The sequence below is a fragment of the Archocentrus centrarchus genome, chromosome 11, assembly GCF_007364275.1.
Source record: "Archocentrus centrarchus isolate MPI-CPG fArcCen1 chromosome 11, fArcCen1, whole genome shotgun sequence".
Taxonomy (NCBI): Eukaryota; Metazoa; Chordata; class Actinopteri; order Cichliformes; family Cichlidae; genus Archocentrus; species Archocentrus centrarchus.
The window spans coordinates 21816623-22104980 of record NC_044356.1 but is presented as its reverse complement, the minus strand read 5'-3'; the positions used below and the strand labels follow the sequence as shown (position 1 = coordinate 22104980).

Sequence of the window (288358 nt, the reverse complement as noted above, 5' to 3'; positions counted from 1 at the left end):
GACGTAAGGATCCAAACAGGAAGGCGTGCAAGGCGCGCGCTCTCCCGAGCAACAGGCGCGCGCCTCCCGTTCCTGCAAGAATTACACGTTCAAGGCTGCCATCTACCGACGGAAAAGCGCAATGGCGAAGTTAGCGTACGCCCTCTTTGGTATAATACTTGTCAATATTATATTATTGTAAGAAACCGCTTATAAGAATGCTGTATGATTTTTTCTAACCTCACCCCATATAAAAGGAAAAAGAATCATTGTTATAGTCCTACAATTATGTTGCCTACTAGCTGATCACTTGACAATATGTTGTGTTTTGGAGTCTATGAAATTCATACTCACATTGTGAATCATAAAAATCCCTTAGTTAAAATACATTCAGCGAAAGGGGGTGTTTAAAAGCTTACCATGGGTATTTTTTCATGACTGTATGATTTAGCTTTAGACTGGCTTGCTGCAAGGTATGAGGTTTGATCCTAGAAACTCGATAATTAAACAAAAAAAAAAAAAAATCCTCTCAGCTATAAGATCTGCATATAGGTGAGCAGTGAGGAGATTTACATTCTGGTATAATAACATAGCTGATAAACTGAAATTGAACTAATATTCCTATAACATGATTATATCTGTAATTTTATACCATTTACAAGTCATGGACGAGCCATAAAAGGTGCCTACTAAATAAGAATATGCATACAGTACAAGTACATACAAGAGAAGAGAAGGAGCAGCAGGAAAGGAAGAAACAGAAGGCTGTTTTATTAGACCGGTTTTATTGCTCTCACTCAGGTCTCTTATCCTGACTTTAACAGGGCTAAAGGCAAAAGGTTTTAAGTGTGCGTGCATGCGTGTGTGTGTGTGTGTGAGAGAGAGAGAGAGAGAGAGAGAGAGAGAGAGAGAGAGAGAGAGAGAGAGAAAGAAAGAAGGGAGCAGAGAGGGTGGGGGTTATTGCCCATTACTGATGGTTGTACATGTAGGCCAAGGCCACATTGTGTTGGACTGAGCTGGACACAGTAATTTTGGCCAAAGATTGTGTTACTGTCTACTTAATGCAGTAAGAGGTGGGCAGCCACAGTTTAATCTGTGCTGGTAGTATTTCATCTTGCATCGAAAGATTTAACTATTATCTGTAATTTACTCTTAATGTTGTGTAAAGCACTTTCTGACTTTAAATCAAAATGGAAGACCAGAAGATTGAACATTTCACAGTGAACAGAGAAGCAGGGTTAGGGTTGTCACTGCCTTCTTCTGAGCTCAGAAAATATTTGACACGGGCTTTTCCTCATGCTCCAGAATCACAATATTTACACACATTTTTAACAGAATAACATTAATGTAACTGTCACATACTTGGTTTTGTGTCTTGAGGAGTTCGTTCATTGTTCTCCCGGCCAGCAGCTCACACACACACACTCTATAACGTTTCTTGAGAGACTCCCGGGTGGCCTGAGATGCATCTTGTGTTGGAATATTTATATAATTTGTTTATAATTCAGCCAAACAATTACCTCTTCCTTGTTATTTAAGCCATATGAAAATCTTTGATGATAGGGGATCTGAAAATCGGCACATTGTTTCATCCTGATATCACAATGCAGTAATGAAGGTTATGTAAGCAGGGAGTGCTGCGTTGGGCTCTGTGTGGCCATTGGTGACTGCTGAGTTATAACGCCCTGTGATAGTAAAACCTTATCTTTTATCTCGCATTTTAATGGTTTCTAAGTCTTCAGTTTTAAAAATTTACATTCGGGTTTGAGCAGGTCAGTCCTTTTGCTATATTTTCTCTGAATATTCCCACTTGTATGAGGTCAAAGTGCATAGAGAACACAGAAAAATATTTTTGCCCAGAGCCTGGTGAAATAGACTTGTTAATTCTTATGGAAAAAAATGTCGTACTTTTTTTCTTTTTTTTTTTTGCTTTGAGCCTTTTCTCACATCTGTGGCTTTGAAACTAGCTAAACAGCCTGCATCCTTGAGTTTAAAACTGAAAGGTCATATGATGTATTTCTATCATAAGTTAAAACTAAATGAGAAGTAAAATGTCAATTAATAATGACACTGATAAAATAAGATAAAACAGACATAAGGGCAACAAGTGTGCTTTAATAAGATATGGCATAAAAACAAAGTGGGCAGATAATGAGCTGTGGTATAAGCCAATGCCGATGGGGTAAAGGGAAAAGATGAAACTGATTTTTCAGTGTCCCTATAGCGGAGGATGTAACTGTTCTCCATCTCGACCTCTAGATGGCAGTAGAAGACAGCCAGTGGCTGCAGGACTCATCAATCTGGCAGGAAAGTGTGTGTTGCGGTCAAAGTGCCTCACGCATTAATTGTGCCTTAACGTCACTTTTAGGTTCCTAGAACCTAAACTTGGTAATAACATTTAGAACTACAAATAAGCAAGTCAGATTAGACTACACTGCGACAGCCAAGATAAAATGGTGATTAGAGCTGTGTTAATAGGCATGCATCAGTGCACGCTGATAGCCTATAGCCAGCCTTATCATCAACACAGACACACACACACACGCTCCCCCACACAGGATGTACTGTAGCCAATATAAAATGTCACACACAAAGGTGCTCTGAAGCCAGTCTCTGAAGTGTATAAAGTGTTTACTTGGAGTAAATGGACCTCGTTGGTTCGGTGATGAAATTAGGCTGCGAGGGCCAGCTTGTGTATCAATTCATATCTGTCTCGCTTTGTGTTCTAAATTGATTCCATCTAATTCTATTACAAGCTGCTAAACCTGCATCCGTGATCATTTACACATAAAACTATAATTGACAATCTTCTTAGCTGTCGTCATATTAGGGCGGATTAAATGCAACGTGCAGGCGCGAATCGGCCGGGCTATAATTAATATGAACTGTTTACGGCGTCGACGGGGCCGTGTTGGTTAATGGTGTTGTTTATTGTGTTGCAGGAGCCCCGCGTTTCCGGTGCATCAATCCTCGTGTCAGTGGCTGGGCCTCGGTGTCGCCGAGGAGTGATGGTCGTGCGGTGATTATAACGGAATAAAAGGACGTAATGAAGTGCTTTCCGCCCCGTTATTCTCGTGCGCCCGGCTGCTGTCAGCCACCTCCACGTTGCTTTGATGCTCCACTCCTCCTCCCCCCTCTCCATCTCTCCATCATTTCCCTGTGTGCCACAGCCGGCTGCCTGTTTTCTCTGTTGAAGTATTTTTTTTTTCTTTGCAAGGGTCATATCGGCTAAAAAATCGTTTGCATATTGACAGGGGCCAGTACTGCTGTGTGTACATCTATTTAGTATTAATGCGCGTTCTGTTACTATGAAATGTCTGTGCATTTGTGCACATATATTTCCTTTGTGTTATGCGTGCACGAGTAAGAGAGGGAGAAAGGGAGAGAGACTAATGGAACAGGTTGGTAGTGATTAATTGAAGAAATAGAGAGTTGATTGTAGTAATTAAACAAAACAAGGTAAAGCAAACGACTGGGCCGCCATCTGGGCCCGCAGGCTTAGAGCGCATGCATTTACCCACTGCCAAGCACACCATTTATTTACCCATATAAAGATGCTAGGGGACCGGCTGGGGCTCACTGTGCTTGTTTGTGCATATGTGTACATAAGCAGATTTGTCACAGACAAAGAGAATTGTATTCATCATAAAGCAATGTGTAGCTTATATGGCGTGCGCAAACTAATGTTTTGTTTTTAACTTACTTGGTCTCTCAGATGAGAATGTTGGATGTGCCTGTTTGGGCAACTGTGCGTGCGTGCGTGTGTGTGTGTGTGTGTGTGTGTGTGTGTGTGTGTGTGTGTGTGTGTGTGTGTGTGTGTGTGTGTTTCAACATATTTGCATCTGTGATGGTAAAGACATCCATCCCGTGTCACTCTGTTGATCATCTTTTCTGCTCTGGTGGATAAACAACGCAAACAAGTGATGCAGCGATGGAAAGTGAATGTGCAGAGGTGCATATCAGAGACGCTGATGGGACCAGATTAATTAACACACACACACGCATATACACATCCAAATACAGGCATAGGCCTGAGTTTACACGCATAGCCGTACAATTTCAAATGCAAATATAAACCCACGCAGACGTCTACTCACACACATTCACTGGTTCTCTGTTATTTTTGAAGCCAGTCAACCATCAGCTAAATCTGGTCTCTTCATTTTGCCGAGCGCTTCACAGAGAAAGCTGTGAGGAGTGGTGTGCGCATATGAAATTGCTTACATTATATGCTGCAATGTTTTTCCAATGGGCTGGAACATATTAAGCTGAAAATGAATAGCAGGTCTTCTCGACACCGTGTTGCGCGGTGGCTAAGCCTTCACTTCCCCTTCTCCGAGTGCTCCATCATGACGACAGCTGTCACTTTTATAGTTTGCCTATGTGTCTGTGTGTGCGCATATACTGTGTTTGCGCCATATGTTTGAATGGATCTGCATGTATGTGTATATTTATGTGAGCGTCTGTGCCTGCGTGCAGTGGCCCTCCATAATGGGTCATATGTTGAGACAAAGGATCGCATCTGCCTGACTCCTGCTGGAAGGCAAGTCGTGCATATCTATTTGCTCTGGCGCCAGTCGTACAAATCAGGAAGATGTTCAAATAATGCGCACACAGCTGATTATCATAAATATGGCATCTTTTATATATCCCAGCAGGTATGTATTATATGTAACCGAGCATGTGCGTGTGTATGGGTTCATCTGTGATCTACGTGTTCACATATGCATATTTATTCCCGTGTATGCATGATGTGTGTGTGTGTGTGTGTGTCAGACGGTGGCTCATTGGTATGCTGAGTGTCTCCGGTTCCCCTGTGGTGCTGGGTGGGATAGGAAGCATCTGTCACCTCTGCAGAGATCCAGCATGCTGCCGACTTAACCCTTAAATCGCTGCTTCACCTGAGGGCTGCTATAAAAGAGAAAGAGTGAGAAGGAGAGGACGAGAGATAGCGGGGGAGAGACAGAGAGAGCTCTATTGGTAGAGCCACCCGTGTGGGTGTGTCTCCTGCCAGGATTTTTGCCTTGATTGATAAATTTAAGGGAGGAGCAAAAGCAGACAGGCTGCCCCAGCAGGAGGAGGAGCCTCGTCTCTGCTGTAACCAAACACCTTGACAGCCAATTGGACAACCAAGAAAATTGCTGACATATGACTCTGTGTCTTCTACTAATTCTTTTTTTCTTTTTTTTGTGCTAGCCTGCAGGTGTGTGTGGTAGTATTTAGAGAAAAACAGGTGGCAACAAAGAAATAAAAAGTTTTTGGCCTTGAAAAACTAAGTTTAGATAAGTTTGTGTTCATGCTCATGAAACCATTTTCATGATCCACTTACTGAACTATCAAAGAAATAAAAGCAAAGGTTCTCATTATCAATGGCTGCAATCTTTGCATGCTTACAGTCAGCTATGAGGTCCCTGAGGTCTAGACCTGATAACCTTTTAGAGCTAAAAATAACATTTTGGTAAAAATAAATAAATCAGGTCATGCTAAAGACTTTTTTTTAGTATCCACTCAGTTTTTAATGCTGAGAGAGGGAGTTAGCCCAAGTGCAGCACTTTCACAAATCTCTCTAAATACCAACGTGTCTGCTGTCCAACGTGTCTGAGATGCTGCCGTTCTTGTGTGCCTTTCAGCAGTTCTGGATTTTGCTTAGTGCGCCTTTAATTCCTGCAAACTGTTCCAAATTTTGAAAAGTTTATCCTCTGACAGAAACAGAAGCAGAGCAAGGTTAAATAAAAGTGAATGGAGCGACATAGCTCATGTCAGAAGCTTTCTGTTCCCACAAAGGTTTGCACTGGCAAGAAATTGGTCAGTGGTGCACATTTGTGGATCGAAGCCAAAGAATTTGTGACCTTAAGAATAAAATGCTTCTAAAATCAGACATTTTGACTTTTCTTAACACTTGTTATTGCTGTTTTTCTGACTTTGTGCCCTATTGCACAGATGGCCGTAAGGTCAAGGCTATATGTAACATTTTAAAAAGAAAGAAATGTAGGAAACATGGAGAGTGTGCGTCTACTTGAGTTTTAATGCAGAGTGCATTTGTGTGTGAATGAGTATGTCCTCTGGGTGTCATTGAGCTGTGGTATAAATCAGCTGGGTGTGTGAGCGTCGAGCTGCAGTAAATTAGCCAGGTTTTAATTGTGTCTGTTATAGATGACTATAATTAGTCAAGGCTCTTCCTCAGCCTCCACTGCCCTGACATAATCATCTTCTAGCCAAACTGCACATCCTTTCGTAGCTTCATTTCTTCATTCTTCATTTCTCTGTAGCCTGGAGGGACAGGAGGATCTTCTCCTCCTCCTCCTAGGGTCCCCCCTGTCTGATAGCTTCTCCTAGAAACCCACCAGAGAAAAGCCCCCCTCTCCTTCTCTCCACTCTTGGTGTGATGTGGCTGAATGTAGTTGTGTTTGTTTGTGGTGGCTGCTTCTGGGCTAGAATTTAGAAATGAGATCATCAGAGCTTCACCTGCACTCACGCTGTTATTCAAACTAAACAGCCCCACATTAATTTAGTTTTTATAACACAATATTCAAGTTAATCTTAACTTTACGGTCTGCAGGAAAGCAATACTCGCTCAGATACTCGCCTTTGCTGGTAGCATTCTGTGGTGACCGCCTACGGAAAAACCTGCTTATCTGTGACTCAGATGTTTCATAGCTATTTTGATTGTTGCAGGTTTTTCATGTATCAAGAAATGCAATCTTTTGTTTTTTTCTTTAAGAAAATGGGCTATGCTGTTCCATCATGTGGAAATGAAGTCTGTGATTGCTTCCTCTGTTTATGATGCAGAATCTCTGCTCTTCAAAAATGGTAAATGGGTAGATTAAAGGAAAAAAGAAAAAACATTATACAGTATCTTAAGGGGTCATTAAGCTCAAATTGTCTAACAGCATGGAGTTGGGGGGTATTTTTTGTAACTTTTATAAATCTGACAATCCAACAAGGAAACAAACTTTATGCCAGTGATAGGACGGATGCAACAAGTGCAAGACTACAAGCGATTTTGAGGGGAGATAACCTGAGCGTGTCCGCACTTACTGCATCTCGCTCGTTTAGGCTCTTCACTCTGATTTTGAGCATTGCCTTTTTTGTCTTCAGATGCGCTTCAAGCAAACACCAGCATTTAGTAGAAAAGCTTTCATCCATATTAGTGTAGATTCTCTAAATCTCTTGAAGTCTGTTGCAGAAATTAATGCTTTCCTCCAAATGATATTTAGTCACTTGGCGTCACTGTTTAATACATTGGTTCAATATTGGTGTCTCAGAGGGCAATGTGATTCACATAATTTTCTTACTCCTTAATCTATTCAGTGATCCCTGATATTTGTGACATTTGTCCTGTCTGTGCAAGATTGCCCTTTAATTTGACACATTTCAGCAGCTTCACTGTAGCTCTCTGAGCTGTTGTTTGCATAATACGCTCATGATTTTTTTAAAGTATGTGTCAACAATGGTGTGAAAGAAATTCATTTTGAGTGTTTATGAAAATGACCAGTAACAGCTGATACAGTCATGCAATTGCACTGGGACATCCAACTGAGGACTCTGAACATGCAAGTCCAGCGCAGAAATCACAACCTCTGCTTGATAATCTGTAATGCACCTAATCACCGACAGGTGTGAGTGACAGAGGGGCTGGACCAAGGGGACCTGACATAGCTGATGGCCTTTACCTGATAAGGCAGGACAAAACTGAAAAATGTAGCATGCACTGATTAGGCTTGTGTTCGATTCCTCCGAGTGATGATTCATCAGTGTCGACCAGCGACCGTTTACCAGGTTCTCGGGTGTCAGTGTGGTCACATTGCTGCCGGGACCTCGCCAATCTCTGTCACACAGAATCACCGTCTGAGAGAGCAGGAGCTCACCCCTGCCCTGTTCAAAACACACACACACACACACACAACAAAGCCCTGCCTCTTATCAAAGCAACAAACATGATAAACTGCGTACACTAACCCAGCTTGTACACATATAGACCACACAAAGGTTCAGCTGAAATTGGCCACACGTGCGCAAACACAAACATAGGCACACACACTAGTCTATTCTGAGATATGACCCCCCCGCCTCCCCCCGCCATGAAGTGCCTTGGTCACCCATCAGGACCACTTTGTCAAGGCACAGGTAACCGTGACGACTCTAATCCCTCGGCAATCGGCCGGCCATTCATCACTGCAGAGGGAAGGCGCACGAGGGGAGAGGTAGAGAGAGAAGGAAAGAAGGAGGAAAGGGAGGGAGAGAAGAGGGGTGGGTGTCACAGACAGGGGCAATGGTGCAGACAAATGGCCCCCAAAATTCAGTATTAATCAACAACTGATTTGCTGCCCCTTTAAAGCCAATACCACTTAAAGACGAGAGACATGGAGGGAGGGAAGAGATGCATGTGAGCTAGAAAACAGAGACAAAACAAGAGAAGAAAAAGATGAAAAAAAAATGAAGGAATGAGGGAGAGATAGAGCGAAAGAGTGCCCAAAGAAACAGGAAAGCACCTTATTGGAGTCTACTGTTGCATTACGTGTTAGGGTGTGACATAGTAAAATGCTGTGTAAGGTGCTACACACACACACACACACACACACACACACACACACACACACACACTCACACTCAGTAGCCCCCTGTTGATTTGTCACTGGACTTGATCAATAGCTGTGATGGAAACAGAATCAGCTCAGATGGATTAAACGTCCCAGTGGCTCTGACGTTATTTTCCCATTAAGAGAAGGCTAATCATTACACACACACAAGCCGACACACACACACACACACACACACACACACACACACACACACACACACACACACACACACACACACACACACACACACACACACACACACACACAGAAACTGAAGCACACACATATGCAAACCTCTTACTGCATTGTGCAGTTTTACATCATTTTAAGCTAAGTCATTCTTATGTTACCAATGTAAGAATGACTTTACATACACACATACATCATCACACTGTCCATTATAAAACTGAGTAAAGCGCTAAGACTACGACCACACTGATCTGAGCTGGTTCCCCTCAACAACAAACACTATGGTGTTGAAAAAAATAACCCACTTATCATTTTAATTGTCAAGGAACACATTTGTTTACACACACACACACACACACACATATATATATATATATATATATATATATAATGTACAATAATATATGTAATATATGACTATTATATGTGATATAATGAGTTTTTGGCAGCAAAAAATTCAAACCACACAGCAAAATATCACTAGCCTTTTTGTGGCTGGGGTCATCCCAGACACTTTGTTGTACTTTCATCAAGAACACTGTAAAGCTGCTGTGTCATATTAGCCTGGCAATAGCTTTGCTGTTAACGACAGGGCTGCAAATTATTATAAGTCAACTAGTGTAAATTTGTCCTTTCTAGTTACAGTAGTGTGTAGTGTTTGTTAATGATCTGAAGGCAGTTGTGACCAGAGTCACCAAGAACACCTTTGGTAACACTCTATGCTGTAATGGATTGAAATCCTACAGCTCCCCCAAGGTATCCCTGCTCAAGAAGGCAGTAAACATCTAAGTGATTCAGAGAAGGCTTGGGAGAAAGTGCTGTGGTCAGATGATACCAAAATCGAGCTCTTTGGCATCAACTCGATCCTCTGTGTTAGGAGGAAGAAAAATGCTGAGTATGACCCAAGGAACATCATCCCCACAGTCAAGCATAGAGGTGGAAACATTTTGCTTTGGGGCTGTTTTTCTGCTAAGGGTACAAGACGACTTCATTGCACTGAATGTATCGTAAAATCTTGGATGAGAACCTCCTTCTCTCAGCCAGGACACTGAAAAATGAATCATGGATGGGTCTTCCAGCATGACAATGACCCAAAAGATACCGCCACTCCATGACCGCAATGTGTTTCTTCTTTAGCTGCACCTTTGTTGCCCTGGCGGTATCAAAGGTGCAGCTAAAGAAGAAACACATTGCGGTCATGGAGTGGCTTAGCCAGTCTCCAAACCTCAATCTGTGGAAGGAGATGAAGCTTGAGTTGCCAAGCACAGCCAAGAAATCTAAAGGATTTAGAGAGTTTTTGTAAAGAGGAGTGGGCTGAAATCCCTCCTGAGATGTTGACCAACTACAAGAAATGTCTTACCACTGTGCGTGCCGACTAGAGTTTATCCGCCAAGTACTAAATCATCTTTCAAATACTTATTTCATTTAATGACATGCAAATCAATTAATAACTTTCATTTAATGTGCTTTTTCTGGATTTTTGGTTGATATTCTGTCACTCTCCATTAAAATGAAACTAACATAAAAATTACAGACTGTTCATTTCTTTGTAAGTGAGCAAACTTACAAATTCAGCAGGAGATTGAATCATTATTTCTCCCACTGTAAAGCTAAATGGTGGAAGGTCTGACAAATTCAATAGCATATAGGAGAAGTGGGAGAAATATAGATTAGTAAGACAACAGGACTACAACTCTGTACAACCCTGTGTACTATCTATATCATTGTAACCCCCCCCCCCCCCCTTTTTTTTGTTTGTTCTGTTTTGTTCTGTTTGTTGTTGGTTGGTTGTAAATATGATTTTACTTTCCTTTTTGTATAATCAAAATTTGGAAAATTAAAATATATTTTGAAAAAAAATGGTGGCAGGCCTGTCCTAATTCTATTTTATTTCTTTTTTTTTACATTTTTAATTGAATTTCTGATCAATTGAAATACATGTGTGAATACTGCAGATGCTGCCAGTACATAAGATTTTAAAATAAGAGATATTCATCATGTGAATGATGGGATTCAAACTATGTTTGTGAAACATGAAAGTCATTTAGTCACTACTGTCACTACTTACTGCACTACTGTCTGAGGTGCCATGGCAGAATCAGACAAAATAAAGTGAAGCAAAAGTGTGTGTATTTACTTGAGTACCCTATAACACCGTTACACCTCAGTCAATGCTAACTTGTTCCAGGGGTTTTGCAGAGGCACTTACTTTCCAAAGCACAAGGAAAACATGTAGGAATATCACTCAGAGAAGCAAACTCAGATCTTTTAAAAACAATGGCAGTCACACTGGCATCAAATCACACAACATGGAAAATTCTGCTAATGCTAAGTAGCCTGCTATCGTCCCTCCTCAAACGGACAGTTTGAATTGCTCTTCGTCAGACCTGCAAGTTTCTCAGCAAACAGCTGAACAGAGAATAAAAAACAAATGAAATCACTGTAACATACGGATCTTTTGTCTGAGTATTGCGCTCCTCAGGATACAGACAGTTTCTGCCATTTGCAGGGTTTGCGTTGTGGTTGCCATGCTATATAGTCTGACCAAACTGAATCTAGATCAGCAAAGCAAGTCAAAAATGCTGCCTGATATCCCAGTGTCAAACCTTATATTACCCGATGCCTTCGCATAAGCTCCTAAGAGCCACATTGCCATACAGAGTGCATTACCATGCAGACCTCATTTGAGATAACCAAGTAATTATTTTTAAAAAATTAAATATATTATTCCTAGCAAAATGAAACCATATAAACACCTAAACTGTGACATTGCTTTGTGGGATATTTATACTGATATAGTGCCAGGGCTTGCATACTCTAATATTCTCTGTAATAAGTTCATATTAGGTTTCAGGCAAAATAAAAAACACAAAACTCAAATATATTTTTAATTTACTAAATACTGTATTATATAGAATTTCAGACACAGTGTAAGGGTTCTGACCCATTCCCATCCAAAATGGAAAAATGTATGAGTCAAATCACTATTCAGTTGTCTGCATCTCACTTAAGTATTGAACACAGAATTCACTTGAATGTCAGTTTTTGTATTTCTTTGCAAAACAGCCATTTTCACAGTTGTCTGTTCTTACGTGAAGCACACAGCAGGAAATGGTCCGCTTGAGACTTGTTTGCACTTCTTGAAATAGGGAAGGGAGGTGAGGTGCCATATAAGAGCCAGCAGACATGACACCCTCTGGCTAGCAAAAAATTCACCAAAAGACTAGCTTTGCTACTCACCCGCAGCACTGGCACTGGCAGTTTAAAGACCAGCTAAAGTCTCATTCAGACACTGCATGTGTTCTCACATGCACCAGGTGGTGCCTGTGAAAAGTGCATGTGTGAAACCTGGTTAGGTGTCACTGGAAACAATTTCTATGTAAATAAAGACAACCTTTCATGTCATTTTAACCTTTCATTAATGCATGCATAATGCGCACTAACTGCAAAGGCCACAGAGAAACAAGCAACATCCAACTTTGGATGCAAATCCATATTAGTGCAATAAACATATCAGTGTTGATTTTAATCAGTTTGGAATTAAGAAAATTACAGAATTTGTCTAAAGCTTAAAGAAATTCCCATAACAAATTTAGTTAACCATATATAGCTCTGCCAAAGAACGTGGTTTAGAAATGAATTAAGCTCAAGACAGTAAATACCGTACTGTACATAAGCAAGGACGCTGAGGTGATATGATACATTATCCAAAGAGTGATGCGGGAAAGAACATGAGGCAGGAGTGCAGAGAGAAAGAGGAGAGTGATAGCTCTGCAGGGAAGAAGCGTGAGACCATCTGCTGCTGGCTACCTGCTGTTCCCCCTCTCCCTCTCTCTCTCCCCGCTCACCTTCCAGCTCCTTTCTCCCAATTTCCCCTGCAGTCTATGAAGGCATTCAGTCAGTTAGTGTCAGAGAGCCGGCGTACGCACACTGGGGACTCCACACACAAGCACACACCACAAAACAAAAGCAAGCAAGCAAGACGGTTTCAGTTAATTTGTGAAATTATATATATATATATATATATATATATATATTTGTTATAATGTCCATCCTCTGCATGCTCATTGGTACAGTTACTCCTTTACCCCTCAACACACTTGCCTCTTTTTCTCTGTGTCTCTTTGTCACTAATCATGCAAACATGACACACATACACAGAGATACAGCAAACACATACACACAGGCGCACACACAGTGTGAGAGGGTCTCTCTAATGGATTCTGAAGATTCCAATTTCCCCTCTGCCACCAAAGACAGAAAACCCTCTGAGCTCAATTACCCCTGTCTCACACACACCAGACAAGACTACAAGCACATACACATGAACACACACTTGGACACATCATCGGTTGTAATCATAGACACACACACACACATTTCCCTGCACAGCTTAAACCACTGTGACATGTTGAGAATCACACAATCCAAATCACACACAGTCAAACTGAGCAGAGTATTAGTCTAAGGTTGATTTTATGTGATAGCAGATAACAGGATGAGGGAGGGGAAGAAAAATCGTGGGGTCGCTGGGAGGTGAAGCGTGGGGAAGAGGTCAGGACACACAAAAAGAAGATGGCTCGATAGAAGATGGCAAGATGGGAGGATAGGCTCTAGTGAAAGAGGCAGAGAGAAATATGGGAGCAAGCAAAACTGCAAAGCCAAAGAAAGATGTGAAGGAGATATAAGAGCAGAGTGGAAGGGAGGTGCAGGCCTCTGGCTTTTACAGAATCCACTCTTCCAGAAACCTTATTAAATTCTACAATTAGCTGAACGTCTCAGGCTATAAATAGGTTCACTTTTCCCATTCCAATGATGTCAGTCAGCAGGCCAGGCTTCGACTGGGGGGGAAACAAAACAATTTAAATTATAGCGAGGCTCTCTCTTTGTCTGGCCACCCTTTTAACGGGATAATTACTAGTCTATTCATCCGCGCTCAGCCAGGGCGATATATCACCTCAGTGCGCAGCAGCCCCACTTTCCGTGATAAACGTCCTTTACTGAGGAGAAGGGAAGGTGGGAGGGGGGGTAGCTGAGGGTTAACGTGTGCCCGTTGATATCAGTTTACTGTCTGCTGCTCGCTTCCACCAAAAGCCTTGTCCGCTAGACTGAATAGCCTCCTGTCAGAATCTGGAGAGCACCAGAAGCACTGCACCTTAGTTTCCCGGAGTGACACCGACACCTTCCCATGAGGCCTTGCAACGAGGAAATGAACGAGAGAGCGAATGAAAGGGAAAGAGAGGGAGCGAAAGACATCTATTATTCAGCACGGGCCCGACCCCTGCATACGCGCGCCATTAAAAATAGGAAATCCATAGCGGAGACAAATGGCTTCTAAATGAAGCGCTACAGGAGGAGAGCGGAGATAGGGACCCCTGTCACATGCGCTTTAATTGTCTCCCGGGGCGATAAGAGGATTTATCAAATTCATCGTGCCAGTAAGGGCTGTTAGGCCTACGACGAGCAGTTGAAGAAACAGCGCAGCACGTGTTTGTTCGTTCAAAGATATGTGCCAAGAGATGGGAGCGGTGAGCAATTAGAGTGATCATAAATTGTGCCAAGCTGAAACAACTCTAGTGCCAATTGACTGTTACGGTTAAATAAAACCCAATGGATAGGCTCGTTCGTAAAATAAAATAAAAAAAAAAAAATCGTGAAGGGCTATAAAAGGCATTGTTTAAAGTTTCTGCGTAAACAGCAAGCTGTGATTGAAATGCATATTCACAGTAGGTGTGTGATTACTTGGTAGGAAGTCCAACTGAAATCTGCTGTTTGTCGTGTTAGGAAAAGCATCATCCCCAGCAAACATATCATCATCTTCCAAGCAGCCTTAGCCTTAAAACGCCATACAAAGGGGCTGTTTGACCTATTTGAGGTCACAAGGGCTACTCCTCCAAAGAGCGGCTGGGAGCGATGTATTTGAAATTTGCTGCTGCTGCAAGATGGCAGAAAAACAGAGGACTGGCCAAAGGCAAACATATGAGTTAAGCTCTATTCCTTTAGTTATAAATGAACCATAATTATGAAGTTGGATTGTTTACTAACCCAAAAGACAATACCAAAGGAAAACATTGACATCCTAACATGATCAGTTGCCCTTGATAAATGCTTTGGACTCAACCATATAAAATAAGTTGTGGAGTTAAGGCCATGAATGCAATAAAAACACATAAATTAGCCATATATCTCAGAGTGACAGTATTTGGATTGAGCCAGTACTGTGTATACTATCCTGCTACAGTAAATACTGACAATCAATAAGCAGGCTAAATTAGTAATGTACTGTAGTGTGTTTACTCCAGATTCACTTTATTCAATTATCAAGTATTTATGTAGCACCAAATCAAAACAACAGTCACCTCAAGGTGTTTTACACTGTAAGGTAAAGACCCTACAGTACTCTGGAGAAAACCTCAACAATCAAATGGCCCCCGATGAGCAAGCAGTTTGTGACGGTGGGAAGGAAAAACTCTCTTTTAACAGGAAGAAACCTTCAGCAGAAACAGGCTCAGGGAGGGGCAGCCACCCACCGCGACCGGTTGGGGGTGAGGGGAAAGAAAAGAGAAAATGAGCACAGTACAAAATACAGACTAAGGGAGAGAGGGGATAAAATTCATAATTTTCTGCTTATAGCTACAGAGCCCAGCTGTATAAGGAAATTAAATAAATGTTTATGGTCCAGCTATAGGCATGGGATAGAGTGCCAAAGACAGGTGTGGGGTTTAAAACTAAAACTTTGTTGCTTCTGGTGTTTTCATGGAATTTGTTGACTAAAAATACTGAATAATGCCATGACTGGCATGCTAATCAGCAAAACTATCCTAAGTATTTGAAAGCAAATCCATTATAAACCAAACATTTTGTTATGTGTGTTTTGGGTTTCTGTACAAATAAATTAGTCGTGCCGTCGACGTCCAGGATTTCTCTGTGTACTGAACAAAGTGTCATCTGCTGTGCTGACACATTTTGGAGGAAACAGCAGTTACCCAAGTTTAATTTGTGCTCTTTTTGTTTCCACTTTGAAGAAATGATGGTCTGTGCTGGTAGAAAGAGGCATATATGTGACAGTATTTTGTTTTCCTGAAACTCACAGAGGCATGCAGCATGCATGGTTTTGTTGTTGAGACGTTATAAATGACCCCATTAAAATTAATGACAAAAGTAATTAGAATTTAATTTAAAAAAGAGCACTTTTTACGACTGCTGCAATTAATCTCTACTTATGTTTCAACTGACCCTAGCTGTGTGGAGATTATAACAATGTGCCCCTCTGCTTCAGATACCAGTGCACTGCTCTTTTGAGATTACATGCTTTGAACCAGATAGATATGCACACTAAGTATCGAATCTGAAGTCTCTGGGCAAAATAATAGTGAATTAATGGGGTAATAAACCAAATGTTTTTCAGCAATCACTGCTCTCATTTAGAAAGGAATTTGGGAGGCAATTACTTCTCTCAAATGTGTTCATGACAGTTATGGTCACCAATTGAGGCAAAGAGGGACAGTAAGAGAGCAGGAGAGAAAAATGGATCGACAGAGACCAAAGAAGTGTTATATATAAGTGGAAATGTAAATGAAGACATTAAAACGCGTTTAGCTTTGTATCCCAGAAAGATTGAATAAGTGAGCGTCTGCATGTGAGTGTGTGTTCTGTCTCTTGTGATGGATGAACGACAGTCGGCATGGCAGCTCATCTCCTCTCAGGTGGCCGGGTGACAGAGAGAGATGTTACAGCGCAGAGACAGTACAGCCGTCACATTGGCAGGCAGGTGTCAGGCACACACACACACACACGCTGAAACACACATTTACAATGCGTGCAGCACCTGCAGCCGACATCAAGATCCCCCTCCGCTCTTCCTAGCTTTCACCTGACTCCCATTTCAGAACCCTGCCACCTCTGTCCACCACCTCTGTTTACCCGTCTCTTGCACCCCCTCCCCTTAGTCCATGTTCCTTGTAAGTGAGCTGTCTCTTTGTGGGCGGCGGCCTCCTCATCTTCTTCGTTGCCTCAGACCAGAGCCTGTCAAATGCTCACCCCCCCCCACACACACACACACTCCCAATATTTCCCATCCAATCAATGGGTGCACCATGAATATTTCACCCACCTCAGGCAGGCGTGAGGGAAGCAGGAGGAGGAGTGTCCCGGTCGCCTGGGGGGGTGGACGATGGGCAAATAGAGTAAAGGATTTGGGGGAGGGGGGGGGGGGGGGGGGGGGGGGGGGGGGGGGGGGGGGGATATGCTCTCAGGGCGCCAGTGTGGTGGAGAGATGGGACTTCTCTTCCTGAGTCAGACAGGGCCAATAACTCATTAAAGAGAGAGAGATGTAGAGGTGAAGATGGGGCAGACAGGAAGTGAGAAGGAAAGGGACGAGAGGAAAGCTCCTCATCACAAAAGGATGGAGATTGCGTCTCTTATGTGTCTACTTTTGCCTTTCTCAATCCTCTTTTCCTCTGTGCCTTTCCTGCTCAACTCGCCTTTTTTTTTTTTAAACCAGGCAAACACATATACACACACACGCGCGCGCACACACCTCTTTCCCTCGGCAACTCCCTCTAACCCCTCTCCTCCTCCAGCTCCCCCTCCTCCTATCCTCCCTCCTTCCATCTGTCTTTCTTGCTGCAGTGCCCATGCTGCCAGGCAGTATAAATCACATCTCTGGGCTTGGCTGCAATGGGCCTGAAAATAAAAAGGCATAAAAGTGTCGGGATGAGCTACGGGCTGGGGGGGGAGAATTCCTTTATGATGGGTCTAAATCCTCCTCCCACCCCGCTTCCAACCCTGGTGCGCACACACATACACACAGACACATACAAACACACACAGATTGCTTGTAGACACGTGCACATGCTCAACATACAGTGGTGCTCTGAAATTATCCCCCCCAAACAGCAGCCGTTTGGTTCCTTCTCTCTTTTTCTCCCTCTAACTCTCACAGACACCTGTACAACCCCCTCAAACACACATAGGCTCTGCCACATATCATATTAAGCCCTTTGTTTGCAGTGAACAGAATTGAGACGTCTTCTCTCCACGCTCTGTCTTTAAAGGGACAGTCTGACTAAAACTAGCCTGTGTTGATGTAACCCTGTCTCTGTCATGTGCCCTTGCTCACAATTTTCCGTAAGCATTTGCAGTTACCCTGGAGATGAATTGTACATTTTTTATTTATTTTTTTTACCTTGCAAGAGCAGAAAACGTTAAAGGACAATGGCGATGTCATCTACAACCTTGTCCTGCTTCATTACAGTTGATTCAAATGCACAGAGGCAGGGTGAGAGAGGAGCTGCGATCCTTTTAACCTTTAATGTAGTTTAATTCGTGTGACCACAAATGAAGATGAAGATCAAAATATCAGATATCTATTGGGGGGAAAAAAATACGCCATCTCACATTGCTGATGGTAAAAGGATAATACCCCAGCAGAATGAGCCTTTTGTATTATGGGGCCATCAAATGTTGAATATTCTTCACAAAATTTGGATAAATGTAGCTCATACAAAGTTTTTTTTTATTTATTTTTTTTTTAGTATTAATGAGGGGTGAATTCATTGGTTGTTGAGAGTGGATATGCACCAAATCCCAAAAATGCTCTTTAAGGTCCAAGATGGATTTTTTTTTTCAAAGGTTTTCACCTGGATTATAGCACAAAGGAGAGCCACTTCACTGTGCATAATGGTAATTGTGGACAATTTATGATCTCTCCAGTCTCCATCTATGTATCGTTCTGAGTAAATAAACCAATAAAAAAATGATTGAGGTGGCCCAGAACATATTGAAATGAACCTGCTGGCAGAGATGCATTGTTAAGGTTGTCTAAATGATTATGGGAATGAAGATGGAGGTGAGTGAAAGCACCGTGAATGGGAAACTCCATCACCTGCTAAAATTAACCTATAGCTCAGAGTTTTCCTTTAATCTACGTCCTGATGTGCACTTTGTCAATTCTATTAGATCACGCTGTGTGTGGTATGAGCATACATGCATACACATACATAGAGTGATGATGATAATGGTGAGCACCTCCCTAGGTGAAGCCTATTCGGTCACAGTGGGAGCCATCTCAGACCTAATTATGCTTGGTTTGGCGTTTTAACTGTATTGATCAAAACACTGAAACAAACGAGAAATGCTTATCAAGCTGGAAAAGAAGAGCCCTCAGGAGTTGGTGCGCGTGTGTGTGCGCACCACAGGAGTGACTGAGAGTGATGGCATAGGTCTGAAAGGTAGTGAGATATTGGTGGTTATAAAAAATTGCAATTCTGAGCTTTTGAGTTATTAATTACAGCCTCCCCTCCTCCTTTTTTTTCTTACCAGGGATTAGAAATACTGCCACACACAGCCACATATTTCTATATGCTCACATACACAGGCCGCAGGAAATACACACACAAAATTATGCACACACTCCCTCGCGCAAATTAGCTCATCCATACCAACACTAATCATACAATACCCTGCTCTGATGAGCAAGCTCTCGTCGACCTTGGAACTCTCTGGAAAGACAATGTGAGGGGAACCATGCTGCGAACGGGCGGAGGTGGGGGGTGGTGGGAGCTGATAAGATGGAGGGAGGGATGGAGAGAGGGAGACAATAGAGAGGAGGGAGGGAAGGAAAAAAAAAGAAAGTGAGCATAAGTGGAGCTGTTCAGTATAGGGCAGGAGGGCAGTGCTCCCTCCCTCCTCTCCATCTCAGCTCATCTTGAATGCAAATGTGGTTTCTATACGGTTCCTTTGTGCTGCTTCTAACTGCTCCAGAGAGAAGCAATTACAACTGCTCCATTCACTCAGAGATAGAAAGACACGCATGGATAGAGAAGGGTAATTAATAAAGAGATAGGAGGGATGAAGGAGGAGTAAAGGAGGTGATCACGTTTTACCTGAGGAGGATCTTCATATTGATTGCAAAGGCAGCTTTGCTATTGACACACACAAACACTAAAGCTGACCTGGTGCATAATTACTCCATGAAAGGTCAAAGGTGAGAGGCCATTAGCATCTGAAGTGTGTGTAATACAATATTACACAGAGTCAATATGCTACACTTATCTCACTGGTGTTACTCTCCCAGTCAGTGCTTTAAAGATTGGGACCTGCAGGATTTACTGAATCAAAGGAACTCCATCCAGATATGACATCACCCTCCATTCCTCTCTCTTTTGCAGTGCCAGTCTTGTATCCCATTGCAGTCACAGTGGCCAAGCAGTGCTGCAAGGTATGGTGGGAGTTTTTATGGCAGTCATTTGGGCTGCTAATATGTCATCTCCATTAGCCGACTTTTAACACTCCCAGATAGATGGCCCTGTGACATTTATCTGCGCATGGATCGTATTTTAGCCGGTAAATGGCTGGCAATGTGCAGACTGTGTGCACAACGAGTGTGTGCGTGTGTGTGTGTGTGTGTGTGTATGCAATCAAGAGAGAGAGAGAGAGAGAGATGCATTGACTTTTAATGATGCTCTATGCATTAGCACTTCAGAGGTAATAATTACAAATACAATGCAAGTCATAGCCTTTGACCCCCGCAGCACAAATTCAGAGAAACCAGATACGAAGGCCAGTCAGATCCAGACCTTCTTCCCCAACAGACAACTGAGAAAATAAAGGGAAATGAAGAGGGAGTGAAAGGGATGAATGATGGAAAGACAAGATGGGTGCAAAAACAAGCGAAAGGGGCACACTGAGAGCTTTGCGGGCTAATTGCTCATATAGATTTTGCCATTGTTGGCTTTTGTACGGTCAAAGAGGTGAAGCAATTCCCTACGGTGGCTTCAGGTGAAAGTCCAAATGAGCTAATAATTTAGAGTCATAAAATAATACTAATATTGACCACGTATATTGAAAAGCACTAGAAAGATTTGTACCATAAAATAGCTGTAAATATGATATACATCCGTGTCATTTAACTTGTCACATACAGCGGAACCTTTTCCCCTTAAGCATAAAAGTACCACCCCCTAAGCTGCACCAGAAAGCTAAGAGCATGTTCAGTGTCATTTTATGTGTTGCCTACAGGAGCCTGGTCACCTGTCCAAAGGCACTGAAGTTGACTAATGTGACAGAAAATTAACAATTAAAAATATCACACGGGCCCAGAGCCATTGGAACGTGGACCGTTCACAACTCAGTGGACACCCTAATTGCTTTGAAATACAATTGGGTTTGGGCTTTGTTTGGTGTTTTGGAGGTATGAAGCGCATCACTGCACACTGGAAATTGAGTTATAAATTACCAAGCTGAAATAGACATGTACCATGAATACTCAATATCCAAATGCTAGATGTTTTTGCCTAGAAAAAAAAAAAAAAAAAAGGCAGATGTGTGCATGTACACTCAGATAAAACAAGATGCCACCGCTTGCGGTTGCATTTCATTTTGTCAGAAAATTGACCAGCTTTAAACCAAACAGTGTCTGTGTATGTGTCCCGCTGTATGCTTGTCATGGAGTACGCTGATAAGGTCAACCTTAACAGCAAACAGAGATGGAGAGCTCCAATCACAAACCACTGGGACTTGGAAAATGACAGAGGATGAGGAAAGGAGAAAATGTTCATTCATCCACAGCTTTCCCACCAGTGTATTCTCTGCGCGTGTGTTTTCAGACACGCCACTGTGCCTCTGTGTATGTCTGTGTTTGCCGTATGAAAACAGCTCAGTGGCATGTGTGTGAAGTCATTGACAGCTTCATTATGGCTTGTGCGCACAGGGAGACGGCACCATCCAGGAGAAGGAGAGGACAGAGACATAGGACAGGCTAGGCTTAATGTTGGGCTGGCTGTGCATGAGTCCAGTGGTTGGCTGGTGGAGGTGGTGGGCAGCTGCTGTCTCCTTTAATGAGCCTTTCCTTCTTTCATGAGCTTTCAATTTACAGAGCTGTCCAGCACTCCTGCATAGCCAACCACACACCCACATTCCTCTTGCACACATACACAGTTTGAAGCTGTCTTTTTCCTTTCAAGTGATTCCCGAGAGCAATCTAATAGTTAAATTAATTTGCCATCTACCTTTAATTAGACCATCTCACCTGGGAACACTGACACGCGGTTGAAACGTGACCGATGCTGAGCCTCGTCTTCATGCCTGACACGGAAGACACTTTAAGTAAAACACGCATATTTCTTTGTAATCTCTTGGCTACAGTTTTGACATATGGTGAACAAACATTATGAAAATGGGCCTTAGTTTTATGCAGTTCTGCTTAGTAAGTGTACACAGTTTGCTAAGGTTTAAGGTTTTTCCCTATCCTGGGAGGCACAGCTATGATAACAGTGTACACACATGTACATTACAATTTAACCAGTGCCATTAGATGTTTGAAATTGTTCAGGTACCAAGAAAAAGGAGTCATGTTTTAAAGCCCTGTGCAACTTGTTGATGAATTCTGAGTAAAGAAAACTGTATGCTACAGTTTGCTCCAAAAATACCAAGAGTTCATACTATGTACACTTAATTCAGACCCTCTGGTGCACTCGCTTATCAGCAGTGTTCCTTCATCCCACTCCACTATTACTCAAGTTCTGGGTGGTATGATGTCTACACTCCCTCTACTGGACTGTTCAAACAATACAGGACTGGTGTACTGAACTCAAGGAGATAAGTGACAAGTCACAAAACAAACATGTATATGAAGTAGGAGCCAACACTTTAAATTTTCCACAGAGTTAAAGAATATAGCATGCAAACTTCTTTTTTTTTTTTTTAAAAAAAAGGCCATTTATTTATTCACTGACAAGTCATAAAAATGTTCTGAAATGTTAAAAAAAAAAAAAAAAAAAAAAAAAAAAAAAAAAGTATGCAAGACAACTCTTGCCAACCTTGGTACATTTTAGTGCAGTGATTAAAAAAAAAGTGCACATCAAAAATTAAGAATTTGGCATTACAGTTGTTTCTATACATTTTTTAAAACATGAAAAATCTTTTTAAGTACATGCTACTTAAATATTTAAAGGGACCATTTGCAGAGAACATGAAGCAAATTAATTTCAAAAGGAATGTGGATGTTAACAAAAGTTTAAAAAAAAAAAAAAGCCCTTTGAGGTAAAGAATAGCAGGAGCTCTGAAGTATCAAACAATGCACAGATGACCTATACATCCACAAAAAAGGAAGAGGAGAAAAGGTGCAGTGCCACTTATTTCCATTAATACTCCATGAGTGGGCTTGTGTTCTCTGAACAACCAAACGATTCAGGATCGCCATCAGGGGACTGGAAGAAGAGGGGGCTTCCTTTCCCAGGAGTGTCAAGACTCACTCCCAAGCCTGATGATGAAGTGCTGGTTAAAGAGAAAAAACACTCAAAGGTCAGTTCAGTTTTAACCCAACTGTTAATAAAGTAAGCTATAGTACATTTTTTATAATGTCTTACCTTTCACAGTCAGAGTCAGATGAAATCTTCTCTTCTGATCTACTGATGTTAGAACCTCTTGAATGCTGTATGGCTTCAGCTACTGTGTACCTGGTCTTACCAAGAGCACACTTCTCAATCTTTGTGATGGTAAGGTCTGACTGGAGGAACAGATGGAGCCGACTATCAGATAACAACAAGGGTGTGTGAAGAACACTAGAGAAGAAAGGATATTATAGGATGAGACCATTTCAGTAAAATGTAGATTAAAAAGTTTCCAACAGTGATGGGGACGTCTAACTTTACTCTTGCTTCCAGAAATATTTAACAACCTTTGGGAGTATAACGTGAGGAGTATAACAGACCTCACTAGGAGGCAATTTTAAACACTGAACTGCACAAACTGCTTCAGCTACAGAGCTACTCACATTTCTAAAAACTTCTGCAAGCCCTTCATCCTCTGGATGACTTGCTCTGTGTTCTTTAGACTGAAGAAAGGGTTCCAGGGTGGCAATTTAGGCAGTTCTCTGGTAACAGATACAAATAACAAATTTGAACTTGCTGGGTTCTCCATTTACAACACAGATTAGTCATATCAAAAGGAAAATATACATACATTATGAAAGCATTCTGCTCCAGACAGTGACGCAACCAAACAAACTCACTGTAGCGCCGCCTCACAGAAGACGTCTTTTTTCTAAAACACATGCAATTGGTCTGTGAAGAGAAAGTTGTTCATTAAACTCATTACACAAGCTTAAAGACTAGATGAACCAAAGAGAAAAATCTTTATTTCCAAGCAGCACGTACATGTAAACTGATCTCATAGTCGACGTGTGTGTGCCAGAGGTCATCTTTATGGAGCCTTGGATCCCGAACGCAAACTCTAATGAACTCCTGCAAAATTCAAGACCCGGGCTCCATTACTTCAAAAATAAAAATGTAAATATGGGTGCAAAATGAAAATATAAGATAATTCCACTGCTTGGACATCAAAAGAGCAAAAACTAGACAAGATAAACGGTCAAGGATACAGGATTTAAAGAATCTTAGCAAACTTACAGTATCTGAAAAACTGTCCAGAATAGTGTCCATGCTGGATACAAAAAAAAACCTGCATGAGAAACAAATATGATCTCTTTCACCTTATAAATGTCTGATTTTAGCACAAAAACAGCCTTTCTTGGCCTCTCAGATTTAGGCGGGTGACAGAGAGAGAGACACACACACACACACACACACACACACACACACACACGTGTGCCATTTTACAAAGCAAAGATTCAGTTAGCAATTAAGCCTTGATGGATTTAACAGTGCAAACAGAACAGATTTGGGATAAAGTGGGCCATGGGGCAAAGGTGGAGGATTGAGCTTATTGTGAGGCAAATCTTGGCTCTGAACACACTAAACGTGAGCACAGAGCAAAACATGCTTCTCAACAAACCACTAAACAAAAAGAAGCAATTACTAAATCATCATCATGGATTGTACAACACTTGAAAATGAATCATAGGCAGAAGTACTACAAAATAGTTCCCCTCACATGGCAGACACATTAAGCATCATGCTGAATCATCTGTCCAGGAACAAATAAATGAAACAAGTCTGACCAGAGATAAAAGCCAACAAGTTTTCAAAACAAAGTAATCAGGCCACATTCATGAGACCCAGAACTATACTCCATGCTCTGCAGATCATCCCATGAGCCAACACAGACTAATTTATTTCAATTTACCATGTTCTGAGTTGTCTATGCGTTCTGTGGCCGTTGTTAATCTATGGCAGCAGTCCTGTAGCTACAATAATTCAACAGGTCCTACACCTGAAGTGGGCTCAACAGGATGCTGTAGGTGAAACTTGCATTTTTCCCCAGCTACCAGGAGTGACATAATACAGTCATTGTACTTTGATTCAGGCTATAGTTACACACACGTAATGCTCTAAACCACTTATGAGAATACAGTATTATGTAATTTCCTAACTGCTATCTGGGATCATATAAGAGCACATAAACAATGATAAACACCAGCAGAACCAGTGGAAGGGACTCTTTTTTTGGATTAGCCTGAAATAGCTTTTTGATGTAACAATGATAAAATTAAGTAACTACATATAAACATATGTAAAAACAGCTATTTCCTACTGCCCTGAAAAAGCCTCTGCAAACTAGGTACAAAATGACCTCTTGCAATCGAAAAGGAAACAAACAAACAAACAAACAAAAAAAGGAAGAGGGGGGGATGCCTGATTTGGGCTCTAGTTTGACCCTACCTTTCCCTTCTTCACCTCCAGTGAAATGATTCCGTGTGTGAACAACCTTGAAGCTTGAAGCCCTTTTCCTGGACTGAACTAACACGAACACTGTTGCTACTAATTTCTCACTGCTAAGCACGACCTCCTTATCTGACTCAATCAGGCCACGCAGTTATAAAATATACCATAATAAGAAGAAAAGAAAAAAAAAAAGTTTTTTTTTTCTTTTTTTTAATTATTTGTCTAAATCAGGGCGAGCGAAAAAGATCAAGAATCTCAGTTGAGAGAAACAAGTTGTGCGTGTTTTCTCTGCGCATCTGTCCCCTATTAACCGGAATCAGATTAAATGGTGTCACCTGGTGGGAGGAGCCCAACCATGCAGCGAAGGTAACGGCAACCCCAAATAAAATCATAAAGTCATATAGCTACTGTTGTTTACAGGAGATGAGAGAAAGGGGGGGGGGGAATGAAATGTACAACGGAATTTTCAAAGAGGCACTTTTTAAGGTGCCCAAGTACCACAGTCAAATTAAAAAAAAAAAAAAAGAAAGAAAAAAAATCACAATTAAACTTTTAAGCTTCTCTTTTTAGCGATCAAATTGTTCATTCTGTGTTGTTTTATATATATATATAGGCATAGTTTCTTAGGGGAGGACATGCCTAGGAAGCATAGGAGTCTACCATTTAAGACTCTGATGAATCTTATTTGAAATTTTCTTTTTTTACAATCAGTATCAAACCACAATAGCTCTGTATCTTGGCTGTGCGGAGAACAGATTTAAATCAAAGTTAACGTATTTTAGTTGTTCATGGCTGCTCCACCGTGACTCCAATTCTAGCCCATGGCATACATACAGTCGGCTGCTTGCAGTGGTAATTTTGATTAAGTGTGAAGTCAAAGCAATCTTACCAAATCCAGTTGATGTCTGTTCCTGAATTCTGACCAGTCCAGGAGTGGATCTAAACTAGTGCGAAATGACCTTAGGTGAACACTCCATACACCATAGGTTGGGCGGTAATTTGCGTATAGACATCTCTTTATCTTGTGTCAACAGAGACTTTCATTTGTTGCTATTAGAGTTCAGACTGTTACAAAACAGCACCATTTACTTCTAATTAAGTGGAATTCAAAAACCAGATGAAAAAAGCTAAAACTGTATGATGTAAACTATAGACACCCATCATTTGTTAGACAGACCATAGTTCACACCTCGATAACGTGGTCAAGGATGTGCCTTTTTCACTGATTTTTTAAAAAAAAAGTATATTCCTTTCACACAAATTGTGGCACTTACATTTCATTTTCATTATGAAATGGAGCTTATTTGTTGTGGATCTGTGGTGTTGTGGATCCAAGCAGTTAACACATAAGACATGACTGTGCTGCATTGATTGGACATTTGATTTAATCAAGATTTCTCAAGTTAAATAAATAAAAAATCCAGGCAAACATTTGCTACACGACAGAAATAAGCATTAACAATGGGCCAAATCCTTTCAGGAAACTTCTCACTATTTGTTAAAGTGTGCGTAACAGAACATAAACACACCTTTCCAGAAAAAAAAGGCTATCTACAGTGACATTATGAGTTGTTTCATTTCAAAGAAACATCCATAAATCTATAATGCATGAAAGTCCAAAGTCCATCTCCCATGGTCTAATGCCAGTCCTGCATTTAAAGGGTCAAACTACAAGTCAACCACAGTTTAATTTGTGATATGTACACGAATACATTATATTGCCAAAAGTATTTGCTCATCTGCCTTCACATGCACATGAACTTGAGTCACATCCCATTCTTAATCCGTAGGGTTTAATATGATGTTGGCCCACCCTTTGCAGCTATAACAGCTTCAGCTCTGCTGGGAAGGCTTTCAACAAGGTTTAGGAATGTTTATAGGAATTTTTTTGTCCATTCTTCCAGAAACGCATTTGTGATGTCAGACACTGATGTTGGATGAGAAGGCCTGGCTCACAGTCTCTGCTCTAATTCATCCCAGTTGTGTTCTATCGGGTTGAGGTCAGGACTCTGCGCAGGCCAGTCAAGTTCTTCTACACCAAACTCGCTCATCCATGTCTTTATCAGCCTTCCTTTGTGGACTGGTGCTCAGTCGTGTTGGAACAGGAAAGGGCCATCCCCAAACTGTTCCCACAAAGTTGGGAACATGAAATTGTCCAAAATGTCTTGGTTTGCTGAAGCATTAAGAGTTTCTTTCACTGGAACTAAGGGGCAGAGCCCAACTCCTGAAAAACAACCCCACACCCTAATCCCCCCTCAACCAAACTTGGTACAATGCAGTCAGAAAAATACCGTTCTCCCAGCAACTGCCAAACCCAGATTGTCAGATGGAGAAACTTTACACTTGGCAAAATGCACAGCCTGATGCTCTGCATTGTGCTTGGTGATGTAAGGCTTGGACGCAGCTGCTCAGCCATGGAAATCCATTCCATGAAGCTCTCTACACACTGTTCTTGAACTAATTTGAGGGCCACATGAAGTTTGGAGGTCTGCAGTGATTGACTGCAGAAAGTTGGTGACCTCTGCGCCTCAGCATCCGCTGTCCCCACTCTGTGATTTTATGTGGCGGAGTTGCTTATGTTCTCAGTTGCTTCCACTTTGTTATACCACTAACAGATGACTGGAATATTTAGTAGTGAGGAAATGTCATGACTGGAATTGTTGCACAGGTGGCATCCTATCACAGTACCAAGCTGAAATTCACTGAGCTCCTGAGAGCGACCCATTCTTTTACAAATGTTTGTAGCAGTCTGCATGCCTAGGTGCTTGATTTTATAGATGTGGCTATGGAATTGATTGGAATACCTGAATTGAATGATTTGGATGGGTGAGTGAATACATTTGGCAATATAGTGTACCATAAAATGAAAGAATTAATGAATCTAAACTGAAGAAACTAAAAACTTTGCCCAGGAAACATTCATTAGGAACATAAAGAAATCCTAATCATAAACTATGTTTTAAATAGAACTCTGAAAGAATAAAAACAATAACTTTTAGTAAAATCTGTATTTGCATTTGAACCCACAAAAACTCACCAAAAATCTGGCATAATAAAACGTTTATTAGAACAACAAACAATATTTAAAGACAGTATACAAAAAGTATTTATGGAACAAAACATTACCACTACTGGAGAAAAAGAAAACACGAGCACAAAGGTGGCAGAGTGAGTAAAGCCATTTGGAACTTAAAAAAAATTTTAAACAGATGAATGTGGTAGTGGGTTCTATCAATAGTCCTTTTTCAGCTGTGCACTCATTTCCAGGCTGCATCTGAACATGTTAGCTTCATGTCTAAATGATCACCTCATCAAAATCAAGTAACATTAACTTCCTTTTTTGTGCATCTCTTGAGTTGCAAAGCTAACTAGTTAATGCCCTAAACTGCAATATTATGTATAAATTGACATTTAACCTCAACTTTAATTACAACAACATTCCCGGTGGATTTTTACTATTCACAATCCAGAAGGGAAGTGTCTCTAGACCTGTGTGGCAGGAGCAGTGCACAGCTCTATCAGCAACACACAGAAGCAGAGCCTACACTGTTAATAAAAAAAAAAAAAACAAAACAAAAAAAAAAAAATCAAAACTGCAGTTACACCTCACCCTCACATGCACAAGTCTTTTGAATGTATGGCTAAATTGTGCATACTACAGGGCTGTTCTTCACTATCTTGGATATGTCTAAATTAAGCCATTAGGAAAATAAGAGTGATCCATGTCTGAATAATAGGTCGCTGTTACTGAACAGACTGCTGAAGCCAGCACTGTTGCACATCTTCTGTCTGAAAAGGGGCTAAAGAGATCACTCCATCATAACGATAGAAGGTTTCTTTCCTTTTAAATCATAATGCCATCACGTGCTCTCACGATCGGCTAAGCTTATATGTACAACAGAGTTCTCCATGACTGCCATGCAAGTGTTGAAACATTCAAAACAAGGAGAAAAAAAAATAAAATAAAAAAGACTAACTTTGCTAAACCTAGAAGGCAAGTCAGGAGAAAACCCAGTCCTGAGGAAAAGGTTAAGGTGATGCAGGGGTCTGCAAAAAAGAACTACTGTGCTTCATCCTCTGGACAGGAATGCCATGTCAGTCTCTCCTCATAAAAGGATATGACCACCTGAGGGCAGCGAGTGTTGGCCTCACGGGCTGGGACCAAATCTGCCTCATCTGAGTCTTTCCTAAAAAAGGCATACGGGAGAAAACATTAAACCAACTATTTTAAGTTTCTGTTAAGTACATTAACGTAAGGTTATAAGTTAAGTGGAGGGAAACACAGAGGCAGATATAACCTGATCATCTACCTGGACACTGACAGTTTCATAACTAATTCTTTATACTATATAGCAGGGATCCTCAAATCCAGGCCTCGAGGTCCGATGTCCTGCAGGTTTTAGATGTGTCCCTGATCCAACACACCTGATTCAAATGGCTGAATTACCTCCTCAGTACGAAGTCAAGTTCTCCAGAGTCCTGCTAATGACTTCTATATTTGACTCAGGTGTGTTGGCTCAGGGACAACTAAAACCTGCAGGACACTGGACCTCGAGGCCTGGATTTGAGGATCCCTGCTCTATAAATTTACATTTTGTTAACAATGAGAAGCAACTAAAGCACAGGCTTTAAGCTTTAATTCAAAGCATTGAACAAAAATATCAAATGAAACATAAAGGAAGTCCCCATTTTTAAGAGCTTACATGTCATCAAATTTTCAATTAAAAAAAAAAAAAAAAAAAAAAAAAAAAAGTCCAAATTTGCAGTTTCTTTGCCAGAAACTGCCACCCGAATTCTGAAAGCCCTGGATGTCAAAGCACGTGTTTCCTCCTTCATGGTGGTCTGTCAAGGCTGTCAGCTTTTAAAATGCACAGTGATCCAAGTCAATGCACTCTATTGCACCTCCTTCACTTTAGATTTACCTTGGTTGCTTTTGCAGTATTTTAGGATCATTATCCATTTGTACTGTGAAGGACCAGCAACACTCTATACTTCTGAATTAATTTACCGTTTTCCATCATATCAAACAAACACTAGTGACCCACTGGTATATCCATTCCATTAAACTTCCTCCATTCCTGTGTTTTACAGACTTTGTAAGTTTTGGATTATGACCTTTTCACTTGATTGGATGTTTTATAAACTCTATTTTCTTTACCATGGAAAGGATCCTGTGATCTCCCATCACTGTTTTCTGTGGAAATCTAGGCCATTTATGGCACTTAACTACAATGCCTTCAAATGGCCTTCTTTACTTACATTAATAAGTCTTTTGTCTACATATTGTAGGTTGCCTGCAAAAGCTTAAAAATGCAAATGCCAAAATTTCAGACCTTTTACATGCTCAATGAAGAAATAAGGAAACAGTCCACATCCAATACGGTGCTTCTGAGTCAATTCACTAACTACCTTCTCCTGTTAGAAAAAGGGGCTCCTTATTAAAAGAGATGTAATTCCTAAAGTCTCTAACTTTGATGTGAATACCCTCAAATTAAAGCAGAGCCTGAACGTAAAGCCCATATTTCCTTAATTTTATATAACTAGATTAACAAACTCGTACTGTGTGAACCACCACTCTTTTTTTTTCTATATTTAGCTTTCAAAGAGCCAGACTTCCTTAGAGATCAGGCTGTGTTGAAGAATAAAGGTGGTCATAAAAAAATGACCATCAAGCTTGTTAGAATTGTACAAACTATTTTGCCCCATATACTGTATTTCCAAATACGTGTGCACACGTTTCAATAAATCACTGCACACATTTCTTATTTTCCTAAATATAGAGTGGCTCAAGACTTTTGCATAGTACTGTAAAACAGTAAAGAAATAGTGAGTGCCAAATACATAGGAACCTAACTGTACATTTTATTTATTTATGGTGGATGACAAAGCCAAAAAAAAAAAATAAACTAAATGAATATAATGATCAGAACAATTGCATGTACAACCTACGCAAAAACAAGAGCTGTTGGGGCAAAGAATTATTTCCCTTTGTAACTCACCATTTCATCAAGAACATCAACTCCCCACTGCTGTCTGTTGCACCTATGATTCGTTCTGGTTCAAGGTTCCTAGCGAAACCGCGTGGTTTCTCAGCCTGTATGTGGTAACAGAACATATCGGGAGAAGAAGAAAAAAGAAAAAAGCATTAATATTCTGTTATTTCTATTTTTTTTTTAATCCTTGCACATTCTAGCATCAGAATCAGAATCTGCTGCATTGCAAAAGAATGGTCTTTGATTTAATCATAATTCAATATTAGGTTTGTCATATACACTATTATTCAAGTATAATGAAATACAGTTAAATGCTTATGTACCAATTCAGCTGAGCATAAATAGAAGGAAGACACAAAGAGATACATTATAAGTAGATGTATTCATATTCACTTTTTTTGGTTGACATTATGTGCCTTTTTCTGATTTTCCTCTGAATGGCCCTCATGTTAAGCTTGACGGTGATAAATTTAAGTGGTACCTTTTCTCTCAAGGCTATGCTAGTTGGAAAAACATGTGAAACCGCAAAGGAACTGACCACATCTTTCTTCTTAGATTCTGTCTCTGGCTCTTCTGTGGAGGCCTTCCTCTTAACAGGAGCAGGTTTCTCCTTAACATTCTTCTGAGACTCCAAAAACGCTGAAATCAGCTCAGGGCAATCCAGGTTCTCCTCTGGCTCCCAAGTATTGTCAGCGCTAAATGAGCAGAAAGAGATTCAACATTCAACATTCGCATCTCATCACTTAACACTGATTTCCTTTTGGATGCAAATACTAGTTTTAACTATAGCTTGTATGAACAATAGCACCTCCTTCATGCAACCACAATGACTTCAAACAAAAGTATAGCACAACCCCATACCAGGGAAGCACTTCCAGCTCAGCAGGGGGGGTCCCAGGCAACTCACTCTGTAAATCCTTTCCACTTCAGGTAGAACTCCACTTTCCCATTCACAACACGCTGGTCCAGCACTTTCTCCACAACGAATTCTTCAGGCTCCTCCTGCGTCTCCTGTGTATCCTTCCTACTCTTGGTGTTCTGTTTCTTGCCCATTTTGTGCTCTAAAATAAATAAATAGAAAAGAACAACAGCTTCACATTTATGTCCTCCTAATATCCACATTAAGGATAGGCCGCAGGCCCCAAATCCCCCACAAACACCTGGGTCGTAAACAATTTACGCGTGACGACTGTTATGTGCCCACTAAGGTATTCAAACTAAGCAACCCTGACACACGAATAGCCACCAAAGGAAAGTAGATACGCAGCGTTAGCTAGCCTAGCGGTGAACCGCTAAAATATTCAAAGATAGCCAAATCTGAACGTTATGAGGATTAGCTCACATGCTAACTGTAGCCGGCCTTTACGCCTTACGGAAATTCAACTTCACTTTTATTGTGCCACCTGCAATGCGGCGTGAATTAAAATAGTTACGTAGCCACTACGAATGTTAACTTAACTTGCGCTAACAGCAAAGTCGTCAAGTTTAATGCAACGCTCGACATTACAAAAACGCGTAATGTTAAAATCGTTCAAATCGAGGATACAGCTAGAACATAAGTAACAGACTCGGTATTTTTGCTTCAACGCTTGGCCGTTGAAGCAAAAATACCGCAATTGTGCTTAACAGAGCGGCTATCTCAATCTCTACAATCTGCAGAGCGCCCAGGTGATCAAACAACTGGTTAGCATAAACTGTTATTTCGTTACAGCAAACCAATCAAATCTGACGTGCCTGTTGATAACGCAGCGTTTTAAATAAGCCGGTATCTGTATACATACCCTAAAACAACAGGAATCGCTTCAGTAGGGCTCCTTTTCCACGCGGTCAGTTGATTCTTTATGTCTTATCTGTAGCACTGTGGCTCAGTAGGACAGGCGCCAAAAGGTACTTGTGCGCATACTTGTGCGCTGTCTACGGAAGCCCGGAAGGAAGGCGTTCTTCACTCCCCTGCGCACATCGCTGATTGGATACCTTTGTCCTTCAAAACCTGCAGTCCAGCACATGAAGCGCAAAGGCTGCATCTGCTGCTGTTTTCAGACTGCGTAATTTTCTTCCAGAATGCGTTTCCGTACGAGTGGTTTCAAAATCAAGATCACTCAAAAGTGTTTGAATAGATTTTTTGTTTTATTTAAAAAAAAAAAAAAATTTCTGCAAGAGCAACTCAAATTTTGTAAGCAAAAGCACACTTAAAAAAAATCACAACAGAATCAAACACAGTTAACTTCAGCAACAGCAAATATTTACGAAAATGAAAGTTATACAAAGGGCAAAGAAAAGTTCATGCCAAACAAGAACAAACACACAAAGAAAGAAAAAGAAAACTTAAAGCCACACGACCTACTTTACAGACTTCTCTCCATTTCACTCCCTCAGCTGACCCTATTAGGCAGCATAACCAAGAATAGGATGGCAACCTCTATTAATACGTCAACTCTCAAATAATCTCAAATGGAAACATCCAAACAACATTCAAACTTAAAAAATGAGTCAGTACTTTTTTATTTACCATTTTTAGCAGTTAGTTAAATAGGGGTGACTTTGATAACGAAGGATCTGTATTAAACAAGTGCACTTTAGGGCAATTTTAATTTTAGCCACAAATAAAAACTGGTGCCTGAGGTAGAATCTCATTTTTCCCAAAAATTCCAAAGTACTTGGAAAAAGAAAAAAAACGGGAGGAGGGGGGGTGTTAAGTCAAAGTGTGCTTCAAATTATCATTATTCAGCTACTTTATGCATCTTCCTTGAGTTTTCTCACTCAGGCGACTATATGATAAAATGCCAACTTTTAATATCAGTTGATTCTACTCTCAGATAACCTTTAATATAAATATATATTTAAAAAAAAAACTTTCAAACAGCATTCAGACCTCTTAAATAAGGTTGGTGATTGTATTTTTCCATTTCAGAAACTGAATCTTTTGTCTGATGATGGTCACATTTATAATGGATTTGTAGTTTCTGAGTGCACTTTAAAAAAAAAAAAAAAAAGCATGTTTAAATTTGGCCAGAATTAAGAAAAACTAAACCATGAGGTAGAATAATCTTGCTAAAAAGCTCTAAAACACTTCAAATGAAGGGGGGGAGGTCAAGTCAAATTATGGTTGAATTCTTATGTAAGGACATTTTCATTGTGATTATATGCACTTATGTAACACGTACATACATAATAACCAAAACACTTTTCAAATGCAAATTAAGGCCAAGTCTTTTTAATCATTGGTATACTGTACCTCATCAAAACATGTAATTGTTTACTTTTTATAACCTCAGTTTAATTGTTTTACTCAAACAGTGCATGCCCTCCAATACTGGAAACAAATCAGTAAGCTCTGGGCTGGTAATAATCCAACACTCTTATCGCTTTGAGCAAAGGTTACCATTTTGGGGAAGAGAAAAAAAGAACAAAAAAAAAAAAACTTACCGTCCTTAACAGTTCTATGATGCCTATAAGCATTTCAGGGACCTAAGAAACTTTAATAAATACAACCTTTAACCTTGTTCTTATACCAAGTAGGGAAACACCAGAGACAAGATTGCAGGTGAACAAACAGAATCCTCCTCTTACAGCTCTATCCAGTCTGTAAATGTCACAATACTGACATGTTGGCTTTTAGACATGAGTGGTTGCCTACAGTTGTCTGTTAAAATGATAGACTATTGACTTTAATGCTAACAGGCACAAGGACTGCTAGCATTACCAGCAGCTTAGCTGTTCCCTTAAACTACCCCATCAGCCATGTCCACTTTTAACAAGAAGAGAATGTCCAGTGTGTGATCTACATTTTTCCCATAATGTATTTACATTTTTTTTTTTTTTTTTATTTACTTATTTTCTGAGTGTCTTTTCTTTTTGAGATTTTAGGCTCCCACGTGAATCAAGAAACACTTTTACAAAAGAGGAGATCCCAAAACCAGAGTCAGGCAATTAAGTTTCGTAATATCCAAAAACCTAAAAGCTCAAGTCTCAGTGGGAAATGCTGCATCATTGCTTTTTTTCCTTCTTTCTCTTGTCTGTTTTGTTGCCAGATGTGGAGACAGCAGGTCGTCTTACAGGCTGAACTACAACCCTCCCATTAGCCCCGCACTGCAGGGTGAATCTGTCTGGGTTCAGGGGTTGTCCTGATTCATCCCTCAGCCGAGCCAGGATGTCTCTGGTCAGCTGCCTTATCTGGTGGCCCACAGCACCCATTGTCTTGGCTGTAAGCTGTTTCTCCCTCAGTAGTTTGTCTCTCTGAACTTGCAGCCTTTCCACCTCCTCTTGGAGCCCTGTGATAGCATCTAATTTGCGCTTGCGGCAGTTCTGGGCTGCCAACTTATTCTTACCACGTCTGCGGATGTCCCTCAGGAGGGTCACCTGTTCTGGAGAAAAGCCGTGACCATCAAGAACTTCCAGGAACTCTTCCACAGGCATGTTTACAATCTGCAGGACAGAGAATGGCAGGCACATAGCACGGGCACGCAACTCATCACGACTCATTTCCTGTTCTTCCAACCGGAGCCCATCGTCATCGCTGAGGGGCTCCTCTTTGATGTTTTTGCAGGGCAGTGTTACTGATGGCTGGTTGAAGAAAGTGGCAGATGAGTAGCTGTGGTCATGCCACACACTCTCAGTAGGTGACCATGTTGTGGTGTAGTCCATGATGCCTTTTGAGGGGACTGAGTCTACTTCACTGCTGTAGCCTGTAGCTCCACACTCATCCTCACAGTATGAACTTGATGATGAAGACATCTCAGATGAGCCTGGAGAAGGTGAGGAGTTAATGACTGCATTATTGCATATAACAGACAATTTCTTTGCTTCACAAAACACATCTATTAAGATGTGTAACTCTTGCAAGTATAGAGAGTGATTAGAACCAACCTGGAGACACTGGACCTCCAGAGCTGCTCTCCAAAGAGAGACCAGAGTCTGACTCCATGTCCTCAAGGACCTGTGGGTCTATGCTGTCCAGACAGTCCATCAGTTGGCTGCCAATTGTGTCCAGACCTTCCAAACCAAGCTGATTGATCTGGTCAAACACTGCCTCATCCAGGCAGTCACCCAGTGCACTATGTGATGACACATTTCCAGTTAAATTGCATACTGAAGCAAAGGGGAGTGCAGCAAGGCCCAGAGCCATTCCCGGTGAAGCATCTGAGTTTAAAGAGCCTGTGGATTCCATTCGAAAGAGGGCCCTTTGTTGTTGGGTCAAGGTCCTGGACTCACTTCTATCAGACGCCAACCCAAACACTCCAGCACTGGTCAGCATAGCATCATGCAGACTGACGTCCCGGCTGATGGCGCTGGTGATGTCAGCGTCAAGATCTGACAGCTGCTCAGTAACAAGGGGGTCCAAGTCCTATATTTTAGAGAGAGATATTAGTCACACTTTATTCTCCATAGCATAAACAATAGTCAGATCAACATGGCACACTAAGACTCTACTCTGACATACATGGATCTAAATCTAAAATAATGACATTTTATATAGGGCTTCATTTAATGAACATGAACCAGAAACATACATCAAGGTCTGCAACAGAGAGCAAATTATTCCAATGCTGGTCAATATCAATGGTAGGAGGGTGTTGGTGTGCTGGACTGGACAATGCAGTAATGCCTTCCAGCAGACTCTGAAATAGACAATACACAGAAAATATAAAGTAAATTTTGAAAAAGTATAAGTGGTTGCCAGTCTCCAATCACAGCAAAGTAAGTGATGAAAAAATGAACAAGAAAAATTATATTCAAGTCCTCTGTATAGCTTGTTACTACAAGGATCTGAAAAACAAAGCTTTTTCCTGTGAGACAGTAATTATTGTGCTTAAACATCCCTAATCATGTGGTGCTACTAAAACAGCATTGTCATCAGAATGGGGCAATTTCAGTAAAGATTTAATGTCAGGCCTTGATTTTCTAGTTAAAGCACTATAACAAGACTAAAATTGATGCCAACATTATACATGCATCATTACAGATGGACAAACACTGTTATGTATCCTCTCAAAGGAATGCAGCAGCATTACTGTTATTAAAATAAATGAAACAGTGCCAACAGTACCTCTCGTTCCAGTGTGGAACTGAGAGCCAGCTGAGAGATTGGAGCAGGTTCCTCCTCCTCTTTAACTTTAACATCTTCCTCCTAACAGGGCAAAAAAAAAAAAAAAAAAAATCAGGGAATTCCGGTTAGAAAAGAACAGTACAGTACAGTTATGGTAAATAGACTAGTTCTTATATAGCGCTTTTCTGCTCTAGTTAGCGCTTAGTTGTCAGTTGTACAGAATACTCTGCAAAGGTTCAATGGTGGAAAACAGCTTATTTGTTAGTAAAGGCCTCCAATCATTATTACATTTCTAGTTCTAGTTCACTGATTCCAATCCAACCATTATAGACAGATGGAAAGCTTAAGAGTATGACTCTTCTGTCATGACACAATTCCCTTATGAGGGAGATTGGGTTTGTTTTACAAAGCAGTTGTTGTAAAAGGTTATTTACCCTCAGAGGTCACCTGATAAACCTACAGTAATGCAGGTAACCAGCTGTCAAAGCTAGAAAATTATTGATATCTCTACATAAAGTTACATTCTTTTTCATGCTTAAATAATAAAAGCAGATGGACTCTCATTTGTTATAAAAGAAGGAAGTTTGTTGCAATAATTTTCACACAAAGACTAGAGCCAAATTAATGACAAAAAGTACAGCAGCCTAGTTTTACTCAAGGTCTGTCTGAGCTTGTCGGCTTCTACTGGGGCAGCTTTTCCTGTTTGAACTGGTCCTACTAAATGAACCAGTTATTGATAATAACTTAAATATCACAACTGCGGTCAGCTCCTACAGATGATGTATTCTCACAAACTAAGACATTTTGCCAAACAGTTAAGTTAAGAACAACAGATGAGTCACATTATACAAGTAAACAACAATAGGAGGAGCATTACTTCTGTATGGATAATTGCTTTTGTGTAAGCAAACAGGGTGGGGATCTGAGTCTCACTTCTCCACCCCTCAAAGCCCACAGCTGGTGGCTGAGTCAGGAGAAAAGGAATACAGTTACACAACTGGCAATATGAACTGGCTTCAAGACATAACATCCACCAAGCAGCTCTTTCTGCCATGATCTAGAAAGACTACATTACTGAGAGGATTGAATATAAAGGTTGTAATTATTTGCTGTCAAAAACTACAGATGTTGGTGTTGTCTGTTAAAGTTAATTCTGTAGTTACTAATCCCAGACTGTTTAATGTGACAAGTGCCACAGTGAGGAATGACAAGTGCAGCAGACAGATGTATGCTGCATTTATATGACGCTTGATGGTCAAGTTAATGAGCTTTATATTTAAGTTACCGACTAAAGCGGTTTGGTCAGTTATCCAAGTTAACAAATTGTCATGATGGATGTAAATGCCATAATCTGAGGAAGCATTACTGGATTGTGATTTGTGACAGGAGCCTGGCAGAGCCGGACAAAACGAAAATAAATGTGCATTCCGGCTTTTATCAGCAGATTTTTATTTATTTGCTTCCTGGTTTACCAGGAAATACTGCAGTAAAAAATGCTACTTGTTGGATGACACATCTTTGCAGGATAAGGGTTAGTGATCCTAGTTAGCTTGTAATAGCTAACTAGCACAACTATTGCCGAAGTTTTACCTGTTTGTCACCTCAGTTAGTCAAGTATTTTAGCGGGCCAGCCGGCCTTCCTAGTTATACGTTGCACTGTAGCTTAATTAGAAACAAAGTCTGTTTAACTTTATGACATATTATACAAGCACTTGCCTCTTTAAGAAACCCGCAGGCTCCAGCGCCACAAGGCCCTGGCCCGAGTTCAGTGTTTGCCTGGCACACTGCTGGGCCACGGACAGGCAGGTGTTCACTGACATCCCTGGATTCATCCCCAGGGCTTTCTAACCCCGAGCTGGAGTCAGTGCTGTTGCTGGTTGAAGGCCCGCATTCAGGCTTGTCAGTTGCAGGTACCTGATGCACCAGCCATGCGTTCAACTGCGTGTGGAACCGCGGCGAACCAAGGGTCCTCACCTCGTCTAGCAGCCGGCGACTTGCAAAAAAATAGTCCAACTCGGGACATTTTGGGTGTACACCATATCCGTCAAGAGTGTCTCTCAAAATATGAAATGGTGTCTGGATGTAGGCTGAGCTAGGACCCAAGTTTATCTCTGTCAAAGGCGTATAATAGCCGCTCAAGTAGCTGTCGATATCCACACGAACTCCAATCAAACTGAGTAAGATAGTTAACTGAATGAGGCTTTCTGTAAAGTATTTTTTAGCGATCTGCATTTTCTAAATACTTGCGGAACTGTAGATAATTGTGAAATCCTGACCCAACAGTTCCTCTTTCCCGAAGGGACAAAGGGAAAGCCTAACAAAAGAGCACGCCTTCCCCTGTCAGACAAAGAGGACCGCCTGTACCGGCGAAATCACTAAATAGCTATGCTAGCTGTTAGCAATTAGCTTTATTTACCGGTGCTGTAACGCAAACATAACAAACTGTTTGTTCTTCAACACCTTGCAGCGGATACGTTTTTCATAAGCAACACCTACTTATCACAGCCCTCCTGACGATGAAAATTAAACAGAAAATGAAACATGGAGACCTTCCTGCTGTCACCGTGCTGCTACAGGGGGAACTTTGTTTAAGAATTTGCATAGCTCATGCTGACTGGACCAAAGCGCTCGCCACAACAAAATCTAATTGGTCGACACACCTGTCGGCCATGTTTTGGACCAATAAGAAAAATGGATCATTGTTTCTCCACATGCAGCCTCCACCCCGATACTGACTACAAATATTGTTTGCACGAAAAATAATCTAACTTCAGAAACTTTAAGTACTGCTCTATGTAGGTTTTTATTGTAATATATAAAACTTCATTGATCCAGAGGGGATTTCTCAGAAGTAAGGCGGGGCTGCATTTCCTTTATGTCTGTGCTACTGGCCTACATTTGCTCCCTTTTCCAGCCTACTGGTAAATGCCTGAATTACACTTTCAATTTGATTTTAGGTCCTCGTGTCTCAACTCCCCAACGAAGAGGAATGCCAACGGCGAAATCCTTTACAACATAGTACCCACTGGGCATCTAAAACAACTGAGTTTATACTTTATTCATGATAAGCGCTGGAAGGTGTCCCACATTCACTCCGGGTGCTTTTACTTTAGACTATTGCCTTGTGACCTATTATATAATATATCGATTAAAAAAAGACTACTCTGTTTCACAAGATACGTTTTGCCCACTTTTCTCGTTGCAAAAAACAACCTCTGCTTTTATGTAAGAAAACGAATGCATGGTTTTATACATGTAGTTGTGGCACATACACTGTGGCATTCCTTCCTTCACTGAGGAAGCAATTCTAAATTGGGCAATACTCATGACATTAGATTGCAAAAGGACATTTATGTCATTTAATTGATGGCCTTGGGCTTTCTCATATTTCTGAAAGTCTGTCACTCTACATCCCAGCTCGCTCTCTTAGATCCTACGCTTCCAAATTGTTAGCTATCCAAAACTCCTCACAGAAAAAAACTGGAGATGTAGCTTTCCTACTTTATACCCACAAACTCTGAAACAGCCTACTTCAAAATATTAGGGAAGCAAATGCTACAGGTAATTTCAAGATACTCTTAAAAAAAAAATACACCATTTTAATCTGGCATTTAACTAGTGCTTCCACTTAATAATAATGATACCACTATAGGACTGTACCTGCAGATGACATTTGGTAAACTGACCATTTGGTAAGACAGACCATATGCATATCTCCATCAATAACAACTGGCCTTCTTCTAAGTTTGTTTCTCAAAGTTTTCATTTTGTTTGCTTGATTGTTTCTCTGTTTGTGTTTCGCAGGATTTTATTATTTATTTTTATTGATGTATTATTTGTGTGATTGTGTGTATATGTATGTATGTATGCATTTCTGATGGGTTGCTTGTTTGTATAAATGCTTTAACATGTAAGTGACCTCATTTCCTAATATGTTTTCACGCCTCAAACCTCTAAATTGGGCTATACAAATAAGATAAACTGAATTACAATTGAAATTTGAAACTTCTGTGCCAACACATTATTAGACATGATAATCCTGCACATGATAAAGTACGTTTTCACCTCAGATGAATGTGTTGCAGTTCACGCTGATGTTCCTGGTGATCTAAGTCAGCTGTATCTTTCATTTGGCTGTGTAGCCACTACTATGCTAGTGATATTATAAGATGCCGTCTCTCAGATCTATCTGAATAAGTTCAGTCTGGCCTGATGTTTCCTGTTAATTCATAATAATGGCTTCACACATTAATGTTCATGTATGTTCTCATCATCCCAAATCTTGTGAAACAACACAAAGCAAACTCTCGTCTACTTTTTGAGGTCTTCCCCTTGCAAATGTAAGACCAACGCCTGATATACAGTAAATTTCTAGTGGAATGGAGATTTTTAAAAAAAGTTGTTGTACTTATTTGTGGTATGTTTGTGTGTGCTCAGTTTGTTTTTTAAACATTATAATCTTAACTCACAATGAGAATCACGTCTACAAATCAACCGATAAAGGTTAGAAAATACTTCAATAAGACAGTAAAATAAGAGCTGATTTAATCATGCTTGATACTCTCAGACATCCAGGCTCACTGTCTGGCTGATGTTTACCATGTTTGCTGATTACTGCTTATCCAAGGCCTATGGCAGCTTATGTCAGTGGTGTGATTAGAGATAGCCTTAAGTTCAGTTAAAGGAACAGAAAAGAAAAGGCAAGCACTGGCTACATGTTTGTAATGATTTATTGAGGAGGAAATAGTATATGTAGCCTCGTATATGGGGGCAAAACATTTCTTTATTAAATAAAAACTAAAAATACCACAAAGTAGCGTGAAACTTGCATAAGTATGGCAAAAGTGAAACCTGAAAGTGTTGCTTGTTTCTGTTTGGTACAATATTATCCCAGAAAAAAGTACCTAAAAAAGCCATTCCCTCTGACTGTAGTGAAGAATAATTTAAGGCATTTCTTTAAGCAGACACAAATATCAGACAATTTGTAGAGTGATCAGACCTCAGCAATTTGAGGCAAAGAATTTTATTTATTTATTTTTTTGGGGGGGGGGTCATTATGAATACTGAGTAGTAGTCCTACAGTTCTGGCATCAATCATGTGAATATGATGCATTTTACTGGAATACATTTTTTCACAACTCTCTTGCCAAATATAATAAACATACATGTAAACTAAAGTTTTATTTATTTATTTTGGTCTTGTGTGACAGTCCTTCTTATTCTCATTTTCTAATAACTGCTATTTTTGTCTGAAACTGAGATATTTTAGCTACACTCAGTCAAAATGTAGGACGTCTGTCCGGGCCTTTGGTGCGGGACAAGTGATAAAAATGCTGTGCAGTCCCATCCATCCTCTGGTTCACTTACGACCCCTGGTGTCTAACAGTGGTAATAAACAACCAGCGTGTAATAGTGTTTTTAATGTGCTTTAAAGCTTAAGAACACAATAATTGATACTAATGATTTATATATTTTGCAGAGTTCGGCTGTGTAGACCTGCAAACCTATTTAGGAAGACAAGTTAAATTAAACTGAAAGTGACACTTTATAAAGTTGGTTGTTCCTTTTGTATTAATTGACGTCAGCTGGTAAAATTATGATACACCAACCAATTCTTTTTCTAGGGAGTTTTGTATTGCTGTATTTATTTTATTATTTCATTTATTATTGTATTTCCTTAATTGACGTGACCTTCAAAGTGGCATGTGCAGCTATAATATACAATAATGTTACTAACAGTACACTATAAGTAATACTAGCTACAGTATGCTGTTGATGAATCAGGCTGTATAACACCTTCCCCTGAGTCTCGACAGTGTAGTACAGCATAAAGACCAATAGACAGCTGTAATTTAATAAATGTGGGCGCTGTAGTAGCCTAATTGAGTTTTCTGTGGAATGAAAATCCCACTGTAAGCCTTTTTGCAAATCTCCCCTGGACAGACGTTTTTATGTGGCCCTGCATCACAAAGAAGTCTACAAAATGGTATTCTCTAACAAGCCTCGTTCGACACCAAAGCACCAAGTTCAACACGCATTGCCTGTCAGCTGGGCTCTCCCAGCAGCAGACAGTCGAGCCCCCCTGCAGAACAGACACAAATCTAGCAGACAAGTCGAGCGCGATGGTGGGCTTATCTGAAAACTGGCAACATCAAACTTCCTTGAGGATGCAGCTGCAACATTGTTACAGGATCTACTTCAATAATATAACAGTCACAAAGTATAGTCTAAACATCATTGTCCAAAAAAAAAAAAAAAAAAAAGCCCCTTAAGGTGACATTTGCGGTCCATCTCATGCCAGATCGGATCGACTTGGCGGCCACTTCAGAATCTAAACGCTCCAAATCGGATATCTCTGAAGAAGCTGTGGAGGGTATAATCTCCTCCGATTGATCTGACGCCAGCGTGCAGTCACTTGATTAATCCGCAAGTATTTTCATAACGATGTGAAACACATTTAAATCAACTTTGTGAAGTTCTGACAGATTTATTGGGGCAGAGCTCTTAAATCACCACCACATGTTCCTTCGAGGATGACGCTGATTGGTGGAATTAAACATGATCTGTGGGATATTTGTGCGCGTGCGCACGATTTAGCCCACGCAAAGACTCATGGGAAACGTGAGGCAGCTCGCGGTGATTTCAGCGGACTACTTTGTTTTTCTTTTCTGCGTGTCACAGGAGGAATTACAGTTGTTATTAATTATTTTGTAATTGTTGAACTGTGACCTTTGGCCAGGTTTTAGTTTATGCAGAGGGCAGGCCACGTGAATCTCAAATTACATTTTAACCTTTAAAAAGAGTTGATTTTATTTAAAAACAGAAATAAAAATAACATAAAATGAAAAAAATTAAGAAAAAACTTTTTACTGTCTATGAAACGCGTGTGAGCAGTATTGTAGGCTATTTAAGCATGAACTATATTGGTAATCTGATTACATAGCCTAAGAGATTGATTGAAAAGTTTTAAAACAGACAGGTCAGTACTGTAAAACATTCCTGTATAATTTTAATACGTTTGCATGACTGGTTTTGTATGAGATTTTTTTCATATTAATATTTGTAAAATGTTTTTCCTATTTTTAAAAAAAATATATTTTTTCAATTAAAAAACACGTCATCTGCAAATAATTGAAAAGCATACTATTATAGACAATAGAATATTTTTACAATAAGCATTTTTCTCCAACTTAATGTGATAAGCAAATTAAATATCCTTTATATAATAATTTTTCCTGATTTTGTATATATTTTTTTAAATTGATAATTATTTTTAAGAATGTCAAATAGCAGATAACTATGCGCCTAATTAACGTAACGTAATTAACATATTTTAGCTTTTTTGTTATAATGACATATCTCAGTAATGATTTACTATGATTAAATAAAGTCTAAATGACCACAGTTCAACAATGTAAACGTGAGTGCTTAAACATATATTTTCTTAATAATAAAAAATGTCATATTTATTATTTGAGCCGCTTCTGGAAGGTGTCTTTTATGTGTCCGTGCTCATGCAGATGCGTGTGTGTGTGTGTGTGTGTGTGTGTGTGTGTGTGTGTGTGTGTGTGTGTGTGTGTGTGTGTGTGTGTGTGTGTGTGTGTCACTGGATGGTCTCAGCAGCGGAGGTCTGCTCTCCAGAGAGCAAAACAACCGACTGGCCGCTCTCTGCCTGCCGAGCTGTTTCCTGCTTGATTGACATCCACGTTCAGCCACTCAAATAAAAGAACCAATATCCCGCTTTCCTATTGGTTCAGCGCTCCAAATCCTGCAGTTCTCCTTAGCCAATCAAAAAGCTTAAAACACTTCGGAAATTATGATAGCAATTCTGGCAGACTCTGTGGCGCCCCGCAGCGGGGACATATGGAAGCAATTTCACATCAGTCTGTTCTCTGTAAATTAAGTTGTAATAATGAAAAATGCATTGCTCTCTCCGGGTCTTTATTTCTTTCCCTTTTCAATACAGGTTTTGTTTTAATGCTGCTGGACTGAGCCCTCTTTTCTACGTTAAGTGTCCCACTGGTATGCAAAAAACACTGACTGCTTACGCGCCCCTTAATGGTGTTTAGGCTTTCTTCCAGCAGTATAATAATCTCCTATTCACATTATTGTAGAGCTGCCACAGGTCATTGCCACACTTATCTGTGTATGACACAATAATTCTCAGTGTTTATTGCTACTTGCGTTAATTCTGATTTAGTTTAGAGCTGTTGGTTTGTTTAAAGTAAGAAAGAAAATTCCGACGCATTGTTGACCACGCGAGGGCGCTGCAGTCCATATTTTGTCCACACCTGGCCAGCGGGTAATTTACTTCTCACTGTGTTCACTAACTAAAATATTGCATAAGGCTTTCTCTTATTTAATAGAACAGACAAGTAATTATGATCACTTTACACTTAACTTTCAATTCAAAATGATCAACACTGCTTTAACTACAGTCAAAATTCAGATCTCTTCCTTGCGCTCTCCTCCTTCGTCCTTCCCATTCTCTCCAGAGTCCAGAGGCTGAGGGGCCAGCAGTGGGGCGAGGCACTGACAGTTTTTTTTTCAGCATGAGAAGCAGTTGTGGATTTGATGTCAAAGACAGAGATGGCTGCTTTGATAAAGTTAGTCTGGCTCAGTGAGATTGGCATCCTTCTCCTTGGAAAAGAAAACAGAAAGGCCCTACATAAACAGAGCAAAATGGCCCTGGCCGAGCATAAAAACAGCCCTCTGTGATGTGACCTGGAAAATCTGGAGCGATATCAGCTCAGCTGTGTGTTGCACAAACTCAAAATGTACCTGCATGTGCAGTGCTACCAAAGATTCGAAAAAGGATCTTTCAACTGTAGCATTAAATAAGAAACTTTATGGGGTAAAGTTTTTATTATTAATACATCGTGCATGTGCGAGCATACAGGATGTGTGTATTTTCAGGCCTATTGTGCATCTCTGTCTTTTTCAGTGGCTGAAGGAAACTGCCGCCCCGTGTCAGTTCTGTTCCTGTAGCTATTGTGTCTGATTCACTAATGGACTTCTCTCACCCTGTCTCCTTTTCCTCTCTCTTTCTTCCCATCCTTTTCTTCCATATCATATTCATGTATTCCCCCCGGGGCTGATTAAAAGGCTTTCTAGCTGGGGTGCAGGGAGAAGAGATGCAGGGGGGGTAGTGGAGAAGAGTGGTCCTTATTACCCCATATGTCTGGACAGGAGAGTGTGGAGTGGAGGTCCTCTTCCAGTTAATCAATAGAGATACCGTCGTTTTACAGTCTGTGTCTCTCTTTCTTTCTCTCTCTCTCTTTCCCTGTCTCCTCTTCTCTCCACCCTCTGACTCCCCCATTAGAGATAATGTGTCTGCTATTGATACTGTAAGGTCTGGGAACTGTGACAGAAATACAATTCTGCTCTGGAAGGCCGAGTTCCACGTCAAAACTCTGCGGTCAACAAAGCAACCTGAGTCATCGACTTGGTGTTTAACCTGGTTGACTGTGTGTTACATCCTTTGATTGCTGGCCATTCATTATGGGATTCGCCACTGAATCAGTTTAACACTCCATCTTCTTCAGTATCTTTGGTAATTACTGATAAAATATGAAGGCAATTAAAGTGTATAGAAACTCCCCCCGGTTTGCTAACAATCAGTGTAATTAATGTAATGTAATTATTTTGACTTTGTTGGGACTTTTTCGCTGCAAGGTAGCAAAAAATACATACAATTATTTACCAAGAAACACGTGTGCAAACTCATTTTTCTTGATATGATTGATTTTTAGAGCCACAGACTCATTTTTTTCATATTTGTGTTTTTACTTGGTTAAAACATACCAGTGGGCTTCAGTAAAAGATGACTGGTAGGTTTCAAAAAAAGGGAAGCATGTCTTTTTATTGTTAATCCTTCAACTGTTTTAGGTGCTTTATACTAATTTGCTTTATTTACAAAAAAAGGGGTGCATAGGTAAAGATCCTATCTTTCATAGTCATTTTAATTCAAGTTAATACTGAGTATTAAGTCGGTTTAAACGCAGCAAAATCATCAGTTTGGACCGACAATTTCAGTGCATTACAGCAGAGAAGGTCAAAGTGCAAGATGTTTCAAGCACAAAGAAAAAAACAAGAATACTGGCTGATCCATGGCTGAGAGGTCTCAGAATTCAAAACTGTGCATGAAAATAATTCTCTAGAGAATCAATTAGCTCGCTAGACAAGACTGACTGGAACAGACCATTGTTTACTAGAATGGGGTTGTATCTCTGTCTCCCGCAGCTCCCCGAGGGTCGTGTGGGTATGGCTGTGCGCAGCCCCAGGGCTTCAGATGGAGAGCCAGAATCTTCTGAGAGATGCCAGGGTTCGCAGTGGGGAGAATGACCTCTAACCTCTCAGACTCTGTAACCCCTGGGGTCATAGATCTGGGGGCTAGTGCAACGGGGAAAGGTTGTAATTGATGTTGGGGGGGAGGGGGGTGGCTGCAGGGGTTGCTGGAAGCAGAGTGGGTGGGAGGGATGGAGGGGAAACCTGAGGCCCCAGTGAGAGGTGGGAGTGTGAGAGCTGATGAAGGCTCTGGTCTGTGTCCACGGGTCTATGGTGCTGGTCTGGAGAGCATGGGAGGGAGAGGCTGAGATGATAGCAGACCAGAGAGTCAACTGTCCAAACCACAGGCAAATCTTACTAGTTGGACTGACTGCTTAACTAAAGGGAATGAGGGAGAAAATCATTTTATTATTCAACAATATTATTCTATGCATTGGACCAGTTGTATTGGACCAGTTGTATTTGGCACACACACTCTGAGGCAGTTTGTCATGATTTAAGTATACAAGGCCTAGCAAAGACTAAATAACCTGAGGGGTTTCCACTTTCTGCCACATTCTGCTGCAATCATCTAATGTGCAGCTGCACTCTCTTAAGCCTCCTTTCACCGAGAGTTTTGCCAAACAAGTATTACTGTTTTGATAACACTGATTTGTCCATATACAGCCATGCAGCTAAATCTGTCTACCCTTTTGAGGTAGATGTCAAATAATTGGAGTCTTTGCTGTGTTTTGGCAGAAAGTCACAGTTGCTCTTTCTTTAGCTGAAGGTCAAAGGTCAAGCTGAATTGCTGGGATCTGGAGAGAAGGGGAGGACGAAGGAGCCAATGGCTGACAGATGTTTACAGAGGCCTGGCTGCACTTCTGTGACCATAAGAAGGGAGTAGGATTTCGTGCCCGTGCTGTACCTAACCGCTGCCACCAAAACCCCAGTCCACCGCATCCCAGCTGGAAGGGACATTTGGTGAATGCTCATTTTTCGCTGCGATGAAAACAGTGATCTCCCTTGTCAGCCGTTTTTTTGCTTTTACCCTATTAAGATAGCCAGTTCTATCTCGCCAGGGATTCAGGCCCAGTAACTTGTGTGTGGGCCCCCTATACCATCCATCCCATCAATTTCTACCCACCCGTGCAAGGACTGGTTCCCTGACTGCCTCCTTTTCACAGGATTCCTCAGTGCTCCTTTTTCTAACGGGCTGCTCTCGAGTTACTGGCAACACGGCGCAGATCGTGTCAAAGTTGTTATTTTAGAGTGGGGAGAGGGAAAATGTGTACAATGTTTGTGAGAGATTCAGAGTTTCCTGTCCACATCATGGCACTCTTGAGGATTCTAGTCCTGTCACGGTGTCAAACATAAACATGTCCTCCTGTAACTATAAACACACGGTCAGAGAAAATAATTTGGAAGTGCGATGGTAAAGGCAACTAATCGACTGTGTGCTTTGGGTTGCTAGTCATCCTTAAATATTGTGGAAGAATCCATAATTCCCACACTCCTCTGAGATCGAAACTTTTACAGCTCCCATTCCGGCCATTTGTTGTTGTTTTTTTCTGCTTTTACTCTATAATCCTTCACCTCTGATGACACGTTTTCCAATGTTTTGTTTTTTTTTTCTTGGATATTCATTGGAACACACTCAGCTACATTTTGATGAATTCACGTAACCTTAAATCGACCGGGAGTTACATGGAGCATATGAAGCAGCATTTAGCGAGCGCAGGTATTAATGATAATGACGACCCCCGATTTTCCATGCTTGACTAGGAGAAAACAGTTGGTGTTATAAGGGAAAAACAATTTGGCTCACAAACCAAGATCCACGCTCCAAGACCGCTGCTTCATTAGGCCACTGAGACAGTATAGTTTGCACTTTCCAATCTCTGCATTTCAGGACGGAAAATAGCAAAATAAACACCCAAACAAAACCTCGCTGGAAAATATAACCACAACCCTGTCTGTAGGAAGCCAGGTCAGCTTAATCCAGTGCTTTCATTGCTAGTTTGTGTTGTGCATTCAAAACTGATTTTAGTTTCTTCTCCAGGAGATGGTAAAAAACAGGACCCCACAGGATACGCTGTAAAATGAAATGAAGCGGAAAGAACCCTTTCCACTTCCATAGAAAGTGATGAAACCTGTGATGAAAACTAAATTGTACTAAACACCTGGAAATGATTGAAGTGGATTAAAAAAAAAAGGAATGGTGTCGGAGAATTTGGAGGAAAAATAAATTAAATAAACTGAGACAAAACTTCAAACGTATTCATTTGCAGCTGCTACACGATAGGCTACAAAAGCACACCCCTCCTCTCTTGTTTAAAGCAACTGATCCCCATAGCTAATATCCATGATGGAGCACTCTCTGTGTCTCTTTGGCCTTCATGAGTGACACCATTGTCAGAGGGGGAGGCAGGACGTGTTTGTGGTGCGGACATGGTGCTGGTTTCACAGAGCTGTGACCGGCAGAGTGTAACGCTGATGAAGACTTCATCGTATCTGCAGGGTTTATGATGGGGAAGCTGAGACAGCGGCCCCTGTCCTTCACACATCTCTCAACCCCACAACACTATCTCTCAACCTTCTTCTTCTCCCTCAGTTTCTTGTCCATCTGCTATAATTCACTTAGCTGCACATGGCCTGCACACCACTGCTCAAACTGAGTCATTTGTACTGCTTTCATTACAGTTTTAATGATGTAACTGATATCTGAAGGCTTTTTTTTTTTTTGTCAATTCAAAATCACTACTGCATGCATACATTAACTGCAAGCATACACAGAGCACACATACATTCACAACACTCACACTCCCATATATGCATTTCATGGAGCATATTTCAGCCTGTCTTTGTTTGTGAATAGTAATGGAGGAGCTCCTAAAGGGAGATGGAGGGCGAATAAATGGAGGATTTTCAGCTTGTTAAACGGGGCATTAGAGGGCTTGTGACTGGGAGTTGTAGGCTATAAAACTGAACAGTTCGGCGGCATTCATGTTTTAGTGCATTGGCTCATGGGCTGACAGCTTTGCTGTCATGGTGTCGTTGTGGGCCATGTCTCAGGGCATGCTTTCCGCTGCTTATTTGGCACAGGGGCACTTTGAGGACACACCGGAGGCAGATTTAGGGACAGACCAAGCCCCACATGTAGCCTAGGTCCCCTCCACTGATCCAAGTGAAATAAAACAGTGAATGGAGGAGGAATGTAAAACATTTATTTCACTCTTGCAGTTCATTAATGCCTTGGAGACTGCGTGTCTCAGTTTGTCTTGTGTTTTTATTTATCTCGATGCTGTCCCTGGTTTGAGGCTTTCAAACCAGATGTAAGGCTAATTGGGTTAGCGTTAGATATGATTTACCACTGAGGTTTCTGAGAAACAAGCAGACATGTGTTTGAAATCTTCACATCTAAGTTCTGTACAAATGCAGAGGCATACATGTTGATCCTTCATGCAGGCACACACACACATTTGTTATACTTCTCTGTGCCTGGATGTAATTTTAGAGAGCTTAAATGATCTAGGCAGGCATAATGATGTCCGCATGCTGACATATTTTCATATTTTCAGTGAAGTATTCCTCTTGTCTGTTCTCCGTATAGCACCGAGCCATCTGGAATAACAATATCACTTTGAGCTGCAGATCCAAGGAGGAAAAACAGATGAGGCAAAGAAAAGAAATGAAGAAAAGAGCAGAAACCCCTGTACAAATGGCTCACTTCTCTTTGCTTGCATTTGTGGTTGAACATTTCATTCCCACTCAACAGTTCTCACAAGAAATAATCAGTTTTGTCTGTGTTGTATTTTTTTTTTTTTTTTACACACTCTAGAAATCAGCACCGTAGGAGTACAAATTTAAAACTATCGTCTTGATTTTAGATGGCAGAAAGTAAAAGCAACATATCAGCAGCAAGTAGTCCTTTTGTGAGACGTAACTGCGAGCAACCATTCTGAGCGCTCTAAGCATTCATGCAAGGCACTCCAGGAATCTGTGGACTGTCATGGTGTATGAGCAGCCTCCTGGTTGCTTTTGCCAATGGACCAAACTGTCAACAGGGAAGAAATCACAGAGGCGAGGATATTCAGCAGAGCGAGCTGTTCTCGTCAAAGAGTATCTGCATGCCTCCATTTAATCGGTGCTAACTAAAGATCAGCGGGGTTGTCCAAAGATCAGTTATTATCTGCAGGTTAAATGGAGAGGTAAACTATGACCTTTAATCAGTCAAAAAGATTACCAAACATTTAAAGGAACAAATCTTTTTATAAAGGCTTTCTGGCTGGAATTTATATTTAAGATTTATGACAACACAGTGAACCTGACAGAGATAATAAACTCATGCCCTGAGTTGACTCAGTCCCTAAAATGTCACCCAGACATGTTATTCTTTAATCTGCGTTGCCTTCAGTGTGCCTCCTTTGATTTTCTTCCACAGCCTCTAAAAATGTTGCCTTTTGACCCCAATATAGAAAACCAGCCACAAGCCGGAGAGTAATTTGCCCTCAGACAGTACAAGCGAGGAAAGAAAGGGATTTCCTCTTTGAGATGATACAGTCATCTGTCATAATAGCTGTCACAGTGATACAGTTCAGCAGTTCCTATTCTCTGTTTGCTGTGTCTGTGCAGCATGCCTGCCTTTGTGAACACAAGTCTAATCTCATGAAATGGAACTGCTACCATCCTTCAAGTATAAGAATCCTCCAAAATGTAAAGCAACCATTATTAAAAATATTTAAATTAAACACATATTAAAATATTATATATTTTAGTACAATAGTATTATCAGAAAGTAATAATAAACTAAATCTGTGTCCTGCATATGATTTGATTGGATTCGAATATTTAAGGTTTAATTTGTGTAGAATTTAATTCATTTATCTGTCTAGTAACTACATTTATAAAATAAAAGTCAAGAAGAATGTATATTATCTGATAATTACTGAGTAAATATATTTATTTTAACTTAACTTAAGGATTTTCTGGGAGTGATCAGACCTCCGGCTGTACCGTTATCTCCTTGCCCGACCTCTGTGTAAGTATTTTGGTTTGGGACGCCATTTGTGCCCTTCGAACAGCGCAGTAACGAACACTCATCTTTACTGAAATGTAAGAGCCCTGCAGTTCCATGCACAGTCACCTGGATGAGTCACCTCAATGCTCTCAGAGTCATTTTGGAAAGTCTGCCGTTTCTGGGAGCATTCAGTATTGTTTCAAGTCTTCACCAGTTGTAGATAATGTCTCTCACTGCAAATCTGCGAAGTCCCAGAGTCTCAGAAAAAATAGCAACCTTTCACCCTCTGCCTCATTCCTTCTTGGATATCTTTTGATTTCTGGCACAGTGTGCTACTCATGAGATGTCACAGCTTACCTCATGCTTTTTGGTTTGATTGAACGTGGTTGGTAGTAATCAGGTCTGGCTGTGTCAAATCCAATGCTGTTTGGGTTTTTTGATTTATTAAATAAAGGGAGGGAGAGATTTCTACGCAGTCACACGTGCTAGGCTATAGTCATTTATAGCTTTTTATTTAGTTTTTAATCAGGTTCCCTTGGGTTCATATTAGATCTGACACAATTTAGTATTAGATACACACAAAAATAGAAGATATCAGGGTGGGATGAAAATCTTACTCGCATGGCTGTAAGTGTAAGTTATATAATAAATTGTAAGCAGTACTTTGGTGTTACACAGCTGGAGCTCATTTTAACTGCCTTTAAAGGTTTGTGAAGTTTTATCTATAACAATAAATCATATTTAATAGGCTGATATATTATTTTTATACTTTTTTTTTTACCAGTCAGGTATTTGTACCTGTAAAATACATGTGCAACACTAAATAAAGCATAATAAAACAAAATACTGCAATATTTTCAAATTGTTGCAAAAAAATAATTTTCTAAAGTACCTTAAATGCACTTAGGTGCAGCTTTTAGCCTGTTTTCACAAGATGTGGCTCTGTTTCAAATTCAGGTCCCATGACAATCCAACACAATGTTATCATGCGCAATAACTATGAACCTGAAAATCAAGCAGCTAAACTGAATTCATTCATTACTTCTCATTTATTTACACCTGTGCTTTTACTACAGGGACATGTCAAATATCCTTTGAAAAAAAAAATGAAGTTGTGCCTAATGCAAACTGGACAATATAGTTAGACATGAGGTCTAGTGTTTTAACACATGCACAATCATGAGAACACAGTGATTCCAAATCAGACCCTGATTTTTTTTTTGTTTTTTTCCCACAGAACACGAGCAAGAGTAAAACATAAGTTCACATCTTGCTACTTTATTTACCAGAAGTGCTGCTTTGTGCTGTGTAAACCAATAGAAATGGACAAAGTAAATCATACACACACAAGAGCCAGAAGTGTTTTCCAGCTGACAGCCACTTCATCACTATTTACAAGATGGGCCTTTGTCTCCTTTGTTTTAGTGACCATGTTAAATTAGCTCTAAACAGATGGGTGCTGTCTTGTTGCCAAGACATCTCTGTGCAAGCTATGTGTGTGTCCCATGTATGTGCGTGCGTGCGTGCGTGCACGTGCCAAGGTAAACAAGACAGAGTCTGTTCGTGTACTGAGCTTCATCTATGCTGTGTGTGTTTATGTGTGTGCCTAATTGCAGCACAAATCTGCCTTTCCTGCCTATGAACATATGTGTGTGTTCCAGTGCACAGATGCCACAGGGTCCTTACCCTGCCAGTAACAAGGACTTTTGGGGTGCAAATTTGAGGGGAGGACAGGCAGAGGATTGGCAAGGCCATGAGGCACAATCCACAGGGAGTCAAGCTGTGACTGCGTACACTGAGGCACGCAGTTGTATGTGTGCTTTTAGGCAGCAAAAGGTGTTCCTATGATATTTCCAATTTGAATTTTGAAATGCAACATGTGTTTTTTGTCATACACACGCAGTTTTTGTATCCATGTTCCAAACCTGATCTTGGATGATGTCATGTGCAGCTGCTGCGTGGCTGACAGACAGTTTCCGCACCACAACATGGGGCCCTATGGTCTCCTTGTCAGGCCGATTGACAGGTGAATGACACCAATGAGAGCCAGCCGTCCCTCCCCCTAGGAGCCAGGCACTGAGTGACAGCCAGTAAACAGCCAGAAAGAGTTTCTCTGAACCTGAAAGTAATCTCTTTAACTGGCTCTCTTTTTTCTTTTTCTGCACTGCGCTTCACTCTTTCTCCGTCTTCTTGGCCTCCCTTTCCTTTGCCCCACTTTGGCTTTCTCCAGTCTTCTCAGCCTCTTTTCAAAGAAGTCTCTCTCTTTTACACTCTCTGTGGATATTTTTCGCTTCCACTGAGGGCCTCTGTCTTGTTTCACTGTCTCTCCTCCTCCCCTCTCTTTCTCCCTTTCACTCTGTCTGTCACTGCTCTGTGCTGCTTTCTCTCACTTTGTCACTGAGTGTTAAGGAGCTGCTTGACTGCCTCTCAGTTGTGCCTCTCACTCAAAACTGGGATGAAAAGTGTTTTTAAACTAAGTCTAAATAGGCAGTGAACTGTATGAGAAGGAGCTCAGTTTGTGTACTTGTAAGTGTTTGTGTATGCGTGAGAAAGACAGACTGGGTGGTATTCCTCATGTCAAACTGTTTATTTGTGGGCATAAACTCTCTCTTCTCTTCTCTTCTCTTCTCTTCTCTTTCTCTTCTCTTCTCTTCTCTTCTCTTCTCTTCTCTTCCTTCTCTTCTCTTCTCTCTTCTCTTCTCTTCCTCTTCTCTTCTCTTTCTCTTCTCTTCCTCTCTCTTCTCTTCTCTTCTCTTCTCTTCTCTTCTCTTCGCAGAGATTGTCCAGTGAGATTTTATTGGAGCTTCACATTTTGAAAACATTACATGGGTGGATTACTTTGATGCTCAGTTTGAAGTTTTACTTTAGGAAGTCCTCCAGTGAGTATCTCCACCCTTACCCTCTGGACCTCAGCTCTCCTCTACATGCCCTTATCTCCCAGCAGACCCGCGGTGAGCCCACCCAAGTGCCTTTCTGCCTGGCATTTTGCCCGAGGCTCACACTCCCATCTGGCCCCATAGCGTCAGGCCCATTGCCCCAGCCCCCTTTGCACCAGTTGACCCCTCACCTCTTGACCCACTGTCCCACGCTCCCTCTGGCTTCTTTGCCACCTCAGCCAACCTCAACCACCCACACAGGCCTTCAGACTTTTAAAACACACAGAGAAAACTAAAGAAAGTTTGTTTTACACATGTGCAGGGTATATCCTCATGCCTTGCCTTCATATTATGGGTGTATATATAAATTATATATATATGTGTTTGCATTATTGGAGAGCTGTAAGAGGCTTGTTAAATCCGTTTCCCCTCTCTATCTAGCTACTCTCGTCCTCATTTCTGCCTCCCAACCTCTTTATCACAGCATGTTTCTGTCTTATTTATCCATCACATCTATTCAATCCATCTGCACCTGCATGGCATCTCACTTGCTCAGTCAGTCAATCTCCTTGCCTTGTGAGTGTTGATGCTGTCTCCTAGTAAATCTCTCGCTGTCTGTTTCTGTCTTCTTCTTTGTTGTTTTGCTCTGTGTGCCTTCCTTTTGCCTCATGAGAAGCTCTTAAGGGTCTTTGTTGCGAGCTCGAGTCACTTCCATGGTGACCAGCATTGACTGACAGCTCTTAAAGAGGTCTCTTCATTGCAGGGGCCAGGGAAGGCATGAAGGAATGTGTATGCGTGTATGTAAAATAGATTTGTTTGTGGCTGCATTTTGCATCTGAGCATGTGCAAATCTGCATGTGTGAGCACTTTCTGCTCACCAGTGTCCATCCTCTTTTGGCTCCATTTTTCTTGCACAAGGGTTACTGCGATGTTTATCTTATAAAAATAAACTGGAACAGAGTCGGTCTAATCCATGCAATCAGCACTGAGCCCTCTATGGTTCTATGGGTCTGTTTGTTTATCCTCCAAGTTTCCTTTGAACCCTCGTCCCCAAACACACACAAATATATATGAACTTATATAACCCAAACGAGAGAGCCACAGAACAGACATGCAGAAAAAAGAAATCTGATTAATCTCAAAACAGTAAGCACGCAAAACACCCCTCAATTTATCTGATGATGGGATTTGTCCAAAGTTACAGTTACAGTGTGTCACCATGTAGCTTTTGTGGCTAAGGTTATTTCAGTCACACTCGGCCATCATCCAAAGAGAAAACCCTGCAGGCACTATCTTGGAAATCTGACTAAGTCAAACAGAAGGAAGCTTTTATGTGAGCATTTTGTAGCAATTATTTCAGTCTTCGAAACGCTCAGAACAGCAAAAGACTATGCCCCGCACTTTATGCACTTTATCTTGGCTGCCCTCATTTTTCTATGTCAGCCATTAAAGCCAAATATCTGAGCGGTGATTTTAATCAAAATGATAACATCAAGTGCTTTTTGGAATGGAAAACAGAGCTGTTGAAATGAAAGGCTGCACTATAACTGCCTTAAGTGGACTGAATGATAATAAGAGGCATGACAGGACACGGTCAGAGGTTGACCTTTTAACTGACAGGAACACTGAGGCTTGATGGACAAAAGCGATGGACATGTGGGGATCAAGAATTTCGATTTGTGTTTAGGACCTGTTTCATTTTCCATGTTTCTCCAGCTCTGTGCTGTGTCTTAAAGATGGAAATATGTGTCCATACACCTCATATCAACCCAAGTTAAACATCAACACTATGGCAGTCTGAAACTCAAGGCCATACAACAACACAAGCCATAGACATTCCATAGCACCCAGAGAGAGGGCTTGAACTATTGCAAAAACATTCACATACAGGGAAACCCCAGGAAATACAGAAATATGGCATTTGATATTTTAAAGAACATTACTTTAGGAGTAATTGGAAATAAAATCAAGTCTTTGCTTTCTCTGACTTGAAGCTTGCAAACCGCATTACCAAAATACCCAACTGCTGAATGAGAAGATTGTTTTGCGGCAAATGGCTGACAATCAACGTGGTCGTATGTCTTAGAAAAGCAGCAGGGAAAACCATCTTGAACTGGCAGAGGTTACAGCACACAGCACATGTGGTCATTCATTTCAGTGTTTCGGTTTTCAGCGGGAACCTCCATAATTTAGGAGTAATGGAGGAGAGAACGCAGATGGGCAAGCAAGCAAGCAAGCGAGAAATGTAGTCCGGTGTACTTTATATTTTAGGACTGCCCTTGTTATCACAAAACCTTTTTGAAGTTGGACGGCATTCTTTGAAAAATATATAACAAAAAAACGGAGATGGAGTGGGAGACCAAAGAAGAAAAAGATGAGTGTCACAGTTTTTTGAAAGTGACAGCCTGCTGCCCCATCTCGCTGTGCTATCAATCTCTGGGGCATTCTAATTATCCATAATTAGTTATAATTGGATTTAATTGGCTTTGATTGGCTGTAATTGGGCTGATGGGCTAATCTGATTCGAGATCAGAGGACTTGGGGTCCTGTGTGGTTTGCCAGTGAGTATTCTTTTGCCCCTTCACTGAACCAAGATGTACACATCAAACAGATTTGTTTGTAACACAGCTGATTGCTACCGGTCATCGCCAAGTGTTTTGGGAATTGACCTACACAAGCTTATGCTGTTAGCTACTAATCTTGGGGAGTTCATAGAAAATTTATATAGGAAACAAAATAAATTCCCGGGTGTGTGTATACATCTTACTTGTAAGTGCATTCATGCATCCAAACACTAACAAATACCCTCACGAGACAGCCTTGGAGAGAAACTGAAAGGGTGTGAGAAGGAAGGCGAGATCATAAGTAAATAGTAATGCAATACAGCACTAATTTGAATCACATTTTCCTGCCCAGAGCTGCTGAATACCTAATTGTGCATGATGCTGTCCAGAAGTCATGTTGAATTATAATTTCCTGAACAAAAAGCGAAAAGTGACTCTGCAGCATTTTGATTTGTTCTGATGAGGGACTTTGAGAGGAGGAGAGAGGAGGGAGGAGATGTGTTTGTGTTGGAGTGAAAAATCCCCCCTGCCCTCTTTTTTCGTTCTTGCCTTCACTGTCTTTTGTTCCTGATCTCGGTCTACCCGGTGGCTTGACAGGCAGATGGAAGCGATTATACTGTAATAATAAACCATGTGAGGAAACCATGGAAGAGATGAAGGGATGACAGAGAAGAAGGAGGAGGAGAAAAGGGAGATCTTCAGAGCGCTCACGGGCCAGCACACGTGTCGATCGGGCCTGAGGATCAGCGCCTGTGCTCATTTCCATCACCTTGACGGCTCAGACCTACATCGAACCACCAGGAAAGACATCAGGAATGCTGTCTTATTCCCAAGATATGCATCTCCTTTAGCACAGATGTGAGATATATGATCACACTTTGATTAGACTTGATTTAGCGTGTAAATGTTTCACACTTTGATGACTTGTCCTGAAAGATGAATTCTCTTATCTTTGAAGCAAGAAATTCACATCCTTTCCTTCCATGCTCTCATTCTCATTGACAGTTCCTGTATTTTTTCTTCAGTTTTATGCAGTTATCCGGCTCTGACAGTAGCCCTGTCTCTTGCTCTGTCTCTCCTCAGTCAATGTGTGTTTAACATCTGCCCTGCAGGCCTGTACCTCTTGCACCCTTTCAGCACCCATTGAATCTCCATAGTGCCCTACCACTGCACCAAAAACACCCCGTATCAACTGCAACTCAACTGCCATTCCTGTTCTGCATGGCATCTCTTTTAAACACAGACCAGCCCTCAGTTAATACAACTTGTCAGCCATCACAGGGAGCCCAGCGCGCTGGTTAAATGTCAAACCTTGACCGCAGGACAGATCTGGAAAAAACCTGAAGCACCTGCACGAAATAAAGGGGTGTATAATGTTGGCATCAAATGGTGAAAAAGTCTTTGTTAGAAATGGTTAGAGCTTGGGGGGACGGAGGTTGAGCGGGTTAATGTGCAGAGTGTGCTTACGCATGAATGTCAGCATATGTGTGCATGCATGAGGGGCAGCTGGTGTGCGGATGAGGGAGAGCGCCGTCATCCAGAGGCAAACCCCCTCCCCTGCACATCTCACCCTCCCCCTCACCTATAACCTCTCACCCCTCACCCTAACAGCAGCATAATACGTCTGTTGAAGTAGGCAAGGTTGCTTTCTGCTCACATCAGCATACTCTCTGTCCTCCACATTGCCTTTGGAAGCAATGTCTGTGATGGGTGGGTAGTTAGTATATCTTTTTTTTGTCTTTTTTCCATGGTTGCTGCAAGACCACAGATAGCCGCCGTTTACATGGGTTGTGGAATCTGCTTTGTAATCATACTAAGTGCTACAAGGTGTGTTTATCAGTGGTGTTCAGAAGTGGCCATGTGTGTCAATTCTAAAAAAAAAAAAAACAGAAAAAAAGAGTCTATGTGAAAAAATTTGGATTTGCCAAAATGGTGAATAAACCTAGGCTACCATGTGTTGGGTTCTTATAAAAGATAAAATCAGCTTTGGCTGTTTGTGGTGAAGGGCACAGATTGCATAAACAACTGAGCTGATGATAAAAAATTTGCTTTGTGTCATAACTGACTCTTCCTCCAAAAGAGGAGATTCATCAGAAAAATGGCTAAAAAAAACACAAAAAGATTTTTTTATATACGTTGTCTGAAATACAGTGAATGCATTACAGTATTAGCTGTACTATTTACGCATCGACACTTCACATGGACTTTCTACCTGGGAGCTTGCGGGTTAAAGAGTGGATAATGTCTGTTCAGACTGCATCTGACATTTGAGTTGGCAAATGCATCTCTGCTGTATATATCCTAGAGAAGTTCAGGACTGCAGTGCATGTGTGAAAACAGCCACAGAAAAGGCTGAGATATAATAACAATTTCAATTTCAATTCAATTTTATTTATGCTGCACCAACTCACGACAACAGTCACCTCAGGGCACTTTGGAAACCCCAACAATCAGATGACCTCCCATGAGCAAGCACTTGGTGACAGTGGGAAGGAAAAACTTTCTTTTAACAGGAAGAAGCCTCTGGCAGAACCAGGCTCATAGAGGGGCAGCCCTTTGCCACAACCAGTTGGGGCTAAATGTGTATAATGGAGTACTTTCCTTTGTGTATTAACTTTGTCATTTAAAATAACCTGTTTTACCAGGTTGTGAAATAAATTTCCACATGGACACAATAACATTGAAGCAGGGTGGATAATAGCTACACCAATCAACAAAAGTAGCTGTCCTTATTGGCTTCGACTTCCAGGTTCAGAGAGTCATAACAGTCATCACAGTAAAACAGTAATGATTTCACCCAATAGTCCTGTCATGTTTCAACAGGCTGTTTATTAAAAACCCTCAGCCAGCCAGCAACCACACTCTCTCTACACTCTCAGCTACGGTGCCCAGAAACCCTCTCCCACAGCACAACCGTCACCTCCAATCTCTGTCTTTTTCCCTGTTTTCATGCTACAGCTTGTACTTTCCCTCCTGCTGTCCCTGTGGTGGTTTCCTAAGTATGACATCATCACTCAGTGCCTGGGTGAGGGCTCAGTGATCCATGATGGTCTTCAGCATCATGGCTTCACCTAAGTTTGACTTGTTTTAAAAAAGAACATTTTTAGAAAATTTTATGCAGGGGCGTTGAGTCACGGACTGCAATCGGTGTGTATTTCTGTCACATCCATCAGCAAGACATCCAGGACTGGGCTCAAAACAAACACACTCAAGACCAAACCTCCCATTCAAGAGTTCACAGTAACTGGATTTTGGTATGGCTAAAGACAAGAATGGTTTTCCTTTTCCTCAGCTGAATAGCTGTCCGACTGGCACTAGGTCCACACCAAGGCCAGCTGCACAGTGTCAGACAAGCACTTCCAGGAAAAAGGTTTCCTTCCGGTTATGGCAGGGCCTCAACTGATTAAAGAGCAGGGAAATAAGGCACACCTGAAAGACACAGCAGCTAATCAGATAGGAGTCATGGACACCAACACACACACAAGCAAGTTCACACAGAGGAAAAGTTAACACGTCCACACACGCTGACAGCACTGGGAAAGAAACATGTCATCAGCAGAAACATACATCAAGCACAGAGCCTTTAATCAAGACGGGTGCTTCTTGAGCCAAATGTGTGTCAGAAAATGGTGTGTGTGTGTGTGTGTGTGTGTGTGTGTGTGGCTGACTGTTCAGCTGAACTTGATTTCCCAATGCCTGCTGCTCTGGATACCACAAAACATAGCACTGCCTCCATTGTCTGCCTCCCAAGGAATTTCCAACCTCTCCCATTGCTTGATTAGCAGTTCATCCAATCGCGTGATCCTTGCTTGACTGTCAGTTTCCCCATGTGGAGAAAAACACATGTTGTTGTAACTATACATGACCCTGAATTACAGAACTTTGGAACAGCGTGTTGTATCATTTCAACCCCCCCCCCCCCCCCCCCCCCCCCCACTCCCCACACATATGTTGAACTACATGGGAAAATCACTGAATTTGAAGAAGTGTAAAGGAAAACAGTGTTTTCAATTGCACATTCAACGTGATGCATGACCAAGAATACAGTACACACGGGCCTGCACGCCCACATTTATGAAGCTGCTATCGACTACTTAGCAACTGTGTTAATTTAGATGCAAGTGTTAAAGACTGGATTAAGACAACAGAAACAGCTTCAAATCATGTCTGCTCAGCTCTGTCATTTCTTCACATTTCTCTATTTTAAAGGCTTTTCTCTCTCTTCCCTAATTGCGATTTACCTCTTCTTTTCAACTCTCAATCGCTCTATCCCGCCAACCATCTGGTGCCCCTTCCCCACTGAGCTGAGTTCACTACTAACAACCCACAGCTGGGCTCACACAAGTGCACACACACACACACTTAGATCCACATCCATTTATTCTAAAGTTAGTAAAGATGGCCAGCAGCAAGTGATTCCCAAGTCTATCTCTTAAATGTTTAGCTTAGGAAACAGGATGGCCCGAGGGTTGGGGTGGCACAGGGTAATGTTGTCCCAATGTTACTTAGGGCTTGTTGGGGTTGATCGCTGGCAGATGCTGTTTGTGTAATGGCAGAAGGTCAGAGCAGGGTAAACCAGCGGCAACGGGAGAGCTGCAGATCTGCAGAATGTAGAATAGACTTTGCCACAGAACACAGAGCAGGTCTCTTCAGTCATGAGCTGAGATCCAAACCCCGGTTCCTTCGCCTGTCAGGACCTGAGGCCTGGACACTGTCAGCTTCTGAAGGCACACACACACACACACATACACACACACATAAACAGAAAGTGTAATTTAGCTGACTGAGTCCTTGTTTGAGGCCTTTCGCACCTCTTAGAGCCATTTCCCTGTATCCAAATCTAACGTGTCATGAGGCTAGAGGATTAATTGTTAATCTTAACAGCAGTCATTATCTGGAATAATTTTAAATTCTTTCAGTCTCACCCTGCCAGCACATGTGGTCCGTCTGTTTGACTGCTGAGGAGATCCAGAACACTTTCTTCCTCCCCAGCTTCACCCATTTTCTTACACTCACATTTTTTTTCCTTTCTTTTTTGTCTTTCTTTAGGACTCTGTCTCCCTCCTCTTGCTTCCTGGAGCTAATTTTCAGAATGATTTCATGGCCGCAGAATGTCCTAATTGCGGAGAGCTGGTCTCCTTCGCTGCGGGGCTACTTTTTAGGCCTAGTAATTCAGCGTGTGTGCGTGTCTGTTTCGCCGTGTTTGTGTGTCTGCAGAAAAGGAGGGAAACTGGGTTCTGGGGTGGGTCACAGAGTTTTAAGGCAGGGGTACCTGTCATTTTGATGGACGTCGGAGGGACCTGACTGCCCTTGCGCCCCTGACCTCCTCCTCCAGCTCTCCAACACGCCAACATCTCACTCTGTCAGACAGTTAAACCCAGGTGGGGGAGGGGTGGTGGTGAGAGTGTGTAAGTGGTGCCAAAATGCAACATAGAACAGGGGCTCCTTTATAGAAAACCGCCCTTAAACTTCGCTCATAATGTCAGTGCCATAAACTAACAGTGGGCTTGTTCTGCATGTTTTGGACAATGTTCTGAATTCCCACTTGATAAAATCAAATAAGAAGTCCAACTATTATCTTCTGTTTGTAATTATGTCATTTAGAGGCAAGTCTAAGTATTCACTTCACTTTTTCCAATCTCTCAGTTTGAAGGTAATGAGTTCTGTCTCACAGCTTATGCAGTGGAGTACGTGTTCGTACGTGTTTGTTCATGTGTGTGTACTCCGTGTTACACGCCATTATTTACAGACGCTCTTTCTAATTTCACACTTCACACGCTTTCTGTCATCGTCTGGAAATAGAAAAATGAAAAAAACAGGCGGCAGCAGTTGATGAAAGTGAAATTGAAAAATGAAACGAAGTCAGGTCGCAGGGAAGGAGAGAGCGCTGTCGATGGTTTAGCCCCCGGACGCGTGATGGAAACCAATCACCGTGGAAACAGCACAAATCAGCAGACCGCATCAAACCTCTCACAAACACACTCCACACACTCACACACACACACACGCAGGGTGTGCATATACGTTCACACGTATACAGGAACAGTAACCTCAGTATAGCTTTTCCTGAGATCTGTACAGTTAAATGAACACGATGGGTTTCCCCAGCTGCTCAGGGGTTCCCATTAAACATCCACAGTCAATCTGACACAGATGCATGCACAAACATGAAACCAGCACACCGCATCAACCGCTCCACTGTAGGCCTTGCATGTATCTCCCTATGTGCTTTTTGCTGGCTGCCTGTTCTCTTTCTCAACCTCAAATCTGCTTGGATTACTTTCCAACTTTTGCTTTTCCGATTCTGTCTGTCCTTCTGTTTCTCCTTTCGTACCCAACATTTCCCTGTCAAATGGTTGTAGCAAGGACTAGCGGCCTGGTGGTTGAGGTCCGGTAAGGGGGGGTGTAGGCTGTCCAGGCCTGTGCCTGACAGGAGCGGAGCTGCCTTTACAGTGTCCAAAGGGGCCGAGCCGTCACTCCTGATTAACCCTCGTGCTGCACAGAGCCCTGAAGTCAGAGATCTCTGGAAGCCATTATTCAGCCAGTCAGTAAGTACCCTGTCCTCTCTTCTCACCCTTCCAACTCCCCCCTTCCCTTCAACTTAATCACTCACAGCTGAGGAGGTTGAGATAGGAGAGCCAGGAGGTGGAGTCACACCTTAATCAGCAACAAGTGCGATTGATTCCTTTTGTGTGGCTTTTCATTCCCACTGGTAAGAGAACACACACACACACACACACACACACACTGACACACAGCCACTCACAACAAGGCATTTGCCCCCCCAAAGGTGAACTGCCATGTTCTGTGAGAGTAAAACCTGCCTCACCGAAACAGGAAATGAAGGAGTAGACACAAATACTGGCTGCCTTCTGTCACTGTGAGTACCAGCCTAAACACACTCTCACATTCACAGTATGTCCACCTTCACCTGGAGCTTGTTAAGACTCAGACTGTTGGACCAGCTTGTCTTTGTCAGAACTCTGATGTCGCATATGAGATGATGGCTAGGACATTTTCGCGCGTGTGTGTGTGCGCGCGCATGTTTGTATGGACTGGCAGCAAGGACACTGAGCAATGGTGACACGTCAGCCCCGGGCCCCCATGTTTTCCCACTATCCTTTTCTTCTTCAAGTCACTACCCGTGATGCCTGCTGGGTGGGCAGAAAGTCAGAGCGAGAAACTTAAGCCTTCATGAAACATATACTAATCAGCCACATGGTGACTAACAAATTCACGGTTAATAAGGATCAGCACAAAAAAAAAAAAAAAAAAAAAGAAAAAAGACCACTTGCCTGCCAGGCAAAAAAATGCAGGGGAAGCTGTATTTAGCCATTACCGGAGCTTAATACGTCTCTCCTGTGATTAACGATAAAACAGCTTTTAGAGCTGCTTTTTGATGCATGAAAGCTGCCCTACCAACATTAAAACAGCAGCGTGAGTCATTTCTGTAAGTGGTGTTTGCTTTCCTTCTTCATCAGTAGCAGAAGTGAAACTAGTCTAAGAACCACAAAGTCTAAACACGAGGCTGTTGGAGTGGTTGGGTGGAACAGAGTAGAGGTTTCTGGCATTCCTTTATCTTCTTCCAAGATGGATGGAAGACAGGATAAACTCTGAAGTGGTAAAAAGCTCCAATAACAGATGAGATACAGTATATAGAACAACTTTATTTCTTGACCAACTTGTTTCAGCTTGTGGGATAACCATGATGAAGCCCACATGCCAAAATGAAGCTGTTCTATGTACTTGGAGATGTTGGGCCAGCAATGAACAGTGGTATATAACACAGGAGATTGCTGTTCATTATAACAAATTTCCCTGTCAAACTACAGTGAAACACTGGCAGACAGATTTGCTAGCATTAAATTACTCTTTAACAGTGAAAATATTACATTGCTGTGTAGAATAGAGACTTAGCAGCACCACACTATCAGCTGTTTGGTCACGATTATACTGTTTTTCTTGGTGTTCCTTCTGTTATTTCCACAAACAGGTCATTACTCTAAAATGTCTATAAAAACACCATCGCTCATGCCGAATAATCAGCATGTCTTCTCATCTTTTTTGAGCTAATTATCAGCTTTTGTTGTGTTTCCTTTGCTCCTTGAGCTGTACTGCTATGGCAGCATATACTGTATTCAACATATTAGCAACCGCGCTGAAGATGAATGTGGCTGAAGATGATTAATCACTACACGAGTCCCTGTCAAGGTGGACCATTACTAGTTAAACTTCAACATTGTTCTCCGACACAAAAACACAGGAAACCACCTCACTGTCATGATCCAGTAGTGAGGCAGGCAGGAAGTGGACCTAAAATGCAGAACGCAGAGGCAGAAGTAAACTCAAAACACAGCTTTTATTGCTAGCAGGTAACAGGCAGTAGCTAAACTTAAGAACATGGACACTTCAGGCTAGCAGGAGACACAGTAGGGAACTAACTACCATGAGGGACAATGCGACAGAGACCTGAACTAGACACAGACAATATATACACACGAGGTTACGAGAGGAGAGTGGGAACATCTAGGGAGAACAGGTATATAGGATAACACTAACGAGACAAAGGAAGCAAAACTAAACACAAAGCACATAGGACAAGGGACTGTCAAAATAAAACAGGAAGCAACCAAACATGATAACGCAGAAGACCTTTAGAAGAACTGGCACACAAAGGGAATCTAAACATGACTAAATGGAAACCTGAATACACAGGAAACAATGGGAAGTCAAACTAAACACAAGACGCGGACCAAGACAGACATGGGAAGACAACAACAACAACAACAGGGACCAGGAGGTCAATAACAATAATGATAACTAATAACTGAACAAGAAACTATAATGAATAAAGAATCAAAACCAACTGCGAACAGGGAACATAACAGAAGAACTCAATGAAAACAGACCCTAAAAGAACTTAAACACAAAACGCCGGGCACACAGCCCAGGACCATGACACTCGCACATCCACAACAGCCAAAATCTAAACACGACACGAGTAAAATCATCACAGCACTGCTTTACATTCCCATGAGTCATGTGCAAGAGGTCTTACTGCTGATAATCGGAGCAGATGACTCTTCAGCGTTGTTGTCTTTTATGGCTACATGTGAATTTCTTTATGTCGACTGTAGTTGTAGAGGGACCTGACACAAGTTTTGGGTAGATGCCAAAAAACAAACAAAAACAAAGTGAGATTCAAGTTTGCCAGCTGATGAAATAAAAAGTTTTATTGCACTGTAATATTGTACAGTAGCAGTAGTAGTATTCTTAATGTGTGTGAGTGGGTCAAAAATCCTCTACAATGATGTGAGAAACTGATAAAGTCACAAAGAAAATTATTATTACAAATTATTCCTGCTAAACATGGTTCTACAAGTGTTTGAATCTCTGGGTGTACTTAGTTATTCACAGGAATGGAAAGAGACACACTGTAACTACAAGATGGTTGCTGATTGGCTAGCCTTGTTCTTAGAAGGACTTTGTATTAGTTCCCTACTCTCAGCATATTTTTTTCTGGCTGTGACCATGAAGGTCCCTTGATGATTCCTTGACGTGTTTTTTTTTTTTTTTTAATTGGTGAAAAATGTGCCCTAGCCTTACCAAAGTAGCATATTTCTTCCAAAGACTGCTTTCTAAACTTTATTCCCAGTGAGTGCCAATTGGAAAACAGGGAGAGGGAAAGGGTGGTTTGAGAGGCAGCAGGAATCAAACTGGAAATTTTGCAGGTATTTTGGGCCATTCACAATCACCTGATACCCAGAGAAGTCAAAAAACCAAAGCCAAGCCCAAAAGCCATGTAAAGGCTTTGAAAGGTACCAGTGATGGTGTCCTATCTATATATAGCGGTGTGAGATCAGAAAAAGATCACATGTGTCACTGCTTTCTTTCTTAAACACCCAGCAGGAAGAAGGTTGGGGGGAGGGTGATTGTGGATCAGGAACTAAAAAGAAGGAACTATATATGATGATGGATCAGATTTCCCTCTCTTCTCTACCTCTCATCTTCTGCTGTCCCTTTTCCTTTGATGTTTGAAGTGCTGAGCCCAGGTGCAGAGAGAAAGATGCATTTAACTGCATATGTGAGAAGGAGAGGCAGCCACAGAGAGACAGAGAGGTGAATGAAAACATTCCTCACCTGTCGTGGACCTGAGCATGGTTCAACTGACAGCTTATAAAGTGTGACCACTAATCCATTTGTTGCTCTTTGGGGGAATGGTTCAGCACTCAAAGAGGCAGGAAGACGGAAGGAGAAGGAAGGAGGGGGTGGACATGAGAAGAGGAGGTTACAGAGATAGCAGAGCAGATGAAGGAATACTGTTTTTCTCCCACTTCCAATCATTTACAAATTATGATTGCATCACCCACTTTTATGTGTTACACTTTAGTACCTGGTCGCATCTGAATCAACCTAGGTTCTATATTGATCTGTAATATCCCCTAGAAACCTCTGTCAAAACCCATATTATCCACCATTGCCAACATGACACAGGGAAATGTGTGCAACTTTTTTTTCCAGTGTAGTAATAAAGGGTTGTTAACTGAAACCAGCATGTTTTATGGGAATAGATTTTTGAATAAAGGTGTGCTTTTTCTTGTGAACTAAAAGAATCAATGTGTTGTATTTCATTTTACACACCTACATTTCACATGATGCATGCTTTTGTACAAGCCTGGAAAATCAACTTAAAGGTTATATATGGTGACAAATTGAAACTAATAAAAACTGCTCTCTCCCTTTCTCTCTGGGGGTTGCCGGGCAGACAAGGTCCTTGGCTGCCATGGGACTCACTGGCCAATTAGTGCAGAATTTGAGCGCTGTAACGAGCCTGGGAGGAATAAGGGGAGCTTGATTACAACACCTAAACCTTCCTGTCACCCCCAGCCAGCAGCCCAAATGTCTCACTGACAGCCAAGTCACAGCTGGGGATGCTGGTGTAAAATAACACATCCCACACAGCTCTCTCTGTTCGGCACAATTTGTGAATGAACAGGCCTTGATGTGGAAACAGGGTAGCCATTTATCTGATTTCTTTCAAGCATTGTTTGAATTTATTACAATGCTATGATGAAGACTTTAAATGTATCTTTCAGAACAAGAGACTTTTTGAGAGAACTCCAGCCAGAGAGTGGGAGCGAGAGAAATACACAAATCATAAGTGCCTGGTTTTTCCTACATGCCTGCTCGTGCTCAGGCCTTCATTTGGAATTCATGGCGTAAAAACCATAATAAACCATGAGAATGAATCATTCAACAGGCCTGATTTGCTTGGCCAAACTTAGGCTTGGAGTTTATTTGTCTCTGTTGACATGAATGGCAAGGAAAGGGCTGGATTCAGTCATCCCTGATAGAACAGAATTCAAGAAAGCGTAGGACACCTGTAGCTTGGTTCATAGATTGGGTTGTCCGCTAATTTCATCCCTGGCCCCTCCACATGCCAGTATGCCCTTGGGCAAGACAGTGAGCACCAAGCTGCTCTGGGTAATAGGCCCACTGCCTGATAATTGGTGTATGTAATGTCCTTCCTTGAACAGCTAAGGTTAAAAAGCACTATATATGCCACAGTTTAGGACATTTACTATTTTTTCTTTTGGAAACAACACTGGAAAGATTTGCACATAGCCTGTTTCCATTCGGGAATGTTTCAAATCAACATCACATATTTCATAAAGTCTGCATTTGTTTCTGAATACTTAGAGATCACACCATAGAAACAAAATGAAAAAGATAAACTAGCACCTCATGCTAATTAGGGAAGCTAAAAGTAGGGTGTCCCAGATTCTCAGAGCTTAGCTACTAATAGCTCACACAACTGTGTGAGCTGGACAAGAACCAAACCCCTGAAAAATCTAGGAAAAGCTCCACCAGCTCACTGGGGAACACTATGCCCTCAAAACGACTCGACCTGGCCACCTCAGATGTCATCATGTTCCACTGTAATCCCGGTGTGATACCGGCACCAAAGGATTCTGTTGATGCCAATATTATCCTCAGTGTCAACTCATATCTGCTGTCAGCCTGCTCCTAATGCACAGTGACAGGAGCCCTGCTGTGAGGACCCCACTCTGTCTTCTGATCGGGCATCCAGATGGACAGCTCAGCAGCAGGAGGGGACCTGATATCAGTGTCAGCAATCAGATCTCACCCTCTGAGAGCTTGTTTATATATGTGTGTGTGTGTGTGTGTGTGTGTGTGTGTGTGTGTGTGTGTGTGTGTGTGTGTGTGTGTGTGTGTGTGGGAGAGAGAGAGTGCACAGTGCCAAGTGATTGTTAGGAGCATATGTGCTGATGGCAGCCCGAGTGTGTGTTGAAATGAAGATTAATGAATAAGAGACCTGAATAAGTGTGCATGGACGAGACTGAAGGGTTAGCGGACGTGTGTCAAACAGTCTACAAACTTGAGCTTGTGTCTACCTTGCGGATGTGTATTGGCTGGTTGTAAGTGTGTGGTTACACACACAGATGCAGGTTATACTGCATCTTTTCACCACCTCCTATCCCACAGCTGTGAAGTGCAGATTGACATGAGAGAAACTCACAAAGCTTCATATTAGCCACATGATTCAACAAGTCCAAAGTCTCCTCTTCTTTTTGTGTGTGTGTGTGTGTGTGTGTGTGTGTGTGTGTGTGTGTGTGTGTGTGTGTGTGTGTGTGTGTGTGTGTGTGTGTGTGTGTGTGTGTGTGTGCACCAACACAGGAAGGCAAAAGTGGAAAATAAGAGATGATTTTTTTTTCTGCACTTGTGCATTCATTAACAATTCCAACATCAGATTCACCGACTAAGAAGCGAAACATCTCAGCTCAGACACATCTATCAACAGGGCGAAAGAAAAAAAAAATATCTTCGGGAAAATATGATGGGTGTAGCTCCAACTGTAATGTACACCTTGCGAAGAATGACTCAGTAGAGGCACCAAAATAAAATTACAGCCAAGCTGATTTGTGCAGTGTCTTTGGCAGATGTTAAGCAAACAGTAAATCAAAATCGTGCTTCATGATCCCAGAAGGAAGCAAAATGCTCCTACAAGGCCAGGGAGCATAAACTGTAAAGTGAGCAGTAAAACTTTATCTCTCCCACAAAAGTTTTGCTGGTACAGAAGTAGAGTTTGTACCATTTAATAGGGAATAGCAACAAACAACAGCACAATGTTTTTGGATAGGCTACTGCATGACCAGTGTTATTTTACTGCCACTACTACTTTTGACCTCTAACATAGAAATTTTGCTGCAGCTGTTGGTTTTTGTTATGGGGATTAAATGCAATGAGTCATCCAACCTAAATGACTATATAAGTCACTTGTTCCTATTGGGTATATTATAAAAGAATAAAAACTAGCTGGCAGCCAGAGATATGTATTTCTGTTGGAGAAAGATAAATAACTGCCCCATTAATAATAATAATAATAATAATAATAATAATAATAATAATAATAATAATAATAATGCATTACTCTTATATAGCGCTTTTCTAGACACCCAAAGACACTTTACAGTTTCATCATACTTGGTGGTGGTAAGCTACTAATGTAGCCACAGCTGCCCTGGGGCAGTCTGACACAGGCATTGCTGCCAATTTGCGCCTACAGCCCCTCCGACCACCACCAAACACACAACCATATTCACACTTGGGCAATGTGGGTTAAGTGTCTTGCCCAGGGACACAATGACAGCATGCGCTCAGACGGGGACTCAAACCAGCAACTCTCTGGTTGGAAGGTGAGCACCTGCCCGCTGCCCCACTGCCAGCTCGTTAATCCTGTGACTGTGTTTTGGTAAAGATTTGGTTAGGTTTAGAAACAAAAACAACCTCCTTTGGTCTTCATAATGTTCACATTATGGTTTATATTCATATTCATACTTTGTCAAGGTTAAACGATATTTGTCATCTAGGTAACAGGGTTTTGGGTAAATGGCCCTTTGAGGCCGGCTACAAAAGTGAGTCACTCCCCATGTTAAAATGGCCAATTTACAGCCTGGTGATATTAAACTGGTTTTATCTCTGTAAGTAAGTCCCTTCTTAACAACTGCATGTGATCATAGACAGTAAAAAATATGATGTGGCTTCTGGCTTCAGAAAATGAAGCCAATGCAGAAGCACCTTAAACCTGCATTCTATCCAAAGGCCACCAGATGGCAATAGCTGTGGTTGCAAAAGGATTTCCAGTCATATAGAAGTCTATGGGAAAACTGCTTTCTGATTTGACCTCTGCAAACGCTGAGTTTATGGGCTCAATCATTAGTTTTGGGTCACTCTGAATGAAAACATAGCCAAGTTTGAAAATTTGGCTAAACTAAGAGTGCAGCTTGCTAACAAACCTATCTAGAGTGTTAGCATTGCATGACAACTACCCAGGTCTAGTCTATTGTCCAAATATGGTCACTTCCAGCTTCAAAAAGGCAACATCAACAGATGGCATCAGGATGGCTACACCTATCTTCCTTATGCTTCCTATAATCCATGCACCTCTCTATATAGAGGCTAAAAAACATCACCATCATTTTACTCAAAACAGTAAGTAATTTTGCTTTATTGGGAACAACTTCTTATTCATGCAATTATCCACTCAACGAGTCAAGAGGCAGCAGTGTAATGCATAAAATCTTGCAGATGAAAGTCAAAAGCTTCATTTAATGTTTAGATCACATATGAGAATGCTGGAAAGGATGGAAAACCAAACCAAAGACCTGGGTGGCGGAATAGTGCTGCGTGTAATGTTTTCTGGGCATAATCAGTTTGATGAGCAAAATCTTCAGCGTAATAAAGCCAAATATTTCCAACATCTTTCAGATAAATCTCACTTTCATCAGGGTTTAAATTTTACTTTTTTTTTTTTTTTCCAGACCATTTTATTTTTTTTTTCACTACAAAGTTTGTTGTGAATTGTGATGATTCAAAATCCCAGAAAATGACTTCACATGTTGGACGAGATGAAGTGGATGAAGCTCTGCTGGGACTGCCAGTAATACTGAATCTGCTGCTTTTTTTTAATCATAACTGTGAGTACTTTTGAAATTTAAATATTCACAAGTGTTGACAGTCACAAGGAAAGATAAAAGTACTGCTTGATGCCTGGCTTGTGTGCCGTAAATGTTCACTGCAATGATTAATATTACAGCCTCTACAAGACAGTTTGTCTCGTATGACAAAAGACAGTAAACCAAGACATCAGCAGAAACAAATGGCCAGCTCTGGGGACATAAATAGTAAGATGTCAACACTCACAGTAAGACTCTGACAAAAGCCTTATGAAGCCACGCAACATAATTATGAAGTACAGATGTACAAGTCAAACTTCCCCACCCTGTTCCTCAGTTCCTTGGGTGTATATTTTGGGTGGGGAGTGTGTGTGTGCCTCTAAGAGCTCTAAGAGCTGTGTTTATTCTCTTGTCTTGCCTTTCAACTGGAGCATTGATAGATGTGACAAGGCAAGGCAAAGGGAGAGGGAATCTACTCTTTTCAGCTGGCTCTATTGCAAAGAAGCAAGGGAATGCAACCCCCCCATCCCATCTTGCCTTTTTGCCCGTTCAGCCAAGCAGAAGAAATCGGAAGTCTACTCTTCAACAGAAAGCCGGGACTAGTTTGGATACTGCTTCTCAATTACTCTAGTAGCTTTCAACACTTCAGGCTTCAGGATGAGCCATAAAAAATGTATTAGAATGAATCACTTTCAGCTCACTTTTAGCCCTAACTAGTCAGATTTGGTGTTCAGCGTCACCATTACTTACCTGCTGGCCATGATGTCTTCCTCCTCCTTGAATCCAGCAAATAATCTACTACTTTTCCCCCTTTTCTTCCCTTTTTTGCATCTCTGTGGCTCTGACTGTCAGTCTCACCATTTATTCCAGCAACATCTTTAATTTTTCTTGTCACTTAAATCATCCATCCATTGGACAATCCCTCTTTCAACCAACACTCTCAGTGTATCCCTCACTCATTCACCTGTCCATTCTGTCTTTTGTGTATTGTGACATTATTGCGGCTGCTGCTGTGATTTAGACTTGTCTCTGCTGAAATGCGTTGACAGGTTTGAAGTAGGAAAACTTCCAGTCGGCAATGCGCTCACCTGCTTTCACGCAGATAAGACCAAACGCACCTGTGTGCCGCAAAAACACACACATATAGAAATATGCTGTTTCCCATGACCTGCGTAGCTGTTGTTTTCATATTACATGCCAGGTGTGCTACTGCTGTTGTGGAGAGAGAGTTTCAACGTCAACAGGCTGTGTAACCTCTGTGAAGTGAACCACTAACTGGGTGAGGTAAATTAATAGGGAGAATAAATTTGCTATGTTTGTGTGAGTGAGTTTATGTTGGCATGTGTATAAGAGGCTGTGTTTGTGTGTGTGTCAGTCTATACATTGGTTTGACAGCGGGGTTAGAAGCCAGGGGCCTCTCTCGAATTCTCTCCTTTTAGCGAATGAGTGAAATACGGGCCTGGTTGTCAAGGTGACAGCCTTTCACCACGCACACATACAAACACACACCCACAGACACATGTCCCTCTCTTTCTCACCAACTGTATTTCTTTGTCCAGAACACTAGCTAACAAAATTCTTCTTCTGCCTCCATGCCTGTATATCTTCTTGGCAAGTTCATACTTGGCAAGAGCGCACTGTGCACACAGATCAACTTGCCTCGTGCTCAGGCAAGTTTCAGCACTCAGAGTCCTTGGATTGTGTTTGGATCCGCTGGTGCGAAGCAACCATTGGGTGCAGTTTTGCCACTCATCCAGGTGAGGGCCAGGTGCTGAGAGATGAGGGAGCAAAGTGAGAAATCACACTGAAAGGGGAGAAGAAAAGGAATATGGGAAGTGACAGATTATCATTCTTTATTCTAATGTTTTGTTGTTCAGTCATTTGTACGTATCCATCTCAATCCGCTCAGCTATTTGTCAATCACTTTCCCTGCATTGGTGCTCTTTATCTCTGGTTTCCTTAGTTTGTCTGTTTGACAGCTGGGAGGTCTTCCACCATGCCATACCTGTCAAAGCCTGTCAAAGACCTCTTTCTGCCTTGCAGGTACACACACACACACACACACACACACACACACACACACACACACACACACACACACACACATGCACACCCAGAAATAAAGCGATGGAGAGAGAGGGGGGAAGACTTTTTATGGATGAACGTGCATGTGCAATAGATGAGCTTTTGGAAAATATAGAGGAATAATTTAACAGTCACAATCCTTCTAAAAAGCAGGATTCGGGAAAAGCAGAGACAGTAAGCCATTTATGGTTCTCAGTCTGTCTGTGGAGCCTTCCTGCTTTTACTACAAATTAAATATATTCTCCAAATTCAATGCTATTAGCTTGTAGATTCAATATGTTCCAATAACTGTCATCACAATGGCTGTTTACAGCCGCTTGTTGGCTACATCTCTGCTCTCCTGCTTTTAGCTCGCTCCCAAATGGGAGTTTATTGTAGAATTGCAGGTTGATTTCTTCTCGTTAGAATGCGTCCATGCTGAATCAGAGATGCTCTAACCAGCAGAAATAAATGTCCAGATTTATAATCACTGATGCAAGTCCCACGCACATGATCTAAAACACAGGCATGCTTCAAACAAGATGTCACATCACCACCAATTAAACAAAGTCAAACATCCACATCTAGAACCTCTTTGTGAACTTTCTTTCTCTGTTAAACTGCATCAAGCATCAAACTGACAGAAATCTATGTAATTAGTAGCTCTGGATAGGGAGGGGTTATAAAATAAAAATTACACAGCATGTTTGTAAATGTATGTATTTCACAGATCACACGTCTTGTGTACACCTAACCTAAATCGCGGGGGTGAGCTGGGTGAGCTGTGCCTTTGGGATTCAACTGACTAAGAGACTCCTTCATTAATCTGAGGCTTCTGACAACTATCTGTCGGCAGCTGAGGGGGGACTTCCACAATTTCTGTCTCTGGCTGTGTTTGAGAACAAAACCCCTCATTAACGCAAGGCATAAATTTTGACACGGGATCTATCATCAGTGCCTGTCTTGACGTCTCACGGCTGACTCAGGTGTTTCCCAGTCTGAATTTGAGCTATATGCTCAAAAATGAAAGGCAGGCAGTTACACAATTGCATGCATGCACGCTTCTGCCTAAGTACACAATCCTCACTAAATGACTTTAGACTTAACCCATCTGTGCAGTGTGTAAACCATCCATGGCAGTAAAGAATGGATAAACAACAAAAGCTTTCAGCTGAAGGTGTTGACAATGAGATAATAGAATCTGGAAAAAATAACTGCTGACAGGTTGTCATTGTGTCTGATACAGTTTAACAATTGCTGGTGATGACAGGTTGGTGTAGAGCTACAAGTTTAGCTAGGGCTGGCTAGTTATGCCTTGTGACCTTGGCAGTAAAGCATATAAAAATGCAGACTGATGACGAGAATCTGTAAAGCTTAAACTCTTTTTTGCTATCGCTGTTTATTCATTTTTTTGTGACTTGTGGCTTGAGGGCAACGCAACAAGCTGCACACATAATATTACATTTCACTCGCTTATGTACTTTGTATATTTAGCAGGCATTTTGTTGTTTCTCTTTAGCTGCTAAACAAACTTGTCTTTCTGCCAAGTTCACTTACAGTCAAAATTACAGGGCGTAAAATAAAAAATAAAGATGCTCCATAAAGAACTGGCAGTTCTCTGTGATCTCATGCGTTGTCAACAGCACATGGTGATAATGATACTGATTAGAGCAACTGTTCAACACAGAAGCAATTGAGTCAGACTTTAAATTCCAGTGATGTGGCTGAACTGTATCAAACCACCAGCTTAGTCTGTGTTCTTGGGGATGAAACTGTCACAGTTGTTCTCTCATTACAGAAATAATACTTATTGGGGGCCTGCCTTGCTAAAAGATGGGCAGTATGTGCACTGATGGATCTTATTATCAATGCACATACTGCCCATCTTTTAGCAAGGCAGGTATATATATATGTGTGTGTGTGTGTGTGTGTGTGTGTGTGTGTGTGTGTGTGTGTGTGTGTGTGTGTGTGTGTGTGTGTGTGTGTGTGTGTGTGTGTGTGTGTGTGTTGCTGTGTGGATTTCCTTCCATGTGGGTTCAATTGCACATCCCAAACTTAGACACTAGTTCTGCTCTCTCTTGCCAACGGCTTTGCTGTCATGCTATGGCGTGACATGACTTCATTTCTTGAATATTCCCCATGCCATAGCACAGACTGGTGATTACTACAGGGAGAGATCTGTAGCTCCATAAATCTCCAGCACTCATGTGCTCAAACAATGCTAGATGAAGTTTGCAAAGTAGTTACATAGGCTTTCTCCTGTCACTGTCTCTCTATTTTTCCCTCATGCCTTTCTTTGTTCATTTTCCACTCTGTGATGAATGACTGCTGTTATGCGGCAGCGTGTGTGCATCTGTGCTTGCATGTTAAATCTATAGATGTTTGCATACATGTGCGCTTCTTTTCTGCCCTGCTCTCTCCCGCTGTTGTAACAGTTGCTCAGCTTTCACCGTTGTTGCTCAGAAAATCATCACACGTGTTCTCCTTCCCAGTGTAGGTAGGCCCACACAGCCCCGCACGCCCAGTTCCTTCACCACCTCCATTGTTTTGGCTTATGTTGTAAAGCAGCTCATCTTCATTCATATTTTCATGCCTCAGTTATAATATTATGCTGATTTCTGACTACCGTCCTGCTGTATTTTATAACTCCATGGGGTCTTGGTGGAGCAGGAGGTCCCATCTCCCACTCACTCTCACCAAGAGCAGATGGCCCTGGCTGGGCTGGACTGCGTGAATGAGCCCCTATTGTCTTTGGATGTAGCGTAGCCGCCTAGCCCAGATGGCTTTTGTACCTTTTGTGTCTATGCTGACTTTCTGGAGAGTAAGACAGTGTGCGTTGTCTGCTCCCGTGGGTGGTAGCCCACTGCTCGCTTTCATTAGATTCATTCACTCTCTGTTTCTTTGTCTCTCGTGCTCTTGTTTTCAAGCGTGTCAATTCATTTCAAGTCAGATGTGTTTTATTGGCATGAAGTTGAAATAAGATTACTGCCAAAGCAAAATACACATATAAATATATGACACTAGTAGATGCCATATAAAGCCAGAAGTATGTAGACAGTCAAATTAATTAAAATCTTCAATACTACACCAATATTTAACAATTAAGCATGTCTTTCCAAAACTAGGATTTCTAATCATCCTAAATGCTCATTTTTAGCTTGGGCAATGAAATCTAATAATAGAGTGTGGCTTGGTGTTGGTGTTCCTGTTTATTCTGGACTTGGATGGGTTGGGACTAAGATCATAGCAGTATGCAGTCCAGTAACAACAACAACAAGCACAGAAAACTACTCTTGTGAGTCCTGTTCTCCGCGTGTGGAATCACTGATGAGCTGCCTTCTCTAAACAAAAAGTAGGTGTAAATACACTGATATCTAACACATCGTTGCATGCTGTAGCACTGTAACGTTTCATAATTGGAGTTAAGGGATTTGTCCCAAGCCATATGCAAGAATAGGAGCCCAAGACCAAAAATGCTCAAAAGCATGCAGATAAATGTGTCTGTATAATTTGATGTCACATTCAGATCAGATCAGCCTGAGCTAAAGAGCCATATGCCTGCAGCTTTTTAGACCTTACTGCATGAGCTTTAGCCACAGATCTAGTTTCCTCAGTTTTCATGTAGACACACTTGGTGGCATGAGTTCAGTTTATACTTGCTTAGGGTACGACAATGTAACAGTTTTATTCACTGTTTAACATGTTGTTTGCTCTTTGTTTGGAACCTACAGCACTTCTCCAACCCTACACAACATGTTGCTTTGTTTAAGGGCTTCAGTGGAATTCTGTATTTGTGGTGTCTGTGGTTTGTCCTTCTGTTTAAAGCTGCACTTTTTCCCATGCTCAGGCTTAAAACCGCACTCATACACTCATACACACACGCACGCACGCACGTGCACACACACACACACACACACACACATACAGATCTGACCTAGTTGCTGTAGTTTGACAGTTTAGTTGATGAACGCTCTATGTATGTGCATGTGTGTGTAGTGTATCTGTCATCTTCACCAAACCGCAAAAAGTCACATCAGCGCACCACTTCTTTTCTCTACTCATTCCCATCTGATGGCTAATTTACTGTTTAAATCAAATCAAATGTCTAATGAAGCTACACATCTATGCTAACACACACCTCAGATGACCCTAACATGCATACACACTGCTGTTAGCGTGCACTGATCTCATCTTAGGGAGGCATCGTGAGTTCCTTCATGCCCGAAGGGGCCTCTGCAGCATGATGCTGATGCTTCAGAGCACTGACTAAATCCCCTGCCAGAGAGAGTCAGCCTGTCTGCCTGGCAGGCTGGCACTTCAGCAGAATGTATTTACAGCAACCTCTGGAAGAAAAGGATCTGATTACAGAAAGGAATATATACAACTCATCAATCAGCAGGGAGGCAGGGAGGGAGAGAGACAACAAGGGGCAGACAGAGAGAGAGGAGGAGGTGTGTGGTTCAGTGTTGGGGTTTTACTGGTGCTCTTAAACCTTCACACAGACATACATAAAAGTGCACACACATAGACATTCATGCAGTTTTTTTTTTTTATTTTCTTACTTTTTTTTCTGGCAGGGGATGTGGGTCCAGAGAGCAGTCTGGTGTTTCAGTTTCAATCTCCCTCTCTGCCCAGATCAAATACACGAGACGGCAACTAAAGATGATGTCACTATCCCACAGCTGTCCCTACCACTCAGTGCTACACTCACACACTATACGCGTGCGTGCGTGCGTGCGTGTGTGTGTGCGAGAGAAACGCTCCACTGAGGTCAAATCTCTCTCTGTCTCTCGCTCTTTAATTCTGTCTTCTTTCAGGACTTTGGCGATCCTACACACCATGTTAAAAGCCATGGCCTGGATCAAGTTCCCTCTATGTGGATATGAGACACACACACACACACACATACACCGTCTACTCCGATTGTGGCTGCCGGGAATGGCATGGGGGAAGAGTGGGAAAGGGAGGGGAGATGAGGGAAAGTGGGGAAGCTGTTACAGCTGGCCTATCAAAAGCAATCAGAGGATAACAATATTTTATTCACACAAAAAAACCCACAAGTAGAAGTGATCATGTGCATGCAGCGTGGAAATGGAGAGAAAGTCAATACGGACAGTATCGTACTTCAGTGTCATTTTGAAGTATAAGTTACTCATTCATTCATTCTTTTGTCAAACTCAATCCTGATCTCAGTATTTTTCAGTAATTTTCTTACTTTAAAAAAAAAGTTTCATTTGAAAGAGGGTATATAAAATCATGACAAATTACACAAGATTTAAATATATCTATTCTTATAAATGGGTTAACTACACCATAATGTAGCCACAATGTGACAGCTGGTATTGAATTCAGCTTCTGAGTCTGTGCGTGTGTGTATGTGGACAGACTTTGTCAATGCACTAATGTTGTGACTGTGAAAGACACAGCTGCAAAACTTTACAGGCTTGTAGTTCGGTTAAAAATGAAGGCTGAGTTCATAGATGAGTGTGTGGTCCACGAGTAAAGCGTAAAGGACCCTGGAAGGAGTCGAGCCAAAGGAGCACTGGCCCTCTGTTCTTTAACCCATGTCCCAAATTCCTTTTAATGTGAAAATGCTTGAGGTCCAAGAATGCATCGACCTCGTGGCCCTGTTGCAAGACTGCTTCGATTTAAATATGTTACAAATAAAACTAGATTTATTCTTCAGTTTTCCGTGGACTTAGTGTAGCTTATGTGTTTAAAGTGATGAACAGGGCATTACTATGCAATGAGTTCTGTCCTGGCAATGTCACTGTCACGGGATTCCTCACAGAGGTGATGAAGAAAATAAAGTTAAAGTTTGATGCATATGGGAGAAATTTGCTTCTCTGGCATGTGCTTATTATTGTGACCCAAACCATGATCTTTCCCTAAATCTAACAATGTTGTTTGGATGCCTAAAATTCACATACGAAGGAAAAAAGAAAGGTTTAGTTTCTCTGCATAGTCTCTGCACCGCTTTAAGTTATGCTCTCTCTGTCATGTCCCACTACTGCATTCAGAACAAATGGATAAACACAGCCTTGTGCAGCCTTCAGACTTGTCCTCTAAAAGGTTTAAAATAGAGAGAATTTGTTTTAAAGCCCTGTTAACACGTTTTTCTTTTTAAATCTCTCTGGGTTGGGCTGTAACGGTGGTTCTCAAACTGTGGGGTGGGCCCTTTGGGTTTCACATAGAGTCAGGTAATTAAGTAAAATATGATTTTTGAAGGGGCGGGCAAGAATGATGCTATTGTACTGAACTTAAATTCACCAAAAATCAACTTGGATTATATTTTTATTACTAATGATTGGGGGAAAATGAGATGTGGGATGTGAACTTTTGCTCCTGGAGAGAGGCCAGCCAGAAAAAGCTGAGAAGCCCTGAACTATACGGGTGACTCATACAATACGGACGATCGGCCAGCATGTAATTACTTGGATGATGTTCAGCACTTCACAGACATACAATGTATTTATTTTCTGATGTAACTTTTGTAACAGGATATAACCACTGAAAATGATTCCTTCTTATATTTAACCAGTACTATTAACATATGCTCATGTTTTCCAAGACAGTGTAACAGTATCAATAAAAAAAACAACAAAAAAAAAAATCAAACAAGCGCACACCAAGTGAAAGGGATTACATGAAGCTGTACACTCTTAGAGAAACGCAGCACTTAATAGAGCATTAACTACTCTTAATTTATGGGGGTTAACATGTCAGAGGTGGAGAACTTCCTGGAAGTGAAACATGAGCGCTCGTACTGTAACTGTGCTCATCTAAGTGCATGCACTTCAGCACTTGCATTGAGGCCTTCTTCTGAATGGAGGAGCTGATTTAATTAAGAGGTTTTTTATGTTTTTTCCACCACTATGACAAATGCAGACATGCACTAAACTAAAGTAAAGAAAAACAGTTTCACAATTGGAGTCATATAATTTCACAGTGTACCAAAGGAAACCTGTGGTAAGTGAAGTGCAAACTCAGCATTTGTTGTTTCACTATTGGGAGCTCATAATGTGCAAATTAGGTGAAGAATACAAGCGATTTCACCAGATTAGGTCCTTATGCAGCACTGTATGAGGCCCGTGTCTGTTTTTAAATAAGCCGTTTTCTCTGACCTGCAGGGAGTTGGCAGTTAAACAGAGGGGAAAAAAAGCTCATACTTTAAAAAGAGATATTTGCTTGAAATCAGATTTATTTTTGCCTTTCTTGTTTTCCTTCTCCTGTAAAACCCAACAAAAAGCGAGCAGTAAATCAGTCAAGGCAGCACATGCTTCCTATCGCTGACTTTGTATGCAAAAGTTTTCAATTTGTGATAATCCTGAACAGTCATGTCTCTATTATTATGGTTGCACTGGGAATTCTTAGAAAACTATTTTAACTTGCATCTGCCGTTTTTTTTTTTTTTTTTGGTTTTTTTTCCACGTGGCAAATTGAAAGTGACTTTGAAGAGACTGAAAATATGCATGTTTGAAGCAAAAAACGAATCAGATTTTTGCGTGTTCAGAAATGCGCTGTGCCTGCCTCATTTGCTTCAGGCTCTGAGCAGGGTTCAGCTGCATCTTGGGGAGGGGTTGGAGGTCACGGTGTAGCTCCCTGCGTGGGTGTCTTTTAACCATTTGACCTCCTCTGACCTGGTGAGCAGCAGCCGAACTGGCCGTCCAACTGGGAGCAGGGAGAAGGCCCAGAGGTCAGGAGAAACACTCAGAGAAGAAGCCGTTTCTCAGCCGCGTTCTCAAACTTGAGCTTCTTTTCCTCTCGTATTTCAGTTCCTCACTTTTCTCACTTAAAACTGAAATACTGCTTACATGCCTAAGCCTTAATTAGGCAATAAGAATGAAGTGGGGGAAAAGAGGGATTGTTTTCTTTAAGACACCCGTGGTTTTGGTATTTATTCACCAAGCTTTAAAGAGGTTTCCAAGGCCCAAGGATAATGAAAGTCACTCAACAGATAAACGACTGTGTAAACATTCGAATGGAGTAAAAGCAAGAAAGCAAAAAAGTGACAGGAATTGTTGCTTTTTTTTTTTTTTTACGTGCAGAACAGCAGGTATTTCAAATCTTTGCTGAGCATTAATATCTAATCATCAGACAAACGTTGTTCTCACATCTCTATTTCTCTCCTCACCAGGTTTTTGCTTCTGTTTTTGCATTTTATTACAGAACCTCAATCACTCATCTCCACCACCATCCATGCGGTATTTAGCTTTTACACTGGGGGTTTGTCTCATATCTTATAAGACAAACCAAAGTTGTGGCAGATTTTTTTTTTCAGCCAAGCCTATGCATTTTACACACTCTCACACACGCTCTCTACCACGGGCCCCTTTTTCTTCCCCTCATCATTCCCATCCTCCAGCTCCTCTCTCTCTCTCTCTCATCAAGGGTCATTTGCTCAGCTTCCTGCCCGCCTGTCTTCACTTTTCCTCTCCTTCTCTTATTGGTGGGTTTCTACTAGGCTACGATTGGTTTGCATTGTCAGCGCCTCCCCTTCTTGACAGTCATTAAAACACCTCCCCCTTTTATGGGACATTCCCTCTTTCCATTAGGGCAGCCTTCCCCCCTCTGACTCTCCGCCTCTCCTGTAAGTGCTCCTCCTCCTCCTCCTCCTCTACAAACTGAGAAGAAGAGTGTAAGAGTGCCACCTGGTGGAAAGCGCCTTTTGCTCTGAACATCGCCCTGCTTAAAAACTCAACGCACCGCGCTAAATGCAGTATAAAATGTCTTTCTTTTACAAGGATACCAAAAAAAAAAAAAAAAAAGAGTTGTTAAAAAACAATAATCAAGTAAATAGTTAAATGAAAAGGTGTAAAATCAGAAAAAAAACCCAAATCAAACATGAAGTAAACTGAGCAGAAACAAACAACGTTTTGCATTTCAAATAAGATGCAGCCAAAAAACAAACAAACAAAAAAAACAGCATAACAAAACGATACTTGTTATATGTGATGACAACTTAAGAGATCAGGAACTTATTTAATTTATGAGAGTAAACAAAGGCTAAAAAACTGACACATTTTCAGCTTCACCAGAACTCTCAACACCTGATCACTTCCCTTTAAAAAAAATCTGTCCTGTGTTATATTATATTAGATGCTTCACAGGGAGCATGCTTTTTGGATTCATTCGAATATGAAATACGTACACTGGTTGCAACCCATTTTATATTACATGAGTGTCACAGATTTTAAAAATCCAAATCAGATGGTTGTGAGTCAGTTAGAACCTGCACGTGTATTCAGGACCCACAGCCTAAATATTCAAAATGTGAGATTTACAGGAACTAAGATGTGCACTAGTTTTAGGCACTTGTTTTTTAGGGTTATGATCCAAAATAAACCACAGCTAAAATTTAGCTGGAGGGGCTATCTTAGTCTATGGAAGACTATGAACTACTTTAAATGATTAAATTAAAGGTAATTTGTGCAATCTACCCCACATTTTTTTCCCTCTAAACCAGAGATGCAAAACACACAATCTCTTAAAGCAGTAAATTACTATTGCTGGATTGTTCCACAATATTCTACATTAAAGGCATTGTAAAATTGCTCTCAATTTTCTCTGGAGACTGCAGGCTAGTCATCATCTGCTCTATTAGTGGATGTTTCTTTAAATAGCTTATATGTAAACTAGAGGAAATGGACATTTTGGGGAATTGTGACCACATGTGATCATCTTTGTCTAACTAAAATTAAAGGAGCATTTTGAAAACACATCAGATCTCAATGGGGAAAAAAAAAATCATGCTGTATATCTACACTGATATGGACTGAAATGATGTGTTAGGAATGAAAGGATGTCACATTGTTGAATGGAAATGACAAGTAGCAACCTACAGAGGGCTGTATGCATGTCTGACAACATCGGGGCATCAGGTCACACTCTGTTTCTGACTGTTTGGTCAGAGAGTGGCCTGCTGGAGGTCTTTTTGTAGGGCTCTGGCAGTGCTCATCCTGTTCCTCCTTGCACAAAGAAGCAGATACCGGTCCTGCTGATGGGTTAAGGACCTTCTACGACTCTGTCCAGCTCTCCTAGCGTAACTGCCTGTCTCCTGGAATCTCCTCCTTGCTCTGGAGACTGTGCTGGGAGACACAGCAAACCCTCTGGCAACGGCACATATCGATGTGCCATACTGGAGGAGTTGGCCTACTTGGGTATTACATGATTACCTCATGATTACCTCATGCTACCAGTAGTGACATTGACCCTAGCCAAATGCAAAACTAATTAAAAAAAAATGTCAGGAGGGAAAAAATGTCAGGAGGGAAAAAATGTCAGCGGTCTCCACCTGTAAAGCTATTCCTGTTTTGGGGCTTGTGTCATTGTTGCCCCTCTAGTGCACCTGTTGTTAGTTTCACTAACACCAAAGCTGCTGAAAGTGTTTAGCAGTCTCCTCTGCTACTTAACTGACCAGATCAATATCCCAGAGATTTAAATAACTTCATGCTATACTCTGATTAAAAAGTGTTCCTCTAATCTAATTTTTTTTTTAGAAGTATATTTTCTTTAGCCAAAGTTGGACACACTTTATTCCTCTGTGCTCCAGATCTCTATTGTTCTTCAAAAGCTACTCAAACACTTGAATGTGGCAAATAATGACATTAACTGACATTTTAAAATGGAATAGATGGGGAAACATGGGGTAGTTATTGGGGTTAGTCATTCATTATTGTGTCCTGGGATTTTCTCAATAGAGGCATTGCAGTCAAATTCTGCCTATGTAAAAGGTTGAATAATTTATTATAAAACTGTATCTTGCTGTGGTAAGACATATTTCCAAATGTTTTCATGGACATTGTGTGACAGACATCTGTCTGCCCTGCATCTGTTTGTCTTCCTGTGCATTATAATGCTGTAACTTCACAGAAATTGATCTGATCATTGATAACAACATACCTCCTCACGAGGGATTGATGAATGTGTCTCCTTGCTGAGTGTACAGGCATGTGGAGTGTTGTGATGATGACCCGGCTGATGTCTAAGTGCGGGGGGAGATAAAACTCGACATAAATCAGCCCAACAGGGTGATAACAGCACACTCCTACAAATCACATCTGAGGGTGTCCCTATCCTCGGGAGGAATTCTGGGACGTTTGCCAAATCTCAGACAGGCACTGCGAGAGACAACCAAGGATCGGGGGTCTCATTGTTGTCCCTTTCCTGTTCTGTTTCTATTCCATGCGCTTTTCTGTCTGTCTGTATTTGTTTTATTCAATGCACTATTTGCCAAAAGACTCTGGGTGGTTAGACAAGGAGGGGTGTGTGTTTAATTTCTCCTAGTTTTTGGGATTAGTTGGACATGTTAACAGAGAGAAAGTAATTTTTAGAAGCGTGTGTCCTGATATAGCAACAGTAGGTTTATTTTACAGCATAACACAATAATGTCACTATTGTTGAATAGGGTGCAAAATACTTTCTTGATAAGAATAAAGCAAAAGATGTTGAAAAGCCAAAATATGAGGATGCACGATCTCAGGAGTTACTGTACACTGAAAAGAATTTGATCATTTCCCCATCAAGGGTACATAACAAGAAAAGTCTCAAGGGATGAATCGCTACATTGCCTAAAGGAAACTTTTGAAAATCAAAGTTCATTGCTGCACCTCCAAATGCAAGTTAAAACTCTATCAAGACAAAATATAAAGAGAAAAAGTCAAGATCCAGAAAACCTGCCACTAAGTTGTGGGCTTGAGCATATTTTTGCAATTAGACCAATCAGAATAGGATTTTTTATTTATTTATTTTTTTTTAGGAATTCATCCTCAAGCATCCTCTGGGCTAAACTGCAAAGAAAGCATCTAGTTTGTTATCAGTGCTCAGGTCAAAAGTCACTCACAGTGATGATATGGTGGGATGTTACTCACATGGCATCAGCAACTTACACATCTGTGAAGGCACCATTAATGCTGAAAAATAAATACAGGTTTTGGAGCAAGATATGCTACCATCAACACGGCATATTCTTTTTATTGGAAGGCTTTGCTTATTTCAGCAAGACACTGCCAAACTACATTCATGAATTCCAACAGCATGCCTCCAAAGTAAAAGAACCGGCATGTTATCCTGGTCTGTCTATAATCCAGAATATTAAAATTGCTTGTGAGGTATTCATATGAATGGGTGAGTGTGTCCAAACCTTTGACTGGTACTGTGCAAGTAATTATAAACACGGGTGCAATATTTATCAAGAAAAACTTATTTCTGGAGGGCTGATGTGGTTTGAATCAAGCTTGGGCTGTATTTCTATCAAGTAAACAGCATCTGTTTTCAAGTATGCAGAGACAGAGAGGAGGGGAAGGGGGCCCAAAAGCACGTAAATGAAAAGATGAAAAGGCTGCAGGGGTGGCGAGGGATGAACATTAAAAACATTAAGAAGAGAGAATTACAGTGGCAGCGAACAAGGTCTTCAAGGGAGTGCTGGGGGGGAGCTCAGCAAAAGAACAAAGGGAGAGCTTGAGGTATAGTGAAGCTTTCTGCGGATAGGACTCTAGATAAGTATCCGACACATGATCATAAATCTCAAACCCCTTAGTCTGCAAGCTGAGGCCAGGGTCAGAGAGGGAAAGCACAAGGGTGGGAGGGGAGGAGAGATGGTAATACAGAAAAAAAGACTGAAACAATAGCCATAAAGAAAAAACACATTTTTTATTCTGAGTCACTAAAGCCAGATGTGATTTGGATGCTTTTCCTCTGAGGTACTCTAACCGCTGTGGTTGGTCTGCGCTCAGAGGTGCGACTGGACACGGCAACATGGGAAAACGGCAACAATGACAGGTTTGTGCTCAAATGAAAGTTACCTGCGGGTTGTCATCATAACCTGCTGCCTTTCAACGGGCATTCCTCACATTCTGCTTGCACAGACAGCTCCAATGAGTCATTTGTGCGTCTAAAAATGCTAATCACACTTTCAGAAACAGGAATGATGAGTGAGCCCAACCTATGCTGCAAATATTTGTCACAGCTGAACAGTCCAACGGTTGCTAGATACAGAGAGAGAGGAGGAAAAAAACGCCCCCCCCCCCCTTGAGTCCTCTTGATTTCTCATTGACGAGTGCAGACCTCTCGTCAGGTTTGTCTCAAGCATAACAATAATTTCTGTTGTATGCACTATTTATCATTATAATACATCAATGTATTGTCCATATAGCTCTTAATTACATACATCTGGCTTCACACAGCATAACAAAAATACTGGATCACATGATAAGAGGGGTTATCTGAACTGTTGTCTGAGCCAGAGGCCACAGTCATCATCATTGCTTCACAGCCTTCTTACTGATGTTGCAATTTCATGAAAAATATTTGCACATTCTGAGTTTGATGGCAGCAAAAGGTCTCAAAATTTGGAATGGGGGTACAAAAGGCTGGAAAAAGTAAATGGTACTAAAAAGAAACAGCTGGAGGAACATTTTGCAACTAATTAAGTTACTTGGCAACAGGCCAATAACACAAGTGGCTGTAAAAAGAACACCTTAGAGAGGCAGAGTCTGGGCAGAGGTTCACCAACCTGCAAAAAACTGAGTCTACAAATTATGGAGCAATTTCACAATAATGTTCATCAGCAAAAAATTGTGAAGACTATGAATATCTCATTATACATAATGTATAATTCTCAGATTCTCTGAGTCTTTTGATGATATTGTGAGAAGAGAAATCTCTGTGTGCAAGGGACGAATCCAAAAATCAATATTGGTTGCATGTGATGTTCAGGCCCTCATGCCCAGGATTGTTGAGGAGCTAGTATCCTCCATCAGACAAGAATGGAACCAGCAGCTGGTCTCTTCAGTTCCCAGACGTTTACTGACTGTATTTAAAGGGGATGCTACACCGTGATAAACATGTTGCCATTTTTTGAGACTTGTACATTTTATCACTTTAAACATTTGATATGTTTTGTATGTTCTACATGAATAAAATGAGATCTGCAAATCATTGTGTTTTATTTACATTTTACACAGCATCCTAACTTTTTTTTTTTTTTTTTTGGAATTGGGGTTGTAAATGGGTTTAGCATTGCTGTGCTTTACGGACAGCACGGTGGCGTAGTGGTTAGCACTGCTGCCTCACAGTTAGAATACCATCTGGAAGGCCTGGGTTCGATTCCACCTTGGCCCAGGCCTCTCCCTCTCTCTGTGTGGAGTTTGCATGTTCTCCCCGTGTACTCCGGGTACTCCGGTTTCCTCCCACATTCCAAAGACATGCACTTACTGGGGTTAGGTTAATTGGCTAATCTAAATTGCCCATAGGTGTGAATGAGAGCATGAATGTGAGTGTGAAAGGTCGTCTGTCCCTCTGTGTTAGCCCTGCAACAGGCTGGCGACCTGTTCAGGGTGTACCCTGCCTCTCGCCCTATGACAGCTGGGATAGGCTCCAGCCCCCCTGCGACCCTTAACAGGATGTGCGGAAGCGAATGGATGGATGGATTGCTGTGCTTTATTTCCGTTGCATCAAATTGGGCAGAGCTGCATTTAGACACATTTTTTTTGATTACACTATGATAAGGGACTTTTTTTTATTATTTTGGCCTATTAGAGATCAAAGTTTGGTGCATGTGACCATGAACTAAAACACATCTTGGAAGAAACTACAAACCTCTGTAAATGAATCAGGCCATTTGGTATCTCTGTTGAACACCTGTTTTTTGCTTCCTCTGAAGTTCCGGCTTTAAAAAACAGAACAAAAAAAAACAAAACACAAAAGACAACATGGGGGCTGGTTCATTCAGCAGCCTAATTAGAACATACATACCTCTTCAAATAGATCCTTCAGACATGGATAATTAGTAGAGTCAGGAATTTGCTCCTGTTAAATTAGGCTGACAGTGTATGCGCATGTGTTTGAGTGTCTTCATCACACACCACCAGTGACGCGTGCTTTCAGGGACCTTTAATATCTGCAGGCACTGTGGTCAACATGCGTCCTCAGGCTGTGGTGAGATATGACTGTTAATATGCTGGTAACGGTGATACTGTCTGCGCTCCTGCTGCGGGGTCTTGGAGGGTCTGATCTACAGGTCTTTGGGAAAGCAGTCCACAGCGGTAAAACCTTGCTCAGCAGCAGTGATGGCACACATTCTGCAAGGAAACAGCCACACCAAGAGGTAAGAAACTTTGAATTGAACTGCTTAACTCCCCCTCTGTTTTAATGGCTGAAACTATTAGACCCATAACTTATTAGTAAATAAGCAAAAAAAAAAAAAAGTTTTGTGAATTGATTACCGTAATCATTTCAGGAATTTGTTAAAATGTAAAAATGTCAATCTCCAATTGCTGGAGTTTAAATATGTGACCATGCACTGATTTTATCTGATTTATGTGATAATCTAATGAACAGCTGAGCAGATCAAACAGTCAATTCAAATATATGATCTTGGGCTCACTAAAATGAGCCTATACAGGTGCTGTTCACATTTTAAATTACAAACTTTTGTCTAAAAGTTATGTGATTTGAAAGTCTATCAACAAAACCTAAGGCTGGATCTAATTATTGCTTTCAATATGTTCCTATAAACTGAAAAATAGAAGAAATGTGAAAGAAATGATCAAAAACATCTCCTTGAGTCACAGGTGAATCAGCAAAGGTTTTGCTTGCAAAACAACTAAAACAGTGTGTAATATGTAAAATATCTGATGTGATCTTTTGTTTCCAGGCTAAAAGTAAAATCCACAGGAGTTTGGATCTTGAGAGCTTCAACGTGCACGTGGCCCCCACCGCCAGCAAATTCAGCCACCCAACCATTGTCAGGTTCTACCCGCCCACGGTCAAACCCCTCCACCTGCACGCCAACATGCCGCTGCGCTTTGGGAGGGAGAGCGATCCTGATGATGAAAGGACACCAAACTCATCTCCCAACCTGCCACAGAGGTTTGGAAGATCCCGGGAGGTGACTCGAGTGTGTGCAGAGTGCCCGAGTGTCCGAAGAGCACCGAACCAAGTGCTGCCTCAAAGATTTGGGAGGAATAGTCCTTACTGGAGGCTTCTGAGGACTGTGGCCAGTGAACAGTTATTAAACACTGGTTTGCACTGGTAGGTAAATCATGCCCTTAATGACGTTATCGTGTAGCTTCAGCCTCAAGTTCACATATCATTCCTGGGGAGGGAGGGATGGGTGTCCCAGCATGCATTTGCAAACAGTGTGTTTTCTTCCTACAGGGCAGAAGACTTTGATTTAACAACCAGCTCAGAGGAAGAAGTGGAGCTGGAAGAAAAAAATAGAAAAGAATGACATAGTTGGCAGGAGTCTGTAAATATCAAATGTGTTTTTGTTGTATAGACAAATGCTTAAAGTGAAATATATATATATATATATATATAAACTGCCTCTTTAAATAAAGTACACATATTGTGATGGAAAGCACTTTGGATGCATTTTTGTATTTCATACTGAGTCACACAAATTTTTCTCTTAAATCTCCCTTGACAGATGGCCTAAAGCCAGTTTATGAGCAGTTTAAACCTCAATGCTGCAGTCACGCACTGTTCAGTCCTGATCTGTAGAAGTGTCGGTACGCTGTGCCACCGGGAAGCAAAATGACATACTCAAAGATAAATAACCTGTGATGATGGTCCGTCCCCCAGCTAAATGTTTTAATTATCCCACATGGCAGGATTTTGAATGTTTTTCGTCAGTTTTGTTTTTCAGTATTTCTTTGGAAAAGTCATTTTATTTTAGAATTATTTTTAACCTTGAAGTTTTGCGCGAGCACTATGTTAACTATTAAAAACTAAGCAGAACCAAACCTGTTTCCTACTGTCAATGCAGCAACATCTTCATGTGAACGTTCATTTCGGGGATTAGCCACTAGAGGGAGACCAACACACAGTCAATGTGGCCTCTGGGATAGTTCCAAAAACCAATATGTCACTGTTTTCATAATCGCTCCACTGAGTCAAACAAGTCTAATAATAATAATAATAATAATAATAATAATATTTTGATTATTAATTTCATAAAATAAATATGATTTTGTTGTTGGTCTGTTGGTGTTTGATATAAGAACGCAGGGCAGTGATCATACAAAACAGCACACACAAAGACACACAGAGGTGCCCACAAGCTAAAATTTCTTATATTGTTTTCTCAGTACTGTATATTCTATATTACAGGTGCTATCACTTTTTCAGATAAAACACTTTGTATTAAAAATATATTCACACCTTTCCTGGCTCATTGGAATGATTGAAATAGTGGCACTGAGTTCAGACTGAGGAAAAATATCTAAGTGGCAAACTTTGTGTGTTGGTCTCCCTCTATTGGCCAATCACTGTACTGAATGTCATGGATATTGGTTGCTGTGTTGACAGTGTTTCACTGGGTGTAAGATGGGTTAAAACTTGAGTGGTAGTTATTTTAATCTGTGGCACAAGACTCAGTCCCAGTCCTGCTTATAGTATCCACATATCCCAACATGGTATATTCTGAATCCCTGCTCTGACTTTTGAAAGGTCTCTATATGAAAATAGATATGATGCTTCTTGTTCTTCGTCTTTTTAAGGTAAGACCATAGTGTGTGTTGCAGGGTGGGTGTCACCTTGCGAAGCCAAAAGAACTCTCTTCATTTCAGTGATTTCACAGCCACGCACACACGAGCACACAACTCATCACGGTAGGACACTGAAGTGAAAATGACATATTTGACCTTCGTCAATACTAAACCAACTGATTTCACAGACACTACAGCTCCAGCATACCTCGCCTACCTTTATTCAACTCGACTCCACCGCTCCCATCATAAATTTGAGATCTTACTGTGTTGAGCTTCAAAATATCACAATTAGTAAGCTGAAGCTGACACTGAGCAACAAGAACGGTATAAAAAGTTTGACTTTGAAAAGGGTGAGACGACTTCTGTGCAGAGGCATTTCAACTACACAGTACCCTATCGGCAGGATTTCCTTCTTGTTAGTTAGTTGGTTTGTTTGTTTTGGGGATAACTGTTTCTTTTTAGATGGCAGCAATCTTTTCCCAGCAAGGTTTATTAGCAAAAGCAAGTTAGTCTTCCTGCTCTGTAACAAACTTTTCTTTTGAACTTGTTTTTGCACATTTTTGTTCTCAGAACATCTTGACCCAGATTTTATAACTTGTGTATTAACAGTCCAGAAGTTTGAGGGTGACTTGTTGCCTTTGGGCTACATTTTTGTGTAGCAGGTGTATTTCTCCCATGAGAAAGTCGATCAGAATCAATCAATCCTCCCAAAACTACTTCTTCTTCTTCTTTCAGTTGCTCCCTTTAGGGGTCGACACCAATGGATCATCTGCCTCCATCTCACCCTATCCATAGCATTCTTCTCTGTCACACCAACCCACTGCATGTCCTCCTTCCCTACATCCATGGATCTTCTCTGCGGGCTTCCTCTTTTCCTCCTGCCTGGCAGCTCCATCTTCAACATCTTCCCAGAACACAAACTTTTATAATCTTAAAAATCTGCATTTTAATTCAATTCAATATTGTGTCAGTGTTTCTGCTGTACTCTTTAAGAAAAGGTACACTTCCTACACCTGACAGCCAGAGCAGCAGGTCTGAACAGGCAGCACAGCAGCCAGAATTCTTCTCTGATTCATGGCTCTGCTCTGACATGAAGTGTTACAATGTAAAAACAGTCATCACATATGTGAGAAAGCAGAATTGTGAAGACAAGATATTAAAAAAAAAAAAAAAACTCACTACATGAGTTTAGTTGTGTCTTCCAGGCACATTCCAGGCACCAAGATGATCTTCAGTGACTTCAGAAAGAAAAAAAGGGAGAAATGATATAGCCTATTTAAAGGAAGCCACCTCTGAATAACACTGGAGAAAGACACAATGCACTGCACAGCTGTGGGTAAAACAAAGTGTTCTCTTGATGTCTATGTTGGTTCAAATTTGAGTTTGTATTTCACAAGTTTAAAAGTTCATATCACTAAAATTTATTACGGCACAACTCAGGCTCCACTACAGCTGTTTTTAATCATCATCGTGAGTCAGTTCCAGAAACTTCCCAGTCGGGGCCTCTGTAAGAGCTTATTTTTGGATTTTTTATTCTTTTATAGCCACTTAAGAAGCACATAAACTGTTGTTGATCACTGTTTGTGTAGAACTTTGTTTTTCTGTTATTTAGCATTAAGTGTTTTCTGTTTACATGTGTCAAATTTTTTGGACTTTGTGTACGACATTTTGTCAGATAAACCCACTGACACCACTTTTAGAGAAAATTACTTCACCAGAGACTCCGATTGATAACTGATAAAGTTTTATTCACACTCGGAGTAGAAAGCTCGGGGCAGTCCCATCGACCTCTCTCATTTATATGTGGTTTCACGTGATCATTAAGTCCACACGTGGATTGGGAAGACATCTTCCTGCATGCCCTTCTTCTGTGAATTGTTGTCTTCATTTCTTTCTCTTTTTTTTTGCATTTTTGGCCACAGTGGCTTTTATAGGCAGTAGAGAGAGACAGGAAATGGGGGAAAGCTACAGGGGAAGACTCGCAGGCAAGCTGGCGACGGGCCGGGACTCGAACCCAGCAACGCGGCATATGTATGTGGTCCCCGGCTTCACCACTAAGCCACCCAGGCGCCCCGTCGTCTTCATTTCTTGGCAGCTCACAATTGTAGAGATGAAGTTCACATGCTGCTGGCTCCTCTGGTACCAGTTGGTCTTTCTTCACAATTGTGTGCGAAGCTGTAATAAAAACACTGAAAGAAGCAGTCAGTTATCTGTTGGGCTGCCAAGCCCAGCCATAGCTTTCCTTATATCCATTCGATTCTAACAAGTTTTTAATGCCTGTTAGAATACGATACTTTTTAAATCAATAGATGGCATGGATCGAAGTGAAGTTAAAACCCACGTTCAATCATCTGGTTTTAAGGTTACAGACAAACAGTGGGCAGACTGGAGAGCATAAACCAGCTAACTTTCTTCGGCAGGTTTAGTTCGCAGCTCTCTGCTGCCTCCTCCATCATACACCTTGGCCTCCACATACCTTCATTGTCTTTCTTCCCTCAAGTGAACTCTGTGGGCCAAACCCACCCCTGCTTGACTCTGACATCTGCCCTGGTTTGGAGACAGCTGGAGGAGCTACACCAGAGCAAAGCTGCAGGCCACAGTGGTGTCAGTGCCAAGCTTCTGAGGGCCTGTGCCAGTCTTGTGTCTGTGATCTTGAGTCACATTTACAACCTAAGAGAAGATGCCGGTATTACAGAAAACATCCTGTCTGGTTCCGCTGCCAAAGAACTCAACAACATTATCAACCAGGTGTCCTGAGAAGACTACTCCTGGCTCACCTAAGCCCACGAAAATATCTCTTGATCCTCCGCAGTTTGAATACACTGTGTCGTCTCCATTCCTGTTCAACTTGTTCACCTCAGACTTTGAGTACAATTCCGGGTCATTCCACCTATTGAAATACTCTGATGGTTCTGCAGTAGCTGGATGTGTACATGAGGAAGGAGGAGGCGTACAGAGCCCTAATGGATGAGTGCAAATAACATGGCAAGTGCCAGTTGTTGTTCCTGTTGCTGTTCCACATGTGTTTGTCCTGCAATAGGCATAAGTGATGAAAGTGGAAGAAGGTCCACCTTTGCTGTCTCAGAGGTTAGAAGAAGCCGCTCCCTCAATCTCAGGCCTAAAGAGAAGCAGGGAAGAGGACTGACAGGTAAGCACCAAGAGACAGAGGGGAAGTTATGAAGAAAACCCAGAGGAATATGCACCCTCAACCTCAGGCCACAGCTTCCTCACAACTAGGGATGGCAAGGAAAGATACAGAGTCGGTGCCTTCAGCATCAACACTCCACTCGTTTATAAACCAGAGAAATTGGGAGAGGATTTTGGTGTCCCCAATGTGGGATGAAGATGATGGTGAATCTGACTAGGGCTGCAGGACTGGAAAACTTTTAAATCTTTGCATTTGGCAAGGTTGGGTAGGTAGCATCTAGTGCCAGGGCCTATTTGTACATATTTGGGACTTGGATTTTTTTTCTTTGCAATCTTTGAGCTACAGCTTTCACGTTTGGCAGGTCTGGTGAAGTGCAAGGTTGTTTACTCATGTGTCTGGGTGGCTAAGCAGCAACATAGTTAACTACTTAAAAAAGATGGTTGTATTATATCTTTTTACATTGATGCTCCTTTTGAACTACAGTTCCAACATGCCTCTCATGCACAGCGCTGACCTAAACCTCATTTTAAAATGTTGATAAGAGAAGCTGGATGCTCTTCTGTTGAAACTGCAGTTGGAGCTAGAAGGTTAAGTTAAAACCCACCAACCAACCTGCCATTATCACAAACAGGCTTAATGAATCAGCTGCTCATGAAACCTTCATAATGGAAAGTGAAGTTAGGTAATACTGTATGTATTATTTTCTCTGCAACGGACAAAAGTATCCAGCAGAAGGCGCCATTACTCTAATAAAGAGTACACCACTAAGGACGCAGAACGTGCCAGGCCAGTGCAGGCAAGCGCAAACTTAAATTGCGTTACACAGCCAGCTGTCCTGAACTCGATCCAGATGACACAACAGTTAATGGTCCCGCGATCCACACCCGCTAGAACTGAGCTGCCACCGCTGTGTTGGCTCCACTCAGTGGCCTCTCTCTGATGGGCATTGAGCCCCGGGAGAAAACGAGCCTCGGCGCTGCAATTGTGTTATTATTGACCGGCGGTGAAGAAGCGGGTCGATAAGTAGATCAGATTTATTGACTTTCCGGATTTGCTACACAAATGTCAGAGAAGCCACAGTCTTCGGGACTGCACAGCGCGCATCTCATTTAGACGAAAGGAGCGCCAGACTGCGTGGCTACAAGTGCGCAATTTCAAGTAGAAGGTAAGGAGATCGTGCGAATTAAAGCCATGGATGCAGATGACATTTATTAGCAGTTTAAAGCTGTTGGGTTGTTTCAACAGGGTGTGCTATTTAATTAATAAGGCTGCAAGATGAAGTGAGTACCAGTGAAGATATGGAATGACACGTGAGCCTTTTTCAGCATCCTTATGCAGCTCCACCCCACCCACCCCTTTTTCCGCCTCTACTATTATTGACCTGCATTTGGCCACATGTAATCTGAGCGTATTAAAATAGTTTGTGTGAATGAATCTTACTATTGTGGACAAGTGAGTGGCCTCCTCTCGGTCTAATTCTGGCACAGGGGGGGAAGGTGTTGATGCACGGCTGGAATTACAGCGGTGGTTGCATCTGCTGCAGTGTGGAGCTGCAACAAGTTTATTATGCTGGAAGGAGGAGGGGGGGGGGCTTTAGTGGACTGAAGTGATGAAATGGTGACACCTTCAAGAGGGAATAAAGAAAAGTGACAGGTGCCAACTGCAGCATTAAGCTCTGGGAACAGATATAGTGTGCCAGTGTGTGTGATCGGTTTCCTTGTGTGTTTCAGGGAAAGTAAACCAGCAGCATGGACCTGGTGAATATTGCAGTGTCCTTTCACATCCTTCTATGTCCTGCATGGGCCTTATCTCATCACTCCTATATGAGCAGCATCCTCTCAGCCCGCTCAGGTAAGCTGTCCAACTGTGTGAGCACTTATATATTTCACTATATGTGATGCATGCTACTCTCTCTTCTCCTCTCAGCCTTCAGGTTCCTGAGTGAGCCGATGAGGTTTGACCCCTGTTGTCTCATGTCACCTCCTCCACCACCGCTCTTCCCTCCTCCGCCTCAGCTTTGGAAGAGGGGCAGCCCTGTATGTCTTCACAAACACCCACACACACACCTGCTTCCCTAATGCACCCTCCCCTACTTGCTTGATGTAGGCCACTGATTAGAAAAAAAAAATGTCTCTGATTATTTTTTTTACTGATCGAATGAAGGACAGCATCAGCCTGTTGGAGCCAGGTGTTTCTGAAGGAGAGGTGCAGAAAAAACCAAAGCCTGTGATACCAGGATGTTCACCTGGACCTCCAGGACCTCCAGGTCCACGTGGCCCAGAGGTAAGACTTTACTTAAAAAATAAATAAACTACTGCACGTCACCCTCCAAAAGCAGTTCAGAATGATTTAATCACAGAGCATCCATCTGACAGTGCAAGCAGGTGGCTGTAGCCATTTTAAGACTGCAGATGGATGTATTGTTAAACAAGCGTGAACCTTTTTAGTATCGATTTTTCTGCAAATGTACCGTGCTCATTATGGCATTTGTGAGATTTATATAAATTTTTCAGGGTCATAGTGGATTGCCCGGCATAAGAGGACCAAAGGGAGAGAAGGTGTGTGGTTTTTTTTTTTTTTTTTTTTTTTGGGGGGGGGAGTATGTCTCTAATGCAGTTTTCTGTAGAAACATTTGTGTGTGTCCTTGTGTTCTTGTGTGCTCTGACGAGCACTGATTCTTCTGCCCCTCCATTTGTCCTCCTCCAGGGAGAAATTGGACGTCCAGGGTTAAAGGTGAGCTGCTTCTCCTCTCCTGCACGTCATGCACTCTTCATCTCACTCTCTGGTCCATCTTACATGTCCTTGGTATAATGGGATCAGGATTTCTCCCACCCTCTGCCTCTGTGATGTGATTTGTCTATTGATGTGCTCAGAATATCCTCTGCAGCTGCTAAATGGGTCATGCTGCATTAGTCTCAGAAGCTGCCCCACAGCAAACTGTGATCACATCCCGAGTTGTCTCCCATTATCTTTACACTCCTCACCTTGCTGTTTTTTTCCCCCTCTTCTTTTCTTCTCCTCTGCTTCGTCTTCCTCTCACTCTCTTCCCTTTTTCTTGGCCTGGCTCCAGTAGTCCGCGTACCAAACTCTAGTCCTGCTGATCCAGCCTCTCCAGCACTCTACTTCTGCACTTTAATCTCCCTAAGTGCCTTTGCTCTTCATGATAAATCACTCCACACACACAGCAGGTCCACAGTGTCTCTACGGGCTGCAGTTTTAATGAAAGGCAGCTAAATGAAAGCATATCGCTAGCGTGGCAGCAGCTCCGCGATGCTTGTCCAGGTGTCACGGAGATGTGAGGCTGTTGTGTAACATTTTTGGCATTAGAGCTTTTATTCCTGTCCACTAATTAGCAGCACTGAGTAGCACTGCTGAGGCTTTGCTCATTTGTTTTCTGAAACTCTTTAAGCTTTGCAAACCATGCAATTAGTGCCGCTTAAAACAACAAGGCAAAAATCAGACTCTTAATGCCAAAAACAAATTTCAGTTTGCTGCAAAATTGTTCATGCAGTTTGGAGCAGAACACCAGCTTTTTGACCTTCACATCACTTTTAATGAAGCAGGAACAGAAATGTTACTGGTACTGATGGATTGTTTGTTTTTGTTTATTTTTTTAATTTTTTTTAGGGTCGGACTGGAGCTCCAGGCCTGCCAGGCAAACAAGGACTTCCAGGATGGCCTGGCCCACAGGGACCCAAGGCAAGTGTTAGGGCTCTGCACAAACACATTTTTGGGTATGTTTTTTTTTTATCACTCCTAATGTAGAAAGCCATACAATTATATTTTTTTCTAAGGGTGAGAAGGGTGATCCAGGACTCATGGGCTTACCAGGACTGAGGGGACCACCTGGAACAAAGGTCAGTGACATCTTTACAAGACCACATCTTTGACTTTTATTGAACTTTGTCTGCCTGAGCTATTCTTGCTTCCCTTACTCTGTCTTTTCAGGGTTTGCGTGGTCACAAAGGAGAGAAGGTGAGTTCCACATCACGTGTTCTGTACTAACTGCTGTTACTAAAAAGTGTTACATTCCACATTTTATCTTACTCCCCTCTTGCCATTTCTTTTTAAAAAGGGAACTCGTGGTGATCCCGGCCCAGCAGGCCCAAAAGGCGATAAGGTTTGATACATTTATCTTTTTTGGTTGTTGTTGTTGTTGAAGATCCTGATCATTTTGGACAGGGTCCTGTTACATTCGGCCCTTTTATGTTCGGCTGCGACACTGAGCACCCAAACTCCTGCTGTGTTTTCTTTAAATACTGGTTAAAAAAAGTTCATGTGACACTACATTTCAGTCCTTTACTTACTTTGTCTGTTTCAGAGCCAGAATAAATTAGCATTAAGTATGTCATAGGTATGCGCTATAATAAAATCTATATTCTCACATCAAGCTCCCATTCTGTCTCTGATTAGGGTTCCATCGGTTTGCCTGGGATGCTTGGACAGAAGGCAAGTGTAATTAAAGACTTAAGAGGTTTAAAGGTTTGATTTTATGCAGGTGTTCCTTAACTTTGTTTCTCTCAAAGGGTGAGAAAGGGCCAAAGGGAGAGTCAGGAGCTCCAGGGAAGAGAGGACCGACTGGACGTCCAGGGAAGAGAGGCAAACAGGTGCAATAAGTGCACAAGTTTGTTTGGCTTCCTCTTAAGTATATTATTTGATCTGTGTTTATAAGTTACATGTTGACATCAGATAGCTCACATTTTGGAGAATATAAACCCACAGGTGATGTGGGGTCTATTGCCTCACACACACACACACACACACACACACACACACACACACACACACACACACACACACACACACACACACACACACACACACACACTCTCTTTCCCATTGATTAGCATTATTTTGCACAGTTGATTTGTAATCTCTCTTCAGTGTGTATTTTCTAATATGCAGATCTTCCATCATTTGCACAGGGCATGAAGGGCCAGACTGGGTCCGCTGGAGTCATGGGCCCTCCTGGACCTCCAGGTCCTAACGGCCACCCTGGGCCACCTGGTCCTCCTGCCTCAGGTAAAGTAGCTCACAGACATAACACAGTCAGAAGAAATCAGCCACAAGTTATTGCACAGCATCATACTGGCCATGTGTGTGTCATCCAAGTTAATGTTTTTTTTAAACTTTGTGTTTCTTATAGGTCTCTATTTAGTAGGGGAAAAGGGGGAGAAGGGTCTTCCTGGTCCACCAGGACGCTGTAACTGTGACGTGGCTCTTGGACCAAATAATGCCCCTTTTGGAAGTTACACACAACGGCCGGGCACCAATAAAGTCACAGCAGTAAGACCACATCCTGTCACAATACTGTCATTCAATATTTAAATCAATTTGCTTTCACTGATCTTCGTGTGTGTGTGTGTGTGTGTGTGTGTGTGTGCACGCGTGCATGCATGCGTGCAGATATTTGTGGTAAACAGTGAGGAAGAGATGGGCCGTCTGCAACTAGACAATGCAATAGCATTCAGGAAGGATCAGAGGATGCTCTATTTTAAAGATAAAGATGGATGGAAGCCTATACAGGTAATATCAATCAAAGTATTTGCAACACTGAGCAGACGCAAACCAACTCTATGTACCGATGAAGAGTCAGCGCATATCCTTATCGTCACCTTGTTAAAATAACGGCCTAAGTCATTTTTTAATGAAATTTCTATTTTTCCTAGAGTTTTTTGTCTTTTTTGAAAACCCTTAAAAAAAAAAGACTTAGGCCATTATTTTAACAAGGTGAAGTTATGATTCTTCTAGCCCTTCCAGCCATTTCAGTCCACTGAGAAAGTCCCAGACAGAGTTGGCGTGTGCGGGGATGGAAAAGTGCAAGCCCAGCATGGAGAGGAGTGTGATGATGGAAACCAGATTGTCACCGATTCTTGTCTCAGTGAGTTGTGTGGTTCTTTTGTTAACTTGCCCCCCTGCAGAAATAGCCTGTATAGATTGAAAACTGGTATAATGAAAGAAGTTGATTTGAATGAGCAGATGTCCCTCTTTGCAATATCCAGCATATGTGAATTGAGACCAAAGTGTTTTTTGTTTATCTCTATTTAAAAAAAAAGTCTCAAACTACAAAGTAGATTGGCTTTGGTGCTGATGAGATCCCCTGCAGAGCATAACTGTAGTACACCACAGAGTCTGAGCCCACATGGCATAGGATGAAAGCTAGTAAGCACTGTGAAACCTTTCCTTGATCTTTCATTAATCTCAACCCTCTCTTTTTTCCTGCCATCCTCTCCCTACTCTCTGCTTCTGTTCAATTAAATTAGCAAGAAAATGCTGTATTGGCATCACTGAAGCAGACTGCAGTGCCAAAGAAATTAGTAATGTCTTCTCTCTCCCTTTCCTCCTTTGCCTTCTGCTGCCTCTCCTCACCTCCTTTCCTTTGTGACAGACTGTAAGTGGGCCTACTGTGGAGATGGCTACAGGCACGAAGGCATAGAGGAGTGTGATGGAAAGGACTTTGGTTACCAGACCTGCAAGTCTTATCTTCCCGGGTATGTTTACAGAGCACTCTCAGAACATAAATGCAGTGTCTGTTCATTTGGGGACACTTTGCTACATTTAGACACAGACCAGAGAACTCAAGATTTTTACATAGTATTAGATTCTTCGCCCTTACAGTGTAGTAATTAGCATTAGAGTGCAGTACCACTACCTACCATGTTGGAGTGTCAACAGTATAGTTATTAGCACTGGTTTAATTTGCACATATTGTTATAGTGAATTTTAAATTTGAAGCAATATTTTGCGGGCCGCACGGTGGTGCAAAAGTTACCACTGTTGCCTGACAGCAAGACAGTCTTGGGTTTGAGGCGGTCCACCAGCTGGCTGGGGCCTTAGTGTGTGGAGTTTGTTTGTTCTCCCCATGTCTGTGTGGGTTTTCTCTGGGTTTCTCTTCCTCCCACAGTCCAAAGACATGCACTAATTGGGGTTAGGTTAATTGGTGATTCTAAATTGCCCATGGGTGTGAATGGGAGAGTGGAGACAGGGTACACCCTGGACAGGCTGGCGACCTATCCAGGGTGTACCCTGCCTCACGCAGGGTAAATAATGTACGCTGTTACCATCAATTGCACTTGTTACAAACCGGTTTTCATGTCTTCTGCAGGTCTTTTGGGCATCTCAGATGCACTGACTCGTGCCTCATTGATTCTACTGGCTGCAAGTACTTCACCTGAATTCAGAGGTTTGAAAACAGCCTCAGCAGATCTTCGCAAATTCTCTTTAGGATCATTGTGATCAAAGGGATTGTACTTCAGATTTCAACTGAAGTCTCACCACTTAAAAAAAATAATAACTTACAGACTGAGAAAGAGTAGTTAAGGGAAGCTCTTGTGCCTGTTCTGAGCCACGAAAGGTCATGGGAGGTGTAATCTTTAACAGACCTCAGAGAACGGCTCTTTGCTAGTGTCACTTCATCGGCTGCAGCACTGTTATGGACACTGGAACTGGGGGAAACATTTTAATGATTTAATGTTTGTGTCATAGAAAATAGTTGTGTATGACTTGCTGACTGTTAATGCAGAAATAAGCTGTGCTATAAAGCACTTTTTAATATGAAAAAGAGGCAGTGATATTATAGATATATGTACTGTAGTATACAAATCAGGGGTATGTAAGTATGTCTATTCATGTGCAATATAATACAAAAAATGCAGTATATTCGTGAAGTTCAATGTTGTTATATTGCATGTAAAATTTTTATTTATTTAGTTATTTATTTTTAGTGCATGACATACTGCTTTAACCATTGCTGTAAATGTACAAGCCAAAGTGTGGCCTTTTACAAACGAATGTTCAAATGACTCAGATGGAAGAGATGGAAAATTAATGTCATATTTTTGCAACAATGGCAAAAAAAAAAGAGTAAAATTTTTGATTATTGCAGCAGCATGTGGATTATACATCAAATGAATCCAAAAATGAATTCAGTAAATTGTAATTAGAAGATAATCTGCCTGCATGACTGTACACTTCATGAAGCGCTGTACACTAATAAAGATTCATTCAGTTGGCGCCAAAGGAAAGTTGTGAGGGGCGTGTCTGTGGGTGGAGCTGCTGAAAAAAATCAGCCAATCAGAGGAAAACTTCCTGCAGCAACTTGAGTAATGGAGCGTCTCTGCCACGTAGAGGACCAGCTGCACGCTTTTATGCTGCTGCATGTTTGCTAGAAACTTTTTAGCTGTTCATTCGTCCTGCTGTTTCCTCTGAAAGTTGACGGTGTCAGCATGCTGCTGGTTGTGCTGAGCTGGCTCTGCGCCTTCGTGCTGGTGTCTGTCAGCAGCGGGGGAAAGCTGCCTGAAGCTGAGGTGACCATAGAAGTTCTGCACAGACCCTTCCTCTGTCACCGAAAGTCTAAGTATGGAGACATTCTGCTGGTGCATCATGAAGGATACTTTGAGAATGGGACCATGTTTTTCTCCAGGTTTGTTTCATGACTGACGCGAGGCTTATAACACTCAAATATTATTATGCCATTGTCAAATAAGCTATGAAGGAGTAGACATTCAGAGACATTCTCTGTCTCCAGTCTAGTTTCATAAACCGCTTTTATAGATTTGAAATGTATGTATCAGCCAGCTTTGGTTTTGTGGCTTTAGGTTTTAGAACAGCATCAGTCTGATTAAGGAGTCTGTAATAATCCTTATTTGTCTTATGATATGATTTCGTGCAGCCTCCTGTTCATCCAGTGTTTAAGACAAGCTGTTTTAGCTCTTCTCTCTTAAAGCCACCTGTTTTCTGATTGGCTGCCCATCTCAAATTTAAGGTTTCAACACTGGGTGGGTTGGAGAAGGAGATTCCTCCTCTTTAATAAATACTTTATTTATTCCATAAATGGGAAATAAAAAATATAATGTCATCTGGCAGATGCCTCTCTGCCTTATTCAGGTTCAAAAGCAGGTGACTCCTACCAAACCGCGCCCCATAATCATTCACTAGTTCTCTGTACTCCTGCTCCTGGCCATCACCTATACATCCATCACTGCAGAATCATCAGAGTATTTCTGTAGGTGGTATGACCCGGAGTTATACTGAAAGTCTGACATGTACAACATGAACAGGAAGACTGGAGACAGCACAGTCCCCTGTGGAGCTCCTCTACTGCACATCATCAAATCAGACAAACAGTCTCACACTCTGGAGCCTCTCTGTGAGGTAGTCGATAATCCATAAGATGGCAATCATGTACTGACATTTCCTGTAGCTTCTGAATCATGTTAAATGCACTTGAGAAATCAAAGAAGGTGATCCTCACAGTGCAGCAGGTAGATGACTGCATCATCGATTCCCAGATTTGTTATGTATGCAAAGTGCCGAGGGTCAAGATGTTTTCACCTGTGGTCTCAGGTGTGCCGAGACTTGTCTCACTGATAAATTAATCACATCCGATATGATGTGCTCGATAATTGTTAAGCTCCAGTGAAGGAGAAGGGCAAAAATCACTGCAGGTAAAGCGGGTGTGTGGTGAAGGAGGAGCCATCAGAGTGCCCTCTGCTTCACCCTTAGATCATGCTGCACGCTCCTCAGTTCTGACAATGAAGGCTTTCTTCTTTTTATTAAGCAGGGCTTTCAGGTCCCCAGTGATCTGAGGATTATTGTTCTTAAAGCCGCATATTCCGTGATGGAGCCGGTCAAAATGTTACTGTCCTCTCAATGGGGTTCATTAGTGGGGAGTCATAATCTTTGACATCACATAGAGCCTGTAATAGAAAAAAACTGCCTGAATGGAGCATTTAGAGCAGTCTGCAGCCTGAGTTTTTAGCTCATGGACTGACATCATTATTTGAAACTTTGACCATGTTTTATGCGTAAGTTTTTGTCTTTGAATGACATCTGTGGAACCTTCTCATAATCTGTTTGTCTCCAGATCTCTAACTTCTCACTATTTCTGCGTTTTTTGTTTGTTCACCAGTCGAGTTGAGGGTGACAAGCAGCCAATCTGGTTCACTCTGGGCATCAGAGAAGCAATCAAAGGCTGGGATAAAGGCCTGCAAAACATGTGCTCTGGAGAGAAGAGAAAACTTGTCATACCTCCAGCACTGGCCTACGGGAAGGAAGGAAAAGGTACAGAAGCTTCATCGATATCTAAGACGTTTCACTGCATGCTTTATGACGCAGTCTTCCTAGTGTCTCCAGTTGTCAAAATGTGACATTGTTATGCACACACCTTATTATACTTGTCTTTCTTGTTCTGAATGGCTTTTTAGGACTCCTACACTGAATGAAGGTTCCATTCAGTGACGTTAGTCCACTTTTTCTCTACATGGAGCATGTGACCAATACTGTGCTTTTTTTTCTCTGGTAAGCACAAACCACCCTAACCCATAACATCTGTCTTTTCTGTTCTTAACTAACCTTTCCAGTGGCAACAGACCCTGGAATGACTTGATAGCACTCACAACAAAAGTTTCTGTTTCTAATTAACATTTGCCAACTGTGTTCTTCATACTGAGCCATGCTTACAGGAACGTTTGGCAATATCCAGCTTCCGTTTGAACTGACTTCTTGACCTGTTACTCTCCCATTGTCTCTGTTTAGGTAAGATTCCACCTGAAAGCACACTTACCTTTGTCATCGAGGTACTAGAGATCAGAAATGGACCCAGGTCACATGAGTCCTTCCAGGAAATGGACCTCAATGATGACTGGAAGCTCTCCAAGCATGAGGTGAAGACAACCATTGGGGGGAAAAAAAAAACCCGTCAAACATATGAAGTTACATAGATCAGTTACCTATACCTTCTAGCATGGCTTTTAAGCCTTCATAATTAAACATCGAAGCTCTTATAGTGTGTCACATAATGGCTGGAAAATGTCCTTCTGGACTTTATTTTTCTTTATTCAAAGGGGGGGAAAAGTGTTTTTATCAGTTATGTTTGTATCTCAGTCACACTCAGTCCTCCTGTTCTTTTTTTTTTTTGTGTGTGTGTGTGTGTCTGCCAGGTGAAAGAGTATCTGAGGAAGGAGTTTGAGCGTCACGGCTACCCTCCCAATGACACTCTACATGAGAACATGGTGGAGGATATCTTTGCCAAAGAGGATGAGAACAAGGACGGTTTTATATCATCCAGAGAGTTCACTTACAAACACGATGAACTGTAAAGTCCCACAAAGCGCTCGCTTGTGCTTCATGGCGGAAACACTTGTCAGAGACTCTTTGAGGTTATTTTTTGACTGTTTCTGCTTTGTGTGGAACTGTAAACCATCCTGTGTGAAGCTGTGTGTGGTTTAAGTGTAGAGCTAAGGAGTTGAAGCAGATTGTTTTATTTTTTTGTTTCCTTATAAAACGCTGCTTTGGGACCATTGTCAATAAAGTTTTCCTAACTTTAAACCCTTAAAACACTGCAGCACATTTTGCATTAAAGACATCAGGCCAGGGTTAAAAGGGTCCGCACTGATTCCATGTTGATTATCATCTTTTTTTTAGACAGTATGTCCACTGTTTGCAGTCACAATGCATCCTTTTGTTAGATGATGTCAGAAGATAACTGTTACTAAATTTGCCTCTGAAACCCTCTTCCGAAGGAAATCAGATTTGTGCAGTTTAGTGTTTGTAGATCCAATCTGATCCCTTCATCTTGAAGGGAAAACTGGGTGTGTCTGTGGGGTTAATGACAAACAGACCTGTGACTTTGTTTTGGAAAAGTTCTGGAGGGACAGAACTCAATCCTGTTCAATCCTTCCACAAAGGTCCCAGTTTTTCGAGGTAGCCCCTTGGGGAAAATTGATTGCCCACCCATGTAAATAACACCTTTTTCGTGATTGAAGTGCTCCCAGTAAAACAGCAAACACAATAATGAGGCTGTAGAACAGGTACACTTCCAGCTGTGTTTCACAAGTCAAAATATTTGTGAGAAAGCTGTCGGTGCTCAAACAATCTATCGTTCATCTCTTGGATCTGTGATTTGTTCCCCCACCCATCACCTTTTTCTGACATTTACAAAAATATACATATTTTTAGGCAAACGTGTGGCGACTGAATGAATGTTTAGCTTTACCTGTTACTTTAACAGTGTTTTGAGATCTTACAAGAGTTTGACAAAACACTTTAGGCTGTCCTGTTTCTGCAGCTTTTGGGCTTGTGTGAATGCATCAGGAGACTGAACTCAAAAAGCAAAGGACTAATGTTTAAGGAAGATACATTTATTAGTTTTTACTTTCAAAACAGTCCAGTGGCTGTGTAAAGTTTTAAGTCGCTTTGGTTTATTTGTTGATGACAGATTGAACCAGCAGGTGGCGCTGTCTTCCCGTGTGTTAGTGTTGGTTAATACATGAGGGAGAGAAAATGGTACACCTAGTTGCCTAATTACCTCCACAAGGCAAAGAGCTGAGACTGAGGTATGTTTGCTTGTCTATAGCAACACAGTGGTAGTTACTGCAGTAACAAAAAAAAGCCTGCTTGAATGCAAATTTGTACAAGTGTATAGAGGCAATGTGTAACATATTACAAACTGTGTCAACAGTCATGTTATGGTTAATGGAAAACGCTGTTCTTGTAGCCTGTGTAGAGAGTCTGTATGCAGCTTATGAGCATGAGTAGGGCGAGCCCTTCTCCTCCTCTCACACATACAAAACATTCCACACTTGAAAAGGTCAGAGGTCACATAGAATAAGATGGGTCCCTGTTTGACAGTTGCATATGCACAACCACACACAAAGCCTCTATCCACGCAAGTCCATGGTAGTGTCATTATGATCATGAGCAGTCATAAGAAGGAGAAGGAATACTGAGATTTTTCTTTTTGCTGTGTGTCAGGGTGCTGAGATCCTGACTCATCGGAGGTGTGTCCTGATCCCTGGGGGGTTGGGGTTCACTGTACAAGCACAAGGAGGAAGAAAAATAGCAAACTCAAAAGATGAGACCAAAGTGCTGTGAAAAGCTGAGGAGTAATGAGTGTGCTTTGTGGCTACCTCTGTTTTCTTTGCTGGGGTAGATCCGTGGAAAAGGCTTGAATTCGTCGGGTGGGGGTAAGTCTTCTACTGGGTGGAACTGGAACTTTGATTCAAAGTCATCCGCTGGAGTAAAGATCAAATTAGAAGCTCCTATCTTGTTTCCATTCCCTTATGCCCCAGCTGAGCATCAAAAACTAACTTTCAAAGTACTCACATTTAAAATAATAAAAACAAAAACTCATTTAATATGTTAAATCCTGTAATTTTTTAAAATGCCCGTCTTACCTAAGCTGTGAAGATGTCCATTCCTGAGACTGGATGGGGGCAGGGGAGGAGGAGGAGGAGGAGGAATGCGGGTAGACAACTCTGTGGTGGGAGACCGGGCAGGAGGAGCTGGAGGAGGAGCCAGCCGACCCACACCTGTTAATAAGAAGAGTAGGACATCAGCAGAAGAACAACATTTATGATAAAAACAGAAAATATAATCATATGGATTGATCTAACTCTAACTCAGACCGTGGCCATATCTGAAGTTTTCTCTGAGATAAAGCAGTTACACAACACATACTTCTACTTTTAATAATTATCTGTAACAGCTGCAAGTTTCCAACCTATTGGTTGAAAGTTTCTGATACAGAACAACAGCACAGCTAAAAATGACTAGAAATATTTCTAACTTGGAAATATATATCGCCTAGAAATATATAAACTGAAAGACGCTGAATTGTATAGAAGTCTGACCCCAAAAAATGACCCCACTACTCACCTGATTTGACCTCAGTAAACACTTTCCTAATAAGTTCATGACCTTAAGCTTGAGTTTCAGTGGTTGCTCATTTTGTAACTCACAGTCCCATTTAGAGTAAAGTATGACCAGGTATGATTTATGGCTCTCTTGTGATTCACAAATCGGTACCGTATGATTGTGTAGCACCCCTTGGTTTCTCGGGTCCCCCCCCAGTCATCAAGTCCAGTTTTAAAAAAAAAACAGATGGTATTGGTGAAATGTGTGAAGACTGAGGCTTCACAACAATACTTCACTAACCAGTCGGTGAGCTCACAGCAGCTACAACCACCTTTTATAAACTATGACTGGGCCCTTTTTTAGGCCACTTCCTTAGTTGAAACTGTTCACGCTGGCTCTATTTATGTGAGTGAATATTATGTGAGTGAATATTTTCTCACATAACCAGAGAAAAGATCTTCCAAAGACATGAAGGAAGCATTTTTTTACATCCTGTGGTCCACCTACCTGCACTCCTGGGCACAGCTGGTGGCCGTCTAGTGGGAGCGTTGCAAGGGTATGAGGGAGGCAGAGTGCGCATGGCTGGGGAGGGCACTGGAGCCACCTTGGGTGGTGGTGGAGGTAGGGTGGTCGGGCAGCTTGGTGTAAAGGAAGCTGGGAGAGGGGGAGGAGGAGGTGGTGGAGGAGGAGGAGGTCCCAGAGGGCTGTCACGAAGAATGGGGAACCTTGAAGTTTCAGGGTAGACTACAGGTGAAGGTGGAGAGTAGAAACACCCTGAGGAACGGTCCCCTGGGACAGCTGATAGAGGCTGGACAGTTGGTGGTGGTGGAGGAGGAGGAGAGGGCTGGGTGACAGATGTGTGTTGTGAGTGCTGGACGGGGAGCCAAGTGGGCTTGGTAGACTGGTGTGGAGGGGGAGGGGGAGGGCAGGAGGGAAGAGGGGGGGGCTTGTTACCTGGCCGGTCCTGGGAGCCATGAAGTGGGAGAGGAGCAGAGGGAGGGACAGGTGGAGGGGGAGTGGAAGCAGGGAAAGAAAGTGGGTGCTTGCTGCTGTAAGAAGGGGAGGGAGGAGCAGAGACCGAGGGGGCGAGCAGGCGGTTGATGGAAATTTGGAGCTCCGCTTTCCTGTCGGGTTCAGCAAGGCTGCTGGAGTCGGACGATGAAGGAGGGTTCCACAGCGGCTTCAGGGAGACCGATGAGCTCGATCGAGACACTTAAACATTAAAACAAACCCACACAAAGGGGTTATTTTGAAGGCAAAAAGGTTATTGTGACTATGAATGGGTAAGTGTGTCCAAACATTTGACTGGTACTGTGTAGATATGCATGAAAATATGTCATTTTGCACCAACCTTGGGTTTTGCCTGCTAAGTCTCTTTGTCCTATAGGCCTGAGTGTGGGGAACCCTGCAGCAAATAGCCCACTCAAAGACGGTCCCACAGGTGCCATCCCACCTGATGAGGCCTGAGGAGCACCAGCATTTCCAGCTACATCTCCAGTGCTAGCCTTGGAATCTGGGGAATACCATATGCACACATTCATTACAGAAATAACAGCAGTCAAAAAAAAAGGGGGGGGGGGGGCTCTTTTAATGCAATATTTGTTTTAAGCTCATTATAACAAACCAGCATGAAGCAACTCTTAATGAAAATTTTAACAACTTTAAATTTCATGTACCCAGGAGAAACATCACACATTTTTTACACACTTTCTAAAAACATTATGAAATTCATTAAACTTAATGTATAATATGTAGAAAATCAATTGATCTGTGCTATAATAAGAATTTATTATATGCCTTTCCTACTGTGTCAATTCAATTCAGTGTTATTTATATCGCAACAAACAGTCACTTCAAGGTACATAATATTGTAAAGTAAAGACCCTACAATAATACAGAGAATACCCAACAGTCAAAACAACCCCCTATGAGCAAGCACTTGGCGACAGTGGGAAGGAAAAACTCCCTTTTAACAGGAAGAACCAGGTTCAGAGAGGGGGAGTCATCTGCTGCTACTGGTTGGGTCAGATGTGTCAGTGTATATAGCAGCTGTCTGTCTGTTCTTCCTGCATCTTTATCAGCTATAGGGCATTCCTTCCTGTCCTGTGTGTGTTTAAATATAACAACAACACCCCCACAGACCCCGAGTCTTCTCCCCTTCCTTGTCTTCTTTTATATGTCAAGTGTTTCACGATAACACATAACACTGGCATAATTCAAACTGTAGACACACACTATAGGAAGCGCCCATTCAAGTATGAGAGTGGCCAAGTCAGCCCTACAATAAAGGGAGTAACATTTATCCAACACACACTGAGTGTGTCTGTGTAGGTGCATGCTAGAGGACAGCAAGGCTGTGGGACTTACTACTGACGACAGGGGCGCTGCGGTCATTGACCTGCGTGACTTTCCTGAGCTTGGTTCCTTTCTGGATGTCAGCCAACAGGGCATTCCTTCCACCTCCTCCACCACCTCCTCCTACTCCTCCACAAAATTGCAGCTTGGGAGGCTCTAATGGACACTGTCCAAGAAGAAAAACAGAGCTTTGAAATTCAAAAACATCACCTTGGATTAAAAAATAAATAAATAAACACAAGTTTCTGACATTATACACTGTACACTTAAAAACAGTGACACTTTAAGCATTAATTAACTGAACTGTTAGTATGCAGCTGAGGTGAGGCTATTATGCAAAGGTTTTGAGGTGTAACAAGAGGGAGAAAGTATGTAAACAAGAAAAAGAGTAAGAGTGGAGAGGATCATTTTTGTTCACGCAGACAGAAGTAACTGCTGTATCCAGAATCTACTGAGCCATGTCTTTGCCTCGTTCACTGGCTGCAGCAGCTCACTTAACAAGAGGACACTGTGAGCCTGCTGTGGTAACATAACACTCTTTTGCTACTGAGAATCTGCTGTCTGTGTGTGTGTGTGTGTGTGTGTGTGTGCGCTAGCTCAATCAATAATGCAAATGAGCTCCAGATGGTTGACGATCAGCAAGAAGGACACAATGAATGTTTACAATTGCCTAAGAGACAGTTGGAGATTAAAGAAATAAGAAAAGTATTATACCTGTGGCAGGGGGGCACTAGGTGGTGGTGGAGGTGGCGGGGCCACTGGCGGAGGAGGAGGGGGTGGTGCCGGCATGCCTCGACCTCAAATACCTGTTGAAGACAAAGCGCACTTCTATTGCTGGAAACAAAGTTTCCACCCTCGATGGAGTGCTTCGAGGTTTTTGTGGCAGAAGTGGCTACTGTGTAACGGGGCCCATTCAATGACCTCTCACCCTCTTCCCTGAACAGGAAGAGCTTTCCCCACCATACAGCACAAAACAGGAAACAGCAAGCACTCCATCCTCTCCAGAGAAATCTGACACATCTCCTCTGGCCCTGCTCCTCTTCTTCCCACAATGCCCCATGGCAGACTACTTTGGGCAAGAACAATGGCGAGTGTTGTGTGAACAGTAGTGGACCCTTACCCTTTATTCAGTTCAGTGTCCAAAGGCATTTACTGCAGTAACTTCATGGAAAAGAAATTTAGGAAAGTGCAGAAAAACAGGGTGCAAACACATTGTTCTATTTTTTTATGTTTTTTAGATTATTCTGAACATACAGTACCAGTCAAAAGTTTGGACACACTGTATAACTGTGTAAAGGAAGTCTTCAAGCGCAAGTGGTTCAGTAATCAAAGCCCCACTAAATGTCCACTACAACAACGTTCCAGAAACAGCTTGTGTTCAGAGTCATGTCACATCTCTCAACTTCTACAGCTAGTAAATGGTCCACAGTGACCGTCGCTGACATGTCCACCCACCATCTTGACATCATGCATTTTTAATAAGTTGTCTGCCGTGGCTGACGGGCTGAAAACAGCCTGAGGTTTGTACACATTCGGCTCCCTGTGGAATCTGCACATGCTGCTTCTTAGCAATCTAATAAAGCACACAACAGAACCTGTTTTTGCTGAACGCATCTGTCTTGTCAACTGCATTGGAGGAAGATAACTAAGTACAATGACTGAAGTATACTAATATATTTATAATATACTATTTGAGTATTAAAATTTTAGGCAGTTACAAGTTTCCATACCCTTTCCATCCACTGATTTCCACATGGGGTAATTAATTAAGAAACTGAGGGATTGGGTGTTTCTGGAGGGGTGAAGAAAATTTGCTTACTCCTTAATCTATTTTAAATCCTCTTGTATTAGACAAGATGGCACTGTAAACATATGATGACCTCACAGAATGATTCCTTGTTGTGTATTAACAACTAAACAGCATAGAAAGTCTGCTGCAGTTACCTTAAAATGCAACATACACATTTATCTGACCGTAAAATATCCAGAGACATCAGATATGATATTAAAAACACTAACAGGAAACATTTTACTACACAATAAGTACTTACAATTACAATTAGTACATACCTTTATTTGAGAAAGTTTCTTAATGAGGGACTTTTTGAAATGTAAGTAAAGGATCTCAATACAGCAACTGTTTTTGTGCGTGTGTGTGTGTGTGTGTGTGTGCAGTTCATGCTTCCTCTCTCTGCAGCCCGCAGGCTGTCCTCAGTTGCTATTTCTATCTTCATAACTGTGTCAAGCAGCCTCTGTGACACTGCCAGTTTAGCTGTCCGAAGGGGCAAAGCTGGACACTGGTTAGCTGAGCTCTTGCAGAACAGGTGGGACAGCGAGTGAGGTGAGTGCACCTCTCACAGCAGTGAAAATCAAACTATAGTTGGGTTCTAAGATTTTTCTTTGACCCCAGGTTTAGCTTGATCTTCCTGAGAACGAAGATCTGATGTGACAGCTGCTGCAGTATAAACAGGAAGGTTCACACATTTATTTATTGATTCATTATTTTACTTTTTTAAAAAACTTTTTTGTAAAAGATATGCAAAACGCTGCAGTTCCTTATTTATCGTAACGGTAGGACTTTATTCCATATTTTATTTGTCCCATATTCCATATCTTTAAAAATACCAACCATGGAACAGTTGAATTTATTTATTTATTTACTTTAATACTCACTTACCCATAAAATTAAAACTTTGTCGTTTAAAGTAGCAGTAAAGACTGGAGCTCAAATACATCTATATGCAACTGACGCCAACAAACACTGGGTGCCCCTGAAGCTCAAGGAGCTCGAACAAATGCAGGTCATCTGCTGTGAACAGTCCTATCTGAACTTGTATTTTTCAGTATTTCGTTGCAAAGTTTTATAGGAATAAAAACATCAGCCCCTCATATGCAAAAGTGCAATAATTAAGAAATTACCATACCTTAAAAGATGTCAGAACTTCACCTGTTTGCAGAGAGAGCTTCAGCCTGATGCGTAGCACAGTGCCCTCTTCATAGCGGTACAGTTGTGAGAAAGTTCCCAAGTTATTTTTAGTCGAATGAGGACACTTCTTATCAAACGCCCGGGTTGTCAACAGCTGAACGTTGTGGCGCTCCTGCAAATATCTCCCCAAAAAAAGTTCCACAAACTTTTATTTTTGCTTTATTTCTGTGTCCAAAGCGGAGACGCTGAAGACATTACAGCACAATAGCTCTGGCTGTTTGCGGTTTATTCCCTTGGGACCGCGCAGAGCCAGAGGCGCACAGAGCGAAGCCACGCCTCACCGCTCCACAGTCAGCGAGACAGAGAGACCACAGATAGGTGTCACTGTGATCGTGCCAAGAAACTTTCCCTCTCACTGAATTACATCCATGGAACAAAATAAACATTATGTATGTGCAACGGTGGGCTCTGGCTGCGCGGTAAAGACGTCCGTATTACCTTTACCCCCCCCCCCCCCCCCCCCCCCCAAAAAAAAAAAACAAAACAAAAAAAAAACTACGATATGTTTTAAAATTTATATCTTCCTACCTTCTATCGGTAGTACATTTCTGCCCCTTGTGTTGAAGATATGACATTACAAGTCGTCTTTATTCATTTATGCACGTTCAACCTAAAACTTATTGCGCTTTAATTATAGAGCAGCTGTGAGATACCATCAATGAATGTGAACATTCTAATTTGATTTCACTGAAAAATGTAGATTAATTATAACCACTGACATACACAAACACACACACCTTAAACAGTGACAAAAGAATGCAGTGACACTGGCACACTCCTCCCTTTAACTGCATGTGATTCACCCCTGGGCTTAACATCACACACTAAATATAATTGGCAGAAATCCCTGTGATTGTTTTTTTTTTGGTTTGGGTTTTTTTTTTTAGACAATGTGATGAGGGCACACCAGGTGATAGGTCTCTCAACACTGCTGCCACTTTTTTTGTAACTCAAGCTTCCTTATTCATTGTTCGGATGTACTTTTTCATGATTAAAGTTGTCTTAATGGGGACAAAGAAGCAAATTTCACTGTGTGGGCGAAGCCATTGATGAACTTGGATTTGCAAAGCACACAGACACACACTGACTGGCTGTGGCAGACGTCAGATTTATTTCTCACATTATGCCTTCATGTAAGTGTTCACAACAATGCAGAAGCCCTAAAAAAAAAAAAAAAAAAAAAGGAATCTACATCACTTCCTTGTCCACATCTCATTCAGCTGGACATTAATGCATTAACTACTCATTTCATTAGCAGTAGCTTTGCTTAAGGCTTTATGCACTGTGCCAATTTTAATCCTTCATTAAAATATTTTATACATTTTGCTGGCTTGTATTGTATAGCTGACTGACGACTGCTCACAAACAATTTCTCTTTTGTTCACGCACATAATTGAAGCATTTACACCTTCATAAACACCCTACTAACCCTTGTAAAATGCATTGTAAAATTTTTGTCACTTATCCTTCATTATTAGGCCTATATTATTATTATTAATAATAATAATAATAATAATAATAATATTATTATTATTATATATTATCCTTATTACACACAAAAAATGTAAACATCTTATGAGCAGTATCTCTCTGAAGCATATCACACACGTTAAGCACTGAAAGAAAATGGCATTCGAGGGTCGTGTGTTTTAAGGGGATAGTATAGGATAATAATCACACTGGGCTCATGAGCACTGTTTTGCTGACAAAAACAATGTAATCCATTTGCCAGTTGCTACACTGATTTTGTTGCTGCTTTGTTTTGTTGCTTTTCTGGCAAAGTCCATGAACAAAATGTCCAAAAATCATTTCTGTCATATTCTTTCAGTATCAAGCTAAAACTTGAATGCTCATCAGCTTCATCATCACCATCATACAAAAACCAAATTCGGCAAACTTCCTGGGATGCCTTGTGAGAGTGAAACATCTTCATAGACCTCGATCTTTCCTTCTCCTTCTTTTCAAGCATCTCTGTGAAGCAGTCGTTGATCTGCCTCCTTTTCCTTCCTTCCGTCCTTCCTCCCGTCACCGTCTGTCCTCTCTCCCTGATGCCACATTCACTCTCTCTTTCGCCTCTTCTGGAAGAGTTGAACGGATCTTCTTCTTTTCTTTGAATCGACCTGAGCGTGATATCTTCATGTTCCTGCGACAAGTCTGCTCATTGAACACCGAGTCCATCTGGGAGTCATCGAAGGTCTCATTGCTGAGAAAGCTGGAGCTTTTGTTGGACTCCTGCTGAGAGGTCTTGGAAGGTGCAGGGGGGTTCTTTGGTCGTGCAAAAGGATCAAAGTCTGGACCAATGGAGGAACCACTCCTTATCTTTGGCAAGAATGCTTTCCACCATGGCGCCCTCTCCGTCATCTTTGACTGCAGGGATGGAGGGACCTGTAACAAGGAACATATCCTATAATTAATTAATTAATCTGCTTTTAAGAAATTCTCATATTTTCCAGTCTTTGGTCTTTGATGTAATTCCATTTGAAAGGTCACTTTCTCTACTTTTTTTTATGAACTCTTTAAATCCAAATCATTCTTTCAAAAATAGTAATATTTGTCAAAGCAAAAAAAAAAAAAAAAAAAAGAAAAGAAAGAAAAATAATTACTTTCATTTGTTTAGAATTCTTGCTCCTCTACATTATCCTACTCATCCTCATAATCACTACAAATGCTATGTTTGTTTTAATGTCGTAAACTTTAACTACATTTTGGCTATCCAGATTTAACCGTGCGCACATTTTACATGGGTGAGACAGTGTTTTACCAGTTAATCCTATGAATAACCAGTGTAACCATATTTAGCCTCTCTGTAAAACTGGTTTAATGAGTCTGGGAACTTTAGTGCAAACCCAAACCGTGATTCACACGAGAACAATACGCAAAAAGCTTTCAGAAACACTTATCCTACCTGTGTTGCAAGAGGTGGTGCGGGCACTTAAAACGACCCCAGTAAAAGTGTAAGTGTCAGGCTTTTAATCTTGCTGAGCTATTTGTCCACAGCTTTCGGTGTTCTCTTCTTCAGTGGTACAACAATTGGAGCAGCAGTGACAACAACACTTTAAAGAGTCGTAGAAGTATCCATATTACGCACGAACCAGGTATCCTGTCTCCTCACATTTCCCAGCACCAAAACCTTTTATTTATTTTCTGTTGCTCTTATCGAACATTTCTACTCTACTCTTCGGCAGTTCCTGATCAAGCAAAACAAATGAAGAGGCACTTTTATAAGGAGACGCTTGCACCAAACCAGCAGGTTTCCGCCTCCGAAACTTTGATGAAGGAACACCTGTCCTCCATCCTGATTGGATGACTGCTTTGTGACTGTCACGTGAACAGCGCTCGGATTAATACATTGAAATGGTAGGCGGGGTGTGTGGTTGCGTGGCAACATGCCCCATGGGAGCGTGCACCCTCCTGTAAAAAAGAGACCAAAAAAAAAAAACCCGAAAAAAAAGTCCTTTGTCACTTCGACCCAACCCAAGCCAGAGAGCCAAATTATGATTCAGTGTTTGGACGGCCTGTTGTTTAAGCTTTGGCTTGTCGTGCAAAGGAGAGGAATGGGGTAGTGAGACGTTTATTCAAAGCGTTAATAGTCCAATTATATATATATATATATATATATATATATATATATATATATATATATATATATATATATATATATATATATATATATATATATATATATATATATATATATATATATATATATATGACAGCGTGAATGTGTGTGTGAAAGGTTGTCTGTATCTGTGTTGGCCCTGCAACAGGCTGGCGACCTGTTTAGCCTATCCCAGCCTGACAGCTGGGATAGGCTCCAGCCCCCCCATATATATATATATATATATATATATATATATATATATATATATATATATATATATATATATATATATATATATATATATATATATATCAACTTGATATCCATCCATGCCATAGGGTGAGAGACAGGGTACACTACACCCCGGACAGGTCGCCAGTCTGTCACAGGGCTAACACAGACCACACACCTCTGTACAATTTAGGATCACGAGTTAACTTAACCTCACTGACTGACTGCATGTCTTTGGACTGTGGGAGGCAGCTGGAGAACATGCAATATCCACACTGAAAGGTCCTCCATCCTGATTGGATGACTTAGCACTGCACCTTCAGCAGTGCTAACCACCATAGTACAGTGCTGCCCTGTCAGTTATATATTAAACAAAATATACACATTGTTGTGAGAACAGCTGTAATATAGAGAAAAAACATCCAGAATTTCAAAGTATTAGCCTGCAGGAGAATCGATTAAAAAATTGAATAAGAGGAAGAAAATGGAGGGGTGGCTGGATTTTCCTTATAATGGATCTGTAGTGTGACTACATTTACCCATGTAAAGGATCTTCTGCATACTTTTCCCACCAGTGGATTGTTTGTGAATGTATCTCTGTCCTTCAGATGTAGCCCAGAGCCCCCAAATCCCCACCTATCTCTTACCTCTCCTCAAAAATCAGAACACAACATTGAAGGGTTTTCTTGAAACTGAGTGAAAAATAAAGGTACATAATTACCAAAAAAAAAAAAAAATCTTTAGGTGCATCTCCATAATTGGATTAGCCAGTGGGTGAGCAAGCAAGACCAAAAAATTGACACACAAACCTTTTGCTTCTGAAAGCAGTTTCTCTGACCCTGGAATCCCAGACTAAATGGTTTCTGAGTGGCTTGGTGCCAACAGGGGAGAACCGGTCTGAGCTGAGGAACACAGAAACAGAGAGGAGAGAGGAATCAGGGAATCCTTTCTGTCTCACTCCTCTAAAACAAGGCTGAAAGTTGCTTTTATGACAATGGGAATGTGGGCAGTTTCTCTTTGTGTCTCTTTCTGTTTCAGTCAGTGTCCTGCATAAATGGGAGACTCCCTCTCCTCCTCTCCTCCCATCTCCCGTCCGGGCCGAAACTCTCCAGAGTTATTTCCTCTTTCTGCCACACACACAAAGCTGGTTGTGTTTGTATTTTATTGTTCCTGTGCTAACACAGGGGGGGAGGGATGTACATACAGTCACACATTTTTACCCACATAAAACGCATCCAAATCTTAGTAACCCTGCATATCAACATTTTGGGCTTAAATAAATTAATAAATTAATAAATTGACTGTTTTTCTCAACAGAAGCATGAAGCCTTTATGTTTCATGTTTTGTGAGACCACTTGCTTTTATAAAGCAATTGCTCCCACTTATGATGCTAGAAACATGTAATTTTGGCCATATTTGCAATATTTCAACTTATTAAGATAATGGACATGCTATTATGATATTTTAGAATATCTTCTTTCAGTCTTCCTGTCGAGCTTTCTCTCCTGTATCTCTTAATCTGCCCTCTTCTCCCTAACGCTGCAGGCAGTCTTACTGAATGTTGATAATTAACTTCAACCACACCAGATAAAGAAAGCATCCATGCAGGTGTTTTTACACAGAGATCTGCAAAATAAAGTTTACAGATTAGCCCCTACAGCCCAGGAACACTGAGCTGATTAATCAGGGTGAAAGTAAATAAAGAGTATTTGTCCCTTGAAACAGTAAAGCATGTGGAGAATGTGATTAGAAAACTAAATGGTGCAGCTGCAAGACACTGAAAGAATGACTAGTCAGGCATTCCCTTCATCTGTATCTGTTCCTGTCTTGGTTGACTTTCTGCCATCAAAGACAACATGAACGCTTTTTTTTTTTTTACTTTGACAGTCACACAGTCATGAGAAAGCTGCAGCCATGCACAGGGATGGAACATTTTTAGCCCCTTTAGGAAAGCAGTTTATGTATTCTAAAATATCAATATTATATATTTTTGACCTGTCAAATATATAAGTATTTTAAATGGTTTTAATTACTCTATGTCTTTTTAATGTAAATGAGTCTAGTACTTGAAGTTGAGGGTTCTTTTACTTTTGCCACTGACAGGAAGTAATCTACCGTCAGCAACATAATGTCCTAAATCTATATATAGACGCAATGACTCTTTAGTAGATTATGACAGATTAAGGCACAATGTACTTGCCAAAGTTACAAGCCTATACGTAAACAATTACACTTACTCACATGCACACACAGTTCGACTTACGTGTGTTGCTGTCTACGCTTGTGTTTTCATATGCGATGACGCTGGTGTGTTTGCATCACACCTTGTGCGTACGAGTGTGATTTGATAAACCTGAAAATCTCTTCTAGTCATTGTGCGGTATTGAACAACTGGTTGAACCAAGGTGTGCTTAACATGGGAACGAGAGCAAGAAGGCAGCCAGTTGGACTGGTAGAGTCAGCTAGAAAATGAAAAAGAAAACATCAGAGGAAGCGATACTGTATCTAAGGATAGTTAGAATATGAACGCAGGTCTGTGGTACCGGCGTGCAGATAACAGGAACCCGTCTGAGATCTAAAAGATACAGGTTTCCTCAGCGATAAATTCTGGGTCACAACTCAAAGATTTTATGGCTCAAATTGCATTAGGAATTGAACTTTCAAAACTAGTAACAGTTGTCTATTCTGGTTAATGTGGGCAGGGCAAGCTGAGTTAGGATTTGCATTGTGTCTTTTTAATTAGACAGTTTGCATTGTTAGGATGTTTTTGGTCAGTGCCCTTTGGAACTATGAGTAAAACAGTGAGAAACTAACCTTAAGTTCACCTGTGATTAGCAGCAGTATGAGAATCTCGAGGAATGCAGAAAGGAATCTAACAGTTCCTGGCCATTTTCTTTTTATTTGATGCGTTTCTGTTTCATGTTATTCCAGTCACAGGTATGCAAACAAAAGAACACAGATACACTATATTGCCAAAAGGATTCGCTCGTCTGACTTCACACGCATATGAACTTGAGTGACATCCCCAATATTCTTAATCCGTAGGGTATAATATGGTATATAACAGCTTCAACTCTTTTGGGAATATTTGACCAATTTTCCAGAAGTTAATTTGTGTTCCCACAAAGTTGGGAGCATGAAATATGCTAAAGCATTAAGAGTTCCTTTCAGTGGAGCTATGGGGCCAACACCACTGCTCTAGAGTCCAGTGGTAATGTGCTTTACACTTTCAGTTCAATTCAATTTCATTTTATAGCACCTAAATCACAACAAACAGTCACCTCAAGGCACTTTATATTGTAAGATAAAGACCATACAATGATTATAGATAAAACCCAACAGTCAGAACGACCCCCTATGAGCAAGCACTTGGCGACAGTGGGAAGGAAAAACTCCCTTTTAACAGGAAGAACTTCCAGCAGAACCAGGCTCATGCAGGGGCAGTCAAATGCGACGACTGGTAGGGGGTGAGGGGAGATAGACAGGACAAAAGACATGCCGTGGAAAAAATCCAAAGACTACTAATAATGATTGATTAAACACAGAGATGAGTCCACTATCAGAGGCCATAAGAAGATCATTTGTAACCTTCACGAATGCTGTTCCTGTACTGTGATGAATTCTGAAACCTGACTGAAACTCTTCAAATAAACCGTTCCTCTGCAGATGATCAGTTAGCTGTTTTACAACTACTCTTTCAAGAAGAGAAAGGGAAGGTTCGAGACTGGTCTGCAATTAGCTACGTCAGCTGTTTGAGTAATGGCTTTTTTACTGCCACCTTAAAGGTCTGTGCCTATTAAAGACAGACTGATTATATTTAAGACTGAAACATTAATTAATGGTAGGACTTCTTTTAGCAGTTTTGTAGGAATGGGGTCTAATAGACACACTGATGGTTTGGTGGAAGTAATGAAGTTAACTCAGAAAGATCAATCAGGGTGCCGGGGTGGCTCAGTGGTTGTGCAGGTAACCATATTCATATGCCACATTGCAGTGCAGGCAGCGCAGGTTTGAGTCCCGACCTGTCGCCTATTTCCTGCGTGTCTTCCCCTGTATCTCTCCTCCTGACTTCCTGTCACTCTCTACTGCTAATAATGTGGCCAAAAAAGAGAAAGATCAATCAGAGAGAAGGAGCCTAAATAAATTTCACAACAGGACTCGTTGCGCTGGTGGCATCCTATCACGGGACCACACTGGAATTCACTGAGGTCCTGAGAGTGACCCATTCTTTCACAGATGTTTGTAGAAGCAGTCTGCATGCCTCTATGCTTGGTTTGATACACCTGTGGCCATGGAAGTGAATTTAACAGCTGAATTCAATGATTTGGATGGGTGAGTGAATAATTTAGGCAATATAATGCACCTATAACTGTACTGGTCCTAACTATGAGGACCTTACATTGATTACAAAACTCTTGGCCTTAATTTACAACCATATGCAAAATCTTAAACTGGTCTAATTCTACCAAATCAACAAATTAAGACACCTAAACCTACGCTGTAGAGACTTCACCTTAGGATCTTTGCATTATGTTCCTGATGATACAATACCTCCTGGCAATAACAATAACAACAACAACAACAACAACAACAACAAAAGAATCACAAAGAGCAGCACCAAGTAATCAACATCCAGCAACTTTCTTTGAAAGAGGTTTCAAATTTCTTTTTTCATTTTTTCCAACTGGCTCTGTATATTAATGTAAAATGTAACAGAAAGCAACAGGTTTGGTGGGACGGCCATGCATGGTGATACCCAGCACTTCTCCTCCCTTAAGCTATAACATTAATACTGTCACTGTCACATTTGAAAAACTGTTGAATGTATCCAATATATTTCCAAACTGCAGTTTTTTGGTTTTTTTTTTTTTATGTTGCTTTAACCATTTGTACAGCCATTAATTCACTGAAGGACACCCATGATGTAATGTATTTGGATTTATGTAGCACTTTTCTCTCTTCAAAGCACTTTAGACTACAAGCCACATTTTTTTCGTTTTCATACAGTGCTTTATCTTCCTCACATCCATGGCCAGTTTAGAATTGCCAATAAACTTAAGTGTCTTTGAGCCAGAGTACCCAAAGGAAAACCATGCAGGGAGAACATGACTTGGAACCAGGAGCCTTCTTGCTAACCAGTGTACCATTGTGCTGTCCGAGTGACAAAACCAACTCATTTTAAAATTATGTTAATTGGCACTTTGTTACTAGGAACCTGTTGCAAAAACCCATAATTAGTTTCAATTTCTTTAGTTGAATCTATGAAAAATGCCAAAGATAATGCAGTTTGACAGGCATGAAATAGCATTTTGCACCAACAAGGTGATTCCCAAAGAGCTATTAGCTGAAAACGTGGTACAGTTCAGCATGATGTGCAGTGTGTCCTTTGTTAGCTTTAGGAAACAAGATAAGTGGCAGGCATGAAAAACTATCTAGAGCAGATGAACAGTATCTCAAAGCTATGCCATTAAGAAATAGGGATAAATCCAGCAAAGACCTGACACAGAACCCAAAAGATGCATCTGGACCTTCAGTTTAGCCATCTAATGTTCACTGAAACCTCATCAGAAATGGTGTCAGTGGAAGGATTGCTGTAAAGAATTCATTCTTAAGGAAGGGAACCAGGGAGAAAAGGCTGAGGTATGCTAAACTACACAAGAACTGGGCTGAAAATCAGTGGCAACAGGTCTGATGGAGAGATTAATTCAAATTTGAAATTTCTGGTTCAAATCATCATCAGTAAATATAGAGGATGAGAGGAGAGAGGTGCAACAGTGAGTATCTACAGAGTTTAAATTTATCTTTCAATAAATCACTACACTACTACTACTACTACTACTACACTATCTTATATTTTCCTAATAAAATATAAAGAAATGAGGCGTGCCTCAAGACTCAAGATTATACAACCCCCTTTATCCTCCACATCAAAAAATATGAAAACAATTATGAAAAAAAGCATGTAATGGTAAGCATGTAACATTCAAACAAACAAACAAGCAGGACTTTATTTTAAGCACCAAGCTCTAAAAACATCACCCCAGTATCATCCCAAGTAAGCAGCAAAACCAGTAAAAATCTGGTGTTGCAGTATTCAATGTGATGATTGACCACAAGATGGAGCCAGAATTATTTCTGTATTACCTGTTATCCACGCATTAATAAGTAAAGATAAACAGAGTAGCCACATGAGACAAAAAAATGTATATAAAAAAAAAAGACAGTGGAGATTGCCCTCATTAATAAGGCATTTTGTTGAATTTTAACTGACATTTTAAAAAAATATTTTTTTTTAATTTAAAGAGTATTTAATCTTTTAATTGCTATTAAAAATAGGTTATATACACTGTCTGACTGTCAAATCCTTTATGGTACCTATGCCGGCGAAGGTAAAACCTTGGTGAAGAAGTTACAATTAACATAATGAGACCACAATAAGATGTGGTCATTTTAAATTGTCACAAAACTTTGCTCATCTATTGACGTCTCATGGATTAATATTGCGTGTTTTGGAGTATGTGGCGAGCACAGTTGTTTTTAAAGTAGGAATGCAGGTTCTGGTCTACAGGCGCTTGACGCCAGTCACCAAGAGGGGGCGCTACTGCAACAAATCCAGGCACGTCGTGTAGCAGAAGAAGTCGCTTGTAACGTCATGTAATCATAAGACCACCAAGGTTATCTCGAAGGTACAGGAGACAAATATCAACATCGTTTGACAGAAGCAGCGTTTTGCCTTATTTAGGTAAGAAAAATAAATGAGAATGTTGTCTCAAGTAATACATTTTACCGGCATTTACTCGCTAGTAGCTGCTTTAGCTAGCCGTCTAACCACACCATCAGCCGCATGATGGAGGAGGAGGTCACATCACTCCACTCCACTGGAAATAAGCAGACTTATTTTAATATACGGAGCTGCATATTAATTTGAAAAGAAACAAAGATGGATGTATACACTGCTAATATGTGATGCTAAGCGTACGTTACAACTTCCGGCTCTGACAGCTAACTCAAGATGTTTTCTGCTGTTTTCTGACGTGAACGCAGGTCGCGATGAGCGTCCCCTGTTTCCTGTCCGCCGCTGCCCGGAGCTTCAGTTTGCCGTGCCCTACAGCCGGTCTGCTCAGGTACAGGGTGCTGGGCCCCGGTTCTACCAGGAGGTGAGTTTGGACTGCACCGGTTCTTTCACTGCTGTGTCAGAGACATGAGGCGAAGAAGAGTCTTAATGGATTAGTTGCACATATTTTCATCCCCCATCTCCCCTCCACTTGCATTAGGACAGCAGCAGAAAGTCAGAGCCCATGTAGTCAAATTTAAACACCTGAATTTTAAACTATCCATAGACCTAAAGAACAAACTGGAGAATGGTAGATCACACCTTTTGTTATCGTGTTTTCCATCTCCTCTTCGTGATCTGCTGTTTTCAGATCACTTCTGTAAGTCCCATTATGACCGCTGCCACTGTGAACTCTGATTTAACCGGGGCTCTTGAACATGTGCAGAGAGCAAATACCAGCTTCTGATAAAGGCTTTCCTGACTTTGATGTGGAGGATCACTGCAGGAAGTAAGAGTGGGGTCTCTAGCTACGACTAAGCAGCTTTCAAGGATTCCTTATTGGCATTCACATCACATCTGCATGCAGTGGAATGGAATTCTGTCCTCAGGTGTGCCCTAGTAATAGTTATGACAGTTTTTCAAGTACAGTACCAGTCAAAGGTTTGGACCCACTTACCCATACATATGAATGGGTGGGTGTCTGACCATTCTGACGTCCACAATCAAAAGTCCATGTGAGGAGTGGGGCGCACGCTCATGAATTCAGTCCCAGGTTGATGCAGTCAACTCAGAGTTCTGCTGTAAGGTCTGAAGACATCTAAGGGAGAACATTAAGCTACAAACAGCTCAAATTCGCTGATGTGGCGATATACGCATTGAAAACAACTGAATTTTTTTTTTTCACCATAAAAACACAATTAGCACTCACCACCCGCTCCATTCACCAGAGTTCCATGCTGTGATGTTGCCCACTTTACCACTGTAACATCAAGTTGAAGGATCACAGTTTTGATACACTGGTGCGAATCCAGCACGCATTTCATAGGTATAGGACAAGTGCAGGGGGGCAGAATTGGACTTTTAGGAAGTGATCTATATTTAATAGGTACAGTGAAAGCTGCTAACTATTTAACAAAGTTACCAGTCTTTTTTTCTTTCTTTCTTTTTTTTTTAAAAACACATCCACTTTGAGAAGATATTAATATAAAACCTCAGCAGTACTGGGAATCTAATGTATCTAGTTTCTATTGTCCAGTTCCTCTAACATTTCAGTCATATCGCCAAAAAAAAACTTCAAGAATTATATTTTTGACCTTTTAGTAAACACAAAAGAGCTTTAGTGACATTAAAATATCTGCGATGAAGCTCAGGATTCAACCTGAGGATGGTTGCTGTGACTTTCTGTGCTACAGTTCACCTGCCTGAGGTGTATAAATGTACAGCGTATGACCTGCGTTAGGTCTGGGCTGATCATGAATCTGTGCCGGGAATAAATGATAGTCAGGAATAATTATTAAAAATCCTGCCATTGTGCTAAATGTGTAAGTACATGCAACTCTTAGGTTGCAGGTATAACCCTAATCAAACCAGCATTTGTTAACTTATGAAAAAACAAATACGAGAAGAAAAGATATAGCCAGAGGTGGCAAAAGTACTGACATTCTATACTTAAGTAGAAGTACAAGTACTTGTGTTAAAAAATACTTTGGTAAAAGTCGAAGTACTGGTTCAACTTCTTTACTTAAGTAAAAGTAAAAAAGTACAGGCTCTGAAATGTACTCAAAGTAAGAAAGTAAAAGTAGCTCTCTGGAGGACGTTTCTACCAACTATTTTTCTGTAAAGCTAACTGAACCTCATTATATATTATTGTAATAATATAAAATAATACATGAGAATACAAATGTTATTCCAATCTAAAATTTAATCCTAATGAATGCACTCAGCTTGAATCTGTTATGTAGGAGCCAAGCTGTGAAAGGGAATTTAAACACAGCTCTATGCTTAGTCCTCTCCTGTACACCCTCTTCACCTACGACTGCATCCCCTCCCAAAGCAACACCTCCATCGTCAAGTTTGCTGACGACACCACCGTCATTGGGCTGATTACTGGGGGAGAGGAAGCAGCTTACAGGGAAGAGGTGGCCCAGCTGGTGTCCTGGTGCCAGGAAAATAATCTCTCCTTAAATACAGAGAAGACTAAGGAGATGATTATTGACCCGAGGAAGAGAAGAGACCAGCATGCTCCATTATTCATCAACGGGACTCAGGTGGAGAGAGTGAAGACTTTCAAATTCCTTGGCACCCACATCAGTGAAGACCTCACCTGGACCTACAACACAACACAGACTGTCAAGAAAGCTCAGCAGAGACTCTTCTTCTTAAGGAAACTGAGTAAATTCGGATTATCCCCTAAGCTCCTCAGCAACTTTTACAGATGCACTGTGGAGAGCATCCTGACAAACTCCATCACGGTGTGGTATGGAAACTGCATCAGTCAGGACAGGAAGGCTCTCCAGCGTGTCATCAAAACAGCACAATTCATCTGTGGAGCTGCCTTCCCATCACTACAGGACACTTATAATACCCGGGTAATAAAGAGGGCACACAACATCATCAAGGACCGTACCCACCCACAGCACACACTGTTCACACTCCTGCCGTCTGGCAGACGTTACAGGAGTGTAAAAGCAAGAACAACCAGACTAAAAAACAGTTTCTATCCACAGGCCATCAGGCTACTGAACCACTGACTGATTACCAAACTGTGATTACCTGCCTTTCTTTCATCTGTATATATCTGTATATATTGGACTTGCTTTATTATTTATTTATTTTTATTTTCTACTTTTACTTTCCTAATATACTAGTTCTTAAATTTTATTTTAACTTAGTTGCTTATTTCAATTGTTTGTAAAGCAGTCGCAAGTAAGAATTTCATTGCTCAGCATAACCACAGTGTTTTGCGGTGTACATGACAATAAACTTCTTGAATCTTGAATCTTTTCAGTGTCCTCCATAGAGGGTGACTGTGCCTCCACCTAAACACAAACATGAGGATACTCAGGGGTTACAGTGGGATTCAGAAGGTGGAGGAACCCTAAGATCAGCTGTAGTGGCTCTGCATGGGGAGAAGAATCACAACTTTCTATTGTGAGCTCCAGTAAATGATGTTGGTGTGCAGGCTGTGATCAGCTGACCTGCTGCTCTGAGGCTTACTGCTCTGTGTGGATGAACTGAATTCACAAAGATGTAACCCAGTATTTCACAGCTGTCTGAGCTGATCTCCATCCCCTACACTGACAGCATACAGGCTGCAGAAATGTTGGATTCAGTGAATGAATCTCAGCATCAGCAGCTTTGATTCAAACTCATCTCTGCTGCGCTGATGTAACCTGTAACTGTGACCATGAACACAGCCTCTGTGCACCAACAAAGAGCTTTACTGTAAATACAGTACAAGCTGACCTGTTTATTATGTGCTAAACTGCAGTATTTTCATGCAATCTTTGAATAACACAAAGTCAGCATACTTCACTTTGTTTTGCTCTCCCTGGAAATACAGCAGCTCTTCTTTTAGCTAGCAGACACACTGTGTGACAAACTGCACACACTTTGTGTGTTTGCTGATATTTGTTGAGCATTTAGAAACGTTGCATTTACCCTCCACACGTTACTCCCTTTATGCTTGCTCCTCTTCAGTAGCGCTTGCTAAGCTGTTTATGTCCCATGAGCTCAACTCACACACTCGGTCCGGCTCGCTGTGACCCCTGATTGTAGCGCTATAAATGAGACATAAATTATATGGGTTTGCATATTTAATCCTTTGTATGCGATAAGTGACGGAGGATACGCCAGTATGATTGCCTCCTTTTAGGCTCAGATCGTTTGATGTTTGATGGAAATGCAAACTTTTCTCAGATGTGTTAAAAAGTAACGAGTCTGTTTTGAAAATGTAAGAAGTAGAAAGTACAGATACTTATGTAAAAATGTAGGGAGTAGAAGTAAAAAGTAGTCAGAAAAATAAATACTCAGGTAAAGTACAGCTACCTGAAAAATGTACTTAAGTACAGTAACGAAGTATTTGTACTTCGTTACTTCCCACCTCTGGATACAGCTTGCTTAACCACCAGAAAAAATTATACATACCTGTCAGTAACACATCCATGTAGACACATGCAGTAATCCAAACACTGTAAACTATAGAGAAAATTGTATTAAAAATAATAAATATCTGATATAAGAAAAAAATACTGTATCTTACTCTGTATTAGCAGGGTGTAGTAGTACACACTAATGATCCTGCTGCTGTAAGTAATCCTATGAATCTGCAGGCATTTAATAAACTCAGGGGAAAGACAGCAGTATGCAACAAGCACAACTTCAGCTCCTGTTTTGTTAAACCCAGACTGCATTCATTACTCGTGACTGTCATTAATAAATCTGTGTGCACATTGTGGTAGCTGGCAGCAGGGCTGTTGCAAACCACAGAGAGATGAAGCAGGGGGGCACCATAATTCATTTTAGCATTTATGTTGCTTATAATTGTCTGACGGTGCCTAATGTGCTTCTTCTTGAATTTATGATTATTTTTGATCGATGCTAATTAGCCTGTTTTGATGCCCCCTCCTGCACTTTGTGCCCTACTCGCAGCGCAGTGTGCGAGTTGCAGTGGTTCAAGGGGTTAGTGAGAAAATGTGTTTGTTTTTTTTGTTTGTTTTTTTTTTTTATGTGGATGAACTGGATCCTTAACTTTATGGTTCGCTGTTGATAGTGGGGGCAAATTCCACTTGCGTTTTTACTTTTTTTTTTTTCTTGTTTGCGGTGGTGGGATTACACATGTCTGCTCTGTTGTTCTTCGCTCCATGACACAGTATTTCCTCATTCAGACTGTTTCCCTTTTAGTAGAAGAAATATGTCCTCCAAAAGGCAAATGGACCACCTAGAGAGAACAGCGAACAACTACAGACAAAATGTAAGTCTGTAGTCTGTAGCTGAGGACTTGAATCTGGATGGTGTCTGTTAACTGTGCCACACTATCATCAACTGTTTGTCTCAAGATTATTAACCCACTACCGAACTCTTCTCTGTGTGTCTTTAACTGGCTGTACAACTTAGACTCTGTATCCAGCTCAGGTATGTGGAATCACAAACGAGTCCGAGACAGTAAAAAGACTGAGGATAGCCGTCCATCCAGACTTCACCTTCAAAGCAGGGCAGTGGTGAGTAGACTCTCATTAGATTTTCCCCCACATCAGGCTAACTAACTTGTAACCTGTCTAACCAGGCTTGTGCTTACATCAGATGACTGGTATAGTCCCTAAAAATAAATAAATAACAGAAGGTAGAACTGAAATCAGCATTTTTCACATCAAACTACTATGCACACAATACGAGGGTTATTGTGCACTTTTCAGAAACTTGTGTCTGTTTGTACCCAAGTGAGAATAGTCACATATCATCTAGTCTGCCATTTAAACTTGTCTGTTTGTACCCAAGTGAGAATAGTCACATATCATCTAGTCTGCCATTTAAACCCACCACCATGAACCCCCCGCCCCCTTCAGCTCTACAGCTCTTTTTGTTTCACGCAGAGATGCTCTTTACTTCATGGTGTCAGTTAAAAGCATGTGCCTCAGTGGTGGAAGGTACCAGAGTGGGTTATAAATATAAAAGAGAGGGTACATTAAAGCTCACAAAAAAGGGGCATTTCACACAGGATGTGGCCCGTCTTCCATACAGAGTAGAGTGCCTCTTACTCCAATCAGAGGCGACAATGATGATGATAAAATAGTGTTTAAAAGTCTAATAGTAAAATGCAAATAAAAGAGATGAGTGCTGCAGAAAATTGTTAATCTGGTGATTTATCACACAGAGCGGTAAAATAAACATTTTAATTCAAATTAATTATTTTATTGCGGAGTGTGCGTTTTGTGCTGCTGCACATTAGAGCGTTGTAACTTTAAACTGGATATATATTTAACGATTAAAGGTTCACTGTCCCACAGCCTAATAAAGGAGTGGTGTAAATTGCTTTAGTTTGTCTCCAGATCAAAGTGAAATTAATATTATTGATTGAACAGGTACTGGCATCAGTACCTGGTGTGTTTCCTGTGCTGTAGTAGCTGCAGATCCAGCAATGGAAAAGAGACTTGGCAGCAAGTATCATCAAGTATAAAAACATTTTCTGCATCACCAGCTGAATAAGTTTATTTCAAATATAAAAAAAAAAAAAAAAAAAATCTGTCAGGGGTAAATATAAACAAAATAAAATAGGATACCCAATATAGTGTTACTTGATTATATAAAAGCAACTCTCTTTCCTGTCTAATGAATTGCAATAGTCATCTTCATTTTAAATAACCTGCCAACGGCCCATATACACATACATATACATTCATAACTATACATATACAATTATATGTATATTCATACATTCATCTACACCTATGCATACATGTACCCATTGATTCACTCATACAATCACTTACCTGCGATGCATACTACGTAATCTTTATGCCGTTTAAAAAATAATCCTATTTAGACTATATATTTAGGTATATACTTTTACATATACTTGTATATTCACATGTATATATAATATATATCTGCCTTCACATATGTATATCAGCATCCATATATCAACATTTGTGTACCATATATACCATTTGGTATATGTGGTGTTGGGACATCCAACATCAGTAATCTTGTGTTCGCCTCTTCTTTAATGTAACTGCTTGCATTGCAGACTGATGTGCGGATAGTGATATTAAGAAGTGTTACTGGGCTCATCCTACTAAGATTTCCATGCTGACTTTTACAGAAATATACACACAAACCAATCTACACAGGTCTTGATATTTGACGGGGCATAAACGGCATTATTGGCTCAAGTCATAAGAGTGCTTGTCCCTGCTGTGCTATATGACTGAAGGAAAGTAGCCACGTTGGCTTTTCCATCGCAGGTACAAATAGCATTGTTGGCTGCTGAAACTGGGTCCTTATAGCATCTGTCAGTTTATAACCACCAAGGACAACAAAAGGCACCAGTGCTGCGTCTCTATCAACATGACTAAGGACTGCAGCCTGATAATGTGGGCCAGAGATTTTGCTTTCAGTTGTAAATTATAGTGCTGTATATGGCAAACATATCCATTAACACACAAAGGTCTGTTCTCTTTCTAAAGAAGTTGGAAATAACTGAATTAAAACTAGTGGATACACTCACATCTTCTTTGATTTCTAACTGCAGTAGACAATAAATTAAATAGAATGTTTTTAGAAAGTAATTTCAAGTATATTTGGTCCAGGACTAAAATTTCAGCTAATAGTATTTCTGTTTTCTTCACAGTGCCATTAGACGCTGAATGTAGTAACAGCACTTACAGCCTCCTTAATCAATCATTTTGATTTGGCTAACTTCAGTCATTTAATCTCTGTAGTGCCAATAATCACCACATGGGGGCAGGGTTGTGTCAGATTCATCTTCCCCGAAGCACTTCTTGCAAAACATGCAGTAAATCTGAGCTATAGTCCCCAAATCGGTCAGTACCATCAACCAGAGGAAGGAGCAGACCCTTTTAATCATTTACAGCCTTGTGTCAGACGAGGATAAACCAAAATAGATGGATTCATGTGGGGAGCTGTTTATCGTCCTTGGGTTCGCTCGTGTGCTGGCAGTTCTGACTTGAGACATTGGTTTACTTTTTGACTGATTCATAACACGAGGAGCTGTTTATCTTTTAGTCTGACTTGAAGAGACTTTTACAACAGCAGGTTAGGCACTTCTTCGAAGAAAGCAGACCCCCCCACCCCCACCCCCCGCTTTTGTTTTTTTAAATTCCCTGAATCCCAGTCTGTCAGTCAGTGTTGCCATTGTTAATTAGTGTAGCGTGCGCATTCAGTATGTACATGAGCCCATACTGTTGGTGGGCGGTGGTGAGAAATAAAACTGGCAGCCAGTTGCCCTGCAGCGACTGATAATGAATGTAAATAGATGGAAATTCTTGACTTGCAGTGTTTTTTAACCACTTAACTGGCGGCTAAAAAAAACAAAAAACGCCTGAAAAAGCATACCCAAATTAAATCAGCTGCTGTTCCTGAACTCTTTGGAGTACACACAAAAGTTTAGTGTCTTTGCGAAGCAGACAACCTATATTTTTCATTTATGTAGTCAAAAGCACTGTAACTGTAATGAGTTTGTAGCTATTAAGTTTGGAACACAGAAAAAGTAGACAATTTTTGCCTCGCCTAGATTTTTCCTGATTGTTATCATGTAACTACACACTGAATATAGAAGGTAACGACTGGAAAATACATTGGAGCTGTAGAATGAAGTCTTTTTGTCGTGCATTTCGAATTTCATCAAGATAGCACAAAAGCCTATTGTTTTGTAAAGGTTTTTGTGCATTGATGCCCTGGCGTGCTCTCTCATGTGCCATTTGGATAGTCCAAGTGCCGCATCTAAGCCCCCTTTGACATGCAAATTTTAAAGGGCTGTAACTCCTCAATGCTTCAACATACAGTCATCAATGAGGGCTCTAATCAAAGATACTGTCCTGAGGAATCCTGTACTACACACAAAATTACTGAATAAATCATAAATAAAGCCATATTAATCCAATAAAATATGAATGACACTATTGTACATTGTAAAAAAAAAAATAGTCACAAAACAAATCACCATTTCTGTAAATGCTATTTTATTTTTCAGAGTAATGTAAAAAAAAAAAACACAGCACAGCAAACTGCAACTATTTACAATTATTCTGCTCTACCCCCACCCCCCCTCACATGGAATTTTCAATGTGCCACTGGTTATAGCAGTCTCTGTTTGGGACAAAGCACAATGGCTTGTCACATGTGGTGCACTGGCCCTTCTGGCCTGTGCTGTAACAGGCATTAGATCCTCTTCATCAGATGAAGAAGCCTCTTCCACCATCTTCTCTTGGCTGGCTGCCACTCATGATCAGAGGTTCCCCTAATTTGTAAAAGAAGGAAAATGTCAGGCCTTCATGCACCAAAAACCCAGTCATTTTTCAGTGATTCCCTTACACACACAAATAAATACATTGTATATCAAAAAAAGTTACAGTAAATGCAGACAGTGCATACACACATAAAATAAAAACCACACAATCCTCCCAGTAGTCCTTGTCTGATACAAAATGTACAACCTCCTCCCATACAATAACGCCCCCCCCCCACTGGTAAAACTTTAGACACTTACTGGTCATCTCCATCGGAAAACAAATCTTCTTCTGATGTTGGATCATCAGTTGAACCCAAAAAGTCTGATGCTGAAACGTCGCTCTCTCTCCGTGTGAGCAATTCCACAACCTCCTGAGCGCTGAACTTGGTCTTGCCGGCGGCCCGCTGTGCCATTTCGCAAAACTCCAAAACAACGATGCGATCACGACGAATCTCAAATGAAGCTCTGAGACGTTGTCCACCTCACCTTGCCCTTTTATCGGGTGATGCTGACGTAATAGAGAAGCCCGCGAAACCCCCAATCGATACTTACAGTACACCTTTCCCTACCCCCAAACACCTGGCACATTTCAATACGTAAATCACACCACTATACAGCGCCCACGCAAACACACAATATAAGTGGCGCCACAGCGGCGCACGGTTATATTTTCTGTGTAATGGTGCATGCCAAGCTCAGCATTACATACATATTTACATCAGAACGGCATATAATACGAGGACGAGCTGAGAATAAAAACTTACCTTCTGCCTTCTGAGTAACAGGTGTTCATTTGCAGCGATAAAACTGGTCAAATCAGCGACGACATTCTCTAATACAAAATAATCCACTCTCGTGAGTCATTTAGTCACTTCGTTGAATAAATGTAGTCTGTTTTTGATGCATTCTGACAATCCATTGCCGAGAGAAAACATTGTAAATACTGTTTATGCACGTCAGCGCATAGACTCCTACTTCCTGTTTGGTTTACGCATGGAGGACGCAGCAAATACGCACTGAATACGCAGGGAGTTTATGCCTTCATGTGAAAACACACCCCATAGTGCCATATACCCACGTGTCGGGAATTTTATTGGCTATCCATCTGTGGTTTTAGATTTCAGGTTAGAGTTGACCAATAAGAACGATTGGAGAACATTTGGGGGCATGTCCTTAAATGTCACATGACGCTCTCTGGATATTATTGGCTCTGGAAAATCCATTTCATAACATGATTGGCTAAATGAGGTGTCAATCGAATTCTGAGGGTCTAGTCTGTCATATAAAAGCATCGTGAGGGCGAACGGCAGCGTTACTGTGACGCTATGAGGCTTCAAAGTCGGAAATCGCTACAGAGGGCCCGTGGGCGGGCCCTTGCCAGTTAACAGGTTAAGAAAAAAGGGACTGTTTAGTTGTTCATCTCCAGGTGGGAGAGGAGGAAGAGAAGGAGGAGGTGGCTGGAACATATGTGCATGATTTCACAGCAGATCCATATTTATGATGCCTCTGAGGGTCTCTCTGGTTTAACAGTAGGTCATTGTGTTGGTGGAACATTAGCCCAGCTGTTTAGCGCTGCGTTTTCCACTGTGACTGCTCTATTGTTCTTATTGATTGACAGATGTGACTGTGTGTAAAAAAAGAGATGCTATACTTTGAATAAACTAAGCGCCTTTACATCTGGTTCTGTTTTGTTGTCCTTGATTTCCACAAGAGGTTTTCTTCTATGTTGATCACAGAAAGTGACAGTATTCTCAGTGGTTTATATTCATTATGATTTTAGCATTTCTTATTCCTTGTTCTTACTTGGCCATTTGCAAGTCACTAAGGCTTATATCACCATTGGCCAACTCATTGTCAGCATCCCCTCCCCTGAGTCACATGGTGCACATGTGAAATCATTCTTGACTCAAGTTCAAACATCAATAAATGTAATTTATCAATGAACTGAATGATTAAACAGTGTTTTGCTGTTGTGTGTGTGTGTGTGTGTGTGTGCAGGGTGGATGTCTTTATCCCTGATGTGGAGAAAACTGGAGGTTTCTCCATGTGCTCCAGCCCAGGTTTGCTGCAGAGGGAAGGAGTTGTTGAACTGGCTGTCAAGTACACCAAACACCCACCAGCACACTGGGTCCACACTGTGGTGAGTAGCATAGTCGCATCCTTTGTGATAGGCAGAGATCCAGCTTTATAGGACAGTGTTTGGAAAGCAGTATTATTAAACAGAAGAAAGAGCAAAGTGCTGCTGTGCTTTTGGGTGAGAGGCTGAAAAAAAGGTAAAAATCCTCATGTAGACGAATAGCTGAGGTGTTATAGCTTTGAAATGAACTTTGCGACATAATCATATGAGTGTTAAATAGAGCAAGATGTTTTTACGGTTTGTTTGATGTTTGTGTGTCAGGGGGTGATGCATCCATGCGTCCCTGAACATATGGAAGTTGTCACTGGACGCATTTTGGAACTAGAAGTTCACCCCAGAAAATGTCCAATAAATTCTAAGTGGCAGACGTGTGTTTTTCAACCTTCCAAAACCACAAAAACGTCCGCACCATTCTAGACGAATGCATTTTGCCTAGGCTTACATAGGAAAACGTCCATCTCTGAAAACAATTCATCCATCAGCTGACAACGCCAGTCGTATAACATGTAGTGTATTACCCACTGCATTTAGACAACACCCTATAATGTCAGGTCACCTTCTACCCACTGGAAAAACCCAAACCTCAAATCCAGGAAGTAGTTCATGTATGTAGGTACATAACATTATCAGGATGTCTGGCCTGGAAGCAAGGCTGTTTTCGTATCAGGTTTGACTGTAGTAGGAAAAATGGCAACCAAACCAGACGGGATTTTTGCCTTTGGATTTCAAGGAAAGTGGACTTGAAATCAAGGTTTGTACACTTTCCGTAGGCCCTTCCTCAGCCCGTGGCTTAAAATCGAGGAATTATTCAGTTACTACGTATTTAAAAAAAAAAAAAAAAAAAATCTAAGCTAAAATAATGCAACTTCATTTCCTTCCCCAACACTCCCAGCCAAAGCCTCCCCCTAAGTCACAAGCATTTCCAGACACTCAGTAGTGGCCTAGGACCTCCCTCTGTCTGAGTCCCATTGCCACATAGCAAGTTTGAACTGGAATTTCAGGGTACAGGCAAACATGTATGCACTCAGTGTTGAATATACTGTTTCTGTACATGAATAGTTGTCTGTGCATTTGAATGGAAGTTAGGACAGCGTACTCAACTGATCTTTTTTCGTGCTTCAGATGAAAACACCCAGGGGTCCGTGGAATAAATCACAGAAGGAGATTAAGTGGTGACCTCTCACTAACAGTCAAACACTGTTATAACAACCTTCTGGGGCCCGAGGTTTTTCTGTTATAACCAACACAAAACAGTACAGTTACACACATGTTAACTAGTGCTTCAAAATCATGTTCTGTCTAATTTTTTTGCTATAAGACGAATTGTTATTCACATCAGTGTTTGCATTATTTTAACAAGACGGTGAGCTCTGTCTCACTCTGCACCCTGCCAGTTATGCCTAGCCATGGTTGTTGCTAAGTTGTGAAATATTAACAAGAAGGTACCTCTGCTGTTTGCCAGCAGTGAGCTATGTTGTTCTTAATAACATAAAATGATTTATTAGACACCTGTATTCCTTTCACTGCTTTATTTCAAAACATCTTTGTTTTCAAGGCATCTTCTTCAGCCAGAAAATCTGCAATGTGCACAGCACAGCTTTGCATATGAATATGGCGATTCTCTGGTTATGCCTTTGGCATCAGTTTGGCCTGGAAAATTTGGACATGTCATTTTGCTTTGGACTCTTGAAAATAGGTTTCAGAAGAGACGCGAGTCAACTGAGAAAAAATGGACTCAGAGGAAAAAAATCCTTATCACTACCACTGTGTGTGTACACCATGAAGACTGCCTGCAAATATTAATGCGGACCTATTATAATTTCCCTTATTTGTTGTTATTTATTCATTTATTTATTTACAATGGTGGGTTTAATTTTAAACCCACCATTAAAATTTCACACCACGAGGTTAGCAAATATGAGCTGAAAGGCTTTGGACTGCTCTAAATGCTCAGTTTCAAACAGTTTCTTTTTTTTTTCTTCACTCTTGGCTCTGGATGATGTCAACAAGAGTAGATGGTGCTAATTTTCATCTCAGATAAACAACTCCTACTGTTAGCACAGGAGGGTGCCCTTAAAGGGAGAGGAGTTAAAACAGCTTGCTTGAGGACAGAAGATGAACTGAGGAGCTCCACTGAGGGCTGATTAAAAGATAAATAAAGATCATTTTGAGCTGTGAATGCAGGCAAAGTTATTATAGTACTGCATGTATATAGATTATAAAACATTTTAAATGTGAAGCTGCGGTTATCAGCAGCTTTATACACTGTATATACACTATTGTCAAAAGGATTCACTCTGCCTTCACACGCATATGGACTTTGGTAGCATCCCATGTTGGCCCACCCTTTGCAGCTATAAAAGTTTCAATTCTTCTGGGAAGGCATTCCACAAGGTTTATGGGATATTTTGACCCTTCTTCCTGAAGTGCATTTATGAGGCTGATGTTGGACGGGGAGGTCTGGCTCGCAGTCTCTGCTCTAATTCAGCCCAGAGGTGTTGTGTTGGGTTGAGGTCAGGACCCTGTGCAGAGCAGTCAAGTTCTTCCACACCAAACTCGCTCATCCATGTCTTTATGATCCTTGGTTTGTGCACTGGTGTGCAGTCAAACATGTGATGAGGTCTTTTGACCTACTTCACTTTGTCAGACAGGTTTTATTTAAGTGACTTCTTCATTCAACAGGTGTGGCAGCAGTCAGGCCTGGGTGTAGCTGCTGAAATTGAACTCAGCTTTCCAAAAAAAATGTGGTTAATCACAGTTAATTCATGATTTATCAATGGGGGGCAATTACTGTTTCACACAGGGCCAGGTAGGCTTGGAGAGATTTTTTTCCCCCTAATAAATGAAATCATCTAAAAACTGCATTTTGTATTTACTTGGATTATCGTCTAATAATAAAATGAGTTTGATAAGAAACTAAGAAATCAGGAATGGGGCAAATATGTAGATAATAAATGTATCCTCTTTTTCAAACTCCACTGGTTCGGGTAGTTGTATGAATATTAACAGTGTTTTCTTCCAGCTTTGCCTTTCCCTTTCTGTAGTCTACATGTTTGTTAGCAGCTTCTTTGTTTGATGACGAGCCCAAAAAAATAGCTTTGAGCTACTCTGCTGTGTGTAAATAGGAGCTAGCAATGTGTGTTCGAGTGTACTGAGACTTACATCTATCAGAGCTGAGATCACTTTATGATCCTTTTGTTTGATATTGTGTTACAAGGATAGTGTAGGGACCATCACAGCAGATTAAGAGTGCATGCATTATCGTGTGGGCGAGTGCTCATGTGTACTAAAGCAGATAAAGGCACATTTACTGCTCTCTTCGACTTCAAAAGGCCTTTTGTAACTTGTAAAATCGGCTGCTCTCGTACAGCAGTTTGTTGTGTGAATGTATTCTGATCTAAAATTGGCTTTTTACAGTTTCTTGAGGCTAGTCTCCAACATAGTTTGTTGTCTCAGAAAATGTGTATTTCAGCTGCTTATCAGTGATAGTTAGCTGGCTTAGCACAGTTTGCTTCAAACCCCTCTGACTTCTCCGTCTGCTCCTCTTCTTCTCAGTGTACAGTGGGCTCCAGAGTGGCCATGCGTGTCGGTGGGGACTTCTTCTTTGACCCATCGCCCTCTGACCCCTCTGTGGACTTGCTGCTGGTGGCTGGAGGCGTGGGGATCAATCCCTTGTATTCAATTCTGCTGCACACAGCAGATCTGCTGCATCTCAACCAAGCCTCAGGTGGCCGGGATTACAACATTGGCTCCGCCCACCTCTGTTACAGCGCCAGGAACACCCAGGAGCTGCTGTTTAAGGTTTTTTCTTTTTTTTCTTTTTTTTTTATTTCCATGTGTGAAATGTATGGGCAGGTTTTCTTTTTTATTATTTAAAGAAACTTTTAATTGTATGACATCTGATCCTCTCTGCTCCCAGAGTTCTATCACTGAGGTGTGTCAAGAGTTTCCTGATAAGTTCTCCTGTGACCTCCACGTCACGCAACAGAGCACAGACGTCGACCCACACCTCCTGCCATTTGTCAACCGTAAATACTGCACATTCTCTTTTCTTTGTTTGGATGAGATGATTGAGTGACTGTCACATTCTACCACAGCCTGTCCTTGTTGATTTATCTGTGTCATCACAGGCAGAGTTTTCACGTAGATGACTGAGAAGCAATAGGTGCCGCAGCACCGCTTCTTGATTAATTGATGTACTTCCCTTGTGTCTCATCAGATGGGAGAATCACAGAGGAGGTGTTGCAGAAACATGTGGACCCACAAAGAACACTGTGTTACTTGTGTGGACCCCCGCCAATGATTGAAGCAATTTCAAAAACCCTCATGGACCTCGGCCTCCCGAAAGACAGGATCCTCTTTGAGAAGTGGTGGTAGGGACTTTCTACAATTCCCAGAAACCAACTCTTCCCTTTTGTTTTCATCAGAAGGGAAGGTGTACCTCTCGGAGAATGGAAAGCAAGCGAAATCTCCCAGTGATCCAGAGTGCTTGTGTATATGAGTACACTCATCCTCTGATCCTTTCCACTGCAACCTGTGCCTGATCTGTGATAGACCGCTGGGACCGCCCACACTTCAGCTAGCAGCTGACTCACAAAGACGATATAAATTATTTTTATTTCCTATAGTATAACCTGGAAACCAGGTGAAATTCCAGTGCCCTCTGCTTGTGTGCACCTTCAGATCTGTTCACATTTGCATACACCTCTGCTGTGATGCAACCTAATGAGGTTTTCAGTGGAAAAACTGATTAGTTAGCATCACAGTGTTCACCAGAAAGTTTGTAGATTGCACCATTGAAAAGTCAGCTTGTTAGAAGGATTTTAATTTTGGAACAGAACTCTTCCTCCATACACGTGCATTAGGACTGCCACATCTTAATGCACCCATATTGAAGCACTCAAACTCTGTAGCAACACCTTTGGCACCTATGTGAACATGTCTTAAAGAACTAGTTTGACAATTTTGGAAATAAGCTTTTAGTTTTTTGTTTTTTTTTGAAAGATTGACCTGTTTAGTGTAAAGTTACATTGACAGATTTTTTTTGAGGGGTTATGTGGCACACTGTGTGACACCTGGATAGAAAATAGTCCAATACAATATAGTTTGTAAAATGGTGACACTTTTTTTCATAGTTTCTGCACTGATGAAATAAGTGCGAGGTACACTGTAATAAGAGAGATTTGGAAGTGATAGCAGACATATTGGCTGCTTTAAAGGAAATGCAGGAATATTGCAAACATTAGCAATCTGTACTGTTTTATACTGCACATTAGTGTATCTCAGAAGTGTTACACAGCGTTTACATTCAGTATACTTTTATTTAAAGAATCACAGGTTTTAGAATTGTTTTAATCGATGAGCTCGATGGAGTTGCATCGAAGCATTTTTTTTATTTTTTTCCACATATTACCCACTGGTCATATTTTTAGATTTAAACCTTCACAGGCTCCCACACATTGGGCAGCATCCCCGCCTGTTTTACTCACTTACTCTGCTGCCACACGCATACGCAGCGCCCGTCTCCTATACAGCGTCGTCTTCAGCCACACACATTCACATACCCATAAACGGTTTCTCATCACAGGGTACAGTAAATATCCCATGGTGCCATGTAATGGAACCTCCAGGTGGTCTGTGATTGGCTTGGATCACTGAACATCCCTCAGAGATGGTTGCAAGCTTCCTGTTGTCATCTCTCAGTGGGGGGTTGTGCCGTTGAGACTCATTTTTGAGTTGTTTGTGCATTTCTTCCTCATATGAGGACAGCTGGTTGTGATTTTAAAGGAAATAAAGAAAATTGAGTCAAGTCTGTTTGCAAATGCTTTATTGACTTGTTTTTATACCAAGACCTACATGTTACACTACTTATACACAACACAGGTGGCCCAGGAAATAACTCATAAATAGCTGATTTCTAAATTACACCTTTTTCGAGGGTCAGTTTACCCAAATTACCAAAAAAAATAAATAAATAAATCAGTCAACAGCCTCTGGTAGTTTCTAGCCATGTAGACTGCTGATTTGTTTAACCCAGGCTTTGATTTCTTTTCTTTTTTTTACAAATTGGAACGAACACCTTATTACAATAAAAAAGAAAACTCAATACTTGAGTGCACTTCAAAGCCCGACTCTTGCCGTTTATCTGAGATTGCTACTGATAGTTACAGTTGCAGGAAAAGATTCATAAACTGTTAAAGATTTTCTATATTTCTGCATGAATATGATATTAAACATCAGATTTCAACAAAAGTCCAAACTCGAGATAAAAGGAAACAAAAAATAAATGACATTTACACTCTGGTTAAAAGTTGAGTGTGTACGTGCTCCCTGTTTTTATTTATAGAGCTATCAAAGTCTGTTCTTCACAGCTCGTGTTTAGGGAAGTGAATAATTACCCTTTTGTTGTCGTTTGCACAAACAAAGGAAGAAAGGAATTTCTAAGGACTTAAGAATAACAACTGTTTATGCTCATCAGGCTGGAAACGGTTACAAACCCACCCACTAGTGTTACTTTCCACAGGAGTGACTGACAAAGAGTAAGGAGTACGGCAGCTCCAGGTCACTCACACTGGATAATGTTGGTGTGTTGCTCTTAAAGAACACTAATGCAGTTTGCTAAAGATCACCAGGACAAGTGATTAGGCCTTGTAGATGAATGAGACCTCATCCGATATGTGATATATTTGAACCTGTTTTGCTGCATCTGGGCCCTAATGGCTTCCCAGTGATCCAGTTATACGAGTAAATTTTCCTCAGTAAAAAGTGGCAAATTCTATTTCCCTTTATTTGTTTAATTGAGTTTTCTTTATCTACTTTTCAGACAAGAAAGTCTGACGTTTTAGGTCATGTTGTTAGAGAAATATGAAAAATTCCAATGACTTTTCTAAGTTTCTGCACCTGTAAGAATTTATGCCATCTGATTATGAAATATTATGTACTATTATTTTTAAACAAATCCCTTTAAAATAAGGTAGACTATTAACAATTGTGACTGAGATATGTGAGCAAAACACTGAGAATTATAAAGTAAACGCCCTCTGGCTGACAAACTGGAATCAAAACAACATAAATGATTTAGATATTTTCAACATTGCTGAACTGCATTCTTGTTACTATTCAGCACTCAGCAGCAAAACCATGAGCTAATATGTACGTCGGGCCATAATGCAGTGTACTGCAGACTTGTTTTTCCCCTTAAATTATATATTTTTTTACATATAAAAATACAGTGAGCCCATTGAAATCAAAACTCACAGTCCTTTTACAAGAAAGTAGTAAAATACAACAGTGTGAATGAATAATACTTAAGGCTTGGACTGGAGGCTAACTCTAGGTTGTACAGTCTCATTTCATATAAAGACACATAGCAGCACCAACCCAAAGCAGAATACTGCACAACACTTTTCCCATTTACAGGAGCTACGACCTTGAAGGCATTGTGTTAATGCCCTAAACAGAGCAGATAGAAGCGTTAGCAACAGAACGCAATATGGATACAGTGGTTATATCTGGGTTGTCTGCAGAGGAACTAAAAAGTTGAAACGCTTTTTTTTTTTTTTTTTTTTTTTTTATATAATGGACTAACCAGGTTTTGGTGCCAAATATATCAACAAACACCAGAAAAGAGCTGTTGTCTGATCCGCTCTTCCGTCCTCATTCCCTCCTTGGGTCCAGCATTACCTTCCTGATAGAAATCTGTCCATCTTACTGACTTCTCCTGCTTGGACAGTGGCATCATGTCAATGTCAGTTTCCTCTTCCTGGTCTTCAAGAGAAGCTCTTCTCTTGGATAGGAACGAGAAGTCCTTTTGATGTGGTGCATCCTCTCCCCCTTCATCTCCACCTTTCTGCAGGACCGCTCTTTTGCTCCTTCCGCTGTCCCTGCTCTTCCCTCCATCTGCTGCCGCCTCCTCCTCCTCCTCCTCTTTTGCGTTGCTTCTTAACCCGTCCATCTCTGTCTCTATCAAAGGGGACCTGGTTTCTCGCTCTTCTAGCATTTCTCCAGTAGTACTTTTCTTTGCCTTGCTGCGACCCCTGAGGTTCAGCATCTGAAATCAAATAGATGCGTTTGAGACAGTTTTGTGCTGTGTGTCATGTCTTCCTCTTTCTATCTCTCCAGGCACCTGACAAACTACAACAAAGGGTCTTTATTGAAGCCTTCTTCCTGTACAGTTTGAGGCCAACTATTCGCCTATTATTAGACTTTTCCAGAGTGGATTTATATTTGCTGTACATCCCATATTTAGAAACATGACTTTTTAATGGCACCTTCTGTGACATAAAGTCACGTGCCCTAAAGGCACAACAGAGACAAGTGACAGGCTTGTTGCGAAGATGGAAGAAGAAGGGAGACAAACCTTGAAGTCTTTCCTCTTGCGCTGCAAAACAGGTCTCTGAAGAAACAGAATTTGCTTCGTCGACAAACTCCCGTCACTGCACAAAGAAAGAGAGCTGCCTTTTACTACTGTTAACCTGCTACGCTGTAATATGAGGAGCGTGCGCGTCACTATTTTAACTGAAATCCAGTTTCTGCATGCGGCTGTTTGTAAAGTGACAGGTTACAAGATAACAGCAGTTCAATGACGGTGTTATTGCTCGCAAGCTCTGACAGATTTCAAAAGTGGTTTCATGTTGAGATGAGCATATGATTAAGATTTGTCAGATCTTGAACCATCTGTCCTGCATATCTAAGCCACACTGTCAGTCCTAATCCTAAAAACAATGAGACAGGAAACATCTTAGGGGAAAGAATAATGGCTCTAAAGTTACAACGCTTAGTTCTTGCTGAGTTTAGGTAACTTTAATCAGAGCTTGTACTGATTTAGTGGATCTAGGTGCATGGTTGGGGGAGTTTTTTTTTTTAGGGTATAGTTCAGTACCTGTTTGTCTTGACAATAGGTGTGGGTAACACACACATCAGTCTCCATCCATACGGTGCTAAAGACTGAAGCAATGGGATGTAGTCTGTCTTTACCATAACACCCTGGACAGAGAAATCAGAACAAATGGCTCATATAAAGAATACAGTCGTATATTTATACATGTGCAAGCAAGAAGGAAAAAGCATAGGCTTACAGCCAAAATGATTTCTTAAAGCGCACATCTTATCTAGAGCACTAAAAACCTGAAAACCTCACATCAACAACTGTCCACTGTTCAACTACGATAGCGTCGTAAGAAGTGTTTGCAGTTTCCTCTGCGGAGGTCTGGAGGATGAACACACTATCCACAGATGAAACCCCATTAGCTGGAGAGAAAAAAGGGACAAATTGGAGACAAGAGTTAGATAAACAGACGGATATATGGGATTCAAACGGGAACTAAAAACTAAATCTCCATTCTCCAAATCTCTCACTTTTCATCCCCTGTTCCCCTTGACTTAAGCCTGCTTATTCCATGGGTGGCTGAACAGTGACTTATGGCATAAGCCGTGGACTTTCTGCACATAACACCATGCATATCATCCATTACTCAACAGTGAAGCATGGATCTACAGCCTGAGCAGCTTTTTCATCTTGTAAAACCCTGGTGCCACTCAACCAGTGAGAATTTTCAGGTTAAAGCGTTTAAAGGCATGCACTTTAAAGCTGCAATATAATCAGTGCTTTATAGAAATCAAGGGAAGTTGTAAAGTGAAACCAGCAAGCGAACCCGACCCAACAGATGTGCTCAGATTTTCGGGAAGTTTGTTGCTACTTTGGGGAGATCTTGGTTTTATTGTTGTTTGGTTCAGTCTCACTGTTTGCATTGGGGTTTTTTTTTTTTGCATTATAAAGACACCACCAGAGAAGAGCTGGACAAGGCTAGCAAATAGCTGGTGAACACAATCTACAAGGTGTTGGTTGAAATGAGAAATTAAAAAAAAGCTAAAGGGAGAAAAAAGATTTGGAAGGTGGACAGAAACATCGCATACGGATGTGTTGTTTTGTGTGGCCACTGTTGATTGCTAAAAATTTAGTGGTTTTAACTTTAAAAAGGGGATTAAAAAAAATAAATAAATCACGGTTGTGTTTGTAGATTACTGTGCTGCCCCCAAGAGGCCAAAACATCTATTTAGGTCTATTTTAGTCATAGAGGTTGTGTGTTAAAGGTCGAAAACTATACAACGGTATAGATTCAGTGGCTGAGGAGTTTGTGTTATTGTATTAGGGATGTCGTAGTTAAAGCCGAAAGGTTTGCACGCTGTGGATCTATTCAAGAACATACTATGAAAAGGTTCATTTAGATTAATTTATTTCAGTGTTGCCACCGTCTGTGAATTGGCTACAACACCAGATGACTCTTTGCTTTCACAAAGAATCAATTCCAGCTTAAATCAAACAAGTGAAAACTACCATTTAAAGGGGTTAGAAAGGGATGGAAGCACAACCTTGGTCTGTCAACTTTTTTTCTATGCATAACAGTACATGGAAAAATGGCACTGCATTGCTATGGTTACGGGACTTACTGTTATCATCTCCGAGATGGAAAAATCCATCAATGAGGTGCGCTCCGCTGTTGAAATGCTGGGTCAAGTGGTCGAGCCAGTGTGCATCAACTTCTGTGATTAGCCCTGCCTCCTTTTGTATTTGCAGTGGCACCCTGAGTGAGTAGAACCTCAGAGAGCTGTTCAGCTCCTCTGTGTGGTTGTACAGTGCAAAGAGCTGCATCCCTACAGACACGCAAATAAACAGGTGAAATTCACCAGTGCAGACACAACCCTGCTGCTGAGTTATCAAATTAGGAAACAAACAGGAGCCTGCGTACTTACCGGCCTGCGCCGGTGGAGAGGTCGCACCGTTGTCTTTTTCAGAGCTCTTTAGCCTGATATGGTTGTTGTTGTGCGTCGTCACTCTGCTTTGCCCATGTGTACGAGCAGACTTCCTTTCAGTGTTACGATCCAGTTCTGGAGAGCTGAGCCAGCTGTCTGAGCTTGAACCTCGTCTTTCTCTCTGGTCTGGAAGGCTAAAATGCTTCTCAGTGGATCCACTCAAGTTTCGTTTAGCTCCTGGTACAACACTCTCCTGCTGCCTTGTTGCACCTGCTGTTTCTGGAGGGCACAGGCCTAGCCCGTTCCCATGGGCATCTGCTGAGCTTTGAAGTGTGTCTAAACCAGGTTTGATGTGATTTTGAGGTTCATTTGCTGACTCTTTGAGGCCGATCTGTGAGGTAAGAACTTGTTCACTAGATTTGCCCGGAGCAGGTTTCAGGGGGCTGAAGTCTGGTTCTCTCTGGACCAAAGTATTGTGGTCCTGTGTGTTACATTCTAAATCACAATGGTCTAACTCAGAGGTGCAAAGATCACATTCAGCGCCATTTTGATGAGGTTCTGTGGGATCCGTCGGGCTGGCGTTGGCACTGAAAGGGTGTCGATGTATAGGAGAAGGGCTTGAATGTAAGGACGACAGCTCATCGGGGTCCCAATTCCCTAAGAAGCAAGGTCCTCCACCCGGCTGCTGGAGAAAGCCCACAAACATCACACCTTGCTCTGCTACATCCTGGATCTGCAATGGTAATAATATTATCCATCAACACTCATATGCTCTATTGTAACAAATCTGAGTGACACACACATGGATGCCTTTCACCGCACCACAAATAAATTTACAGTCTTTCCTACTATAGGCAAACAAAGCCTCATTTACACACAAACAAAGGCTGACATACACAGGCTAGATATTCTGCAAAATAACAACCTACCTAATCATCTGCAAAGATCAAATATTCAAATGACAAAAGGACCTCATTATCTCAACGCACCCATGTGTGTACATGTGTGACAGAGTGTGTGTGTGTGTGTGCATGCTGCTGCCTCCCATGGAGCTCTGCTGGTTAATTGTCAGCTGATATTTGGGCTGACAGTTTTAGACAGGCTCAACGGGAGAGAAATCAGATTGCAAACTACCACTGAACAATAATGAGACACATCTTCCCCTATTACCCGCTACTTTTGACACTTCACTCACCCATACATGCATATCACATTTTTAAAACACTCACTACTACCAACACACTCGCACAGTTTACACACAGCTTTATCTGATGAGTACGTCCAGAGGCAGACAGAGCGGGTACACTGGTGGGGGGTTTAAAAAAAAAGTCTAAAGTCTAAAATTTCAAAACTGAATACACACACAGACACACACAGATACCGTCAGTCTGTCTGCTCGATGCAGCTCCTGGGTTCTTATCTCGAACTCTCTCTGGCAGCTTGTGATCTGATTGGTTATTCATGTCACGCTGCCGGAGCCTATCACATTATACTCAGTGATGTGCATTTCCATCCAATCAGGTTTTCCTTTGTGCTCTCTGGGTGTTCAAATGCCAATCTATTCAATAGTGCACATTTTCATTTCCCAATGTAGAACTGTTGGAGAATTCATGAGCAGAGAGACTAAAAATGAGTTTAACAGCTGATAAATGCCAACGTTGAGGCTCTGTGCTGGCATGGTATCTTTGGGGGTTTCTGTAGTTTACTATAACGTTCTATTCATTATGTTACTCTTCCTTTGGTTTCCTTGTTAAAGGTTTAGGAAACTGTAACTGGAAATGCAACTAGTGGAATCCAGTATCTTTTGCTGATTTCTTCTCTTCCATCTTTTTTTTTTCTTTCTTATTTTTTAAACCCCCTCTTGGGTCCTACATATGACATCTGGGCTTGGGTTTTTGCTCAGCTCCTGTCACTATGCGTTGTTAAAATCCTTCCAGTCAGGTGAATTTGCAAGATTTTAAAATGGAAAAGCTCAAAGAAAATTTGCTCCATTTGAAATGAAGACGATCTGCATGCCAGTACCAAAGGCAGAGTTACCATATGGCACAGACAGGCAATTATAGGCAGTTGCCTGTGGCCTTATGAGCAGGCTAACAGTTCCTTTACTGTCACAGTCATGCTGTGCCAAGATGAAGCACACACACAGGAACAGTGCAACAGGTATGGAGAGAGTAAAGAGGGAGGTAAATCCGGTAAGATAATCCATGAAATGTGGAGCTCTAGAAATCAATGTGTGAATTTAAAATACTCTTAATGTCCTCCTGCCTTCTTTTGAGAAGCCTTTTGTGTGCACGTGTTCGCTGTAATTCACGTTTGAAATGACTGATTTATTACCACAGCAGAGCATAGTCAGAGTTTTGCATCTAGGCTCCGAGCTCATCACTACATGCAAATGTGTTACATATAAAACTGGGGAGTGATGCAGCTTAAATAGAGTAACACGGGGATGACGTGTTTGGTATATGACTCGAGGAGAGCGAGGTGCTATTTTACGTCTGCGTGACACAGTGCAGCTTGAGTTGCCTGCCTGAACGAGCTTTCAAATTTCACTCTATTTGACACAACTGCGCTCGCACATGAACTCACCCTCTTGACGTAGCTCTGGATCACTTCTGGGTCAGCAGCCTGGTGACCAGCCACACACACGTCCGTCTCCAGACGATTTCTTGCCCATCTCAGTTGGCTTTTCTCTGAACTAAAAGGTGAGAAATAACGACTTATTCACCATAAATGATCATTCATCATTTAGTTGAACTGTGCTCTCATGAACCAGAAAGTGTCAAAATGTGCTGGCTCAGTTATAACATTACCCTGGACTGTTCCGTTTAGGTTCATATGTTCTGTTCATTATAACCACAGCGTGACCAAATAGCATTACAGTCTAAAGGAGGCGCAGCTATATAGATTCTGGCAGATGTGCTCATGTTCATGAGCGCTCATTGGCCCAGAATGATCACTGCAGAAACATAATGTCATATCTGATACAGGGAGAATTTTCCATTTTAGGAGAACACACATTCATCAAAACCACAAAAGACTTATTAGGCAGAAAAAGGACTGAATTTCCTTCTGCTCCCACTGCAAGACACCATCATAAAAGGAGTATTCAGATACGCCTCTTCAGATTTGGATTGAGGTCAGTGGGAAGGCCGTGGTAATATCTTGTGCTCTGAGGCGTGAGCGACATTCTCAGCTAGATTTGAAACAGTAGATCTGTCATATATTTTTTTTTTCCCTTTCATTTTTAGGGTTTTTGATGAAAGGGGACGGCAGTGACGGGGAGATAAAAGGCAGAGTAAAGGGGACGAAGGGGGGTGACGAGGACAAAAGAAAAGTGGGGGACGGTCATCACTGAAGAAAGCAGATGAAAGGATGGAGAGATGGCTTCTCTCTTTCAGTGTGTCGTTCCCCTCTGGCGAGTGCTGATGATGCAATCAGCCGTCTCCACGGTGACAGGTGCCAGGAAGCAGCAGGACCACTTGGCAGGAGGGGCATCAAAGGAGCAGCTTGGCACCTGCCGGTACACTACTCTGTGTGTGTGTGTGTGTGTGTGTGTGTGTGTGTGTGTGTGTGTGTGTGTGTGTGTGTGTGTGTGTGTGTGTGTGTGTGTGTGTGTTGCTTGAATTCACATAAAAAGAAGAGAGTAGGGTCTCTAAAAACTGCAGAATAAACAAAGTAATGTCTTTAATCCCATAGTCTCTAGATGACAAAAAAATGGGAGGTCACATACTATCTATTCAAAGCTGTCTGAATGAAAGACAAAAGACTGATCCAAAAGGGGTCTTGTCTACATGAGACGTTTTCTTTATTCAGATAATTAAAAAAAGTTTCAGTGAGATGATATCAAACATGTTGGAGAGAGTGTGGACTGCTTAAAGTATTAGATTCCTCAGGTATACTTTGAAAATGGAAAAAAAATGACAGGATCTTAGGGAATGGTATGTAATGCACTCTCACTATCTGGAAAAAAAAAATGTCCAAAGAAAGCATTTCCTTTTTTTTGTTCAAATACTGGTTCTCTTATAGCAATTAAACAAGACTAAGGCTCTGTAGCCATGCTAGTTGCTCTGTAAGGCTGTACTTCTCCGGCACAGCATTGCTGGTCTTATAGAAGTCTATGGGAAAACAGCTTTCTGACTTGACCTCTGTAAATATATTGATGAGGTTATGGGCTCAGTTACTTGTTTCCAGTCATATTGAATAAAAAATTAAATCTTGGTTATACTATGTTTCAAAATGAAGGGATGTCTGTGGTACATTCAGTTCGTTACAACCAAGATGGCAACAGTGGAAACGCCCATCTTGATGCTTCAAAACGAAACCTCAGAAACCAGTAGGTGATGTCACAGTAGCTACGTCTAGCTTTTATACCGTCTATGCCGCTAACATGCTCTTGATCACAGTGCTAAACCTTAGTGAGTCCCCGAACCGTAAATGCTTTTCAAAGTTTCGTCAGGTACGTAGATTTTGAGATAACTTACAAAATAAGAGAAACATTTAATCTTCTTATGGACAGACAAGTCAGCCATTATTGTTCTTCTTTTAGGAGCAACAAATGTCTTCATAAAAATTTTAGAAAAGTCCACAAACTGTAAAACAGATCAATCCTCTGGGTCTGAAAAGTAACATTCAGTAGTGCCCTAAACTTATACTCTTTCAAATGGCCAGAAGGAGCAACTCTTCTGGTTGTCAAAAGTTTGATCATATAGAAGTCCATGAGAAATAAGGCTTCATCCTATCTTATAGAACCTCATAGTACTATCTTATCCCAATAGAGCACTTCAATCTCAGAGTGCAGGCTTACCTTCAGTTTCCAGAAGCAAAGTGGGAAGCAGAGCCTTCAGCTATCAGGCCCTAGCTCCCAGTTTGGACTCGGGAGACACACAGCCTCTCTACTTTTCAGATTAAGCTTCAAACTTTCCTTTTTGATAAAGCTTATAGTTATGGCTGGATCAGGTGATGCTGAACCATTCCTTAGTTATGTTGCTTCAGGTTCAGGCTGAGCATTCCTTCTCCTTTCACCTGTTCACTGCCACTTTATTTTCATGCTGCAACTGCACGTTAACTTTTGTCTTCTGTCTCCCATAGTTTGTGTTTTATTCGTCTCTCTTTTTGCCCCCCCCCCCCCCCCCCCACCCCCCCCCCCCCCCCCCTTTTTTTTTCTCTTTCCCCTCCACCACCCAACCAGTTGCAGCAGACAGCTCACCTTCCCCGAGCCTGGTTCAGCAGTTTCTTCCTGTTAAAATGAAGTTCTTTTTTCACCAAGTGCTTGCTCATTGGGGATCGTCTGATTGTAGGGGTTCTCTGTGTAATCTAATGTCTTTACTTTACAGTACAAAGGGCCTTGAGACAACTTGTTGTGCCAACATAGCTAAAAAAGCAAGTGCAGGCAACTGGAAAAACCAGATACATCAACACAGGACAAACTAAAATAAGGAAAACTGATGGAAAACATTGGGAAAACTTAATACAATGCAAAGATAAAACTGAGAGTGAGCTATGAACACACCAACAGGACTGCATACATCATGATATACACTCATAAATAATGAGCAGTCTCAGGAGATCTCAGCATGTACAGCATGTATATCGTTTATATTTGGGTTCATTAACTTTTTTTGATGAGATGCTGAGAATGAACTCAGGTTGGAAACATGCAAGAAGTGAAGAGGAACTGGGTTACAGATGAGACAGCTACATGATTTAGTCTCAGTACTGTATAGTCAAGAGTGAGAGAATTGGGATAGTGAGCTAAAGTTAGCCATTTTAAGTGGCTGACTCACCAGCAATTAAAAAAAAAAGGCAGGTGAGGAAGCTTGTGATAATGAGTCTCCATTGGCTTCTATGTCAAAACAATGAAGTCACAAAAGCTGGCAGTTTCTAACGACTGCCTAAATCTGGCTGCAAATTAATCATCTTAATTATCGTAATCAATCTGAAGTGAATATTCTTACAGGTTAAAATTTCTTCTCTAAAGGTGGGTGCAGATGCTCAAGGTCAAGGTGTGTTTGATCTGTTTACCTTGGTGTCTCTCGGACCAGTACGGCCCGGTGGAGCTGGCGCTGGATGTGTGCTTGGCGAGGCCCACAGGGGTGAACAAAGGGGTGGACAGCAACCAGGACAAAACCCTGCGTGTAGAGCTCCCTGACCTGAACCGGTAGCTCTCTGACCGAGGACAGACAAAGGACTGATGACACCGGAACCTCTGGAGGGAGGAGAACAGGTGAACAAGGTTATACAGGAATAAGGTAATAGGAAATAAGGGACAGGTTGAAAAAGAGAAGGTAGAGAATTATTTAGAAATGGATAAAAGCTGAAACAAAGAGGAGGGGGCAGAAAAAAAAAGAGAGGGAGAAGTGGGGAAAGAGACAAAGGGACAAAGGGTGTGAAAGAACAAAGATGGAGCATGTTTCATTATGATAATTCACACTGAACAACAACACATGGCATCTTCATGCTAAATCTGAAACTAATTACACCAGAACTATTAGCCTCTGTCCTCACTGTCACCAGCACAGTCTGGCTTTTGGAAAACACACACAAGTGTGCAGAGACACACACTGTTATGCACGGACAGATGCTGGAAAGTGCTTATTTGAAAACATGCCCGCCCATATTAACAGACACAGAGTTTAATACATCTTTCCCCATGACACAAATGCACACACACACACACACACACACACACACACACACACACACACACACACACACACACACACACACACATACACACATCAAAAGGTTTGACAGACAATGCTATCACATTGCTTGTTTGGGTGTATGGTATTAGCAGCAATCGCTAACACAGAGCCGGTTCTCTTATTACCAAACACAATGGAAAGAAAACCCGTTTACTTCAGTGGAAATGGTTAGCAGGGCTTATCGTATGGAAGCAAATCCACCAGGGAGAGCGCAATTTTTGTGAGAGCGACCCTCATGAGGTCGGTGCATTGTAGTAAGGCTCTCTGCCTGTTTACAGGCTTTTAAGGAAGCTTGCATGTATGGTTGGGTGTTTGAGTGAAGCCAGGTGTGTGAGAGGGAGGAGGATGGGGACACGAGAAGTAAACAGGAGACAGAAAGAACGAGGCAGTTAGCAGAGCTGTGTTAGAGAAGGAGGAGAGCAGAGAGAGAGAGAGATGAGGCTGTCTGTTTGTGCCTGAATGCTTGTCATCCTTTTCCATTCAATCTCATTTGCATGGGTCTGGAGAAGAGAAAATAACCTGAATAAATTAACCAGACACACACACAAAAAAACACACAGACATCCACACATGGAGAGGAAAAAAAAAATGTGCAAGCCATCTCATTTTCAATTTGTTCCTCATCATCTGGCATGTTCACACATATACACACACAGACACCCAAGAAGCTGGCAAGTATGTTAGAGATACAAGCACATGAGGACACACTCTCCTGACTCCCATCTCAGTGAAACAATGGGAGGAAAAAAGAAAAAAAAAAAACTCCCAGAGAAAATCCAACCATCACATCATTTTGGCATAAATGCTTGGAACCACAAGAGCCTTTCATCAAGCACACACTTAAACGGGTGTCTGTGGGGACTTATCAAAAGCAGTACAGTGATAATAATAACAGCTGGAGACTGGGGTAGGGTGGTGGTGGTGGGGGATAACAACGATCCTGTCACCGTAAACAGTCATTAGCCGTCATTAGCTCTGCGCGGCTGGCACTCACCCACCAACGAGATGCAGGCAAGGCATCGCAGCTAATTCAGGCAGGGCATACAGAAAGTTATTAGGGTGCTCTGCAAGCGCTTTAGGCTGGGAAGCGACTTCATTTATACTGTCTGCCACTGTGGGATTTAAAAGGGTTGGACGCAATTCCGCTCCAGAATGGGAACGGCTCAGGGCCGAAAAGCTGGATGGAGTTTTGTAGTGTTAGAAGGGTGAAAGTGCAAGAGTGCACGTGTTTAGGAGAGTCTGAGGGATCCATCAGAATGAAACTGTTTAAAACTAACGGGGAAGTCCATGAGTGCGTTTATCAGATTGTGCATCCATACACTACAAGTGCTTAAAAGATTAAAAAAAAAAATCCAAGGATACATTGTTTAACAGGCACAAGAAGCAACTGTGGGACAGTTCTGTCAATCCTCTATTTTTGTCTCAGCTTTGACCACATCGCTGCCACTCTGGGCTAAAGGCAGTGCCTCACTTTTTGACCCTGGATTTCACAAGCTACACGCAGAGTGTGAGAGTCATCCCCTTCCTGTAGTTGCCTGAAAGGGCTTATTAATTCCTTGTACAAATCCCAGAATTTCAATGTGTGACTGTAAAGCATATTTTGCAGTGCATGCGTGCCACAGTATCACAGCAAGCGCGCGCGTGTGTGTGGGCCATCTTTTTGCCTGTGGTGTCTGAGTATGCGCGCATGAGAAAGGAAGAGTTTGCGCTAAGCCTGCTAGGTGATGCATGGGGATTACTACTTACAGCCACCCTCAAGGCTTATCCCCCTGCTTGCTGGAGGTTCACGTTTATTTAAATAGCCTTCTAATGACTTGCAGAGGTTTTAGGCGAGGATATGTGCCAAAACAGTGACTATAAAATAATCAACTTCCAGGAGCCTGGAGCTCCCCCGCTGTCTGAGGAATTCAGCTCCAAGTTATGACAGTTGCTGGTCAGTATCTGAGCTTTGACAGAGGAAGAACGATCTCCTCAGAGCATACACTTTATGAGAAATGTCTCAGAGAAAGCGTTGGGTTCACAAAAATGGCTGACAAGTACAAGCAGGAAAAAAAAAAAGGTTTGCTGTGGTGAGAACACAGTGTGGCGCTTAAGACACACACAGTGCCCATGTACTTGTGATGCTGTGAATTCCAGTCTGGCTCACTTTTGACACATAGCATCTCTCTGCCATCTTTGCTGGCATTCTCTCAAGGCCTTTTGCCAATAAAACTGAAACTGCATAAAAAATAAATAAATTGAAAGATATGAACTGTGTCACACTGACAATCTCTCTTTGGGAAAAATGTTGATGTGCTTACCTTGGAAAACGTGTCAGGCAACGCAGATGCCAAAAAGTGATGGATCTGTGGCATGTCTGATACATCACGTAGTGATTCTAATAGCAAGGACATATAAGAAAAGAACCTAGCATAACACTGTGGTGGAAGTCAAGTACAAAAAAGATGCTTCTATTATACACGTACAAGCATTGCAAAATCTACACATAACTCTGCTCCAAAGTAAACTTGCCCACAGGTATGCAAAAGCACCGCAAACAGCTCCACCAACACACACACACACACACACACACACACACACTCAGACGCACACAGAGCTGAGCATTAGACACATGTTGTAAGTTTTAATGAGCCGAGTGGGTCTCCATCTCTGCAGGGCAGCAGAAAGTCATCAGCAGAGTTCAGCTCCTCGCTGTCTGCTCCAGAGACCGGCGTTAGTCACACAGCATCACACCTAACTTCCTTCCTCACACATCGGCAGAGTCCTGGCTCCCGCTCACTCATCCTCACACCTCTAGCTCTCTTTCTCGCGACTTCTCCCCTCCTCGCTCGCAAGCTGCTTGTTCCCCTCCGCGCACCAGACCCGACCGCCATTCACCGCAACTCTGGTTTTTATGCGCTGTTCAGTCTCTCATCCTCTGTTCTCTATTACAACCCCCCCCCCCCCGTGACTCCGCTCTCCACTCTTTTCTATACGTGTTTTCCACTCTTTTTCATTTCTTCTGCTCATTATCCGAGCAGAGCTTCGACACCAAAGCCGGCTGGGTTTAAATGTCACACCTGGCTGTTAGATTTTATACTCTGCGTTCATGCTGACATGTCAAGGTAACTGATCAGTGTTACAACAGCGATAATGAAGATCATGGTGCCTTTCGTGAAGGCAGATAATCTGTCAAGCTACAGCAGATTGGTGATTAGAGAGTAATAAGACAGTTGAGTTGAATGAGATGTAAGATTCAGGTCATGTGACAAGATGGGCCTTGACAAATCAAATGAATGGCCCATGTGTGAACCGCAGGGCAAATGCCTGAAACATTGAACATATTTCTCCTCATCCTCCTTGGATTAATTACAGGGTTGCTGTGACCCGGAGCTTGGCTTAGTCACATGGAATTTTTTTTTTCAGCTCAAGCGCTGCGAGAGCTCACAAAACAAAGGCTGACACTGTATCATCAGCAACACTGTTTCTGGTGAGTTTCATCACTCAGCGGTCAAAGGTCAAGTTAGAAATCACGCTGCGCTCCTCCTCGTCCTGAACATTAAGCTCCTCTTCCCGACAACACAACTTAGTTTAATAAACAGCCATCCAGTCTCCCATATTTCAAAGCGGCACCGGCAAAAATATTTGTTTTTCATTACTGTGTAGGAGTCATCAAGTCACGCTGGCAGGGAAATAATGCTATTAATGGAAGCCAAATTGAATTAAAGCATGGATTTGACCGTGGGTTTCCTCAATGTCACGGACTGACATCCAGATTCCTCTATCTGCCTCCTACATACACACAAACACACACACACACAAATACAAATAAATCCCTTTGCTGGGAATGAGGTCTCTCAATCTCCACAAACAATCAGATAATCCTCCAGGAATCCTTCAATTCTCTTGGTCTCTCTATCACAAATGGAGAGAGAGGGAGAGGGGCCGGCATACACCCTCTCACAGACACACACACACACACACACACACACACACACACACACACACACACACACACACACACAATCAATTCATAGCAATTGCGTTCACCCTAAAATAGTCTACCCATCTTAAGCAGCTCAGGTGACATCAGTGAGTTTACCATATAAATGACCTGCCTGTCTGTTGAAAGATAACACTAACTCTGTTGACTAAGTGCTATGAAGTGTTTTGCGTGCGTGTGAACGTACCACCGTGGCTGCTTGTACGATCACTGTGTGAGAGTGTGTGCGCGTGTGTGGTCCTCCTGCATCTTTATGCGTGCGCTGCTGCACATGTGATTAGACAATTTATCTGCTACCGCCTTTAGCAACAAGGAAGACAAGCAATCCTCATGTCTATTGTCTGTTTTGGTCACCACCATTTGGGGTTGCCATATTTCTCTCTGCCAACACTACAGCCTAACTCACTTGCCAAACATAACAGGGCTGGCTGAAAATGAAGCCGACTGGCAACCGGACCGGTGCCACTTGGCCGTGGCTTTGTGCCTGCTGTCTGTTACAGTGTTGCATTTGAAACTTCACAGAAAAGGATTTTGGTGAGCTACTCGCACCTGCTTCTCCTTGTCAGGTGATGAAGTGCACCGCAGAGGCTCTTAGAAACACTGAGCCATAAGGAAAAGAGGCTTCAACACTATCTGTTTCTACTTCTCACCCCTCTTTTCCCTCACGCCTTCTCTCCACAGACCACACCGACATAATGGCAGAATTAGTATTTTTAGAAATCAAATGCCTCTAGAGGATTCTCATCAAACATTCTTAAGACGCAGTCAGCATACACACCCACACATTATCAGACACGCAATTGTTCGTATTTTCAAATAGGTACAAACAAACACACACATTTCCAAAGGCGGTATCTTGCACACGCTCATCCGCTTTAGTATACTGTCACTGTGAGAGGGAGCAGCAGAGGGAAGTTAGAGGGCATTGCTACAGCACAATACAGCTGAATCTCAGAATTAGAGTCTTTGAACTCACTGCAACAGGAGCTGCACGCAGACACAACTTCAGCTTATAAGCCACTTTCTTCCCTCGAGATACTTACTATATGATACTTACTATAAGAGTTGCTGACCCAAACATTTCACTTCACTGTTTCAAGTTAGAATAGCAACTGTGGCTATTTCATGAGTAGAGCACACATGCACAAAAGAAACACTGTAACCAGAGTTCAGGATGACAAACCAAAGCTGAGTTCAACACAAAACAGCAAACTGCAGCAAACAACCATACTCAGTTGAAAGAATTCCTCCGAATTACTCTGGAATGACCAAATGTGAAGACACATTCCTTGGAGCCTCCTCCAGACTGGAAGTGGGACAAACAGATCTGAATGAAGCTCGCCTGCTGCATTTCAGGGCCAAGATTTGTTCTTCTTCTCATCTGAGCTGCGTCTGAAATCTCTCTCAGTAATTCATTCAGTCACTCACTCATTCATTATGATCATAATGATAGCAAACAGAAGGATTTGGAAACTAAAATTTGTAAAGGCATCTTTAGATTCATTTTTGCCAAGAATCAATTATAATTGATCTATCAGCTACAACGGGAACAAATATTGAAGGATCCCTCCTTAAAGCCAACAGCTATTAGACTAAGCTTGTAAATTTTTGGTAATAAACAGAAGAAACATGCATGTACAAATAATCCCCCAATAGGCAACAGACTAGAATCATAATTACATATTATAAGGATGATATTGCTAATTGGTGATGAGTGAGATAGCGTCTGTTTTAACTTTTGTTATGGTTATCTAGAAAATTAAGCCTTCAGTTTTGGTCTCCAGTAGCTCTGGACTGTATCTGGCGATTTAGCTGCTACTTAAACACACCTATGTTTGCCATCTAGTCACTCGCTTTAACAGCAGTTTGGCGCTGGGCAGGTAGGCCACCATCAGGTTGTCAGAGCTTTTTTCACCCTAGTAAACAGGGCAGCATCAAAACAGTAAAGGTGCAGGACGCAAAAGCGCCACAGAGCTGATGTGAACAGCGATCTTGCTGTCTGTTTTTTCAGCGAGACTATGCAGGCCCAGCCCAAGCTCTGCAGAAGAACAAAGTAATAAAACTTTTACGTATAAATGGGGATATATTTAGTATTAAGAGAGCAATTTCTGTCTGTTAAACAGAGATGATTGACAGGACACGGAACTGTGCTTCATACCTTCTTTTCCCAAAAGGAAATCCAGGAAGTGGTAGGTATAGGCCACTCCAATTTTAGTCTCCACCTGAGGACGTCGGAGGGTGGAGTAGATATTTCCTGGGCTGTGCCTCTCTTCAGTCTTGCGCAACTTTGGGAGCCTACACCCCATATCTCTGTGGGAGGGGAGGGGAGGGGAGGGGAGGGGAGGGGAGGGGAGGGGAGGGGAGAGGAGAGGAGAGGAGAGGAGAGGAGAGGAGAGGAGAGGAGAGGAGAGGAGAGGAGAGGAGAGGAGAGGAGAGGATTAGAAAGCTTTTTCAAAAGGTGTGAGATGATAAGAAAAAAAAAACAGAGGAACATGGAACAAAGGCTTGAGTGGGAGACATGGAATCGATTGAGTTTCTAAATATACAAAATGCATTAGCACTTCCAATAGAGTACGTGATAGTCACACACAAGCTTAATTCCATTTTTTGGGGGGGGAAATAATGTGTGTATCTAACGTTCACACGTTCAAACCTCACACAGACACATGTGCTGCTGTAGCACACTGAAATATGAGAGTGTCAGCCATTACCTGCTTGGTGGGCTGTGATACGGGCATCTCCTAATCAAATAGGGCTGATTGAGAGCGACATGTTTGATCAGAATGAATTAAAGCAGAAATGAGACTGATTTCCTGCCCTGTCAAGCAGAGCGACATGAGACTAGATAGATAGAGGAGAGGAGAGGGGAGCCGAGATATTAGGCATGTTGTACCACTAACCAATTTATATGTTGATCCAAGGCTTGCCTCGAAGCACAAACAAATCTGTGTTATTTTAAGAGATTTAAAAATTATGTAAAGACCAACAGATTGCCTTGAGAACACAATTGAGGAAATGCAATTTGGATGTGGCTTGAAATTTCTTTTAATAAAATTTTCACTTCTGAATTTCAACAGGCAATGTAAGATCCAAAACTCTGGACTGCACATAACAAAGAATAACGACAAGAGCGAGGTGGGGTGTGAGACAAATAATTGGGAAAAGAAAGTAGAATTGCAAAAGAGAGGGCAGAGAGAGGACTAAATGACAAGAGAAAAGGGGCGTGACCAAAGTCAAGCTAATCTGATGCGACAGCGTTGGCACTCCCAGAACATCTCCACAGATAAGCTTAATATTCCTGTCTGCCACGGCCCGTAGGAGTCACACGATGAGGTGGGCATCTGCACGTCTATGTGTGCGAGTGTGTATTTGTGAGCGTGCATATGTCTTCCCCAGGGGCAGGTCTATATCTGTATCTCTGAATCTGTTCAGGGAGCATGGAGAATGACACAGAAACTCCCATTGGGCCAAGTGCATGGACATTAACTCGGCTAACGATCCTAACAGACTACATTAAGCCTGGTTTGTGTGTGTGTGTGTGTGTGTGTGTGTGTGTGTGTGTGTGTGTGTGTGTGTGTGTGTGGTGACTTACAATTTTGATTGTATGCATTTTGAAAGGTTAGTAAGTTGCAAAAAAAAAAAAAAAAAAGCATCTTTGTTACATTTTATAGGTCATCTGCCTTAAAACAGTGCACTCAGTTATAATAAATTTTTCAAAGATCACATAATTAAAATTCATTATTCTTTCAATACAACATGCTGCTTCATAATGAGGACAAATGACGAGAGATGGAGGGAAGGAGAGAGCCAACAGTATATTTTATCAGATCGGCTCTACTCTTGACCCTTCATAAACTCTCGTGCACCATTAGTTTCTTCAGCTTCTCCTGTTCTTAATTTGCAAAACTCTCTCCTTGCCGTTTCAGGCTCTTTACTTCTTCTGTCCACCACCTTTGATTAGGACCACTCCCTACACACTCCTGGCACAATGGCCTTGATTAGCCTTAGAGTAAACTCATCATTTTTGTGTCCCTCTGATTACAAGACTTGTCAGCATCCCCTTTCTTGTCACCAATTCTGACCTCTACATGTGCGTCTTCCTGCCACATTTCTTTTCTCAACTTCCCTCCAGTCTTGCTATCTTAGTCCCTTACCTTACCCAACACCACTTCTCTCCATTGTGTCCCTTATATCATCGCAATGTGGACCCCGGGAAGAATAGATGATCCAGAGCTGTAGCTAATGGGAATTCTAATAAACTAAACCTTTGCACCATCTATTGCTGTGTACCATCTCTAATCCTTTCAGTCTTTACAATATAATGTTACAGTGTGCCCTTCCACATTCCCCATCCTCCAGCCATCCACTCCCTTTGTCTGGTGGCTCATGAGTTTTCTCCCCTGCAGAGCCTACTAAGTCCCATAAAAGTATTACAGTGTCTCCAGACAGGCAAACAGACAGCTGAGTGGGCCTCAAGTTATGACTAAGTTAGAGCCTGAACATCCACTCCCAAATATTTTTCCTCCTGGGCTCTACTTTAATACACTCTGTCTGCTGAGAGGGTAAAGGTAGGGTAATGTTGGGATGTTTAGCAGGCTTCATCCCGGCTGGTTAGGGAAAAGGGATTTAGGTTTGGGAGTAGATGGAAGGATCAAATATAGGAGAGAGGAGGAAGATGGGGGTTACAATCATATAGAGAGACAACAGTCTTCCATCACTTTCCTTGGATCCTCTCCAACTTTCCTACTCTTATTCCAAGTTCTGCCCTATTCCATGCAGAATCTTCAAACACATCACATCCATTCAAAATCTCACTCCTCTCCATTCATACGGCACTGGAATAATACACTTATTGTTTTGATAGTAGCAGTTGATTTTGTTGCTCTTAAGTAAAGCGTGATCGGTCTTGGTGCTGACTGGCCAGCTGTACTATTCTATTTATATTTTATTATCCCTTTCATTGTGTTCTGTATCTGTAATTGAACACAACACTGAAATGAAAAACCTAGGTTGTAGTGCAACAGAAACTCCTCTGAGTTGAAGACTTGGGGCCTTTTTGCTACATGCGAGGCCTTTTTCTCTACATGTCGACTTCAAACAGAATCTCTCGCTTGCTGTCGCACAAACACATGAGCAGAAAAAGGCCTTGACAGCAAAAAAACATCCATTAAACGGGTAGAGACAGGAGAGGGAGACAGATAAAAGGAAAGAAGAAGAGAGAGCAGAGTGAAGAGGGAGACAGACAGGGAGTAGCAGAGGGCTTCTCATTAGAGAATCTCTTGTAACAGAGAGTTTTGAAATGACAGCAGATTTACGCGAGAGCATAATCCGTCTGCACTATGCCACCGCTCCCGTGCCACTCGGGGGTGGGGGTGGGGGGTAATGCCCGTTTTCCAAGAAGCAATATTCATCCGCAGCAGAGGGAGAGCTGAAGATGGACACAGGCTTGGGGAATTTCACAGTGAACGTAAACAGAACCACCAGGGAGTCTCTACAATAGTGGAAAGCTGAAATTCACATTTTTCCATCTCATGCTGAACATTTTTATTGTTCTATATCGAGCTCAATCCCAGCATACATGCATAAGGCCATTTATAGGCTACAGTACTAGTTACTTTATTAGCCTATTCCTAGAGCATTGGAGGTTTCTAAACTCATCTGCCACTTCATGAGTAACACCTTGCATTTGCCTTCAGAACTGCCTTAATTCTTCATGGCGCTGATTCAACAAGGAGCTGGAAACATTCTTCCCAGATTTTGGTCCATAATCGCTGTGATAGCATCACATAGCTGCTGCAGATTCGTTGAATCCCCACTCCACCACATCCCAAAGGTGCTCTACTGGTGACTGTGGAGGCCATTTGAGTACAGTGAACTCACTGTCATGTTAATAAAAACAGTTTCAAATTATCTGAGCTCTGTGGCATGGTACATTATCCTGCAGGAAGCAGCCATCAGGAGATTGGTAGCCTCAGTTTCCTGTTCTTAGCTGGCAGGAGTGGTACCCACTGCGGTCTTCTGCTGCTGTAGCCAATCTGCTTTAAGTTGTGACATTCTGCACATTCAGACATGCTCTTCTGCATACCTTGGTTGTAATTTTTTTCTTTTTTTTTTGGTGGTGGTGGTGGGGGGTTAAGTTACTGTTGCCTTCCTATCACCTCATTTTGAACTTCACTAGGCCATCTTGAACATGTCTACATGCCTAAATGTATTGAGTTGCTACCATGTGGCTGATTAGATATTTGCGTCAATGAGCACCTGAACAGGTGTACCCAATGAAGTGGCTGGAGAGTGTATGCAGAATTTTGAAAGAGGTTTATGTAATCAGGATAGTGAAATTCTTATCCATCAAGCAATACCATTAGAGATGCCTGATCATCCCAAACTCATTCTGCAGCAAGACATGCAGTACAAAGAAGAACGAAACAGATGTTTTGATGTTCATGGAGCTCTGATGTCACCATTATAAAATCAAACCAGTCTGTGAATACATGATAAAACTGAAATGGCCTAAAACACAGAAATTCTGGGGGAAGTTATCTAAGGTGTGCCAGTGTACCGAGGAGAATTAGTGATGTTTTAGAGGTCAGATTTGATGGCAACAATACTGTTTTGTTTTTGGGTTTTTTTTGTTTGTTTGTTTGTTTGTTTGTTTGTTTGGTTTTTTTTTGGGGGGGGGGGGGTTTGTTTGCCTGTTTTTTGTTTTTGTTTTTTTTTTTGGGGGGGGGGGGGTAGGTGCCAACATCTAATTTAATTAACTGATCAATGTAAAATATCTTTTCTAGTCTTGATTTATTGTTTAATAAACTTTGAGTATGATTCCAAACCCCCACCCACCCACACAAAAACAAAACAAACATACATGTAAATGTGACACTTTTTGAATGTGTAGAAGGTTTGGAATAAAGACAGAAATCTCACTAAAATACACCCAAAAATACATCATTTGCACATCTGACAAAAGAGGGAATTCTACCGTTGTGTGTGTGTGTGTGTGTGTGTGTGTGTGTGGGTGTGTGTGTGTGTGTGTGTGTGTGTGTGTGTTTTGGCTGAACAGAGCAAGTTGGCAATTACTATCTTAAAGCAATGCAGAATACCAGAGAGCCTCACTACAACAGATTCCAGTATGTGCTGCCTGATTTTGTTTTTTTCTGCAACAAAAATAGAGACATTTCCATCATAAACAGAAAAGTGCATAAAAATTTACCAAAATGCATGAAATTAAAATGCATGTAAGTTCAAGCCCCCCCAAGTAAGACTTACGGTCATGGATCAGTGTATGTTCAAGTAAACAACATGAACTAAAAGGTCAGGCTTCAGACTGCTGTAAAGGTTCTGATTCAGACAAGTTTCTCTACTCTGAGCTCTTTATGCTGTCAGTCAGAGGACAGAATCCCCACCCAATGGCCATTCAAACCTTTTGTTTATGAGGGACAGCCAATCACAGGAAAGCTGACTTTAAGGGTGTGTGTATGTGTGTGGGGTTTTTTTTTGTTTTTTTTGTTTTTTTGGGGTGGGTGGGGGTGAACTAAGGGGCTGCACCAAGGGCCAGTGTAAAATAAGTAAGGATTATTCTAAACTGTGAATTATGCAAATGCAAGAATTGAAAATACTGAACTGGAAATGAGCATCACAGGTTTACTTGAAGTGTAGCCACTTGCATGTCAGAAATTGTTAGAGTAATAGCAGTGGTGGTTTTTTATTAGCAGTAGCATAATGAATCACTGACTTAAATTATTACAGTGGTCTAATTTATAGTTTCTGGAATAGGAAAAAAATAACACAGGCTTGAATTTTTACCATGTTTAAATGAAGAGTGTAAGCTTTCTTTTTCTGCAAAAAAAGCTTCCACTATAGTAGATAGTGCCTCCTGTGTCCTTTTGTGTATCCGTTGCACTAAAGTGATTTATAGCAACAAGAAGGTAAATAAAACTGTCACTGCTGGCTTCCATTTTCCTTTATGGGCCTATTATAAAGCCATAATTTGCACCGCTTGTGAGCAGATGGCATTATAAATAGGTTAGTGTATATGCAGGGTTTTATTTAGTTATTTACCTGTGAATAGTTTGGGACTCTGAATTAAGTCCTTTTCATTTATGTAGTTGTTTAGGAATAAATGAAGGAATTCTGATGAAAACTGCATGCTTATTTTAGCAATCTTATATACATGTACAGGCACAGTATTTCACAGCATTTCAAAATTAGAGGTGACAGACTAAGCCCTGGGGCGTCAGCCTTACCTCCCACTGGGTGGGGGAGCTCCACCCAGTTTCTATTCAAGAATAATGGACGCTGATCACCAGGAAACAGAAGAAATGCAAAAATAAAGAAATAATACAATGAGCTGACAGGCAGAGTGATAAAAGACAGGCAGGGAGTCGGGTGGGAGCATGTCAAGTTGCTTGGAGCGAAGTGTGACTCCCCTAAGCAACAAAGTAGTCACCTCAAACGGTGTTTTAATGAGGATGCACTGGGAGGATAAAAACTAATTATGACATTGATGTATTGGTCTGTCTCACAGCTTCTCGCACAGCCTATTTTTCTTTTTCTTTTTTTTTTAAAGCGCAGTTTATGAACAAAGGAGGATGGCTTAGACTGGAGCATCAATTTACTAAGCCCTGGGGTTCCTGAATCCATCATACATAGGCCTATTAGACTCGATTTCAGAGGAGCAAGAAGAACTGGTGACACAGAGAACATCAGGCAGCTCATGGCACGGCCAGTATGATAAACTGGGTGTCAGTCACCACTGATGCTATGCAGTGTGCAGCCATACATACCCATATAACTAATTGGTGTCCCGTGCATTTTGTGAGCGCAGCCTAGCTTGAAATTACATGTTTCTGGTTTTCCTTTTCCCCCCTCTTTGGTGCGTTCAACCCCAACCACACACACCCCACTCTACCACTCTCACAACACGTGGCTGGCTGGCGGAGCCCGTTAACGGCGGTAGTTTAGTGAACGGGAAATGATACATGACAGGGCGCTTACGCACCAACTCTTTCACGTTGTGACGCACATACACACACGCTTGCTTTTCCATCTCCGCTCGGCACATTTACCCTACTCCGTCACGCTATATCTTGAGTTCACTTCAACCTGTGACAGTGAGCAGAAGGCTTATTCATTTCGTTCCGCCACGAATATAAATGGCACACAACATCACACAAATCAAATGACTGTCTGAACGCCTAAACCAAAAGCATTTCTCGAGCTGTCACCGGTGTTTTATTGTGGAAGGCTCCCAAATATTAAAAAAAAAAAAAAGCATTTCTCCTTCTTTAAGACGTAAATGCGTCTTAAAAGTAGTTTTCAAAGCTGCAAGATCTAGAGGATAAGTTATTCAACAGTGGGAAAAGTTATCTAAACATTATGTGCATTTTTTTTTTTTTAAGATTGCGCACATTCACAACACCAGGAATCATCTACACACCGCTCCTTTTACTTTACAGAAATTTAAGAGAATCCAAGACTTTTACTCACAATCACGCCAGTCCTGATCTTACTGTACTGGAAGGCTCCTCACACTTGAGTTAGTCCGCGCGCTTCCCTCTCCTCCCTCCTTATTTCTTTACTGTATCTGCTCCAGTCACGGATGCTGGATTGAGACACTCTCTCTCTTTTGGCTCTGACAGCTCCAATAAGAAGAAAACATGAATCCTTCATTTAGAAACAACTGACTTCACCGCAGGCTCGTGATAAAGTCCCCCTACCTTCCTGCAGCAGCAGCAGCGTGTGGTGGAGGAGTGAAGGAGAGGGCGGTTTATCTCATCCTCTCTCCTCCTTCCTGTTGTCCCTCACTCGCTGCTCTAGGTTGGATTCTCTGGAACACTTCAGGATAAATATGCACCCCCTTTCTTTGGTGGTGGTGCGTGCCTCAGTGATTAACCCCAAGGAAAGTAACAGAGTAGCATTTATGAATGGTGATAAGCAGTTTCCAGATGTTTTTGCTCTAGTAGTCACGTCACATTCTGGGTACTATTAAGGTCATTAGGCTTGGAGGTGTTTGTTTTTCCAAGGGCTTCCCCCTTTTAAAATTCATATTTCATAAGAAGCAATCCAGACTTATCCATAATTCAGAAACGTCTGACTGAGGAGGGTGGGTGGGGCTGGTGGTTGGCCAGGGGGGCTGAACAGAGCCCCCTGGGGAACCCTGTCACACCACCAGACTGTGACAAAAACAAAACGCTGTGACCAGGAGTTGATGGGCTTGTTGCCAGGGAAAGACAGGCAATCCAACCCTGACTAAAAACCAGCAGCCACTGACAGGTTTATGAGGCCTGTGAGTGGGAGCAGCAGCAGTGATGGGTATGTTGCCGGTCTGTAGCTCCATGCAGATCACCAAGTATGACAAACAGGAAGTTTCAAAATAATCAAGAGCATCTAAAGGGATGCAAAAACACTAACAGGCTTAAATGATAACACAGTTCAACTTTTATGTAATCAACAAACAGTGCAAAATACGAACAGTAACACAGCCCCAACGGTGCAGTGCCCAGGCTCTCTGAACAAAACAACACAATCATGCCTGCAGACAACAGATCTTGAGGTTGATCTCCATACAAAACTACGCAGAACTGGGTCAAAGAAAAGCTGTAATGTACACCACACACCAAGGTGCATTTTCAATCACACAAGACTACTCCTACAATTAAACCTCAACACATTTTAAGTGCACTTACTGGAGGAAAAATGCCTAAAAACATTTCTCAATTAAGACATACCTGTAAAACCCTAACAGTGAACCTTTTCCTAAAGAGATGTAATACAGCATCTTGCTTTAAATCAAGTCCTTCATTTTCCAAATATCAGTTGATTTTTGAGTTATTGTAAACAAAAAAAAAAAACAAAAAAAACAAAAAAAAAAAGTGCACTTGAAATTGGGATTGACCAAGTGACTGTATGCTATAGTAAACATGTTAATGAGGATTCTTAATCTGAGGATCATTAGACCTGAACTGGAGTTGGAAGACAAATACTCCAATGCTGAAATAACCAGATTGAGGTCAAGGCATTGTAATAATACATAAATATATACATATATACAGAGAGCCCAAGCAGATGCTAAAACCCCCAACCAAACATTTAAAATAATTGCAAAAAGATTAAAAATAAAATATAAATAAGCACAAAGAGTGGGCTTAAAAGTCTTTCCATCTTATGGTTTGGATACTTATAGAAAAACCAAAAAGAATACAGAATGTGATCCATGTGTAAGCCGGTATGGTGAGGGTGCTCTGCTCTTCCTGTGCAACTGTCACTGTGATCCGTGTGGGTTAAAAGCAGCTGACTGCAGGTCAGCTCTACAAATTGCAGTTGTGGGATCAGATTAGTATAGTTAGAGTGGAAATCTCATGCAGCCTGGTGTTAAAATGGCTCTCAAATATTAAGGCAAAGAATGTGAGGCGAGGGCATTTGGAAAACAGACTGAAGAGTTGGGTTGCTGCGGATGTCTGGAACATCAAGGTGTCATCTTGTCTGCATTCTGACTCACTGAATCCTGTATGTGAGAAAAAGCAAGGGCAGAGGACACTGAAGTTACAAGTAGGTAATGGTTTCAGTAAATGGAATTAAATTTTTTTTAAGAGTTAGTCAAAAAAAAATTACTTTGTATGACCCTATTAAAAATACTGACAAGAAAGCTCTCAGGAAAATGCTATTATTTGCACTGGTGCTGCTTTACCTGGAATGGTTCTCAGTAGCTGTGGACTACAGTACAGTCAGCATGGTCTGGACTCCACAGTCCACAAAGTTCTGGGAACAACGCATAACATAACAAAATGAGGCACGCAGATATGCTTCAAAGACATGAACAGCTACCATATAACAAGCTTCACAAAAAAAAAAAAAAAAAAAAAGCACTGCATGTGTCATGAATTGTCAGGTACACAAAATTAACTTTGTGCAAAAGACGAAAGTAAGAGTACATTGTTGATTGTAATCCATTCTTCAGGATGCCAACACAGGCCGGACAACACCATCTAGTGGTATACATGGACATCACAGTTTGTGGATAAATGTGACTGCTTTGTTCCGTATGGGAAGAAATAAAAAGGTTTATCTGTAATAGTTAAATGATTCTCAAAGGACAATTGTTTAGTGTTGCTTTAAAATGACTACTATTCTTATTTCCATTAAATGCAGAGTCACCTGATTGACAGGTCGTGTCCTCTGGTCCGCCATCCAGGGAGGTGGGGTATACTGTGTGTGAGGGGAGAGGCGTGAGCTGTCAAACAGAAGCCAACAGACAAACCCAGACTCGCTACTACAGAAGGGGAGGGCATGTTGGATTGTGGGATAAGCAGGGGCAGGTGTACCTAAACCAAACTAAACCCTTCATCTCATATGTGGAAGAATATGTGCAGTAGCTGAGAGACCCTGTTTGGGAAGCTGTTGACAAATTGGTGTGTGGGTGCGTGTTTGTGTGCATGTACCTGATAGGCATAGGCATTGGCATTCTGCATGTAGTTCACCGGGATCTGCGGGATCATGACCCCTCCAAAGTTGGTGTACGAGTATGGCTGCAATCAAAGCCGGTAATGACACATGAAAGCACAGCACAGTGAAGTTTAAAGAGCAAAACATACTGTTTACTGAATAATTTGGCAATTTTGAGATTACGACAAATAATCATGCCACGGCCACTGACATTTTATGTTTTTTTTAGGGGTGGGACTTTAACGCGTTAATTTCGATTAATTAATTACGGGGAAATTAACGCTTTAAAAATTTTAACGCATTTTAATCGCACTTTGCACCGTGGAACGTTTCTCAGTGCACAAGTTCCCGGCATACAGATTATATCGACGCACAATGTCCAAATTAGGGGCCGCATCCTGCGAAGGACCCGGCCCACGTCTTTCGCAGCCCACAAAGGCCGGAAGTGAGCAGCTAGCCTTCATATCAGCTGCCGCCACCTCTGCGTAGCTCATGTCGCCTAGCAACCGTGAGTGTGAAGCACAGCTGTGTAAAAGCAGCTGTTAAACGGAGAACGAACTTTTTCTCCTTTTTGTGGTTTAATTTTAAGTCTTTAATTCAAAATAAGCTGTTAAAACAAGCATAACACATTTCAACATCAAGGAATACAGCTGAGCTAATGATTAATTTCCAACTATAACAAGTGAGACATTAATGTTGAATAAAACTATCCAGTTATGATGCTTAACTTTCATTTCAGGAGTTTGCTTATCACAGGAGCACTTCCACCCTTCATTGGTCTGTGTAGTAGACTGGTGGGAAAATAAACTAAATTTTGAAGTTTAAGCTTATGTATATTGATTTATTCATCAACTAAAGTTAACTTAATATTTATCATGTCAAATATTGAAATGCGATTAATTTCGATTAATTAATTACAAAGCTTGTAATTAATGCGATTAATTTTTTTAATTGAGTCCCACCCCTAGTTTTTTTCTATGAAATTGATACATCACGCTCCACTTTGCAACTTTATTCTTGGTAAGGAACACTAGCCAACTGTCTGAGCAAACCTACAGCTTAAAAACAAAATTAAAGCAACACTTTGAAAACACATCACATCTCAATGGGGGAAAAAAATTCTGCTGGATGGAGTGGGTAATATGTGAGCAAGGAAAGGATTTCACATCGTTTGATGGAAATGAAAATTCTCAATCTACTAGGACTGAATTCAAAGACACCCCAAAAATCAAAGTGAAAAAAAAATTATGTGGCAAGCTAATCCGTTTTGATGAAATTTCATTTCAGCAACTCAAAACTGGTACTCGGTAGTTTGTATGGCTTCCACATGCTTGTATGCATGCCCGACAATGTCGGGCCATGCTCCTAATGCTCCTGGGACATCTCCTTCCAGATCTGGACCAAGGTATCACTGAGCTACTCGAGGTGGTGTTGCATGGACCCAAAACATAGTGTCTCAGAGGTGTTCTATTGGATTTAGTTCACACCAGCGTGAGGACCAGTCAATGATATGGTAAATGGACTGGTTCTTATATTGTGCTTTTCTACCCTATATTGAGCACTCAAAGCACTTTACACAATGCCTCATTGACCCATTCATACACATTCATACAAGCACTTCTTTCTTAGCTTAAGTGCTTTATATCTAACATTCACACATTCATGCTCTGAAGAGCAACTTGGGGTTCAGTATCGTGCCCAAGGATAATTTGGCATGCAGACTAGAGCAGCCAGAGATGGAACAGTCAACCTTCCAATTAGTAGGTGACCTCCTCTACCTCCTGAGCTACAGCCACCCCAGTCAGTTCCTTCATCCTCCAATAACTGCCTGCAAACTCCCACTACATGAGACAGGGCATTGTTGTGCACCAGGAGAAACCCAGGACCCACTGCACCAATGTAGGGTCTGACAATGGGTCCAAGAATTTCATCCTGATACCTAATGGCAGTCAGGGTGCCGTTGCCTAGCCTGTAGGGCTCTGTGCATCCCTCCATGGATATGCCTCCCCAGAACGTCACTGAGCCATCACCAAACTGGTCATGCTGAACAATGCAGTACAACGTTCTCCACGGCTTATCCAGACCCTTTCATGTCAGTCACATGTTCTCATGGTGAACCTGCTCTGATCTGTGAAAAGCACAGGGGGGCTAGAGGAGAGATGGGAGAAGACATTCTGTAAATGGCAACAAGGTTGGGACTCGAACCTGCGCCGTCTGTACTATCATGTGGCATATGTGGTTGCCCACTCAACCGCTGAGCCACCCTGGCACCTGATAATTCTGGTATTCTATGGCAAATGCCAATCAGGAGCAGATACTGGGCCTCCTGATGGGTTGAGGACCTTCTATGGCCCTGTCCAGCTTTCCTACAATCTTCCATGCTCAAGACTGTGACTGGGTGACCCAACAAACCTTCTGGCAATGGTACATATCAATGGACCAACCTGAAGGCGTTGGACTACCTGCGCAAACTCTAGGGTCCAGGTATTGCCTCATGCTACCAGTAGTGACACTGACCCTAGACAAATGCAGAACTAGTGGGGGGGGGGGTCACAAAGATTGGGGGGGGGGGGGGGGGGGGGGGGGGGGGGGGGTTCAGTGGCCTCCACCTGTAAAACCATACCTATTTTGCGGGTTGTTTCGTTGTTGCCCCTCTAGTGCACCTGTTATTAATTTCATTAACACCAAAGCAGTTAAAACTGATTCCAACAGCCTCTGCTACTTAACTGAGCAGATCAATATCTCAGTTTAACTGACTCGATGTTACACTCTTATTTTTTTGTTTGAGTAGCATATGTTCCATTTTATTTTCCAGAGGGACTATCATTGCCTTAAAAAAGCATATTCTACTACAAAGAGCAAATAAAAAGAAGACAAAGTTCCAGACAGTTCATAAACAATTTTAAAAGCTTCGCATATTAAAACCACATTCATTAAAAGAGGCTGACATCCTTGGTGATTATCGTAACACTACTTTCTTGGAAAATCTTCCACTTATGGAGTTTTTCTTATTGTTCTAGTGATTTCAGGGAGTTTCTCATCTGTTGCTGACAACTCAGGTAGTCCTTACCCCCCAACTATTTTCTTCATTTTATAGTTATCTGTTACTTTTATTTTCCCCACATTTATTTTGATGTCAAGCCTTTTCTTTCTTTAACTTGAGTTACACACAACAGGTACCACCTCAAGTTATTTCAGCCTGCTCTTTGCATTTCTATGCACATATTTGTGAATGAGGCCCAATGTGACTTTTTCTTTAACAAATTATTTTTTTGAATTATATCTGCCTGCATTAAGATTTCTGATTATGTGTATGATACCTGATTGTATACGTTGCCTCCATTAAGGACGGGCGAGGGCTGTGGCACCCCACCTCCCATGGGTGAGCAGCAAGTACAGTAGAAGTACTGGGTGGGATTCACCCAAGGAGTAGGACCAACTAGACGAGATGGCATTGACCCTGGATGGAGTTTGATGGGGGGGGCATAAACATTTTGAAAAACATTTAGTGGAAACTACTCTTTGCACTAACAAACATTCAGCAAAATGGTGAAAACAGAATACATACGAGAGCCCCTTTCTTTCATGATGGCAGGGCCCAGCTTGAGTTTCCGTCCCTTAAAACTGATCTGTTGCTATGGTGAATAATATTTAGAGAAAACATATTATTCTTCTATATTAGACATATGCAGACCCAAAACCAATCCAGTGACAGACTTCTTACCTCAATGATTGACTGAATGTTGACCTCTTCAGTGAAGTACACAAATCCGTAGCTAAGAACACACAAAATAACTCAGAATATCAAAATATATTGATTCAACAATAGTATATAGTGTGGAATATAAATAACTAGCTCATGTTATAGGATAATGAATTTTCATGTTTCGTAAGCAAAATAAACAGTCCCTTCACTAATACTTACACATGTTTAGTAATCTGAAATCACATACCCCCCAAAAAATGATTGTATTCACACTCCAAAATGTACTGCAGTAGGTCAAATCAGACAGTGAAGCAATGCTCGTTTCACTGTCTCTTCAAAATCTGGCAGCTAAAGCCGAGTGACCCTAAACAGCAAAAACTTACCCTTTGCAGATTCCTCCACGGTATGTGATAATCTTTACTTCCTTAACGGTACCGTATCTTGCAAAGAAGTCCCGCATTTCATTTTCATCCACCTAAAGGTTCAAACGAACCAAGAGAGAAACCTGATTTTAATAGACTGGTGACCTGATCAGGGTGTACCGTGCCTCTTGACCAGTGTCAGCAGGGGCAGGGTCCTGAAATAAATCCATACATTTTCCTGTAATTAACAACCCTCTAATAAACAAAATCTAGAGAAAGTGAAACCCTCAGATAAGAAATTGAATAGATCATGTAATAAAATACACTTGTTAAATTCCTTTGGTTAATCTGTGGCTGCTACAAACTCCTCTGTGGAGTACATTTTATGGAATACGTTTTAAATAAAGAAATGTAATTTTTGTTAACTGTGCAGGCTGCAAGAAGGAAGACAAGTTATTTTTCAATCCAGTTTCTACTAGATACCTTTGAAAACCAAATTCTGATAATATACAAGTCACCAAATTTACAGTTTAGAGGAAAGCTGTGATGCAATGCAGTGGATATTTATGTGGATATTTTAAGCCACAGGAGGCAAAAATCATTTCTCATTTAAAGGGGCAGTGTACACATAAACCAAATAGATCAAACGTGATGTCAAAAAGTGATTGGCAAAAACTGATTGCTGGGGTGTTTTTTTTAGGTCTAATATTTTTTCTTATATTGGTACACAAGTGGTAATCAACAGGATTATATATAAAATAAAGAAATGACCTGTTTTGCAAGTATACTTACGAGTCTGCATACTCTGTGTTAACTACAATCAATCCAGTCCTTTTCAGCCACTTTAAATATCTGTATAGAACTGATATTGTATTGCAATATCTGCAGCCCTCTGACTAGGATTGCTCTTGAAAATGACTGTCATGCCAATGAAACTTTTTACCTGCTTAAATAAAGGACATGTAAAAGATATATATAAAAATATATAAAAAATAACAAGAATGTTCTTTCTGGATAAAAAAAAAAAAAAAATAACGATATCGTTCATGAGAGATATGCTCGACAGATTAAAGATCAACGGGTCATTTACAACAAATACCGGAAAACTTTTTTTGGCAGGACATCTCCGGTCTTACCTTCATGTCGATCCCGCCAACAAAGAGGGCATTGGGAGTCAATTTGCCCTCCGGTAAGATGTATCCGTTTGACAACTGAAAGGAAGGCAAGGTGTGGCTGGCGTTTCTGGACTTGTTGATATCCTTACAATTAAAAAACAAATCAAAACAAAACAAATCTTAATTTATTACAGAAAAATTGCTAGAAAAATCCGGAGTCTACCATGTGACACCTGCTGGCCCAACCATTAAACTGATTTAAACAGTGCAAACGAATTTAACTTATACAACTGAACTGCAGGCCTAACATTAATCACCCCTACCAATGCAGCAATAATAAAGGATTGCTTTATGGCTTTGCGTATGTAATTTGAGTTATAGCAGAAACATGCTGTTTCATGACCCTGACTTAATCTGTATTGGCGCACAGAGACGGACGTCAACAGGCAAAACTTTAAAAGGAAACAGTATATATAAGTCAGCGTGGTAAGCTAAGTAACTTACTCTAACTAAATTTGGCCTAACTGTGTTATTAGCCAAGCTAACGTTAGCGACCAGCAAGTGCGCCTTTTTAGTTTCGGCAGACAAGGTCACGCTATCAACCAGCAAGCTAAGACAAACGTTAGCACAACCAATTAAGAAGCTAACAAACGCAATAAATTGTATCACTACCACTTTTAGAATACATATCTTGTACAGAACACGAGGACTGAAGCTTACCATGTCTAAAACCACTAAAACTAACAACCTAACCAGAAGCACTCTAAAGCACGCCGTCAACCTTGATCTGCCCGACAACAGGGACCTCACCCGCGCCAAAACCACGCCCACCCACTTAGTGACTCACGTGACTCAGTACAGCGGGATATGAGTAATGTCACTGTTTTTTTTTTTGTTTTTTTTTAAAAAAGCATTGATTATCTGTCAGTTCAAAGCGCTCAATCATATGTAAACGTAAGCTTTAATGACTCTTTCAATTAAAATTGGTTTCCTTTCCTGCTGGCTCAAGTGACCCTGAACCAACCCGACCTATGCTGCTGGGGGTTCCCATGATGCAGTGAGTGTTCTTATTTGTCTCTGTTTTGCCCCAAGTTTTAATTAGTATATCCCAACGCACATTTTCTTTCCTGATCCTCGTTATGATTTTTTCTTGATTCATATAAGGCATGTGATGCTGTACAACAGATTAATGGGACAGGAGTGCAGAGGCATCTGAATTTGTCTGTGGATCTTGTCTTTGACTTGTCTTTTAAAGATTTATTCAGCATTAAAGTAATCCACTGACAGTTGTCAGTATTTCCCCTGCTACACAGAAAACAGAAGCTACCGATGGTTAATTCGGCAAACTTTATTTTCCAAATTATAAGCAAATACGGTTTAAAACAGCTCTTATGTTGCTACCGTGTAACTCAGTCTAACAGTACCTGAACTGTCCAAAGTGTCAAAGTGTCCAATCACATTAGGCTCCGCCCAAACAGTCAAAAGTAAAGTTTCCTGTAGCAGTACGCGTACTGCACACACTCGCCTACTCGAGGCTTCTTGGCACGCGCCGCAGCTGAATTTACTCAAGAGAACTGAATACTTGCGCTCGCGAAATTAAATTATTTGCGCGGATTATGTTTTTTCTCACGTGTGACTGTTGACCTGAATATAATTCTAGTTTTTTTATTTTCATTCTCCTCTTTTCACTATGTTTATACACCACTCTGCATTTAATCATTAGTTATTTTTAATTTCTGGCTCTCTTCCAGCATGTCTTTTGTCCTGTCTCCCTCCCCTCACCCCCCTGAGCCTGGTTCTGCCAGACATTTCTTCCTGTTTAAAGGGAGTTTTTCTTTCCCCACTGTCACCGAGTGCTTGCTCATTGTGGGGTGACTTGAGGTGTCTTGAGGCAAAAAAAAAAATATATATATATATATATATATATATATATATATATGTGTGTGTGTGTGTGTGTGTGTGTGTGTTGTGTTTTACAAACGTAACAACCTTTTGCATATTATTGTGCAATTAAAAACCAATCAAGTACACACAATACAACTGGTATTTCTGTGATTTTTATTATTATTGTTATTATTATTATTTTAAACATAACAATTTGTGTATAGAATACTAGGGAAAAAAAACTGTTTTTGTTTGGGATGTTTTTTGTTTTTTTTTGTAATAGGCTATAGCTGTTGGCTATCATTCCCACTACCTCCTCTATTACAGAGAAGACACATCTCGAGGAGCCGTCTGGCTTTAGTGTTTCTCAAGCACTAATATTTTTATATAATTGCTAGCAGTATCTATGACACACGTTGTTCGGTCAGTAAAAAAAAAAAAAAATTTTAAAAAGTAGTTTCTGTTACCATGGAGACGGTCCCACGAGATCAACAGTGTTTCAGTTTACAATATATGATGGTTATCCTTTACTGAAAGCCTTTGACAGAGCAAACGCAGGCAAACTGAGTTATAATATGTGCAGATATGTGCAGTATGTGAGTGACGGATTAATACTTGCCTCAACTGCCGCTTTTACATGGTACAAGTTACAACAGCGGGACTTTTAAACCGGCGTCGCTCAAACATCCTGCCAGCATAACAGCACAGAGACCCAAAGGAGGTAACTGGCTGCACGCCTATCTTTTCCGGGTTTTTTGGGTTTTTTTAGTCTTTAAATGTGACATGGTATGAATTTCTATCGTTTTCGTTCATACAGTCACGACATTCCCAGGTTTTCTCTCAGTGGCAGATCAAGCTGAAAAAAATGGATCGGCTGAAACAGGTAACCCAGCTTTTAGTCTACTACCTCTCTCTTCTGTCCCAGCTACTGGTCCCCCAACCTAAATATCCTCTAAATAAAACACATAAGGGCATAGCAGCTACTTGGTTTATACGGGGGAAATGAGACTTTGGCTTAAAATAGAGGATTTACGATATTAAAATAATATACAGTGACGGTTATTGGATAAATTAATTGGCTTTCATTTTGCCGGGTTGAAAAGTCTGAAACGGAAAACAGCGGTTCTCCGTCGTCATGGTTCCAGTAACAAACATGTGGCTCTTTCTTCTAACTTAACTACATCAATTCATGTCCGTTTTTCCTGCAGATACATTTATCAGCATGTTATATATATATATATAAATATAAATATATATATATATATATATATATATATATATATATATATATATATATATATATACACACACACACACACACACACGTGTGTGTCAGTAAGTCTTCAGTCTTAAGAGATCAAAAGAACTGGTTTATGCTGCTGCAAATAAAGCTCCCAGCGTTCCTTTGTGTTTCAACCCTCACTGTTTTTATCTGATATACAGATGGATGATGACTCCATGTATAATATGAGTGAGAGGAGAGAATATTCTTTTCCCCCACCTTTGCCCTTGGATTGTAATACTGAAACCTCAGAACTCTATCAAGTAAGAATCATACTCACTGTGTTGCATATGAACTAGTGCGTTAGAGAAGCCAGTTAAGTAACTGTCTGGAGTTAAATGCAGAAATCCTTGTGTCACTGTCTAATCTTTTATTAGATCGCCTTAAGGCACAGCAGTTACCCGCCCATTCTTATTACCAACTCGCGGACTCTGGCAGTTCCTTACAAAGAGCTGCGTTACCACCGAACCCCCAGTGAGTCTGTCGGAAACAACTTTAGCCCTACGGCCAAAGATTTGAAAATTAATCAGCTTCGGCACAGACACACTCGCCATCAATCTTTGGCAAAACCAGCAGGGCCTTGTATCCTTTTGAGTTTCTCTGGCTTTGGGATTAAAAGGGAAGCCTTTCAGAAATGATGTGAGACTATAATGCTCTTTGATTTGCTATCTGATAATTTAGTATATAAGCACTTCTTAAGACTGCCTTGGAAACTTCACTTCAGAATACATTTTTGAGCTTAATGAGGCTTTTAGCACCAACACCACCTGGAACAAGGAAAGTGGTAACCAAGAGGACCAGGTAATTATACATTCAAGCAAACACACTACAGCAATAACTTACAGTTGTAGCCCATAGTTTACATTGTTGTGATGGGAATAAAGAGGTTTTTTTTTCCCACGGTGAAATTGTACGCATACATCTTTAGTGAATTTCAAAAACAATAATTAGGTGCACAAGTATGAAATGATTTTGATTCAAAAGTGTCAAAAGTATGCATACAGACTCAAACATATGCATACAACTCCACTAATACTTGGTTAAATGTTCCTTAGCAAGATGCACCTCGACCAGACACTTTTGGTAGCCATCTACAAACTTCTGGCATAATTTTGCCTGGATATCTGACCACACTTATAATCAGAATTGGATTAGGAGAGATCATTTCAATTAGTTGGTTTGTTGGCAGAGAGCTGGCTTTTAAGCATGGTCAACAAATTTTCAATAGGGTTGAGGTCGGGGCTTTAGGAAGTCCATTCCAGAGGTTTTCTGCCATTTCTAAACAACTGCAGATTCCAGGATCATCACTTCAAACAATTGTGCATAAGTACAAGTTATTTGGATGTGTCATCACTTTGCCAAGGTCTGGAAGAAGATCCAAATTGTCACCCTCAGATGCAAAGATGTTGAGGAACAACCAAGGAACCTACCATGAACTGGAAACTGCTGAAACACCAGCAACACTGTCCACGCTGAAGTGAGTCTTGCATCACTATGGACTGAGAAGGTGCCAACCAAAAAGGGCTACCCTTGAACCTGGGTCCATGCCAGGAAACAAACTAATTTAAATGAACTCTGCCTAGAATGCCTATCCATCCAAAATTATGCCAGAAGCTTGTTGATGGCTACCAAAAGCATCTGGTCAAGGTTCAATTTGCTAAGGGACATTTAACCAAATATTAGTGTGGGTGTATGTACACTGTTGACCACAGCTGTTACTTTAAAAGTGTTCTTTTTTCTTGAAACGCTGAATCTAATTCACTCACCCTTTCATAGGGATACATCAAGCCCTAGGCCTAGAACCTTACCCAGACCCAGCAGCCAGCCCATGAGTCCTGAAGAACAACTGGATATAATGCTCAGGGAAGAGATGAAGATGAGGGCCACTCAGGCACAACCTAATGACACAGACATGGAAGCAAGTATCACCAAATTTAGTGTGTAATTAGTCAGCCACGGATTCAAGCCTTTTTAAAAACACATGGTGATCTTGAATTTGCTTCCACAGAGGTATATGTACTACATCAACTCTGTTCCTAGCTCAGTGATAGCCCCCCAGCCACACAAGCAGATGATCAACATCATGAAACTGCTGCCTCCAAAGAATGAGAATAGTAAACAGCTCCAGAGTTTGAGGGCTGACATGGAAGAGGAGGTCAAAAGAGATTATTGCTTCAGCCTCAAGAAGAGCATTGGTATAAAACAAGGATTGTAATCCTTAATGATTGCACATATCTCCACTGTTAGCATTTGTTCTATAGATTAGATTAAATTCAACTTTATTATCATTGTACACAAGTATACAACGAAAAATAATTAAACACAAAAGAAATTATTTCATGCTTTTGTGATCATTTGGCCAGTGGACTACATTCTCATGGACCCATCTGAGCTCCATCGACTGTCTATAAGCAGTGTCCCCCAGCCGTTTCCCAAGAGGGTGATTCGTGCGCCAGTGCCCTGGGGCACCAGCTACAGGGATGCCCACACATGGCAAAGCCAGCATCTGTTTGCCGTCACTCATATTATGTTCCTACTGCAGAACATGTGGCTAAACAGGTAATGTGTTCTGCACATTCCCTTAAATTATACTGTTTTACTTGCATGCATGGGGCAGTTTTAGTGAAGAAATTGACTTGTAAATGATCATGCTGAGCACACAGGAAGCAACCCCACCTCTCCAGCTGATTCAGCTCAGATTCCCAGATGTAAAACAATGTTTTACCAGATACAAGAAGGCACAGCATGAGTACTGTGGTGTGAATTTGAATTTCTGTGTTAGGTTGCAGTAATTAACTGACTAAACCATTTAAAAGTGTAACTTTTTAAGTGTGATCTGTAAGTCATTATCTTTGATCTTGTTTCAGCTTTTCTTCCTTGAGATTTGTCAAACTGGAGGACCTTTTCTCCACCAACCTCCCCCTCCTACCATCTGAGTTTGAAGAGTTTGTCCAAAGACAGTGCCAAAGTACAAGAGACGAATTGATTCAAAAGTGAGTATTGCCAATTTAACAGACTGCCTCAAAACAGGCAGCCTGTCACTGAAACTTCTACACCAGTGTCCAGACTTAATTACTGTAGTGTAGCTTCACATTGGCTTAGAGCTGCATTATGTACACAGGCAATTGTAGGAGCTGGCTCATGTTTCCACCCTGTCCATTCTGTCAGACCCGTGTAAGGCTACCTTTCAGAGATTGTTTACACTGCCTCCCTTTACAATTCCATTAATTCCTTTGTTGTGTGTCTGTTGTATTTCAGGTTAGACCATGTAGCAGCCCTCTGGGATGTCTGTCTACAGCAATGAAATATAATTCACCGTAATCTGTAGAAATTAGCAGCTCTATGTTTATTCCCGTGTGCATAACTTCCACCTGCTTGGTTACCTTTGTTGTGCTGTGATTCAATTTCTATTGCCAACCATACTTAGCAGCAGACATTAAATGTCTCTGTGGGGTTGGGTAAGAGTCAGGGAGAGATAAAATATATAATAACAGCAGTAACAGATGCAATCAGCATTGTGCAGTGATTAGTATGTAATGATTAGATGATTAGTCAATGAAGAAAAAAATAATCTAGAACTATTATCTTTCAAATACCTAAGAAATACCTATAATGAAAATGTGACTCTGGGCTCAAGAGAAATTTTCCAGATCTTTTGTCTACAGAATGATTAAAAAAGATAAATACATTTTAATTAAAATAATAACTGGCAGTTGATACCCTGAAATAATATTATGTGATTTGCAACATTGGTAATAGGCATATTTCATCTTTAAACCCCATTTCTGTCTTTGTCTTTCAGGTGGCTGCCTCAGTGTGCATCACTCTTTCTAAACTTTGAGGACCTGTGGTTGCCCCTCATACCAAAGAGCGAGGCGGTGGCTTCAGTTATTGTCCAGGAGTTCTTCAACTGTGTAGCTGCTCTCATGACACTGCAGCTCCGGAGCCTGGTCGTATCATCATTGCAGGATTTCTTGAAATACTTTGAGATACACGAGGTTTGTGCACATTGTGCAGTGCAGGTTTGTTTAAAATGGCTTTTGAAATTGATTCTTTATCAAACATGCAGAGCTACCCGCTGTGTTGACCCCTTGTGACAAGAGAGCAGCCAAAAGTAGCTTCTTTATTATCATCTCCTCTTGTGTTGTGTTTGTTTGTTTTTATTTTTGTTCCTAGGAGGGTAATGACTTTGGAGAGGAGTTTAGTGAGATTAAATATGTTCAGCGTCAGGTGCTGCTGGTTAAGCTACAAGTGAACGAGTCACACGTTGACTTTATTCCCAGCCTCTGGGAATGTTGGGAGGTCATTCACAGGGCCTTCATGGAAATCATTAAGAGTGCTGAGAAGCTCCCTAGGGTACAGCCTTTAATGGCCTTATTTCCATCTGCTTTATATTAAACAATGGTGTCTCTGTTGAATAATTCTATGTAACACGTGTGTTTATGACATACTTCTTTGACCAGGTGGAATGTCACCTACTTCCAGCTATCAAAAATCTGTACCTTCGCACCGTTAGGCCTGATGAGTCACTGGTTACAGACATAATCAACAGTGCCAGGGATGTTTTCCACAAGAACACAGTGGGACCCAAAAAGTAATGGCATATAAGCTGCTTTTATATGATTGAGTTATTGTCATCTAATGTAAAGTGTAAGAGAAATGCCACTACTATATCTCATTCCTCAGGTATTTGAATATATATCAAAAGTACATCCATCTAATGGACAATACCGCAAAGCAAGACGTATCAGCATTCCTCAGAGAGAAGCACTCATTGGAAGGATTTACTAAGGTGATTAAACATTTCCACCAATTACCGGTTTAATTTACTGTTTATTTGTTTTATAACAGCTCTCTCTCCTTGTTCAGAAAATTGAAAGCATTGATCAACAGAGGAAGGAGATAGCCTTACTGTGTGTCACCGTACCTCTGTCCATGTTTTGTCTGTATGCTGGCAACCTGAATGATGACCTGTGTGACCGTGCTGAGAGACTGAAAGAAAGGGTCATCATCTTTAAAGTGGAAGAGAACCGTGAGCTTAACAAGGGGTAAGATGAATTTAGAATGCTCTATATAATTTTGATGTTTTACACAATTTAAAGACACAAAATTTCAACCATTAGCCGCCCCTTTTTTCTCCAGGATCTGTAAAAAGTATGAGGACATTACAAACACTGTCAGAGGCACCCCAAAAACTACAGAAGAGTTGGTGTCTCTTAAACAGTACCTTAAAAACACCAGGGATGTCACCATTCACAAGCTCATAGATGAGGTTGATGAGGCAACCTACCGTCTCAGCTTCCTCTTGGATTATGCCGCTCTGACTTGTATGTCTTCAGATCTTTTGCTAACAAAATAAACACTTACTTTACATGACCAGTCATCTCACTTTTAGGATAAGTCATGTTAATGGTTCTATTTTGGACATGTTTTTTTTACCCTGTGTTTTCTCATCCTTCAGCTGATGACATGAGGCTGAACTCCAGTGTTTTCCTGTGGCCCAATGAGATCTTGACTGAGCTTGAAAACAGCAACGCACATCTAGACATCATCAGAAAACAGGCTGAGGACCGCCTCCAGACAAGGTTTGAGCACAAACATTTTGCAATTCTGATCTCACACAAATGGTGTGTGCCTCTTGTCCGCCATCTCACTTTTTTTTTTACACTAGACTTTGTACTTTTCATGATGAAGGAGTGCTGCTTTACTGCCTGTTTTCTCGGCTCACTTTTAATGTAAATGCCAACAACTCAAACTGACTACTTTGTACCCATTTGACTATTTCAGGGTCTTCAACTTTAATCTGAGGCTGCAGTCTGTGGGAAAAGAGATTCAGGCTTTTAAGAAAAAGGAAACGATGAGCATGGAGGAGATAAAGAATAATGTGAGAAATCTTGCTCAGATCTCTGACAACCTGGAGGATGCTGTGACTGAGCTGGAGGTAAGAGAGGCTACATTCTTACTTTCCCAGTTTGAAGTGCAAGTGTTATCCTTTCATTTGATAAAGCTGGAATAACCCAAATAGTTTTTGTACTTATAAAAACATCTTTTTCCTGAAAGACTTTTGTCAGAGTGTAGCTGCGCAATTGTTCTTCCTCTTCTTCCATACAGTATATCAACAAAGAGCAGACTTTACTAGATATGGAGCGGAGTGAGTACCAAATACTTCAAACTCTGATAGCTGATAAACAGCCATATGAACAGCTCTGGAACACAGCGCTGAACTTTAAGAGCATGTCTGAAGTCTGGATGAATGGTAGGAAACTCCCAAGTGATGGAGCAATGGTCACACCATTTTAAAATTTTTCTACCTGAGAACTGCCTTTTACGGTCACTGCACAGTTGTTTTCACATTGTTGTACATTCTTAGGTCCTTTTATGCAACTGAACGCTGAGAAAATCTCAGAAGAGCTGGACATCATGTGGAAGACAATGTATAAACTGATAAAGACCTTCTCAAATCTTCCCGGGCCTTGTCATGTGGCCAGAACCTTCAAGGCGAACATAGACAAGTTCAAGCAGCATGTGCCTATTCTGACAACCATTTGTAACCCTGGCATGAAAGATCGCCACTGGGAGAAGGTCAGCTAAATTTATTTGCTTTATCATATCGTTAGACATACGAGCTTCAAGAAGCTCATGTGTATAACTTATGGCATGTTTTTGTCTTCCTGCAGATTAGCAGCATTGCAGGTATTGAGGTGAAACCTGATGCAGAAACCTCACTGCTGAACATGCTGGACCTGGGTCTGTCCAGGTTCTCACATAAGTAAGGCACTTAACTTAAAGTATACTAAGTTTATAGCATCCACCAATAATTTAAGAACACTTATGGCTTATAAGGTAAAAGCATGGAATTTTCTTTCTATCTTTGGCCTAGGTTGGAAGAGATTGGTGCAGCAGCCAGTAAGGAGTACTCTCTGGAAAAATCATTGGAGAAGATGCAACAAGAATGGGCCAACCTGCGGTTCTCTTTTACTGCATACAGAGATACAGTAGGAGAAGCAAATGTGTCTTGAATGTTAAATTATTGCAAGCCATTAACATGCTGGTTATATCTTTAGCTCACACTTCCCTGTTGAACATTGCCACTTTACATTTTCTCATAGGCTACCAAAATTGTATCAGCTGTGGATGACATCCAAGTCCTTCTGGATGACCATATTATTAAGATGCAGACCATGCGAGGTTCACCTTTCATTAAGCCAATAGAGACTGAATGTAAGGTGAGACATGACAAGGGTAAATAATACCTGGGCCACATGAGCAAGCAGTATTTAAGTACAGTTGTTGTGTAGGTCAGTGGTATGAATACTGCATATATGGCGATGCTGAACTTGACTTTGAGAAAGTAAATGTTGATTTCTTCCTTTTCTCCTTGCTTAGATATTCTAGTAATAGTACTACCTATTCATGTTGTCCCATCATTTTGCATGCGAAAATAGTGCGACTGTGACTAATTACATAAACAACACACTGCAGATGGCTCACTCCTGCTGCTGTATGATGGATGCAGGTGTTTTACTTTAGCTTCACATAGTACTTTGGTTTTGCTATTTGTATTTAAATGTGTGCTAGACATAATAATGGGGCACTGGTACTGCTCAAATTCAAGTCTGTGCTTCTGTTTAAAACGCGGTCTGAGTGAAATACATTTACAATTTCTTTCCTACCAGAACAAAATGACTTGACCTGCTTAAGCACAGCCTTAGGCAAAGAAATTACAATATATTTTATCTTTTCAGTGCAGGTTTTGCTACACTTGCTTTTTGATGATTTCTCATGATATGATAGTATTTTGTAAATTCTACATTGGAAATGCTAAAACTATGAGATCCAACAAAAGCTAGTTTTCATTGCAACTGTGTTATTCTGACTGATACTTACCTACTTAGCAATTGGAGGACAAGCTGTTGAAAATGCAGGACATCCTAGATGCCATGTTGAAGTGTCAGGCTACGTGGCTCTACCTTGAACCCATCTTCAGCTCCGAGGACATCATTGCCCAGATGCCTGAGGAGGGCCGCAAGTTTGCCATTGTGGACGGCTACTGGAAGAATATCATGGCTGAGGCGGTATAATCCCTATGACAGTCTCATGAGGTGTTTTAGTTTCTGTAACTGGATCTCATGCATTTTGTTTTGACTTCTGTGTGATAATACCTGTCCAGGTTAAGGATGCGCATGTGTTAGTGGCTACAGGCCAGCCCAACATGCTGGAACAGTTGCAGGAGTCCAATGTGTTCCTGGATGAGATTCAAAAAGGCCTCAATACCTATCTGGAAAAGAAGAGGCTCTATTTCCCAAGGTTTTGACAGCTAGATCTGGCACAGATAGCATTTTAAAACATATTTGACTATTTTGACTTCTGTCTGTTTGTAGACCAAAGTAGACCCTCATAATTTATGTTTGCTAAAATTTTAAAAAGAATCGAACTAGTGTAAAGTAGAGACATCTGCAGTGTAGATGTGGAAAAACTTTACATTAACAAAGAAAAATAAATATTGATGAGTCACTTAATTAATGCACTTATTAATAGAATTATTGTTAAGGGTCTTTTTAAGCAGCTGTTTCAGCTGCCTTTGTTTATTGTGTTTCCAGATTCTTCTTCCTGTCAAACGATGAGCTCCTGGAGATTCTGTCACAGACCAAAGACCCCCTGTGTGTCCAACCCCACTTGAAGAAGTGTTTTGAAGGCATTGCAAAGCTAGAGTTTACAGAGGACATGGCGATTACTGGCATGATCAGCTCTGAAAAGGAGATGGTGCCCATGACAGAGAAGATTTATCCAGCTCAAGCCAAGGTATACAGTAAAACAGCACTTGTTCATGTTGTGTTACTATCTATTTTACATATTATATATATGTATAAAATAGATTCCTGTATCATATCTGTTTTATGCTGTTATATTTTTGTTTTGCAGTTTTTGACTGCACGTGACATAGAGTTCATACTTTGTGCCTTGGTATTGTTACCACTTTTAGGGCATGGTAGAGAAATGGTTGCTGCAGGTGGAGAACCTGATGCTCAGGAGTGTTCGACATGTCATCCATCAAGGAGTCATTAAGTATGCTGAGGTATTCGGGAATGTTACTTTATTTCTCGTGAGCAATCTTTAGCTAATGCTGTAATTAATAAAAGAAACATTGTGACAGGTACACAAATAACAGAATAAAGTGAGATGCAGAGTTGTAGTAACTACAGAGGATATGAGAAAGAGTTGTTGAAGCTAGGTTAAGAAGAGAAGTAGCGATCAGCAAGCTGCAGTATGGCTTCATGCCATGCCAGCTTTTAGAGTGTTGCTGTAGAAGTATAGAGAAGGTCAGAAGGAGTTGCAGTGTGTCTTTGTGGAACTAGAGAACGCATATGATAGGGTGCCAAGAGAGGAACTATGGTAGTGCATGAGGAAGTCAGCAGTGACAGAGAAATATGTGAGGCTGGTTTAGGACATGGATGAGAGCAGCAAGACAGTGGTGAGGTGTGTGGTGACAGATGGTTTCAAGGTGGTGGCGCAACTACATTAGGGATCTGCTCTGAAGCCCTTCTTGTTTACAATGGTGATGGACAGGTTGACAGGTAAGTGTCAAGGGTTATGTGTGACAGAAGGTTAGCAGCAAGAGTAGAAAGGAAGGTTTACAAGATGGTAGTGAGACATGCTATGATGTATGGTTTGAAGCTGGTGGCACTGAAAGAAAGATAGGAGGCAGAGATGAAGATTTTTATTGGGAGTGACCAGGATGGACAGGATTAGAAATGATTACATGAGAGGGGCAGATCAGGTTGAACTAGAGACAAAGTTAGAGAGGCCTGGCCAAGTTGGTTTGGACAGAAGAGAACTTGGATATACTGGACAGCGTGTTAAAGATGGAGCTGCCAAGGAAGAGGAAATGAGGAAAACCACATAGAAGATTCATGGATGTACTAATGGAGAACATGCAGAGGGTTGGTGTGACAGAAAGGGATCCAAGAGATAGGGTGAGATGGAGGTATATGATCTGACCACTAAAGGGAGCAGCTCAATGAAGAATGTATGAGTTGGATGGTTTTATTTTATGAGGACCAAAAAAACATTCAGTTCTTTGGAACAGTATTAAAATATGGAGTTTATAAAATGTGAATAAAGAATATTCTATAATATTATATGCATCATTGCTGTTATCCTGATTCAGATGTAATGTTTTCAGTTAGTTTATCAAGAGTTCAAACTTATCTGTATAATGTTTCTTTTTAATGTAGGTGCCCCGGAAAAAGTGGGTGCTACAGTGGCCCGGCCAAGTTGTTATTTGTGCCTCTTCTATCTATTGGACCAGTGAAGTGTCTGAAGCCATCCAGACCAACTCTCTGCCTGTCAGTCTTTAGATCCACTTGCTAACTTCTACAGAAAAAAAATGAAAAATAAATTATGAAATGATACTATGTGATACTTTAAAATTTATTCTAATATGTATTGGTTTTATCTTCCAAAGGCCTATGTGAAGAAGTGCAATGCCCAGATTGCTGACATTGTGGAGCTGGTGCGTGGGAAGCTGCCTGGAGGGGCAAGGATGACCCTTGGCGCTCTTACTGTGATTGATGTTCATGGTAATATCAAAAATACCAAAATAAGCAGATATTTTAAAGAAATCAAGTATGTTATCTTGAATTTCGCCTGTTTTAAATTCAGTTTTTTTTTCCCTCTCCTAGCTCGAGATGTTGTTGCAAAACTTGCAGAGGACAATATCTCATCACTAAATGACTTTGCGTGGATTTCTCAGTTGCGTTACTTTTGGGAGGATGGAGAAGTGATGCTGCGGATGATTACCACCTGTTTGAAATATGGCTATGAATATCTGGGCAATTCCCCTCGTCTGGTCATCACACCACTTACTGATCGCTGCTATAGGTAACTTTCAGTTGCTTTGGTCATTTATAGTTTAGCTAATGCTAAAGTAAAGTTATGGTAAAAATAAAATGTTTTCTAACATGCAGCAACTTAGTACATTTATTTAAATATAAATGGGGTTAGGTCTGTTTACAATTAACTTTGTAAAATGTAATTGTGCTGTTTTAGGACCCTTATGGGGGCTTTGAAGTTGAACTTAGGTGGGGCTCCTGAGGGTCCTGCAGGAACTGGCAAGACTGAGACCACAAAAGATCTGGCAAAAGCTTTGGCTAAACAGGTACACTGAAACGTTTTACAGTAAAACAATGATCCATAATTTGTTTGTATCATTTCTTTTCTTTAGTTGCACATTAAATCAATTTTTTTTCTAGTGCGTGGTGTTCAACTGCTCAGATGGTCTGGACTACAAGGCCATGAGTAAGTTCTTCAAAGGACTTGCTCAGTCAGGAGCTTGGGCTTGCTTCGATGAGTTCAATCGTATAGAGGTAAACAGGTCGATAACCTATTCCAGGGTCAAAATGTTTTTCCTGTTTTCTTGTTGGTATTTATTTGCACCTGTTTAGCAGGGAAGCAAAGCAATCTTCAGTTGCTCAGTTATAAAAATGTGTTCTAACTCTTTTAAATGGGCTTAAATTAGATTAATTGACATATTTCAAGTTATGTAAAACTTTGATACTAGAGTTTTGTAAGCATGTTTTCACCCACGTGTCAGTTGATAAGCATGCATGTCAACTTACAGTTGATCTACACAAAGTGTGCTGTTCTTAAAATTGAATTGAATTGAATTGAATGCCTTTATTGTCATTATACAGGATGTACAATGAGATTGGAGGGCCACTCCTGTTCAGTGCCATGTAACAGAAAATCAAACTCTCTAAAATAAAAATATTATAATCTAGTATGATCAATATAATCAAGAGATATACAGAAATAAACAATGTGTAAAATATACAAAAAAATAGAATGTATAAAAATATATACATGCATTGGTGCATCTGTACATTGTAAGAAAAGTAAATATGTGTATACATATAATAATGAAGATGATGAATATTGCACTTGGTGAATGAATATTGCATTAGTGAATGAATACTGGATATTACACAATATAGGAATGTCAGATATTGTTCAGTATGAATAATATAATATTGCACAGTTACAGTGGGTGAGTGTGTGAGTTCAGGGTGGTGATTGCTCTGGCGAAGAAACTGTTCTTGAGTCTGTTTGTTCTGGCTTCTGACCAGAACAAACGTCTGAACAAAAAAAATCTGACGTCTGACCAAAATTGCTAACAGCACAATAGCAATCCGAGCAGAAGTCGATCATATCAAGGTGGACATCCAAGATATGAAGGGTGGGTGGATTATCAACATGGTCTGACTGAGTAGTCTCGCTACCATTATGGTTACCAGTTTTAAAAACCCGGTGATGACCCTGAGAGACAGATGCAAAGACCTGGAGGGGGAGAATGAGATGGTGCAACATCCGGATAGTTGGCACTGAAGAACAACTGGACTCCAGCTCCTCTAAAGCACTTTCCAGAATCATCAGAGAGACCTGGTTCCCCTTAGATGCACCACTAAACTTATCTCTCTTACTGCACACTCACTGCTAAAAAATGGGGAGACTGGGAGAAACCGTGGGTCATTATTGCCAACTACACTATGATGATGATGATGCCATGGAGGTCCTACAATGTGAATTGGATTGCATCTTTCCAGACTACACCACCGGTGTCGCCAAAGCCAGAGCTACATTCACAGATGTACAGACATTACGGGGCTCTAAAGGAGTTCAATACGGGCTACTGTACCTGGCTAGACTCCAGATTACATAACTCATTACATCTCTTCACCAACAGAGATGGACAACTAAACGTATCATTTTCCATATCTGTAAAGACAGTTAGAACTGATAGATATATAAAGGCTGTTTTATTTGACATCTTTGGTTCTGCAGGAGCCTGAATACAAAATTTTGATCATTTTTATTTCAAATATCCCTTTTATTAAAGAAGAGTTAAAGAACTATTTGGAAACTAATATGTCCTCAGAAACAACACCCCTGATAACATGGACCTGTGTTAAAGCATATTTTTTCTTTCACATCTGCAAGAAAAAGAGAGAGGGATGCCAAAGAGCAAGAATTAGAAGATAAAATTAAGAATTGGAACATAAACATTAAGAATCTACCTGCACAAATTAAGCCCTTGTTAGTGTGGGTTCAGAATGATACAGATATACAATGGCTCATTATAGAGGAAAAACTTGTGCTCTACAAACATTACCCTTCCTAGATACCCCTATATAAGAGATGGCAGTTTGGATGAAAACCACACTTGAAATTTGGAATAAAATTAGCTTTGCGCTACCAAAGCAAATTCCACCAAAATATTTGCTCTATGAAGATCTTCACACCTAACAAACTAGACATTTGTTTAGAAAATGATCTGATTATAGTGTAGCGGTCTACGTACACCAGTTAGTCAAGGAGGGTAATCCTAGAATATCTGAACACATGAAAAGTGAGTTCAGTCTCCCCAGGACAGATTTCTAGATATTTACAATTAAGGACTTTCCTGACAACATATAGGAACTGGGGTAAACATGTAAACCCCACTCCTATAGAAAGATTCCTAATAGATAAACAAATGAGGAATAAAGAGAAGAAAATAACCAGTAAATTATGTGATACATTTTTGTCAATGAATAAGTATGACTCCCTAAAGATAAAGCAGAGGAGGGAAGCAGAAATTAATGTGGTTATAGCATAACTGGAAGGGGATATGCACTGGTGCACATTTGGTCACAAACTCTTATGCATGGTGGGAATTCAAATGGAAAACAATGACCAGATTTTTTTTAGAACACCAGAAATAACAGCTAAGATGGGTCCAGTACACCCTAGCTCATGCTACGATGCCAGAACTGTGGATGCCAGATTGCCAATCACACTCATTTTTTCTGTCCATGGCCTAAGCTCAGTGTATTTTAGAGGGAGATATTTGAAGTCCATAAAGTAGTTTATAAAAAGGATATTCTGAAGAATCCTATAGTGGTATTATTGGGAGAAATGCCTGAGGGAATGACAGAAAGGCTAAGAAATATCTCTTATATATATTTCTCTGCCTTTTGCTTGAGTATACTATGTGTATAGAATATGACCAGCTGTGACAGGAAAAAAGAATTATTTGTATGAGGAAAATGTATTGTTGTTGGTGAAAAGCAAATAAATATCGAGTTCCAAAAATAAATAAATAAAAGACATAGATTACTGTTTGAATCCAACAAATAGTAAGGATACTTAGAAGCTAATACCTACAACTTTAGGAAATATCTTAAAAAGAACACTGACTATTTAAACATGCGGGCCCTAATATACTATAAATGCCCTCTCCCACTAAAATATGAATCACATGAAATATTCTCATTGTTTGTTTGAGTAAATAAAATTTCCCCCTGAGCCTATAGGTGGGTGCTGGGGTGTTAGAGGGGCTAAAACAACAGGTAGCAATATGGGGGCAGCAGCCTTGACATGTCAGAGGGAGAGATGGGAAATTTGCAGCATAATTATACCATTAAATTAGGAGGGTGTGTATGTTTTACAATCACTGCAGTATTTATTTTATTTTTTTAAGTTTTGGTACATAGTCATATTGTTACAATACAAACATATTTGCATAGAAATTTGTTCATAAATCTACTCATAACTGTAATGCTTGTGTGTCACAGGTGGAGGTGCTTTCTGTGGTGGCTCAGCAGATTCTGTGCATACAACAGGCGATTGCCAAGAATCTGAAAACTTTTATTTTCGAGGGAACGGAGCTTTCTCTAAACCCAACCTGTTCTGTCTTTATCACCATGAACCCTGGTTATGCTGGCAGGGCTGAGCTTCCTGACAACCTAAAGGTACATATCAAACCAAACTCTGATAAGGAATATACAGTTAATACAGGTTAACAACACTCTTAACACAATATGAGTTGTAAGTAAGATGAATGGAATTTATGTGAAGCTGGTCATTTTTGTCTTGTAGGCTCTTTTCCGTACAGTGGCTATGATGGTTCCAGACTATGGTCTCATTGGTGAAATCTCACTATATTCTATGGGCTTCATTGAATCTCGAAGGTATAACTGGAAAGAAAAAAAAATTGCACAAAATATTAGTCTGAATATTATTTTATGAACCAGCCTTGCTTGATTAAAGCTTAATCTCTAATTCTAATTTTACTGACAGCTTGGCCCAGAAGATCGTGGCCACCTACCGTTTGTGCTCTGAGCAGCTGTCTTCTCAGCACCACTATGACTACGGTATGCGAGCTGTGAAATCTGTCTTGACTGCAGCAGGGAACCTGAAGCTGAAGTATCCTAAAGAGAATGAGAGCGTGCTGTTGCTTAGAGCGCTGATGGACGTCAACATGGCCAAGTTTCTGGCACAGGATGTGCCATTGTTTCAGGTGTCAGATTTTTGTACCACCTCCACTGATAGACTGAGTTTGTCATGTCAGAGCATGTTAATGCATCATTCTCCTGCTGCTCCCCACAGGGCATCATCTCTGATTTATTTCCTGGAGTTGTCCTTCCAAAACCAGACTATGACCTCCTCCTCAAAGCAATCAGTGACAACATTACTAAGCTTAACCTCCAGCCTGTCCCATGGTTCATTAACAAAATCATCCAGGTATTGAATATGACGGTGCTGTCCATAGAATATAAACCAAAGGTTTATATAAAAGTTTATATAACTTTAGTTACTAAGGTTTATATTCTGTGGTGCTATCATTTTAAAATTATAAATGTTTGTAGGATTAATTTGTAACTATGTGTACAGGTGTATGAGATGATGTTGGTGCGTCATGGCTTCATGATAGTTGGAGATCCTTTAGGAGGAAAGACTTCTGCCTATAAAGTTCTTGCTGCTGCCCTTGGAGATCTTTACAATGGCAAGTTTTTGTATTTGTTTATAATGTGCTTGTCAGCACGTTTCTGTCACCACCACATTTTTGCTACAAATTGGCCTATTAATTCATGTCATTTTTTTTCTTATGTCCTGTTACTCTGTTTACATTTTTATGCAAATTTTCTTTATTTAGCCAAGCTGATGGATGAGTTTGCAGTGAATTACTGCATCATCAACCCCAAAGCCATAACCATGGGCCAACTGTATGGTTGCTTCGATCCTGTCAGCCATGAGTGGTCTGATGGTGTGCTGGCCACCTCCTTCAGGGATCAGGCTATCTCCACCTCAGAAGAACGACAGTGGATCATTTTTGATGGGCCAATTGATGCAGTGTGGATTGAGAACATGAATACTGTGCTGGATGACAACAAGAAGGTACGGGTCATTTTGATGTCTGTCTTAGTTTTATAAAGTTTGGTGTGTACATTTTTGGGTTTTTGTTTTGATTTGTTTTGTTTTTGTCAGTAGATGTACCTGCAGTTAACAATGTCTTTTCTTTGCTAGCTTTGTCTGATGAGTGGTGAGATCATCCAGATGAGTCCAAAGATGAGTCTGATCTTTGAACCTGCTGACTTGGAGCAAGCCTCTCCAGCTACTGTCAGCAGGTAAGCAGCTAGGATGTAGATTATAATTAGAAGTACAAAGGAACAAAATATTGAACTTTTTTTTTTTTAATGTAAATTTTTACCTGAAGGTGTGGTATGATCTACATGGAACCTCACCAACTGGGCTGGTCTCCTCTAAGAGATTCCTATATGAACACACTGCCTGAAAGCCTGAGTACTGAACACACAGAGCTGGTGGGATTACACACATGCATGTCTCCATGAGCTAGATTTTAACAAATATTCTCACTTTAAGGTCTTGAGGTTTATATATCTTGAATCTTGTTTGATCTTGTGTCCCATAGATCATGGACCTGTTTGATTGGTTAGTTCAGCCATGTCTAGACTTTATAGATAGAGAATGTCACTTTGTGGTGCAGACATCTCCCATCCACTTGGCACAAAGCCTAATGAAGCTGTTTTCCTGCCTGATGGGTTAGTAAGAATGACTTGTAATTGATAATTTGTTAATCAGTATGTATTCATATTTCTCAGTGCACGTGTGTGTGTGTGTGTTAATATTCCTGTCAATACCAGATGAAATTTCTGCATCAGAAACCACACAGAATATGTCCAGCCAGCAGAGAACCATGTGGCTGCAGGGTCTTTTCCTATTTGCTGTGGTATGGTCTCTTGGTGGTACCATAACTGGAGAAAGTTGCAAGAAGTTTGATGTCTTCTACCGCAAACTGATCATGGACATGGATGATGAGTACCCTCGCCCCAAAACCATCAAGCTCAAAAAGAACAACATCTTTCCTGAGAGAGGTCACAAAAATACAGCAACACTGTGTATATGGTTATATACCAATTAAACATCTTACTTTTTACCAGTAAAAGTATATGTTTACTATTTACTTTGCAGGCACTGTCTATGACTATTATTTCCATAAAGAAGGACAGGGACAATGGAATATCTGGACTGATTCAGTTTCAAGGGAAGAGAACATCATATCAGCTGGAGCCAACGTGAGTGTGTTTGTCACAGATTTTTGCTGTCAAAGATACAAAGATACATTTTCCCCTGAAATTATATTCCCCTACTAGGTGTCAGACCTCATCATTCCCACCATGGCGACAGCACGTCAGCTTTTTTTCCTGCGCACCTACCTGGCACATGAAATACCCATGATGTTTGTAGGACCCACTGGCACTGGCAAGTCTGTCATCAGCAAAAGTTTCTTGGTAAAGCTGCCCAAGGAGCAGTACATACCAAACTGCATCAACTTCTCAGCTCGTACCTCTGCAAATCAGACCCAAGACATTATTATGGCAAAGCTGGACAGAAGAAGAAAAGGCGTGTTTGGACCACCCGTGGGAAAGAAGTGTGTCGTCTTTGTTGGTACAGATGGTTGCACATACAAAAACAAAAAAAGTATTATTAAATAGATATGTAACATATAAAGATATTGGTAGCTTTTATGACCTGTTTTCTGCAGATGATCTGAACATGCCAGCTAAAGAAATCTATGGTGCCCAGCCACCAATTGAGCTGTTAAGACAGTGGATTGACCACCAGCACTGGTATGACAAGAAAGACACCTCCAGGTTGAACATAGTGGATGTGCTATTTATGTCTGCAATGGGACCTCCTGGTGGTGGGAAAAATAAAATCACAGGTGTGTTGAAAAAACATGATGTGCTGCATTCTCAAGAAAGTGGCAGCCATATGGTTTACTGTGATTAACAAAATGTTTGAAATGCTAGGTCGTTTCACTCGTCACTTGAATGTCATCTCAATTGATTCCTTTGATGATGAAACACTGACGAAAATATTCAGCTCCATTTGTGACTGGCACTTCAGCAAAGGCTTTGAGCCATCTTTCTACAGGTAAATTGTCCATTTATTTATTCTTTTTTGTATATTGTCAAGCAAAGGCTGCCATAAATAATCTAATCATCTTTCATCCTAGGCTAGGCAAGATCATGGTCCAAGCCACCATGGCTGTCTATAAAGACACCATGGTTAGCTTCCTTCCTACGCCCTCGAAGTCTCACTACATCTTCAACTTGCGAGACTTTGCCCGAGTTATACAAGGTGTACTCTTGGCTCCATACACAAGCATGAAGGTATAAGAGGAAATAATTGTGAAATTTTAAAAATAACTGTTCTGATTTGCTCTGATTGCTTATTCATGTGCATTCTTGCATGTATTTTGTCAGGATGAAGACAAACTGATCCGTCTGTGGATTCATGAGGTTTACCGCGTTTTCTATGACCGACTTATTGATGATGAAGACAAGGAAACATTTTTTAACATCGTCAAAGACAAAACTTCAAACTTCTTTAAGAAAAGTTTGGACAAGGTACATGCTATTTGATTAATGCATGGACACAATCGGGAAACATTTTTAGCAAAATTTAAACTATTTTTTGCCTCGTACATTGCATACAATAAAACTTCTGCTTTAAACAGTGCAGTTTTATCTAGATTTGAAGCTGTAGGTTCTATGTTCAATTCTAAAACTCTCCTATTTTTGTCCAGCTCCTGAACCATCTCAGCCTAGGTGGAAAGGTTGTTGATGAGAGCATCCGTAGCTTGTTCTTTGGTGACTATGCCAATTCTGATTCTGACACTAGGGACTATGATGAAATCACAGACTTTCATGCCTTGCAAGAAGTAATGGAGTTCTACCTGGATGAGTACAACAGCTGCAGCAAGACACCCATGCCTCTTGTGATGTTCAAGTTTGCTATTGAGCACATTTCTCGCATCTGCCGTGTACTTAAACAACACAACGGCCACCTTTTACTTGTTGGTATTGGAGGCTCAGGACGCCAAAGTGCCACAAAGCTGGGCACCTTTATCAATGATTATGTCCTGTTCCAGATTGAGCTGACCAAGAACTACAGCATGTCAGACTGGCGTGATGACCTGAAGCAGATGATGCTTAAAGCAGGCATTGAGGGAAAGAATCTTGTGTTTCTGTTCAGTGACAGCCAAATCAAAGATGAGGCCATGCTGGAGGACATTGACATGCTGCTTAACACGGGCGATGTGCCTAACATCTTTGCTGCTGATGAACGTGCTGATATAATAGAGAAAGCACAGGGTATCGCACGGGTTGAAGGCAGAAAGATCGATGTTACCCCACTCTCAATGTATAACTTCTTCATTGACCGTGTGAAAGCCAACCTTCATATTGTGCTAGGTAGGTATCTTAAAATGTCCTTTCTGACTGAGATTTGAATATGTGTTTCTAACTGGAAAATATTGTTTTCAACAGCCATGAGTCCCATCGGTGATGCATTCAGGAACCGTCTCAGGATGTTCCCTTCCCTTATTAACTGCTGCACTATTGACTGGTTTCATGCATGGCCAAATGATGCCCTGGAAATGGTGGCCCACAAGTTCCTTGGAGATGTGCAAATGGAGAGTGACATTAAACTGGAGTAAGAGAATAAAAATGAAGCAAAAAGTAGCATTTTTTTTTTCCATTGTGCTGTGTCTTTGGTGACATTTTTTTCCCCTTTGTCTAAGGGTGGTGGAGATGTGCAAGATGTTCCAGACAAACGTTAGGGATATGTCTCAAAGGTACTTCTCCAGATTAAGGAGACACAACTATGTAACACCCACCTCCTACCTTGAACTCATTCTTACCTTCAAGAATCTGCTCAATGTTAAGAGGAATGAAGTGAATACAGCAAGGAACCGCTATGTTATTGGTCTTCAGAAACTGGACTTTGCTGCATCTCAGGTGATCCACCCTATCTAGACCTTCAAATGTCAAGAAATCATAGTGAATCTTTTCAGCTTCCTTTATATTCATGTGTATTTACAGGTATCAGTGATGCAGCAGGAGCTGACAGCCTTGCAGCCAGAGCTCATCCAGACCTCAGCAGAGACAGATAAGATGATGATTAAGATAGAGGGAGAAACAGTGGTGGTAGATGCTAAGAAAGAACTTGTGTCTGCAGATGAGAAAGTGGCTAATGAGGCAGCAGCTACAGCCAAAGCCATTAAGGTATACAGGAGCGAAGGCACATTTTGCAAATGCAGAAATGCTAATATTTCATATAGAGTTTAGATTTTTTTTTTCTAAAATGTATCTGGCAGTTTTCATAAAATCATGTACATATACAGTACCAGTCAAAAATTTGGAATGGGTAAGTATTCTATAGCTGTTTAGATATTTAGACAGTGACTGTTCTTTGTGTGTAAGGATGAATGTGAGGGAGACTTGGCAGAAGCTATGCCCGCATTGGAGGCAGCCTTGTTAGCCCTGGACACATTGAAGCCTTCCGACATTACGGTGGTTAAGTCCATGCAGAATCCACCAGGTCCAGTCAAACTAGTGATGGAGTCCATTTGCGTCATGAAGGGCATCAAACCTGAGAGAAAACCTGATCCCAGTGGCTCAGGTAAGAATTTAGATGTATGCAAAGTTTTAGCGCAATACCCATTATTACTATTTAAACCATGTTTAAATATAAACTATGTAATAGGTAAGATGATTGAAGACTTCTGGGGCCCCTCTAAGAAGCTTCTTGGAGACCTGAAATTTTTGGAAAGTCTCAAAGCCTATGACAAAGATAATATTCCTGCTCCATACATCAAGAAGATCCGAGATAAGTTTATTGACCACCCAGACTTTCAGCCTCCTGTAATCAAAAATGTGTCTTCTGCTTGTGAGGGTCTGTGCAAATGGGTCAGGGCAATGGAGGTTTATGAGCGTGTAGCCAAGGTTGTAGCTCCAAAGAAGGAAAGACTAAAGCTAGCTGAGCGTGAGCTGGCTGTGCAGATGGAAAAGCTGTCTGTGAAAAGAGCTGAGCTGAAAAAAGTGGAGGACAGTCTGCAAAGCCTGAATGACAACTTGGCGGCCATGATTAAAAAGAAGAAAGAGCTGGAGGACAACATTAAATTGTGTTCTCAGAAACTGATCAGGGCAGAGAAACTGATTGGAGGACTTGGTGGGGAGAAGGATAGGTGGACAGAGGCTGCACAGCAGCTAAAGATGAGGTATGTGAAAACACAAACATTATCTGCTTATTTTCACTGTTAGTTAAGATGGAAGGTCATGTGTGCCTGAGGTTTAGCATTAATCAGGCTGATATTGTATTTGCCTTCTACAGATACACCAATCTGACAGGTGACATACTCCTCTCCTCTGGCATTGTGTCTTACCTTGGGGCTTTTACAGTAGATTATCGAGTAGAATGCCTGGAACAGTGGCGCATTGTGTCCAAAGAAAAGAAAATCCCCTGCTCTGAGGACTTCACCCTCAGTAACACTCTGGGTAACCAGGTGGCCATCAGGGCATGGCAGATTGCGGGACTGCCAGTGGACTCCTTCTCCACAAACAATGGCATTGTTGTATTTAACTCCCGTCGGTGGCCACTAATGATTGATCCCCAAGGTCAAGCCAACAAGTGGATCAAGAACATGGAGAAGGCTAATAAGCTAGCTGTCATTAAACTTTCAGATCCAAACTACGTGAGAATCTTAGAGAACTGCATCCAGTTTGGAAATCCAGTTCTTCTGGAAAATGTTGGAGAAGAACTTGATCCAGTGCTTGACCCTGTGTTGCTGAAGCAGACCTTCAAACAGCAGGGTGTAGAGTACATGAAAATAGGGGAGAATGTTGTGGAATATTCTAAAGACTTTTTGTTCTACATGACCACTGGACTGAGGAACCCTCATTATCTCCCTGAAGTGTCTGTGAAAGTCTGTCTGCTGAACTTTATGATCACTCCACAAGGCTTACAGGACCAGCTTTTAGGGCTTGTAGCAGCCAAAGAGAAACCTGAACTGGAGGAGAAAAAGAACCAACTCATTCTGGAGAGTGCTGCCAACAACAAGCAGCTGAAGGAAATTGAAGATAAAATCTTAGAAGTGCTTTCGTCTTCTGAAGGGAACATTCTGGAGGATGAGACTGCTATAAAGATCTTATCATCCTCCAAAATTCTTTCGGAAGAGATCTCCGAGAAGCAAAGAATCGCCAGTGTCACTGAGAAAGAGATTGATGACACTTGCATGGGTTACCGTCCTGTGGCTGAGCACTCATCCATCTTGTTTTTCTGTGTCACAGAACTGGCCAACATTGAACCTATGTACCAGTACTCCCTGACCTGGTTCATCAACCTCTATCTTTGTTCCATTGCTGATAGTGTAAAGAGTGATGATGTGGCTGAAAGAATCACAAACATTGTTGAGCACTTTACCCTCAGCATCTACAATAACGTCTGCCGCTCTCTTTTTGAGAAGGATAAGTTGCTCTTCTCCCTTCTCCTCACTGTAGGCATCTTGCAGGGTAAGAACAAGGTAGATGATCAAGTCTGGCGCTTTCTCCTAACTGGTGGCATTGCATTGGATAATCCTTATCCTAATCCTGCTCCAGAGTGGCTGTCTGAAAAATCTTGGTCTGAGATTGTCAGAGCCTCTAAGCTTCCAAACCTAAATAGGTTCTATGAACATGTCCAAGCTAACATCACCAAATGGAAAAGCCTTTATGATTCAGGAAGGCCCCATGAAGATCAGTTGCCTGACCAGTGGAGTAAGTTGGGTGGACTGGATCGACTGGTCGTGATCAGATGCTTCAGGCCAGATAAACTGGTTCCAGCAGTGCAGGATTTCATAGTGAATAACATGGGACAAGCTTACATTGAACCCCCTACTTTTGACTTGGAAGGGAGCTACAAAGACTCAAACTGCTGCTCACCTCTCATCTTTGTGTTGTCACCGGGATCTGATCCAACTGCAGGTAACTAACCAATCACATACTGTATGTTCTTTCTGTATTAATACCCTATATCGCCACAGCACTGAGTAAAATTAATCATATCTAGTACTTCAGAGGAGAAATTACTTTTTAATATAATTTTGAACAAATGGTGCCAGGGAACAACAAACCCCGCCTCTGATAAATGTTTTAGCTGATTTGAACAAACATGTCACTCTATAAACATTTTTCACTCGGATTGTCCATGCCCATAGTTTTCTTTTGACTTTCTGCCAAGATTCAAACTCATCCACAATTTTTAGTAGATGCATCTATGGTGTGAATTTAAACATCCTAGGAGACATTGTTCTTAAATTATCGCATTCCCAAGATTTTCAGAAAAACTTGACCTCAGACCTTGACCAAATTATGGCAAAAATTTAATCATGTGATCTAGGGTTCACTGGCCATCTTTTGTGTAAATTTGGTATGAATCGGATCGGTACTTTTGCTGTAATATTATCAACAAATAAACAAACAGACAGACAAACTTACAAAAATAATATCCTGTTCCCCAATCCGGGAATAGGGTAATAGTGAAATACTTTAATATAGTCTGGCTTTGCTTCTTTAGGTCTGCTGAAATTTGCTGATGACCTTGATATGGGGGGCAGTAAGACCAAAACCATCTCCCTTGGTCAAGGCCAGGGACCCATAGCAGCTCAAATGATTGAAAAAGCCATTGAGGAGGGCACCTGGATGGTACTGCAGAACTGTCATCTGGCCACCAGCTGGATGCCCACTTTAGAGCGGATCTGTGAGGAAACCATCACCCCAGAGAACACACACCACAGCTTTAGGTAGCAGATTCGGCATTCATTTTATTAAAATATGCATATTGCATCAATAACATAGTAAAAAGTATATATTTATGCTCTTATCCTCAGGTTATGGTTAACCAGTTACCCATCTGACAAATTCCCAGTCAGTATCCTGCAGAATGGGCTGAAAATGACCAATGAGCCTCCTAAAGGAATTAAAGCCAACCTGCTGCGCTCCTACCGGAGTCACCCCATCTCTGACCCTGAATTTTTTGAAGGCTCCAAGAAACAGGTCATTTGGCAGAAGCTCCTGTTTGGTCTCACCTTCTTCCATGCTCTGGTGCAGGAGAGGCGGACCTTTGGGCCACTGGGTAAGAAATGCAATAACCTGTGCTTCCTATTTGCTATTTAATTCCTGATCTAAAACCTCATTAAAACTGATTTGAAATGATGGATCATGCTGTAAAAATGCTGTCACTCCTGTTTCCTTCTTTATTCAGGTTGGAATATTCCCTATGAGTTTAATGAGTCAGACCTGGGAATTAGCCTTAGGCAGATCCAGATGTTCCTCAGTGAGTATGAAGAGGTTCCTCTGGAGGCCCTCACATATCTTACAGGTGAGAGTCAACATAGCTGTTTATTCAGGGCATCAATTAACACTAATGAAATGAGCAGCAAAGCTGTATTCTGACGTAACTTAAACCTTAGGGTAATTACATTTTTTCACAGATCCCCCCCCCCCCCCCTTCCCATATATAAAAATGTGTATAAAGTAACAGGACTCACACTTGGCAAAACCTTTCACTCAGCACACCCTTAGATTGGATTCCTTTTATTGCTGGTGTAATACTTCTTTATTTTCTCCCCTCAGGCGAGTGCAACTATGGTGGCAGGGTGACGGATGACAAAGACAGACGTCTGCTGTTGTCACTTCTGTCCATCTTCTACAGTTGGGAGGTCATAGAGCAGGAATGCTACAAGCTGTGTGAAGGAGATCTGTATTATGTTCCTCCTCATGGCCCCTATGAGGTAAGTCAGAGTCTGCACTATGAGATATCCATTGTTTTCAGTGACAGTATTAGATAATGGCCTAAGAAGATTATTATCTTCTTAGGCCATTATTGTTAAAGTACACAGAGTAGCATTTAATGAAAGAACACAACAGCAGCTGGTTTTTACTGCTAGCCCAGAGGTGTTATGTTTCATTTGCAGTTTTAAGGGAGAACCCAAGTGCAAGACACTACAAATGCAAATAAGCAGGTTGCATAACATAGCATTTATTTAATTAACAACAAGTGGTACAATCATAGAAATATTTAATCCAAAAACTAAAAGTAGGGTGGAGCAGACACTAACAAAGGGTGGGAAAGAAAAAAAATGGGGCACACACACACACACACACACACACACACACACACACACACACACACACACACACACACACACACAGTAAGAGACAAAGAAAGAAAGTTTGAAAACAAAAGCACAGAAATAAATATCACTGAGATGCACTTAGACACAGCAGAGGGAGACAAAGAACCACAGCTGACATTGGGAAAACGTCAAGCACAAGGATAACAATTAAATAAAAGAGGAGCCAAAACTCAAACTCTTAACAAAACATCACGACAGAAGGAATAATTTGTTTTTAATCACCGAGTATAATATTGGCTTGTAATTAAACCTAGATTATCTTGGGCCTGGAGGACCAGTCTGTCCATGATGATCCAATCTGATAAAGAGCTGAATTCAAAAACAATATATTTATGTATTCCAGACTTATGTTGACTACATTCGAAGCCTGCCAATTTCTGCTGATCCCTGTGTGTTCGGACTTCATAGCAATGCAGACATCACCAAGGATAATCAAGAGACCAATCAGCTGCTGGAAGGAGTATTGCTGACTCTTCCCAGGCAGTCGGGTGGGGGGGTTAAGTCTCCTGAGGTTTGTATATCCTGTTGTATGAAACAATTTATTTTACATTTTTGCCTTATAATAAAAGTCCAAGAAAAAAAAAGAGAAATAAAAGAAAACAGAGATAAACCTGCTGTCTTACTCTGGATCTTACATCAAGCTTTGTCCTCTTGTCTGTTTGTAATGTAGGACGTCGTAGACAAGCTTGCAGAGCACATCTTGTCTAAGCTGCCAGCAGACTTTGACATACAAATGGTGATGGATAAATACCCAGTCAAGTATGAAGAGTCTATGAATACCGTTTTGAGGCAGGAAGTCATCCGATTTAACAGGTAGTAGCAACGGGTGATGTCATGCGGTTAACTTGCAAAACAACATGAGTCATGTTCATTGATCTGTTTAAATCCTTTACAGTTCACCTTGTATCACTGTCCCCTCCTGTCAGACTCACAGATGTGGTGCGTGTCAGCCTGGTAAACATCCGAAAAGCTTTGAAGGGCCAGATTGTTATGTCTTCTGAACTTGAGAACATCTTTAACAGCATGCTGGTGGGCAAGGTGCCCGCTATGTGGGCGGCCAAGTCGTACCCATCTCTCAAGCCCATGGGGAGCTACGTGACTGATCTGTTAGCCAGGCTACAGTTTCTGCAAGTAAGATTTATGATTGCTGTGGGTCACATAGACCTTGACCACATTTGGAACATGACAGCCAAAATGAATGTAGCGCATACTAAGGAGTTCAGCAGCATAGTAAGTGCAGCTTGCTAAGTCTTCAGTTATTGTACAGATATTCAAAATAAATGATTAATGTATAAATAAATGTAAATTCACTAAGTATAAGCAAGTATAAGCAAAAGCACTGACATTATCTATTATTACTCATCTATTAAGTTTTATTTCATTTGTGCCTGTTTTTCATTGTCTGTCATGACAGAATTGGATAGATAAGGGCCCACCTACAGTCTTCTGGCTCTCCGGCTTCTACTTCACCCAGTCTTTTCTTACTGGAGTATCTCAGAATTTTGCCAGGAAGTATACCATCCCTATTGACTACATTGGTTTTGAATTTGAGGCATGCAATTATATTTCTAACCTTCCTCCATGTGTTTGGTCATTTCCATTCAGATTAATTTAAAGGCATACTTACACTCAGAGTTATGTTCCAGGTAACTAAGGAGGAGTCACACATGGATGAAAAGCCAGAAGACGGAGCTTATATCAGGGGTCTGTTCATGGAGGGGGCGCGCTGGGACAGGCAGAACATGGTCATTGGAGAGTCTCTCCCCAAGATTCTGTTTGACTCTTTGCCCATCATTAAGCTCAAACCAGGAGAAATGGAAACGTTTCAACATGAAAACATATATGTGTGTCCCCTTTACAAAACCAGCGCCCGTCGGGGGACCTTGTCCACCACTGGACACTCTACCAACTACGTAATCTCCATGGAGTTGCCATCTGACAAGCCACAAAAACACTGGATTAATCGTGGGGTGGCGTGCATCTGTCAGCTGAATGACTAAGAATTAGCATCCAGGATTTCTTCCTTAGAATTAGACTAAAATTGAAGCCTTTATAATACATGTATATGCCAAATAAACTTGTGTGTTTGCATGATTTTTCTGTTGAGGCCGGCAGTTTTAGCTTGTATTGCTTTGACTCCAAACATATTGTACAACTGAAACAAAAGAAGAAAAAAAATTGGGCATCATATTCATTGTATAATTTGTATTAGATGGTGCCATACAGTCTGACATCCTAACAGAAGCAACATTTAGCAGGATTTGGGGGGGTTGAAGTTCGGAACAACCTAAATTGGCTCTTATGTCCATTGTTAGAGCTGGCTGGTTATAGCAATGACTAAAAGTCACAGTGTCCCAGGACAATAGTCTCTTATGGTTTTAGGCTAAACACCATTCTTAATATAAACAATTTTCCTCTGTGGATGTATAGAATTAAAAAGAAAAACAAATGAGGCACTATTTATGAATAGAGATTAAGAGCTGTTATGGTGCAGATTGGTGCAATATGATGTACTTTAAAACTGTTTTTATTTTTCCAGAATGGGTGGTGGTTTAAGATTAACTTCTTTCTTGTAAAGCCAACATACTGTCACAAAAACTGAACGGTATCATTGCTATTTCCATGTGTTACCCCTATAACTGATGTTCAGATTATAAACACATTTGGCTTGAAGACAAGTTAAACATCATGTTAACATTTGTTTTAATCGACCAACTACACCATACCATCTGCCTGGGATGAATTTCAGTCATGAGTGTCAAAATAGGAGAGTGTACTCCATCAGGCTGAATGAGTGGAAGTACGCATTGAAGTCAAACACTAGATGGCAGCAAAGGAAATCCATTATTTGACAGGAGTCTCATTTTTTTGAACAAACTACCACTTAGACTCACAATACTGAAGGCCTGTGCATAATGCATCTTCATTTAGATACAGACTCTGCAAGTTATATAAACATGCATCCATATATGCATTCACTGGATAACTTTGAAAGGAAGCATTCATGTTCATATATTTCTAGCAAGCAGATTAAACTTTGTGCAAGCATGACAGCAGGTCATCCATCTCTACGCAGGCCCAGTATGATGCCAAATATCTGCTTCACCATCCATGATTGAGAACGGGCTGAAGTGACAACAATTTTCTCCCATGACAGCAGATTTATGGCCTAATTATGAAACGTTGAGATTCAATATTGAATTAACATTCTCAGCATATGGGATGCCACAAATCACCACTGAATGTTTTCATGAATGGCTCGGCTCATCTGAGCCTTTGCAAAAGGATTGTGTTCACAGTCAGATCCCAATGGTGTGATTTCACAAACTCCAGCCCAATAACTTTAGATCAGGTGGCTGATGGGTGATGCCCACTGGCTGTATTCATGTCAGCATTGCTTGATGTTCCCTGTGGTCAGCACTTGTGAGTTTAAACATAAATAATTTGAATTCAGCTGCTGCACCATTACCCACCATAGGGCTTAGGTCATAAAATATTGCAACCTTAAATCTAGATGTAATAAAAGGCAGCTGATGGAGGTTATTTGTCAAACGCTCCTAACTTAAGCAATGACGTGTGTCCAGTAGCTGTGGTCTGCAGTGTGTGTATTCTCAAAAAAGAAGAATCACAGTGTTGTTGGGAACTTGTGCTGAGGCAAAACACTAAGCATTCCAGCACTGTAAAAACCTTTATCTCCTCCCCACAGGCCTCCTTAAGCTAATGTGTAAATGTCTTCCGAAAAGAGCCCTCAGGAGAACAATGTGATCACTTCCCTTTAATAAAATGACCAAAGTGAACTGTCAAAGCACAGACATGTCGTCCAACACTTGATGAAAGTGTGACACCTTTATTTACTGACTGCAGAAATTCTGCTTCAGGTTTATAAGCAACGGCACTCGGGAGTACACAGACATTGCATTATGTTAATGCAGAGCTGATAAAATGCAAGACTCTCCTGCCTCTTCAGATAAGCTGCTTTTTAATAATATGATAGCGTGTTTTATTTTGGGGCAATTACCCTGAAAATGGAGGGAACTGTCATTGCACAAATCGCACAACAGTTTGATTTTGTAATGCACCAGTGGCTGTTGCACTGACCTTGATTTGTGCAAGAATGGCAATGAGTCAACAATTAAAAGAGTTAGGTGGGTTTGGTTTTTTTTAGGTACTTTAGAGCATGTTTGTCCTGCAGAGGCACATAAACAGTGCAGCAAAGGACAGGGTGACTTTATATGATCTGGTTCTGCATGTCCTTTCATTCTGAGAAAAAAAAAAAAACATGGATTTATTTTATTTGCCTTTTCCCACTCAGGAAATCATCTTGGCAAATATCCCTGTAGGTAATGCATCACAGTAATTTGCCCCTGTGTTCTCCAGCAGCATCCACAACCTTTCTCATGAATTTTAAAAGGGCAATACTTTGTCCTATGAATTTAGTTAGGTCCATAGGTTTTAGGACAATGGCATATTTCTTTATGAAATTATTCCTCTTTGCACCACCGCAGTGGATTTTAAATTAAGCAATCCAAATGTGATTGAAGTGCAGACTTTCTGTTATAACTCAAGGGCTTTAACAAAAGTATTGCATTACAGTTTAGGAATTACAGCCATTTTTATACACAGTCCCCATTTTCAGATGCTCAAAGGCAAAGGTACGGTCCCTCATTACTTTGTGACAAAAGGATCTAGAGTTGATTCCAGGTGTTGAGCTTGCATTTGGCAGCTGCAGCTGGAACTTCATTTGAGGTCCATAGAGATGTTGAAGTAAGTGAGGGAGGCTGTTATTAGATTAAAAAACAAAAATAAAGCTATCAGAGAGAGAGTGAAAAGAGGTCAAATCTTCAACCTGGTACATTCTTCAAAAAATAATGAATACACTGGCCAACTCAGCAACTCCAAAAGGCCTCAAAGACCACAGAAGACAATTAAAGTGGATGGTGACAGAATGATTTCTGTCACCATCTAACCAAGTCATCTTGATTGATTCAGAATCTGCTGTGGTGGTGTACAGAAGGGGGGGTCTCTATTGACAAAAACTTAATGTATCCTGACATGCAACAGGATGAAACAACCTGAGGCTGTTACAGTATTTTGACAGTTTAAACCCATTCCCGCTAATGTATTATCAACCACATGCACAACTATAAAGAGCTACAGAAAACAATAGCAACTGTAACAGGTCGTCCAAATGGCCAAATTGAGTTTTCACAACCTCACAACATAAAGGTTCCTCATATTAATCCGCATAAACAGGATTAATTATTAGCTGATTATTTAACTATTAACCCCTGATTATTTAAAGCTGCTATTGCTTTTTTTTTTTTTTTTTTAAAGAATGAATGATGAGCTTTTATCTGCGCCGCTTTGTTAGAGGGCTGGAAAGCAAAAGCGCCCGCCCACCTAACAGATCACCGACATGTGATGACTTTATTAGGGCGCTCGGAAATCTAACCAAGTCTGGACATGAAATATTAACAAATTGTAATGATTTACATAATTGTGTGGCATAGTGTGATCATTTAAGATTTAGCACTGAGTGTAAGAGGAGGCGGAGCGGTCCGGCCCAGCTGCATCTACATTTCCTGAACGCAAGCGCACATCCAGCTGTCGGTGAGATGTGAGCACAGTTGTCGGTGAAGGTCTCGAAGGTGTGTCTGTCACTGCTGTCCCTCTTGTCGCCTCCCCCTCAGCGTGTGTGTGTGAGAAAAAGAAAGCGACCGAGAGAGAAGTTTCCATTGCTTTTGGCGCACGGTCGCCGATCGTTCACGTGACACGATGGCACGGCTGTGTCAGTGTGTATCGTTGGTACGTTCGGGAGCTCGGCTGCTTTCATGAGAGCTAAGAACATTGAAGAATAAAAGTGACACCATGGCTGAATTTGGAGATAACAAGAGCGCCGTCGGTCCACCGGTTGCTGGATGTAAAGCGGCGTCAGGGGGAGACGGAACGAGCTTGGAGACGCACCGAGGAGACCCTGTGTCGAACGGGAACTGCAGCGTGCCAAACACCGGCAAGAAGGTCCAAAACGAGTCCAGCTGCGAGTCTCCGAAGTGGGAGAACACGGGTCCAGATTCAGCTGCTAAACAAATCCCTCGACGCAGCAGTCTGATCAAGGTAGGCCACTAATTCCACCAGCAGAAAACGGCTCGTCTTCCTTATTAGGGGAAGACTGGAAAATGCAAACTGTTGCAACTCCAGAAAACATTGCAAGCACGCCGCGTATGGCATAGAGTAGGATGTCACTCACTTGTCAGCCGTGCCACTTGAATTACAGAATACGACTAACACTGCAGAAATGTTAAGCTGGGACTATCTTAAAAACAAAACAAACAAACTAAAAATGCTATTGAATAAAGTCAGTACAAAACCACCACTGAGCTGTGCGCAGATGTGGCAGCTTATCACATTACAAGCTCTCGCCAACATTACTTGATAGAATCAATTTTAAATCTCAAAATGAACTGTTACAGTATTGTAACTGTTACAAAAAAAAAAAAACCTGTTACATCGTGACACATTCTGTCAACTTCCTGTCCATCTGTGCCAAATAATCAGGCTCCTCATCTCACCTCATGTGTCAGTGCTGTTGAGTGAAGGCATGTTGCGCATTGAGATGCACATCAGGCCAGTTCCTGTCACGCTGGAGATGACTGTGTGTGTGTGTGTGTGTGTGTCATGCATTTAGAGGGCAAGTGTTGTCCTATGCTCTCATGACTTCAAACCCAAATGTACTCGGGGTTTCAGATTTGTTTTTGTTTTGATTTTTTTTTTTTTTTTAAGCCTCTGTGCCATAAATATGTCGACAAAGCTTATTCTTAGTCATACATCAAGCAGTGTCCCTTAAAGGCATCCTGTCATTTAAAGAGAGGCGTAGGAACTAATAAGTGAAACCACCTGCTGCAGCTTTTGATTAAAATGGGAAATTACATTCACTCCACCGTCTTTGGCTCACAGTTGAATGCCCCCTGTTCAATTTACTGCTCTGCCCACACTTAAACGAGCAAACGTTTATTGAATGAAGTCCTTCACACTTAATCATAATCCATGTCGGTTTTTTCTTCTTCTGATTGAAAGAGCATTTCAAATATTGCCATATCAATAACATTTAATCAATAACTCGTCCCCTGAGTTTGTTCTTTTATGGTTTAGGCATCTAGGCCTGTGGGAGGTCTCATATTGATCTCCAGTTGCTGCTTGTCTCCAGAGCTGCTACCTGTAAAGACTTGATTATTTGCGCATGCCATCATTTGATTGTCATTGGCTATAACTTAGCAAGACAGGAAGTGTGCCTGTTGGCCAATTTCCTCTCACAGTTCATGTTGCAATATTGCTATTAAGTCATGAGCAGTTGGTTATGACAAATCACTTTCACTGCAACACACATACTCAGACAAATGTTTCTCACTTCCTCGCCCACACGCAGGCCGGCTCCCGTCTTTCTTCTGATACCTCGGACAGTGCGGCCAGCTTGACACGAAGCATTTTAAAAACCCTGTTTGCTTCATTCTGGGTCACAAATGTTGTTCAAATACCTCCTGGCGAGGGCTGCACCTGATACACAATTCCACGTTTGATGTGTGATGTTTAATGGCTCCAGGACATCGCTCTCACTCATTGCTACAATGAGTGGTGATGCAGGGCAGTGTGGGAAAGTGTCCCGTACCCATCACATGCCTCAGTTTTGTATTAAAGCAAAATGAGCATGCCTCGGTGCTGGTGCATTCGCCATAAACGTGCTTGTGTTTATAGGATTTAGAAGGATGGAGCTCAGCATAATAAGCAAGGGGGTCATGAATCCGTCTATCAGCACAACAGAACAGTTTTTCTGTTTGCTTGACTATGGCTAAACACAGGATTGCACACAATAGGAGTCTGGGTGGTATGTAGGTAGATAAACAGGAAACATGACATTCCAGAGTGGTTTTAATAGGTGTCAGGGATTCAAGCCCTGCATCTGTATGGTCATGGTAGCTTCAGCTGAAGCGTTAAGAGGACTCTGTAACTGTAATTCCTCAGTATGGGCTTTACTCTGTTGGCTTCTCTTTTGCTCTTTTTTTTTGTTTCTTGCATGATCAGGAGTTCATCTTAAGATAACTATCAGGTAGACTCCTAGATTCAAAGACACAGACTTGCACAGACTTGTCTTCTAGTAAAATACAGCTTAGCGCAGCAGATATCTGCTTTCCAGTTCACTCATTATTCGTGTCAACAAAACATTATAAGACACCCAGAAAGTGTTACTGCATGTATACGTGTGGAAGGCACAGGGTACATGTGTGCATAATATTGCAATCCTGTACAAACATATGCCTCCAAAGTTTCTGCTTTTTAAATTTTTTTTTTTACAAACCGCTTTTAGTCTGCTTTTATAAATTATTCAGTGTGTTGTAATACTTACACTTATCTGAGTAAGTAAAGCAGTCATTTGACATTTTGGCTTATTCTTCCTTTCTTGCCAAGCATTATATTAGAAGACAGAGAGCACTTGCACATCTGTCTATTTAATACAATGCCTGAGCCTGAATACAGTTGGCTCGGCCTTGCATAAACAATGACAGCAATGGCTCCCCCGGTTCTCTTAACAGGCTGATGGGTGGCTGGTACCACTTTTGTAGCCTAAATCAAGACAACTAATTAGCTGAACCTACCTGATGTATTGTGTAGTCTCCTCTTGTGCTGCCAAAACATTGATGACCTCTAGGTGCATGGAGACGGGACCAGTAGGGGTGACCTGGCACCAAGAGTTGGCAGCAGATACTTTGGCTTCTGCACTTTGTCGATAGAGTTTGTTTCTACGTGTGGATACTCGGTTGAAAAGAGAGTCTGGGGAGATTGGTGCCTGGTTTTAGTGCCTCGAGTTCTTTGCTGTGGTGGGGTGCACTGTCCTTTTCCTTGGGAATTCACAAGGCTCTCTTTTGAAGACTATCACACTGATAGATAAGTTCTCATCTATATCTGATTACTCTATCAATTGGAGTAAATCAACAGTTTTGCCTCTGAATTGTAATTTCCAGAGAACCTCTAGGACCCCACTAAAGTCAGGAAATATTAGATATTTAGGCATAAATTTTTCCGCCAGGCTCTCAGACTTGGTACGATTAAATCATATCCCCTTATTAAAAACAATAGAGGATGATCTCACACGTTGGAACAGTTTACCTATATCACTTATGGGGAGAGTTGCTGCCATTAAAATGATGGTTTTACCAAAAATTAATTATCTATTTTCATTGATCCCTAATAAACCTTCTATTCCTTGGTTCAAGTCACTAGATTCAAACATCTCAAAATTTTTATGGAAAAACAAACCGTCAAGAATAAGCTTAAAAACTTTACAAAAGCCAAAACACAGTGGAGGTCTAGAATTACCAAACTTTTATTACTATTTCTTAAGCAGTAGATTGCAGTATATTTCAAAGTGGATCAAATCCAACTCATTAGACAACCCATGGCTGGATCTAGAACAGGCGTTTTGTGGAAAAATAAAAATCTCAGATTTACCTTTCATTAGTTCCAGTATTAAACATCATAACTGCTATAAAGTCCTTAGTATAAATACCTCTCTGACAGCCTGGTGGGAATTTTTAAAAATAACTAAGTCTTCACTCATCCCCTGTAAACTAACACCCATTTGGAACAATCCAGATATTTGTCAGAAAAAGAAAATGCTGAATTTTCCGTTATGGCGTGATAAGGGTATAAATAACTTAGAACATATTATCCAAGATGGAAATTTTATCACGTTCCAAGAACTTATATCAAAATATAGAATTGGCAACGGTAGATTTCTGGAATATCAACAAGTTAAGTCCGTCCTACAGGGAAGATTTAACCTTAATCAATTGAATCTAGAAATGCCTACTTGGGTAACAGAATTTCTTAACCTCTGTACCCCAAAATTGTTATCAAAATTATATAAATTATTAATAAAAACTGATGATTCAGTTTCCCTCCCAATTACAAAATGGGAGCGTGATCTTTCTGTCAACCTGGATCAAAATTTATGGACAGAAATATGTTTAAATATCTTCAAAATGACTAAAAGACCCCAAATACAACTTGTACAATATAAGATTCTCCATAGAACATACTACACTGGACAAAGGATGTTCCAAATGGGCCTTACACACTCAAACATATGCACCCACTGTACAAGCAATTCAGAGGATAATCATCTACACGCTCTGTGGTCTTGTGTACCAGTTCAGAGATTTTGGCAGAGGATTTGTGAAGATCTATCCACATGGTTTAGCTGTCATATCCCAACTTCCCCCAGACTATGCATCTTAGGTGATGTCAGTGAATTAATTATGGAGTTAAATATATCACACATAGTTCTTACTGCCTTGTGCATCGCTAAGAAGATGATCCTCATGAACTGGAAGACAAAAAATAAACTATGTATTACTCAGTACAGAAATTTATTAGTAGATCATGTTAGTTTAGAGAGAATGTCTGCTTCTTCTAAAAACAAATTGGAGGAATTTGACTCTCTTTGGTTCCCACTGCTCAGCTCCATTACTTAGTGGGGGTGGTGGGCTGCGGGCTCTGCTCCTGATGTGCTTTGTGGGGGGGTGGGGGGGGACTCCGGGGGCCTGGGTAGCTGGTAGCCTCCTGGGGCTGGGGTCCTGGGGCGACCTTCTGGTGATGTCTGTGTGCCTGTCCTGGTTGATGGTGGTGGGGGCTTGGATGGTGCTGCCTTCGGTCCTGGGGTGTGGGCGGGGTGCTTGGGGGGGTGGTGCCGGCCCTCGGTCGGTTGGCTGGTCTTCCCTGTATGGCTTGGGGGCGGGGGTCTGGGGCCCCGGCACTGGGGCCGCGCCGGCTCCCGGTGGGCCCCCCCCGGCGCGGGGGGGGCCTCTGCTGTCCCGGCCGCGCCGCCGGGTGGGGTGGGTTGGCCTGACGTCGGGATGTCCGGTCTACGCTTTTGGGGCCCTGGGGTGCCTGCATTGCAGGGGGGTGGGGTGGGGGATGGGGCCGCGGTGGGGTGGTTGGGGGGGACTGGGCACTGCATTTCCATGCCCAGGCCAGTATGTCCTGTCGCCTGTTTGTGTCTATTGTTGAGTGAATGGGCATCTAGGAGGAGCGGGCCGCCCTCTGCGGTGGGGGCGAGGGCGCCAACCTCGGGTGCTGCAGTGCTCCGGGATGCTGTCCCCGCGGCCCCGGGCTCACCTCCCCCTGCCCTGTGCTGGGGTGTGGGAGGTCGGGGTGCCTATTGAGCCAGCGGCCAGCTGGCTCTCTTCTTCCAGGATTTTTCCTGGTCATATGCCCCCCCCCCCTCCCCCTCCCCATACACAAACACACACACACACACACACAGAATACACATCACTCACAGATGTAGGATGGAGAGGCCACGTGGAGAGCTGCACCACCACTTGCCTCTCCGTTTTAATTGCACTTTAGTCATTATAACTCACAACACATACACACTTACACCCTGATACACATAGGACCTTTGGGGCAGGCATGTTACTCAGAGGTTGATGAGATGGGCCGCTGAGGTGGCCCCACTCGGATCCTCGTCACTGTCTGTCTCCAAATTTTATTTGCACTTTAGACATGGAGGGTTTTGGGGGGGCAGTGTGGGCAAGCGCTGACGACCAACAGTTGGCGCTTGTGGCATAACTGTCCCCTCAATTTTAACTGCACCCTATACACCTCATTCACTCACAAACATTAACACATAGACCTACAAGTTGGGGAGGAGGAGGGGTGGATGGGTCATCTTACACCCCGATTTCTTGCGTCTCGCCCGGGGTAGGGGTCGGGTGGTTCCTTGGGGACCGGGCTGGTGGCGTCCTGGGGTCGCTGTTGGCCCTGGGGTGGTTTCCACTTGCCCCGCCTTCAGAGGGTGGGTAGCTATGGATGAATGTGTGTCTTTGTGTATTTGTCACCGTCTCCGTGAGTATGGGTGGGTGAGTGAATGTGTATGTATGGCATATCTGTGTGTGGGTAAGTATGTATGGGCATGTATGAGTATCTGTGTATAAATGTGTACACGGGTGTCTGGGTGTGTTTGTATGTATGGCTGGACCTGGGTCTGGGCCTTGTGCCTTGCCTCCTGGCCGCTCCTTGCTGGTTGCCTCCTCCCCCCTACCCCCCTGGGATGGGGGTGCCTCGGGGTTCCTGGGTGGGGCTGGGTGTTCTGGCGTGGGTACTGGCCTGCCCCCCTTGGGGGTGCGGTGCGGGGCTGCGTTGGCTTCTTCGGCGTGGGGGGGGGCTCTGTGGAGGGTCGGGCGGTCCTTGGGTGCCGTGGGCCCGGGAGCCCTGCCGCCGGCCAGTGCAGGGGGCTGGCCGCTGGGGGGGGGCTGGCTTCTCATCGCCTTGGGTTCCCTGGAGCCCTCGCTCCTCGACTGGGGGGGCTCCGTCTGAGACCACCCTCTCCCGTCTGCTGGGGTAGGTGTGCGGTTGTCTTTGGACTGAGTGGCCGGGGGTCTTCCTGGCCCTTGGTGGGCTGCTGGTGGCCTGGGGTTCTGGGGGCTTTCCGTACCTGCCTCTGGCTTCTGATGGGTGGAGCTGCAGCGTTTTGCCCTCATTGGTAAGTACGTTCCATGACACAGACACAAACATGACACAGACACAAACGCCCACTCAATCACAACTCAACAAAATTGTTGGTGTGCGTAACATGCTTTGTTAGTTTTGTTTTTCACACACAAATTTATTTTTGCAAGTATTGATAGTATTTTTTTTATATGTTAAAGTGATGAAGTATCTGATTAATAGACTTGTGCTCTTTCCCCTTTTTTTTTTTTTGCTCCCTTTCTCTCTCCCTTTTTCTTCTCTTTATTTTCCTCTTCTTCAGCCTGTCAGCTCTGGCTGTTACATAGTATGTGGAAAAATAACTCAGATAAATAAAATAAAGGGTTAAAACAACAACAAGAAGAGCCTATTGAGAACCTATAGAGCTCATCTTGAAATAGCAAATATGTTTGGCACAACAACGCATTCAGATCACAGTTCTGCTTGCAAGATCTACCAGACATGACAGGCTAAAAAAAAAAAAAAAAAAAAAAAAAAAAAAAAAAAAAAAAAAAAAAAAAGAGAGTCTGGGGAGATTGGTGACTGGTTTTAGTGCCTCGAGTTCTTTGCTGTGGTGGGGTGCACTGTCCCGCTGGCGGGAGAGACTGCTGCCATCAGTGAGCATCATTACCACGAGAGGTCTGCTTAAAAAGGAGCCACGTTAATGCCGTGATCCAAGGTTTCCCCACAGAACACCGCTTTGTAAGGATAAATGTTATTCCCTCCACTCAGCAGTGGTTTTAATGTTGTGGCTGATTGGTGTATAGAGCATTATTTGCATTTTCTACTTTGATCATATTCAGTAGTGTGTTATGGGTGTGTGTCTTGCATGTTTTTCAGACTGTGAGGGCGCAGCATTAGCTGGAGGTGCACACAGCTGGGGAGGATAGCTGTTGGAGTCAGAGTAGCCCCGAGCACCTCCTGCAGTTCAAGTCAACCTCTTTAGTCAGCTTTATACCACTTTATCCTGCATGAGCGTGACCCTGCACAACACAGGGAGTGGATCAAGCTTCCTACTGATTGTGATGGAGCCACAGAAATTATTCCTCATAACTCAGAACTCATAGGTTAGTCAGTCCACATATGCATGCTAAATTCATAGCATAAAGCACTCCAAGTATGTGCAGTGGCAGGTGCGTGATCATGGGTGAGTTATGTGAAAACCTCGGTCGGCTGTGTGCTCGCAGGTGTTGCCCGACTTAAGTCTTCAACGACCTGTTCTTGGTATTAGCGGGGCTGCTTTCTTCAGTAAATGCATCTGTGACGTTTGTCAGCTGAAATTGTGGTTATCTCTGTGACAAGGTGACCTTTTTCAAGTCAACCTTTTACTTGTTTCGTTTTGTGTGTGTTTGATTGTATGCATGTGCACACATGGGACTTCAAAAGGTTTAAAGCGTAGAAGAGCATCTGCTGCTCTTCTTGCCACAAGGGCGAGCGTTTATAGTCAGAATGAGCAGTTGAGTTACTGCGAATGCTCACCGCATTTTCCCACACACGGAGCCCCTGACGGAGCTGACCATGCGGCGCTTCGCCTGCTCTGTTTATCTCTAGTGTCCTGGGTTCTGTTGCGGCCACATGTGTGCAATCCCCACCCAACACACAGAGGCAGACCATGCGATCAGTGTATGATTATTAATTTTTGTCCTCCCAATCAGCAAAACCTCTCCATATACATGAACAGTATAAACAGTCCTTTCAACTGAGAACTGGCTGCTATCCACCATATTTAACTGTGGCTCTAAATCAGACCCTAGACCCCCCCGCCCGTAGCTTTGCTCTTCGGGGTGAGAGGCCCTTGGAAAAAAAATCCATCAGCCACTGTCAAGCAGTCCACAGGCAGGACTCCTTACCAATTTCCACTCCTTTTTTTCCCCCCTCTCACTTAACTGATTTTTATTTCTATTTCCGTCTTATTTAAAAGATCAGAGACAACACCCTTTGATGGCCTTCATCTCCATCCTGCTGGTGTGACGATTGAGCTATGTCCTCTCGCAAGCTCATACATCATACCATGCGTTCACTTTATCTGGCTAATGAAAACACTGTGCTGTGCACCATGCTCCTGCACCCTGCAGGAGACCACCGAGTGCAAAGCCTCTGATTGTCTGCGCTAAAGATAGCCAGCAATCAGGCTCAAGAACATCATTATCTATTTCTCGTTGCACATATTTTTTTTCTGAACTTTATCTGCTTCCTCTTTCCTGTCTCAAGTTTGAATTTTCTGTAACATCTCTCTGTGTGTCCTTCCCTAAAAAACTGCCTCTAGTGTGCTCTGCCACCAAGTCTCTCCCATTTCTCTCACTCTCCATCCATCTCCACATTTGTCCATCTGTTCAGTGTCGAAATCCTAACAGGGACATCACTAATCTCATAGTCGCATAATAATCCAAATCTATCTGCAGTAATCTTTTGTATATTTCTAACAACTTGCAGATAAAAATTTATTTTTTAAAGACTCATTTTCTAATTGATTTTCATTTTAGATGATTACTTATTCAACATTTTCATATCGGTAATAGTTAAACAGTTTCTTGATTAGTGGTAGACCACCCTCACTGAATTAACCATTAAGAAGCATTTTAGTATCTTTTCACTATTTCCTTTGCATTAAAAGTCAGCAGATTTGCAGTTTTGGTTCACATGACTCTCTTATCAGAGTTGTTTTTGGCTTCAACAGGAAACTCGTACACTTTCAAAGCTTTAAAAACCCATATGCTACCAAAGACAATGGTCATACATTTAGCTCATGTGAGGACTTAACAGCTAAAGATGTTTCTGTCAGTGGTCAGTGGAGACCAGAAACAGATTCCTGGGCTGACTTGATTTCAGGTTTTCTAGGAAAACGTCTGAGGCAGCTAATTCATTTTGGGAAGCAGAAAAGAAAAGAAATGGGTGATTTTGCATGTGGTGGTGGTGGGGGGTTCAGTTTTTACCACATATGACTGTTAATATGTGTAAATAGGCGGGTTCGTTAACACTTAAGAAAGAACGTTACTCTGCATGGGTGGTATTGCAAAGTTATACGGAATTGGAGATTGGTTTCTTCATAGTCACGTCGTGATGTTGGGGACATCGTTAAACCTAAAAATAACCATATCAAGATGACAGGTTTCACACGTTATTTTTTTTTTTTCTCTATCATCACTTTACTCAGCTCTTGGTAGAGCCCACAGGAAACCTTCTGCGACGGGCTGACAGGCTTCCTGTTTTGAAGCACAGTGGTGGTTTTGGAGGCTGATCTCTGTGTATGTGAGAAAATAAAATAGACAGACATACTGTATAGAGTCTAAGTAAAAATGAAATGGGGAATCTTATCAGGGAATAGCGGCTGAACTTGTTTTGTTTTCCTCTGTGTGTGTGTGTGTGTGTGTGTGTGTGTGTGTGTGTGTGTGTGTGTGTGTGTGTGTGTAGCTGTTCCAGTCTGATTTAACGGCGTGCGTGTTCTTGTATTTTTTAAGCAGAAAAATTGATGGGTTTACATTTGCATTTTTATTCAGTTGTTTATCCACTTGCAGGTTAATGTGTGCCCTCTAGTTTTATCTTGCCAAAATAATTTATTCAGCACCTACAGTGACGTCAGTGCGTTGTGGTTGTGTGTTTGAACTCTGTCTCGTTCTGAGAGTTATTTATGTCATAGGCTAACAGGAGTGATAATTCATGACAGCCTCCACACATGGAAAATCTTCAGGCATGGCTTTTGCAAAGTATTCATAATGTTTTAATCTCAGGAGGTTCGTTAGTGGTCAAATGGCATGCAAATGTCAGTAGAGAGATGATTTTATTTATGTGGAGTCTTGACTGGGTAATATGTGCACTGCAATTTGGTACAGATCCGGCCACAGAGGGACCCTTACTGGTAATGTCACACACAGGAAGAGATGCACATTGAGGCCACCATCAGTCTCCTGTTACTGTCACTGCAGTGCATGAAGGAGAAAAAGATGTGAATGACTGGGTGGTACTCTACACTGCAGTGTAAAGGTGCATCCGTCTCTATTTCAATTTGCAGTGCCTCATTCTGGGTCACTAGGAACCTTGCCATGAGTTTTTCAAAATGAATTATTTTATCAAGACAGGATCTTGATTTGATTTTTTTTTTCTTTTTTTTTCATACACCATATTGCCAAAAAGTATTCACTCACCTATCCAAATCATTGAATTCAGGTGTTCCAATCACTTCCATGGCCAAAGGTGTATCAAACCAAGCACTAAGGCATGCAGACTGCTCCTACAAACATTTCTGAAAGAATGGGTCGGTCTCAGGAGTTCAGTGAATTCCAGTGTGGTACTGTGATAGGATGCCACCTGTGCATCAAGTCCAATCATGAAATTTCCCTGCTACTGTACTCAATATTTCTCAGTCAACTGTTAGTGGTGTTATAACAAAGTGGAAGCACTTGGGAATGACAGCAACTCAACCACAAAGTTGTAGGCCACATACTGTAAAATCACAGAGGTGAGGATGCTGAGGCGAGTAGTGTGCAGAGGGTACTCCAGTGGATGAGTCTGGGTTTGGTGGTTGCCCTTCCTGTTCCAACATGACTGTGTACCAGTGCACAAAATAAGGTCCATAAAGACATAGATGAGCAAGTTTGGTGTGGAAGAACTTGACTGGCCTGCACAGAGTCCTGACCTCAACCCGATAGAACACCTTTGGGATGAATTAGAGCGGAGACTGCGAGCCAGGCCTTCTCGTCCAACATTACAATTACAAGATAACTTCTGGAAGAAGGGTCAAAGACGCCCATAAACACACTCCCCTTCCCAGAAGAGTTGAAGCTGTTATAGCTGCAAAAGGTGGACCAACATCATATTAAACCCTATGGATTAAGAATGGGATGTCACTCAAATACTTGTGAGTGTGAAGGCAGGCAAGCAAATACTTCGGCAATATATAACTTATTACAAAACTTACCCCCCCCCCCAAAAAAAAAAAAAAAAAAAATCCCCTCTACCCAAACTGGTGATGCTAGATGGCTGCCCCTCCCTGAGCCTGGTTCTGCTGGAGGTTTCTTCTTGTTAAAAGGAAATTTTTCCTTCCCACTGTCACCAAGTGCTTGCTCATATGGGGGCATCTGATTGTTGGGGTATTCTCTGTATTACTGCATGGTCTTTACCTTATAATATAAAGCGCCTTGATTTGACTTATATTGTGATTTGGCGCTGTATGAATAAAATTGAATAAAAATGTAATTGAATATGGTGTATTTCCTCTCTGCTGAAGCATCTGAGCCTTTGTTATTGAGTTAAATTTAGACGTGTTGCTGCAGCAGCACACAGGGGTGTAGGACTTTAATGAGAAAACAACATCAGTCACAGACCAGAGTTTTATTGCGTTAATAATCACCTGCTTTGCAAAATCTCTTTCTTTCTTTTTTCTTAAGGGGCTTAAACTGACAGAGTTCATCCTTTTCTTTTTCTTCCTGCATTTTTCAGATCGGAAGGGCATCTTGTCCACACACCCCGTCTCACTCCCAGTATCATCCCATAAGGCTTCAGGGGTATTTTTAGAGCACTCCCTCATTAAAGTGGCTCAAAAAAAGAGTTGTTGTGATTGGTAACACTTTCCTATCCTAATGAGGCGATTGATTCTGTGCGGATTTGTGATGGTGATGTGCCCTTCTTTCCATCTGAGGGGAGCGTCTTCGCCCTCTGTTAATTACGCGCCCGCTTTATCACGTGTTCATTCATATTCCTCAGATGAAATGCAGCTCGGGCCTCCCTTTCCCCCTTCCCCCCTTTCCTCCCTCTTATCTCTTTTTGCCTTTCATGTCCCCTAGTTTCCCTTCCTATCAAGCGTTCCCGCTCTCTTCCCTCATAAAAGACACAAGTGCTCTTGAGGTTCACATGAAGTCTTATTTGAATGAAAACAGAGTTATGCAGATGAGTAGAAATTCATCAGCCACTGATCAATATTCACAGATATTTACTGTGAATATGAAAACATTAATCTCCTCAGTGCTGATCTTAGATTTTATTCAGTCATGAAACACACACAAATGTTATATTTCAAAACAAAGAGCTTTGTGTGTTTTTTAGCTACAGAGCAACAAGCTGCTGCATTTGATCTTCCTCTGTGGTGCTTTGATTTATTTGCCGTTTCAAATCAGCCCTCACAAATATGACTCTTTCAGACTGATGTTGCACTTGTGCACTTCAGGTCCATATCTTAAAATGAACACTGTTTAATTAATTGGTTAATAACTAAAATGATCTCATAACACTGATTTATTTTCTCGGTTTTCTTCCATAATTTACTAATTCCAGGAAATGTGATGATTTGTAGTTTTCTTCAGACTGATCGGACAAAACTGACAAAGATATCACCTCGAGTGTTGTTATGATCAATTCCCCCCCCAATACATATTTCCAACTCCATAGTTTGACTCTTGGGCTCTAGATTAGCTCTGCAAAGCTAACCTAGGTTGGGCCTTGGTGCGGCTCCTCAGTTTATACAATGTCTGAAGCACACTGGATAACCTCCCTTTAAGACCACCTTCCTGATTGGCTGCTCCTTGCATATAGAAGGTTTGACCTACAAATGGATGGTACTGCTGTGCAAACAGCAAGAGCTCTGTGCCTGAGGTGTCCATATTAAGGGTGTCAGATCTGATTGGCATCATCTGGAGTCAAAAACAGAAAACATCTGAAACCTTTGGCTCACAGGGGTTATTTGCGCAGCTGTGACCTCATTAGTTAGAATTTTGGTCTTGTTTACTATAAACACCCACCATTGTAAAAATACATACATAAATAAGGCAAATCATAGCAGGTCTTTAAGGTATGCCACAGACAAGCAATCAATTAAGGAACAATTACTGGCACAGTTTATAATGGAAACATAATGGTTAATTGCAGCCCTGTAATTTTCTGTTTTTCAACAATTTTGTCTCCTTGCTTGTGACAGTCACCAGCATGTTGAGTTTGTGGGTGTTGCCAGTCAGTCCGCTCGGGATTGGATCAGCTGTAATTATGTTATCCTGCTTATCTTTGGAGCATCAATTAAATCTTTGATTTAATTTAATCAGGACTAGTATACTCATAATTGAATACATTTACCCACATATATGCTCTTATCTGCAAGCATAAGGCTCTTTGTGGGGGTGGCATCTGATTGGTCAATAAATCAGATGGATGAGCTGTGATGGTACGCTCAGATAAACTGATTGGGTCTGCCAGTGTCATTGTGGAGGGGCAGAATTAGAATGCTGGAGCCTGCTGTCGCCGTCTAGTCAGGTATGATTAATGATGAAGGGCAAGAACGAGCAAAGGCTTTTAGCCTGGTATCAGAAAGAACAATAACAGATTGGGAAGAGGAGGCGGCTCTGTGTGGTAGACCCAATAATCTCAGCTAGGTATGGTTATATAAGCTGATATGTCTTTTAATCCTTTGTGATCCATTCAGCACTGAAAAAAAACTGTTGTCATGACTAAGCAAAGAGTACTCTTCAGAGGGATCGCTGTCTGCCTGAGTCATTTTTCTTATTATTACATCCCCTCCTCCTCGCTTTCTGTCACATCCTTTCATCCTCCTCCTCTCCCTCCTTTTCAGGACGGATCACGTGCTGGTCGGGAGAGGAAGAAGACGGTGTCCTTCAGCAGCAGTCTGTCAGAGAAAAAGATCAGCAGTGCTGCTGATTGCATCCACTCGATGGTGGGTCAGCTACCGTGAGACCCTTTACATAAAATATAAGCTTTACATAGCTATACATGAAATATTTAAGGTACCATGCACACATCAAGGGTTTCTAGTAGATCAAAGTCTTACTTTCAGCATAGCTGAAGTGGACTGAGCTCTACCCTGAAAGTTAGAGTGATTGACCATATCTGGTTTCCAGGTTGAAGGCAGCGAACTGAAGAAAATCCGACCCAACTCCCGTGTTTATCAGCGATACTATCTCCTGGATGCCGGCCTCCAGGCTCTATGCTGGGAGCCATCCAAGAAGGAGTCGGACAAAGCTCGGATCTCTCTCGCCTCTATACGTGAGGTCAGTGTCCAAGGAATGGTAAAAACCTTTCTAAATCAACCTGCCATGGATTTTGTTTCATGAACACCTCTTTGAGTCTTTTAAATAGAAATGTTGGTTCTGGTTTGTAACTATTTCCATATGGAAGATAACAGTTGATTAGTTTTTATTGAACATGATGTGCTTTTTTTTGTTTGTTTGTTTTTCCCTTTTCTCATCTTCCGGTGTCTCAAATTCCAGGTACGGACAGGTCGTAACACTGAGACCTTCCGCACCAGTGGAGTTTATGAGCAGATTTCAGAGGACTGTGCATTCTCGATCATCTATGGAGATAGTTATGAAAGCTTGGACCTGGTGGCTAACTCTACTGAGGTGGCTAACATTTGGGTTATTGGCCTGAGGTATGACACAAGAAAGAGGAGCAGTTTTACATTCTACACTTAAGCTTTTAATCCTTGCATATTTTCCAACTCTTAAGTAGCACGCGACAGCACAAATATTTGACAATATAAATAAATTAAATAACCCGCTGTGTGTGAAATGTTATTTAAAGCATCCTAAGCCTATTGTTTTGAAGTTAGTCAGTTTAGTCAGGAGGACTAGTTCAAACATAAATTGAAATGTTTTTCTCCCTTATACTTTGCTCATATTAAAGATGGCTACACTCAGCTTCAGAATATTCAAAACACTTTTTTCCAACAGTGCTTTTTCCTACTAGAAAGGTGAATGGAGAAGGGAACCTATTTCACACAGTGGATGAACTGAGGAGCAGCAAGGCCTAGTCAGATAAACGTGGATTATTTTGACCTGTACATCATGCAAAGCTACTCTAGAGTTCAAGACTAAAAAATATGGAGTTAAAAATTAGTGTATGTCCCCTTTAAATCACCCTCATTGTAAGCCAAAAGTTTGGTAATGCAGTTTATCAACGCTCTTCTATGTAGTATTGGCTATCTCTGCAAACAACATACATGTTTTTATTAATAAAGGCCCACCGGGGTCTTGACTGACATTACGGTGAACAAGTGAAGACAGAGGGTTGAATGTGTGATTGAACTGAGGTTTTTTTCTTGCAGGGAAGGTTAAGCAAATATAAACTGTGTAGCTCTTTCATGTCAGTTCAGTTTCAGATCTTGTCACTTTTCCTTTTCTTTCTTTTTTGTATTGACTACTGACACAAACAGTGGGGGATTTGCTCAGTTGTCTTTGTGTAGTCCTCCTGAGTTTTCTTTGTATGAAGGCTTGTGCCGTTAAACATGACTGGACTTTAACTTTATATTTCAGGCACATCCAAGATGCCTGTAATATAAATAAAAACTGAAATGTTTGTGTTGCAGATTTGATGATTCATTCCAATAATATTCTGTCCTATAATAGCTCGGCCTTGTTCTTTATTTATTTTTTATTCTTCTGCCTTCAGGTATCTGATGCAGTATGGGAAACATGCCCTCGATATGCTCGCCAGCAGTCAGAACAGCCTTCGCTTTGGCTGGCTGGAGCAGTTGTTCTCCTCTGCTGCTAACTCGGACACACAGGAAAACATCACGGAAGGGATTCATTTGGAATTGGCTATAAAGCTGATACAAAGCGTGAACCCCGGGGTGAGCAGTGGCAAAGTGGAGCACAGGTTTAAGGAGCTCCAAAGAGTTAGGGAGAGGATGTGTGAGCTCACAGTAGACAATGGATCTGGACACGAAGACCACAGTGAAAACAAAAAGCTAACAGCAAGAAACAAGCGTGTCACGAAGCAGGAGTTCATCGAGGTCTTCCACGACTTTTGCACACGTCCAGAGATCTACTTTCTGTTGGTGCAGTTCTCTAGCAACAAGGAGTTCCTGGACACCAAAGACCTGATGAGGTTCATTGAGGCTGAGCAGGGCATGGCTCAAGTGGGTAACAGATTTTAATCACACAGGAAAAAGTCCTGAGTACTTGGACAAATACAATCCTGGTCTGTCTAATTTCTGTTGTCTGTTTATCTTCTTATTGCACTCTTCTCGGCCTCTAGGTCAGTGAGGAAACCAGCCTGAAACTCATCCAAGCCCACGAGCCATCGCAGGAAGGACGGCAGCAGGGATACCTGTCATTGGACGGCTTCACCAGCTACCTCACTTCAGCAGAGTGCCATCTCTTTGACCCGGAGCATGGCATCGTGTGCCAGGACATGACTCAGCCTTTGTCTCACTATTACATCAACTCCTCCCACAACACCTACCTCATTGAGGACCAGTTCCGAGGCCCCTCAGACATCTCCGGCTACATTCGCGCACTCAAGATGGGCTGCCGGTGTGTGGAGTTGGACATTTGGGACGGCGCTGACGAGGAGCCGCTGGTGTGTACTGGGCACAGCCTCTCCCCACCACTGTTGCTGCGTTGTGTGTTAGAAGCAATTGGAAGGTTTGCCTTTGTGGCATCCGAGTATCCGTTAATTCTGTGTATTGAAAACCACTGTTCACCTGGACAGCAGAAAGTGATGTGGCAGCATCTTGTGAAAATATTAGGGGAGAGCCTGTACACAGTTCCTCCAGATGAAGGGGCCTCATACCTTCCATCACCGCATGCCCTAAGGCGTCAAATCCTACTAAAGGGTAAAAAGTTGGTGCCGAGTTCTGATGGGGAAGATGGAGCAGTAAGTGAAGAGGATGAAGGAGCAGAGATGTGTCAGAAGATAAAGTCAATTAATAGTGGAGGGACAGCGCCTGGAGGAAGTGAGAAGGACATGGTGCAGAAAAGTGTCATCACTCAGTCTAATCCTTCTAATGTTCCTCCCAAACGTTTCCAGCTGTTGAAGGAACTTTCTGACCTAGTAACTCTTTGCCAGTCTGTCCGCTTCATTGACTTTTCAACCTCATCCAAAAGCCAAAAACCTTGGGAGCTGTGCTCCTTCCACGAATCTTTGGCCGTGCGTCTCATTAGTGAGAGCCCTGGTGACTTTGTCAACCACAATAAGCATTTCTTGTCACGGGTGTACCCCAGCCCTATGCGTATTGACTCAAGCAACATGAACCCCCAGGACCTGTGGAAGTGCGGTTGCCAGATAGTGTCAATGAATTTTCAGACAGCTGGACTGATGATGGACCTAAACACAGCCTGGTTCCGGCAGAATGGGAACTGTGGTTACGTTCTGCGGCCGGCCATCATGCGGCAGGAGGTGTCTTACTTCAGCGCTGACACCAGAGACACGGTGCCTGGTGTGTCTCCACAGCTGCTCCACGTGAAGGTGAGGAGGAATCTGGTTTAACTGGTGGCTTGTTTAGAAACAGTGCAATCATATGGCCAAAACGGCAAAAATAAAGTCAAAGTTGCATTAATGAAATAATCCACCTTTCACATGCAGGTCATTAGTGGGCAGAATCTGCCCAAGCCGAAAGGCTCTGGGGCCAAAGGGGATGTGGTAGACCCATATGTATATGTGGAGATCCATGGCATCCCAGCTGACTGCACAGAGCGCCGCACTAGGACTGTGAGCCAGAATGGAGACAACCCCATCTTTGACGAGAGCTTTGAGTTCCAGATCAACCTGCCTGAGCTTGCTATGGTTCGCTTTGTGGTGCTAGATGATGACTTCATTGCAGATGAGTTCATAGGTCAGTGGTTTTAAGTTTATATATCTGAGTCCCACAACTCGTAGACACTAACGAGTAGCAGTGTTAAAACTATGAAATCAATTATCAATTTCCCCACCACGACAGGTCAGTATACCATACCTCTGGAGTGCCTCCAGCCTGGTTACCGACATGTACCCCTGCAGTCTCTGACAGGAGAGGACCTCCCGCACGCCAAGCTATTCGTCCATGTGGCGCTCACCAATCGCAGAGGAGGGGGAAAACCTCACAAAAGGGGTCTTTCAGTACGCAAGGCCCGAAAGGGGAGGGACTATACAGCTCTGAGGGACTTGGGAGTTCGAGCAGTGGATGAGGTTTTCAAGATGGCTGCTCCTCTGCTGAGAGAAGCCACTGATCTGAGGGGAAACATGCAGGTGACGGAAAGTTAAAGTATTACTAAACACAGCTGCCACAATATCACCAATTAGTTTGGGACAGTGCATTTTAAAGCTTCAACTTTTTTTTTATTTATGTATTTATTTTGGCCAATTCTATGCTATTTGGAGCCAGAAGTGACCGTATTTAGACTAGAGGGTAGAGATTCATTCATAAACTAAATGGGTGCAATAATCAGTGATATCTGCTCACTGGGGCTGAATAAGAGTCTGTCTCTCCAAAACCAGAGCAGAGGCTTATTGTACAGGCTGTTAGTACAATTAAGCTTATGGCAGACCATATTATTTGTCAGGTAAGTCCAATTTAAAAAAAAACAAATAAATAAAATCTCAAAAAGGCACCAACACCAAAAACACCGTTGAGAAATCCCATTCAGTGTCTCAGATTAGCTGAGATGAAGCTTGGCTGCCAGCTATAGCTGCCCGTCTGCCGGGCATAGTCAGAGGGACTATGCCCCTAACAGCAGTATTCACATGGATAGTTGTAAGAAAAATGCCTCCCTGTACAGTTTATTGTGGAGGAAACTGGCCATAGAGACTGAAGTTGTTTTTTTTGTTTTTGTTTTTTTTTCCACTACCAGTCAGACATTTTAACATGGGAGCCCATCAGGTGTGACTCAATATAAGACATTTTTCATAAAGAATTTAAATTGGAGTAAATGGTGAAAAGAACATTAATAATTATATGTATATCCACATCAATATATCATTTCACATTTTACTAAAGATGCTCACCCAGGTGATGAAGAGAACTGAAGACTGACAATAATGAAGGATAACTTCACTCCAATAAAAAGAGGTCACTGAAAGAACTCAACCTGTATTATTGGAACACAGAGTTTGAGTAATACACTATCAATCTTTATTAACTATTAACAGAGGTTAACCGTATGCTCTGAAGCTATGTGGCAGCATCCCAGTATGGTTGAAATGAAGCAGGTGGAGACTCTCCGTGACCAGGATGAGGTCGAAATGAGAGGGAGAGCACTCAGATTTATAGCACCAGGAACAGAAGCTGATTGGCTCCCAGAAAGCAGACAAGGAAATTATTAGCCCAAATGCGCAGGAATGCGTTAAACTTGCACAGGAGCTTCATTTTCTTTCATTAATGGTTGAATTAACCTTTATGAACTGAGCAGCAGTTCAGTCTGCGGGTCCTTTTGTCGCCCTGTGCCAAACAGTAATTACATGTTCTGTCAGTGTGGTGAGACTGTTGGCATCCACATCTCTTGATTGCTTCCATTTCACTCCAAACTACTGCAACAGCACAACTGCAGGAGAGCAATCAATGGGCGAAAGAAAAGACAAATAGCTCTGTTGCAGGATTTGGTGTGTGTGTGTGTGTCTGTGTGTGTGTGTCTGTGTGTCTGTGTGTGTCTGTGTGTGTGTGTCTGTGTGTGTGTGTCTGTGTGTGTGTGTCTGTGTGTCTGTGTGTGTGTGTGTGTGTGTGTGTGTGTGTGTGTGTGTGTGTGTGTGTGAGTGAGTGAGAGAGTGTGACAAAGACTGAAACTAAATCAAGACGGAGACAATGTCAAAGAGTGTAGAAGAGATTCAACATGTTTTTGTTTTTTTTGTCATTCTCTTCTGTTTTTCCACCAGGTTAAGAAAATGAACAAGATAAGATGATTTATTAATGTTTAATATTTATCTACTGATAAATTTGTCCTTTTTTTTTTTTTCTAAAAAAAAAAAAAAAACAGACCTCAGTTGCAGTGTTCAGGGAGCTGTGTGGGGTGTCAGCTGTGGCTAACCTCATGCAGTGCATACTGGCTCTGAGCTCCAGAGTTTCAGGACTAGAGGGGACGCCTCTACTGCTGTTTGACCTTCAGGACCAGTACCCCACCCTGGAGCCCCAGGGGTCTTTGCCTGACGTCCTTCGCCGAGTTGTCTCTACTTATGAGACGGTGAGAAAGGAAGAGACCTGACAGTTAATATTCTCTTTGTCTTGCACCAGATAAAGGACTATATGTGACTCATAAAACTGAAATTCATTGAAAGGAAGGAAAGAGCAAACAAAGGCAACAAATCAGTCATCGCCCAACTGCTCAGCTTGACAATGAAAGCTCCCCTCCCAAACAAAAGCTTCCTTTTTAGCCAATAGTTTCTGAAACCCAGTGTGAGCTTTTCATTGTTATGTAGTGGACAACATCCCCATTTGTTCAAGTCTCATAAACACACTAGCAGCATCCTCACCTTGACCTAAATCCACTTTGTGTTTCCACCCAAAGTGAACTGCAGAGTTTCATTGGCCAAGGAGGAAAGTTATTTAACAGACTGAATTTATGTAATGGTGTCTAAAAATAGATGAAGTCATTGAGGAAGAACTCCCCCTGTGGAAACTAGCACAAACGAGAGAAGGGGGGAGCAGGGTCAAGTTAACTCTTTATTCAGTCAATAAAGCAGGGTGAGTCACTGTGTTCGAGTGGGTTTTCATGTGTCATAACTGAAAGGATGCAGCGCAAGTCTTTCTTTCCATCCTCGCTTTTATATCTCACTTTCAATAAATTTCCCTTTGGTTTTTGCCTCCTCTCTTTGTGACCGTGGCTGTCCGGCATAAGTGGGTTTTGTACATCTGTGGACCACCATTCAGTGGAATGGTTGCCTGTCTTGCAGTGATAAAGTGTTGTTGTGGTGAAGAATGCTACACCTCTTTTTTCTTTTCTTTTTTTTTTTTTCTCACCATCTGCCTGCCTGCAGGAATATTTCTTGAAATTGATATTTGCTCAAAGTGCACTTGTTCCCATTTCATATTAGATCTTTCCCGGGAATCTCTCGGGTAGGATGATGGGCAGTCAGTATGAATTGCAAAGTTATAGCAACCCTATCGAGAGACTATGAAATGCGGTTGTGCGAATGAGAAAAGAAGACATTCAAGTTTTCAACCAGAAACGGGGCTGTCATGGAGATAAATGAATCGGTTTCTGCTTATTGAGGCATGATTAAGGTTTAGCAGGATGATTTGTAGCATCTTAATTTAACCACAGCTTGTCACTGCTATGCATCTATCCTGTGCATAGACCTGTGGCTGTATGTCTGTGCACTGGGATGTAAGTAAGACCCGTACATGTGTGCGTTTAGCCGCTTTTGTTTCCAGCTGAGCAGATCACTGTTGCAAAAGCTCCCGCTGCCGCTGAATACCATTAGCATAGATTTGAATGTTGTTCACCTAAATTGATTCCACACCTCAATCCTGGTGCTTGGCAAGAGTGGTAAACAGAGACAGCAAAATTTGAATGAATGAATGAGAGTGGCAACTCAAAGCCTACGTGTCACTGTAGTGTGTGTGTGTGTGTGTGTGTGTGTGTGTGTGTGTTGCTGAACCAGATCTGGTCATAGTACGGTCTTGTAGTTAATCCCTTATTTGTTGACTAGCATTTTTTTTTTCTCCCATGGAGGAGGTCAAGTCCCGGCAGGGTTTGTGAGAGTTGCAGAATTAATCAGGCGGAAGCTACTTGTGTCATCCGTGTTTGTGTGTTTGTCTTGTGTGGTCGTGTTTAAAGAGCTGCCACGTTAGTCTCTGTGGGAGCCTTCATTTGCATGCATCTATCAATTTCCAACCATCTATTAAATGCGGGAACAACATGTTGTTGTTTTTTTTATATATATATATATATATAACTAGAAATATGTGGCTTACTGTACCACAGTCTGCTTTTTCAGTATAGTATAGTATAGTATGTGCATTCAGTACTGTGCAAAAGTATTGAGCCCACCCCTTATTTCTTTACGTTTTGCTAGGAAATGGGAAATAGGTGCAGTGGTTAGTCCCCCCCCCCCCCCCCCCCCCCCCCCCCCCGGCCTGTGGCAGGTGTGCTGGATTTTTTTTTTTTTTTTTTTTTTTTTTCTCTTCTCTTAAGGACATGACTTTCTGATACTGTTCATCTGCTCTATATAGATTTAGGCCTGTCACTTCTTCTTTTGTCCTCCACTTGTTCAATTTCCTCAGATTTCTTTAAGGTGCACTGCACACCATGCTGAAATATGCCAAATTGTCTTTGGCTTTTTTTTTTTTTTTAAATAGATTCAGCTAAAGAAACACTTTTTTTTTCCCAACAGACTGTTAGTAACAAAGTTCCTAATGATACAATTTAGGTGGCCTTTTTTATGCTGGAAAGATTCCCGGGTCAGTGTTCAGCGGCTTAACAAACAAACAAAACATTCCCTTGGAGGTGATAGACACATCGCTTATAAGCTTAAGTGTGTGTGATTTCTGCTCCTTCATTCTTATCAATGTAAATGTTGTTGATGCTTCCCTGTCTGCAGATGGTCCAGGCAAGCAGAGCAGTGATGGAGCACTCAGATGGAATCCACGGCAAGATCCTGCACATACAGACAACAGGTGTGTAGGCGTGTTTGTGTGCTAGTGTGCGTGTATATGAGATGCTCTTATCTAGAGTGCATATAATGAACCAGGCTATGTCCATATTTCTAGTATACTCCCACGCAGCCTCTTTAGCAGTGCTTTACTCTACATACATTGCAGTGGCTGATTGTTGTCAGCTCCCTTCCTTTCCTCCCCCCCTATATTTTATCTGCCTTATCACCGCTGTTATACGAGGTTAGACGAGGCTTCAGAGTGGTCCAGTTAATCTGTGTATTTTGAACAGAGGAGATTTAAAGTGGTGCGACTCCCATCATCAATCACCCATCTGTCTCTTAGGTGAAGGGCATAATATCTGACCTGCTGATATCATTCCTGTGATCTTTGGCAGAGGTTTGTTTACTTCAGCTGTATCCCTAGGGTCATCTGACTTTAGTCAGCCAGACTGTTGTCATTGTGGCAATAAACAACCCCCTGAAACACACTGCTGCACACACATTATGCATATCACACCCCCCCTCCCCCCATTTAGTCTCTGGCTGTCACCCAGGAAACAGTTTGACTGACATTTAGACATGTTAACGGCTTTGGTGCCTTTTTTATTTTATTTTTTTTAAGTATCAAAAACATTCGCTGCATATATGTATGAGTCTTGAGGTGCTGAATTTCACAAGCTGCATTTAGAAATGTTTCTCCTTTTTTTTTTTTTTTTTTTCTCTTTTTTTTTTGAAGAACTCTTGGTACATATTAAATATTTAAGCATCCACGAGCTTCATACAAGTATTGTAGTTTGAAATAATGCAAAAATTGTTGGCTTTTCCAGTGCCACCCTTGAGCAAAGTGTGAATAGGAAAAACTAAATAAGTGAGAACCCAAGTTTAAGCTCAAAGTGGGATGATAATAGGAGAGAAAGATGACGGTTCAGCTGGGGCCACTCCAGAGGAGAAACAAAGCATTTGACTGAGATGAATGTTGTTTACAACTTTGCAGTCTGCTCCACGCTGCTCCCAGACAACTCATGACATCCTCCACCGGACTTTATTTTCGGCGTTCCGGGGCCACAGCTTCACTCGGTGATCAAACAGTATTTGACATATTCATCTGTTTTGCAGTTACAAGTACAGCAGTGGCCACTCTGTGCTGCGATCCGAAAGTGTGTCTTGTCGGCCCAGTGCTGCTACATTCATCTGATAAAGCGCTGCTGCAGAGCCTTAGGCCTGATCTTATGAGCAAAGCTCTTCCTGTGTACAGAGGAAAGATGCTGATCAAGTGATCCCAAAGGCGGAGGTCCACCTCTAAGCCTGGGAAGAGGGAGTTGGCAGTGAGAAGGCATAAACTGGCCACTTGGAGGGGGGGGGCAGACATGGGATGATTGGTGACAGAGATAGATGGCTGGAAATTGCGTTAGCTGGTACAAAAGCCGTGGGAAGATGAATGGCAGAGATGGATGGCTAGAAGCAACGCTGCGAGGAAGACAAGAACACCAAGGGAGAAGAGAGAGGAAATCCATTCCAGCATTCGGGTGTGTCGGTTTGTTAAAAGCCAATTTGGGGGAAATCCTCACTAATGGTATATATGCATGCAGATTTTTTTTTTTTTTTATAACTCAGATTTTGTTAGGTGTGGAAATATAACACCAGCCTCAGAAGCTGTTGTTTTGCTGCTGTCTCTACTTGCAAGCTACACTGGTTTCACTTCTGTCACACCCTGAAGTGTACAGGCAGTGAGGTGAGAAGTTGAAACTCAGAGAGAAAGCAAAAGCAAGATCCTCATGGGTGTTAAGTTGTTTTTTTGTTTTTTTTCTTTTTCTTTCCGTAACATGTTTTTCCAGAAACAGTGTCCTTATCACTCTGACTCAAATACACCATCAGTTTTCACTGAGACAAATTTTTGCTACTGTGATCATCTCAAATAGAATTCCAGTCAGCTTCTCGGATGCGGGTACTTAAAAATCCTGTACAAAAATGAATCCGTAAGGCTTGCCTGCTCAAAATCTGAACAAAGGACAGGAAAGGTAAATTGTAAGCAGATGCTTCTGTTCTGTCCACACCGATTGGAAAATGAAAAGAAGATATTTTTATATGCCCTTCCTCTCCTCTCATCCTGATCCCAGCTTAAGATTTTAAAATACACTTTTTCTTTCTTTCCCTGCATTGATCTTTATTTGTGTGGAATAATGAGCCCTCAAGACAACAGTAAGATCCAAAGGAAAATTTGATTAGCTTATAGGCAAGCCTGCACAATATTAAACATTTGTCTCAGTCTCAGCTTTGTGTATTTTATCACCCGCTCTTCTTGTGTCTCTCCTGTCCGTTCTCAAACCGGACAGTATAATTCCCCGTGGATTTATTCTTTCACTCCTTATTTCTCCCAAGGGGCTGGGGATGGGAGAAACGGGTCAGAAGAAAAGACTGTTAGTGAGCAGCAAATTTTTCCTCTCAGAGGGCCTCTTTAAATTGGTTGTTAAGCAGTAAAATTATCTGAATCACAGGGGCATAAAATTTGGAACAATACAGTTTGTTCTTCCAGTATGGAGAGGTCTAGACACTTAGAAAAAGAGCACCAACACGAGCTATAGATTCATACCCACTTTTTGTAGTTTTGGTTGAACTTACCCTCTGTTAACCTCAGCTGATCAGCTGCTTTTCCCTCAGGGTGCTGGCCTCTGTGTGACTCACATCAGGAAGTATGGATTTTACACTTCATGAGGTGCTCATGGCCTGGCCATTTCTTGATGACATATCGCTGGAAGTCAGATCTTTTCCATCTCAGCTGCTCATGGTTCAGATTGAGGACATAAAGTTGTGATGATGAAATACCTGTCAAATGCTGATTGGCTGGCCCTGAAGGTTATTTTATCTCTGGGTCACGACCCTGTTTCTGGGAGTGTTGTTTGTCTGTGTATGCACACACTGAACAGCGTCGGCTTTGCACCCCCTCGACTTTGCTTGATTTCACAGGGAAATAGACACATGCGTGCGCGCGCGCACACACACACACACACACTACAGTGGCACGTAGGCTTTGAGTTGCCTAGCAACCACGCAGTAAAGGTTATTATTCAGGCAACTTATGTAGGTGTGTGTGAATGTGGAGCAGTGACAGCGTATGCGTGTGCAGGTGCGTGTCCATGTTTGCAGACGTTTATTGACCGAGAAGAATCATGTGTCAGGGGTGGGTAAAATAGACTTGCACCCAATCTGTTCACTCTTCTGCGCATGTGAGTGTGTGTTTGTGAGTGCGGTCCACAATTTGGCATGTCTAACGTCTGGGTTCTCATTGATGGCACACAATGATGTGTGCCCCATGTTAACCCACTTCTGGGTTTCCATGGTAACAGTGGGACAGTGGCCCGGAGCGACCAGAGGAAGCCAGGAACACAACACAACTCATTGCACACAGGCTAACTAGCTGCCGGCCCGACTTCTGCGGCGCCGTCTTAATTTCTCTGCGTCTCTCAGACGTCAGTTTCATTGCCCTTTTTCCTTCTTCTTTTTTTGCTTTTCTTTTCTCCCTGTGAAATCTGCTGCTGTGTCTCACTTTTGGCTTAATTTTCCCCAAAAAGTTCAAAGACTGCACAGATACACATCCTCCCCCTGCAGTCTTCTAGCATTTGGTTTGTAAAAACACACAAAAACATAACAAAACTGACTCCCGGTTTAAGAAGGTGAGAATGATGAAAAATGGACATCAGTATTAACTGACTGAACAGAGACCAAATGTGGCACGTAGACCCCCTTGATGTGATGCAGTGAGACAGGATAAGTGCAGAATCTTCTGGGAGTGAAGCTTGCAGGTATAAGATTGAAACTCGCTGACTGACCCAGAACTCCTGCAGAACTGTGAGCAGAAAGATTATTGGGCAGATATGACTGCAGATATGACTTGTGAATGTAGGGACTTTGACAGCCTAGCTAAAGTGACTGGGGAAAATAAGTGCGGAAAGAAAAAGCAGAAGTTAACTCGCAGATTAAAATGCCACTGAAAGCGGCAGTGACGGGTCAAATGGTTAAGCAGGCGACAGTCACTCAGCAGGTTTGATGTGTAGACTTGTACTTACAGTTTGAAATTTGCAGCACACAACACAACTGAATGTAGCAATCAGATAGCTTTGGAAAGTTAAAGATCCATGAAGTAAGTAGTGCGAGCTGCGTGATGACATTTAATATGAAAGGTCAAGTCTGGGCAGACATGGATGTAAGCTGCAACTTGACTGATTGGTGGAGGCATAAAAATGAATCTCGTAGTTATTCTAGTTTTTGCACTGATATCAATCAGATTGTGCAGTAGGTACTCAAGAGGCAAGACCAGCACATTCTCAGCTCAGTTATCTCTGTGTCCCTGGTGGATTTTGCTCCACTACTCTCTTGCTGCTGTATCACTTAACAAAAAGTGGTGTGAAGTGGCAGCATTTTTTTTTTCTTAATGAGGGGGGAAAAAACAGCTTGTCTCTGCTTTTATAAGCTAAGTTATGCATGGCGTCTTTAGAAAGTCAGAGTAAAGTCATATGAAATGTTCTCATGTTGGGCACAGCTCTGTGTGGAAGTGGGAGACCTAAAGGCCACTGCAACGATTGATAATTGTGTTGTTCACCTGAAATACTGAAAAAAAACAGCATTTTTACCTTTTCATGATCAGTCTAGAATGATAAAAGAAATAAATGCTAGCAGATGTCTTCTGGTGTCATCATGTTGATTACATCCAAAATTGGATGAAAGTGCACCGTGTTCATATAGCATGATTATTATTTTTAATTTAAAAGTTTAATCTGCTGTAGTTGTGTTTTTTTTTGTTTGTTTGTTTGTTTGTTTGTTTGTTTGTTTGTTTGGCTCTAGCCATGGAGTTTCATGAAAAACTGCAAAGTCTGGCAACAAAGGAGGGGCTAAAAGGTTCCAAGGTCACTCGAGCAGTTGAGCGTTTCAGCTGGAACATAACCATCCTTAAGGTCAGTAATATACTCATGCACTCTGAAACCCCTAACAGCCAATAGGAGCAGAGCATCAGAACATGTTTTAAGCCTCTGGCTGCTTGCTCATACTTTGCTCTTTCGACCTCCCTCCCCTCTGTCGTTCTCTGCTACCCCTGTCACCTATTTTTAAAAATTATTTTTTATCTCCTGCACCAGGCCACTGACATGAAAACGCAAGGCTAAGTCCTATAGAACATGAAGCAGACACGTCCCCATAACCTCACAAAAATCAGTTAAGACGGTTTTCCCAAAATCGAAACAGAGACTGCTTTCATGAGTGCTGGGGCAAAACGATAGACACGAGGACGCAAGCCTTTGGAAAGGCATTTCCCATTTGTGTGTTTTTGTGTTGTGTTTGTTTGTGTGTGTGTGTGTGTGTGTGTGTGTGTGTGTGTGAGAGACACTCTAGTCTCCCACAGTGGGAAGCTTTCATAGTGCTTTGCAGGCATTACAGCTAGTAACTAGATTCTAAGAAAGAAGGACGAGAGAATTGATGAATGCAAGTCTTCAAAATGCAGCCACTGTAAAACCACCTGTTGCTGAACCCTCGAGCTGGAGAAGTCGGTGCACGGCCAAGAGAAGACCGATGAAATGTGAAGCTGCCGAGATGAATGTAGTTCGGAAGCCAAGGTTCAGCAGTTTGTACTGTATTAAACTGTAAATAAGCCAAATGTTTATTGTTCACTTCTTATGTGCAATGTTTTCTGAGGTCGGGGATGATTGAAAACAAAGCCAAAACTTTTTTGAAAAATGGTCGCTGAGCTGTGGTGGCTTTTAATTAAATCCAGATTGACTTGCAAGGCAGCGTTCCTGTGAGTTGAAAGAAACAGTTTGTCAAAGAATGTGTGAATGTTTGAGGTCTTCTACCATTATTTTGTGGACCAATGCAGTCTCTGTCTCTCTCCAGATTATTATTACCTGTCTTTTGGTCCCCAGTTGCTGCTCTTCACTTAATTTCAATCCAATTAACTTGAGGTCCTTTGTCTTACTACAAATCCACCACTTTACCATCTTACTACTGTCTTACATACAGTATTCTATATTTTTCTATCAACATAAAACCATTGTGGTAATCAACCACACAGTGTTGCCCTCAAAAATGATCAACTCCAGAAATGTAAATATCTGCTTCAAGGGGACTAACGCTGTTATGTTTTTGTTTAAAACACTGTACAGTATTTTATTAAGTAATTTTATCCTTTTACTGCAAAGAATATTTTAAATAAGTTATTGATCCTAAATGAAAACATTCCAGACACACATTACTGCTGCAGTTAAATGAGGCTCAACCTGCTCTGTAAAAGGTCATAGTTCATGATTACTTTCCTCAGCAGTCAGGGTGAAAATAAAGTAGTTTTGAAATGACTTATGTGCATGCCTCTGTTTTTCTGCAAAATTTGATGTGCTTTCAGTTAGTGGCACATGACACAAGGAAGTGGAGTGCTGAGATGACAGCCGGGGGGAAAGGGATCTATGATGATGATGATGCTGCATCCACTGCTGAGCAGTGGAAAAATACTAATTACAGCTTCCATTTAAAGCTTCAGTGCATCATGGTTGAAAGATCACAATTAATGACACTATTTCAACCAGCAGAACATATGCTAATCATCACTTTATTAGGTACACCTTGCTGGAACTGGGTTGGATCCCCCTTTAGCTTCAGAATAGGTTTAAATCTTAGTGGCACCGATTAAACAAGGTACTGGAAACATTTGAGTTTTGTTTTTGTTTTTTATATTGGTACAACAGCATAACACAGTTGCTGCAGATTTGTGGTCTACACATCCACGATGTGAATCTCTTGTTCCACCACATCCCAAAGGTGCTCTAGTAGATTGAGAGCATGTGACTGTGCAGTGAACTCTCATTGTAATGTTCAAGAAACCAGTGTGAGATTATTGAGCTTTGTGACATGGCCTGTTATCCTGCTGAAAGCAGCTATCAGAAGATGGTACGCTGTCGTCATAAAAGGATGAACGTGGTCATCAACAATACTCAGGTAGGCTGTGGGATTTAAGTGATACCCAGTAGGTACTAAGGGGCCCAAAGTGTACCAAAAAAAAAAAAATCTCTCATGCCATTACACCACCAGCAGCCTTAACCATTCACACAAGGCAGGATGGATTCATGCTTTCATGTCATTTATGGCACATTCTGACCCTACCATCTTAATGCTGCCGCAGAAATCAACACATCAGACCAGGCAATGTTTTTTCCAATCTTCTATTGTCCAATTTTGGTGAACTCAGATGAACTGTAGCCTTGGTTTCCTGTTCTTAACTGACAGGAGCAGCACCCAGTGTGGTCTTCTGCTGCTGTAGCCCATCTACATCAAGTTTCATGTTGTGCATTCAGAAATGCTCTAGTTGTAATGTGTGGTTAGTTGAGCTGCTGTTGTCTTCCTGTCAGCTTGATGCAGTCTGGTCATTCTCCTGTCTGGATTTTTTTTTTTTTTTTTTTTCCCCAGAGCTGCTGCATAAGGGAATTTTTTCTGTGTAGAGATGATTGTGCAGGAAAATCCCAGCAGATCAGCAGTTTCTGAAACAAATCAGTCCATCTGGCACCAACAACTGTTCAAAGTCACTTAAATCACCTCTCGTGCCCATTCTGATGCTCAGTTTGAACTTCAGCAGATCATATTTACCATGTCTATATGCATCGAGTTGTTGCCATACAACATATTTGTGTTAACAAGCAGTTGAACACATGTATACGTGAACATTTTATTCTGCATGAGGTCCAAATTTTTTTTTTTTTTTAAACTGTCCTGAACATCATTATCTTTGCCAGGAATATGGATGATTTTGCAATGCAATATTGTATAAACAGATCTGTGAAGACCTCATGACTGACACTCTGGACTATCCATGATGCAGTTGACATCTGTGGATTTGAGGGAAATTTGGTATCTTAGCACCAACTAGATGGACTGGCATGTGTTAAACAGCAATAATTAATTCCTTGGTTAATATCTGCTGATGAAGACCATTATTTAACCAAAACCCTACAAAGACTGATATCTCTGTCAAACCTGCTTGGTTAGAGCACACATCATATATGCACAAATACCATTAGCAGTGAAGCCACGGTTCAGTTGTCATTCTACTTCATTTACCCACATTTCCTGTCTGCCTTTACTGCTACTACCTAATAAGGGCAAAGTGTAATATGAAGTCACACAAACTCAATGTCTTGAAAGCAAGCAATCCCAAAGAAGACACTAACAGGTCAGTGTTTAGCAAGAGCAATGTAGTTTTATTGGTCTAGAGTTAATTATGCTGAATAGGCAGCTATAGAGGAACAGTCTTTGTGTGCTGCTTTGCGTAATTTTCACAGAACACGAGAACAACTTGCCTGTAATGTGAGAAAAGACAACCGACATTAAATTGTCTACATTGGTATCAATTTTAAAACAAAGGAAAAAGGAGACATATTCCATAGTTTAATCATATTTATCTGGGAAATTAAAGGTCTATAGGATTAAAAAATATCTTTAAAAGTGTTCATTAAAAAAAAAAAAAAAAAAAAACGCATCACAGAATTAGGTTTTGTTTGGCTGAGAGGAGAATAATGGTCAGAGGCACTGGTTTATGGGGAGATGCTGCCCTCAACAAGTGACAGGAGGACATCATCCTTCTTTCCTTTGAGTATCAGCGAAGAGAGCCTCCTCTTTAAGGACAGACACGCGCACAGGTATGGCCAGGTCTCCACATTTACGAGGAACAAGAGCATCGCACTCTCAATCATTACAGTTAGAGAAGAGAGTCCCCTCCTGAAGGTAAACTGCAGTTTGAGGTCCAACGCTTTAGAGTCTTGTAGTGACAGGGTAAGCAGTTCAATGGCACCCTCTCTCTGTAGAGCAAGGAACTACAAAAAAATCATAAGTGACAGATGAGGTTACATGGTACCCACTAAAGGCCCAGTATAATAAGGAGTCAGGCAGATGAGACAGCTACAGCATCAGCTCAGACAGGACTGAAGTGGCACAGATTAAAGAGAGAGCATCGGGTATTTGTGACTCAGTGTCACAGTCCACATGTGCAATTTTTAAGTTGAGAGCAGTTTCAGCAGCGCTCCACCATCAACTGCAGGTGCCCCTCTCTGATCCCGAGTCAGTTTTCTCTGATCAGACCCCTGAATGGGATATGAAACAGAATAGGTATAAGAGAAGGACAAGAGCGGTGATTTTACGCATTCACAGGTCGTTCGGGTTAACAATGGTAAAGTCAGAGTCCTTGCTGTGGGTGGAGCCTTCATCTGGGCTGGAGGAACCTGAGGTGGTGCCAGCCATTAAGGGGTCTTGGAAAGTTCCAGCTGCGCCCTCAGGTTCCATTCGCACCATGCCCCGGCCCCGTCTGATTGGAGGTGTGCGCTCGGATGCAGCCCTTCCTCCACTTTCGGCCTGCAGGTCTACGTCCTGGGAAATGAGGATGTAATCATCCCAGTTCTTACCCTCTGAACCCAGAGAAGATGCCGCCTGCACACACAAAATTTTAGATGGGTAAACATTGTGTAAGTGGCCAAAACGTGCAACTTGACTAGTCCCAAAGTTCAGTGTTTTAAGACAAACTTGCTGTGCTCTTTGGCATCATTCGGAAATGGTTTCATTTTTAGTAAAGCAGATTTAACATCACACACACACACACACACACACACACACACACACACACACACACACACACACACACACACCATAATCCTGGAAAGTATAGAGACACAGAACCGTTCTGAAGACAGACTTGCAGGCATGAAAAGGATTAGGATTTAAAATGAGTGAATCCTGGATCAAAGGGTCAAATAGCACAGAATCCCAGACAACTGAAAGATAATCCTGTCTGAAGTGAATGTTGAACTGCAGTTAAGGCAGAAATGCAGGGCATTAATTCATGCAGAGAGAAAAACGACCGACCTGTTGATCAGGTGGTGTCATGGCCTGCTCCTCCTCCTCCTTCTCATCCGTGCTCGTGCTCCCTTCCAGCTCGGCGTCTCTGCTCGACCTGATGTTTGCTTGCTGTTGCCGGTCACTGTGGAGATTAATCTCGGTGCTTAAAGCAGTTTCACGTGCTGCTGCCGTGGAGGTGTAGTGGTCATCAGCGATGGTGATTTCTTCATTCTCCTCGGCCTCCAGCTGGCTCTGGTTGAAGCGCAGTGCCCCCTTTAGGATGTCTTTGATCTGACAGGAATAAAGTTAGTGAAATGAGTATGATTACAAAAAGCACATCACAAAAATGAATATACGTTTGTAACATATGCTCATGTTACCTGTTTGAGTCCAGCCAGCGAGACCAGGACCTCATCCTCTTTCTCAAGGCGCTCTTGGAGAATCACTTCCTGGATTTTACCTAGATGAACAATCAGTACGCTTCTAAAGGCAATTTTTTAAGCTGAATGAATGAATAATTAAAATAACACAGGACGCAGGTGGCTAATAATTTTTTAACAATCTGATATACTGCAAATTTACAGTTTTTAGACAAAAATACTAATCAACCTGGAGCAGACACTGACATACGACTGGAATCATAACTGAATGCTTCTTAAGTCACGCGACCATGTGTAGCCAAACTTACAGATATGCGTATTCATCATCTTAGCGCAGTATTTGCTCATAGCCTCCAGGTCGTTGATCTGGCCCTGAAGAAAAGAGACTTGGGCTTCCAGATCTTCTTCCTTTTGATACCACAAACACACAAAAAAATTGGAAATTGAAGAAAACCCCGCAACGAAGGGATTAGGGTTGAAGCTGTGAGAGAAAATGAAAAGTGAGGGGGAAAAAAAAAAAAAAAAGACAGACTTACTGTCTCTTTCTTGCCCATGGTCTTGCTGTGGGAACGAGAGCGAGTGATGTTAAAGAATGACTCCTTCTTATTGGCGGAAAGGGGCGGAGATGATGTGCTGACATCACTCCCTCTGGAGACGGGAAGAGGCGGGGAGGCAGTGGATTGACCGCGGCCACCTGAGAGGCTTTCTATGCTGGGGGAGGAGCTGACTGTCCTCGAGCTTTGCCCTGAGGACAGAAAGACAGAGCATTTTTGAAAACCCATGACCTTACCTTACACGAATGTACAAAAGAACAACTTGGACAGCAAGTAAACATGAAAGTCATCTATGAAGCTATTGTTCCTTCAAACTATGAAGAATTCTATTTAAGGAGGCAAAAAGCTTAGAAATAGCTGTTCAATATCTAAATTAGAGAAAAGAAGGACAAGACTGAAATCTGGACTGAAGCTGGAATTAGAGACTTTCAGTGTTGAATTATGATCTATAAATTGTTACACAAAGTGTGTATTTGATTAATTTACATATAAGTGACACATGAATTCACAACAGAAAGCCCATAAATTTGCCAATAACTAATTGTACTTCCTTATTCTGTCTTTAAAATGCTAAACTAACAAGATAATTGTTTTAAAGGAGACCTAAAAAAAAAAAAAAAAAAAAAATGTTTTGTCTACTACTGCTAATGAGTCTGCCTGTTATATTCTCTTTCCTGGAGCTTTGTATTTTCATTTCATCATCTGTTTTAGACAATCTAAGTGCGGCCAACCACAGAGCAAAGCAGGAGCTGATTGGACAGGCGCAGTTCCTGCTGCTCTATGAATGATGCTCATTAATGCAGCAATTAAATGCAAATGTAAGTAATCAATAATATATAACCTTTTGCAGCTATTAATTGACTGCAAAACTGTTGGTCTAATGAGTCATTAGATAAACAATTTCTTTGTCACCGCAAAGAAAAATGCAAAGAAAAAAAACAAACAGGTGAAAAAACAAACAAACACAAATTTACAGCTATTGCGATGCAGCAACAGAAATTTGGCGAAGCACTATTGACAAGCTGAGGTCCCAGCTCACTGAAAATGTCCATGCCATCATCTGCACTGATGCAGCAAGCTGTGATCTCCCTCTGGCGGTCAAAACTGGATTTCACATGCAGCACAGACTCGTCTGTTTATCTGCATTAGCAGCAGGAACAAATGAAGGAAAGCCATACAACATGCTTTGTGCTTAGACATGCAACGGCAGTGATGAAAGCACGGGCAAATGGGGGCGAGCATGTCACACAAGCAGTTGCCATGACAGCAGTTACCTTGTGTGTCACTGTGAGCCTGGGCTGAGACCTGAGACACTCCACCTGAAACTCCATCTAACAGACAGGAGAGTCAAAGCTGATGCTGCCACAACCACACAAACCAATGGCTGAATACACTCAGAATCAGTGTTAAAATGGGCATATGGATAATTCACTAGTTACAGAATGAATCAAAAAAAAAAAAAAAAAGCATATGCATTTAGTAGATGGTAAGAAGGATGTGATGTCTGTCCTGCAACAAATCTGGAGCACTTTTACCTTAAGTCATTGTGCTCACCTTTGCTGAGGTGGACGGGCATGCTTTCAGACTTGAGCAAGCGATAGTGCTGAGTCTGGGCCTGGCCCTGTGCTTGAGCCGGAGGTTCTGCCAGCGGGTGTGGTATGATGGGCGTAGGTGCAGAGGCAGGGGAGGTGGCTGAGGAGGAAGAAGACGAGGAGTGTATGTCGCTGTTGATTGGTGAAATGCCACTGGATGGACCGGGCATGGCTGGAGCAATGAGTTTCCTGCCGAAGCTCAGCAGGCTGCTGGAGACCTTGTTGATGTTGAGTGGAGGAGCTTTTGTAGAGCCAGAACTAGAAATAGGAAAGAAGGAAAAAAAAAAAAAAAAATGACTACTGGCTAGTGAATTCCAAAGCTTAGGCTATGCTTTGATGGAGCATATGGATCAGTGATGGAGGGATTTGAGTATTTTATACATATAGAAAAAATTTCAATGTGAAAATATAAATAATGATAAACACTGAAAACTGTAGCTACAGTGGATCCAAATGAAACACGACCTCATTTATGTGTGAAGAATCAAAGTGCAAAAAAAAAAAAAAAAATAAATAAATAAATAAATAAAAATAAAAAAAATCAACCAACCAATCAGGATATCAGGAATCAGGAAGTACTGCATTAATGGTTTAGGAATTTTTATACTTCCCCATTTTCAGAGGTTCAAAATTAATTAGACAAACAATTTTAATGGGAACAGAAAAGTGTAGAGAAGGGAAGAAACAGTTCATGATCTGAAGCACACCACATTATTTGTCAAACATGGTGGAGGCAATGTGAATGCATGAGCATGTATGGCTGCTAGTGGAACAGGGCCATTAGTGTTCATTGATGTGACTGCTGAGAGAAGGAGCAGAATGACTTGTGAAGTCATCCTAGGGCTATACTCTCTGCTCAGATTCAGCCAAATGTTGTAAAATTGATCAGACAGTGCTTCACAGTACAAATGTATAATGACCCAACACAAACTGCAAACGCCAGCCGAGTTTCTCAAGACAAAAAAAAAAAAAAAAAGGAATATTATTCGATGACCAAGTCAGTGACCCGATCTCAACCAAATAGAGCTTTTCAGTTATTAAACACAAAAGTGAAAGCAGAGAGACCCACAAACGAGCAGCAGCTGAAGATGGCTGCAATAAACTCCTAGCAGAGCATTTCAAAGGAGGAAACAGCATTTGGTAATGTTTGTGGATTACAGAATTCAGGCAGGCACTGACTGAAAGGATTTTCATCAAAAACAATCCTTATATTTAACATAGTTGTTTGCCCAATTAATTGTGAGTCTGAAAATGCGGGATGTCTAATTCTAAAACAGTTAATGTAATTTTCTTGTAAATCCCCACTGAACTAAAGCCTGAAAGTGTGCATTTTAATCACATCTTTGGTTTAAAGTTATAGTGTGTAAAATTTTCACCGCTAGATGTCAGTAGATTGCAACTCAACTGAGTACTATTTTCTTACTCCTCCTAATTCAAGCGCATAGTCCAAGCTATGGTGGCCGCTGTAGGACAAACGTGTTAGAGTTAAAAAACATTAACAGCCACAGCTGGCTGGCGCGTTTCTTCTACCGTTTACCATCTACTGTTTACCTAACATTAGGACCTAACATTAGCTGACGTGCTGTTAGCTTATAACTAGATATTGCTTAGCCAGCTCTTGTTAGCTATCTGGAAAAGGGAGGGTTGCATGTCTAATCTGCTGACAATAAGTAATTGTGACAATATCGGGAATAAATAAATATGTCCATGCACGTTTTTCTGTTTAAGTTGAGGAGGAAGAGGATGACATTTTATTAAGATGTCGGTGGTGTTGTCTGTTTCCTTTGCTTATTTGCTTAACTGGTGTTCTCTGAAGAACAGGTATGATCCTTTATATCTTGAAAGTTCAGGCACAAATTGAAATGCAGGTGAACGCCTACAACCTCTTCTCCTCCACCTTTGGTGTACTATGTATGTATGGATATGTATTTCCCTGCCACTGCATCAGTTTGCTGAAGGTGTAACACTAATCTAAATAGCCTAAAAAAATAAGCTGTACCTTTTAAATCAACTGTGGTGGTGTACAGGTGCAAAACTAACTGAAAAACACAACAGGTTTATTTCAAAGACAAAAAAAAAAACAAAAAACCTCTTATTTTACCGTGTCTTGTTCATCAGATCAGCTCCCTTTGTTTTGTAGTAATCCAGGTTCTGCTGGAAGTGGTAGTTCACAGGTCGTGGATTGTTCTACAAAAAGAATAATTTAAGCAACTTTTATTGTGAACAACTTTAACTTTTTAAACAAGCCATATAAAAATCCTTTCTCTGCACAACAAACAAGTAATGGCAGAGACTAAACAAGTCAACCTCAAATATGTGCACATGCATGACTACATAAATAAGTAAATATATGTTTCTGAGTCAGTACTGATGAGCAACTTCAATCTTGCCCCCTCCCCCCCTCCAGGTATAAATATGATGCGGACCTGGTGTGACATGGTTGTTAACCTGGGGGAAACACTGTCATGTTGGATCAACACCTTCCTGAAATTTCATCTCAGGAGAGTGGTGAACAGGAATGTGGGGAGTTGTTAAGCATACAGGTCAATGAATTTGGAAGAGGGACAAAAGATAATTTAGGTGAGGTGTTCGCTAAAGTCAAAGACTCAGCTCTCCAATTTAATTTGTGCACATACACTGAAAGCCGGCGTACATGTAAATAAAATGGGAAGATTATGAATGTTCTGCATGAGAGAAGCAGCAGAACAGCAGACCTCTGATTAAGTGAGCGAAATTTAGAAAGATAGCAGGAGTGAAATAAGCATGTGACAAGAAAAGTGGTCAGGGCTGAAAAAAAAAAAAAAAAAAAATCACAGGAAAATGTTAGCTTTTAAGATTTCCGAACTAAACCGGAGTTTTGCACTTGACACAGTTTCACATTTACCAAGCACAAATTCCCAAAGTGTCCACACATAGTTCTGTTTTCACTTTCGCTGCCTTACAACAAAGGTCTAAGATTACAAATAAATCACAGGCAAGCGGAAACAGATACAATTAATCAGAAATTTTCCATTTGAATCTTCTTTCCACTGAATTATAATTTAAATAAAGAGGTGAAAGCCTTAAAACAGACATGTAAATAATATTTAACCATTAAATAAATCCTGGGTCAAGCTTGACATCTGAACGGGAAAAGTTTAAGCTGAACGAGCAATTTTGTTGCAAAGACTTCAGACTTGGACTATGCAAAGCCTGTTCACACTACCAATGCACTACTGATATTACCTAACCCAGCCCTGAACTCTGATGTGCGCAGGTGTTGCTAGTTTAATATGCTTTATTCATAGATTACACAGAGGCGTACTCATACAAAGATTAAACATGCATTTATATTTGTAAAACTCTTGTCATTAACTGCAGTGACCGCCTCATTGACTACACCTGCGTTTCATGCATTTACTGTAAGTGCCTTGGTATTAACATAACCTGTCAAGCATGAGAAACTAAAATATTTGCTGCCAATTTTAACTTCACTTTTTTCCTCTTTTAAAAAAAAGAAAACAAAAAACAAAACCCAAAAGCTTTCTCAGAGTACAACACCACCACAAAATATTTTTGTCTTTGCTGTGAGGATTTCAGCCCAGTGGTATGTCTATGTGAGTGTTCCACTTCTGCAAATCTACTTCCTCTGCGGGGGGAAAAAAAAAAAATTTTTTAAAGGCGGCAAATTGTTCAGAGGATGGCACAGTAAGTACTAGAAAAAAAAAAGATGCTAGAAGAGAGATAGTTAAACTCTAAGCTCATTTTGATTTGGATCATATGAGTCACCTTCTCTCTCTCTATTTTAACTTATGATCAGTTAGGCATAGTGAGAGACGCATGAGCGCACACACACACCTACACTAACACTTTCAGGAAGACTTAAGGAGGCCGTGGGAGATCACACTGTCAATTACAACAAAACCAACACATATTTTGCTAACTTACTTTGGGATCTCGGAGGAACAGAGCCTTTTGCAGTAAAGAGTTGATGTCTCCTATTGGAGGGTAGTGCATTAGGAGGCCTAGGCATGTCTGGAAGTTACTAGCAATGACTGAAACAGAAAAACAGAAGTTAAAATCTGGTAACAGCTTGTGTGTGGCATTAAGAGTGAAACACCATGAGTGTTCAAGCTGTTAGCCTCACTCCTTTAGTGTTTTCTACTTAATTCATTTTTTGTAGACTAGACTCTGCATTGCATAAAAAAAACAAAAACAAAAACTAAATCCCAAAAAAAAAAAAAAAAAAAAAAAAAAAAAAAAAAAAAAAGCTGCTGATATCTTCATCTCTGTACAAATTATTTTTTATACAAATATGAATGGACAAGCCTTGATAAATGCAGACTGATATTACATTATGATACATTATTTTTGGCTTACTGGCTTAACATAAGCGCCTAAACAGCAGTTCTGCTTGTATGTGAAAAGATCAACTGTAGTCTAAAGCAAAACAAGCTAGAATAAATCACATTTTTCCGCTTTTGTGTATCTTATGAAATTACATTTGGGTTATTTAAGTAATGAATGAAGCGTACGAGCATCTCGGATATAGAGCAGCATGGCCACAAAGATGTAGTCCACCAGGTCCAGAGTGATGCTGTCACCAAACAAGGCATCCCACACCACCAGCAGGTCCTGAAGAGGAAATTCACGGCCGAACAGCAGGCGAACCCACCGGCTAAAGACAAAGACACAAACAACTTTACTACATTTGTATCCCGCTGAGGTTCAGGAAAAGGGTCAGAAGGCCTGAAGGTGTAAATACTGACATCCCGTAGATTTGTGGGGCGATCTCCAGCCGGTTGAGGTGCATGTGCAGCTCTACATCATGCTTCTTCACCAGCTGGTCCTGGATACGGTTGACTTTGGTCACTATGGCAACAGATGGCCCAGCATCCTGGGGTCGAGCGAATGGGATGGTGGTCAACATCTCTTCCTTACCCTGGGGGGAGCAGATTGTTGCTTAACTGACATATCTTTAAGCAACCATAAATCAGGAGCATCAGCGCTGACGAGGAGCAGCAGTTTCTTTTTGGGAGGATGTGCCATTAAAAAAATTTATTAACATTTTCAGGTTTTTGCCATTTAAATATTAGGACCTCTATGATCGTAACCATATTTTTTTATGATTTTATGATCTACATTAAGTTACTGTTACACCACTACACCACCAGCAACGGCTTTAACCGTTCACACAAAGCAGGATGGATCCATGCTTGCATGTTGTTTATGCCAAATTCTGACCCTAACATCTGAATGTTACAGCAGAAATAAGAGTCATGAGACCAGGCAAAGTTTTTCCAATTTTGGTGAACCCATGTGAATTATAACCTCAAAGTTTCTGTTCCTACTTGACAGAAGTGGCCCCTAGTGTGGTCTTCTGCTGCTGTAGCCCATCTGCTTCAAGGTTTGATGTGTTGTGCATTCAGATGCTCTTCTGCATCCCTTGGTTGTAACAGGTGGTTGTTTGAGCTGCTGTTGCTCTCCTATCAGCTTAAAGCAATCTGGCCATTCTTGGATTGCTCTTTTTTTTTTTTTTTTTTTTTTTTCGGACCACTCTGTAAACCCCAGAGATGGTTGTGTGGGAAAATCCCAGTAGATCTGCAGTTTCTTAAAAACTCACACCAGCCCATCTGAAGTAATTTAAATCACCTCGCTCTGCTATTCTGATGCTCAGTTTGAAATTCAGCAAGCCATCTTGACCATGCTTACATACCTAAATGCACTGAGTTGCAGGCATGTGATTGGCTGATTAGATATTTGTGTTAATGATCAGATGAACAGGTGTACCTAATGCCAGTGAGTGTATATAGCCTTTTATCACAAATTTGACTTTAAGTCTCCTCAATTTGGAGCCAAAACAAGTCTATAAAACAAGACAGCGGTCACTGATGAAGAGTTACAGGTGGCAGGCTGCAAACCTTTGATTTTTATCAGTGACTATCAGGCAGATTGAACAGATCAGTGTTTACATAGTTTCTGTTTGTTCATTCATTTCTCCATTTGTGCCACAAACTGCTTGGGTGCATTAAACAAATACCAAATACAGATACAGCTGCTCATCTGTATTTCTGGCAAAGACGCAGCTCACCCTATGTTCACTACGGTATTAAAACAGCAATTGCTGTTACCATGGTAACCACCTGAGTGGTCAAATTAAGCAGGACTGAGATCTTCAACATTGTAATTTAGTGTTAATATAATGTCATGTCTTCATGACAGTGCAATCAGCTGTTATTGTGTTACACTGCACAATCAATTTCAGTGTCAAAAGTAGTTTTTCAAATTAGAACTGACCTTCCTCACTTCCCTTTCAAAGCTGGAGAACCATGGCTCTGCTGTCTCCATTAGCTGTGAGAACATGGCACTATGGAGAGGGGGAAAGATGTGAGATTGGGAAAAAAAAACCAAAACATTTTGCATTCTGAAACCTTACTATTGTCCAATACTCACTAGGCATCATGCTCAAGGTACACTGGGTTTAACAGACACTTCATCTCCTCACTGCAAAAAGTGAGACCCTTTCAATTTAATCTTTGTACAAATAAATACAAAAATATACACAGGCATCTGAGCAGCAGGTCTGGATGCGTTAATGGCTTTTCACGTAAATACAAACTGACCTGGGGCTGGCCGTCTCACTGGCATGCTGAAAGGCTTGATGGTCACAGTGTAGCACGAACACTATGGGAGCCAGCAACTCGTGCATCCCCTGCAGACAGAGAAAAATAGACAGAGGCAGAGGGAATGTAAGATGTATAAGGGCAGAAGGGGGGAAGAAAAAAAAAAAAAAAAACGGTTCATTTGTGGTCAGTCTTTCTTTAATAGTGATGCACGAGGTGTCTAATCTGTGATGACAGATTTAATTTAGATATTGTTAGCCACTGCTCAGCCTCGTGTCACTTCCAGTTTGCAAAAAAGATGCTACACTGGCCGTCTCTTCATACACTGGCACCTGTTGTTACAGACAAGGCTTAGGTTACAAAGGCAATTTCTTCTGCCTGAGCTTACTGAGTACTGTGAAGTGTACACACACTATATGATTAACACTATGGCTCTGCAACACAACACGCAAAGAGGAAGGACCCATTTTCATAAAAGCATAAAGCGTGAATTTACTGTTGGGATGATGTTTAATCTTACCTGTTTGTACAGTAACTGTTCATTTTCTCTGGCATAACAGAAGAGAATATCAGTCAGCTTGGTCCTCACATCTTCGTCCTGGAAGTATCGGATCTCAGGAAATCTTTCGTAATGGAAAGAAACAAAACAAAAGAATGGATTTTTTTGGGAGGTCATGTTGTAACAGCCCCCCCTCCCCCCAAAAGAAAACAACAACAAACAAATAGAGTAATAGGGATACTTACGTTCTAAAACACAATCCTGCTTGATCATCCCCTTTAGCTCTTTATCCTGGAAGAACTTATTCCACAAACTCTGAACATGAGAGGAAAAAAATGACAGTCAGAAACCTGAGGGAAGGACTGAGTTACTAGATTGATTATTAATATAATGCAGAAATCTATATACTTAAAGAAAAAAATTCCTTCACCCATCAGTAGAAAAGAGAAACACTTTCCAGCACTAAAACTGGACCTCTCTTCACTGTAACAATAATGAAATTGTCACGTTTTGTCCTCAATTGATTAAAAAGAAATAACTGAAATGCTAATTGCTGCAGGAGCAGCAAAATTGGCAGAATTCAGCAGCATTTTTTGCAATAACTCATCTAAAACATCCAGTACATTTCATGGAAACAACCATGTGATTTGATACCAGTTAAAGAAAAAAAAAAAAAAAAAAAAAAACAAGTTGTGGACTTCCACTTTTCTTAAAAACCTTCATTTGAACCAATGCAAATATTCATTAATTGCACTCTAAGTGAAACTAAAATGTGACACCAAGTATTATAAATTAATTAACAAGGAAGTGAACTCACTGTTATCAGTTTTACATGCTTGAAAGTAAGAGCGAGCATGGTAACATTACAGTCATTATTAGTGTAGCTTTTTAAGTGTTATCACTTAATAAGAAACTGTGCCAGGCAAATAATTGGAAGTTGAAAAATAGAACAAAGTAAGTTTAGGGGACATGTTTTCTAACCTGACATGAACTCAGGGACTTTTTAAAATTACTCACAAAAAACTATTACTGGAAGAAAAAAAACTCCCCAAAAAACAGCAACAAATCACTGACCGTTAATTATTAGAAGTTCACAAATGAATACAACCATTAAACATCTGAAGAAAACTCACCCCCTCATCCTGGGATAGTGGGTTGTTTATCACTAGGTCCTGCTGGCCTGCAGCCTTGCGGGGGTTAGTGATATGCTGTGACAAATAAATAAATAAAATAGTAATGCACAGTACTAACATCAGTTACAACAGTTGATGAGTTGACAAGCGATTAGTTTATTTTCTCATGGCTGCATATTGTGCTCCGTGTTTCAGGATATAAGCAGCTATAAATTCAATATGAATGAGCAGTGATGTTAATCAAAAGCATTTATATCATTTATTTATATCACACTGGCCACAGAGGGACACTCTCACCATCTCTTTGATCTTCTCATACTGGGCCCGGAGCTCCTTTGTCTTGTTGATCCACTGGCCCTTATCCTCTGGAAGAACCTCCAGGTACAACTGCAGACATGCAGTGCACACATCAGCCCGTGCAACACAAGCTCATCTTCAAGAAATCACTAACATGCAGAAAATCTGCACTTCTAAAACTACACTCTATCAACTGAGGGAAAAAAAAAAAAAAAAGTCTATAAGCCACTAGAACTTCTATTTTCTGTGGCAGGGAATTTGCCAAAGCCCCTTTAATCAACTTGATAGCCTGCTTGATCCAACTGGCAGTTACCTTCCAGCACACGCTCCGAAAGCGGCTGCTCCTCAGCCGACCGTTGATGCCTGCCTGCCGGATCCTGGCCAGGTAATTACTATTGAGAAACAGTCGTCCCATTCTTTCCTGCATGGGGGAGTGGAGGCGGGGGGGAAGGGGGGGGGATTTTTATCAGCTTCTCAACTCAACTTGGGCAGGTTATGTCATCAAGCAGTAAACCAAGAGGCTAGAGCTAAGAGAGGCGGGCCACAAGTTCATGATACCAGCACGAAATATAATGGGAAAACTCACCCGTATGAGAGAAAGGTCGACTGAGACTGCGAAACAAGTGCTGCTGTCAAGAGAGCCGCCTAATAAGAACAGACACAGCCACAAGGGGGAGATGTAAACAATGAGTGCTAAGGAGCGAAAGTAGAAATCAATATTTTTAAAGGGGAATGAGAGACCAACAAAAATGGATCCCTTGGACAATTTTTCTGCATCAAAATAACCAATCAGTTATCCTTTACAAGCCAGTAGAGCAAAAGGGGAGCAGAGAAAGTGATTAAAGGAAGTAACATACTCAGTTTCTTTTTTATTGGCCGTAATAAGTCTAATTTGGCCTGCAGGTGAACATGCATTCAAGTTGGAGAGCTGTCTATCAACATTAGTTACAGGAGTAGATCGCTCCACAGGGACGCTCAGTATGAATATTCATCAGTTCCACAACATGCCAGCCCCCAACGTTTTCTCTCAGTCACACGTAAACATAAAAACACATTCAGCCCGGGGACGTTGCCAGCCACATCTGTGACTCACACTTCAGTCAGCTCCAAATTTTTTTTTAAAATCATCTCCAGTATGAACCTAAAATTATCATGAAAACTTGTGCTGGACATCTCCATTGGTCTGAGCCTGTTAGTCAGCAGAATTGGTCTTGGTCCAAGGAAGGCCACAGGGCTATAGATCTGTAACACAGGCTTTAAAGTGTTAACTGAAGAACTGACATACTGCTGCGATTCTTGTTGAAACTGTGGAGTGGGTCAAAACCAGTCTCCTGCTGATCGTCAGTCTGGAGCGGGTGACGGGTCTCGAAATTGGGGTGCTGCATGACTGCGAACCAGCTGGACCTGGAGGTTGAGGTAGCAGGTAAGAGAGGGGGAAAAAAAAAAAAAAAAAAGATAAACAGGAAAAAACAACTGAACTTGAACACCCAAAAGTCCTGCTGATAAAGCACAATCTAAACTTACTAACTTCTTTTAAGAACTTCAGTTAGAACCTGCTCTGACTTTGCCAACTTTTCATGAACACTGAGGTTGTTCTTTAGGTGACCGCTACCTCTGACCTCTTCTTATATAACAGTGCAGGCAAATCAGTCCACTGAATCAGTGAAGCTTCTCGAAGCACACGGTTTGATCTCAGTACTTACTGTCACAGCTTTGTGTTTCCCGTCAGTCAAGACTCAGAAGGAAAGGCTCGTTTCTGCAAGGAGAGGAAGAACGAACGATAAAGGGGAAATGAAGGACAAAGCTGCTTAAGGGCCAAACGTGATTTGGTGCAATATCATATAGTAGAACAGAAACAGGGAGCATAGCAAGAAAATTAGAAGTAGTTGATAAATGAAATGTGCTGTAGAAATACCCAATGGACGAAAGTGACAGCAGAAACATTTCATCACAATGAAGCTGCAGAATCAATAAGCGGTACAGGCAAAATTCACCAATTTATTTCTAAAAAGGTATTTTCATGACGGTGTGCCAATACTAATTTCAGGGAGTAAAACTATTGAAATATGTGCCAAATAGTATATAAGCCAGTATGTTAGGAACCACACTACACTGAAAAAAGGAACATTATGGTTATCATTTAAAAAAAGAAAAAACAAAGAACTGTGACTTAAAATTGATTAAATTTTAAGAAATATCAGACAACAAATCGACCAAAATGGGCAGATGATATTGGCTAATAGACATACCTGCTGGACCGCAAGCTGTGACATCATATTCACTATACAGAAAATTAGGACCAACTAAACTACACTCGCATTAAAGTGTATAAATGAGTTAAACCTGGCTAAAGTAGAGCTGTACTTTTGTTTTCCTCTACATCGTTGCGATCACACAAAGGGCTACAGCGTAGTCTCCTTTTGAATTTATTACTTTCAACTTAGCATAAAATAAAACACTGACATTGATTACAGTCAGTGAAGAATGGCTGAAATTAACGAGAAGCACTTGAGCTGCCTGATGTTCCACAGTGCTCTCTGTGATACATTGAACATAACTGGTGAAGCTAATGAGGTCATTAAGTAGGCAAATTAATGCATTAATTACTGATGTTCAATGTGAAGAAACTTGTATCCGCAGAGCACATGGACAGCAGCGTTTCTGAAACGAAAATCAGCTCTTGCAAGCGGTCAGAACGGACTTCCAGGGAGCGATCCAAACGAAGGTGAAATGTTGGAAGGGGTGCAAGAGATCCACAAAGACAACTTTCAAGGGTGTGATGGCCATAAATCAAATATTATGGGCATTGTGCTTTTCTGTTTGATCACACCAGGTATTAATATTCACAGTCTGATAATAATGCAATATTATTTCTCTGCTTTGGCTGGAAATTGAGCTCCGTATCATTAACAAAACCATTTGAAGAAGTCAGGTTAGAAGAAGCTTTGTCTTTTTTTTTTTACTATTTTTTTTTTGTTTTACAGTTCACAGACTTAAACACTAACTGATTCATCTAAAAGAGGGGATAAATGGGACATTTTCCAATGATTTAATGCCACGCTGGCTGATTTACCAAAACAGAAAGATGGATTCATTAAAAAAAAAAAAAAAAAAAAAGCAAAAAATATTAAAAAAAAAAAAAAAAAAAAAAAAATACAATTAATATCCTGACCAGGTAAACAGTGAGCCAACTGCTCACTGCCAAATTCTGAGAGAAGTTTACTTTTTCTGAGAGACATCACAATCTAGGTTAACCAATACTGCCTTCATTCTTTATCCGGCTTGGGATTATTCCATGTTTATGAATATGTTTAGCCTAATACACAAGCTTACAGAATAGCATGCGCCCACAAAGCATTGTGTTTCCCTTCGATTTAATAATTGTGGAAATAACATAACAAAGGCATCTCTTAAACCAATTAACCATGAGAATGAAACGCTGCTTGATAAATTAGCTACACATGCCATCAAAATAGAAATTATTTTATATGCATAATGTATGTGGCTGTTTTCACAGGGAACATCTGTTCTACTGGAAGACTAATGCTCTCCTCAAGTCAGTGGGCTTTTTTACCTCCCTTCTCTAGTAAAAAGAACATTATCGCATTAAATAATCGGAACCAGTCCACAACCAAGGGGAAAAAAACCCCAAAAAAACAGAGGAATGGTGTGAATAGGTGTCTCCAATAATAGCCTGTTTTGCTTTCAAAGATTAACATGAAAGATTTAAAGTATCCTTCAGTGAATACAAACACAAGCAGTAGTCATCTTGTATAGAATATTAATTCATATGATCAGTGTGACCAAATTACTCTTGCACAAAGTGACAAAAGATACTTTGAAAACTGTTTTTCCCTGCAGGCTTGCAGAAATATCCAGCGCATTGTCCCTTCTTTCCAGAAATAAAGTCACTTTAAACTTTAGAGATCACTCATTGCTACTTGTACTTTGCATAGGCATATCTTATATGTGTGCGTCTCTCTGCGAGCCTTTCCGAGCAAGAGAAAGTTGAGCGGGTGTTGGACTCGAGGCCTCGCTGTGTTAGCACAGTCTTGCCTGAAGCGACTCTTCTCTTAGCCTTCTGCCGCTTCATTACTTTTTCCCCAGCAGTCGAACGCAAAATGACATCCCAACTTTACTACATAATAATCAAGGCAAATTAGCTTCTGCATAATTTAATCCACAGCACCTGGAGACACCTCAATAATTCAAACACGAATCTTTCATGAAATAATCAAATCAATACATAATGAAATGCATAATAAATCAACAAGCAAATAACAGTGAGTCCATCTGTTCAGAGGTAGAAGAGAACTCACTTGCTGGGAATTGCTAACAAAAGCTCAAAGCTAAACTCAAACTGTAGCAAATGACATCATCGTGTAGTAGTCTTGCAGATTTTGGGGGTTCTCTCTTTCTTTTTTGCCAAAGTTATTACCCAAGACAAAGATATATTGTTGATGTCCTGGACTGTGGGAAGCCACTGAAACTACGCCAAATTTTAGGCACACAGCCATCAATCCAAACCTCTACCTCAATAATCCTTTTTAATGTATGCAACATAAGAGTTCACTATTCATTTCCATTGTACACATTCAGCCTGAAAAGTGATCTTAAATACCACAGACTCCAAAACATCCCACTATTCTTGATTTCTCCAAAAATCAAAGCCGGCAGCATCACAATTTAAAAATGAGCCCACCGCTGCCCAATTATAGGTTCATAATTTTATGTTTGGGGTCTACTAGAATAGATAATACATTGTGTTGACATGATTTCTTACCATACTGTTCACTTTCTGCAGGACCTTACTTTTAACGCGGTCAATTTGTCAATTACAAGTCATCAGCCAATGAGCAAGTGGCCTCAGTCAGCCACACACCTCATCACGTCTGGGATTTTTTTAAAGTTTGTTTTTTTTGTATTTTTAAAATAAAGCAAGATGGTGTCAAGGAAACTACTAATCTCAGGGATCCATAAGTTAATGGATGTCCTCACAATAGCTACATCCACCTGCAACCATTCTGTGGTTGCAGTATTGCAGCAAAGGCAACATCAAAGCAAAATAACTCACATCCAGTTTCCTGTTTACTGGCTTTATTTTTAATGTTTTCACAATTTTTCGTTGCCCATAAATCATAATAATTATAAATTCTCTAAAACTTATTAGACATAGGAATCAAAGCTTGCAAAGGTAATTAGAACCACATTAGCCTAACACCCTGGACAGGCCACCAGTCTGTCACACAGCTAACACAGAGAGAGAGAGACCACCACTCACAATCACATTAACACCTATGGGCAATTTAGAATCACCAATTAACCTAACCCCACTAATTGCACATCTTTGGACTGTGGGAGGAAGCCAGAGAACCCACACAGGCACGGGGAGTACATGCAAAATCCACACAGAAAGGCCCCAGCCAGCTGGTGGATTTGAACACAGGACCTTCTTGCTGTGAGGCAACTTCAACATGTAAAGCTAAAAAGCTGCCTCTGCAGAGACTGCACAACCAAATATTTGAGTGGATCTGCCATGAAAAATATAAAGAAAAGGTCCAAGTTTACTGGCCTTAAAGCACAACGGCTAAATTATTTTAAAACTAAATCCAGAATAGTCAATGGCATTAAATGTTTTGCTAAAGTGCCTGCAGAATCTGACAAAAATGCAACTACAGTTCTATTCTCAGCTCAGGGATATGTTTTATATCCTTCTGCATACAAATCCAGACTCTTAGGAATGTACTAACAGTAACAAGTAACCAAGCCAGTCCACCAGGCTTTTATCTCAGATCCACAATTGTCAGAATGGTTTCATGTGGGGGGAAGAAAAGGCTCACAAGCTTTTTACAGGATGAATACCCAAAGAGGATTGGGTGCTTCAGTCAAGATGGCTGATTGTAGTTTAGCCACAGTGAAACACCCCACCTAAATAAACTCACATGCCTCTACTTCAGCACAAAGTGAGAGCTCAGGAGCCCTTATGGTCACATGCTCCACAAGAGGCTGAGAACATGCCTGGAACCTTAACCTTAGCAAAAATACCAAGAACTTGCTGGGTCTTGAATGATTTAATTACCAAAGATCTGACAGACATCTGTATGTCGTGAACTGGAGCACTGGTTAGTAACATGGGGAAGAGGACATCCCCAAAGAGTCACAAGGTAAATCTAATAAGGGACACATTTCTAAAGTGAACCATTTTAACTGCCTTTGGGCCCTAAAACCTTTTCAAATAAAACTAAGGGGACATGTGACCTTATGTAACAGGTCACATGTTTTTTTTAAAAAAACAAAAAAACAAAAAACAAAAAACGAAACTTAACGTACACACAACCTCGGGTCAGCAAATACTGACCATTTCCTCTCGCAGAACAGCCTAACGTAGATATTCGCAGTAAGGCCTTCACTCCACAGTAGGCGGTGTGTTTAAGGCATGGGCCACTCTCCCTCCTTTCTAGCCTTGGGTCTCCCTTTCCAGTCCAACAGGGCTTTCTGCAGCCCTCAGTATCCTGCACACAGACTCCACACAGACATTTGAATTGAACTTGATCTCGGCAGTGTGGAAAGATATGTGTGAAACCGCACGAAATTACACAAGCAGGCTGTGTTAGCTCTTACCAAACCTCTGCACTGAACTCATCACTAAGTCCCACAACTGCGTTTAGCAAGCCTATGATAAGCCATATTTTTTGACATTATAACTTACAGCCAGCAATGACAATGTATGTATAAATTGAAGCAAAAATGTACAGTGTCCGTCTGGGATGCAAGACGGACGGAGGCAGAAAGTGAGATTATCGAAGAAGGGGCAAAACGCCAAATAGCAGCTAAGCTAGCCTGTGTCCCGAGTCGGCTAACAAAGCTAAATGAGGGCTAAACTGCTGAAAAAGACTTACTGCGGCAAGCTGAATCTCTTCATGGTGACTGAATAGGACCTGAAATGACAGGAAGCAGGAAGGCTAAAATGACATTAGCCTAGCGAGCCGACTCGGGGCCCTATTATTACTTCCGACACACACACAGCCCCTGCTCTAAACCACGAGACAAAGTTGTGTCACTCACACACACGCGTGCGAGCGAGCGAGCACACAGGTTGACACGAGCGGGAAAAGTAGTCGCAAAAAGTAACACGTTAGCAGTTACAAGTGCAGTAGTATTGTGTGCACACCTGTTCGGATCACGCAGGAAGCCTCATTCTGCTCGCTCGGACTCCGCTGATTTGTAAACAGTAGCCTGTCAGGCGCACTGGCTGAAGACCAGCTGACTGATCATGTGACCAGCGGCCTGTGACGTTGCCGACTGCCTGCAGGTAGCTTCACGGGCTGCTTATTTTCGCCTTAGACCACTTATATTCAAAGTAAGTGGATCAATAAATTTCAGCAAATTATTATTATTATTTAATTGTGCAATAATGTTACATAATTATAAATTAATAAGAAGGTTTTCGAGTTGTGGGAGCATTTATATAAGTTCTAGGTACTATAGATAATGAAAGTTATCCGTTCATTTGTTTTAAAAAATGATTTTGTTGTAGAGCTCTGAAGTTCTCTCTTGAAGATCAGAGGTCAGACAGTCAGCTGCAAAGACACAGATCCAAATAGTGTGCTGCTAGAATAAGACAAGCAACAACCAGTAAGTTTTCTTTTGTTTTGTTTTTTTAACAACCTGGCTAAACAATCTATAAAGAATAAACCCACAGTAAATGCCATTTCCTCTTTCAATACAACCTTCTTTTTTTTTTTTTTTTTTTAGAAATTATTAAGGCTTTAACAATTTCTGGTTGAACTCCACTAACCTTCAGGGTTCTGACTGAAACATGCAAGAAAAAAAAATACTGAGACTACTCCAGCTACTTTAGATTGCAAAGATAAATAGACAGAGGAGATTGCAAATTCAGTTACCGATTTATCAGCACCCAGATTGTGCCTTTCAGTTCACTTATCTGCATCAGCAGAAACATATTGCTTTGTAAAAGAAAAATGTGGGTGGTAAGGGTGTAAAGAAATAAAAAAAAAAAAAAAAGAATGATGATCTTAATCTATAATGGCAACAGAGAGTGTTATGGTGGATCACACCACCAAGGAGAAATAAAACACATCGTGAATGAGGAAGAACACCGAAGGGGCTGCACAACATGATGGTTAATTAAAACAGTTTTATGTTGACTTAATTACAGCAATTTCTGAGGTCAGACAAGTCAAGTTTATCTGTGGAGTGCTTTTAACAAACTGCTTTATCACAAAGTGCTTCCAACATACAAAAGACGCACAGAAATATAATTAAATCAAAGCAGCGAGCTGGTCACGATGGGGAAAAGCATAAATCCATGTGGTATGTACAGGTGGAGTCATTAAGTAATGCTGTTGATTCAAATGTGTGCATTGGTAGTGGTGTGTATTTGTGTGGTGGTGGGGGGTTAACACAAAGCAGGAATAATGACCATTATCGCTATTACCATCATCATCACAGGCATGGCATTTCAAGAGCGCCATTATCATCATTATTATAGCTAATATTACTGATGATGAGGCTTTCATGGCCTCTTTGTTGGCCCTGACTAAGGTATTGTCATGGAAACAGATGACAGAAAAGAGCATAGCTTTATTGAATTACACTATGAAGCTATTCTGACCAAATGGGGCTTGAATGTTGCACTGTCTGAGTAGAGCATAGGAGCATCAATGTGAGAAGTCCTGAGGAGAGACAGATGAGAGTCGGGGGCAGAGAGCAGGAGACAGAAACACAGATGAAAATAGCTGTCCACGAAGATAAAATAAAAGAGGAACAAAAAGAGACAGAAGATAGAAAACTCCAGCAGCACTGAGGGGCATGTGATTGCAGGGAGTCACAGATCCAGTGGTACAGAGTGAACTGGCGATCAGCACAGAGGAATACTGTCTGATGGCTGGAAACAATGACACTGATTCACCAACAAAGACACAGTCATACAAGAGAATATCATTAGTACTAAGTCTATAACACTAATACAGACAGTACAACAATACAACTACCGACTGACTAAATCGTTAACAGATCTGTTACAAGCTTAAAATGATAGCCTAATGAAAGAGCTTCATCTTTTTATGCATTTATATTTGCTTCTCTTACTTGATTCATAGTGTCTTTTGAAGTATCTCAGCCTGTCCCTGTATCCAGTTCTCCACATTGCTAACATCCCAACTCAATATTTTAGTCAGTGTAAATGTAATCTAGAGGCAATACGCTACTTAAGATGAATGTAACTCTCTTTTTATTTGTCAGAAAGCAGAAATAGCATGGTGGCCTTCCAGCTATCTTAGCCTCTGCAGATTTTATCACATGGGGGCCATAAACCTGGAAAATATAATTTGCCACTTTCTGTTTTACTTCCAATATACCTGATGAAAAAAACCTTTCCAGAAATTAATTTAGATGAACTATTTCCTGTCATTATCAAAAGATGAATCTTGACTAAATCTTTATTATTGTCATTTACATTTTGGGGAAATTGTTTTCTGCTGAAAGATGACATGGATGAAACAGATTATGGTAACAAAAATATACTTATGAAAAAGTTAAAGTTACATCGTTTTCAAATGTTAACACCACTGTTTTCTTTTCATAAATTTTTTTAATATACATTCGGTCCATAAACTTTCTTTCAGAACTAAACATTTAACACTGTTCACACTGGCAGCCCCCTCTGTGTGATCAATAAAATGAAAACTATTGAGTTTAAACGTAAACTCTGAAAGAGGCTTTTATAAGTATGTTTTCAGAGATTTACAAATTCATACATGAATAGAAATACTATGTGTATGTGTACTATGTTTCCAGAAACAAATGTTTTCATTAGTTTGCATATAATGACAAGCTTGTTATTGAGGAGAAACTTCAGGTATAGGAATCAGCATTGCCTCATTTTAGATGTCATTCGGTTCGGTTACTCGTCCTTTGTTTCAGTTTGATATGTACTGCAGTAAAAACTGTATTATTCTTCCTGTATTCAACCATCACTGCTTCTGGAGCCTGTACATCTGTTGACTGATACTATAGGCCAATATGGGCCTATCACAGATAGACTGGTAAATATATTTGGTGATATGTGACATGAGACCTTTTTTTCCTTCCAGAACATAATGAAGAAAATGATGCATATGGTAACTTTGAAATGGTGTCACCACACCATGCAATAGTCTTAACACTGTTTGCAGCAGATATTGTTGAGCAGACTGTGATGCAGAGTCAAGGTGTGTCTCTGTGTTAAGCTGCTAAGTAAAATGTGAAATAATGTACCGTTAGTAAACATCGTTAGTAAACAAACCAAAGTAGAGATGTTTGGCCTAATGCACAGCACCACATTTGGTGAAAATCAAACACACCACATCAGTACAAACACCTCATACCAACTGTGAGCACAGTGGTGGAGGGGTGATGATTTGGGTTTGTTTTGCAGCCACAGAACCTGGACACCTTGCAGTCAACTGTAAACTGAAGTATTCTAGAGCCAAATGTGAGACCATCTGTCTGAAAGCTAAAGCTTGGCTGAAATTGGGTCATTCAACAGGACAATGATCCTAAGCACACCTGCAAAGCTGCAACAGAATGGCTGAAAAAGAAAAGAATCAAGGTGTTACACCGGCCCAGTCAAAGTTCAGACCTCAACCCGACTGAAATGCTGCAGTGGGAACCTTAAGAGAGCTGTGCACAAGTGCAAACCTCAATGACCTGAAGCGAGTGGGACAAAATTCCTCCACAATGATCTTAGAAACTAATAAAGTCATACAGAAAAGGATTACTTCATTTTATTGCTGCATAAGGCAGTCCTGTGAAAGACCAATATATATATATAAGAATATCGATACTGGAATGGAATTTTTTACTAACGAAATATCAATATTAGCATCTGTCCCCCCAAAATTAACAGCTGCTCAATGATTATACTTCAAGTTTGTAAGATGACATATTGTTTAATGCCATCATGTCACTAGTAACATACTATGAGTATTACATGAATCCAGTCCTTTCCCAATAAGCATTTAAAACAACAACAGGAAACTTGATATTTAATAGGATGTGAGAGAGGAACATGAACAGTGAAATTCATGAGGTAAAGAGTAATTAACTGAACCAAACCACAGAGCACTGTTGCGTACAGTTAAAAGAAAAATGGTGAAGATACTCATTAAAAAAAAAAAACTGATTGGCAGTGCCACTCTTTTCAAGGCATTTCTGGTATGGGTATTTTCTCAAAAAATGTCAGTCAACCAACTACACCTACTCCTTTTAAACAGAGATATGTAATCTGAGGCGCACTGTCTTGTTTCCCAGTATTACATCCAGAAATGTAACTACACACAGAAACTATGTACTAAAGTTCGGTCACAGTAAACTCTGTCTCAAGTGCATCAAGAATCCTCGAATCACAGAACAGCTTTCTAAGTAATTACATAACTTGAGTCTCTGGTTATGAAAGCTGTGGCATACACAGTATTTTATTAGTCTTTCCACAGTATGCAACAATGCAAGCCTATAAACACATAAATACCAAAACACTGTGATTCTGGACTGGAGCAATTTAAGTGTTGCGGAGTAGCTTTTACACTAAGGTTGCTATATTTCAGAGAGCAGAACCACTTGGTGCTGGCTCATAACGGTACCTATGGCTTGTCCGGCCTGCTGCACGTCACTGGATGTATGCAGGTTAGATGTAGCTCTCCTGCTCTTCCTTCATAGAGGGAACAGTTTGAGTGCCAACATCCAATTCTTTTAAAACAGTTACCTCACTTGTTTCAATTCTTCCTGTTAGGTTTTTCTCCTTCTGTTCTGTTTCAGTCTTTCCATCACCTTCCTCTTCCAGTTGTTGTGCAGTTACATCTACCTGTAAGAGGTTTGGGTCTGTGTAGCCACGCTCATGGTCACGACTATGTCTTGGGCTGTGGTCTTGGCTTTGTCCTTGGTCCTGGCTATTGAAGAAGTTGCGAATGGTGTGTTTAGGCAAGCCCAGCTGGGCAGACAGGGTGTGGACCGCTTCCTCGTCTGGGTTGAGGCCCACATCCTTCACAAAACTTTGCAGGATACCCAGGGCATCACCGGACACATTTAACCCCTGGCCTTGGACCTCATTGCAAGTTCCTACCTCTTTGTCTGTCCCTGAACAAATCCCAGGCCTACATTGGTCCTCATTCTTCATGCCAGGCCACTTCACAGACAACTTTTCCTTAACTTTGCCCTTTTTGCCCTCTCCTGTGGTGTCATCTATGCTTTCCTTCCCCATATTTCCATTCCACACCTGCTCACTGCTTTCTGTACCTTTGTCCCTTACTTTTCCAGTACAACCCCAGTCCCCACCCAAACTGTCCCTGTCTTCTCTTCCACCTTCAACCCAATCCTTACTGTCCCCTCTCTCACCATTGCTGCTGGCTCTGCCCTGCAAACGTACTCTCAAGTGCCCCCAGGTGCCGCCAGCATCAGATTCGGCTGGTGATGCAGCGCAGGGTTGTGTTGGGGACAGGTGAGGTCCTGACTCGGGCTGCAGGGGCTGATGGGGTTGTAGATGGTGTTGCTGTGGCATCAAAGAGCTGCGTTGGTACTGATGAGAGAAATTAGAAGTGAGTAGAGTAAAAAAGGTTGGTATTTTAATTTTGTCAGCACCAGCTAATTTCCAGTTTGGAGTGTGGACAGTACTGTGTTTGACTTTAATAGTTTTGAATGAAATAAAGTGAAGTCAGCAGAGACAGAAACAGAGAGACAGATTTTGCTAAAAAAAAATCACCTTTTATGTTAAAATGAAAATAGTACTTAACATGCAAACCCATTCATTGTGGTTTTTACCACATCTAATTGAATCTGCAGTGATTTGCTGCTAAGATAAGCAAAGGCACAGGACATGATGATCTGGGCTGGTAAGAAATCAAGAGTAGTGAAGACTGTTTGATCTTAATCTCCTTAGTGTTCACATGTGAGGTGATCGGCAGTGCACCTCCGAGAACTGATATCCACAGATGCACAGAAGGATCTGAATTTACCCATGTGGTGTTGAATTTTCTTGTCTGCTAAGCAATGATACGCTAGGCAACACGCTGTATGTTCACAAACAGAGGGGTACACAACCATTTTTTACACGTTATCTTTGAGTCTGTGCTATAATCAAGCCATCAATCCATGCACAAGCAATGGAAGGGAAAGAAAAATAACTAATCAGCCTCACGGATCATTGCTTAATGTGGTAATCATCTTTTTTTTTCTGACATCTCTGGCATTTAGCAGTCATTACTCTGCTGCTTTGCCACTGCACACCCTAGAGATCTACTGGCATTCAATGTGATGTATTCACTTTAAGATTTCTGATAACTTTTTATCCATAACTTTTTTAAATTACAAAATTAAAGTCAGTACACCTTAGCCTCTAGTGTGTTGTGTGTATTGTGTGTGTGTCATTTCTGTAGCTTTTTAAAACCTTTATCTATATGATAGCTTTTTTTATTTAAGCAAGTTCTACTGAGGTCAGTGTTCAGAACAGCTGTCTGTCTGTAATTTTTGGGAGTCTTACCAATGTATTGTCATTGCTGAGCAGGGTGAACCTGTCAATGCAGTGCTGCTGTGCAGTCATGTTGCTGCTCTCCTGTTCGTAGATGGCATCTCGTTCATTCTGGGACAGGCTGAGGAACCGGCGGATCATGCACAGATTCTCCCACAGGGTCCGGTTCTCTGGATTGGGTTCTTCCTTCCAGCGCAGCAGCTCACACAACCATCCCTACAGGAGGTACATGCATATGTACAAGGTGGCTGCAGCCCCTTAACAGCTCATAAAATATCTTTGAAAGCACATTTACTAATTAAATGCAAAAGAATAAACAGTCTTAAATTCAGTTTGGATTGGTCTTAAATGTGTTTAGTCGAGTCACTGCAAAGATTTCCTGCTGAAAATGTTGTTATTTGCTCCCCAATTACACATTTAGATCACACAATGTGACTCCATCGTTATGGCTGTGCTGCCTCGTTCGACAAACCCTATCAGGCTGTTGATGTATGTTTAGAAATGCTTTACAGTGCAGTAACAATAAGCTGATGAGATACACAAGGTAATTTGAAGGTTGCAGCTTATGTCTAAACTGACATCTTAAAAATACAGGAACCTCCCAATATTTAGGCCCAACAGGGGCTCAATTTAAGCCTCGTGGACTGCCTGGCTTACAATAGAGGAAATTCTGATGACAGTGATGAAATACTTGCTAGCTAGCCTACAGGAATGGGAAGATGCATGTTTAATGACAACATTTACAGTCCATTTACATTTAATTTGCTTATGCATGTAGACACCCTGTATACAGTGAAAGGGGTTGACCAAAGATTAAAAAAAGAAAAGAAAAAAGAATCACTTTCTCTTACGTTGACTCAAAACTGGTACAGTTTACTCTCAATATTAATCCATCCATCCATGCAAAATCCAAAAAATTAGGATCTGCCAGCTAATCTAAAGATTATAGTGAGATTTTCTTATCAGTTTGAATTGTTTCTGCATCACGAAGGAAGAAGCTTGTGAGTGACAGATTGAGGAACGTAAAGCCAAGCTAGTTTCAGATTCATGAACTGAGGATGATTATGTTTGCAAGCAAAGTGATATGCTCACACACACACACATACACTTATACAGACACATACACACACACACACCTGGCTGTAGCCCAACTCTAGCACACAATGCCATCCAGATGCACAGTGCAGATAGAACAGGGAGATGCAGCATGGCTCTGCCTGCCAAACAACCGGGTAATATGTGGGGGTGGTGGTGAAGGGGGGCATAAAAGATAGAGTGTGAGAGAAAAAAGGGGAAAAGGGGGTGGGGGTTAAAGAAAGTAAGGTAAAAAAGAGAGGCCAGTGAAGAGATAGAAAAAGAACCTCAGGGATTTTGGACCACCTGGCTATACTGGCATGACCGCTGAATGACCTCCAAACATCTTGATGATAAGTAGAAAAAAAGAGGAAGTTACATGGAGAAAGAAAGAAAGAAAGAAAGAAAGAAAGAAAGAAAGAAAGAAAGAAAGAAAGAAAGAAAGAAAGAAAGAAAGAAAGAAAGAATTGGAGATGGGCTCGAGAGGAAGAGAAAATGAGACAGCTAAAATCCCCCCATTCCATGAAGGGAAATTATCCTCAAAACAAAAGGCAATAACAAGCTTATGGGGCCGCCATAAAAATGAGAACAATAAACACTCAAATCATGCTTGTGTGTGTATTTGTATCAGTTCTGTTGTGTCCCTGTGCACGCGATCACGTTAACTTGCATGTGCTCTTACTGTATGTTTGTGTGCTCAAGTGAGTGGTGTGTATGTGTGTATGGTGACTATTAAAGCGATAATTTAGGACACAATAGCAGTCTGATGCACTGATGATAGTCCTCTGCAGAGTACAGCTGCTGGTTGATTATCTGGGCTTTCCTCCACACACGGTATCCATCCCTGCTTTAACTGAGGCGATGGAGTCATAAATGAATGCTAAAATTGAGCATTTCATCAAGCAATAGAAACGATTGGGTGGTTTGTATGCTCAGATTTAAACTAACAAGAAGCAAAGTACCTGGCTCTTGGAAGCAGCAACCTTTGCAAACAGCGCCTGAGACACTTTGGCTCTCTTCATCTCATGCTGGATGTCCTCATAGATAGCGGCACTGACATTGAGAACGCAATTGTCTGTCCTCAGTCCTCTGTCTCCTGTAACTGGGGACAGTCTTGACTAAAAAAGAGGAAGGAAAGAAGGAAAAAGTCAAGACTGGGTTTAAATGCAAGCTATGCAAAATAATGGGAGGTGGGAGGACTCTTAAACATATGTAGCAGGCAAAGGTTTTTTTTTTAAAGTGAAGCCAGGGTCATATCCTTTATGTATCCTTAGGGATGCCTATATTGCAAGCAACAGTCTTTCAGTCTCTCTGCTGGCTGACCTGTGAGGACCTTGGTGGCGTGTTGTTGCAGCTGGGTGTGAATCCTGTCAGGCTTCGCTCCTTCTCCTCTTGGTATATGCGCTCCCTCTCAGCCTCTGGGAGCTGCAGGAAGTTGTGCATGGCCCGCAGGTTGACCAGCAGAGACTGGGAGGCATGTTTTGGGTCCTCCTCCTTTCGTAGGATCTCAGAGAGTAGGCCCTGGTAAACACATGGAAAAACACACAAGCTGGTACTTAAGATAGATTCTTCTTCTTCTATCGGCTGCTCCCTTTGGGGGTCACCACAGCCCATCTGTCTCCATCTCACCCGATTCCTAGCATCCTCCTCTGTCACACCAAACCTGTGCATGTCCTCCTTCACTGCATCCACAAATCCTGTCCATCCTAGTCACTTCCAGTGGAAATCCTAACATTTTCAAGTGCCACCTTCAGCTCAGCCTGTCTTTTTGTCAGTGCCAACGTCTCCAAACCATGCATCGTAGCAGGTCTCACTACCATCTTGTAAACCTTACCTTTCACTCTTGCTTCTATCTTTGTGTCACAAATCACCCCTGACACTCATCTCCACTCACTCCACCCTGCCTGCACTCTCTTCTTCTCACTTCTCTTGTGTGCTTTCCATTGCTTTGGATGGGTAACCCCAGGTATTTAAACTCATCCACCTTCACTACCTCTACTCTTTGCAGCTTCACCATTCCACCTGTCTCCGTCTCCCATACGTACTGTTTCTTTCTTGATAATCAGTAGCAGTACACTGCTTCTCTATTCTTGAGGCATCCTCCAAGGTTGCGTTAAACAATCTGCTACATGTGAGAAAATAGCAGTCATATAATGATCACATTATATGATAGAAAAAATATAGAAACAAGTATTCATCAAGTATAACATCATGCTGACCTTTATTCTACAAGAGTTAATCTTGGATCATTTCTCATTCTTATTGACAGATAGACGTTTTCTGTTTCCGAAGAGGTTTATGCCAGAAAAACCAGAGTTAAACTAACAATTCCTATTTAGTCATCAAATATGAGCATAATACTGATAATACATTTAACTCTAAACTGCAGCATTTCATTGAAACAGAGGAAAAGAAAACATTCAGTTGTACAGAGGATGACAGATATTGTAATTCCGCTTTAAAGCTATATGAATTCATAAACCTGAAATCTTTTCATTCGTGTTGCATGTTCAGCTTTCACAAACAATATGATTGAAAACTCCCATCTCTCAAGAGCCACACATGGGAAAGCTCTCATGAAATATCATGTATTCTTTCAGCGTCTTTATTTAAAGATGGTAAATATAAGGTTTCTTATGTAACTAAAGGATTTTAGCAATAGCCTCACATCCAACTCTGAATCCTATTCAGCGGCATTTTGACAAAAGCTTGCAGTTTAAGGTTTCACAGCCAGCTTCTAGTCAGTGCTTAGCACGCTACTCGCCTGTACATCTAGCATTATTCTGTCGGTATCTGTCCATACAGGGAAGCATTCAAACACCTCATGCAAATTGTAGGGCTTCCTTCCTGAAAGGAAATCAGATTTCACACTAGCAGAGAAATGGCAGAGGAAACAGCCTTCTTATTCAAATAATGGATCACGGTTGGAGCTGCCCAGCAAACCCTGCCTTCTGAAGAGATGGAGGCTTGATGTGAATCGTCAAATGACAAATGCTTCCCTCACTTTTAGATGACATTTTGGCATCATGCCCAATGTGTATGGCTGGCACCAGAGCACCTTGGACTTGGCAACAGGGAAACATGGGGGTGGATAATAACTAACTCCGCTTATTGTGATGAAAATGATAATGAAGGTAATAATAATAATAACAACGGGCTTAGCCGGTCCTTTGAGCCCCATTTCTGTGGGCACACTGGTGAATATAAGATGATGGACACAGACAACAAAGCATTTTAGTGTTAGAGAGGCGGCGATAGTAGAGAGAGATATGGATATAAAATGAAGGAGACCAATGGACAAAGTAAGGGAAAGATTAAATATAGATGGATTGACCGTGGGGGTTAGAGATTAAATGAATAGAAGGGCTGCCAGAGTGAAAGGTGGTGAGATGGACAGCAAGATATAGAGGTAGAGAGGGAGGCAGCAGTTCTCTGAGGGGTTGTGATTAGTTGGCCCAGCTGCTGCTTCAGTGCTGGCACCAGCTTTGTGCCGCAGAGAGCTGGCACAAACACACACTCTCACACACACACACACACCCCCACACAAAAACACAAGCACACACACACACACACACACACACAAACACACATGCACACACACACACACACACACACACACACACACACACATGCACAGGGGGAGGAGGCACTACGGCAAAGGCCATGCAAGTGTGCCAACCATCTCACACACACATATGCACAGAACACACTCACCTACCACGACAGTACCAGAACACAACCAAGCTAATCACCACCAAACAGTTGAAAACAGCTATGAAATTCAATTTCAGCATCTTTTATTATGCTCCCTCCTGCTACCATACCTGGGTCCTGTTAAAGGCCACCCGGGCAAAGATGGCTTGGGAGATGCCTGCTCTCTTAAGCTCCTCCCTCACGCAGTGGTAGATGTCACTCGGCACCTCAGTCGGTCCGACGGAAGACGCAGCCGAGGTCTGGGTTTGCAGTCCAGTTGAAGAGCATCCACCTTGGCCACATTGTGCTTGCTGCAGGGCTTGGGGATCGGGAGCTTTAGGGAAGACCTTGGCAGGAGGCCTCCCTACGGGGGGATGGTTCAGATACTGCTGTGGTGATGATGCCAGACCCTGGCCAGCTAGCATGCGACTAACAGCATACTGCTGGTTGAGAAACTGGGCCATCACCAGCTGCTGGTTGACCATTTGGGGGTTCAGAGACTGAGTTACCAGCCCAGGAGGGCGCAGACTGAGGGGTGAGCGACTGGATATGTTGGCAACTACGCCACGAGGGAAAAGGAGAGTTGAGCTCTGATCAGCTGGGGCACCAGTGACTGGCTGGGTAAGGGTTACATGTGAGGACTGGTCAGAAAAGTTGTCAATCTCTGGTAAAGGATAAAGAAAGAAGAGACAGAGCTATTTTTTTCCTCTTTGTTCAACTAGCAATAGCATCTCAAAGTCACAGGATGATTGATACTGTGGCAGTAAAAAGTGGGTGAACCCAGGTTTTCTGCAATAATTGGTCATCAGATCAAATATGATCTAAATTTTAAGTAGTGAAAAACACAATAAGCTTTTTCTGGTCATCAACCGGCATCTCTGTTAGGTTTGACTCTAGGTTCTGATTGGACCAAAAGGTAGATTTTCTTCATTCAAAGCCATTCTGTAGCTAGATACAGCACAATACTCCCTCCACTTTACTTCACCTGTGGAATCACAGTTTCACTTTGGAATACAGTCTACTCTTATTTAACATTGTGCAGTCTGTATTTTGCTGTTTGCCATATTGGCAAAACATCATCCTGAATACACTTGCTGTAGTGAGAACTATCAAAATGCCAGTTCTGGGTACTTAGGCAGGTTTGGCAGGTCTGTAAGTCTGTCTCTTTATAGTTGCATCACAACCATGCAAGATGCAGTCATGAAACTTTGCAAGTGTGTAGCTGACACCAACATGATGGCCCCAGATGGTAGATGGGTGTTGTCTGGGAACTCAATGGCATCACCATTTGTATGGGGAACTGGTGTGATCCCCATGCAAGACGAACTCTAATTTATGAGTTAAAGTTGTCCTAAGGCATACCTCCATTCTTATTTCAATGATTAGACTCCAGGTTTACTGAGTCTTGGCTTTAGATAGCCTCTGTTGTCATTAGCCAAGAGGTTCAGAGACTTTTTCTAAGCCTCTCTGTGAATGTTTACTAGTTTCGACAGCTGGTCTGTCTGTCTGGTTGGAGACACCTACAGTAGTGGGAATTACCAGAAACTGCCACTTTATTAAGTACTAATCTAAAGCTCCTTTGCTCCATTAGGAGCATAGGCCATTGACGGATCCCCACCAACGCACTCGACTCTGAACAATCTTCTCCAAATCCCTCCAGGAGTGTCCCTAATAATTTGGCTGTATATTTATTATTGAGGTGGTGTACTGCACTGCGTTATAATTAAGGGACGCTTTTAAATTCTATGTCTTGCTGTCTGTGGATTTTGTCAACACAATAATATCACAAACATGCAAGACACAGTCACCAGACTTTCTGTGTGTAACTGAGATCAAAAGGATGACTTTGAAGATAGGTATATAAAAATAGCAATACAATTACAGTAATCCCTCACTTATCACGGGTGTTACATTCCAGGACCACCCGCGATAAGTATTTATATATATATATAGTATTTATATATATGTATATTTATTTTAATACTTATACATTATTTTAGTAGTTATACACTATTTTAAGTTTTTATAAACCCTCCCCACACACTTATACACCAAATATATACATTACTGTACAACACGTACTACGCATGTGAAGTACCGCAAAAACCCGCGAAAAATACCGCAATAAATATTTTACACTAATATTGATTGAAAACCCGCGAAACAGCGAGTCCGCGAAAAGCGAACCACGAAGTAGCGAGGCATTACTGTATTTTTGTATTAGTTAAGACATATTGTATCTATCCATAGTTATAACTTAGCTGAAGATCTGGCTATATCTAAAAACCTAAAAAAAACAAAACAGCTTATTTCAAAGGGTTCATCTGCTTTTTGCTGCCACCGCATTGTAAAAAATTCCTAATAAAATGAAATGTTTTGTATTCAAGCTTCTGAAAGTGTATGACACATATTATGTAGCATAAACCTCATATAATCAGTATGTAGAATGTAGTATTTTGGACATGCTGTAAAACTTATAGTGTACGTTTAGGGTTCACAGGTGTGTTTGAATTCCCTCACCCTTGAAGCATTTGGACTTCTTGAAGTGCTTGTACCATCGACCAAACTCATGACACTTGGCAGCTGAGACATTTGCATAGTAAGTGCTATTTACAATAGATGATATCATACTCTGAAACAGAGGGGAAAAGACAATAGAAATTCATTACATTTTCTGAGCTCCTGCTATGGGCGGCTTGGTGTCTCAGCTGTTCACACATCTGATATTAATGAACTCAGATCTGTGTTATTAAAAAGACCCCCAGGTAAATAGGATAATAAAGACAGATGAGTGTGTCACTGTGTGAGCTGCGTGGGTATGCATGCATGCATGCATACATCCATGTGTGAGTGTGCAGTTAAAACAAAACACTGTAGGTCATCAGAGACTATGCCTCTGTCTCACACACACACACACACACACACACACACACACACACACACACACACACACACACACACACACACACACACACGTATGTGATTTGTCCCAGAAGACCATCCTGTGCAATCTTTACATCTGATTACACCTTTCATCTTCTCATATTTATTTTAATCTGCTTCCTGCAAACAAGGGAGGGGGGTTAAGGTAGTGATAGGAGAGGGAGAGAGATGGGGGAGGAAGGATTTGCTTGTATCAGATTTTAACACTGCAGAGAAGGAAGAATTTGAGGTGGAGAGAAACGATGAACAGTTACTCTCTATCAAACTGTAGATGTCCTACACCTCAGGCAAAATAATAGATTGACCAGGTTGATAATTATGAATATTAATAGAAAGGCCTTCCCCAAACACCACGTGATTAATAACAATTATTTCTGCAGTTGTGTCTTTATTTGCTTAACTAAACACACAAGAAATGAAGCTATTACATCCGGATTACTGCTGAATCAGTCCAGAGTGCAGAAAAGGCTAAATGGCAAAGAGCGATGGACTTTCAGTCTGAACGAGACGGCCAGTGAGGCTGACAGACAGATGGACTGACAGGCAGACAGATTTGACAATCACCAGAATCAAGATAGGCAGCAGCCACGCAGTATGGCTTTTAAAGAGATAGCCATCTCTCTTTATCTGTTTCTCTCTCCTCTGCTCTGCCCCCACACCTTATCTATCTCTCCATCTGAACTTCCTGTCTAACTACTGGACCCTTTGCTTACTCTTTGCCATGTGTCAAAGAAAGTATGGAAGAGCCAATTGCATGCATTTTATATGCTCATTTTGAACTTCAATCCAGTTTACTTTGTTCTCTCTCTTTTGTGTGTTTTGTTCTATACCTGGGACAGTGGGCACTCCTTGGCAAGTGAACTCTGGTTCATGTCCTTGAGAAGCTCTTTCAGAGCATTTCTCACCGTCGAGTGACTCCACTGCTCAGCTGGCAAGTCCTCCAATTTAGGACAGCTACACAGAGATCAAAGAAAAAAATGAACTGGAGTATTTCAGTATATTAAAATTTAAAGGAGTATTCATTGGTGTTTCACTTTCATAAGGTTTCTGGACCTTCCATAATGTAACTCAGTGGCATATTTCATTAGCCTCTCTCAACATGGTTATCTTCCAAAAAAGGTCCGGTCAGAGCCGGAAAAACTAAAGCAGAGCCACTGTGATTTTACTACTGTAAACGTCTTCTGAATGCCTGATGAACAGTCCCTGATTGTAACTGAAGACAAACATATGGATAGAATTACTGTCTGCTCTCTACCTGTGCAGTTGTATTTTAAGGGTGATAACATGGTGAACATCCTGCAGCATGTCTGCCACTGTGGCGTCTGGAGCATCGGTTACACAGGACAGAGGCATTGGGTTCCACCTGCCTACCTGGATCAGACCTGAACACACACACACACACTAAAGTGAAAATGAGGAATGTTTAAAGATTTACCTGTGCATTGCAAGTGTTTTGTACCTTTAGCCTGTGCTGCAGAACTGTGTGAATATCCAAGTGTCAGCAGGGCCATCTCTATCAGCTGGTTAAACAGCAGATCTCTCTTGACCAACACAAACTCAGCATGCTCTTCTCTCTTCTCTCCTTCCAAAGGGCTGTCCGTGTGCTCCACCACACAGAAGACTGGCAGCAGGCTCCCTGCGGTGACAGACAGATGCCACAGACCGTTCAGGTTGGGTAATTATAGGTAATTCATCAACTTACAAAATAATCATTCATTTTATTCTGATTTTAGTATTCTTTTATTGAGCTAAATGAGTATAATTTATATGTTTTTGAAATTGCAATATCAGACGAAGCTGAAATTAGAAACACATTTACAGTTAAGGGATAAGCCCAATTAATAATTAGATAATCATCAAAGACCCATTTAAAACTAAAAAAAAAAAAAAAATCAATGTTTGGGATCAAACCCTCCTGGGTTTCTCTTTGCACCCCATGTACCTCTTACGTGCCAGCTCTTTACTTGTGACCTCGCTGTGGTGGGTTTCTGTGCAGTGCAGGAGGTTTTGGCCACAGGACTACCATGCCTGCTCCTCTCCTGGGTCGAGGGCCCCCCCTCCTGTTGTTCCAGTCGAGCCAGCTTAGCAGGAGGGGGGCGAGGGTCTACAACAAGATCACTGCCCTCTGCTTTCTTGATTCCATTACACAAGGGATCCATCTGTGGTCTCACACTAATACAGAGATACGAAACATCAAATACTGTACATGGGAGCCTAATAAGAGTAACTCACTTATACCAGTCTTGATCCTGATTGTAGTGGTGTATTGATTTACTGTTCCTCACACTTATACTGATAAACTTTTTTGTTGTTGTTGTTGTATGTACTCATAACTCACAGACGCCAATTAAATAATTGCAAACTACACAGTGGACGTCAGGAGAATGCGAGCTGGAAACTGCTACGCAAATAGTTTTGCCTCAAAAGTAGCCTGAATGGAAAAAGCGCAATTTTGACACACACATACACACAGAGGTTTGAGTATCCGTCTGAGCATCGGGGATGACCTTCACTCAGATGCGGCGTTGAGGATAAGCACTGAAATCCTGTAAAAATGCAGTGAACGCTACAGCGCAGTTTCCCACAACAAACTGCTGTCGCCTCCTGGCGCGCTGCTATAAGCGACGGTGATTCACTTCAATTTTAGCAGGTAAAGAAATCGTCCGACGTTTGATTCTACTTAAGTTTGACTGGGGTGAAACCAACCTGTTTCAGTCGGCACAACGTGCATGCCCGACTAGCTATCATACATCAGCAGCCCATTCCCGCAGACAGCGTCTGTGTCCATATGGTTTTCCACGCTTCCATAGATCTCTAGTTGGAGAACATATCGGTTTCTCCTGCCTGTATGTCCCGCAACACGCTCCTATGCGTCCTATTACTTACAATAATCGTTCACCATCTGAATTGCCTCGTTTTCCCCGTGTGAGTAGTTCTGTCTCGATCCTCCCTCTTCGCTTTCCTGGGGTAATGATTAAACTGGCCTCAGCACAAGTTCTGAGCGACCTCCCACCCAGAGCACCGGGACATGTTTCTGTGGATCAGCCTCTACGTAGAACAATGAACGGCGCGGAGCTCCTGAAGTACGTTTCCTGTCATATATTAGAGTACTGACTCCGGGAGAGCAGTTGTCGGTTTCACTTCAAAGCGCGGCGCGCACAAGGAGAGAGAGAAAGAGAGAGAGCGAGCGAGCGAGAGTCGGGGAGGGGGAGACCTCCCTACACACAGTCTCAAAAATACACGGACCCAGCTGCATTAACATATGGTGTAATAATGAATTCACTAGCGCGCTCCGTAAATGTATTAAATGTGACAATTGCGCATAAATCTATTTATTATGTTCTGCCGCATGCTGTGCACGCACTTATTATTGTCTTTAGGGTATTGGAGCTCTCCATGGTAACAAAGTGGAGCAGGACAAGGTGGAACTGACTGACTGATATTAACTTTTGGATGCTGATGTTGTCACAAGATTATCTAAGGCTCATTTTTTAATATGCAGAAGATCACGTTTATTTTTTTTTAAATCCAGACAGCCAAGAATGTGCTCTATACTGAAATTACAGTAATACAATATGTTTGTACTACAGCTCATATTATATATGTATAGCTTATATTGCCCTAAAGTATACAGTAGCTGATATAATACTACTGTAGTATTACACAGCTGAAAACTTAATGTGCAGTCTGTACTACAGACAGAGTAACAGATATAGATAATTCTCAAAATGACTGTTTTGGTATTTTCTGAATTACTAAATCTCACTTTAAAACACTTCACAGTGGCGCCACCAAAGGCACACAAAGCTCTGAAAAGACACAAAAGGGAAGCATTTCTTCGCTGTAACTCAAAGTGTTGGGCCGTAGGAGTTATCATAGGAACCAACATGTCTTCTGCCCTGCTTGCAGAAACCTTAAGGTGCAGCCAAGCGTCCGCAGACCTCCCCCATGCGGTCCACTGCAGAGGAGGTGCACTACGCCTCGGAAGCTGTGATCCTCAGATGGTGGTTGAAATCTTTGTGAGGGTATCACAAAGCAGCGGGTGAAGTGTGTCCTCTGTGTGTGAGAGAGAAAGAGAGGAAGAGTCAGAGATCATTCATTCTGGCAGACAGACTGTTTTCCACTCAGTATAGGGTGGATGTTGTGCAATGGAAGTGCATGTTTGGGGAGAGGGAGGGTGCTCTACTACTTTTGACTAATTAAACAAAGTGAATTAGCTATCTCCCCAGCCAGAACGAGTCATGGCTGGTTACACATCATTCATTGCGACTAATTCAGAGAGAGAGATGTCACTCAGCTGGGCGGAAATGTGTGTGTGTGTGTGTGTGTGTGTGTGTGTGTGTGTGTGTGTGTGTGTGTGTGTGTGTGTGTGTGTGTGTGTGTGTGTGTGTGTGTGTGTGTGTGTGTGTGCAGCATTCCAATTGCACCTATGGGTATTTTGCTAAGTAGTGGTGGTGTGTGTCATCTAATACTAGTTTTGTATGCATGTGTCTTGAAGTTTTTATATGTTCAAATTTCTCCCTCCTGCTACCCTCTACTATTTTATCACTGGCTTGATACGTCATCAATGAGGCTGGCATGCTAAATGATAATTAAGACCATTACACGCTCACAGAGCATGCTAGCAGTGCACCAGACAGCTCCCTCAATCGGAGCCTCATCTCAGGGGACACCCTACTACTCACACAGTCGTGTATCTCCCCAAATTAGGTTAGATTTTCACGCCACCTCATTCGCCATAGATGTGATGTGGTTATTATAAACTCATGATGTGTTAAGTGAGGTGGCTGCCGTTACATGGGTGGAGGCATCATGTTGGGGTGTTAAAGGGGAAATGGATTGCCAACACTCAGTACTTCACATTCCTGTTCTGCTTGCTTGCTCATCTTGAAGTAGATATATTATGCTCACATTTTTAATCTTGTACTCCATGAGAGTAGCATAGTGTGATTCACAATTCAAAATCATACTTTTAGTGTTATACTGGGCCTTGGTACTGCTGCGCCTCTCCCTTTAGGAACACGCTCTTTTTATGCCAACTTTCTTCTAATTGGCTGCCTTTTGCAAATAGGAGGCTTGGTAGGTAGGGCTCCAGTACTCACAGTCAGAGCCGTGTGCCTGATATTTCCAAATTAAGGATATCCACTCTCATTGACATCATGCAGATCCAGGAGTAGAAAAACTGATTTAAGCAGAGCATTTAGAGCAGTCTGAAGGCTGAGCTTTCCACTCAGAGGGATTACTTGTGCATACAGTGACCTCAATATTAGCTCAGATGTTCTAGGTCCCATAGACAGAAAAGCACTTCTGTTGCTCTTTAAGCAACCATCATATCCGTGTGTTACAGGGGCTCATTGTTTTACTTCATTCAGGTTTATCACATGATAACATATCATGATTATGTGATTACATTTACATAAATGTAAAAGGGTCCTTAATCATTAGGGGGGAAAAAATCTATTATCTTAGCATGGATTAAAACTCTTGTGCTCATTAAAGAAGCAATAAATTGGGATGGTTGCATGTATGGAATGTCATTCCTTGGGATTTCAATTATAGTCTTTTATATCACCAAAATCACCAAAAAGCTAAAAATTTCATGCAGTGGTGTGTACTACTCCTTTCACAAAACAGAAAATGACTGGAATCAGGGCAGGCCCAAGGTTTTATGTATGGAGTGCCAAGAGTGCCAAAATGAAATAAATAAGGCTGTAATTAAATAATTGAATAAATGCATCATTAATTAATTAAAATTGTAAGCAAGTAAATAAATTATTTATTAATTACATAATTAATTAGAGGTATCATTAATTTATGATAGTAAATTAATTAATTAATAACTCATGTATCTAATTAATTAAATATATAAACATATAAAAAACATATTTAATTTTATCAGTATTTAATTAATTATTTCATGGTTCCTGTGCCACAGTGCTTTTTTACTCTCTCCTAATTACCTGGTCTATATTGTCTTTGTTTTTTCTGCTCCTTGTTGCGTTGTTGTCATTGGGTGTGCTCTCCTGCCCATTTGTATTCATGTTTAAGAGAGTTCTGACGGCTTCCCTTGAGCTCTGTCAGTCCTTGGTTTTCCAGCAATAAAGCTGAGTTTATATTAAGTTCTGTTTCACGAGTCCTTCATTATGGTCATAAACCTGCCATACAGCACATTACATTACAGAACAATGCAACCACATGGACTCCAACCTGTGTGAGAAGTGACAGGTCATTCATGCTTTCCTCAGTGAGACGACTTGAGTTGGAAGCTATAAACCACCCCAGAGTGCAAGTCACTGTTTAGCAGCACTTGCCTGGCCTTGGGGGGGATCCACCTGATGGAATGGCCCCTGGAGATGCCACTTACAACATCAGCAGGGTCAGCCTGTCTGAGGCTCACCACAGCAACTGTCCACCTTGACAGCTGTATTTCCTTCATCTGAGTTGCCAGAGGTCAGAGTAGGCGGGTTTTTCTTCTTGCCGCCGCAGCTGATCAACCCATCCACATTGCCACCGCAACGGATCAATCTGTCGACTTCACCAGGAGGCCAGCTTCACGCAGGAGGAAGCATGGCTCTCAAAGGCGAAATTGCCAGCCCCAGTCTGCCACCACAATGAGCTCTACACAGCCCCAACCTAGTAATGCTGCATTCCCTGTGCAGCCTCAGCACTCTCCTGTTTTTCTGCCTGTGTGTGCTGGCATTGGGCCATCAGAGAACTTTCCCTCCATGAGTAAAACTGACCCTTTTCCTAAAGTTCCTAAAATGACTGCTCATACTGCTTGTGTTTGCCTCCTCAAAAGCTTCATCTGTGGCTTTCCGTATTCCTGAGCACCCTGCACCCATTCCACAGGTGGGGGCGGCCCGGCCCACTCCTGTACCCGTACCCATTTTGTGGGTGAGGGGGGCCAATGTCCGGCCGAAACTTCATCATCAATTAGTAGCAGTGGACCCTCCTAAGCAGCCCTGGTTGCTGTTGGAGATGGCTGCATGCCCTGTGGAGCGGACTCAGTCATCGGAGGGAATGGCTATGTGTTGAGCACACCTAGTCTGAGCATACAGAGTTACCACAGCTGTCAGAGCAGTCTTCAGGGTCAGCTACTGCAGTACTGTCCCATCAGTCTTCACAGTCAGCTGCGGCCTCACCATCTTGTCAACCTTCAGCATCTGCAGCATCTCTCCAGCCATCAGAGCCTACAGCTCCTCTTCAGTTGTCAGAACCAGCTGTTGCAGCGTCCCGTCAGTCCACTGAGTCTTCAGCGTCAGCATAAGCATGAGGTATGGCGCGTGCCCTTGGCAGTGAACCCCAGGAAGGCTGCTGGACCAGACAGAGTACCTGGCAAGGTGATCAGAGCGTGTACCCACCAGCTCACCCTGATTCTCACCAGGATTTTCAACCTCTCCCTGGACCAAGCAGGCATCCCCCCTGCCTAAAAACAGCCACAATCATCCCTGTGCCAAAAAAGTCATCCATCTCTCCTCCACCCGCACACTGAGCACTGGCTCCCCATAGGGCTGTGTGCTGAGCCCCCTCCTGCACTTCCTCTACACCCACGACTGCAGACTGGCCCACAATAACTACCTCATCGTCAAATTTGCTGACGACACCACAATGGTTGGACTCATCTCAAGGGGAGATGAGGCAGCCTACAGACAGGAGGTCCTGAAGTTGACAGCCTGGTGTTCAGAGAACAACCTGGCACTGAACACCATGAAAACCAAAGAAATCATCATCAACTTCAGGAAACACAGGACTGACCCAGCCCCCCTCTACATCAATGGCAAGTGTGTGGAGAGGGTCCACACCTTCAGGCTTCTTGGTGTCCTCATTTCTGCTGATCTCTCTTGGTCAGATAACATCACAGCTGTTATCAAGAAGGCTCAGCAGCGACTTCACTTCCTGAGGGTCCTCGGGAAGAACAACTTTGACTCAAACCTGCTGCTGACCTTCTACCGCTCATCCAATGAGATCCTGCTGACGTACTGTATCACAGTATGGTACGGCAGCTGCACTGAGGCAGACAGGGTCAGGCTTCAGAGGGTAGTCAAGACAGCACAAAGAATCGTTCGCTGCCCTCTCCCCTCCCTGATGGACATCTACACCTCCCGCTGCCTCAGCAGAGCCAAAAACATCATCAACAATAGCTCACACCCTGGCTTTGAACTGTTTGACCTGCTGCCCTCTGGCAGGCGCTACAGGTGCATCAAAGCCAGAACAAACAGAATCAAGAACAGAGCAATCATCACCCTGAACTCACACACTCACCCACTATGCTATACTAGGACACTCCTCATCTGAAGCCAGTTTGCTTACAGCAGGATGATGATCCTAAGAGTTACATTGTGTTTTTGTATTTGTGAAGGAAGACATTTAAATCACTTTAGTTTAAATTAAAACATTAATCAACTACTAAGAGTTTTGAGTCAACTGCTAATTAGTCATTTAATCTAATTACTATTAATTTAATTATTTGATTTATTCACCATTTATTTAATCATTTAATTAATTCATTATTAAATTAATCATTTGATTGATTCACCATTTAACTAATCATTTGATTGATTCACCATTTAACTAATCAATTCTAGGAAATTTGCCCTTAAGTATTATAATTTTGTTTATTAAGTAAAAAGAGTAAAAATAAGACCCAACATAAGCAAAGCTCCAAACTATAAAAAGTATAAAAGAGAAGAAGCAGACATCTACCTTTTCCACAGAGTGAACAAAAGAAGGAATGTCCAATATAGTCAGTGGATCTCAATGTCACTAAACTATTGTTAGAACAGCCTGACAGTATGGTCCATAAGAATTGACCTGCAAACCAATCAAAGGTGCCTCAGGAAGCAAGAGGTGAGCTATCTCTGGATTACCTTAACATGGTGTACAGCTAGAGTGTTAAAGGTCTTCCAGGCTCTGATGCTGCAAAGTTTGATAAAAAGACAAAATCATAATAAAAAAAAAAATCATTGTCAGTGTCTTCACTTATTAACTATTAACTTTACAATTCATTTGATTAATTTGAGCATAAGCTCTTGTTATTCTCCAAACCTATGAGCTGTTATGTATTTGGCAGGTAAAATGATCATTTATAAATTAAGATTGCACATGGAAAAAAATGACAGCTGTGATAGGCTCCATGACCCTAAGTTGGATAAGCAGTTAAGAAACTGGATGGAGAGAGAAAACATGATAAAATTCAACATGTTGCTAAAAGTGTCTAGTTTGGGGCCCTCACGTGTGGCAGCAGATGTTTAGACATTGTTATCTTACATGACCTTGGAGTATACAACTAGCTACACTTTGATTGGCTAAAACACTGGAATCTTTATTGACTGTGTATTGATATTAAAAGTCTGATATGATGTAGAATGACATTTTTCTGCAGAAGCAAGTGCATTTTGTTTCTAAAAATTCTGTTTTGAATGCAGGGCTTTGCCTTGCAATGGATTTTGGGTTGTGATTTATTGGTAATATTACTTCATTCTTATTCAGCCACTGTCTTTGGCATTGCTCTAATATGAAACATCTTTACCCAGAAAAATCTCTCTGCAAACATATTAGATGCCCATACAATAATCTTATCTCTAACATTGTATCATAGCTTGGCTTTAAGGCAGCTGTCTCTCCTCAGGTTTCTGCTGATCTGGGGTGTGCACAGGCTCCTCACTCTGTTAATGTACCAGCATGGGTATCCAATACTGTCTGACAAAAACATAGCCTTGGGTTAAGGTGGTTTTGATAAATGTATACAAAAGAGGTTTGAATTTGGCAGCCTCCAGGTTTCAGATTAGATTGTGAGCTCAGGATCAGATGTGAGATGCTGCTCTGCTTACCTACTTCATTGAAAAATGGATGGGTTTTAGTTGGGAGAATAATGGAAGCAAAGGACAAGAGAAAAAGGATAAAAGATAGGAAGTGCAAGTACTGGGTTAGAAGAGGGCATACAGGTGTGATGTGTCATGTGACATTTCAATAATTGCTTGTATTGCTAGAGCCCATGCAGTGTTGATTGTGAGTGAGTACACCAGCATCGCTGTGTTCAAACGCGGCTTTGTACATATTTCATATAAAATAGCCTGCTGTAAAGGTGTGTGTATCTTTCATTAGGCATGCCTAGTGCCTGCATAGCAAAGAAACATTAAGTTAAAATGCTAGCATCGTGTTGCTCTAATACCGCAAGGGAATCTTGAGGATAAATGCATGACTGTGTATTACACAGGCCCAAGGTCAGATCTGATTAGAGCCTAACTGTTTATACTGAGACCAAAATAATACAGAGTGAGGCAGAACTGGCGCTGAGATCAATGTAAAACAGCACAAATGCATATAAATATAAAATGATCTTAAAATGATCTTATTCTGCACTATTCAAACATTTTAAACTGAATTGCATTTGGTGCACGTTAATGGGTTTGTGTGCATGTTTAGATCAACATTCCAGTATGTAAGTGCAGGATTAATCAAACATAACTTTGGCGCCCTCTAGCGGTGGTATCTGACCTGGGGAAACGCGGCTGAAAGAAACATCAATTGCACCAAATTTTTGACAAGGATTGTGTAATGTTGTCTGCAACACAAACACACCCCCACCCCCACCCCCACAATAAACATCCTGACATGTCATTGCAGGTGTAATGAATAATGTGAACAATGGCTCAGTCCGAGTAATCAATAACAGCGACCCAGTGTGCAGGGACCCTGGCACTGACATGTCCAAATGAAAGCAATTTAAAACGTTACACCTGGGCTGAGAAAATATCTGCTATACGGAAGGTTTATTTATGTCACAGCATGCAGTAGATTAATAATAAAGTTAGCTGTAAAGTTGCTGTGTTGGCAATGATTAAAAACAATTTGGACAGATGGGAAAAAAATAACTTTTCCCTTTGGGGTAAGGTAAATGTTATAAAAAAAAAAAAACATGGTGATGGTTCTGCAAGGTAACTATTTTTCTTTAATAACCCAAATAATTTTTTTTCTAGTGCCCTAAGCGTTGTCACAGCTACTGTGATTGATTGATAATTACACTAAAGCTTAATTGGCTCTAATCTTTGGAGGTTTAATAACATTTCTGGTGAGGTAGCACTGCAATCCACAGTGACTCACTTTAGCTTGACTGTCACTTTGGTACGAACTTAACTGTGACACGCGCGCGCACACACACACACACACACACACAAGATGTGTATTTGGCGCAGTGATTAGGATTAAACGATGCATTAAGCGTTTAATTACTCAGGTGGAGCATCGCAGTGTGTTGGCTGTCTGTTTTAATTTTATTAGCTGACACATTTATGGAAGTAGCTCTGTGTGCTTAACTACTTGGCTCTGCCTCACCTCGGGGACATGATTCACATATTTCTTTATGTGGATCCTGAATGCATTTGTTTGAATGTGCGTACAGTTTGTGGGCTTGTTTGAAGATACCGAGGAGATATATGATTCACATTTCAGTGAGCCTCAGAGCACCTGATGACTACACATTGTCCACATGACATAAGCACTGTAACAGCTGCTTCACTTTTATGAAAGACCTGAGTGGGAGGTACTGTGCTTGACTTTTGGTGTTTAGGCCCATGCTGTAGCACTGTTGGTAATGGGATTGACCTAGAATGGAGTTTAGTTATGGCTTATGTGCCTATGTGTGTGTATATTTTTGTGTTCATGAATTTACTAAGGGTTTTTTGGTATTTGCTAAAGGTATCTTGTACTTGCAGTGTGAAAACTTGGACACAGTCCTATTTCTTGATTTACATACTGGAGTAAAATAAGCATTTGCAAATTGGGATTTTATGACATGAGGCAGTTTTTTTAAATGTTCCTGGGCATCTTTTTAGTACCAGTTTGTACACATGAGCTTGCGCTGAAATGATGAATGTTTCTTGCTGAGGGAAAGTTTGCATATACATTTGCATTTTAGAAGATATAATTGTGGAAAAGAAGCATCAGAAAAATAGCTGTTCTTTTAAGATATTTAAACAAGTAAAACATATTATGATCTTTTAAATAATATCTAATAATAAATAGGATTTAAGTAAACAGGTCAGATGGAAACTAGAAAAGTGATTAGTCATGTGGAAAATGTACTTTTGTTTCATCTTTAGATCTATAAAATTAGTAAACTGGGCTTGTATATTAAGTGCCAATAACTAGAAACTCTTAGAAACTGTCTAATTTAGGCTGCTGTCTGTTCCTCAGTTGTGTTACTTTTGCTGCAAGGAAAAATCATCTACAAGTGGCAGTGATTTCTAACGACTGTCAGTTTCTCCACGACCTGCTGCTCCTGAAATTTCAGCCTGAGAACTGGCCATTTGATTCAAAAAGAAATCTCCAGGATCTGCTACTACCCGCTGGTGTCAAAAACCAAATTTGAGCTGCATGGGAGTCATAACAGAAAAAAAAAAGCTTTGCTTTCCAAAAAGCGCAAAGGTACACTTTACCACTCAACAGACGAGTTGTTTTTGGAATAGCACGCTCTGGACTAATGAATAAAAGATATCATTGTTTGGCCACAATAACAACAGGCATATTTGCCAGAGAGCAAAATCAGCTTTTCAGAAAAGAGCCTCATATCAGCTGGAAAACATGGTGGTGGAAATGTTTGGTTTGAGGCTGCCTTGTTGCCTCAGGAGCTGGGCAGTCTGCAGTTATTGATTCAATAAATTGTGTATCATATCAAAGAAATTCAAGATGTGAGCCCATCTGTCCAAAATTTGAAGTGCAACCAGCAGTGGGTCTTTCTACAGCGTAATGATCCTAAGCACAGAAGCAAATTCATTAAAGCTGGGAAGTGAACCACTGACCTTCTGTTAGTAGATGGCCCACAATATCTCACGGGTCAGAGACACCTAAAATACTCTAGCTGTATTTGAAACAGGTAATACATAGAAATGAAAACCCCCAAACATCTTACAGTAGAAGGAATTTTACATTAAAGAATGGTCCAGTGTAGGTTCTGTTTTGTAGGTACTGCTGCAGAGAGGATGATTTCCAGACATCTTAACAAAAAGAGTCAAACATTTTCATGCGATGT

General features: G+C 41.4%; 13 protein-coding genes and 1 pseudogene across 21 annotated transcripts; 5 read left to right on the top strand and 9 right to left on the bottom strand.

Annotated features, from left to right (window-relative positions):
• Positions 1-22795: 22795 nt before the first annotated feature.
• On the bottom strand, positions 22796-25380 carry snx10a (sorting nexin 10a). Its single transcript, XM_030741635.1, has 7 exons — positions 25373-25380; positions 24161-24194; positions 23909-23995; positions 23715-23815; positions 23527-23625; positions 23120-23314; positions 22796-23027 (listed from the first exon to the last, which is right to left on the bottom strand). The coding sequence occupies exons 2-7, from the start codon at positions 24191-24193 to the stop codon at positions 22895-22897; spliced, it is 648 nt and encodes a 215-aa protein (XP_030597495.1). The 5' UTR covers position 24194; positions 25373-25380; the 3' UTR covers positions 22796-22894.
• Positions 25381-28418: 3038 nt separating this feature from the next.
• On the bottom strand, positions 28419-33285 carry cbx3a (chromobox homolog 3a (HP1 gamma homolog, Drosophila)). Its single transcript, XM_030741722.1, has 5 exons — positions 33150-33285; positions 32276-32429; positions 31907-32063; positions 31375-31469; positions 28419-29562 (listed from the first exon to the last, which is right to left on the bottom strand). The coding sequence occupies exons 2-5, from the start codon at positions 32419-32421 to the stop codon at positions 29436-29438; spliced, it is 525 nt and encodes a 174-aa protein (XP_030597582.1). The 5' UTR covers positions 32422-32429; positions 33150-33285; the 3' UTR covers positions 28419-29435.
• A 191-nt stretch (positions 33286-33476) lies between these two features.
• nfe2l3 (nfe2 like bZIP transcription factor 3) lies at positions 33477-39987 on the bottom strand. 2 transcript variants are annotated; one of them, XM_030740298.1, is made up of 6 exons: positions 39765-39987; positions 39131-39721; positions 37415-37495; positions 36879-36986; positions 36235-36712; positions 33477-36113 (listed from the first exon to the last, which is right to left on the bottom strand). In XM_030740298.1, exons 2-6 carry the CDS (start codon positions 39644-39646, stop codon positions 35356-35358), a joined length of 1941 nt encoding a protein of 646 aa, XP_030596158.1. In that variant the 5' UTR covers positions 39647-39721; positions 39765-39987; the 3' UTR covers positions 33477-35355. The 2 variants fall into 2 exon arrangements, with proteins under 2 accessions (XP_030596158.1, XP_030596156.1); XM_030740296.1 differs by having other exon boundaries at positions 39131-39987.
• Positions 39988-96672: 56685 nt separating this feature from the next.
• On the top strand, positions 96673-103794 carry LOC115788352 (acetylcholinesterase collagenic tail peptide-like). Its single transcript, XM_030741332.1, has 18 exons — positions 96673-96987; positions 97553-97673; positions 97749-97858; positions 97986-98105; positions 98336-98380; positions 98529-98555; positions 99450-99521; positions 99617-99679; positions 99771-99797; positions 99898-99942; positions 100236-100271; positions 100349-100429; positions 100748-100844; positions 100969-101108; positions 101229-101348; positions 101574-101703; positions 102211-102313; positions 102928-103794. Exons 2-18 carry the CDS (start codon positions 97571-97573, stop codon positions 102995-102997), a joined length of 1389 nt encoding a protein of 462 aa, XP_030597192.1. The 5' UTR covers positions 96673-96987; positions 97553-97570; the 3' UTR covers positions 102998-103794.
• Positions 103795-103932: 138 nt separating this feature from the next.
• LOC115788535 (peptidyl-prolyl cis-trans isomerase FKBP14-like) lies at positions 103933-107184 on the top strand. Its single transcript, XM_030741598.1, has 4 exons — positions 103933-104244; positions 105733-105884; positions 106359-106486; positions 106763-107184. The coding sequence occupies exons 1-4, from the start codon at positions 104048-104050 to the stop codon at positions 106919-106921; spliced, it is 636 nt and encodes a 211-aa protein (XP_030597458.1). The 5' UTR covers positions 103933-104047; the 3' UTR covers positions 106922-107184.
• A 762-nt stretch (positions 107185-107946) lies between these two features.
• wipf3 (WAS/WASL interacting protein family member 3) lies at positions 107947-115010 on the bottom strand. Of its 2 annotated transcripts, none has more exons than XM_030741405.1 (8): positions 114737-115010; positions 112527-112618; positions 111825-111978; positions 110809-110970; positions 109965-110669; positions 108998-109132; positions 108731-108835; positions 107947-108633 (listed from the first exon to the last, which is right to left on the bottom strand). In XM_030741405.1, exons 2-8 carry the CDS (start codon positions 112599-112601, stop codon positions 108593-108595), a joined length of 1377 nt encoding a protein of 458 aa, XP_030597265.1. In that variant the 5' UTR covers positions 112602-112618; positions 114737-115010; the 3' UTR covers positions 107947-108592. The 2 variants fall into 2 exon arrangements, with proteins under 2 accessions (XP_030597265.1, XP_030597266.1); XM_030741406.1 differs by having other exon boundaries at positions 114760-115010.
• Positions 115011-115993: 983 nt separating this feature from the next.
• LOC115788547 (proline-rich protein 15-like) lies at positions 115994-118039 on the bottom strand. The gene is made up of 2 exons (XM_030741612.1): positions 117704-118039; positions 115994-117183 (listed from the first exon to the last, which is right to left on the bottom strand). Exon 2 carries the CDS (start codon positions 117157-117159, stop codon positions 116824-116826), a length of 336 nt encoding a protein of 111 aa, XP_030597472.1. The 5' UTR covers positions 117160-117183; positions 117704-118039; the 3' UTR covers positions 115994-116823.
• A 7191-nt stretch (positions 118040-125230) lies between these two features.
• Positions 125231-141584, top strand: oxnad1 (oxidoreductase NAD-binding domain containing 1). Of its 4 annotated transcripts, none has more exons than XM_030741883.1 (8): positions 125231-125373; positions 125676-125788; positions 130591-130657; positions 130801-130904; positions 136652-136793; positions 140346-140591; positions 140710-140818; positions 141010-141584. In XM_030741883.1, the coding sequence occupies exons 2-8, from the start codon at positions 125682-125684 to the stop codon at positions 141165-141167; spliced, it is 933 nt and encodes a 310-aa protein (XP_030597743.1). In that variant the 5' UTR covers positions 125231-125373; positions 125676-125681; the 3' UTR covers positions 141168-141584. The 4 variants fall into 4 exon arrangements, with proteins under 4 accessions (XP_030597743.1, XP_030597742.1, XP_030597745.1 ...); XM_030741882.1 differs by having other exon boundaries at positions 130588-130657; XM_030741884.1 differs by lacking the exon at positions 125231-125373 and having other exon boundaries at positions 125674-125788; positions 130572-130657.
• Positions 141585-142642: 1058 nt separating this feature from the next.
• On the bottom strand, positions 142643-168058 carry rftn1a (raftlin, lipid raft linker 1a). Of its 2 annotated transcripts, XM_030741316.1 has the most exons (11): positions 167942-168058; positions 167712-167863; positions 160387-160538; positions 153564-153747; positions 150129-150237; positions 147543-148275; positions 147240-147443; positions 145930-146039; positions 145672-145775; positions 145150-145225; positions 142643-144840 (listed from the first exon to the last, which is right to left on the bottom strand). In XM_030741316.1, the coding sequence occupies exons 3-11, from the start codon at positions 160532-160534 to the stop codon at positions 144400-144402; spliced, it is 2109 nt and encodes a 702-aa protein (XP_030597176.1). In that variant the 5' UTR covers positions 160535-160538; positions 167712-167863; positions 167942-168058; the 3' UTR covers positions 142643-144399. The 2 variants fall into 2 exon arrangements, with proteins under 2 accessions (XP_030597176.1, XP_030597175.1); XM_030741315.1 differs by having other exon boundaries at positions 167712-167962.
• A 604-nt stretch (positions 168059-168662) lies between these two features.
• On the bottom strand, positions 168663-176701 carry dazl (deleted in azoospermia-like). 2 transcript variants are annotated; one of them, XM_030741352.1, is made up of 10 exons: positions 176570-176701; positions 175871-175993; positions 174756-174847; positions 174391-174442; positions 174235-174301; positions 173987-174126; positions 170663-170749; positions 170379-170429; positions 169912-169982; positions 168663-169728 (listed from the first exon to the last, which is right to left on the bottom strand). In XM_030741352.1, exons 1-9 carry the CDS (start codon positions 176570-176572, stop codon positions 169938-169940), a joined length of 660 nt encoding a protein of 219 aa, XP_030597212.1. In that variant the 5' UTR covers positions 176573-176701; the 3' UTR covers positions 168663-169728; positions 169912-169937. The 2 variants fall into 2 exon arrangements, with proteins under 2 accessions (XP_030597212.1, XP_030597213.1); XM_030741353.1 differs by lacking the exon at positions 170379-170429 and having other exon boundaries at positions 168664-169728.
• A 1507-nt stretch (positions 176702-178208) lies between these two features.
• On the top strand, positions 178209-207004 carry dnah3 (dynein axonemal heavy chain 3). Of its 2 annotated transcripts, none has more exons than XM_030740813.1 (63): positions 178209-178454; positions 178551-178616; positions 179177-179278; positions 179393-179597; positions 179771-179816; positions 180792-180933; positions 181024-181210; positions 181379-181574; positions 181883-182008; positions 182818-183013; positions 183192-183371; positions 183479-183609; positions 183702-183807; positions 183885-184063; positions 184158-184342; positions 184477-184600; positions 184803-184956; positions 185127-185271; positions 185386-185597; positions 185693-185784; positions 185896-186010; positions 186125-186241; positions 186911-187090; positions 187186-187322; positions 187616-187817; positions 187999-188091; positions 189251-189361; positions 189481-189595; positions 189698-189896; positions 190065-190173; positions 190268-190381; positions 193628-193804; positions 193932-194023; positions 194133-194352; positions 194442-194576; positions 194727-194838; positions 194989-195230; positions 195360-195460; positions 195550-195655; positions 195766-195895; positions 195998-196228; positions 196326-196429; positions 196508-196802; positions 196900-197079; positions 197168-197291; positions 197374-197530; positions 197624-197767; positions 197947-198613; positions 198689-198854; positions 198943-199159; positions 199244-199426; positions 199625-199823; positions 199908-200421; positions 200535-202162; positions 202755-202980; positions 203068-203312; positions 203442-203558; positions 203813-203970; positions 204719-204886; positions 205046-205188; positions 205302-205605; positions 205790-205927; positions 206022-207004. In XM_030740813.1, exons 2-63 carry the CDS (start codon positions 178599-178601, stop codon positions 206373-206375), a joined length of 12195 nt encoding a protein of 4064 aa, XP_030596673.1. In that variant the 5' UTR covers positions 178209-178454; positions 178551-178598; the 3' UTR covers positions 206376-207004. The 2 variants fall into 2 exon arrangements, with proteins under 2 accessions (XP_030596673.1, XP_030596674.1); XM_030740814.1 differs by having other exon boundaries at positions 205302-205506; positions 206022-207003.
• A 2983-nt stretch (positions 207005-209987) lies between these two features.
• LOC115788279 (inactive phospholipase C-like protein 2) lies at positions 209988-238318 on the top strand (annotated as a pseudogene).
• A 3073-nt stretch (positions 238319-241391) lies between these two features.
• Positions 241392-261145, bottom strand: tbc1d5 (TBC1 domain family, member 5). Its single transcript, XM_030741292.1, is given in 25 exon segments — positions 241392-242634; positions 243067-243330; positions 243420-243499; positions 243728-243827; positions 243956-244164; positions 245248-245304; positions 245528-245823; positions 247667-247752; positions 249493-249599; positions 250080-250222; positions 250314-250486; positions 251842-251911; positions 251998-252048; positions 252168-252256; positions 252688-252790; positions 252908-252981; positions 253800-253874; positions 254097-254186; positions 254410-254501; positions 254504-254517; positions 254683-254717; positions 254719-254741; positions 255382-255500; positions 255800-255852; positions 260996-261145. Coding segments are annotated over 23 exon segments (2613 nt in total). The 5' UTR covers positions 255482-255500; positions 255800-255852; positions 260996-261145; the 3' UTR covers positions 241392-242352.
• A 4303-nt stretch (positions 261146-265448) lies between these two features.
• satb1a (SATB homeobox 1a) lies at positions 265449-278200 on the bottom strand. The gene is made up of 11 exons (XM_030741428.1): positions 278035-278200; positions 277271-277500; positions 276788-276964; positions 276584-276710; positions 276159-276282; positions 274906-275017; positions 272517-273049; positions 270016-270213; positions 269655-269810; positions 267631-267834; positions 265449-266670 (listed from the first exon to the last, which is right to left on the bottom strand). The coding sequence occupies exons 2-11, from the start codon at positions 277485-277487 to the stop codon at positions 265783-265785; spliced, it is 2736 nt and encodes a 911-aa protein (XP_030597288.1). The 5' UTR covers positions 277488-277500; positions 278035-278200; the 3' UTR covers positions 265449-265782.
• Between the last annotated feature and the right edge of the window lie 10158 nt (positions 278201-288358).

Excerpts from the sequence above, each read along its gene's own strand:
- snx10a (XM_030741635.1), bottom strand. The coding sequence starts at position 24,193 with ATGGACACTATTCTGGACAGTTTTTCAGATACT. Across the intron at positions 23,816-23,908 it reads ACTATGAGATCAGTTTACAT|ACCAATTGCATGTGTTTTAG; the intron begins GTACGTGCTGCT and ends TTCTCTTCACAG. Across the intron at positions 23,028-23,119 it reads TCTGACTCTGACTGTGAAAG|CACTTCATCATCAGGCTTGG; the intron begins GTAAGACATTAT and ends CTCTTTAACCAG.
- cbx3a (XM_030741722.1), bottom strand. The coding sequence starts at position 32,421 with ATGGGCAAGAAACAGAACACCAAGAGTAGGAAGGATACACAGGAGACG. Across the intron at positions 31,470-31,906 it reads AATCTAAGAAGAAAGATGTG|GCTGAGAAACCACGCGGTTT; the intron begins GTCAGTTCCTTT and ends TACCACATACAG. Across the intron at positions 29,563-31,374 it reads TTGATGTTCTTGATGAAATG|GAAAGACTCAGATGAGGCAG; the intron begins GTGAGTTACAAA and ends TGCCTTTTTTAG.
- nfe2l3 (XM_030740296.1), bottom strand. The coding sequence starts at position 39,646 with ATGCAGATCGCTAAAAAATACTTTACAGAAAGCCTCATTCAGTTAACT. Across the intron at positions 36,713-36,878 it reads TCTCTGTTGCAGACCTTGAT|GACTTGGACCCCCTTGTTAC; the intron begins GTATGTTTCTGG and ends TCTAAAATATAG. Across the intron at positions 36,114-36,234 it reads TGGAGGTCCAGTGTCTCCAG|GCTCATCTGAGATGTCTTCA; the intron begins GTTGGTTCTAAT and ends CACCTTCTCCAG.
- LOC115788352 (XM_030741332.1), top strand. The coding sequence starts at position 97,571 with ATGGACCTGGTGAATATTGCAGTGTCCTTTCACATCCTTCTATGTCCT. Across the intron at positions 99,522-99,616 it reads CTGGCCCACAGGGACCCAAG|GGTGAGAAGGGTGATCCAGG; the intron begins GCAAGTGTTAGG and ends TTTTTTTCTAAG. Across the intron at positions 100,845-100,968 it reads ACCTGGTCCTCCTGCCTCAG|GTCTCTATTTAGTAGGGGAA; the intron begins GTAAAGTAGCTC and ends TGTTTCTTATAG.
- LOC115788535 (XM_030741598.1), top strand. The coding sequence starts at position 104,048 with ATGCTGCTGGTTGTGCTGAGCTGGCTCTGCGCCTTCGTGCTGGTGTCT. Across the intron at positions 104,245-105,732 it reads GGGACCATGTTTTTCTCCAG|TCGAGTTGAGGGTGACAAGC; the intron begins GTTTGTTTCATG and ends TTTGTTCACCAG. Across the intron at positions 106,487-106,762 it reads GGAAGCTCTCCAAGCATGAG|GTGAAAGAGTATCTGAGGAA; the intron begins GTGAAGACAACC and ends TGTGTCTGCCAG.
- wipf3 (XM_030741405.1), bottom strand. The coding sequence starts at position 112,601 with ATGCCGGCACCACCCCCTCCTCCTCCGCCAGTGGCCCCGCCACCTCCA. Across the intron at positions 111,979-112,526 it reads CTAGTGCCCCCCTGCCACAG|TGTCCATTAGAGCCTCCCAA; the intron begins GTATAATACTTT and ends CTTCTTGGACAG. Across the intron at positions 108,836-108,997 it reads TGGACATCTTCACAGCTTAG|CGGATGACTTTGAATCAAAG; the intron begins GTAAGACGGGCA and ends TCTTTACTCCAG.
- LOC115788547 (XM_030741612.1), bottom strand. The coding sequence starts at position 117,159 with ATGACGGAGAGGGCGCCATGGTGGAAAGCATTCTTGCCAAAGATAAGG.
- oxnad1 (XM_030741882.1), top strand. The coding sequence starts at position 125,682 with ATGAGCGTCCCCTGTTTCCTGTCCGCCGCTGCCCGGAGCTTCAGTTTG. Across the intron at positions 130,658-130,800 it reads CGAACAACTACAGACAAAAT|ACTCTGTATCCAGCTCAGGT; the intron begins GTAAGTCTGTAG and ends TGTACAACTTAG. Across the intron at positions 130,905-136,651 it reads ACCTTCAAAGCAGGGCAGTG|GGTGGATGTCTTTATCCCTG; the intron begins GTGAGTAGACTC and ends GTGTGTGTGCAG.
- rftn1a (XM_030741316.1), bottom strand. The coding sequence starts at position 160,534 with ATGGGGTGTAGGCTCCCAAAGTTGCGCAAGACTGAAGAGAGGCACAGC. Across the intron at positions 145,226-145,671 it reads CCTATTGTCAAGACAAACAG|TGACGGGAGTTTGTCGACGA; the intron begins GTACTGAACTAT and ends TTCTTTGTGCAG. Across the intron at positions 144,841-145,149 it reads GCAAGAGGAAAGACTTCAAG|ATGCTGAACCTCAGGGGTCG; the intron begins GTTTGTCTCCCT and ends ATTTGATTTCAG.
- dazl (XM_030741352.1), bottom strand. Across the intron at positions 174,848-175,870 it reads TTGGCGGGATCGACATGAAG|GTGGATGAAAATGAAATGCG; the intron begins GTAAGACCGGAG and ends TTGAACCTTTAG. Across the intron at positions 169,983-170,378 it reads GGACACGACCTGTCAATCAG|AACTTTGTGGACTGTGGAGT; the intron begins GTGACTCTGCAT and ends CGTTGTTCCCAG.
- dnah3 (XM_030740813.1), top strand. Across the intron at positions 197,292-197,373 it reads TTTGAGCCATCTTTCTACAG|GCTAGGCAAGATCATGGTCC; the intron begins GTAAATTGTCCA and ends CTTTCATCCTAG. Across the intron at positions 203,313-203,441 it reads GCGGACCTTTGGGCCACTGG|GTTGGAATATTCCCTATGAG; the intron begins GTAAGAAATGCA and ends TTCTTTATTCAG.
- satb1a (XM_030741428.1), bottom strand. The coding sequence starts at position 277,487 with ATGGATCCCTTGTGTAATGGAATCAAGAAAGCAGAGGGCAGTGATCTT. Across the intron at positions 276,283-276,583 it reads CTTAAAATACAACTGCACAG|CTGTCCTAAATTGGAGGACT; the intron begins GTAGAGAGCAGA and ends ATCTCTGTGTAG. Across the intron at positions 270,214-272,516 it reads TGGCCTTTAACAGGACCCAG|GGCCTACTCTCTGAGATCCT; the intron begins GTATGGTAGCAG and ends TGTGTTTACCAG.